Source organism: Mastigoproctus giganteus, chromosome 9 (assembly GCF_048544385.1).
Source record: "Mastigoproctus giganteus isolate SK-2022 chromosome 9, ASM4854438v1, whole genome shotgun sequence".
Taxonomy (NCBI): Eukaryota; Metazoa; Arthropoda; class Arachnida; order Uropygi; family Thelyphonidae; genus Mastigoproctus; species Mastigoproctus giganteus.
In genome coordinates, this window is record NC_143583.1 from 186,743,050 (window position 1) to 187,031,407 (window position 288,358).

The window sequence follows — 288,358 nt, forward strand, 5'->3', positions numbered from 1 at the left end:
CATAATGTCTTTCTTTAGATGCGGTCTCCATACTTGAACACAGTATTCCAAGTGTAGTATATAATGGGATACGATGTGATATTATATAAGAGATTATATAATCCCTTATATAATGGAATTATGGCATCCTTAATCTCTGCTCAATTGTTCGATAAATCATCGATAGGACACCACGAGCCTTCCTTGCAACCAGTCTACAGTGCTCAGAGAACTTCATGTCTGACCATATCTTAATACCCAACTCCACCAAGTGTATAAATTATTTTGGTATTTCTGTTTGCTAGGTGTAATACCTTACACTTTACTGGATTAAAGCATAACTGCCATTTGTCTGACCATCCCTGAAGTCTATCTAGGTCACTCTGAAGAAGCTGTGCCTGGAGGTGATCATTAACTACTCTACCAATCTTTACATCATTTGCAAATTTAGACATCATGCCCTCTATCCCTTCATCAATGTCATTTAAGAAAATCAAAAACAACAGTGTCCTAATACTGATCCTTGGGGAACCCTGCTTCTTACCCAAGCTGAGGAATAACAATTTATCACAACCCTCTGCCTCCTGCCCTGAAGCCATCCATCTAAAAATTTTCCGTGATTCCAACCTGTTCCAACTTATAAAGTAACTGCTCATGTGGGACTGAGTCAAATGGTTTTCTGAAATCCAAATAAACTGTCGAAATTATTCCCTAAATCTAGCTCTTGAGTGACCCTATCAAAATAACTAACCGGATTAGTTAAACATGATTTTCCCTTTACAAAACCATGCTGAGTATCCTTCAGTATTCCATTTCTATCTCAATGATCCTGAATTCCACCCTTGATTGTTGTCTCCATGATTTTCCCTACTATTGAAGTTAGACTAACCGGTAATTTCCCACTTCACTCTTAGAACTGCCCTTATGTATCTCTAATCCAATGGAATCACTCCCGAATCCAGTGATGATTTCATAATTAGCCTCAATGGTTCAGTGCACTCACTTTCTGCCTCCCTTAAGATTATAGGATATAAGCCATCAACCCCAGAAGCCTCACTGGCCCGTAGGCTCGAAAGTTTTTTCATTAAATAAATGTGTGAAATTTCAACATCATTAATGGCATTTTTTTTTCAACTTCACTCTCATTGACACAAAGGGATTTTCTTCTATAATTATCAATGAAAATAACCGTAACCGATGAGTTCATGTGAACTTAACTGGGGTGTCTAATGCTGACCCATGTCCTTTCCATAAGGGTCCGATCTCATTTGTCTTCTCTTTGCATTTATATAAGTGAAGAATTCCTTATCCCCCCCTCTTTGCCAGTGATTTATCTTAGCATTAGCATTAGTAGAGGCATTTGATGCAAGAAAGCAAGCTTATGCAGCATCAGCCAAAAAAAAAAAAAAAAAACCCACTTCCACTTCACCCCTCTGTTCGTTCAAAATACCTGTCCAGCTGAGCCTTAAACTTATTTAGGCTATCAACCTCCACCACAAGGGATGGCAGTCTGTTCCACCAACCAACCACCCGCTGGCTAAAGGCAAATTTCCGCACGTCTATCCTACATCTGTCTTTCCTCAATTTGAATTTATGCCCTCTCAGGTGATTTTTCTGAGCTAGAGGAAGAATCCCATCAGCATTGAGCATGCTTAAACCATTCAAGGCTTTATACACCTCTATCAGATCACCTCGCTGGTGCCTAGTCTCCAGACACTGTAATTTGCAAAACTTAAGCCTTTCTTCGTAAGAGCACCCCTTTGTTCCATTCACTAATCTCGTTGCCCTTCTCTGTACTCGTTCCAGCAGCTCTACATCCTTCTTGAAATGAGGCCTCCAGACCTGTATACAGTACTCTAGGTGTGGCCTGACCATTGCCTTATACAATGGAATAATCACCTCCTTATCCCTGCTGGAAAAATTCCTGTATATCATTGACAATACTCCATGAGCTACTCTTGCAGCCCGTCTGCACTGCTCAGAGAACTTCATATCTGCCTGCACAACCACCCCCAAGTCCCTTTCATTCTCTACCACTGTCAGTGTAGTACCACAGAGTTGATACGTTGCTCTGGGGTTGCTGTTTCCCATGTGTAGTACTTTACATTTGTCAATGTTAAACTTCATTTGCCACCTCTCAGCCCATCTGCTCAACCTTTCCAGATCCTGTTGCAGCAGCATAGTGTCAGCAGTGTCCTTGACAACCCTGCCAACCTTTGTATCATCTGCAAACTTGGACATTAAGCTTGATATACCATCATCAATATCATTTATAAATACAGAAAACAATAATGGACCCAACACTGAGCCCTGAGGGACTCCACTAATAACATTAGTCCACGATGAGCAGTGTCCATTGATTACCACTCTCTGTCTTCTCCCCCTCAACCACCCCTTTATCCATAGCAGCAATTTGCCTCCAATGTCACACTGCTCCAATTTGTGTAGCAGTCTTCCATGTGCAACAGTATCAAAAGCCTTTCTAAGATCCAAGTATATAATATCAAAGTTATTCCCTGCATCCAGTTCTTTTGTGACTGCATCATAGTATCCAATCAAGTTGGTCAGGCAAGACTTCCCCTTAACAAAACCATGCTGTGTCTGAGCTATAACTGAAGTCTTGTCTAAATGATCCTGCAGTGCTTCTTTAACCAGTGCCTCCATTAATTTTCCTGGAACAGAAGTTAAGCTCACAGGTCTATAATTACTTGTGTCAGCCTTTGATCCTCCTTTGTGAATTGGGGTCACATTTGCACATTTCCAGTCTATGGGTACCTCCCCTGAGTCCAAGGAAGCTCTCATAATTATGGCTAAGGGTTTGCTTACTTCCTTTGCTGCCTCCTTTAATATAACTGGATAGATCCCATCCACCCCGGGTGCCTTTCTTGTGTTTATCTTCAACAGTTTCTCCTCCACTTTACTCCCAGTTATTTCAAGATTCTGTAGCTTACTGCTAGAGTTGAATACACCTCTGGCATTCCCCTTGCTGAATAACTCCTCATGTGTGAATGTCGATGCAAAATATTCATTTAGTTTGTTAGCTACCTGAGCAGGATCATCAACAGTTGACCCATCAATATCAAGTGGACCAATCTGATTCATCCCCTTCCTTCTAGAGTTTACATAAGTAAAGAACTCTTTGCTGTTTTTCTTTGCATCCCTTGCCAAGGATTTCTCGTAATCTGCCTTCGCCTGCCTAACCTCCTTTGTAACTTGGTTGCATATCAACTTGTATCTATCATAGGCTTCTGTGTCATGTGTTAATTTGTAAGTATCCCATGCATTTTTCTTCTCTGCCATATGCCTCATTAGTTCATCTGACATCCATTTTGGCCTAAACCTTGAACAATATTTCTTAGTTGGTATGTAAAGCCTAGTAGCTTCCAAGATAAGTTCTTTGAATGCTTCCCATTTTGAATTTGCTGTTGGTAATATCATCAGTTGGTCCCACTGTATAGAATTTAAATACTGTCTCAGTCCATCGTAGTCACCTTTACGGAAGCAATAACCCTTCCCTTTACCCCTAATGGTAGTTACCTCTTTGAGTAAATCCCACTTCAGCACACTGTGATCACTGCCACCTAGTGGTTCCTGTATCTGCAGATTCTTAATGCATGAAGAATCACTGCTGATAATCAAATCAAGAGTATTACTCCCTCTAGTTGCCTCCCGAACATGCTGATGTAGAAAACAATCATCCAATAAATCCACAAAAGCCCTGCTAGTGTGTGAGTAACCAGCCCCCCAAATTCCAGTCTATATCTGGGAAATTAAAATCTCCCATTATAAGACTTAATCGGCCTTTGCCAATCTAACCTTTTCTGTGCCACTATTACAGATCAGTTTGTAGCTGTTATAGGCTTCAGTACTTTTATTGCTCTGTAACTTTTCCATGCCATCTTTTTCTGCTCAAGTAATCTGACAACTTCCTTATTCATCCACATTAGTATTGTGGATGAATTCATCCATAATAGTATAGTATTAGTAACGGCCATATGGTAATTGGAAGCCTAAGGCTTATGCTGTACCAGTCAAAATAAGAAAAGAAAACAAAGAAAAAAGAGTAAAATAATAATAAAAGAAGAAACAAAAAAAAAGGAGTAAAATAATAATAAAAAATTTAAATAAAATAAAAGAAAAGGAAATAGACAAAAGGAAATAAAATAAACAAAAGAAAAGGAAATATCCAACTGACCTTTGAATTTCCCCAAACTTTCAGCCTCTACCACCCATGTAGGTAACTAATTCCAGTAATTTATAACTTGCTAGCTAAAATAAAACTTCCTGCAATTCAGTCTAAATGTCTCCTCTATCTCCCCCGTAACTTGAATTTATGGCCTCTAGTTCTAGAGTCATTTATAACCATGAAAATTTTGCTCTCATTCATTTTACTTATGCCTCTCAGAGCCTTAAACACCTCAATCAAGTCTCCTCTAAGGTGCCTAGTTTCCAAGCTGTGCAACCCACATATTCAAAATCTTTCCTCATGTGGATGCCATTTTGCCGTCTTTGGATCCTTTCAAGAAACTCAATATAAAAGAAGAAAGAAAAAAAAAGAGTAAAATAATAATAAAAAAATTAAATAAAATAAATAAAAGAAAAGGAAACAGACCACCTACACATTTCCCTCCTCCCATAAGTAACTATCCAACTGACCTTTGAATTTCCCCAAACATTTTTAGTTATGGTCTCCACACTTGAACACAGCATTACAAGTGTGGTCTAACAATAGCCTTGTAAAATGGGATTATGACATTCTTATCTCTACTAGCAAATGTTTGATAAATCATTGATAGGACACCACGGACCTTCCTTGAAACCTGTCTACAGTGCTCTGAGAACTTAAAATGCTCTTACTGACCTAAAATGAGAACCTACAATACTCTTACTGACTTAAAATCAGTAGTGGAAGTTATTTGTATAGTAGAAGAGTGTATAAGTTATTTTTGGGGTTCCCCAGGTGTAAGACCTTGCACTTTGATGGATTAAAGCAAAGCTGGCACTTTTCTGACCATACCTGAAGTCTATCTAGGTCTAATATGGTTAGGGGAAAAATCTGTCTAGGTCACTCTGAAGAAGCTTTGCTTCATGTCATCTTGACTCATTTCGTTAATTTGTTTTTAACTATTTATCCAATCTCTTTTTAAATTTAGATCAGCTTTGTGCCTGCTAGATGTGATAAGTTATTCCATTTCAGTCTTCGGCTGAAAATAAATTTTTGCAACTCTAAGGCAGCTTTATGAGCTGTTATGCACTTATTCCAGACAGGGAGCTGTGCTCTTTCTGGATCTTTAATTTGATTGCACGCTTACGTTTCAGGTTAGCCTGATGTGCCATTGCAAGGGCAATAATTTTTTTTGATGATTTTTACAATATTCAAATTACAATTTCCAATATTCAAAGAAACTGTTGAACAGGATCATCACATTCAAACATGTAATGTGAGTGAAAAGTTGAATTAAATATTTCTTTAGGCATTATATGGCACTCTCCTTCACTTATAATATTCACATTAATAAATAATGCAGATTTTCTGTGCAAATCGATTTAACCGTACTCAATAGTGGAAGTTGTACAAAAAGCTGTACTTGCAGTACATTGGCTTTTTATAAATTGCCTTTTTAATAGGCACAACTGACCTGAACATCTATGTGAATAATCTATTGATTTAAAGCTTTATTTAATTTATAATATTGATATTAATAATAGTATCACAAAATTTCCAGGTTCAGTTTAAAGCTATTTCATTTACAGAAATAAAATATTATTTCATTTAGAAATACACCTTTTGCTTATGACATTTAATTAGTATTGGATTGATAATGGGCTCCAGTTATAAATGATAAATTTTATTTTCTCATACAAAGAATTTAATAAGTAAAAAAAATAATAAGTTTCATAGTCCTTGACCTATGATGAAACACATGCATAAATTCTTTCTTATGAATAATATTTCTTTTTTTTGTCCAAAAAATTCCAAGGTGTCCAGCCACTACTATCAGCCTTTATGCACGCTTCATACTGCAACTGCTAAGATGTACCATACCTCTTCAGAAGCATGCTGAGGAGGAAGGTATTCTCATATGCTAATTTGGGTCATATATGCAGAAAAGTAATTATCCTAAACCAGTATCTCAATATTCTATTGGGGTAAATAAATACTCAATATATAAATATAATACTAACTTATAAGTATATAATATATAACGTATAAGTATAATACTCAGTATATAAGTATTATGTACCCTCAGTGCAGATGTTTCAGTCCTCCTCCAACCCAGAAAATATGCTGTAACTTGCATTTCAGATATATGCAATAAAATATTTTTTCCAATATATAACTAGCTTTCGAGGCAGAGTGCTCCTTTATCAGCTCATAAAAGGAATGGCATACAATAGCTTATATGTAATAGAAAGTTCACGTGACATGACTGCAGTAAAAATGGTAGAACTGGGCATGATAGTGTTTGGATTAATGGGGAGAAAGGAGCTAATTTGACTCTCAGGATACAGAAAAACATACAATGGACATGCCGTTCATCACCTTACAAAATTGCAGACCCTATCATTCGATGAATGTGAATATCTGTACAGCCAAGCCTCACATAACGCGAGTTCGATTAATGCATTTTTCAGTTACCACTATTTGAAAAAAATATACCACTTTTTACTTTACACGATGCAAATTTCCAGTTAACGCGATCTTTTTTTTTTTTTTTTTTTTTTTATATGCGATAGTTGAAAAAGATTTGAATTGCACGTTAAGCTCGGACGGGCAATAAACAAACGTTTGCCTGCTGCCTGCCTCAGTGTGTTCCATCAACCATCGGAAGAAGAGTTACTTGTTTGTCTCCCACTAATAAAGTCAATGCAAACTTGCATTTAAAAATTCAAATTTTTAAATGAGCCAGATGAAAATGTTACTGCGAAGGAGATAATGGCAAAAGAACTAGATGAAATCTTTTGTATCACAGAGAACCTCAAACATTTGAAAAAGATTTGAATTGCACGTTAAGCTCGGACGGGCAATAAACAAACGTTTGCCTGCTGCCTGCCTCAGTGTGTTCCATCAACCATCGGAAGAAGAGTTACTTGTTTGTCTCCCACTAATAAAGTCAATGCAAACTTGCATTTAAAAATTCAAATTTTTAAATGAGCCAGATGAAAATGTTACTGCGAAGGAGATAATGGCAAAAGAACTAGATGAAATCTTTTGTATCACAGAGAACCTCAAACAAAAGGTTTGAGGTTCTCTGCGATATTTATTTCGCCAGGGCCCAGAGAAGATTGTTGTCGGCTATCGGAAATTGATTAATAAAAAGAGAGAGTCAACACTGTTCAAATATAGTCATTTCTTCATTGTGTATTTTATGTCAGGGGTTACCAAACTTTCTTGGTTCACGGTGCCCTTAGTGTGTCAGTATTTTTTTCACGGCACACCCAGACCAAAAGAAATACCTAACAGTTCCGTTTAATAGTTAGGTCCAAACAACTTAATAAGAAATGTTGAAACTGTGAACTACCTTGAGCTAGTAGTTGCACAGTGTCCAAAAGATGCCGAGTATCGCTGTGTTTCCCTCGAAAATTTAAAATATTCCGCGGCCCACAGTTTGGGAACCACTGTTTTATGCAATACACATTTAATTCCATAATTATTTTCATTATCTTTTACATTGTATACAGTTAAAAAGGTATTTTTAAAATTCTTTATGGACATTCCAGAAGGTCAAGGCCCAATTATAATTTTTCCTATTGATTATTATATTCGATTAACATGTTTCCATTTTGCGCGATGCATTCGCAGGGTGAATTAATCGCGTTAATCGAGGCCAGCCTGCATTACAATTTTTAATGGTACCTGCTATGGAAATATGTATGGAAGTGCTTCAAGCTACACACATTGCTAGAAGTCACATGAATGATCATTTCCCTTGGGAGTTAGGATCGTGCTACTCACTCCATAACATTCAGGAAGGTCAGAGTTTAATTTTAAACTCTGCCCTTAAAATTAGCTATGGAAATTGTGTTTTTTTTTTTTTTTTTTTTTGGAGCATTAGCAACTAAGGCCATATTGCTCTGGGGATATGCGGTAGTCATTCCCTGACCTTTCTACATTCTCTGTATTTGGTGGTCACAGGCTTGAACCCCGGTCTAATCAAGAAGTGTGTGCTACGCACTACCGCTCCTGCCCACCTGGCTACGGAGGCGCCTGCTATGGAAATAGTCCCCCTCATGCTCTGAAATATTCATCCTCCAACTTCTACCCATTTTGTTTCTACACAGTTTGTTACCAAGACATTTAATGCAATATACAGACCAACTAGCATGAGTAAAGGTGTGTGTGCGTGCGTGCCCGGGGAGTTGCACAAATCAAAAGTGCCAGAGTTCTTCATTATGATGTGTGTGTTTTGAATCCTAGCAACCCACTCACAGATACCTAGATAGTGGAGGATGTAGACAATAGAAATTAACTCACTATTACATGAAGGTTGATTTACATGACCTGCAAGGTCACAAACTAATAACTGAAACTTACACATGCGCATAAAGGTCCACGAGTCTGAGATTTTGGACTTGTGGACCTTTATGCACATGTGTAAATAACATTATTTACATTGGTTAATGGCACCTCAATAGCCAGGCTGGCAAGAGCAGCAGTGCGTAGCACACGCTTCTTGATTAGACAGCGCTCGAGCCCGTGCCCACCAAATATGGAGGATGTGGAAAGGTCAGGGAATGACCACCGCATATCCCCCAGAGCAATATGGCCTTAGTTGCTAATGCTCCTAAAAAAAACCAAAACAACAAACAAAACAACATTGGTTAATAAAATAATCTCATCGCGGTACACTAAATTGAATTTTATTATTAGAATAAAAGAAAGTGGAGATTGTTAAGTGTCACTTTACTTCTTGTGAGCACGGACCATCCCAAAATAACTTTGTCTCTTATTAAGAAGTTCAGTCTAAAATATTTTAGTAAATTTGACAATTGTCATCAATTTGCTGTCCATTATTGCTGGGTAGTTCAGTTTGTGGTGGATTGATGTGCATTGACTTTGCTTTGCTCTTCCTTTTGGCAGTGAGTAGATTATGGAAATTGAATACAGGATTATTTTTAAGAAACCTGTATATATTAACAATTTTAAATCATAATATCATGTCATAAATTTAGTCTTATATAATGTATTAATTGGATTAATATGATGTTGAGTGTCAGGCCGAAGAACTTTCTATAAAAAGGTATGAGTTAAATCTCATATATTTTTCAAATCAGTAAATATTGTAAGAATGGAGTGTTTTAAGATGACTGACTGACTGTTCATTCTGCAATTGAAATGCTCTAATTAAAAATAAAAGAATTTTATTTATTTTTTTTTTCAGTCTATGATTTATTCGAAGAAACTATGCCGTAACTTGGAGAAAAAACATTTACAAAAAGCGAATTCTAAAGAATGTCAGCAACTTGCAAAAAGCTTACAATCACCAGACTGCATTCTTGCCAGCATTAAATTTTTGCAGAAAATGAAAGAAAATTAATATTTTATATGAACTAACACAGTAATTTATACATGTTTTATGTGTACAAAAGATTTTTTGTATTATATAATTATTGAGGAATGATATTACAAAATGCTTATCAAGTCGAAGGGATTTCAGTTCATTAAACATGAAATGTAACATATTCCATATAATATTCAATAATTTAGACAGTATCAGATTAAATAAAATAACATGTTGTTAGCATTCTGGTTTATTTGCCATGTAACTCTTTTCAATTAAGTTTTGTGCAGTATAGTCAGCTGTAAAACCTAATTTTTTTTTTGAAAGCCAACACATTATAATTCAGCCATTTATAAGAAGGATGTATATTTTTAAGTTTCAAAAGTTTATTATTTTTTAATAACTATTGTGAAAGAAAATATACACAGGATATTAGAAAAAGGACAAAAGTATGAAAAAATTCACAGCGGTATCTGGTCAACTTACATATTGCAGGTATCATATGTAAAATATTGTTTAACAGATGTTAATAAATTAATTTAATACAATTGAATTTATTATCTTGTAAAAGGCATGACTAAGTTTTTCAGCAACTGACAAAACTTATTTCTTCTTGCCATATACTTTTAAGATTTTTCCAGTTTTTAAAAATGAATCTTCTGTCAGTTTCTTGTCATTTAGTGAAGTAGTTTATTTATAATGAATATTGGTTTTTCATCACATTTTTGGTACGTAAGATTGGGAATCTTCCAGTTAACAATGTAAATGACCACTCACTGATGAAATCCCTAGTTTTGACAACTACTGGTACCAAATTCATATTCAAACATGCAACTAATTTAAATTTGAAAGAAAACCTTTTGGTTTAAAAGGTTAACAGTGGCTGCAGGCAGAGGCAAAAGTGATTCTTGCACTGCTTCTATTAGAATGAGCACCAGCCTAGAAAGCAAGGTAATGGAGATTTCCAGGACTGCTGGGAGTCATAGTGGAACAAGTAACATGGGCTGTGTTAGGGTAACTAAGAGTAGGAACAGATGCAATGTATACTTGCATGTACACCACTGCCAGGAGTATAGTTAATAAATTTGATGAGCTTGAAGTGCTAGTCAAGACATCAAAATCAGATATTGTTGGGATATCAGAGACGTGGTGTCACACAGACATAAGCAGTGCAGAATTGGAATTTGAGGAGTACAATATGTACAGAAAGGATAGACAGGAGAGGAAGGCTTATGCTGTTAGTTAAGAAACACATAAAATCTAAGGAAGTGCATCCAATTGATGTTGGTGGACAATGCAATGCTGAGTCTGTTTGGTGTGACACAAGCACTGGGAAAGGAAAAATGAGAGTAGTTGTGTGGTAGGCCTAATCAATCTGATGAATATAATGAGCAATTGTGCAGAGAAATAGAGTAGGCCAGTAAACCAGAATGTCTTATAATGTGGGATTTTAACTTTCCAAATACTGACTTGTGGGTTGATCAATTTCACACTAGCAAGACTTTTGTGGATTTAATGGACGACTGTTTTCTACAGAAACATGTTTGAGAGGCAACCAGAGGGAGCAATACTCTTGATCTGATTATCAGCAGTGATTATTCATGCATTAAGAATTTGCAGATAAAGGAAGCACTGGGTGACAGTGATCACAATATACTGATGTGGGAATTACTCAAAGATGTAACGACCATCAAGGCTAAAGGGAAGGGCTTTTGCTTTCATAAAGGTGACTACAGAGTCTCAGATAGTTTTTAAATTCTGTACAGAGGGATAAACTGATGATGTTACCAACGTTGAATTCTAAATGGAAAGCCTTCAGGGACTTAAGTTAGGAGGCTACTAGGCTTTTCATTCCAACTAAGACATATTGTTCAAGGTTTAGGCCTATATGGATGTCAGATAAATGAGACTTGTGGCAGAGAAGAATGTATGGGAGGCATATAAAGTATCAGGTGACAGAGTAGCCTATGACAGGTATAAACTAATCTGTAATCAAGTCACAAAGGAGGTTAGGCAGGCGAAGGCAGATTACGAGAAATCTTTCACAAAGGAGGCAAAGAAAAACAGTAGAGTTCTTTACTTATGAAAACTCTAGAAGGAAAGGGATGAATTAGATTGGATCAATTAACATAGATGGGTTGACTATTGATGATCATGCTCAGGTAGCTGATAAACTGAATGAGTATTTTGATTCTACATTCACACATGAGGAGTTATTGATTGAGAGGAGTGCCAGAAGTTTATCAAATGCTAACAGGGAGCTAAGTGATTTTGTAATAACTGAGAGCAAAGTGGCGGATAAATTGATGAAGTTAAACATAAGGAAGGCACCTAGGGTGGATGGGATCTATCCAGTTATATTAAAGGAGGCAGCAAAGGAAGTAAGCAAACCCTTAGCCATAATTATGAGAGCTTCCTTGGACTCAGGGAAGATCCCCATGGACTGGAGGTGTGCAAATGTATCACCAATTCACAAAGGGGATTCAAAAAAGGTGACAATTAATTATAGACCTGTTAGTTTAACTTGTGTTCCGGGAAAAATAATTGAATCACTGGTTAACGCATTGCAGGAACATCTAGACAAGACTGCAGTAATAATTAAGACACAGCATGGGTTTGTTAAAGGGAGGTCTTGTCTTACCAATTTGATTGGATACTACGATGTGGTTACAAAGGAACTGAATGCCAAAAATACTTTTGATATCATATACACTTGGATTTCAGGAAAGCTTTTGATACCATTGGACACTGCTCTTGATGGACAAATGTTATAAGTGAGATTCCTAAGGGTGCGATGTTGGGCCCATTATTGTTAGCATTAGCGTTAGTAGAGGCATATGATGCAAAAAAGCAAGCTTATGCAGCATCAGCAAAAAAAAAAAAAAAAAAAAGCTCGCATTTCACCTCTCCGTTTGTTCTGAATACCTGTCCCCATCAGCCTTAAATTTATTTAGGCTATCAACTTCCACAACAATAGATGGAAGTCTGTTCCACCAATCAACTACCCGCTGGCTAAAGGCACACTTCTGCACATCTACCCTACAACTGTCTTTCCTCAATTTGAATTTATGCCCTCTCAGGTTATTATTCCGAGCAAGAGGAAGAATCCCATCAGCATTGAGCATGCTCAAACCATTCAAGGCTTTATACACCTCAATCATATCACCCCACAGGTGCCTAGTCCCCAGACAATGTAATCTGCAAAATTTAAGCCTTTCTTCGTAAGAGCAACCCCTCCATTCCATTCACTAATCTTGTTGCCCTTCTCTGTACTCGTTCCAACAGCTCTGCATCCTTCTTAAAATGAGGCCTCCAGAAATGTATACAGTACTCAAGGTGTGGCCTGACCATTGCCTTATACAAGTGGATAATCACCTCCTTATCCCTAATAGAAAAATTCCTGTATGTCATTGACAAGACACCATGAGCTACTCTTGGAGAACTTCTGCACTGCTCAGAGAACTTCATATCTGCCTGCACAACCACCCCCAAGTCCCTTTCATTCTCTACCACTGTCAGTGTAGTACCACAGAGTTGATACGTTGCTCTGGGGTTGCTGTTTCCCATGTGTAGTACTTTACATTTGTCAATGTTAAACTTCATTTGCCACCTCTCAGCCCATCTGCTCAACTTTTCTAGATCCTGTTGCAGCAGCAGCAGCAGCGTACGGTCATTAGTGTCCTTTACAACTCTGCCAAACCTTCGTATTATCTGCAAACTTGGACATTAAGCCTGATATACCATCATCAATATCATTTATAAATACAGAAAACAACAATGGATCCAACACTGAACCCTGAGGGACTCCACTAATAACATTAGTCCACGAAGAGCAGTGTCCATTGATTACCACTCTGTCGTCTCCCATCAAACATCCCTTTATCCATTGTAGCAACTTACCCTTAATGCCACACTGCTCCAATTTGTGCAGCAGTCTTCCATGTGCAATAGTATCAAAGGCCTTTCTAAGATTCAAATATATGATATCAAAGTTATTCCCTGCATCCAGTTCCTTTATGACCTAGCCGAGTGGGTAAAGTACCTGCCCGGCAACCCAAAGGTCGCGGGTTCGATTCCCGCCTCGGGCTTGGATCAAAGTACTGCAAAAACCTTGGGAGGTGCAATATGGCCACAGAAGCCGATGCGCCAACTACTACCAAATCAAAAAAAAAAAAAAAAAAATCCTTTATGACCACATCATAGTATCCAGTGAACTTGGTCAGACAAGACTTCTCTTTAACAAAACCATGCTGTGTCCGAGCTATAACTGAAGTCTTGTCTAGATGATCCTGTAGTGCTACTTTAACCAGTGCTTCCATTAATTTCCCTGGAACAGAAGTTAAACTAACAGGTCTTGTTTTGTATATTTATCAATGATATTGATGAAGGTATATCAGGTTTAATGTCCAAGTTTGCAGATGATACAAAGGTTGGCAGGGTTGTCAATGACAGTAATGATAGAATGCTACTCCAGCTGGATCTAGATAAGTTGGGAAAATGGGCTGAGAAGTGGCAACTGAAGTTTTACATTGACAAATGCAAAGTACTGCATATATGTAGCAGTAACCGAAGAGAAACATACCAACTGTGTGGCACTACACTCAGGGAAGTGGAAAGTGAAAAAGACCTGGGGTAATTGTGCAGCCAAATATGAAGTTCGCTGAGCAGTGCAGAGGGACTGACAAGGGAGGTCATGGAGTCTTGTCATTGATGTATAGGAATTTTGCTAGCTGTTGTTGTTATTTGGTTTTTAGGAGCATTAGCAACTAAGGCCATATTGCTCCGGGGATATGCAGTGGTCATTCCCTGACCTTTCTGCATCCTCCGTATTTGGTGGTCACAGGCTCGAACTCCGGTCTAATCAAAAAGCGCATGCTACACACTGCTGTTCTTGCTCCTGCTCACCTGGCTATGGAGGCGCCGGATTTTGCCCGCAGAAACAGAGAGGTAATTATTCCGTTATACAATGCAATGGTCAGGCCACACCTAGAGTACTGTGTACAGGTCTGGAGGTCTCATTTGTAGTTTTTAGAAAAAGTACAAAGAAGGGCAACAAGATTGGTGAGGGGAACAAAGGGGTGCTCTATCAAGAAAGGCTTAAGTTCTGCAAATTGCAGTGTCTGGGGGAGTAGGCACCTGTGAGGTGATGGGTTGAGCAAGCTGAATGCTGATGGGATTCTTCCTCTTGCTCAGACTAAGAACCTGAGGGGGCACAGTTTTAAATTGAGTAAAGATAGTTGTAGAATAGATGTGCGGAAATATGCCTTTAGCCAGCGGGTAGTTGATTTGTGGAACAGGCTTCCATCTTTTGTTGTGGAAGCTAATAGCCTAAATCAATTTAAGGCTTGAGCTGGACAGGCATTTGGAACGAATGGAGGGATGAAGTGGGAGGTTTTCTTTTTGGCTGATGCTGCATACGCTTGCTGTCTTGCATCGTATACATCTACTAATGCTAACTGAAGTTTGACATTGACAAATGTAAAGTACTGCATGTGGGTAGTTTTAACCCAAGAGTAACGTATCAACTGTGTGGTACTACACTCAGGGTGGTAGAGATTGAAAAGGATCTGGGGTAATTCTGCAGTCAGATATGAAGTTTTCCAAGCAGTGCAGACAGTCTGAAAGAGTAGCTCATGGTGTCTTGTCAATGATATACAAGAATTTTTCTAGCAGGGATAAGGATGTGATTATCCCCTTGTAAAAGGCAATGGTCCTTGAGTACTGTATACAGGTCTGGAGGCCTTATTTTAGGAAGGATGTAGAGCTGCTGGAACGAGCACAGAGAAGGGCAACAAGATTAGTGAATTGAACAAAGGTTGCTCTTACAAAGAAAGGCTTAAGTTCTGCCAATTACAGTGTCTGGAGACTAGGCACCTGTGAGGTGATCTGATTGAGGTTTATAAGGCCTTGAATAGTTTGAGCACGCTCGATGCTGATGGGATTCTTCCTCTATCCCAGATTAATTGCTTGAGTGGACATAAATTCAAATTGAGGAAAGACAGTTGTAGAATAGATGTGTGGAAATTTTTCCTTTAATCAGCAGGTGGTTGATTGCTGGAACAAACTTCCATCTGTCATTGTGGAAGTTGATAGCTTAAATAAATTCAAGGCAGAACTAGACAAACATTTGGAGTGAAGAATGGATGTGTGAAATGGGAAGGTGTGTGTTTTTTTTTCCTGGCTGATGCTGTATAAGCTTGCTTTCTTGCATCATATGTCTCTGCTAATGCTAATATGTTCCTGAAGTACTCTATTTTCTCAATTTAACTTGGGGTGAATTTTTCTTGAAAAATTTTGGCTTTGATTTTGTTTGGTTTTTATTGGTGTATCGGCAACAAAGATTATAGTGTGCCAACAATGGTAATCAAATAAAACAGTTATAAAGATAGTAAAATATAAAAAGGAGATAAAAGATTCGTCATCATGTCAAGAAAGAATTTGTAAGCTATATAAGTATATAAAATGGTCAAAAAAAAAGTATAAACAATATAAAAGAAGTTACTTCATTTTAAATAGTTAGAAACAGCCAACAGTGGCTAAAAGCAGTAAAAGATGTACACCGTTCATATCTAAAATATGGACATTCAGTGAAAATATGTCCAGTGGTAAAAATGGTGTCACAGTTCTCAAACAGCAGGTTCATCCATCTCAGCAGAAAAGAACATCTAAGGTGACTGTGTCCTATGTGGAGACTAGCAAGAAGAACTTCCTCTCTATGGTTCCTGTGAAGACTGATCCCACTTGGGATTAGGGGTAATGATCATTTCCATTTCACATTTTTGTCAAAGTTATTTTTACAAAAAAACATTTTTCGTGCATACAGGATACACGTGCATTTTTTCCCCGTGGTTTAAAGGTATATGCTCCAATGAGGTGCACCTCACCAACATATCTTTTCCATACCTCACGTTCCTCTCACTTTTATTTTTGGGGTATTAATCACTGTGTTAGTTAGGCATTAAAGCCAATATTTGAACTCTGGGTCTCTTCTGCTCAATTTTGTTCTTCTGGGCTCTGAGAATCTTTAATATTTTAGTCTGTTAGAGGATATTGAGTCATGCTTGAATTTTTCTTTGATAGAAAATAGCTTTATTATTATATGAAGGCATTGTTGAATATTGGAAAAGATGTGTTTTCAACTTGCAAATAATAATTACTATTGTCTTGCAGCAAACAGAATGATAAACATACATTGGCTGATTTAGGCTTAGTTTTCCATGTGTTACTAAATTACATAAGTGAACAAGATACTTGTACATTTGTGAATGCAACTTTGAGGAATACTTTTAAAAGATACAAAGCTTGTCTCTGCTATTATAAATTCCATGAAAAAAGAATGCAAATGAAACTGAAAACTTAAAACAGCCTCATTATCAATTAGCACTCAATGCCTACTCCAGCATTTTGTGAGAATGTATAGATAAATATTTCACTAGCTTTGGGAAGTCTGCTTTTGCCACTGTTACATTTTATATAAGGCATAACACAGTGGTATAATAATAATAATGGGTAATGTATTTTAGCTTTTCTTCTGAGAGTATTTGACCCAATCAAATAGACCCATGAACAGCATACACTTATACAGACAAAATACATGATGAAGTAATATAGCTGGTATGCTTAAAAATGGTTTTTAAGAGTATTTATTATTATTATTAGCTATATGGTGCAAGGAAGCCTTAGGCTTATGCTGCACCAAGCAAAAAAAAAATTCCTGAGTTACCTTGTGTGTGTGTGTTGAGAGAGAGAGAGAGAGAGAGAGAAGTAGAAGGGAATCAACAAGAAAGAGAAGAACGATAATATCAATTACCCTTAATTGCTTTTATATTCATAAAGGAAATTTCTCTTAATGAATCAGTGTCTAGGTCAACAGATATTTCCAAATTATTGGATTTTACTAGTTCAGAAGATGACAACAAAAATTTATTTTAATGCAACTAGGCAATTTTGTACAAATGGAGTATTTTAAAATTTTTCTTTTATAAGGAGAAGAGTTCCAAACTGATATTTTCATTGGATGCCATCTTGTTTTAAAGTAGAAAATAGAAAAGGAAGTACCCCTGCCATGGCACACTTTTGCTTCCCCATCCCTCTAAAAGTATTTTAAATTTCGTGTAGATTTAAAAACAAATGATATCAACAGCTGGCACCTAAATCAAATGAAGGTCATCTTGTTCAGAAGAATTCCCATTAGGGGGGCTTAATCATCCTGATTGGAGGGGGGGGGGTATGTGCATAATAAATTTATGCTTCAGTTGGTGCATTCAAAAATGTGCCCATTAGGGTAGGGTTACCATCCGTCCTCTTTTAACCGGATTTGTCCGGATTTTTTGGCTAAAATTTTTGTCCGGCTAGATTTTTATAAATTTGTCTAAATGTCCGGATTTTTATATTATACGCCATTTTTTTATGCAAGCTTGACGAAAACTACAGAGTTCCATTATACAGAATCTTTTTCGGAATAGGAGACGATTCATCAATTCAAATTTCTGTGTTGACAATTAAGCGGAAGACCCTGACGACGCTCAGTTTAGTGCATTGAGATTGTTACCAACCCATGCCTGCTTCAGAATTTATGCACATATAAATTTTATATAGTCTAGCAATACAATATTTTGGTTTAGAGAGTAGATAACGCGTGAAGATCAGATGGTGTGCTAGAAAAAGATATATAAATTGCAGGACTTCCAGCATTTCAAATAAATATTGACAGTTAGAGGGAGTGTTTTCTCTAGAAATTGATTCCAGCATATGAAAACATGGATTTAGCATTAGTAGAGGCATACGATGCAAGAAAGCGAGCTTATGCAGCATCAGCCAAAAAAAAAACCACTTCCATTTCACCCCTCCGTTCTTTCAAAATACCTGTCCAGCCGAGCCTTAAATTTATTTAGGCTATCAACTTCCACAACAAGGGATGGGAGTCTGTTCCACCAACCAACTACCCGCTGGCTAAAGGCAAATTTCCGCACATCTATCCTACATCTATCTTTCCTCAATCTGAATTTATGCCCTCTCAGGTGATTATTCTGAGCAAGAGGAAGAATCCCATCGGCATTGAGCATGCTCATACCATTCAAGGCTTTATACACCTCTATCAGATCACCTTGCCGGTGCCTAGTCTCCAGACACTGTAATTTGCAAAATTAAACCTTTCTTCGTAAGAGCAACCCTTCATTCCATTCACTAACCTTGTTGCCCTTCTCTGTACTCGTTCCAGCAGTTCTACATCCTTCTTGAAATGAGGCCTCCAGACCTGTATACAGTACTCAAGGTGTGGCCTGACCATTGCCTTATACAAGGGAATAATCACTTCCTTATCCCTGCTAGAAAAATTCCTGTATATCATTGACAAGACACCATGAGCTACTCTTGCAGCCCATCTGCACTGCTCAGAAAACTTCATATCTGCCTGCACAATTTCCCCCAGGTCCTTTTCATTCTCTACCACTGTCAGTGTAGTACCACAGAGGTGGTACTACACTGACAGTGGTTGCTCTGGGGTTGCTGTTTCCCATATGTACTACTTTACATTTGTCAATGTTAAACTTCATTTGCCACCTCTCAGCCCATCTGCTCAACCTTTCCAGATCCTGTTGCAACAGCATAGCATCAGTAGTGTCCTTAACAACCCTGCCAACCTTTGTATCATCTGCAAACTTGGACATTAAGCTTGATATACCATCATCAATATCATTTATAAATACAGAAAACAATAATGGACCCAACAGTGAACCCTAAGGGACTCAGTGTTGGGTCCATTATTTGAGCTGTGTGCACACCAAATTGATCAAAAGTTGCGTACTGTCGACTAAATTTGGTATACTTATCAACGATCCAATCAAGAGGCAGACACTAGTTTACCAAAGTTTACCTTTTTTTAAAATACTCTTTTTCACTTTAATTACAAAAATATTTATTATCCATCTTTATACCTGTAGGTACTTTTCTGCAATTAGGTTAGTTTAATTGTGAATGAAAAACAACCTAATCTTAATAAAATTTATGCTTCACTACTTACAATAAAAAATATTATTATTTCAATTATAAAAATTAATATTATAAAGACTATATTTCCCCTAAAATGCATAAAAGGAAATGCATGTTTACAGAAGAGATGAAAAACAAATTTCCATGTTTTGTATCTGGCCGAGAGGAATGGGATGCTGAATGTAAAGTTTGCAGAATGGCAGCATATGTTTCAGTAACCAATAAAGGGGTTGGTGATTTGAAGCACAAGAAAGCAGTTCATGGTGAGACCTCTTCGGGAAAGGTTACAGATTTTTTTGTCAAAGCTGTCGGTAAAATAGAATATGATCTGGCTGCTGCAGAGGGTACCTTTGCTTTTCACACTGTTAAACATCATAGTAGTTACAAATCAATGGATTGCACAACTGTCATGTTAAAAAATGTATTTTTTGATTCTGAGATAGCAAAAAGATTTTCCTGCGCTAGAACCAAGACAGAAGCCATTGTAAACTTTGTATTTGCAAATCATTCTCTTAATGTTACTGTAAAAACTTTAAAAGAAAATAAAATTGCATACTGTGGGGTCTCAACTGATGGAAGTAATCATGGTTCTGAAAAAATCTTCCTATTAATTATTCAGTATTTTGATATAAATGAAGGAGGATTACAAACAAAATTAATTGAATTCAGAAGATACCTAACGAGACTGCAGATACCATTTCTACGTATGTTAAAGAAACTCTTGAAAAAAATGGTTTGTGTGAAAAATGTATTGCATTCACTGGGGACAATAGCAATACAATGTTTGGAGGACTGAGACGAAATGAAGAAGGGAATAATGTCTTTGCAAAATTAATGAAATTATTGCATAACAAGACTTTGATTGGAGTTGGCTGCCCTGCACATATTTTGTGCAGGGCAGCCCCTTCAGAATTGTCTTCAGAATGCTGCAGAACTTTGGGAAGTTGACGTAGAGAAATTTTTTTTTAAAATTTACCAGTATTTTCATAATTATACAGTCCGGACTTGAAGAGCTTAAGGAATACTGTGAGTTTGTTGAGATTGAATATAGACAGCTCCTTTCTCACAGCAAGACGAGATGGCTTTCATTATTTCCAAGCATCACAAGGCTCATACATATGTTTACAGCTTTACAGGCTTATTTTCTGTCCCAAGAAAAACCTCCCATTGTGATTAAAAGGTTCTTTGAAAATGGATTTAGTGAGATTCATCTTTGGTTCATGCAATCACTTATGAGTGTATTCCATACACATACAACGAATTGAAAGGGGAAAGTAACTCAGCTGCAGAAGTGCTAGATGTCTTAGTCTCAGTAAAATAAATTATCTCAAAACGGATGGATCACAACTTCATGCCATTAAGAGTAAAGGAAATGCTACACAAAAAACATGAAGGACTTGTACTTGAATGTGAAAAATTTTCTAGTGATACAAAAAATCTATATAGAAATTGCATGGAATATTTAGATAAGTGGCTTCACTATATGGAATCCATTTCCTGTTTTATGTGGATGAAAATGGATGCAGTGCCAAGCTGGAATGATGTAGAATGTTCTATTTCCTACTTGATTGACAAAGGGGTAACAATTGATGATGTTAAGTGTTTTGACCAATTTAACAATTTGAAGAAATTTTTTGAGGGTCAAATGAATAATAGACTTTAAAAACATGCTTGTACATGAAAAGTGGACCAAATATTTTAATAATTCAAAAAATATTGAATTCCATTCAGAATTGTTGAAAATTGCCCAGTTTTTCTTTGCAATTTCTCCTCACAATGCAAATGTAGAGAGAGTATTCTCTCTAATGCAAAGTCAGTGGACGAAAGAAAGGAATAGGTTAAATGTCAGTTCTAAAAGGTATTTTGTTTTTGCAGTACAATTTCAAACATGTCATGCATTGATTTTTACACATATTTGAGAGTTACACATATTTGAGAGGCAATCCAGAGCTATTGAAAGAAATAATTTCTCAAGACAAATATGAATGTACTAATCCTAAACATCAGTAAATGGTTTACATTGTCTTTATTTTATTATTTGCATAATATATTTGGTTTTTAGGAGCATTAGCAACTAAGGCCATATTGCTCCGGAATATGCGGTGGTCATTCCCTGACATTTCCGCATCCACTGTATTTGGTGGTGCCGGGCTCGAACCCCAGTCCAATCAAGAAGCATGTGTTATGCACTGCTGCTCCTTCCCACCTGGTATGGAAGTGCCTTAATATATTTGTCCTCTTTTTATGAGTGCTGTTATTTTTGGTTTTTAGGAGCATTAGCAACTAAGGCCATATTGCTCTGGGGATATGCGGTAGTCATTCCCTGACCTTTCTGCATCCTCCGTATTTGGTGGTCATGGGCTCGAATCCCTTTTATGAGTGCAGAAGATGGTAACCCTACATTAGGGTGAGTACAGAAGCACAATCTTATAAGGCAACCAGTTTTTGGAAGGGGGGGGGGGAAGCTGACAGTTTTTAGAAAATTTCATTGAACATAAAACCACAGTTAAGTGGTTAATATAAGAATTAAAAAGAACACACTAAACATAAAACAATTTTTAGTACTTTTATTTATTTACTGCTGTCTTTATTTCCATTAAGTAAAATTTAATTTTTCTATTTTTTTTCCTGAAAGTCCTATATCAGCTCTGTAAAATCAAATAATGTGAGAGCTGATTTGCACAGTGTGCATGCTCTAATGCACACTGTGCATTAGAGCATGCAAATGCTTTCTGATGCACTCCTCAGAGGATTAAGTGGTTATACTGTACTTTCCCGACCTCATGGAATTCAAATCTTCACGATCTCAACAAAAGCAAAGATTTTCTTCCTCATTTGGCAATTTCTTCATACAGGGCTGCTGTGTAAGAATTTTAATGAATTTTAATGCATTATAAAAACTAATTTCCATGAAGTTCAGAGGATTAAGTTGAACTTGACCTGTGCAGATCAGGTATGGCTTAATTCTCTGAACATGCCTAAAGCTGGCACTGCTGCTAAGGAATTACATTAGAACCTATAACAGATTTTATTAGGAGGAAGAGGCCTCCTTACAATTAACAGACATTTTCAAAAATTACCTTGGATTAAAAACTCTTGGTATTACAAACCATCTACTTTATAAAATTTACAACTGAACTAAGCAAAGAAAAAGGAGAAAGAACATAAGCATATAATATTACTTCATTTATAAGAAATATTTTGTTTTATACAGTCTCTGCTGGTGGTTGATTTGAACCTTTCTCTCTCTTTTGAAAAAATTTCAGAATAGCTTGAAGACAGTTAGGTGACTGCCACCTTTCTGCCAGCTCGTTGCATTCTGCAATATTTGCTTTTTGTAATATATCCCGCTCCATATCTCTACACAATTTCTTTGAGGAGATCATTGACTAAAAAGAAGAAACAGAAAAGACAAATTTTCTCAAATAATAGTCCAAAGATTTCCATATTTTATTAAAATTTAGATTTTCTTATTAAAAATTATTAAGTATTTCAACAATAAGAACACAAGTCTCAGAGAGATCTGGGAGTTTTACAGCAGGCTATTTCAAGTAAGATATATAAGGGAATGGATTAAGAACAAGCATTGTGTTTTTCTTATAGTTTGTTTCTCATGTAATATTTTAAAATGATATGCATTAGAGCTACTATTAAGTAAACACATTAATAGGAATTAGCTATCATTCATTTCTTTTTCATATACTCCATGTAGTTAACCTTTAAACAGTATATTAGAATCTCTCAGACAGCAGGGTATTTAAATTTATCATTTGTTCCAGTTTTACTTAACTCATGATTTTTAGTATCTTTTTACAGGGCCTATCTTTGGAGTACTGGTCTCTAGACAAAATACTTTTCAAGGGCCATAAATTCTACTTTAATTAATAGTAAAAAAAATTAACCCTATAACCCAAAATTAGGATTACAGTAAATATATGCAAATCTGAACATACTGGCAGCATGTGCCTTTTGACCAGAAACTACAACACTGCAATTTGAAAGTATATTTTATTTGCATATATTTCTAAGGAAATATATGCAAATCTGAATGTACCAGTGGCATACTCCAAAATCAGTGATATCCAGTAGCTGGATATCACTGATTTTGGCTGTGTCCATTGCCATCTACGGGCCTAGGCATGTGCTGAATTTGCCTTTCTACCTTTTTCAACCATATTATTTCCTTCTTTGTCTCTGATCTGACAGCCTGGCATAATCATACTATACTGCTCGAAAAAATTAACAGAACACATAAAAGGCAGTGTAACTCGTGCAGCTTGCAATGAAGCGGGACAAAATTTGGTATGGTGGTATTTCGTAGAATTATGAAATGAGGAGACAGCAAGAAACTTCGATCAGGTATAGGGACATTTATAGGGTTGTATAAGGATTACTTAAAAGGTCACATTATAGAAGTCGATACAAACTGCTTGAAATATGGTCACATGACATCAGTATGCACATGATCCATCCCTTCCAATGGCTAAACAGGCCTGAAGCGGTGAACCACACTTGATATAAGGGTATCTACAAGATTCTGTGGCAACAAACACCATTTTTCTACCAGTGCAGACCTTTGCTCACCAAGGAGTCGGCTGTCAGCGTGCAATGCAAAGTCAAAGGGCATCCCACACACATTTGATTGGATTTAAGTGTGGTGATCATGCTGGCCACGGAAGCCATTGGATATCTTGAAACTGAAGATATTCTTCTACCACTTGAGCTCTATGTGCAGGTGGCATTGTCGTGCATGAAAAGAAAATCTGGGGGCAAATGAACTCCTAAAAAGTCACACAGAGGGTTCAGGGATCTGTTCTCGGTACCTCTGTGCAGTTACACCCCACCATTTAAAAAAATAATAATATCCCTATAAAGTTTCACCAATGCAAAAACAACTTCAGAAAGAATGAATGAAAACTTATCAACTTCATCTTGGAAAATCTCAACTTCAAACTTCTAAAATGAGGTTTGAGATGTTAATGAAACTACCAATACTTTATCCATACTGTATCGTACCATTAATAATGACTTCCTACCACTCTCTATGCCAAACTTAAGAATTTTTCCTTGCTAGTACAATGATGAAATAAATATTAAAATTTTTAAATAATTTACAGAAAAACTAAAAGTCATCTGGAAATGTAAACCACATCATTATAATACTCTAAACCATGAAATTTTGTAAAAACCAGCTCCACAGGGAATCATAACATCAATTCCTTAATATCTATTCAAGGCATCCTCTTCACAGAATCTCAAGCTATCACTTATATTTCAGCCAATTAAAATACCCAAGTTAGCATCCCAGTCATTTAAACCAACACAAACAATGTTCTGAGCCTACTAAAACTGGATACTGAGGATACTGATTTCTTAATTAAAAAACAATTTCGTTATTGGCCCAAATGGTATCCGACTTATTTCATTAAAAATAAAAAAAACAGTTTCCTCTGTCCATTCTGTCCTCTCAACCTTTCATTTTGAACCTATTCAAACAAGTTCCTGTCCAGCCAAACTACAAAAAAGGACAAAAAAAAAAAAAAAAACTCCAGCAATTATACAATATTAAACAATATTAACATGAACTTTGATACAATCATATATAGTCAATATGCTAACTACCTAAGACCTCAAACTGCTGAAGAATAGCATGGATTACTTAAAAATAAATCAGTAGTAACCAATCTTTTATAGTTCTTTTCCAAGTCCATTGACAAAGACCACCAAGGCATTGTTTATACTGACATCATGTTTGTTTGGGGATTTATTAGGCGCATCAGCATCTGTGGCCATAGTGTGGCAACTGACATCACGAGTGTATTTGGCAAAGTATTACATGGCATCCTCTTAGCCAAACTTCAAGACTGCAGTGTCAATGATCCACTACTCAAATGGCAGTCTTTCACAAAGAAATCATCATGTAATCTTTGATAATTCCCTTTCTGGTGCTTTTTCCCTCACTGCACTATCCCCAACACTTTCTCTCAGTTCTCTCTTCGTCAATATATTTATAATGATATATTATAAAAATATATTATATAATGATATATTCACAGAAGTTCTCTCTTCATCAATATATTTATAATGATATTCCTTTTATTACCAATGAAGAGCTTATTAAAATTGCTATGTTTTCTGATGATGTCAAGCTATACTCCATCGTACACAATCAGGTAGATCACCTTAAGTTACAATATACTCTCAATGATCTCAACTGCTCTAAATGGGCTTTCTGTAAATCCAGCCAAGTGGCAAGTCACTTTCTCCACTCCGACAGCCATTGCCACATCAGAAGCTATCTATTATATTGGCTCCACACTTGTTCAAAAGGTAAAGGATTTGCAGGAGCTTCTGAAGATTACTTACCAAATGTTGACTAAGTATTAATGTATCGGCGCCTCCGTAGCCAGGTGGGAAGGAGCAGCAGTGCATAACACACGCTTCTTGATTAGACCCAGGTTCGAGCCCGTCACCACCAAATACGAAGGATGCGGAAAGGTCAGGGAATGACCACCGCATATCCCGGAGCAATATGGCCTTAGTTGCTAATGCTCCTAAAAACCAAAAATAACAAATAACAATTAATGTACCATTTTACATTTTATTTATAGAACATTAGAACTGATATGTGTGAAAAGTTTCAACAGGGAAAAAAATTAAAACTACTGTATATTCAAGCATATAAGTCAACTTTTGAAGTACTAAAAAAATCATCTAAAAATTACATCAAATAATACAGAGCATGCTCAGTGTATATACAGAACAACAATAATACACTGAACACTGATCCTAAAATTGAATTATTATGGGCATATGCTTAGAAAGACATGAATTTATACCAGTATATTTGCAATATATTAGTTGCAAATATACTGGTATAAACTGCTACTTGCCTTTTAAGACCCAAGGATTTGTTCATTTTCAGACAAAACAGTTCACGGAATTCATCAGGAGTTGTTTTTGTGTTTACTCTTCAAGTTCTTGAAAAGTAACCTTTTCAAATTCTCATTGAAAATATGATTTAATATGGTGGCATTATTTACAGAGGAACCAATTTGCAGTACAGTATAGGTCTGATGTAGCAGAGTTATTAGTGCAATAAAATAGTACACATTTGAGTTGCCTACGGTTTGAGCCCATGTGACTGCTAAATACAATAATGATCCTCTGTTCTTATAAACTCTGATCTATATGGCCAGAATATCTTGGAATATAAATGGGGGGGAAATAATAAATAAATAAAATACTACTATGGCAACAAGGCATGACAGAAAAGCTTATGATTTCATTACAGTAAAGTGTAATGAATGTTGCAGTTCAAACTTTTAAAAGAAAGAGCAGAAATAATTTTTAAAAAGTAGACATTTCTTAACCCATGTGTGGTGTTCCCATCTGTAGCAAAAACTGTGGTGGGGCACCTGTTAGGCACCTATTTTCTTTTTAATTTTTAGAAAACATTTTGAGTTTTTTTTTAAATTATGCTTGAATAATGCCAATATGTCATCTTTTTTTTAATGGTTGCAGCTTATTGTAACTTTTTAAGTTAAAAAAAATTAAAACAAGTTGTATGTTTTACACCTTTTATTTTACAAAAAATATATTAATTTTGCTGCAAAAAATGTATTAGTCATAAAACAGAAGCATCAGTCTCAGTCTCTTCCAATTTAAAAGACCATTAAGCGCACGAAATTTCAAACTGTGCATGTGCATTTATTTATGCTTTTTTAATGTATAAAAATATTAAAAATTATGTATATTTGATACCCAGAATTTAAAACAAATACATCAACCGTTTAATTATAATGGTTTAATACTGGAAACTATAAAATGTACCAAACGATACTACACTGTAAAATGATATATGCAAAAGACTGATTTACAAAATAAATATACGATGAAACTTTAATATACAATAAAATATAAATAAATAAATAAATAAAATATTTAAAATACAATAAAGATAAAAGCGATAAAACATTGACTGAAGCTTTCGGAGGCTTCCGCCTCCTTTCTCAACAACAATGATGTTAAAGCAACACATCCTTAAGTAACAGGCTCACAGCACACGTGGTTGACCAGGCACATGCTCAATATTTCTTCCATATGATCCAGAACCGGAAGCGGCTCGGGAGCGTGGAAATACAAAATGCTCGTCTTTTGCCAGGACCACAGCTTCTAGTAGGGGGTGAAATCGAACACCCCTGTCCCTATTCATACTATTGTTCTCAGACGAGCCTATCCACAAACTCTCTAGCCACTTACGGTCCCAGAACCTATGCGCCCGGTCAAGGATGACAGCATTCACCGGGGAGACCTGATGATGTTTCTCCCAATAATGCTCAGCAATGGCGGACTCATTGAACTCTGCGGTCTGTATAGCTCGCATGTGCTCCCCCAGACGGTCTTTTAGTCGCCGTCCTGTCTCCCCCACATAACATTCCCCACAGTCCGGGCATTCGATCTCATATACGACCCCACTACTGGAATCCCCAGGAATGGGGTCTTTGACCTGTGACAACACTGTGTGCAATTTCCGACCCGGAAGCTGCACACAGCGTGTCTGAAAGTCTCGATCTGACAAGCCCGGATAGTAGGGAATATAAACTGTGGCGACTGGAACGGACGGTATTTCATGATTAGGCTCCCCGCTTCTATTATATTTATCAATGACCCTCTGGGGGTAACCGAATTTCATAAGATCCGCCCTAACTCGCCCAATTTCTTTCTTTCTCTCTCTCCTCAGAGGTGCTACAATGCATCCTAACCCTACCCAAAAGTGCCCTGGCCACGCTGTTTTTATGCTGGGCAGTCTGTGCTGACCTATAATGGGTGTACTGGCTCCTACACATAGGCTTCCTAAACACTGTAGTACTAAGCCTGGAGCCTTCTCTACTCACCATTACGTCCAGGAATGGGAGGGAACCATTCACTTCCACCTCTGAGGTGAACTGTATAAAAGGCGAGAAATCATTGAGAAAGCCAACTACATCCTCTTCTCTCCCCTTTTGCACCAAAGTGAACGTGTCATCCATGTATCTCTTCCACTTGCGCATAGGGAACTCCAAACTTGTAAAAACCCTATTTTCTAACTCTTCCATTGCCAGGTTTGCGACAATGGTGCTAATAGGAGAACCCATAGCTGTGCCGTGAATCTGTTTGTACATCACTCCTTTATACAGCAAAGTCGTACTTGAAAGACATAATTCTACACCACAGCATATATCCTCTACACTTAGGTGCGATCTAGTACTTAGGGTATCATCTCTTTGCAGTGCCACCTTTACACATTCCACCCCATGGGCTATGGGTATACAAGTAAATAATGACACCACATCTAGCGACACCATTATTTCATTCTCCCCTACATTTTGACTTTTAACGAAGTTCACAAAATCCACACTGTCTTTAACAACAAACATGGACCGTCCCACTATAGGAGAAATCAGCTGCGCCAGGAATTTTGACAAAGCATAGGTAGGGCTCCCAACAAAAGAAACAATGGGTCGTAACGGGACCCCCACCTTATGTGTTTTCGGAAGCCCATAAAACCTGGGCAGCTGACACCCCGTTGCATGCATAGACCAGTACTTTTCTTTAGAAATCTTACCCGTTTTTAACCAGAGCTGTAAAATCTTATTAACACGTTGTTCTAAACCGGCTAGAGGATTTCTGCGGATGACCTTGTATGTATTATCATTCTGTAATAAATCTAGTGCTTTTTTATGATAATCATCACTATTTAATACTACTGTAGATCTACCCTTATCTGCCGGCAGAACCACAATATCTTCATCCTGCTTAAGTAGCCTTTTGTAGCATTTTTGGCAACTATTGTAGCCTTTCTAGCCTGACATAGGATGGCTGAGGCTTTTACCCGGATACGATTAGCAATGGGTTCTGGCAATTTACGAATTGCCCTCTCAATACCCATAGCTGTCTCAGTAATCGGAGGTTTAGGGGGTAACAAGGCAAACTTAGGCCCTAAAGCCAATACCCCCTCTTGCTCTGTAGTTAAAGGTTTACCACTCAGATTATGAATAAAATTAGATTTATTAACCCTATATATATTTGCCTGTTCTTCCAATAACGCATTGAATTTGCTAATGTGCCTCATCTTATATAAATGTGCAATCCTACCAACCCTATTATGAACTAACGTCCTGACACGTTAAATGTAAAGGGGTTAGTCTACTACTAATGTTACCTAGAGATACACCAATCAATCTCCTATTGCATCTTAAGTCATCATGTAATTTCTGTATCCAAGTGTTCAACACCTTCTTCTGATACCACGTAATAATCCTCATCATTCGCACATCCTCAAACGGTGCTTTAATCCTAAATCCATGCGGAATGAGTCCAAGTTCCCTACAACGGTACGCAAATCTTAGGTGTTGTTGCTGCTTAACCTCTCCTATGCTGCACTTCTGAAACTGCCGGATGTGTTGCAAAACTGTATGGCCATAAACACTGACAATATCTTCAAAAAGGCCTCTAAGGTTGGGAGAGTACATATCCAGAATTTAAAACAAATACACCAACCGTTTAATTATGACCTCCTTGACTGGGCGCATAGGTTCTGGGACCGTAACTGGCTAGAGAGTTTATGGATAATCTCGTCTGAGAACAATAGTATGAATAGGGACAGGGGTGTTCGATTTCACCCCTTACTAGAAGCTGTGGTCCTGGCAAAAGACGAGCGTTTTGTATTTCCACGTTCCCGAGCCGCTTCCGGTTCTGGATCGTATGGAAGAAATATTGAGCATGTGCCTGGTCAACCACGTGTGCTGTGAGCCTGTTACTTAAGGATGTGTTGCTTTAACATCATTGTTGTTGAGAAAGGAGGCGGAAGCCTCCGAAAGCTTCAGTCAATGTTTTATCGCTTTTATCTTTATTGTATTTTAAATATTTTATTTATTTATTTATTTATATTTTATTGTATATTAAAGTTTCATCGTATATTTATTTTGTAAATCAGTCTTTTGCATATATCATTTTACAGTGTAGTATCGTTTGGTACATTTTATAGTTTCCAGTATTAAACCATTATAATTAAACGGTTGGTGTATTTGTTTTAAATTCTGGATATGTACTCTCCCAACCTTAGAGGCCTTTTTGAAGATATATTTGATACCATTGGTTACTTCCATTTTCAGATGTATTTCAAATTTGGCACCATTCACAGCATGTGAAATTTGAAATAATGTCTGTTGCTTCCTGCAGAGTAATGGCCATTTTGTGAAAATACTAAGTTTTGTGTCTTTACATTAGAATAATAAATCTTTCAAAAACAAGTAGGGTAAGACTGTAGATGTTTACTGACCTAGTAGGAGTGGAAACACAAGTACCTAAAACTTTAAACAAACACATTATTGACACTTGTGTAATATCATGTCATTGTTATTGTATGCCATTGATGCCACTGTTACTGTAAACCCTAACAAAATCAATGCAGAAACTATTGCAGTATATGTTTGACAATATTTAGGAAGGTAGAAAAAAATTTTAGATTTTTAATCATTGATTAACTGTTAATGCAGGAATGAATGTTATTTTTGAGAGGCACCTAAGGTGCCCCACCACTACTGCTGGGTTAATGAGGATAATTCACTTCTACGTGAGATGCAAAAGATGACTATAAAGAAAGGGGCTGGACACATATGGAATGATGAAGTATGTTCAATGAAAAAAAAAAATAAATAAAAGTTGCCTTATATGCCGGAACATACAGGAATATCAGATTATTTCCTGTAAGTTAATTTTATCTTCTGTTTCAAAAAATGTAAAATAAAGTTGCACACGCTGATAAATTTCCCTTGCAGGTAAATGTACAAATATATCATGTGTTCCCTCTGAAGCTTCTGTGTATACTTCAGGATGGTCACACAGGAGCAGAAGAGTTTAAAATTACATAATGATTACTGTTAAAAAAATGTGTAGTATAATGATGTCATTTCCAGTGGTGCTTGACCTTTTTAAGAAAAACATTTTAATTTGGATTATATGTCATATTTATAGTTCAAAACTGACTCACTATTTTAGACAGCTGCACAGCATCTTTAAGTCGCGCATCAACTTCTTCTTGGAAATTAGCATGTGGAAACACTTCTGTTACTAAACCACGCTCCTTAGCTTCTTGGGCTGTTAGCATCTTATTGAAGAGCAAAATATCATTGGCCTGAAATGTTATATGATTTTATTTTTAAAATAAATTATTTTTACAATAAATTCTGAGAAGAATTCAATGATTAATGTCCATAATTCAAATTTTCCTATTAGATGCCTTGAGAAATTCTTAGGAGGCTGGATTGTGCTGAGATCAGCTACCTACAGCCCCAGTTGAAGAGCCAAGACTGATGATGTAAAAAGGGTGTATGACAACTTAATGATGACTTAAAAACATAAACAAACTGATGATTAGTGAGGAAATAAGTGATGATGCAAATATGTCAGGTCAAAATGTTCATATTCAAATTCTGCACAGACATATTATTGTAATATAATCCATGACAGGAGGGATTGATAATATGAAATTCTTGTGAATTAACTCTAGACTTCAGGGCCTTTGCAAGGCTAATGAGGGGGTGGGGGGGTTACTCAGCCCAGCCTACCGGATGAATTTAGTACAAAAAATTTGTTTTTGTATATGATAAAATTCATTTGCAGAGGAAAAGCAGGGTTTTTGGTAATATCATTGAAGGACCTAAGTGCTATTCAGAGAAAGAAGATGAAGAAGAATGAAGATTTGTTTCACCTCTGATTGTTGTTGGCAATATTTAAAGGAGTATGGCAAAAATGGAGGCAAAGATAAAGTCGCAATCATCTTTGAAGATGATTGTGACTTAAGTTCAGGTTGAAAGTCAAGTATTCATGTCTCATCAATGGTAACAATGTGTTTTAAAAATTCATCTTCTTGTCAGTAACATGTGATTAACTGTGTTGCAATTTCTTTATGCTTTGCTTGTTCAACTGACAGCAAATGTGGAAGCCATCAGGCAGTGACCTTTAATTTTTGTAACACCTCAGTTAAAATTCAGTGCTTGTCCAACACTGGTCTGACCAGTGTCAAAATCTCTGGGACCAATGTGAAATAATGCTACAATCTATGCTGACTCACACTTGACACACTTATAACAATTCATAAATTTGTATTGGCATTTGACCATGTAACGTTTCAATTTTGATAAAAGTTCTTTGATCTAAAACTGCAACCTGACACCTGAAGCAATAACACCATCCATTTTTAAAAGCCTTCACAACATTCAATGTAGAAATGTTGTTTCAAGCACACTAATGTTGAGGCTAAAATTCAAATTATTATCCTGATAATTGTCAGTCATGCAGGTGTATGGAGTGAGAAGTAGGTATACAGTGTGAATTACTTTTGGGATAACCCTTGTACATAGGATTCTTCCATTTCATTGATGTACCTCTGTCAAAAAAATTTTTAAGTTTAGTAACATTAAAAATAAAACCAAGGAAATAAATGGATATTGAAAATACTGCATTGTACATTTTCATATTTCAAACCTTAGATTTTCCAGCTCAAAAAAAAAAAAAAAAAATGCAATCATCCTTCAGATTACACTGATTTTGTTTCTTCTACTTATATTAAATTTTTGAGCCAAGAAAAACTATTAGTGCTTATTTTTAATTTAAAATAAAAATTTCTATACTGTTTTTAATTTTAAATTAGAAATAGAAGTTTTTGTTCGAGGGTCTGTTATAGGAGGATAATAAAGATGTGGAGGGAAGCATCAGGGTTTCTCAGACATCAAAAATGGGATATGGTGCAATAAAAAATATGAGGACCACTGATCTAGAGCAGCGTTTCCCAAACGTGGGTCCCCGGAACCCTGGGGGTCTGTAGACCAGCTCGGGGGGGGTCCATGAAACAGACCCTCTGGGAGAACTGGTCAAATTATTTGTTCTATGCGGGAATTCCTTACCCGCATTTCTCGGGAAATTTATATGGTATTTGGCCCCTCCCTGTTTTTAATATTTATTGATGATGCTGATGTGGGCAAGTTTAATGTCTAAGTTTGCTGATGATACAAGGTGAGCAATAATAATAATAATCAGGATATGCTGCTCGAACAAGGCCTGGATGGGTCTTATTAGAGTAGCACACCATGATTGAAAATTGGCAAAGTTTAATATTAATATATGCAGGATACACCACTGGGTAGCAGTAATCACAGATTACTATACCAACCTGGTGATACCAAACTACAGGTCAGGTAGTGGAGAATGAAAACGACCTGGGTCTTTTTCATTCTCCACAACTATAAAATGCGACGTGGAGTCCTCTGAGAAGTGTAGACAGGCATCATAGGACTCTATTAATGATATATGGGAATTTTCCAGAAGGATGAAGTATAAGGCAGTCATTAAGCTACACACCTTGAGTACAGCATACAGGTTTGGAAACCTAATTTTAAGAAGGAGGTAGATCTGTTGGAATGCAGAGAAGAGTAACAATATCAGTCAAGGCATATAAAAGGATACTCTTACCAAAAGACTTCAGTTCTATAATTGCAGCATCTGGAAACAAGATGTCTGTAAGGAGGCTTAAGTGAAGAATTTAAGGATTAAATGTGTTGCATAAAATAACTGCTGATGGCATTATTACTCTTCTCAAATGCCACACACAAGATGATAAGTAAAAAGACATAACTGATTGCTGAAATAAACTTCCACCTAGTATTGTGGAAGTAATTAGTCTGAATAAATTTCAGGAAAGGATTGGACAAATATTTAGAAAGGATAGGCAAATGATATGGGGTTTCCTCCCCCCCCTTTTGTGGCTAATGCTGTATAAGCTTGCTTCCTTGTATAATTTTCCAGTACCAATCCTAATATTAACATATTAAATAAGCAGATCTCTCTCTCAAAATACAATCCCTTTGAATATATAGTAATCTCAGTCCTCTGGAACTCATCTTCTGGATTACATTCAAGCTCCTGCACTGTTTTCAATGATGGCATCCTTATTGTCAATTCACCCTCAAGGAGAGTTATCAGTGTCGATCAATTCGGCCCTGGAGGGATTGTGCAAGGCTCAAGGGGTAGAATTTTTTTCAGCCTGGACTGTACTTGTTAACAGGAGAGATTGCTTCTACAGGGATGGGATACACTTAAATAGAAAGGGTGCAAGAATTTTTGCTGATGCTGTCGAGGCAGTGTTAGGTGGGTCGGAAAACTGCTAGTTGGGGGGGATACAAGGACTAATAGATTAACAGTAGCCAGTGGCAGAGGTGGAAGTGATTCTTGCACTGCTTCTATTGAAATGAGCAGAAGTCTGAAAAACAGGATGCAGGATATTTCAGAGACTGCTGGGAGTCATTGCGGTACAAGTAAACACATGGGTTGTGTTAGGGTAGCTAAGAATAGAAACAGGTGCATGTATACCTGCGTGTACACCAATGCTAGGAGTTTGGTAAATAAATTTGATGAATTTGAGGTATTGCTCAAAACATCAAAGGCAGATATTGTTGGGATATCAGAGACGTGGTGTCACACAGATATAAGTAATGCGGAACTGGAATTTGGGGAATACAATGTGTATAGAAAGGATAGACAGGACAGGAGGGGAGGAGGGGTTATGCTATTAATTAAGAAACACATAAAGTCCAAGGAAGTGAAGCCAGTCGACATCGATGGACAGGGCAGCGTCGAGTCAGTTTGGTGTGACATAAGCATAGGGAAATCAAAATTGAGAGTAGGAGTGTGCTATAGGCCTAATGACTCTGATGAGTATAATAAGATATTGTACAGGGAAATAGAGTGGGCCAGTAAATCAGAGAGTCTTATAATGGGGGACTTTAATTTCCCAGATATTGACTGGAATTTGTGGGTTGGTCACTCGCACACTAGCAAGGCTTTTGTGGATTTATTGGATGATTGTTTTCTACATCAGCATGTTCGTGAGGCAACGAGAGGGAGCAATACTCTTGATCTGATTATCAGTAGTGATTCCTCATGCATTAAGAACCTGCAGATAAATGAACCACTAGGTGGCAGTGATCACAGTGTGTTGAAGTGGGATTTACTCAAGGAGGTAACTACCATCAGAGGTAAAGGGAAGGGTTTTTGTTTTCGTAAAGGCGACTATGATGGTCTGAGACAGTATTTAAATTCTATACAGTGGGACCAACTGATGATGTTACCAACAGCAAACTCAAAATGGGAAGCATTCAAGGAACTAATCTTGGAGGCTACCAGGCTTTACATACCAACTAAGAAATATTGTTCAAGGTTTAGGCCTAAATGGTTGTCAGATGAACTAATGAGACATGTGGCAGAGAAGAAAAATGCATGGGATACATACAAATTAATGGGTGACATGGAAGCCTATGATAGATATAAGTTGGTCTGTAACCAAGTCACAAAGGAGATTAGGCAGGCAAAGGCAGACTATGAAAAATCCTTGGCAAAGGATGCAAAGAAAAACAGAAAAGAGTTCTTTACATACTTGAACTCGAAAAGGAAAGGGATGAATCAGATTGGTCCACTGGATATTGATGGTTCAACAGTTGAGGATCCTGCTCAGGTGGCTAACAATCTAAACGAGTATTTTGCATCTACATTCACGCATGAGGAGTTATTCAGGAAGGAGAATGATGTAGGTAAAGTAAACATTGGCAGTGAGCTGGATGATTTTGTAATAACTGAGAGGAAAGTGGAGGAGAGATTGTTGGGGATAAACATAAAAAAGGCACCTGGGGTGGATGGGATCTATCCAGTTATATTAAAGGAGGCAGCAAAGGAAGTAAGCAAACCCTTAGCCATAATTATGAGAGCTTCCTTGGACTCAGGGGAGGTACCTATGGACTGGAGATGTGCAAATGTGACCCCAATTCACAAAGGAGGTTCAAAGGCTGACACAAGTAATTATAGACCTGTTAGTTTAACTTCTGTTCCAGGTAAATTAATGGTTAAAGAAGCACTGCAGGATCATCTAGACAAGAATTCAGTTATAGCTCAGACGCAGCATGGTTTTGTTAAGGGCAGGTCTTGCCTGACCAATTTGATTGGATACTATGATGTAGTCACAAAAGAACTGGATGCAGGGAATAACTTTGATATTATATATTTGGATCTTAGAAAGGCTTTTGATACTGTTGCACATGGAAGACTGCTGCACAAATTGGAGCAGTGTGGCATTGGAGGCAAATTGCTGCTATGGATAAGGGGATGGTTGAGTGGCAGAAGACAGAGAGTGGTAATCAATGGACACTGCTCAACGTGGACTAATGTTATTAGTGGAGTTCCTCAAGGTTCAGTGTTGGGTCCGTTGTTGTTTTCGGTGTTTATGAATGATATTGATGATGGGATATCAAGTTTAATGTCCAAGTTTGCAGATGATACAAAGGTTGGCAGGGTCGTTAAGGACAATACTGACGCTATGCTGCTGCAACAGGATCTGGACAGGTTGAACAGATGGGCTGAGAGGTGGCAAATGAGGTTTAACATCGACAAATGTAAAGTGCTGCATATGGGAAACAGTAACCCCAGAGCAACGTATCAACTCTGCGGTACTACACTGACAGTGGTGGAGAATGAAAAGGACCTGGGGGTAATTGTGCAGGCAGATATGAAGTTCTCTGAGCAGTGCAGACGAGCTGCAAGAGTAGCTCATGGTGTCTTGTCAATGATATACAGGAATTTTTCTAGCAGGGATAAGGAGGTGATTATTCCATTGTATAAGGCAATGGTAAGGCCACATCTTGAGTACTGTATACAGGTCTGGAGGCCTCATTTCAAGAAGGATGTAGAGCTGCTGGAACGGGTACAGAGAAGGGCAACAAGATTAGTAAATGGAACAAAGGGTTGCTCTTACGAAGAAAGGCTTAAGTTTTGCAAATTACAGAGTCTGGAGACTAGGCACCGGCGAGGTGATCTGATAGACGTGTATAAGGCTTTGAATGGTTTGAGCATGCTCAATGCCAATGGGATTCTTCATCTTTCTCAGAATAATCACCTCAGAGGGCATAAATTCAAATTGAGGAAGGACGGATGTCGGATAGATGTGCGGAAATTTGCCTTTGGCCAGCGGGTGGTTGGTTGGTGGAACCGACTTCCATCACTGGTTGTTGAAGTTGATAGCCTAAACAAATTTAAAGCTCAACTGGACAGGTATTTTGAACGAACGGAGGGGTGAAATGGGAGTGGGTTTTTTTTTTTTTTTTTTGTTTTTTTTGGCTGATGCTGAATAAGCTTGCTTTCTTGCATCATATGCCTCTGCTAATGCTAATGTTTCAGGAAAGAAATTGTTAAAAACTTGAAAATAATCAAAATCAAAGTAGTGTATTTGTTTACTCTCAACACGCCAATAAAAAATTCAACTTCAGAGTTATCCTAAAAAAGGATAAATTTCACACTAGATTTCTCACTGTGGGGTGCTACCTTAACACAGTTAAAACGAACACACTGCATGCACTGCACTCCTTTTTAAATGATTCATTTATAAACAGTTCACAATTATAAAACAAACACACTGCATGCACTTCACTCCTTTTTAAATAGTTCATTTATAACAGTTCACAATTAACATGAATATTAATTCCTTTATAACCATTCACAACAGCACGAATAACCTTCATAATAGTTCACAAATTAACCTGAATATTAAATAAAACTTACATGAGCATAACCCATGATTTTTGGAAAAGTATAAGTGGAGCATCCTTCAGGTGATAGACCCAGTGTGCTGAGTGGTACATGAAATGTAGCCTAAAAAATTATATATATATATATATATATATATGCAAATTGTTTTCTCTTAATGAAAAAGGTTACAAAAACTAGTGATGAACAGTGTAGTTTTTTTTTACTGAAAAATTATATTAGGAAAAAAAAATTACACAAATCTAAAAGGAGAAATTTTATCCATAAAATAATAAACTTTCAGATACAATAATTTCTTGCCAAAAATTAACAGGTTTTATTATTGACACTTTATATGATGTTATTCACATTTTTAAAAGGGTGAGATATTGTTTAATCTAATGGTAAAACCTCATACCTAAAAATTATTCCAAAGACATACTTCATTCATTGGGTACTGTAACTTCTGATATTGTTATATTTTATAACTGAAATTAATTATTTAATTTTATTTATTTTATTTAAATAGTATGTTGTTGTTGGATATATGTATATATATATACATATATATACACAATAACAACATACTATTGTAGTGGGAGTGCTGTGGCTCAGGGGAGAAGTGAGAGGGGTGGTTGTCCTCTGAATCACAGCCTTTTGAAATGTACTGCTTGTATGATGTTTGTGGAACTAGGTGGACAGTGCAACGTTGAGTCAGTTTGGTGTGACATAAGCACAGAGGGGCGCCTCCGTAGCCAGGTGGGCAGGAGCAGTAGTGTGTAGCACACGCTTCTTGATTAGACCGTGGTTCGAGCTCGTGACCACCAAATACGGAGGATGTGGAAAGGTCAGGGAATGACCATCGCATATCCCCGGAGCAATATGGCCTTAGTTGCTAATGCTCCTAAAAACCAAATAAAACATAAGCACAGAGAAAGCGAAATTGAGTGTAGGAGTGTGTTACAGGCCAAATGACTCTGATGAGTATAATGAACAACTGTACAGAGAAACAGATTGGGTCAGTTAATCAGATTGTCTTAGAATGGGGATTTTAACTTCCCAGATACTGGGACTTCTGGGGTGGTCACTCACACACAGCAAGTCTTTTTTTTTTGGATTTACTGGATGATTGTTTTCTATAACAGCATATTCAAGAGACCGGGGTTCGAGAATCTGCAGATAAAGGAACAACTAGATGGCAGTGATCAAAGTATGCTGGCATGGGATTTACTCAAAGATGCAGCTATCATCAGGTGTAAGGAAAAAGAGAAGGACCTTTGCTTTCGTAAAGGTGACTATGATGGTCTGAGACAGTTTTTAAAGTTTATACTGTGGGACCAACTGATGATGTTACCAACAGGAAATTCAAAATGGGAAGCATTCATGGAAGTAATCTTGGAAGCTACTAGGCTTTTTGTCCCAACTAAGAAATATTGTTCTAGGTTTAGGCCTAAATGGATGTCAGGTGAACTAATGAGCCTCGCAGCAGAGAAGAAAAATGCATGGGATGCATATAAATCATCAGGTGACACAGAAGCCTTTGGTAGATATAAGCTGGTGTGTAATCAAGTCACAAAAGAGGTTAGGCAGGCAAAGGCAGATTATGCAAAATGTTTAGGCAAAGGATGCAAAGAAAAACAGCAAAGAGTTCTTTACTTATGTAAACTCTAGAAGGGGATGAATCAGATTGGTCCACTTGATATCGATGGTTCAACTGTTGAGGAACTTGCTCAAGTAGTTACAAACTAAATGAGTATTTTGCATCTACATTCACACATGAGGAATTATTCAGGGATTAAGAACGCCAGAAGTTTATCAAACTCTGGCAAGGAACTAAATAATAACTGAGAGCAAAATGGAGCAGAAATTGTTGAAGTTAAACATAAGAAAGGTGCCTTGGATGGATGGGAACTACCCAGTTATATTAAATGAGGCAACAAAGGAAGTAAGTAAACCCTTAGCCATAATTATGAGAGATTCCTTGGACTCTGGGGATGTCCCCAAGAACTGAAGATATCCAAATGTGACCCCAATTCACAAAGGGGGATCAAAGGGGTGACACAAGTAATTACAGACATGTTAGTTTTACTTCTGTTCTGGGGAAATTAATGGAGCTCTGATTAAAGAAGCACTACAGGACCATCTAAATGACAAAGGAACTGGATGCAAAAAATAATTTTGATAACATATACTTGGATTTCAGGAAAGCTTTTGATACTGTTGCACCATGGAAAACTACTGTACAAGTTGGAGCAGTATGGCATTAAAGGCAAGTTGCTGCTATGGATAAAGGGATGGTTGAGTGGAAGAAGACAGAAAGTGGTAATCAATGGACACTGCTCTTCATGGAGAAATGTTATTAGTGGTGTCCCCCAGGGGTCCGTGTTGGGCATATTGTTGTTTTCTGTATTTTTCAATGAAGGCATATCAGGCTTAGTGTCCAATTTTGGAGACAATACGAAGGTTGGCAGGGTTGTTAATGACAGTATGCTACTGCAACAGGATCTAGAAAAGTTGAGCAGATGGGGTAAGAGGTAGCAACTGAAGTTTAACCTTGATAAATGTAAAGTACTGCATATGGGTAGTAGTAACCCTAGAGTAACATATCAACTGTGGTAATGCACTCAGGGTGGTAGAGAATGAAAAAGACTTGAGGGTAATTGTGCAGTCAGATATGAAGTTGGCAAAGGTAAAGAAAGGCAACACGAGAACGACGAGTAACATCAGATAACTTACGTGGAAAATTAGTTTCCCGATACAGCACTCTAGCACTGCTTGCTCGGTAAACAGATGGTAGGTGTTATACGTCTGGAGCAAAGTCGAGAATGATATATTGATTGACAGGTAGACGTGGCAAACGATGTGTGATTGGTGCACGAACACAACACATGATAAGATCGGGTTAGTATCATTTTAGTAGCACTCAGAAGCACTAATGGTAACTTGTCCTAATAAACACTTTCCATAGTGGTGAAAAAAGGCCAGGTTACCTCTGCTTGAACCCCTCCCGAAATGGAGGGAGTAACCTAACCTTTTTTCTTTAGAATCGCAGTCATATTTAGAAATACAGTCATAAAATTTTTTTATTTTTTTATGACTATATTTCTTTTATTAATTTAGTTTTCATCAAAAAATCAACCATTTTATTTTCCTTACAAATTTCTTCCATCTTTAAAAGATTCATCACTTGTATTACCTGTTTACCGTTCATTACAAACCTATTATGCACCGTTCTTTACTCATAAATACATTATAATGCCAACCAATGACTACACAGTAGCTTGTCCTCTGTTGTGCCCAACCACCACCAATCATTTCATCGTTTGTCATGCCTACCTGTCAATCAATATATCCTTTCTCGATTTCGGCTCCAGACCAATAACACCTACCGTCTGTTTACCGAGCGAGCAGCGCTACAGTCCATCATCGGAAAAAAGTAAGTTATATGACGTTTCTCGTCGTTCTTGTGTTGGCTTTCTTTACCTTAGCCATGAAGTTTTCTGAACAGTGCAGACAGTCTGCAACAATAGCTCATGGTGTCTTGTCAATGATATACAGGAATTTTTTTAGCAGGGATAAGGAGGTGATTATCTCCTTGTATAAGGCAATGGTCAGGCCTCATCTTGAGTACTGTATACAGGTCTGAAGGTCTCATTTTAAGAAGGATGTAGAGCTGCTGGAATGAGTACAGAGAATGGCAACAAGATTAGTGAATGGAACAAAGGGTTGCTCTTAAGAAGAAAGGCTTAAGTTTTGCAAATTACAGTGTCTGGAGACTAGGCACCTGCGAGGTGATCTGATTGAGGTGTATAAAGCCTTGAATGGTTTTAGCATGCTCAATGCTGATGGGATTCTTCCTCTTGCTCAGAATAATCGCCTGAGGGCATAAATTCAAATTAAGAAAAGATGGTTGTAGGGATAGATGTGCGGAAGTTTGCCTTTAGCCAGCGGGTGGTCGATTGCTGGAACAAACTTCCAACTGTCGTTGTAGAAGTTGATAGGTTAAATAGATTCAAGGCAGAACTTGACAGACAGTTGGAGCATGTGGATGGGTGAAATAAGGGATTTTTTTTTTTTTTTTTTGGCTGATGCTATATAAGCTTGCTTTCTTGCATCATGTGCCTTTGTTAATGCTAATATTATATAGTATGAACCAGAGCTATAATGCTCAATATGTTCTACGTTGATATCAATATGTGTAAAAGAATAAGAGAAGTATTAGACAGAATACAATAGACAAAATAAATTCAAGGCAGAACTAGACAAACATTTGAAGTTAATGGATGGGTGAAATGGGAAGGTTCATGTTTGCATTTTCTTTCCTGCATCATATGCCTCTGAACGTCAGAGCTTTCAATGCCCTGTGGTATCTGGCTTGTGGCTGATGATCAGATCTAGAATATACTTGCCCTCAGTATTTTCCCTAACATGCTGATACAAATAATAATTATTTAGTCTATTTAAAAATTTTGTTTTGCATGGTGAGTTTCTCTCCCATTTGCACCAATCAATAAGGAGCAAATTAAAATCACCATAATAAAGCATTCACAGCTGCTCATCCATTTCAGCACATAGAGGAGACACCCAACTATCCTCATTACAAAAAAAGAACTTTACCCATTTTTCCTTGACAGTGTAAATACTTCCATTAAACTAAACCCTCATGGACTAGAGCATATTTGAGTATTCTGTTTTGCTCCAATTGATGTATCCCTAAACTGGGAGGGAAGGGGGGGAATCAGCTGGCAGCTCACTAGATCATCACTGTCAACTTTTGACTATAAAGAAGCTAGCGATCAGGATTTGTAAGCAGAAAGAAAGCAGGAGGTTTCTGCACCAAAACAGGTTTTTTTTTTTTTTTTTTTTCTCCCTTTACAAAAAGCAGAAGTGTTTCTGTTCTTTTGCTCAGCCTCACTGAGCAAAAGAACAGAATCTTCTCCTTTTATTTTAGACTCTCCACAATCTTGGCAGTAGAAATGCCTTATGATAGTCTAGTATGGTCATCAGTTTTCAAAATAGTAGCATAAGAGTTGAAAACTGTTGGCAAAATAAATTTGCATATAATATTCTTTGACATATCTAGGAGTAATCCTAGCCAATGTGAGGTACATTGGCTTGAAGAGCTATGTTCAGATTTTCAAATGTTGGCATAAGATTTAAAAGAAACAAGTGCTAGAATTATCACTTTTCTTGGCATGTTTATGATTACTTCTAGATAAGTTCAAAACTTTTGGGTCATGAACTGAATCTGAAGATGGGTCAGTGACACTCACCTTGTGATCACTTGTACTTTTCAATTTGGAAATTGGAAGGTGTTAATATTGCTTTACTCACCACTTCTAACCGTTTCTTTAAATGGCTTGTCAAAGCTTGCCACTGTTCTACTGGTCTAGCTACACACTTTTAACCATGGATGATCAATGTGTATACATGCTTCAGATTTTTTTTTTTTAATTCAGCGGCATGCATCAATTGAAATTGTTTAAATCTATTTTTCCTGTTTAGCACTTCTTTCTAGATAGTAGTAAATTCCAACAAGAATTCACCCACTTTCACAGGAAGGCATGCAGTTCCCATTTCAGCACACAAATTAATAAGATGATAAGGGAAGCCTGTGAATTTTTTGAAGGAATTCCATGTTTCAGGTTTTTCCAAAGGAGATACTCAAATTTTGTACCCTGTAAATCCACCTTTGCAAAACATCATCTATTTCTATTGTAAAAGGGATAGGTAATCTTTAAGCATAAATAAATCACTAAAAGGGAGGTAGTTTGGAAACACTTTGATTTCTGCCATCTGTAGCAATTGAAAATGGCCCATTTTTCAGATCCACCACTACCTCTTCTTTCCCTATCCGTGCACTTTCACTGACAATTCCTGTTGATTTTCTTTTCCAGAACCATAATTTTATGCTATTTCACTATTGGGAAACATATTTCTGAACAACATGCATGTACAAGCAGCACAGCTCAGTGATCATGTTCGATGACAAAAGATGCAAATAAACATTGAGCATGTTTGACATTACTGTCACGACAAAATGCAATACTTATTTTTGCATTTATTTCTATGCACTGCATGCCATTGTTATGCTTATTTATTTGCTTGATTATATCATATTTCCCACCACTTGAAAGTGAAAAATCACATCTATGTATGCAGTGGCAGATTCAGGGTAGGGGACCCTGAACGTGCCACCCATTTTTCAGAGAATACACACCAATTGTTTAAATTCCCTTTAGCTACAAAAAGAGGCGCCTCCGTAGCCAGGTGGGAGGGAGCAGCAGTGCGTAGCACATGCTTCTTGATTAGACCAGGGTTCGAGCCTGTACCCTGGTCTAATCAAGAGAGCCTGTACCCTGCTCAATTCCTGGTGGCTGGGAATGACCACCGCATATTCCCGGAATAATATGGCCTTAGTTGCTGATGCTCCTTTAAAAAAAAAAAAACAGCTACAAAAAAATAAATTTTTTTTTTTTTGGCTCAGCTATTTTCAACTGACTACAGTTAGCAACACCGATGCTGATGTGATTGCTATTCTAGTTCGAGGTATTACGCAGTTTGGTCGTACATAATGTTCACTTCAAAGTATTGTAAATCAGACTTTAGCAGTGTGCCTGTGTCGGCAGTCGCGTTATGTTTGAGTGTTTATTTGTTTTGTTCTGTACATTATGTTGTGCCTTGTTTGTGCACCAACAAGGCAAAACATAATGCACAAACAAGGCACAAAATGGTGTCCCCCCCTGTCACAAATGGTGACTCTCCTGTAATTTTTTTCTGGATCTGCCACTGTATGTATGGTACCCCAGATAAACATTACCCTTTTCAGATTTTACAATGTCAAAAATCTTGGTTATATTTCTTCTGAAAGTTTATGTTGTATTTCTTTGGCATCTTACTGAAAGACTACTAAATAGCTTCACAACACACAAGTATGAAGAGCTGTAGATCAGCACATCTATCCATTAATGAAAATAGGCAGAAATTTGCATTTTTTAAATTCCAATTTTAATGTAGTTTTATTATATTTTTATGAAAATAAAACAACAGAGGAAAATTGGGTTTTTGCAAAAAAGATGGAAACTCTCTGTCATATATATTATGATTGTAAATCATAAATCGTAAATACCTAAGTCCCTGAAGAGTACCTAGTTTTATTTGTCTCTAGGGCATCTACCCATTTCTTCAATGACTGAATTTCACCTAGTAATGCACTAAGGCCAACCGGGCTAGCCAGGTAGGTAAAGTGCATGCCTGGCAACCCAAAGGTCGCGGGTTCGATTCCCACCTCAGGCTTGGATCACAGTAAAATTCAAAAAAACCTTTGGGAGGTGCATTATGGCCATAGAAGCTGATGCGTCAACAACTAACAAGAAAAAAAAAAAAAAAAAAAAAAAGCACTAAGTTGTAATTTAAGATCATTACACGGCTTAGTGTACTCATCTTAAATTATGAGAATGACCTTGGATTACCTGCCATTCTCATAATTTAAGAGCAAGGAAATGCATGACATATGCGAATTGCCTGATCCTATCTGAGTCATGACATTCTCAGAAGAATTATTCACAGCGGATCTTGACAACCATTATTAGATAAGAAATACATTTACAAAATATTACAAAATTAACTTATCAAAATTATAATAATTAAGCAGATACATCTTCATGCCATATAATTAATACAAATTTATCATTACTAAAATTTTTAATAGCAGATACTAAAAATTTATCAGTTGCCAAACTTAAGAATTTAAACTTACAAGATACTGAAAAAGAATGTAACTTAACAGAAATAGCTTTAGAAAAGGATTAAAGTGAGAATTAAATTTACAAAGTTTCACAGAAAATAACTTCAAAAGATGCCAAAATTAAATTTATAAGATATGAAAGAAATTAGAAAAAAGCAAAAATTGATCTATTGAATTATTGAATTCTTTACCTAAACTGCTAATCCCACAGAATATAATCCACCAGGTGACAGATCAATGAGATATGCATCTACTCTCTGATTGCCAACTGCCCAAAAATGATATGCGGGAATGTCAAAAACTACCATTTGTTTTATTCTTGTTTTTACCTTATTTTATTACCTCAAGGAGTTGTGATCAGTTTTATGTAAATATTAAAAAATATATTTTTTTTTACATTAATTTTATATCTATGTTTTACATTTTGGCTGGTTAGAGAAAATTACTGATGTTGTTGGCTCCAACCCAGCGGGGCCTCTTTCTTTCTAATACTTCCTTTTTCTGAAGTTTTGTTTTTTGAAACAAACTATCCTTCCAAACACTCCACACATATTACAAGAACTTCTAGAATGGTAAACAGTACATTTTCAAGTGCATTTTGAATGCAGTGCCTTGCAACTTTTCATCATGTTTTGAAAAAAAAAAAAAAAAAAAAACCCCAATGAAGTTGGAAAACTGTTACCAACAAGATTGTGATTCTTTTGAATATTCTTTGTGACAGAGCAGGTTTCAACATGATACTGTGCTGTGAACATTACTAGACAAATTTTTATTTTGATGCAGTTGTCTGTCACACAATACATTCTGAAAAAATACATATACTCGTATAAAGTTATTCCACGTTAATCGGAAGTATTAAATGCACTCAGAGGTCAATTAATACATTTAATTGTAATCTGTTACGTGCAGAGTAGGGGAGTGGCTAGGGGGGCTAGTAGTTCTTGCTCCATAGCCAATCTTTACCTGCATTATTTCGAAAACAGTATCAAAGAAGAAATTATATTCTACAGATAATATAATGATGATGTCCTGGTTATCAATTTCAACCATTTTGATATTATAGCCCAGGAAATTTATCCTGCAGATTTAACCATAGAACCACCAACCCGGATAGCAGCCTACAAGCTTGCTATCTCGACAGCCAAATCACTATCACCAATGACAATGTTTACACTTGACATTATGATAAGAGAGACCATTTTAGCTTCCCAGCTATAAAGCTTACCAACTGGGAAAGCAATTTGGCTAAACATATCCATGGCAACACTATTAGAAATTAGACAAACTGGTTAATACACATCTGCAATAATCTAGATAACATGAAGGAAGCAATAAAAAAAACTGACAGATATTCTCATCAAGAATAATATACCTGCAAATTACAGCAGACATTATATTAAAGTGGCCATACTTGCGAAACTCAACCTACACCACCCCAACGCCAATCCCCATACACTTATTGAAAATACACCGAACCAATTTAGAACTATAACACCAATATATGGAGGTCATCTTTGCCTGGTTGTCTGAAAACCAGTGCCCTTCATCAAACTAAGATAAAGATTATTGCCCAGAGAAATGACTTCCCAATTTTGATTACCGGGTTTATTGCACCCAGAAGAGGCTCGTTGTCTGACTGCACTGTAACCTGACTGACCAAAAATTTCCTCCCCCCACCAAAAAACAGAATCTAATAATTGGTAATTTATCAACTTGTATCAAACTCCCAACAACAGAATAATCGCACCTAAGGTATTGTTTTAAACATATAATAACATTCATATCCCTTCGTTTAATTACAAACAGTATAAAACCTAGAGACGCAGGGTGAAAATTCACATCGAAGGAGGCTGTAAATATGTATATAGCCATCCCCTCGGACATACGTGGGTCATTATGCCTTAGAAAAGCTATACCAGCCCTTGTCCAGGGGATAGCATTTCCTATATATTTACAACACACTTTTTCATTAACATACTTCTTGTATTTAATCATACTAACACTTATTGTACTTGTATAAACATATCATTTCATTTATATAGGCTCTTTCCGCCATCAAAGGCAACCCCCCCCACTAACTCAAATAAAAACCCTCTCAAGGCTATCAGAACATTTGTATTGACATAGAACATATTGCCTACAGCAATTTCACCACCTAGTCAATGAAAAGTGCGGCTGCGCAGTATCATTTAATCAGCACACATAAAACAACCAGAAGGCGGGAATTGATCCCTTTTCAATCTGACCACCACAGTAAAAGAAGGAAGTAAGAACCTATTCTCATTTAATCTGATACATACCCGTTGGGCTTTGTGTCTCCTATCCCAGTTTGCTGATTCTGACACTATTTTTACAAAATTTAAATTTAACACATATTTTACAAAATTTTAATTTAACACATATCTTTTCTCATTTATTGGCACTTCCCATTTAATTTCTATACAATCACTAAAAATTAAAATCAGGAAAAACTGGAATGGGGACAACAGAAACAGGTAGGTATGAGACATTCTTTTAGTCTGGCTATTGGTCTGCTCAAAGCCCCCAAAGAAGTAGCAGACCGATGAACAAGAGGAAGAATGTTATTTAAAATTTTATTTTCATTGTTTATTATAATTTTTTATTGTTATTTTCATTGTTCACCATAATTTTTTATTTTAATTTTTATTTCCAGTTTCATTAATATAATTTTATATAGGCCTTCCAGGCTAAAGCTAGTTTACTTTTACTAACTTGTTAGTTTGGTCTTTATACACCTAATTCCCTACAGATAGATACTATTAAATAAAATTGACTAATATAATTTCATGCACATATAATTCCTAATTGCCCTATGTACAATAGCATTAACGTTGCACACCTGACAGGTACCTAAAAGTAAAGTAAAACTTTACCAAATATCATTTTTATAGTCTTCAGTAAGAACACAATATATATATATATATATTTTGTACATGTGAATTAAAAAAAATTCAGAAAATTAAGTTATCTTACCAGGTCAGATGCATATACAATGTCACACAGTCCAAGTAGAGTAACTGGAAGTCCAATTGCTGAACCATTCACAGCAGCGACAAGAGGTTTTGGAAAATCAATGAAGCTTGCCACAAATGCTCTTAAAATAAAATGTATATGACACATTTTAATTCTCCCAAAAGTACATATACAGTGATTCTTTATTTAAGAAATATTTATTATGAACTTCAAATGAACAGATACAGGAATGAGAAATATAATGCAGATTAAGGCCACCTCACAAAATATTTATAGTCTAGATTAATGTACAGATATACATTAATGCTAATGTTAGCACTGTTCATTTGTTTTTCATTTGAAGAAATGAAAATTCAGTTGCAAGAAAAGCCTTTACAAATCCCTTAGAAAAATCAGCTAAAAGAAAAAAAAAATTAAGAAAGTAAAATCAAAATGAAGTAAAAAAAAGTAAGGTAAAATAAAAAAAGTAAAGTAAAATAAAGTAAAATCAAAATGAAGTAAAAAAAAGTAAGGTAAAATAAAAAAAGTAAAGTAAAATAAAGTAAAAAAAAGTAAAAAAAAGTAAAATAAAATTAAATTAATATTAAAATAAAAAATTGAAACCAGTTAAAAGAATAGTTAAAAAAATGGAATTTTACCTATATAAAGTGAAAGTGGCACATAAAGCAAACAGCCAGAATACATGTAAACTACTGAAAATCTGTACATACAGTACATATTTTCAATTAGAAGGTGCGGCTGATGCTGAATAAGCAGTTAAGGAGCTACTGCATTCATAAAAGATTTGAGGCCTGTGCACAGTATCCTACTGTCACATCATCAATGATCAAACAGCTAAATAAAGAGAAATGTACTGAAAGCTAGTTATAAAAGACCTATTGCACATTCAGAGCCTCACTACCAACAGTATAATATGTTTTCACAGATTGAGCAAGTGAGGGGACAGACTTTGATTACTACTATCACCAGATTTGTTACCCAACTTCTTCCTCTATGGATTATACTTGAAGGAGCATGCTAACATAAACAATCTTCACATCCTCCAGTAATTATACAGCAACATTACCAAGTTCTTTGATCACAATACCCAGGAACACATTTCCATACCTGTCAGGTCTTCCAGTTTAGTCAAAGGATTTCTAATGATCAAGTGCAATGTACATGGAGCTATTGCATTCACAAAAGATTGGGTGGCCTGTGCAGTGTTCTGCTGTCACATCTTTTGGCCTATCTTTTGTACAGAGATAGTCCCCTCTCCAATCTTCAAATAGCTGGATACCGAAGGCTAGTGACTTCTGGTTTTCGGATAAATTTAGTTTTCCTCCAGTTTTCAGTGAAATTTGTTATTTTTCAAATATATATTAAAATAATGTTTAAAATTTTTTTTTTCACAATTATGGCCCAACTAATTTAATAATATGAACTTAAAGGTGATGTGAGGTGGCTCTGTTTATGTTTAGTTAACTATAGTGACCAAGTACAATATAAATGTGTTTGCAACATTGAGTGACAAAATGTATTTCGTGTTTTGAAAGGTTTTAACTAGCACAATAAATTTTTAATCAACCCATTTTGACCAAATAAAAGGTTAAAGAGGATCATCAATTATTAGAACTGGGCAAACAGTTCTTTAAGGTAAAATGAAATATATATATATATATATAAAATATTAAGGATGATATAAAAAGAAAATGTAAATCAATCAAATAATAATACTTTCAGGGACTTAAGAAAATGCAAAAAAAAAAAAAAAAAATTATTATCGCTTTTTACCCACAATCTAGATGACTTCAACTGTGGCCAACCACCCAGACTGAAGGCAAAAAGCGACAAGAGGTTCTCTGTTTCTGTAATGATCAATATATGCTAAGTAATTTAAATCTAAACCAATATAGGCCAAATATAAATCAAATGTAGTAAATAGAAAGTTAAGAAATTTAAGAATTTTAGAAATATTAGAATCAAAAGTAAGAAAATATAAGTAAAATAAAAATGTAAGCATATATTAATCATCGTTGACCCGACAGAGAACGTAATTTAATGATTAAAATAAGATTAAATATATAATACACACTACATATTTACCGTATCTAGGACATAAGGTAATAGTCGTCAAAATAATATGTGGTGCCCCCTATGTGATGGATACGGTAAAAATAAATATAAATAAATAACTAATCAAACTAATCAAATAGCCAATCAAATTTAAGTTAACGCAAAGAGAAACATGCAGATAAGAAGAAAAACTAAAGGAGTAGGAATAACAGAACCTGAACTCCACAAAGGCGAAAAATAGTGGTATAGATAAGAAATAGTTTCTCCTACGTCCTTGGATTGCCCTAATAATTTTGGAGAAATAAAAATAAAGAGTGTAGGACAGCTTAAAGACATTACAAGATATAAGTTGTGGCTCGGGCATGCCTGGGATTGCAAACCCGTTCCTATAGTAGGACCCTGAGCTGAATTTGCATGTTACCTCAGCGTGAACTTAAGTGAATTTAAATGAATTTAACTATATGTATAAAAAAAAAAAAAAAAAATGATACACTGTAATTTGCAATAATCAATCAATTATTTGATTGATTTACATTTTCTTTTTCTATCATTTTCTATTATCCTTAATATTTTATATATATTATGGGTGTATTGCATGATTGCTTGCAACTGCATTGACCCATAAATATTAGTTACAGTTGCTGTCATTATAGCTATTAACTTTCTTTTTTATCACTAATATATATATATATATATATATATATATATATATATTATTTAATATAGTCTAAGTATTATATCTGTTTAAGTTATTAGTAATGGAGGCTAAAGTTGTAGAATACAGAATCTACTTTGAGGTGTAGTTATTGCGGGATATGGTGCAGACCGAGAACGACCTGGAAACATACAATGGCCTAACTCTACTGACTTGGTTGTCGTGCCGGAGTATAAACAGAAAATTTATTTATTATTTTATTATGCACGTGCCAATGGTATACTGAAAAAAAAATATATATGCAATACAATGTAAAGAAGACCTCACACATAAAATTAACATTAAAATTAAAATATTAAAATTATGTTAATTATAGGTATATAGATACATTGAAAGGGACTTTTTCGAGGGCTAACCCTCTCAATGTATCAACCATAATTAACGCAGCTATCCATTTCTGTTGTCATCTTCCAGCATAACCATTTCCAAATGATAGTTAAGATATACATGAAAACATTATATTATATTAATTAGGCTGCACATTGCCCCAAAGTAAATCACAATGTAGTTGTTAACTGGCTAGATGACTGTTAGCCCGACAGATAGCTTAATTTCAAAAGAGAATGACCATGTAGAAAGAGATCCATCTACTGTTATACATATAAGTATGTGGTATATTTTATAATTTATCACATTGGTATCAAAAGTAGCATAAGCTGAGAGAAGGTGAATGGAAGCAGGGTAAAGTATAGCTATAGTACCTCAATCCCCCTCAAATTGCTCTAATAGTTCATGAGGTATGAAAAGTAGGGTTATATAGTAGAAAGGTAAAAAGTATAGAAAAAAGACTAAGCATAATATATATATATATATATATATATATATATATATATATATATATATAGCCTGATATTTTGAATATTCCTTCTAATAACTCTTTCCCCTCCAAAAAAAAAAAATACCCTTAGACTGGCTTAATGTGTTGTCCAAGAGGTGAGTACAGGCCCATTCTTGGTATTCATAGGCCCTATGTACTCTTCTGATGCCTCATTAATCTTCAAAAATATCTGGAAACTTGATAACATGGAAGTATCTTCAAAATCTAAATTTGATTTTGAAAATGTTTTTATATCACTTATTCCAGCACTAACTAACTCACAATATGAACTTTTATCACATTGTTAATGATTTTGTTAACAGTAAAAGCTGAGGAAAGAATTTCTTACACATCTGTGTTTAAAAATTAGTTTATAAAATTCTATTTGAATTATATTTGATTTATTACACTAGCCAACAAAAAATATATTTTGTCATACCTCCACAATGAAAATATGTGATTCTGGAGGAAATAAACACACTGACTCCGAAAATCACCATAAAAAGTCATTCACATCTACATCAAAAGATATACCAATATTTGATGTTAAAATAAAGGGATATATACGTATAATTCAAGTTTGTAATACAAGTATAAAAATATATTATATTTTTATTTAATATAAAAATACTCATTTAACTTTGGAAAAATTATCATCAATCATAGCGAAATAGTTATATCTCAATAGCATTAGCATTAGTAGAGGCATTTGATGCAAGAAAGCAAGCTTATGGCAGCATCAGCCAAAAAAAAACAAAAAAAAAAAACAACTTCCACTTCACACCTCTGTTCGTTCAAAATACCTGTCCAGCTGAGCTTTAACTTATTTAGACTATCCACTTCCATGACAAGGGATGAAAGTCTGTTCCACCAACCAACTACCCGCTGGCTAAAGGCAAATTTCCGCACGTCTATCCTACGTCTGTCTTTCCTCAATTTGAATTTATGCCCTCTCAGGTGATTATTCTGAGCAAGAGGAAGAATCCCATCAGCATTGAGCATGCTCAAACCATTCAAGGCTTTATACACCTCTATCAGATGACCTCGCTGGTGCCTAGTCTCCAGACACTGTACTTTGCAAAACTTAAGCCTTTCTTTGTAAGAGCACCCCCTTGTTCCATTCACTAATCTTGTTGCCCTTCTCTGTACTTGTTCCAGCAGCTCTACATCCTTCTTGAAATGAGGCCTCCAGACCTGTATACAGTACTCTAGGTGTGGCCTGACCATTGCCTTATACAAGGGAATAATCACCTCCTTATCCCTGCTAGAAACATTCCTACATATCATTGACAATACACCATCAGCTACTCTTGCAGCCCATCTGCACTGCTCAGAGAACTTCATATATGGCCCCGGGTGCCAAGCGATTGACTGAGCGATTTCTATTTGTGCTTTCACTGCGACTTTTTGATAGGTGAATTCTGCGTTCTCTTTTACGTTCCTCTCTTTGAGAAATCCTTTAATTTAGTAGCTCTTGTATCAAAAGTACTGGTATAGAGCAAGGAAGGAAAGTAACCTTTCTTTATTTTTCATATCTAATAGACTAACTCCTACTAATTTCGCTTGGTCACTCCAGGCACTGCTCCTGCCTCCCCGTGGCGGGGCCGGTAACCTTGGCAGAAAAGTTCATCTGCCAGGGGCTAAAAGGAGCCAAGATGGAACAAAATATGTTTCCTTGTTTAGAACCGACAAGCAGTCGGCTAAACACAGAGCATGAGCATGACTCTTCGCAAGCAAAGAGGTTAAAAACCATTTCCTCTGCGACCGAGTTTCCTGCATTTTTATTAATGCATTCATTATCAGAACAGCCTCTTAGTAAGCTATCCCCCTTTCTTATCCAAAAACACTTGGAAAGTATTGCAGGGTCTCCCAAGATGGTTAAGAGATTGCAATCGGGGGACTTACTAGTAGAAACTGTCAACTGTAGGCATTCTGAAAAACTCCTGAAAGTGACAAACTTCGCAAAAATTCCAGTAAAGGTAACTGCCCATGCAACTCTAAATACATCTAAGGGTGTTATATCTAGTTGGGACCTTTTGAATGTGACAGAAGAAGAAATTAAAGAAGAGCTAAATGAACAAAATGTAATTGCTGTCAAAAGAATCATGACTAAAAGGGACAATATACTCACACCCACCAGAAGTATCATTCTCACCTTTAACAGTCCAAATCTACCCTCAACAGTAAAAGCAGGATATCTACTCTGTCGCATTCATCCTTATATTCCTAATCCGCTGAGATGCTACAAATGCCAAAAGTATGGCCATTCTCAGACGGCATGCAGAGGGAACCCAGCTTGTCCCAACTGTGGATCTTCTGATCACAGTCAAAACGAATGTTCGGCAAAAGAAATGACTTGTCCTAATTGCAAGGGTAACCATCCTGCTTACTCTAAAACATGTGAGAAGTGGAAAATGGAGAAAAAAATTGTAAAATATAAAGTCGAAAACAAAGTTACTTATCAGGAAGCAAGAAAATTAATTGCACCCAGTATATCTAACCGTAGCTATGCCAGTATTGCAAAAAAATATCAAACAATAGCCACACAAACTGATGTTACTGTTCCATCCAACATATCAATCTCCGACTGGGCCCGAGCTGTTCTTTCTCAGCAACAGTCCAATATCCAGAAGCACTCAGATCAAGCAAGTAATACGCCTCTTACGATTCCAGCAAAATCTCCTCCTTCGCCAATGATTGCTACCACACCAAATAATCCCAGTTCAACTTCAAAACAGAGTATTCAGGAAACATCACTCGATCAAGAGTACCCCTCTAAACAGGAAGATCCAATTCTTGAAATATTTGCAGAAGAAGAAGAAGAAGATATGGACACAGGTCGCCCCACCTTTCCAAAAAGAAATAAACCAAAGCCAGAACGCCACAAGACAGCCACGTCAGGTACAGCTTCTTCTAAACTCAATTAATAATGCCTTATATTTTACAGTGGAATTGTAGAGGCTTTAGATGCAACATTGATGACATTCAGTACTTAATTAGACGCTACTCTCCAGTGGGTTTCTGTCTGCAGGAAACCTATTTAACTGCTAAAATTTCTGTTTCTATAAATAACTACTCAGTCTACCGAAGAGATCGGAATACATCTGACTCTGCTCGTGGTGGTGTAGCCATTTTGATTAACTCAAAGATCCCTGCTAGTCAAATCATTCTTCAAACCAAAATTGAAGCCGTTGCTGTGCGTCTGATTGCTGAGATTGCATTTACGCTAGTCTCAGTCTATCTCCCACCAAACAATTCCTACTCTTTCAAAGATATTGAAGAACTTTTAGTACAGCTGCCGTCACCAGTGTGCTTGCTAGGGGATTTCAATGGCCACCACCCTTTATGGGGATCCTCTAAATTAGATAGACAGGGCCGACTGATTGAAACTATACTAGATAAACAAAACCTTACCATTCTTAATACTGGTACACATACCCACATACAGTTACCTACTGGACAGACCTCTGCAATTGACCTCTCAATTTGTTCTCCGATACTGTTTCCAGTCATTCAGTGGTCCGCAATGGATGATCCAATGGGAAGTGACCATTTTCCAATTGTCTGTAACCTGCTCACTGCACAACTACCATTAGACCAACCCTGCAGAAAATGGAAATTTTCTAAAGCCAAATGGGCCAAATTTCAATCAGCAATCATTCTGGACAAAGAAACTATTCAGCTACAACCTATAGATAAAGTAACCGATTATATCACATCCAGTCTTTTAGTTGCAGCAAAATACTCAATTCCATTATCAAACCCCCCAACCCGACGGCACTTCAACTACTGGTGGAACGAAGAGTGCACAAAAGCAAAGAAGGAAAAAAATAAAGCATTCAACTTATTCCGTCGATTTCCGACAACAGCTAATTTAATTAGCTACAAGAAGCTAAGGGCAAAAGCGCGGTTCATTCACAGGCAAGCCAAGAAAGATTCTTGGACTCGGTTTGCATGTACTATCAACAGAAATACCAACTCCAGAATAATATGGAAGAAAATTAGACAGCTTTCTGGGAAGTTTCCAATCATCCCTTCCCCAATTCTTTCATACAATGGACAAGAACTCTCAGGTCCTCTAGAAATAGCGAATGCCTTGGGTAAAACCTTTGCCGAAGTCTCTGCTGTATCAAATTACACTCCGAAATTCCAAAAAATTAAGACCTCCACCGAACAGAGGCCCATTAACTTTAGAACCTCGCTATCACTTCCGTATAATCAGCCCCTTGAATATTGTGAACTTCTACAAGCCATAAAAACAACGAGAAACAGTGCAGCTGGGCCAGATGGCATATATTATGTCATGCTGCAGCATCTCAATGAGCAAAACTTACAAATGCTGCTAGTTTTCTTTAATCGGATCTTCCTGGAAAATACTTATCCAACATCTTGGCACCATGCTACAGTTTTGCCCTTTTTGAAACCTGGAAAAGATCCTTCCAGTCCTAATAGTTACAGGCCAATCTCTCTGTCAAGTTGCCTTGGTAAAATTCTTGAAAAAATGATCCACAGTCGACTCAGCTGGATCATTGAAACTGAACAACTATTGAGTAATTGTCAACATGGCTTTCGCAAAAATAGGTCCTCTCTAGATCTGATGATCAAGGCCGAATCTGAAATTCGCAATGCCTTTGTGAAAAATGAACACCATGTCATGGTCTCCATTGACATAGAAAAGGCATTCGATACAACCTGGCGGTATGGCATTCTCAGTGACCTACATAATCTTGGTCTACGAGGCAACCTGCCTATATTCATTAGGAACTTTCTCCAGATCCGCTCTTTCCAGGTTCGATACCAAAACTCCCTTTCTTCTACTTTCTTGCAGGAAGAAGGAGTACCACAGGGGTCGGTTTTGGGTGCAACCCTATTTGCCCTTAGAATTGATTCCATTTCCAAAGAACTTCCAAATACTGTAGAAGCCTATCTTTATGCTGACGATCTCTCCATTTCTTGCCACTCTCAGAACATGAGATCTATTGAACGGCAATTGCAAATGTCCCTCAATAAAATTGAAAAATGGGCTGAGTTCAATGGATATCGGCTTTCCCATCAGAAAACAGTTGCTATCCACTTTTGTAACCAACGCAAATTACATTTAGACCCCGAACTCCGGATATCAAATTCCAGCATCCCGATTACCAACAATATTAGATTCTTGGGATTAATATTAGACAGCAAGTTAAATTTCCTTGAGCACATTAAAGTAATACGTACTACCTGTTTGAAAAAGCTGAACATGCTTAGAGCTCTATCTGCCCAGTCTTGGGGAGCAGATCGTACAACTTTGCTGCTCTTATATAGAGCACTGATTAGATCTCGGTTAGATTACGGTGCCCCAGTTTATGATTCTGCTCGAAAGAGTGTATTACGCTGGCTCGATCCTGTACAACACAATGCACTGAGGATTGCTCTTGGTGCTTATAGGACATCACCAACCTATAGTCTATATATTGAAGCCCATGAGCCCCCTCTTTACCTCCGCAGAAAAATGTTACTACTTAAATATGCAGTCAGAATACGAAACTGTTCTTCGCACCCCATCCAACCATATCTCTTTAATCCATCATTTCACAATCTCTATAGAAATAAACCAAATAAAATACGCCCAGCAGGCCTACGGCTCCTCGAAATAGCACAAAATTGGAATGTTCCTCTCCAGAGTAGGCAGCACAGAAAGAATGATTCTTGTCCACCATGGACCCCATTTCCTCAACCAGCCTGTGATAATTATTTTCTCCAATGGGGAAAGAATCGTCTACCAACTCTGAATGTGCAACAACTCCATGCTAGCCATATTCAAAACTGTTTTGACTTCTTACCGATATATACTGATGGTTCCAAATCTCATTCAACTGTTGGAGCAGCAGCAGTGTTTCCCTCTGCTATCATATCAGCCTCTCTTCCACCTGAGTACAGCAGCTTTTCAGCGGAATTATATGCAATTCAATTAGCTCTAGAAAATTTGAGTCTTCACCCATCTGCAAAATATTTAATTTACACCGACTCTCTCAGCTCAATTAGAGCAATGCAGAATTTCTCTTATAAGGATCACCCTATACTAAATCAAATCAAGTATTTACTATTGAAAATTGAAGATCGCCAGCAACGAGTGAACTTCTGCTGGATCCCAGCACATTCAGGCATCAAAGGGAACGAGTTGGCTGATATTTCGGCTAAAAATCCATCAACAGCAGATTTAACCTCTGCCTTTATTCCAGTTTCTGATTATAATATTATAATTAAAACAGCTTTTCATGCACAATGGACAGAGCTATGGCATAAACAAACAAATAACAAACTGTTCCAGATAAAACAGGACCCAAAATTTTGGCACTCATGCATTCAGACAGTTCGGCGAGAAGAAGTGGTACTCGCGCGGATTAGAATAGGTCATACCCATCTAACGCACCTCCATCTACTCACAGGCGATGATCCTCCTCTTTGTTCACAGTGCTCTGAGCATCTAACAGTCAAACATATTTTGATTGACTGTCCACATTTTCAACAACATCGAACTTCAATATTTCAATCTCTGGCTAATTTCCGTGAACGAATAACATTAAATGATATCATTGGTGAAAATGCCAATATTAATGAACTTTTCTGTTATTTAAAACAAATAGGAATGTATAAGCGACTGTGATTAGTTTCTGGAATGAAATGAGATTGAACCGTCTTCACATTAATTATTTATTTTATCTTTTCAACATACCTATGAATAGGCGCAATATAGCCACAGCAGCTTGTGCGCCATTAAACACCCATACCACACACACACACAGAACTTCATATCTGCCTGCACAACCACCCCCAGGTCCCTTTCATTCTCTACCACTGTCAGTGTAGTACCACAGAGCTCATATGTTGCTCTGGGGTTGCTGTTTCCCATATGCAGTACTTTACATTTGTCAATGTTAAACTTCATTTGCCACCTCTCAGCCCATCTGCTCAACCTTTCCAGATCCTGCTGCAGCAGCATAGTGTCAGTAGTGTCCTTGACAACCCTGCCAACCTACGTATCGTCTGCAAACTTGGACATTAAGCTTGAGATACCATCATCAATATCATTTATAAATACAGAAAACAATAATGGACTGAACACTGAGGGACTCCACTAATAACATTAATCCAGGATGAGCAGTGTCCATTGATTCCCACTCTCTGTCTTCTCCCCCTCAACCACCCCTTTATCCATAGCAGCAATTTGCCTCCAATGCCACACTGCTCCAATTTGTGCAGCAGTCTTCCATGTGCAACAGTATCAAAAGCCTTTCTAAGTATATAATATCAAAGTTATTCCCTGCATCCAGTTCTTTTCTGAGTGCATCATAGTATCCAATCAAATTGGTCAGGCAAAACTTTCTCTTAACAAAACAATGCTGTATCTTAGCAATAACTGAAGTCTTGTATTCTTGTATAGATGATCCTGCAGTGCTTCTTTAACCAGTGCCTCCAATAATTTTCCTGGAACAGAAGTTAAACTCGCAGGTCTATAATTATTTGTGTCAGCCTTTGATCCTCCTTTGTGAATTGGAGTCACAGGCCTCCGCAGCTGAGTGGTCAGGAGCGGGAGTGCAGTAGCACACGCTCTTTGAGTAGACTGGGGTTCAAGCCCCTGACTGCTGAATACGGTCGATCTGCCAACCCGCACTAGACCAGCGTGGCAGATTATGGTCCATTTCCCTAAGCATGAATTGTTGAGGAGGCTTCCATCCTGCAGTGAGTTGATAATGGCTGCACTTTACCTTTTTACCTTTGCACATCTCCAGTCTGTGGGTATCTCCCCTGAGTCCAAGGAAGCTCTCATAATAATGGCTAAAGGTTTGCTTATTTTCTTTGCTGCCTCCTTTAATATAACTGGATAGATCCCATCCACCCCAGGTGCCTTTCTTGTCTTTATCTTCAACAATTTCTCCTCCACTTTATTCTCAGTTATTACAAGATTCTCTAGCTTACTGCCAGAGTTGAATACACCTCTGGCATTCCCCTTGCTGAATAACTCCTCATGTGTGAATGTCGATGCAAAATATTCATTTAGTTTGTTAGCTACCTGAACAGGATTATCAACAGTTGACCCATCGATATCAAGTGGACCAATCTGATTCACCCCCTTCCTTCTAGAGTTTACATAAGTAAAGAACTCTTTGCTGTTTTTCTTTGCATCCCTTGCCTAAGATTTCTCATAATCTGCCTTCGCCTGCCTAAACTGCTTTGTAACTTGGTTACAGATCAACTTGTATCTATCATAGGCTTCTGTGTCATGTGTTAATTTGTATGTATCCCATGCATTTTTCTTCTCTGCCATATGTCTCATTATTTCATCTGATATCCATTTAGGCCTAAACCTTGAACAATATTTCTTAGTTGGTATGTAAAGCCTAGTAGCTTCCAAGATAAGTTCTTTGAATGCTTCCCATTTTGAATTTGCTGTTGGTAACATCATCAGTTGGTCCCACTGTATAGAATTTAAATACTGTCGCAGTCCATCGTAGTCGCCTTTACGAAAGCAATAACCCTTCCCTTTACCCCTAATGGTAGTTACCTCTTTGAGTAAATCTCACTTCAGCACACTGTGATCACTTCCACCTAGTGGTTCCTGTATCTGCAGATTCTTAATGCATGAAGAATCACTACTGATAGTCAAATCAAGAGTATTACTCCCTCTAGTTGTCTCCCGAACATGCTGATGTAGAAAACAATCATCCAATAAATCCACAAAAGCCTTGCTAGTGTGTGAGTGACCAGCCCCCAAATTCCAGTCAATATCTGGGAAATTAAAATCTCCCATTTACTGGCCCACTCTATTTCCCTGTACAGTTTCTTATTATACTCATCAGAGTCATTAGGCCTATAGCACACTCCTACTCTCAATTTTGATCTCCCAATGCTTATGTCACACCAAACTGACTCGACACTGCACTGTCCAGCAACGTCAACTGGCTTCACTTCCTTGAATTTTATGTGTTTCTTAACTAAAAGCATAACCCCTCCTCCCTTCCTATTCTGTCTATCCTTTCTGTAGACATTGTACTCCCCAAATTCCAGTTCTGCATTCCTTATATCTGTGTGACACCACGTCTCTGATATCCCAACAATATCTGCCTTTGATGTTTTGAGCAATACCTCAAATTCATCAAATTTATTTACTAAACTCCTAGCATTGGTGTACACGCAAGTATACATGCACCTGTTTCTATTCTTAGCTACCCTAACACAACCCATGTGTTTACTTGTACTGCAATGACTCCCAGCAGTCTCTGAAATATCCTGCATCTTGTTTTTCAGGCTTCTGTTCGTTCCGATAGAAGCAGTGCAAGAATCTCTTTCACCTCTGCCAGTGGCTACTTTTAATCTTTTAGTCTTTGTCTCCCCCCCAAGCTAGCAGTTTTCCGACCCACCTAACACTGCCTCGATAGCATCAGCAAATATTCTTGCACCCTTTCTATTTAAGTGTATCCCATCCCTGTAGAAGCAGTCTCTCCTGTTAACAAGTACAGTCCAGGCTGAAAAAAATTTGAGCCTTGCACAATCTTTCCAGGGCCGAATTGATCAACAAGGCTCTCATCATACACTCCCTCCTATCGTGTCTGGGCAGAATTGCAGACACTTTCAAATTCAACCTTAATTCACGGCTTTTTTTCAACAGTCACCTGTACTTTTTAAGTAATTCTGCTGGTCTCCTACTCTTGATATCATTAGAGCCAACGTGTACAACTATATCACCTTTTGTGCCCTTAAAAGATGATATCCGCTCTACAATGTCATCAACCTTTGCTCCTGGCAGACATACCCTGGTCCTGTTTCACCTATCCTTTTTACAAAGCATGTTCCCCATTTCCCTGACAATAGAGTCACCAACAACTACTAGTTCCTGTGGGACCAGCACATTCTGCCTTGGGGATTGCCGCTGTGTTGTGTGATGATCAAGTGCAAGCTCTGGCATTGATGTGGGCAGCTGCGAGCTTGATGGGCCCCTCAATTTAGTTCCTTCAAGGGCATCCACCCTGTCATTAAAGCTCTCATATAGGCCCATAACAACGCTGAGTTGTTGCCTGATTTCGATACACTCCTTGCATCGCGCGCGCGCGCACACACACACACACACACACACACACAAAGACATCCCCCATGGCAATATCATGTCCTGTACCTGAATGCTCCACAAACATCATGCAAGCAGTGCATTTTAAAAGGCTGTGATTCAGAAGGCAACTGCCCCCCCCCCCCCTCAGTTCTCCTCTGAGCCACAGCATTTCCATTAGCTTGAGTCTTTTGCTTTGCTGCTCTGGTCTGAGTCATGATTTCTATTAATTTCAATAAAATTTCAATTTCAGTTCAAAATTATAACCCTAAACTTATATCCCAACACAGTTATAATGGTATATATAGCTTTCAGTGTCAAGTATTAATTATCTACGAGTTCCCTTTATATAACTTCCGTATCAGTTATGTATTAATTACTTATGTTACGTTTGTAATCTAAGTCGTTATATGTATTTAGTTAAAAGTGTAATTTAATTGACAACGAAATTCAACAAGTTTAATAGATTCTACCGATCAACTGACAATATTATAACCTATTCTATACTAATGCTATCTAGTTCAGTATATAACGTATCGTATGACAAAGGCGGCAAAGTTACGAACAGTAAATCTATGGGCACTTAAGTATTAATTAACTTTCAAATCTCGCTGTCTCAATTCAGAATAACTAACGATCCCTACTAGGTCTATAAGCTACTTACAGAAAATAATTTGATGTAAAAATATTCAATAAAGCGGCTAAATATGGCTAAAAAACTTCTCGTTCAGCGGAGTTACAACTGGTAACACGTGGATTTGATACCCTTACTGATACTTTTATGCAATTACAAGGTCGAGTAAAGAATAAATACACCAGATTAATCAGAAAATCACAAAATAATGCTATACTACTAAATTTAAATCAAAAGTTTTAGAAAAACAATAATTTCAAATCAAAGAATAAGAAAAATCCACTCAGCGGCTTTGAACACGTCTGGCTCCTACTAGCCTCATCAGCAGATCCTGACAAATAATATATAATCAGCATACCTGTAATTATCCTTAAAACTTTGCTACTACTGTTTGCTCTTGTATTTCTGCTTACTCGTCCTCACAAGGAACCAGCAGTGGAAACCCCCCCCCCCCCCCATCATTACAGAATTCCAGCGACCGTTGTACTTGAGTGAATTAGACACCAACATTTCATAGTTTTCTTCTTTCCTATTACCCAAAAAACCATTTACTACTGCCTTAAATAATCACCAAAGTTTGTTCTCGCCAAACCATAGGGATTGCAAAAGGTAATGCTTTGAGTTTGCTATGTAACCACTTCCTAAGGTTTGTTGTACAGGTAACACTTGTGCAGTGCCCAAAATTTGTCTTGATCACCAATTTTACATCCAAAATAAAAAGAATATGAAAGTTCTGTAATGTCATAGATATTTTTCCTTTGAGTGTTTGGGGTAAAACATTCACAAACATAACAAAAATTGTCTGGATGATTGATACACTTCCTATGTGTCTGCTTATTCACTGTAGCACTAAATGAATTTCTGAAAAAGTAAATTCAGTTTTGAACACTACAATAACTTTGTAGTGTTCAAAGTTATTGTAGTGTTCAACAATAACTAAAACAACACAAATTCAATTTTTATCACTACACAGTACACAAACATGGCAACTTACTAATTCTACTAATGTAAAACCACTGACAGGAAAAATATTTGCGAATCGGCAGATGGAGCCGGAAATTATTTTACTGCTAGCGCAAGGTTGTTGTTGTTGTTATTTGGTTTTTAGGAGCATTAGCAACTAAGGCCATATTGCTCCGGTGCGGTGGTCATTCCCTGACCTTTCCACATCCTCCGTATTTGGTGGTGACGGGCTCGAACCCCGGTCTAATCAAAAAGCGTGTGCTACGTGCTGCTGCTCCTTCCAACCTGGCTACGGAGGCGGCTCTGCTAGCGCAAGGGTTGCAGGCCACACCCTCCTACTCTTGAGGTGCTATTTATGTTTGGAGGATATATTTACAACCCTCAGAACGTGTCATGATCAGTTAATACTTGAAAAACTGTGGTACAGCCTACAAAAATCCTCACAAAAAATGCAAAGTGTGCTCTTTTCAAATTGAAAATATTGGATTGGAATTTGAATCTAAGAACTGTAGGTAAAAGTCTGATTATGTTTATCACAAGAAATCAGAGGCCAGAATTGAGTGCTAAAATGAAGAGAATTAGCTTATATCTATGATCTCATATCTTGAGCTTATATCTTGGAGGCAAATTGCTGCTTTGGATAAAGGGGTGGTTGAGGGGGGAGAAGACAGACAGTGGTAATCAATGGACACTGCTCATTGTGGACTAATTTTATTAGTGGAGTCCCTCAGGGTTCAGTATTGGGTCCATTATTGTTTTCTGTATTTATAAATGATATTGATGATGGTATATCAAGCTTAATGTCCAAGTTTGCAGACGATGCGAAGGTTGGCAGGGTTGTCAAGGACACTACTGACACTATGCGGCTGCAACGGGATCTGGAAAGGTTGAGCAGATGGGCTGAGAGGTGGCAAATGAAGTTTAACATTGACAAATGTAAAGTACTACATATGGGAAACAGCAACCCCAGAGCAACGTATCAACTCTGTGGTACTACACTGACAGTGGTAGAGAATGAAAGGGACCTGGGGGTGGTTGTGCAGGCAGATATGAAGTTTTCTGAGCAGTGCAGACGGGCTGCGAGAGTAGCTCATGGTGTATTGTCGATGATATATAGGAATTTTTCTAGCAGGGATAAGGAGGTGATTATTCCCTTGTATAAGGCAATGGTCAGGCCACACCTTGAATACTGTATACAGGGCTGGAGGCCTCATTCCAAGAAGAATGTAGAGATGCTGGAACGAGTACAGAGAAGGGCAACAAGATTAGTGAATGGAACAAAGGAGTGCTCTTACGAAGAAAGGCTTAAGTTTTGCAAATTACAGTGTCTGGAGACTAGGCACCAGCGAGGTGATCTGATAGAGGTGTATAAAGCCTTGAATGGTTTGAGCATGCTCAATGCTGATGGGATAGCCGACCGGGCTAGCCGAGTGGGTAAAGTACCTGCCCGGCAACCCCAAGGTCGCGGGTTCGATTCCCGCCTCGGGCTTGGATCAAAGTACTGCAAAAACCTTGGGAGGTGCAATATGGCCACAGAAGCCGATGCGCCAACAACTACCAAATCAAAGCTGATGGGATTCTTCCTCTTGCTCAGAATAATCACCTGAGAGGGCATAAATTCAAATTTAGGAAGGACAGATGTAGGGTAGACATGAGGAAATTTGCCTTTAGCCAGTGAGTGGTTGGTTGGTGGAACAGACTTCCATCCCTTGTAGTGGAAGTTGATAGCCTAATAAAAGGCTCAGCTGGACAGGTATTTCGAATGAACAGAGGTGTGAAGTGGAAGTGGTTATTTTTTATTTAATTTTATTTTTTATTTTTTTGGCTGATGCTGCATAAGCTTGCTTTCTTGCATCAAATGCCTCTACTAATGCTAATGCTATTAAAATAAGTCAGTATGTCATACATTACTGGCTAGATTTTGCGAAATTGCCATATTTAATAACTCGTCACAGTTATTAAATATAGAGAGAATTAAATATAATTCTCTCTATATTTAATAACTGTGACGAGATGTGAAACTATCATGGTGATTTTCGAAATCTACGCATAAAAATTGGTTAAAAACAACATTAAGTGTTTGGAGGTAAAAATCATGTTGGCTAGTGTTATATTTGACTGAGGGTCACTATTGTTTTTGTAGGCCTAGTGCACAGAGGCTAAAGTGCCTAAAACAGAAGAAAACCAAGAGATTTTTAAAAAAACGCAGGAGATATATATAAATCATATATATTATGTTATGTACTGCGCCAGAAATTAAATTTCACCAACAACATACACATTTTATATTAAAGTACACACACAGGACTATATACCAGTGCATTATGCTTTCAAAATGTTAATTTACCTAGAATTTAGTGCATTAGCATTAGTAGAGGCATATGATGCAAGAAAGTAAGCTTATGCAGCATCAGCCAAAATAAAAAAAAAAAAACACCACTCCCATTTCACCCCTCAGTTCATTCAAAATACCTGTCCAGCTGAGCCTTAAATTTATTTAGGCTATCACCTTTCACAACAAGGGACGGAAGTCAGCTCCACCAACCAACTACCCGCTGGCTAAAAACAAATTTCCGCACGTCTATCCTACATCTGTCTTTCCTCAATTTGAATTTATACCCTCTCCGGTGATTATTCTGAACAAGAGGAAGAATCTCAACAGCAGTGAGCATGCTCAAACCATTCAAGGCTTTATACACCTCTATCAGATCACCTCGTTGGTGCCTAGTCTCCAGACACTGTAATTTGCAAAACTTAAGCCTTTCTTCATAAGAGCAACCCTTTGTTGCATTCATTAATCTTGTTGCCCTTCTCTGTACTCGTTCCAGCAGCTCTACATCCTTCTTGAAATGAGGCCTCCAGACCTGTATACAGTACTCAAGGTGTGGCCTGACCATTGCCTTATACAAGGGAATAATCACCTCCTTATCCCTGCTAGAAAAATTCCTGTATATCATTGACAAGACACCATGAGCTACTCTTGCAGCCCACCTGCACTGCTCAGAAAACTTTATATCTGCCTGCACAATTACCCCCAGGTCCTTTTCATTCTCTACCACTGTCAGTGTAGTACCACACAGTTGATAGGTTACTCTGGGGTTACTGTTTCCCATATGTAGTACTTTACATTTGTCAATGTTAAACTTCATTTGCTACCTCTCAGCCCATCTGCTCAACCTTTCCAGATCCTGTTGCAGCAGCATAGTGTCAGTGGTGTCCTTAACAACCCTGCCAACCTTTGTATCATCTGCAAACTTGGACATTAAGCTTGATATACCATCATCAATATCATTTATAAATACAGAAAACAACAATGGACAACACTGACCCCTGAAGGACTCCAATAATAACATTAGTCCACGATGAACAATGTCCATTGATTACCACTCTCTGTCTTCTTCCCCTCAACCATCCCTTTATCCATAGCAGCAATTTGTCTCCAATGTCACACTGCTCCAATTTGTGCAGCAGTCTTCCATGTGCAACAGTATCAAAAGCCTTTCTAAGATCCAAATATATAATATCAAAGTTATTCCCTGCATCCAGTTCTTTTCTGAGTGCATCATAGTATCCAATCAAATTGGTCAGGCAAAACTTTCTCTTAACAAAACAATGCTGTATCTTAGCAATAACTGAAGTCTTGTATAGATGATCCTGCAGTGCTTCTTTAACCAGTGCCTCCATTAATTTTCCTGGAACAGAAGTTAAACTCGCAGGTCTATAATTACTTGTGTCAGCCTTTGATCCTCCTTTGTGAATTGGTGTCACATTTGCACATCTCCAGTCTATGGGTTCCCCTGAGTCCAAAGAAGCTCTCATAATCATGGCTAAGGGTTTGCTTACTTTCTTTGCAGCTTCCTTTAATATAACTAGATAGATCCCATCCACCCCGGATACCTTTTTTATGTTTATCCTCTGCAATTTCTCCTCAACTTTCCTCTCAGTTATTACAAAATCATCTAGCTCACTGCCAGAGTTTACTTCACCTCTGGCATTCCCCTTCCTGAATAACTCCTCATGTGTGAATGTAGATACAAAATACTTGTTTAGTTTGTTAGCCACCTGAGCAGGATCATCAACAGTTGAACCATCAATATCCAGTGGACCAATCTAATTCATCCCTTTCCTTCTAGAGTTTACATAGGTAAAGAACTCTTTTTCTGTTTTTATTTGCATCCTTTGCCAAGGATTTCTCATAATCTGCCTTTGCCTGCCTAATCTCTTTTGTGACTTGGTTACAGATCAACTTATATCTATCATACACTTCCATGTCACCCATTAATTTATATGTATCCCATGCATTTTTCTTCTCTGCCATATGTCTCATTAGTTCATCTGACATCCATTTAGGCCTAAACCTTGAACAATATTTCTTAGTTGGTATGTAAAGCCTAGTAGCTTCCAAGATAAGTTCTTTGAATGCTTCCCATTTTGAATTTGCTGTTGGTAACATCATCAGTTGGTCCCAATGTATAGAATTTAAATACTGTCTCAGACCATCGTAGTCGCCTTTACAAAAGCAAAAACCCTTCCCTTTACCCCTGATGGTATTTAAATCTTTGAGTAAATGCCACTTCAGCACATTGTGATCACTTCCACCTAGTGGTTCCTTTATCTGCAAATTCTTAATGCATGAAGAATCACTACTGATAATCAGATCAAGAGTATTACTCCCTCTAGTTGCCTCCTGAAGATGCTGATGTAGAAAACAATCCTTCAATAAATTCACAGGAGCCTTGCTAGTGTGTGAGTGACCAACTCACAAATTCCAGTCAATATCTGGGAAATTAAAATCCCCCATTAGAAGACTCTCTGATTTACTGGCCCACTCTATTTCCCTGTACAGTTTCTTATTATACTCATCAGAGTCATTAGGCCTATAGCACACTCCTACTCTCAATTTTGATCTCCCAATGCTTATGTCGCACCAAACTGACTCGACACTGCACTGTCCAGCAATGTTGACTGGCTTCACTTCCTTAGATTTTATGTGTTTCTTAACTAATAGAATAACTCCTCCTCCCTTCCTATCCTGTCTTTCCTTTCTGTACACATTGTACTCCCCAAATTCCAGTTCTGCATTCCTTATATCTGTGTGACACCACATCTCTGATATCCCAACAATATCTTTAATGTTTATATCTTCCTTTGATGTTTTGAGCAATATCTCAAATTCATCAAATTTATTTACCAAACTCTTAGCATTGGTGTAAACGCAAGTACACATGCACCTGTTATTATTCTTAGCTACCCTAACACAATTCATGTGTTTACTTGTACCGCAATGACTTCCAGCAGTCTCTGAAGTACCCTGCATCTTATTTTCCAGGCTGCTGTTCATTACAATAGAAGCAGTGCAAGAATCACTTTCACCTCTGCCAGTGGTTACTGTTAATCCATTAGTCCTTGTATCCCCCCCCAAGCTAGCAGTTTTCCGACCCACCTGACACTGCCTCGATAGCATCATTTTTCTGTCTGTGAATTTCAATTTGGATTTCCTATTAGACATTAACTAATTCTGACTATTTCAAGAAAGATATTTTTACAGATTTTGCCTTCTTCAGAAGTTTTGAAGCTTTCCTGTCTAGACTTCCCATTTCCAAAGGTTCGCCAGAAAGAGAAGATACGAACTCAGTTTTTGTTTTCCTAACCTTGCCAAATATTCTCACATTCAGCTATGAGGAAACATTAAAACAGCACAAATGATTTGGATAATCTGTTAGATTTCAAGCTCTGTTGTGTGCTTGTCAGTTTGCCAACCAATGAACACTCTACAGCAATTTCTTCTTCTTTCATTTTAGCATCTGAAAGATTTGTTACTGTGAAATTGGCAGAACTGATGCTGCAAAACCTCTATTGCTTTATTTATTTTATCTTTGCATATAAAAGAATGCTGTACAAACTGGAGCAGTGTGGCATTAAGGGCAAGTTGCTGCTAAGAATAAAGGGATGGTTGAGTGGGGGGGGGGAGACAGATAGTGGATAATCAATAAACATTGCTCTTCATGGACTAATGTTATTAGTGGAGTTCCAGAAGGTTTTGTGTTGGCCTCATTGCTGCTTTCTATATATATATATATCAATGATTTTGGTGAAGGCATATTAGGCTTAATGTCCAAATTTGTGGATGATACAAAGGTTGGCAGGGTTGTTAATGACAGTATGCTACTGCAACACAATCTAGAAAAGTTAGGCAGATGGGCTGAGAAATTGAACAATTGAAGTTAACATTGATAAATGCAAAGTACTGCATATTGGTAATAGTAATCCCAGAGTAACACACCAAAGGTGTGGTACTCTGGGATTACTAGAGTAACATACCAAACTTGCAATTCAGAAGTTCTTTTTCTTAGAGTAGTGGAAAATCCAGGTCCACTACTCTAAGTTATTTTTCTTAGTAGTGGACCTGGGGTAATTGTGCAGTCAGATATGAAATTCTCTGAGCAATGCAGACAGGCTGCCAGGACAGCTCATCATGGGATTTTGTCAATGGTATACAGGAATTTTGCTAGCAGGGATAAGGTTGTGTTGTTGTTTGGTTTTTAGGAGCATTAGCAACTAAGACCATATTGCTCCGGGGATATGCAGTCGTCATTCCCTGACCTTTCCACATCCTCCGTATTTGGTGGTCACGCACTCGAACCCCGGTCTAATCAAGAAGTGTATGCTACGCACTGCTGTTACAGCCCACCTGGCTACGGAGCTGGCATAGGGATAAGGAGGTGATTATCCCATTGTATAAGGCAATGGTCTGTTTGTTTGTTTGTTGTTTGGTTTTTAGGAGCATTAGCAACTAAGGCCATATTGCTCCGGGATATGCTGTGGTCATTCCCTGACCTTTCCGCATCCTCCGTATTTGGTGGTCACGGGCTCGAACCCCGGTCTAATCAAGAAGCGTGTACTACGCACTGCTGCTCCTTCCCACCTGGCTACGGAGACACCCGAAGGCAATGGTCAGGCCACACCTTGAGTACTGTGTACATGTCTGAAAGCTTCATTTTAGGAAGGATGTGGAGCTGCTGGAACAAGTACCAAGAAGGGCAATGAGATTGGTCAGCAGAACAAAGGTGCTCTTACCAAGAAAGGCTTCAGTTCTGCAAATTGCAGCATCTGGAGATTAAACACCTCAATCAGATCACTTTGCAGGTGCAAAGTGATCTGATTGAGGTGTTTAAGGCTTTGAATGGATTGAGCAAACTCAATGCTGATGGGATTCTTCCTCTTGTTCAGATCACACTCATGAGGAGGCACAAATTCAAACTGAGGAAGGATGGTTGCAGAATAGATGTGTGTCTTTAGTCAATGGATGGTTGATTTTTGGAACAAGCTTCCATCTGTTGTTGTGAAAGTTGATAGTTTAAATAAATTCAAGGAAGAGCTAGACAAACTATTGGAGGAAATGGAATAGGTGAAATGGGAGTTTTTTTTTTTTTGGGCTAATGCTGTATAAGCTTGCTTTCTTGCATCATTTGCCACTGCTAATGCCAATTTATAAGAACATTTTTAAATGGAAACTTATGAACCATGTAGTCACATGCAGCCATGAAGTATTCATTACTGAGCAAAAGAACAGAATCTTAACCCACTGTTTTAGACTTGCCACAATCTAGGCAATAGAAATGCCTATGACTAAGTCAGAATCATCTTTCTAATTTAGTCTGCTATGATAATCAATTTCCAAAATGGAAGCAGATCTGAAAACTATTGGTAAAATAAATTATAACATTTATTTTAATATAACATATGATATTCTTCGATATTACTCAGAGATCATTACTCTTAGATATTCTTCATATCTAAGAGTAATGATCACTGTACATGGATATAATGTACACTGGATTGAAGAACAGTGTTCAGATTTTCAAAAATTGACATAACATTTAAAAGAAACAAGCAAATTACTCTATTCATACCAGAAGAGCAAAACTTGAACAGACTTTCTGCACAAGTGAGGACAACATGCCTAGAATTATCAATTTGCGTGGCCCATTTAGGATTGCTTTCACCAGAAGTTTGAAATTCAGAAGTTATCTTTCTTGAGGAGTTCATTAATTTGATTTCTTTCAAAACATCTTTTGAATCATTAACTGGATTTGCATGATGCATGACTGTTTTCCATTTAGGGACTCTGAAAAAGAGTTCATACACCTTTTCTAATCACTTCTAATCATTTCTTTAAACAGATCTGTTAAAGCTGGCCATGTTCTACCAGTATAGTTATACATTTAATCAAAGCAGCCAACATGCACATATACACACAGGCTTCAAAACCTTTTTTCTTCAATGGCACGTATCAGTTGAAATTGTTCAAAATGTATCTTTCCTTTTAGAATCTCTAATGGCAGTATATGTCTATCAATTATTAATCCACTTTCACAGAAAGGCATGCAGTTTACACTTGCTTCTCCTCCTGCAGTTTTTAGGCTTACCAAACAGGTTTATTATTATTATTAGCCATATGGTGCAAGGAAGCCTGAGGCTTATGATGCACCAGCAAAAAAAGAAATTTTGAGTGAGTGAGTGAGAGAGAGAGAGTCGAAAGTAGAAGAAGATCACCAAGCCCCTAAACCCACATGCTCTCAGGTTGTTCAGAATATGATATCCCATGTCGTAACCTTCAGAATTACCTTCCACTGGTGGCACTGAGGGCAAGCCACTTTCAGTTTGACTTTTTTTTTTTTTTTTTTAGGAAGAATTTTAGGGTACTTGAAATTTAAGGAAGAAAAATACAAATTATTAAAGGGGATGGATACAGATGATGGGGAAAGTTTTTTTTTTTTTTTTTTTGGCTGATGCTGTATAAACTTGCTTCCTTGCATCATTTGCTACCACTAATACTAAATGCGACATACTGCATATGGGTAGCAGCAATCCCGGTATAACACATACCATTTTGGTGTCACCACACTCCAAGTGGTGAAGAATGAAAAAGATCTTGTAATAACTGGATAACTATATAGCCTAACATGACGCTCTTGGAAGAGAACAGACAGACTGCTGAGACCGCTAATGGGGTTGTGTAATTACATAGAGACCCCAACTTAGATTAATTCAGACTTATGTAAATTATCCTCAAAGGGGTATGGAAAAAATTTCGAGTTATAAATATTTTACTTAACGCACCTACATTACTCACATGGTACCTAACAGCTGTCTTCTGCAAGGCAGACTGCTCACGTGGTGTATGAATGTGCCTTCCTCAGCCTTGCTTTGCTTTCTATTGAACATGGACACTGTGTATTGCATTCATATACAGGTGACCCCCCGCTTAACGCTGATCATTCGTTCCGGAAAAACAGAGCGCTAAGTGAATCCGCGCTAAGCGAGCGCCGCTTTCCCATAAGGTAACATATGTATTTGTGAGCTGCGGTCGGTGCCATAGGATATTTGCTAATCAATAATAAACGGTAATGAAAAGATGCACAAATGTCGGTCAAAATATTTAATATTCAAATATTTGCACATATAAAATATTCTGCATTACATACGTATAATTATGTGGTAACTACTTGCGTCTCAAAAGTAAACAAAATTCCAATTAAAATAATGAATTTAATTGATTTAATTTAATGGATGAATTTAATCATGAAAAATGTGTGGATTTTGAGTTGAACTTTGGCCCTCTTCCAAATAAACTAAAAGGGGTATCAATTTTAAATGGCCCGCAGCGTTACCACCCAACAATAAAGTCAACCGATCCTTCGCCGCTTTGAAACTTGGCATGTTTTTTGTTCTTTCAATATGAAACTTCTTTTAGGCATTCGTTTCCACAAAAGTCCTGCTTCATCTATGTTAAAAACTTGTTGAGAAGTATAACACATAATACCCCTCTTCAATAATTTTAACAAGTTCTTTTTTGAAAGTTTCGGCTCCTTAATCTGCACTAGCGGCTTCTCCCGGGATTTTAAATCTATTCTACCAGTTTTAAATGGTTCCACATTTTTTTTTTAGGCGAGTTTTCTTCAGATCATCGTATTGGCTAATCTCTTTCTCTCTCTCTCTCTTTTTTTAATATTTAACTTAACTGAATTCTGCATTGGAATATTATCTTCAAAAAAATTAGTCTTTCCATTTCAATCCTAATAGCCGGTCTAGTCCTAGTTGCTTGCAGTGGAACAGCTATCTTTCCCGCTGCTAAAATTAATTCTTTATTTTTTCATAATTATTCTTACAGTTAAATTTGCGAGTCCTAAATTATGGCACACATCCGCTTGTCGTTGACCGGAATCGATTCGCTTCAAAACGTCTAATTTAATTTTCAAATTCAGCCTTTTTCTTACATTTATAGGCTTCGTACTGCGCCCAGACGTTGTTGCATTTTCATTCCTGTCGGTCATTATTAGCTCTTCGAAAATATAACTGCGTTGGTTGAATTAATTATGATACAATGTTCAAGTAAACTGTCCGTTACGCACGATGTCTAATACTGTACTGAGGTTGATGACTAACTAGACTTCGGATAAATGCATATAACGCAAATATTGCAAGCAATATATTTGATCATTTTTTAGAATGTTGATCTCGGAACTACGTAACAAGTGACTGTACTTAAATTAGCGTGAGAGAAAATTTCACTGAGCGTGGGAAAATTGCTCAAGTCGGCGTGGGAAACGTTTTAATGCTGTTTTGCTATTCATTTTCAAGCTATCGACTCCATCAAATGAAACGATTTCGTTAAATATGTCAAAAATGTAATCTGTAAAAGAGCGTTATAGTGATCTGTGACAGCGTTATAGTCAGATACGGGTTATAATATAAGAACAGCGTTATAGCGAATCAGCGTAAAGCGAACCGCGTTATAACGGGAGCCTGCTGTACTTTAATAATTTTTAGTGTATTTACATGCTGTGGTTGGGTACAATCATGACTGGAAAAATGAACAAAAGTGGAAAAAGTGTTAGCTCGTGAGTAAACAGACCAAAACCGATCTAAAGATGAAAATTAAAATCATAAAAAATATGAAGGTGGACAAAGCTTAACGGCCATAGGATGTAATCTTGGTCTCACACCATCGACAATGAATACAGTTGTGAAGAATGCTACTTGTATAAAGGAACATGTGAAAAGATCTGTCTCCTTAAGGTCAACAATAATAAATAACAAAAAACTGTTCTGGTGCTATTTATGAGATGGAAAAATTGTTAAATTGGTAAAAATTGTGGATGGAAGACCAAATACAAAAAGTGCATTCCATTAAGCTTAATGATGATTTAGATGAAAGTAAGAAGTCTGTTTGAAGACATGAAATCAAAATATCCAGATGGTTCTCAATATTTTGTGGCAGGTAATGGTTGGTTTTCTAGATTTAAGAACCATGCTGGTTTTCATAATGTTAAAGTGTCTGGAGAAGCTGCTACTCGACTGTTTCAGAAAAAAATTCCATGTTGCAAAAATATATCTCTAAAGAGGAAAAAGCAATGCTGGGACACAAAGCTTCAAAAGACAGACTAACTCTTTTGCTTGGTGGTAATGTTTCTGGTTACTATAAGCTTAAGCCACTGCTAGTCTATCATTCAAAAACTCACACGCTTTGAAAGGCATCAGTAAGGTAACTCTTCACATATATTATCATTGAAATCCAAAAGCATGAGTTACTATTGCTCTTTTTGAAGACTAATTTATTAACTGTTTTCATGCCTAAAGTTGAGAAATACTGCTGAGAAATTGACACTCCATTCAATATTTTACTTATTGTTGATAATGCTCCTGGTCATCCCATGCATTTGGATGATTTTCATTCAAATGTAAAAGTACTCTACCTTCCACCCAACACTACTTCACTCAACCAGCTCACAAACCAAGGGGCAATTGCCAACTTAAAGCTTACTTATTTATGTAAGGCTTTCATGCAAGCATTGACAGCTATGGATAGAGATCCCGATTTAACAGTCTGAGATTTTTGGAAGTCCTATAATATTTATCAAGCTATACAAAACATTGCACAAGCATGAGAAGAGGTTGCACAAAATTGTATGAATTTGGTTTGGAAAAAATTTGTCGGTAGTTTGTGCATGGCTTTGGTAAGGACAAAACTACTGAAGACTTGACTGAAAAAGTAGTGAAGTTGTTGAACAAATAAAATTAGAAGTTGATGAACATGATATTTAAGAATTTATTGACTCACCTGGGGATGAGTCATCAAATGAAGAACGCACTGAATTACAAGCAGCAAAAGTTGCTGAAGCTGAGCTTTGGAACCAGAAGAATGAGACATTTCATGGTGAAAGAGATGGCAATTGCATTTGGTGAAATTTCAGCAGGAATAGCACAATAGAAGAAGATGGATCCTAATGCCTTACAGTTCTTAAAGGTCCAAAGAGAAATAGATAACACTTTAGCCCATTATCGAGAGATTTATGAAGAAAAGAAAGAAGCCACTGTTCAGTCATCTCTTGATAATTTCATAAGGAAGATCGAACAGCCAAATTAAACTTTGTTTATTTTTCTATTTTCTCCTATTATTTAAACTGTATTATATTATTTCGCATTAATAATTACATATTTAAATCTAGTTTGTGTGTGCATCCTATGAATGAAACTAACAGAAATAACCTTTAAAACATGTTAACATCTACTGCATATATGTAAGGAATTACATATATGTAATTAATGGGTGGGGGGTTAAATCTGACTTATGTAAAACGAGTTATGTAAAGGTTTGTGGAATGTAACTCTTATGTAAGTTTGGGTCTGTGTGTAGTATACAGGACTTAGTACATAGGAAAAAGAGAGACAGTTATCCCATTGTATAAGGTAGTGGTTACACCACACTTTGAGTACTGCATACCGGTCAGGAAGACTCACTTTAAGAAGGATTTTATCTACTGACAAAGGTGCAAAGAAGAGCAATTTAGTCAATGACATATCATAAAAGATTTCAGTTATGAAAACTGCAGCGAGTGACAACTAGACATCTGTGAATTGACCTCATTGAAATATGAAGTCAATTCAAGGTAGCAAAGTTAAACTGAAAAAGAATGGCTACAGGATAGATGTGCAAGAATTGGCTGAAAGCAAATTCTTGCACATCTATTTCAGCTGATTACTGTAACAAACTTCCATCTGGTGTTGTGGAAGTAGTTAGATTAAATAAATTTAAGGAAGCATTAGACAAATTATTGGAGGGGATGGACAGTTGAGATGTTTTTTCCCTGATGCTGTATGAGTTTGCTTCCTTGCAATGTTTGCCATTAATAATACTGATTAGTAATAACCTTATTCAATTACCAAAAAATTGTTTACAATATGATTGCAGGAATGGAGATTTTTCTTGAATGAAAATTTTTGTCCAATTGATAACATACTTAAGAGTTTCGGCAACACTTCTGGCCATGTCAGCTCCTGTAATTTCAAAATTACTAAGATCATTTCCACTAGAAAAAACGTCACCTGAACCTATATAATTAAAGATAAGAAATATCAAAGTTAGCAGTTAACTCAAAATATACAATGACTGAGTTAAAAAAATAAATGAAAATAAATGTGTGTGTGTGTGTGTGTGCGTGCGCACGTGCATGCGAATGCAATGGGAGGATTGTAAAGGCTGCTACAGCTAAAAATAAATATATAGGTGAAATAAATATGATAAAATATAAAAATAGTATTAGAAAACAGGCCTTGTGCATTGGGTTGCATATCATCCAAGTTTCTTGCGATGACCGACTAACTGGTTAAAATAAATAAATGATATATCAAAATTAGCGGCTCTGTGAACCGCTAATTTTGAACACTCCGCAGTTGCCGAGCATTATTGGGTTGAGCAGCACAATCTTGATCCCCAACGGGATATTTAAATTGTCAACTATTAACGTGATTGCCACCAGCGCTCATGGTTTGAAGCACTGCACATAGCTACCAATAATAGTACTATGAATCGCATGAGGGGAATGCACTTACACCCTATTATAGGATATACTGTATTGCAGTGCGATGAGCGCTGGCAGTCATCACATGTACATAATTCTGTTCTACCAACACCAGACTCGTAATACATGATCATGCCCAGCTGACTTTTGCTATTGTAACCATCAATATATACTGAAGTACACCATTCACTGATTAGCTGATGAAGAGGCACTTCGCCTTGAAAGCTTCTATGTATTTTAACACTTTTATTATATTATATTTTAACACTTTTATTATATTATATTTTAATACTTTTATCTTATTGTATTTTAATGCTTTTATTTTATCTTATCTCTGTTTTATCTTATGTAAATATCATTTACAGGCATACCTCGAATAACGAATAGGATGCGTTCCACGAAATTACTTCGTTAAGCGAAACTTCGTTTTCAGAGGTAAAAATACTATGGCCAGAATAGGGATACGTTCCTACGTAAAGAAAATGAAAAGCTTTTTTTTCGAACAAAGAAAAGTTTTATTAAATAAACAGTCAACTTACATACAAAGTGAAATCACATTTTAAAATACGAGTCTAAAGTTGTTGTTTATGCTGTTTTTCTCTTTCATTTAACAATTGCCTATACGGAGTTATTGCATTTAACACTGATCGCTTAACAATAACACTTCTTCCTAAATCAGGATCATTTTCACTAAAAAAATTTAAAACGTTTTCAATGTCATTAAAGCACCTTTTTAAATCTTTGGTTGTTAACACTTTTTCGGCAGGAACTTCTTTAACCTCGTCTTCATTATCTTTGTCTTCGTTGCTAACAAGGTTTTCTAAATCTTCCACTGAAAAACCATCATCTTCTGCATTCAATAAATTTCTAACATCCTCTTCATCGACATTTTCGAAACCTATTGATTGAGCCATCTGGATAACTTCATTTCTAATTTCTTGGATGTTATTTTCTTCTTCTAGTACAACTTCTGGCCATATTTTGCGCCAAACTCCATTTCAGCATTTCTTAGTGATTTCTTTCCAAGAACTATCAATGTTTTCAATTGCGTTTTTAATGGTGTAGTTTTTCCAAAAAGTTTTAACTGTCATTTCCTCTTTATCCTCTAGTTCAGTTAAACTGCTTAATGTTCGACACAGATAATAAGCTTTAAATGATGCTATTACTCCCTGATCCAATGGTTGAATCAGGGAAGTTGTGTTTGCTGGAAGAAACACAACTTTGACAGGAATGCATGTGTCCAACGTGTTAAGATCAGTAGGCTGTCCCGGAGCATTGTCTAACAACAAAAGAGCTTTTTCTTCAAAGTTGTTTTTTTTTGACAATACCGTTTTACTTCAGGACAAAAGTGGTTAACAAACCAATCAGTAAATAACTCCTTGGTAACCCACACTTTTCTATTTGCTTTCCATATTACAGGTAAATTCATTTTTATGTTACCTTTTAACGCCCTCGGATTTTCTGAATGGTAAACTAATAACAATTTTAATTTATAATCGCCAGAGGCATTTGATCCAAAGAGTAACATTAAACGGTCTTAGCTGCTTTGAACCCAGCAGCTGATTTTTCTTCAATAGAAATGAAGCTTTTTGTTGGTAGCCGTTTCCAGAACAAACCACTTTCGTCAACATTGAACACCAAATTTGGAAAATTTTGACGTTCAATGATTTCCTTTAGTTTTTCTGGAAACTTATTTGCAGCTTCTCCTGTTAATTTTACACTATGAATCCTGGCCCGTTTTTTAAATTTCTCGAACCAACCACGAGAAGCCCCAAAAGTTTCCGTAATTTCTTCAGTTTGTTTATATTTCAGGTGATTGAACTGGAATATATATTTTTTTATGTTAAATGGAGCTTGAAATTGCCGACTTCGTTATATCGAAGCTTCGTTATCAGAGGTAACGTTAACCGAGGTATGCCTGTATTTATTTTAATAAATTTATTTTAACCAGTTAGTCAGTCATCGCAAGAAACTTGGATGATAAAAATAGTACTTTTCTCATGTAATATATTATCTTGGGAAAAAAAAGTAGGAAAATAAGAAGTAGAAGAATTGAAAAGGAAGTGCAAATATAGTCAATTTTTTTATGGGTAAACCAGGTTTGTAACACCCATCCCTTCAGTCAGGGTCCCTGGAAGAATAATAAGAAGAAAGAGGGTAAAGTCACATAAAAGGTATGGTGAAATCACAAATGTATAGGGGAAGAGGGGTGGTCCTAAAAATTTAATTTAAAATGACATAAAATGACTTAGTATTATAAAAGTAATACTAAGATAAAAAAAAAATGCATCTAAACTGATCAGGACAATAAGCTATTATAATTCTAAATATGCTTTATGCAAAATCAGAAAGGTAACTCGTGAAATATAGATATGACATATCTTTATTTCTCATATTTCTGAACTGAATTTCAACTTTTTACATACTCTTGGCTTGGCAAAATACATATGCTAATGCAACACATCTAATGCAATTGTTATTATTTATAGTCCAAATATGGAAATTGAAACAGAATTATAAATTAAAATGTTAGCCATGAATTATGCTTTTTTAAATAACTTAATGAAGATCATTGAATAAAATTAATATAATATAATAAGATAAATGGTACCTTCTTCACAAGCTTAAGCAAAATGTGAGAGTCACAAACTCTCTGCAGTAGACCTCTCTTTTGTCATATAATTCTATGTCAAATTTGGTGTCACTGATTGTAATATTAGAGGTCTAATAAATTAATACCATTTTGTTTTTTGAAGTTTTTTTATAATCTAATTTTAGGTGGATAGTTCCACACACACTCACCTCCTATCCACCTAAAATTAGATAGTACAGAAAATTCTATGTTTATAGTACAGGTGCCATCTATATTCCTACAGGGAGGAATTACTTTAGTTGTAGTTATTAATATATAAATTTTCATAGTGGTGTTGGAAGAAATTTGTTACAAACTTGTTCCTGCACCAATTTTTTTTTTAAGGTTCTCCCCTTCTCCCCTCTGTCCTATCACCATATATATTTGTGATTTTACTATGCCTAATTAACAATCTTTCCTCTTCCAGGATGCTACTAAAGGGATGGGTGTTAAGAACCCAATTTAACTGAATAACTATATTTGCACTCCCTTTTTTTAACACCTATATTTCAAGTGGTATATTTACCAAGCTATTGGCTTGGTAAGTGGGAAAATATAGGTGTGAAAAAAAAAGCAAGGAAAGTATTTTTTTTTTTTTATATATTTCAATATATCTATTTTGTGATTTTTAGCATTAATAGCCTTTAGAGTTATTACCCACCTCCATTATACACACACTCACCTCCTCAGATTCACTTGCTGGAGTAATATTACATATTGTGGCTTTAGTGTCTTTCCCTACTGTACTGTGCAAGGGCGGCATATAGTATTCCTTAATTCTCTTATTTCCTATGATTTGTTATTCCGTATTATTATTATTCTGAACTTTATAACCACTTCATTTTGGTTTCATTTTATTGTTTATATTCAAGTTATAAATTATATCTGTGGCGTGTTTACACGTGCACGCACGCACGCACGCACACACATCTCACAAATAAGATAAGAATAAATGAATAAATAATGTGTTATACAATTACTCTACGTATATTATACCATTGAAATTTTTGTTATGTTTCACTCTGAGATTTTAGCCACTCTCTTCAAGTGGCATTGAAATTTATCCCTTAAGGCAGGGGTTGGCAACCTGTGGCTCTTTGAGCATGTAACTGCGGCTCTTTAACTTTTAGCCCACATGAAGCAAAGTTTGAAATGGAGTTAGAGGACTTAAAAATGAAGAACATGTGGAGTGCAAGACTAAAATGCCTTAAAACTGAAATTGAGGATTTGGAGAGGTAAAAGGCTGCCCTTTTAATCCAATGTTGGAAAAGTTTTGTGAAACTGAAGCAGTTGCTGTTGCCAGGTTTCTCTCAGATAACTCACTGTGGTTGATGATAGTTAGCTCTTTGTCTTCCAACTTTTAATAAATGCAGGTATTTCCCAACGATGAGATCTTTCTCCAACTCTCTTCCTCTTGTATATGAATGACCTTCTTCCACTGACTGGTTTGGTTTGGTGTGTTTTTTTTTTAGGAGCATTAGCAACTAAGGCCATATTGTTCCGGGAATATGCGGTGGTCATTCCCTGACCTTTCCACATCCTCTGTATTTGGTGGTCATGGGCTCAAACCCCGGTCTAATCAAGAAGCGTGTGCTATGCACTGCTGCTCCTGCTCACCTGGCTACGGAGGTGCCTTCCACTGACTGGAAATTCTATCCATAGTTTTACTGTTGGTTCCATGCTACATTCTTCCTCACAGTTTTATAAACTATTTAACCAGTGACTTCATTATTTTCCCTACATCAGAAGCTAAACTAACAGGTCTGCAATTACTCATGTCACCCTTTGTGATGTGGAGACTTCCCCTAAATTGTGAATTTAGGGGAAGTCCCACATCTCCAAACTGTAGGGACTTCCTCCTAATCCAATGTTGCTCTCATAATTATGCTAAGGGTTTGCTTACTTTGCTGCCTCCCATAAAATAACTGGATAGATTCCATCCACCCCATGAGTGTGTTATAAGTGTAATGATTCTGATGAGTATAATGAACTATATAGGCGTTATAAGCCAATTGACTTTGATGAGTATAATGAACTATACAGAGAAATAAAGTGGGCCAGTAAATCAGATTGCCTTATGGTGGAGGATTTTAATTACCCAGATATTGACTGGAACTTGTGGTTGGTCACTCACACACTAGTAAGGCTTTTGTGGATTTGTTGGATGACTGTTTTCTAGATCAGCAGCAGCAGCAGCATGTTAGGGATGCAACCAGAGGGAGTAATACTCTTGATCTGATTATCAGTAGTGATTCTTCATGAATTATTTATCTGCAGGTAAAAGAACCACTAGGTGACAGTGATCACAGTGTGCTGATGTGGGATTTACTCAAAGAGGTAACTACCATTAGGGGACCAACTGATGATGTTACCGAAAGCAAATTCTAAATAGCAAGCATTCAAAGAATTAATCTTCGAAGCTACTAGGCTTTTCATACCAACTAAGAAATACCGTTCAAGGTTTAGGCTTAAATGGATGCCAGATGAACTAATGAGACATGTGGCAAAGAAGAAAAATGCATGAGATAAATTAACAGGTGACACAGAAGGCTATGGAAGGTATAAGCTGGTCTGTAAACAATTCACCAAGGAGGTTATGCAGACAAATGCAGATTACGAGAAATCTTTGGCAAAGGATACAAAGAAAAACAGAAAATAGTTCTTTACTTATGGAAACTCTAGAAGGAAAGGGATGAATCATATTGGTCCATTTGATATTGATGGTTCAATAGTTGATTATCCTGCTCAAGTAGCTAACAAACTGAATGAGTATTTTCCATCAACATTACATTACACATGAGGAATTATTCAGGGAGGGGAATGTCAGAGGTGTATTAAACTCTGGCAATGAGCTACATGATATTGTAATAACCGAGAGCAAAGTGGAGCAGCAATTGTTGAAAATAAACATAAGAAAGGCACCTGGGGTGGATGGAATCTATCCAGTTATATTAAAGGAAGTAAGCAAACCCTTAGGCATAATTATGAAAGCTTCCTTGGACTCAGGGTAGGTACCCATAGACTGGAGATTTTCAAATGTGACCCCAATTCACAAAGCAGAATCAAAGGGTGATAAGTAATTACACACTTGTTAGTTTAACCTCTCTTCCGGGGAAATTAATGGAGGCACTGGTTAAAGAAGTATTGAAGGATCATCTAGACAAGACCTCTGTTATAGTTCGGACACAGCATGGGTTTGTTAAGGGGAAGTCTTGTTTGACCAATTTAATTGGATACTATGATATGGCCACAAAGGAACTGGATGCAAAGAATAATTTTGATATCATATACTTGGATCTTAGGAAGGATTTTGATACTGTTGCACATAGAACACTGCTGACCGTCTAGTAGACATTGAGTAGCTCATGGTGTTTTGCCAATTATATACAGGAATTTTTCTAGCAGGGATAAGGAAGAGATTATCCCCTTGTATAAGGCAATGGTCATGCCACACCTTAAGTACTGTATACAGGTCTGGAGGCCTTATTTTAGGAAGGATGTAGAGCTGCTGAAACGAGTACAGAGAAGGTCAACAAGATTAGAGAATGGAACAATGGGTTGCTCTTTGGAAGGAAGGCTTAAGTTTTGCAAATTACAGTGTCTGGAGACGGCACCTTCCAGGCATTTTTTTGCTGGTTATTTGGTTTTTAGCAGTATTAGCAACTAAGGCCATACTGCTCCGGGGATATGCAGTGGTCATTCCCTGAAACTTTCTGCATCCTCCATATTTGGTAGTCACGGACTAGAATCCTGGTCTAAACAAGAAGCGTGTGCTGCACACTGCTGCTCCTGCCTACCTGGCTATGGAGCTGCCTCCTGCCAGGCAATCTGATTGAGATGTATAAGGCCTTGAATGGTTTGAGAAAGCTCAATGCTGATGGGATTCTTCCTCTTGCCCAGATTAATCACCAGAGGGGCATAAATTCAAACTGAGAAAAGTTGTAGAATAGATGTGCTGAAATTTGCCTTTAGCCAGTGGGTGGATGATTTCTGGAAGAAACTTCCATCTGTCGTTGTATAAGTAGGCAGCTTAAATAAATTCCAGGCAGAACTAAACAAACATTTGGAGCAAATGGATGGGGGTTTTTTTGGCTGATGCTGTATAAGCTTGCTTTCTTGCATCATATGCCTCTATTAATGCTAACATTCTTCATTTTTAACTCGACAGTAACCCTTTGAAGTGCATAGATATCGGTTGTCCTCTTAAGTACCTAAAATAAAAACTTACCATTGTTCTCTTTTCGTATCGATACTTTTCTTTTGCAATTATTGCTATTTTTATATTGTACCATTACATAATATCAAATTCTTAACTGGTTTTGAACTATTGTTTTAACTATTCCAATTCTATCATACCCTTTATCTTGCCACTCAGTTCTTTTCATAGGTATAGCATACTTTGTTCTCCTCCTTCTTTAAACTTAAAAAGAAGTTTAAAGTTGTTATATATAGAGTGATCATTAAAGGTACTATGTGACCATTATTCAGATAGGATATCAGGGAAGAACCAAATGGGGCGATTCTCCAACGAATCACAGCTTAAGAAATGTGCAACTTGTGAAATGTTTGCAGACCTTTCTGGGATGGGGCATGATGTTGCCAAGTGGGATGTCTTTATATGTGCTCGATGTAAGTAGTGCGAAGAAGTTAGGCATCAACTCAGCATTGTTACGGGCCTTTACGAGAGCTTGAAGGGCAGGGTAGATGCCATCAAAGAATTTAATTGGGGGGACCCATCAAGCTCTCAGCTTCCCACATCGATGCCAGAGCTTGCACTTGACCATCAGACAACACAATGGCAACCTTCAGGGCAGGATGCGTTGGTCCCACAGGAGCTAGATATTGTCGGTGACTCTACTGTCAGGGAATGGGAAATATAATGTGCGAAAAGGATAGGTAGAATAGGACCAGGGTACGACTGCCAGGGGCAAAGGTTTACGAAGTTGTAGAGCAGATATCATCTTTTAAGGGCACAAAAGGTGATACTGTTGTACACATTGAGACTAATGACATTAAGAGTAGGAGATCTGCAGACTTACTTAACAAGTACAGCGTTGAAAAAAAGTTGAAGTTAGGGTTAAATTTGAAAGTGCCTGCAATTTTGCCCAGATATGATAGGAGGGAGTATACGATAAGAACCTTCTCAATTGGCGCCTCCGTAGCCAGGTGGGAAGGAGCAGCAGTGCGTAGCACACGCTTCTTGATTAGACCGGGGTTCGAGCCCATCAACACCAAATACGGAGGATGCGGAAAGGTCAGGGAATGACCACCGCATATCCCGGAGCAATATGGCCTTAGTTGCTAATGCTCCTAAAAACCAAACAACAACAACCTTCTCAATCAATTCAGTCCTCTGAAATTGTGCAAGGCTCATGGAGTAGAATTTTTCTCATTTTGGTCTGTGCGTGTTAACAGGCGAGATTGCTTCTACAGGGATGGGATACACTTAAATAGAAAGGGTGCAAGAATATTTGTTAATGCTTTTTTGTTTGTTTTGGAATTTTTTATGTGCATCGGCATCTATGGCCATAGCGGGCCATTTGCTGATGCTATCAAGGCAGTGTTAGGTGGGTTGGAAAACTGCTAGCTTTGGGGGGATTTACAGGCTAATAGATTAACAGTAGCTGCAGGCAGAGGTGGAAATGATTCTTGCACTGCTTCTATTGGAATGAGCAGCAGCCTGCAAAGTGATGTACTGGGGATTTCAAGGGCTGCTGGAAGTCATCATGGAACAAGTAAATACATGGGTTGTGTTAGAGTAACTAAGAGTAAGAATAGGTGTATGTACACCAATGCTAGGAGTATAGTAAATAAATTTGACGAATATGAAGTGCTCCTCTGGACATCAAAAGCAGATATTGCTGGGATATCAGAGACGTGGTGCCACACAGATTTAAGCAGTGCAGAATTGGAATTTGGGGAGTACAATGTGTACAGAAAGGATAGACAGGACAGGACAGGAAGGGAAGAGTGGTTATGCTGTTAGTTAAGAAACACACAAAATCTCAGGAAGTGTATCCAAATGACACTAGTGGACAGTGAAATGGTGAGTCAGTGTAGAGTGACGTTAAGCACTGGGAAAGGGAAAATGAGAGTAGGTGTGTGTTATAAGGCTAATGAATCTGATGAGTATAATGAGCAATTGTGCAGAGAAATAGAGTGGGCCAGTAATCCAGTAATGTCTTATAATCGGGGATTTTAACTTCCAGATATTGACTGGAACTTGTCAAATGGTCACTCGCACACTAGAAAGACTTTTGTGGATTTATTGGATAGCTGTTTTCAACAGCAACATGATCAAAAGGAGGGAGCAATACTCTTGATCTGATTATCAGCAGTGATTCTTCATGCGTTAAGAATCTGCAGAAAAAGAAACCAATAGGTGGCAGCGATCACAGTGCACTGATGTAGTATTTAATTAAAAGATGTAACTACTCTCAGGGGTAAGGGGAAGGGATCTATCCAGTTATATTAAAGGAGGCAGCAGAGGAAGTAAGCAAACTCTCAGCCATAATTACGAAAGCTTCCTTGGACTCAGAGGAGGTCCCCATGGACTGGAGAAGTGGAAATGTGTCCCCAATTCACAAATGTGAATGAAAGGGTGATATGGGTAATTACAGACCTGTTAGTCTAACTTCTGTTTCAGGGAAGATAATGGAGTCACTGGTTAAGGAAGTGATGCAGGGTCATCTAGACAAGACTGCAGTTATAATTCAGACACAGCATGGATTTGTTAAGGGAAAGTCTTGTCTTACAGTATTTAAATTCTATATGGTGGAAGCTACTAGGCTTTTCATACCAACTAAAAAATATTGTTCAAGGTTTAGGCCTAAATGGATGTGAGATGAGTTAATGAAACATGTGGCAGAGAAGAAAATGCATGGGATAGATATAAATTAACAGGTAGTAGTAGTAGTAGTGGCACATGATGCAAGAAAGCAAGTTTAGCAGCTTATGCAGGATCAGCCAAAAAAAAAAAAAAAATCACACCATTCGCTCCAAATGCCTGTCCAGTTCCTCCTTAAATTTATTTAACCTATCAACTTCCACAACGACAGATGGAAGTTTGTTTTTTTTTTTTTTTTTTTTTGATTTGGTAGTTGTTGGCGCATCGGCTTCTGTGGCCATATTGCACCTCCCAAGGTTTTTGCAGTACTTTGATCCAAGCCCGAGGCGGGAATCGAACCCGCGACCTTGGGGTTGCCGGGCAGGTACTTTACCCACTCGGCTAGCCCGGTCGGCCGGAAGTTTGTTCCAGCAATTAACCACCCGCTGGCTAAAGGCAAATTTCCGCACATCTATTCTACATCTATCCTTTCTTAATTTGAACTTATGTCCCCGTAGGTTCGTAATCTGAACAACTGGAAGGATCCCATCAGAATTCAGCGTGCTCAACCCATTCAAAGCCTTATAGACCTCAATCAGATCACCGCACAGGTGCCTAGTCTCCAGCCACTGCAATTTGCAGAACTTAAGCCTCTCTTGGTAAGAGAATCCCTTCATTCCCCTCACCAATCGTGTTGCTCTTCTCTGTACACGCTCAAGTAAATCTACATCCTTCCTAAAATGAGGCCTCCAGACCTGTATGCAGTACTCAAGGCGTGGCCTGACCATTGCCTTATACAGAGGGACAATCACCTCCTTTTCCCTGCTAGCAAAATTCCTATATATCATTGACAAAACCCCATGACCTGCCCTAGCAGCCTGTCTGCATTGCTCAGAAAACTTCATATCTGACTGCACAATTACTCCCAGGTCTTTTTCATTTTCTACCACCTTAAGTGTAGTACCACACAGTTGGTACGTTTCTCTGGGGTTACTTCTACCCATATGCAGTACTTTGCATTTGTCAAGGTTGAACTTCAGTTGCCACTTGTTAGCCCATCTGCCCAAATTATCTAGATCCTGTTGCAGTAGCACACTGCCATTACTGTCATTAACAACCCTGCCAACCTTTGTGTCATCTGCAAACATCGACATTAAGCCTGATATACCTTCATTAATATCATTGATAAATACACAAAACAACAGTGGACCCAACACCGAACCCTGTGGGACTCCACTAATAACATTAGTCCACGAAGAGCAGCACCCATTGATTACCACCCTCTGTCTTCTCCCACTTAACCATCCTTTTATCCATTGTAGCAACTTACCCTTAATACCATTCTGCTCCATTTTGTACAGTAGTCTTCCATGCGCAACAGTGTCAAAAGCTTTCCTGAAATCCAAGTATATGATATCAAAATTATTTTTTGCATCCAGTTCCTTTGTGACCACATCATAATAACCAATCAAATTTGTCAGACAAGACTTTCCCTTAACAAACCCATGCTGTGTTTGAATTATTGCTGCAGTCTTGTCTAGATGATCCTGCAATGCATCTTTAACCAGTGACTCCATTATTTTACCCGGAACAGAAGTTAAACTAACTGGTCTGTAATTACTCATGTCACCCTTCGATCCACCTTTGTGAATTGGGGACACATTTGCACATCTCCAGTCCGTGAGAACCTCCCCTGAGTCCAAGGATGCTCTCATAATTATGGCTAAGGGTTTGCTTAGTTGCTTTGCCGCCTCCTTTAAAATAACTGGATAGATCCCATCCACCCCAGGTGCCTTTCTTACGTTTAACTTCAACAATTTCTCTTCCACTTTGCTCTCAGTTATTACAAGATCATTAAGCACCCTGCTACAATTTGATAACCTGCCATTTTCAAACCTTAATAACTCCTCATGTGTGAATGTAGATGCAAAATACTCATTCAGTTTGTTTGCTATCTGAGCAGGATCATCAACAGTCGAACCATCGATGTCAAGTAGACCAATCAGATTCATCCCCTTCCTTTTAGAGTTTATATAAGTAAAGAAATCCTTGCTGTTTTTCTTAGCATCTTTTGCCAAAGATTTCTCGTAATCCGCCTTCGCCTGCCGAAACTCCTTTGTGACCTGATTACAGACTAGCTTATATCTGCCACAGGCTTCTGCGTCACCTGATAATTTATATGCATCCCATGCATTTTTCTTCTCTGTCACGAGTCTCATTAGTTCATTTGATAACCATTTAGGCCTAAACCTTGAACGATATTTCTTAATCGGTATATAAAGTCTAGCAGCTTCCACGATTAATTCCTTGAATGCTTCCCACTTAGAATTTACTGTTGGTAACATCGTCAGTTGATCCCACTGTACAGAATTTAAAAACTGTCTGAGACCACTGTACTCCCCTTTACGGAAGCAAAAACCCTTTCCTTTACCCCTGGCGGTAGTTACCTCTTTGAGTAAATCCCACTTCGGCACACTGTGATCACTGCCACCTAGTGGTTCCTTTATCTGAAAATTCTTAATACACGAATGATCACTGCTGATAACCAGATCAAGAGTGTTACTTTCTCTGGTTGCCTCTCGAACATGCTGCTGCAGAAAACAATCATCCAATAAATCCACAAAAGTCTGACTAGTGTGTGAGTGACCAACCCACAAGTTCCAGTCAATATCTGGGAAGTTAAAATCCCCCATTATAAGACATTCTGATTTACTGGCCCACTCTATTTCTCTGTACAATTGTTCATTGTACTCATTAGGCTTCCTTGTCACTCAAGGTGACAAGGAAGCCTATGATAGATATAAGTGGTCTGTAACCAAGTCACAAAGGAAGTTAGGCAGGCAAAGGCAGATTAAGAGAAATCTTTGGCAAAGGATGCAAAGAAAAACAGCAAAGAGTTCTTTACTTATGTAAACTCTAGAAGGAATGGGATGAATCAGATTGGTCCACTTGATGGCGATGGTTTAACTGTTGATGATCCTGCTCAGGTAGCTAACAAACTAAATGAGTATTTTGCATCTACATTCACATATGAGGAGTTATTCAGGGAGGGGAATGACAGAGGTGAATTAAACTCTGGCAGTGAGCTAGATAATTTTGTAATAACTGAGAGCAAAGTGGAGGAGAAATTGTTGAAGATAAACATAAGAAAGGCACCTGGATAGGATCTATCCAGTTATATTAAAGGAGGCAGCAAAGGAAGTAAGCAAACCGTTAGCCATAATTATGAAAGCTTCCTTGGACTCAGAGGAGATACCCATGCACTGGAGATGTGCAAATGTGACCCCAAATCACAAAGGAGGATCCAAGAGTGATTACAGATTACAGATTACTTGTAAGTGATTACAAGTAATTACTGATCTGTTACTTTAACTTGTGTTTCATGAAAATTAATGAAGACACTGGTTAGAGAAGCACCGAAGGATCATCTAGACAAGACTTCAATTATAGCTTGGATACAACATGGGTTTGTTAAGGGTAAGTTGGGTCTGACTAATTTTATTGGATACTATGATGTGGTCACAAAGGAATCAATGCAAAGAATAATTTTGAAATTATATATTTGGATCTTAGAAAGGCTTTTGATACTGTGGCACATGGAAGACTGTTGTACAAATTGGAGCAGTGTGGCATTGGAGGTAAATTGCTGCTATGGATAAAGGGATGCCTGAGTGGGAGGGGAGAGGGAGAGAGAGAGAGAGAGAGAGAGAGAATGGTAATCAATGGACACTGCTCTTCGTGGACTAATATTATTAGTGGAGTCTCCAAGGTTCGGTGTTGTGTCCATTGTTGTCTTTTGTATTTATTAATGATATTGATGATGGTATAATAGGCTTGATGTCCAAGTTTGCAGACGATATGAAGGTCAGAAGGGTTGTTAATGACACTAATGACAGTTCACTGCTAACCCCAGAGTAACAGTAAAACTGTGTGATACTACACTGACAGTGGTAGAGAATGAAAAGGACCTAGGGGTAATTGTGCAGGCAGATATGCCTGCACAATTACCCCTAGGTAATTGTGCAGGCAATTAGGCAGATATGCCTGAGCAGTGCAGACGGGCTGCAAGTCCATTGGTGACTTGGCAATGATATAGATAATTTTTCTAGCAGCTATAATGAGGTGATTATCCTCTTGTATAAGGCAATGGTCAGGCCTCACCTTGAGTACTGTATACATGTCTGAAGGCCTTATTTTAAGAAGGATGTAGAGCTGCTGGAACGAGTACAAAGAACGGCAAAAAGATTAGTGAATGGAACAAAGTCTTGCTCTTACGAAGAAAGGCTTAAATTTTGCAAATTACGGTGTTTGGAGACTAGGCACCTGTGAGGTGATCTGATAGAGTTGTATAAAGCTTTGAATGGTTTGATCATGCTCAATGTTGGTGGGATTCTTCCTGTTGCTCAGAATAATCATCTGATAGGGCATAAATTCAAATTGAGGAAAGACAGTTGTAGGATAGATGTGCAGAAGTTTGCCTTTAGACAGCGGGTGATTGATTGCTGAAAAACTTCCATCTGTCGTTGTAGAAGTTGATAGCTTAAATAGATTCAATGCAGAACTAGAGAAATTTATCAATTTCTGTAGTTGAAATTTATTAACTAGAGAAATTCAATGCGGAACTAGAGGTATTTATCAATGATACTGATGAAGATATATTAGGCTTAATGTCTAAGTTTGGAGACGAAACAAATGTTGGCAAGGTTGTAATGACAGTAATGATAGTATGCTACTTTAACAGGATCTGGAAAAGTTGAGCTGATGGGCTGAGAGGTGGCAACTGAAGTTTAACATTGGCAAATGTAAAGTACTGCATACAGGTAACAGTAAGCCCAGAGTAATGTATCAACTGGATATGAAGTTTTCTGAGCAGTGCAAAAAGGCTGAAAGAGCAGCTCATGGTGTCTTGTCAATGATATACAGGAATTTTGCTAGTGGAGATAAGGGGGTGATTGTTCCCTTGTATAAGGGGATGGTCAGGCCACACCTTGAGTACTGTATACAGGTCTGGAGGCCTCATTTTAGGAAATATGTAGGCTGCTGAAACGAGTACAAAAAAAGGGAAACGAGATTGGTGAGTGGAACAAAGGGTTGGTGAAGAAAGGCTTAAGTCTGCAAATTGCAGCTTCTGGAGACTAGGCACCTGCGAGGTAATCTGACTGAGGTGTATAAGGCCTTGAATGGATTGAGCAAGCTCAATGCTAATGGGATTCTTCTTCTTGCTCAGATTACTCACCTTAGGACGCATAAATTCAAATTGAGGAAAGACAATTGTAGAATAGATGTGTGGAAATTTGCCTTTAGCTAGCAGGTAGTTGATAATTGGAACAAACTTCCATCTGTTGTGTTGAAGGTCAGCAGCTTAAATAAGTTGAAGGCAGAACTAGACAAACATTTAGAGTGAATGGATGGATGAAATGGGAAGGATTTTTTTTTGACTGATTCTATATAAGCTTGCTTTCTTGCATCATATGCCCTACTAATGAGATAAGTACTTTCTTTTTGGACACCAGGGTTTAGTTTTATCCTTAAATGTATTCCACATCAGTATATTATGATCCCTGCCACATCAATATATTATAATCCACATCAGTATTTTATGATCCCTGCCACATCACATCAGTGCAGTAGAACGTTGGTTATCCAGAATAATTTTAAAAGGCTATCTTCTTTTTTTTATTAAAAGTAAGTTTGCTTCGGTTACAGCAAATTACGAGAAATGAAACGTTTATAACTTTAATGAGATGGGCTTATTATGGAAAGAATTACCGAGAAAAACTCTAGCCACCGAAAGAAAAATACCTGCACCATATTTTAAGACGAAAAAAGAATGAGTTACAATTGCTATGTGTGCAAATGCTACTGGGTCACACAGCTTGTCCATGCTCGCTATCGGTAAGTAAAAAAAAACCGAGAGCATTTAAAAATCTTTCTAATTTTCCTGTTTTGTATAAAAATCATAAAAATTCTTGGATGGATGTTTCTGTTTTTCAAGGTTGGTTTATAATTTTTTTTATTTAATTAATCTTAATTATTTAATTTAATCATAAGATAAGATTAAATTTATTTAATCTTATCTTACTTTTGATTATCCGGAAAATTTGATCCAGAAGAGGTCTGACATCAATTATTCCGGATAACGAACGTTCTACTGTAGATTAATCTGTAAATTAACCTACAACTGATGCTATTTGTTTAAAAATAAAGCAATATCCAAGCAACTGGTAAGGGCCAAGTTTCTTCTACTTGGAGCATTACAACCTCTATTTACTAGGCAGTTTAAATTACTCAAGCCACAACAGAGAGCAAGAACGTCTTGCTTTCATAATTTATTATGAAATGAATCACAATGAATTAGAAAGTTTTCTTTTGTTATTAAAAAAGGGTTTTTGTTTTCATTGTATAAAAAGATTAGAGGAATTCCCTGACTATTAAGACAAAATTTTGAATATGCACTAATTAAATGACATGTGAAAATTCAATAACCAATTAAAATCAGAATTTTTTTCTGAAATATAATATTTTAAGTAAAGTTTTTATTTTATATTGAAATTTGTTTATTTTTAATATAATAAAATATCCAAGTCAAATTACTAAAATTATGTGTGTACCCTTGGTGAAGTACCACCCTATTATAAGCACTGCATTTTGATTAATTCTTGAAGTGCCTCTTAATGCATGTTTTTTTGGTAAAAGGATAGCAACCAGTAATGCTGACAAAAACACACCAACAGACTCTGTCCACCTTGTTACTTAGTAGTTGTGTAATGTTGATAATGTTGAAAACTGTCATAAATTCAAGTCAACCTGTTGGCACATAAAAAAAATTAATTTTAGAGCAAAAACCATCAGAAATTTAAATAATTGGATAAACAGGTATGATATTCTAAAGAGCTAAGCTTAGCATTTTTAAGTAAATGTTGCCGTGGATGAATTTCCTCAAAAAACTGCCACCCAGTTTACTGCTAAATTACCCACTTTTGTTGTATTAAAAGTATTTTACAATATAAATTGTTTTCAAAGAAGTTATAATTAATAAGTATGTATTATAAATGTAGGATGTCAATATGAAAATTGCAAAAGAGACTCCAGAACTCCCATCCCTATCTCTGTTCAACCTCTACTTACTTTTTTGAGTTCCCTATAACTCTTCAAGCTCTGGATAATTCACCTATGATCAAAGAGACCTTTGGTAAGATGTGATTACATTAAAAATTATGTATTTTCATATTTCTGGAATAAGCACGGACTTTTATTGACTCACTTTTGTATTAGTATCCGATTCCAAAACAGGGAAGCTGTCTACAATTGATGCATAATGTCAATTCATTCTTAAAAAGAATACAGAGTATCTGCATCTTTTACCTTACAAAAGACTTGCTGAAATATCTGTCCTTATTAGTATAGCTTCTATACACTAATTACAATCATTAAGATAAAGTTCTACCTTGATTTTTAAATCAACACAGCTACATGATAGAAAAAAAAGTTTTATGCTATGGGATGTGCATGTGATGGATTAATAAGGGAAAATAATATATGTTATAAATGAATATCCTCTAACAGTCTCTTGTTCTTTTGAGTAAGAACCCATGCATGTATACATATATAATATTTTTCTCTGGAATAAAATTTAAGATAATTACCCTAATAAAGAAGCTATACCTGTAATTACAACAATCGTCACATCATTACATTCTGCTGCTTCTTTTAGGGCCTTTGGTATATCTAGATACATCTGAAAAACAAAAAAGTCATATAACCAAGCTCATGGAGCAGAAATGTAAGTGATTAGTTAGAAGAATATGAATAGGTAGAATAAAACAAAAGGAAGAAATAAAACCTTTCTTTCATTAGCTGCACTTTTCCAAGTCCAAATCTAAAATGCATTCTTTCAGAAATACCCTCTTTTGCAACTTATTTACTGATACTGATTTCTTTCACTGAGAAAGAAATATATTTAAATAAATAAATGAAGATGCTCTTGTACTTTTTGCTGATTGCACTGGTGATATCCACTTCCTCCACATCTGGCCTCAAATCTAGTAAGTACAGTAGAGTGTCAGGAATAATTGATGTCACACCTCTGCCGGATAGACAAATTTTCCAATAATTGAACCAGAATATTTTCCAGATAATTTTTCTGGTAAGATTAAATAAATTTAATCTTACCTTATGATTAAATTAAATAATTAAGATTAATTAAATTTTAAAAAAATTATAAACTAATCTTGGAAAACAGAAACATCCATCCGGGCATTTTTATGATTTTTATACAAAACAGGAAAATTAGAAAGATTTTTAAATGCTCTCGGTTCTTTTTGACTTACAGATAATGAGCAAAGATCTGTGCATCCCAGTGACTTTTGCGCACATAGCAATTGTAAATCACTATTTTCTCATCTTAAAACTTGGTGCAGACATTTCTCTTTTAGTGGCTAGAGTTTTTCTCAGTAATTGCTTTCCATAATAAGCCCGTCTCATCAACATTATAAATGTTTTCTTTCTTGTAATTTGGCTTCTGAAAAAAAAAAAAATAATAATAAAGCACACTCTTTAAAGTGGCATTTTCAGGTTTCAACATCGTCTTTTTCCTGCTAATCCTCCTTCACTATCCACAATTGACACAAATCCTGTTATAGAATTGGAATTTTTCTTGATGTCGTAAATTGATGAAGTCTCCACATTAAACTCTTTGGAGAGATTTCCTAAATTTTCACCTTTTCTAATTCTATTAATTTCCTTTTTCATTGCAATGTTAAAACTACGCATTTTCTTTTCGTTCACATTTTACCGAAAAAATTTAGAAAAATAATAAATCACACAGTTTCGGGCCAATATTATTCTTACCGAATATAGAGCTAAACTAATCTGAAATTCGCTCATGGTTTCCAATAAAATCCAGTAGTCTCTGTGATATTTTTCTAAAGCACATTTCTGAAGGTCACATAGAATTCTAGAGGTCACAAACCATAAAACAATTTGCAGTTTTCGGGTTTATTGGGCTTTTTGTTTGTACAATCTGTTATAAACGGGTAGTACACTTGATTTTTTGCTTATTATAATCAAAATTCAATTTGCAAATGTGATCACTATAATTGGCACTTACCGTACTACCGTTAATGAAAAAAAAAAAAAAAAAGAAAGAAACATCAGCCTTTCAAATTATTCCAAATAACCAACGTTCTACTGTACTTTCAAACCATAGAATATGTCATGCCTGTTTATAATTAAGGGTATTAATACGGTAAACAAGGTACCAAAAAGATCCACTCTTTGAGGAATACTGTAATGATGCTATGCAAGAGAGAGAGAGAGAGAGAGAGAATATGTGCTAAATATCTTGTGTATTTAGCACATATCTGCCAATGTTTCACTTTCAAAAAGCTGACCAGGTAGCTATAAGGACAAAAACAAGAGTTTTTTTCCAAAAAAAAAATAAAATAACAGGAGCAAAATCTTTCAAAAAAAATCAGGAGGGATTTTTAAAGTCCACACTGCATTAGAAATTAAATTTCACTGACAAAATATATATTTTTTATTAATCACTGACATCATATATTCACTGACATTATTATTTTATTACTGACAATATATACATTTGATATTAAAATACAGCCACAGGTTATCAGTATATTATGCTTTTAAACATTAGTTACCTAAGATTTTTTTGCTCATGTGTAGACTGTCTCTTAGATATCAAGAAAAATTCTGTAGCAGATTCTGAACCTCCTCAAAAATGTTAGTCAAAGTTTTGTTTATAATAGGGGAACTGCTGCTCAGAATTGGCAGTCGAGAGCAATTCCAAAACAACTGCACCTGATAGAAAAGATCTAAATTCTTTTTTTTTTATTTGGTTAAATATTCTCTGACACTGAGCACTGCTATACCTAAATATACCATCTAAATTCTTCCCGTGCCTCACAGTGAAGTACTACCTATTCCAGAACGACAAGACTGTTTTTTCTGTACACTCTGATGAAGATGAAGACTGATGAACATCAACTTGATATACACAAAGAAGTACAGTGACCATTTAAGTCAAGGGATCCACCATTTTGTCCAAACCTTTATCCATTTGAACCACATAAGATCACAGAAAGTGAGCTTAATGACCTCATCAGGGATCTCAAACTGCCGAAGAATAAGACAGAGCTTTTGGCCTCGAGGTTACAACAGTGTAATCTTCTAGATCATTCTGTGAAAGTGACAACATTTCATAATTGAAATAAAGACTATGATAAATTCTATCAAACAAAAGGCAAACTCACTGTTTGTAAGGTTGTTGATAGTCTAATGGCAGCAATGAAATGAGACATGTTCCCAAAGAATGGCGACTATTTATAGATGGTTCTAAGACTGTGTTATCACACAGTGGAAATATGCTGCCTTCAATACCTCTTGTGTATGCTGTCCACAAAAAAGAAACATACACAAACATGGAGAACATCCTCTTAGCTGTACACCATCAGATATGTGGTGATTTAAAGGTAATCACCATTTTATTAGTACTACAAAAGGATTACACTAAGTATTGTTACTTTCTCTGCAAGTGGGATAGTCATGCCAAGGTGTTAAAATCATTAACACCTGGAATGAAGAATGTAGCATTTGAACTCTGGTAGATCTAAATAAAGTTTTGCTTCCACCACTCTACATCAAATTGGGGCTCGTGAAAAATTTTGTGAAGGCTTTGGAAGTGAATGATCCTGCATTCACATACTTGCAAGAGAAATTCCCAAGACTTAGTACAGAGAAGAGTAAATCAGGCATTTTCATTGGTCCACAAATAAGGCAACTTTTCAAAGACGAACAGTTTGAATGTGTCATTAGTGATAGTGAGAAATCAGCATGGAAAACCTTTCGATATGTTTCAACTGGTTTCCGACTGGTTTTCTAGGAAATGTTAAAGCCAGCAACTACAGGAAATTTGGGGAAGATCTTATTACTTCTCATGACAAACTTGGGTGCAACATTTCATTGAAGATGCATTTCTTGCACTCACACCTGGATTTCTTCCCGCCAAACTGTGGTGCTGTCAGCAACAAACATGGTGAGCATTTCCATCAAGACATCGCAGCAATGGAACAAAGATACAAAAGGAAATGGAGTGTTGCCATGTTAGCCGATTATTGTTGGATGGTGAAAAGGGATGCTCCCATATTTGATACAGGTATGTTCATAGCTAATTTACTGCCATATAAATAATAAATACCTTATATAAATATAAAAAAACTACAGTAAACCCTCATTAATCCAGACCCCTGTAATCCGTATGTCGCTTAATCCGGACAGCTCTAAAAAAATTTAAAAGTGTAAAAATCAAATGACGATCAGGCTCAAAGGTCATATGTATTGTGTTCGAGATCAGTGGGCCGTGATGACTCACACTGCACAAACAACCTGGTTCCCGGCTGCGGTTCAGACAGTTGTTTGTCATTTACTTCGCAGTTACGCGCTTCTATCTTGACGTTTGCGCTATGCAGTTAAACAATGTCTTTAAGTAAGCTAGTGTAGGACAGGAGCATAAGCATAAAACACTTTCTCTTCACGATAAACTATCAGTGATAGAAATACTTAAAAAAGGAGCTTCAGTGTCCAGCATCTGTCCATCACAAAACAAACCGTGTCGGACATTAAAAAGAAAAAAAGTGAAATTCATAATTTTGTTCTCAAGTTTAACGTGGAGAAAGAAAAAAGTAAAGTTAAACGAATGCGGATGCCTATTGATAAAGCACTAGATGATGCTGTGTACAAATGGTTTTCCCAACTTTGTCTGGTTTGGCTGTGCAAGGAATATAAATTCAAGCAGCGGTGGAGAGACTGGCTAAACAGTTAGGAATTGAACAATTTAAACCAAGTTCAGGTTGGCTTTTTAGATTTAGAAGACTGCATAACATTTCAAACAAGAAAATGTGTGGGGAAATTCTTAGAGCTGATTTTGAAGCTGTTGAGCCTTTCAGGAAACAACTGAATGATTTTATTCAAAAGGAGGGTTATCAATTGAACCTAGTATACAGTTTTGATGAGACAGGACTGTTTTGGAGAGCTCTGCCTGAAAACACAAGCGTCAAAGACTGAGAAAGCCACGCCTGGAAGAAAAATAAGCAAGGAACGTGTTTCAGCATTGCTGTATGCAAATGCTGACAGAAGTCATATGTTAAAACTGTCATCGTTGGGAAAAGCAAAAAACATTGTAGTAATGGACGATCTACTGGTACACTACTACAATTCCCACAATACCAAGGAAATAACAATGGATTGGTTCCACAAGAAAGCTGTGCCAGAAATCAGAAGACATCAAATCGAAGATTTGAAAATCCCAGAAGACGATGTAAAGGCCCTGGTTTTGCTAGATAACGCACCAACCCACCCTGATATTGACAAACTCATCAGTTGAGATAAGAAGATTAAGTGCATGTTCCAGCCTATGGACCAAGGGGTGATCTACACGGCAAAGCGGCTCTACAGAAATAAGTTTTTGAGTGAAGTCCTAGAAGTCAAGGAGCCACTAGTTGGTGAAGAAGACAGAAGAGGGCAACAGACATTGAAAAATTTAAAGTCATACAACGTATGATCTATGGTTTACAACTTTGCTGATGCTGCAAAAGAAATCAATTCAAAAACATTAGCGAATTCATAGAAAAAACTTTTCTTAGATGAAGAGGCTAATCCAGAAACAGATGATTGTGAGACAGAAGACTTTCATGAGACTCAACAACGAGGAGGGGAAAAAGCTCTGTCATTAGAGGAGATAGAGTCATGGATGGAAGAAGATGAAAATCATCCTGATTACCACACATGAAGAGGAGATTGCAGATAGTGTAATGGGAGCAGTAGAAAGTTCAGACGAGGAAGAAGATGAAGTGAGCAACAACTCTCAGCCAAAAATTAAGGTAAGCGAAGTGAAAGACCACTTGAACTTCATAATTCAGTACGTTGAACAATCAACAAATGAAAACGTATCTGCCTATTATGAACACTTAAGACACCTACTGAATTGGTAGTAAAGGAAATAAACAGCAAACAATCACAAAAAAAGATAAGTAATTTTTTAAAACCCGTGAATGTAGCAAGTGATGTAAGTGAAGATGAACCAGTGCAATCTTGTTCTAAGTTATTATGGAAATTATGCATTTTTAATGCAAATACAGTATGTACATTCATACATATATTTACTACATATTTTTGACTATGTACATACATATTTTTAATGTAAAATAACATGTTTTTACTGTCATCCACGTACATTATGTTTAAACAAGCTTTATCCACATTACAAAGCGTATTTCATACAATCTGACTTTCAGTAAAACGGACACCTCTCAGCCCCTATTAGTCCGGTTTAATGAGGGTTTACTGTATTTTTTTTTAAAAAACAAAAGTTAATCTGTCAGTTTAAGCACTATTTCTGTGTTTAGCTTGAAATAACCAAAAATCTATAAAGTAAACTTACTTTCATGCCCATAACAAGATATGACCCAAAATTTGTTGTTCAGTGTTATGGGAGTTTGGAGGGATTGAATGTATGTGTTTCTAATCATGCTCTTTGTGCATGTGTTTTACATTTATGTCAAAAGGAAAGTTTTATAGGTCTCTGTTTTTAATGGATGGATGTCATTACTTAAATAGAAGAATTTCAGGTATGTTTTTGTTTATTAAACATTTCATATCTTTTCTTCTTCATATTTTTTCTCCATGGAATATGTTAATTGTTTTATCAAATTTAAATTAGTCATTTTTAAGGATTGTAATATGGGGTCAAATATACTAATTCTAATTTGAGTTGTATTTGTTCTTGTTTATATTGAGTCTCAAGGACAGATGCAATTACTTGGTGAATGTCAGAGCATGTCAACATATTCATCTAACAGGACATTATCTTGTGGGTCGGAAAACTGCTAGATTGGGAGGATAAAGGACTAATAGATTAACAGTAGCCACCGGCAGAGGTAAAAGTGATTCTTGCACTGCTTCTATTGGAATGAGCAAAAGCCTGGAAAATAAGATGCAGGATATTTCAGAGACTGCTGGGAATCATTGGGGTACAAGTAAACACATGAGTTGTGTTAGGGTAGGTAAGAATAGGAACAGGTGCATGTATACTTGTGTGTACACCAATGCTAGGAGTTTGGTAAATAAATTTGATGAATTTGAGGTATTGCTCAAAACATCAAAGGCAGATATTGTTGGGATATCAGAGACGTGGTGTCACACAGATATAAATAATGCAGAACTGGAATTTGGGGAGTACAATCTGTAAAGAAAGGATAGGAAGGAAGTAGGGGTTATGCTTTTAGTTAAGAAACACATAAAATCCAAGGAAGTGAAGGCAGTCGACATCGCTGGACAGTGCAGAGTCGAGTCAGTTTGGTGTGACATAAGCATTGGGAGATCAAAATTGAGAGTAGGAGTGTGCTATAGGCCTAATGACTCTGATGAGTATAATAATAAACTATACAGGGAAATAGAGTGGGCCAGTAAATCAGAGAGTCTTATGATGGGGGATTTTAATTTCCCAGATATTGACTGGAATTTGTGGGTTGGTCACTCACACACTAGCAAGGCTTTTGTGGATTTATTGGATGATTGTTTTCTAAATCAGCATGTTCGGGAGGCAAATAGAGGGAGCAATACTCTTGATTTGATTATCACTAGTGATTCTTCATGCATTAAGAATCTGCAGATACAGCAACAAGTAGGTGGCAGTGATCACAGTGTGCTGAAGTGGGATTTACTCAAGAAGGTAACTACCATCAGGGGTAAAGGGAAGGGTAATTGCTTTCGTAAAGGCGACTATGATGGTCTGAAACAGTATTTAAATTCTATACAGTGGGAACAACTGATGATGTTACCAACAGCAAACTCAAAATGGGAAGCATTCAAAGAACTTATCTTGGAAGCTACTAGGCTTTAGTAGTAGTAGTAGTAGTAGTAGTAGTAGTGGCACATGATGCAAGAAAGCAAGTGCAGGAGCTTATGCAGCATCAGCCAAAAAAAAAAAAAAAAAAAAATCACACCATTCCCTCCAAATACCTGTCCAGTTCCTCCTTAAATTTATTTAACCTATCAACTTCCACAACGACAGATGGAAGTTTGTTCCAGCAATTAACCACCCGCTGGCTAAAGGCAAAGTTCCGCACATCTATTCTACATCTGTCCTTTCTTAATTTGAACTTATGTCCCCGTAGGTTCATAATCTGAACAAGTGGAAGGATCCCATCAGAATTCAGCGTTCTCAACCCATTCAAGGCCTTATAGACCTCAATCAGATCACCGCGCAGGTGCCTAGTCTCCAGCCACTGCAATTTGCAGAACTTAAGCCTCTCTTGGTAAGAGAATCCCTTCATTCCCCTCACCAATCGTGTTGCTCTTCTCTGTACATGCTCAAACAAATCTACATCCTTCCTAAAATGAGGCCTCCAGACCTGTACACAGTACTCAAGGCGTGGCCTGACCATTGCCTTATACAGAGGGACAATCACCTCCTTTTCCCTGCTAGCAAAATTCCTATATATCATTGACAAAACCCCATGACCCACCCTCGCAGCCTGTCTGCACTGCTCAGAAAACTTCATATCTGACTGCACAATTACTCCCAGGTCTTTTTCATTTTCTACCACCTTAAGTGTAGTACCACACAGTTGGTACGTTTCTCTGGGGTTACTTCTACCCATATGCAGTACTTTGCATTTGTCAAGGTTGAACTTCAGTTGCCACTTGTTAGCCCATCTGCCCAAATTATCTAGATCCTGTTGCAGTAGCACACTGCCATTACTGTCATTAACAACCCTGCCAACCTTTGTGTCATCTGCAAACTTCGACATTAAGCCTGATATACCTTCATCAATATCATTGATAAATACACAAAACAACAGTGGACCCAACACCGAACCCTGTGGGACTCCACTAATAACATTAGTCCACGAAGAGCAGCACCCATTGATTACCACCCTCTGTCTTCTCCCACTTAACCATCCTTTTATCCATTGTAGCAACTTACCCTTAATACCATTCTGCTCCAATTTGTACAGTAGTCTTCCATGCGCAACAGTGTCAAAAGCTTTCCTGAAATCCAAGTATATGATATCAAAATTATTTTTTGCATCCAGTTCCTTTGTGACCACATCATAATAACCAATCAAATTTGTCAGACAAGACTTTCCCTTAACAAACCCATGCTGTGTTTGAATTATTGCTGCAGTCTTGTCTAGATGATCCTGCAATGCATCTTTAACCAGTGACTCCATTATTTTACCCGGAACAGAAGTTAAACTAACTGGTCTGTAATTACTCGTGTCACCCTTTGATCCACCTTTGTGAATTGGGGACACATTTGCACATCTCCAGTCTGTGGGAACCTCCCGAGTCCAAGGATGCTCTCATAATTATGGCTAAGGGTTTGCTTAGTTGCTTTGCCGCCTCCTTTAAAATAACTGGATAGATCCCATCCACCCCAGGTGCCTTTCTTATGTTTAACTTCAACAATTTCTCCTCCACTTTGCTCTCAGTTATTACAAAATCATTAAGCACACTGCTACAATTTGATAACCTTCTTCCATTTTCAAACTGTAATAATTCCTCACGTGTGAATGTAGATGCAAAATACTCACATTTTACATTCCAACTAAGAAAAACCTAAATGGATGTCAGATGAACTAATGAGACATATGGCAGAGAAGAAAAATGCATGGGATACATACAAATTAACATGTGACACAGAAGCCTATGATAGATATAAGTTGATATGTAACCAAGTTACAAAGGAGGTTAGGCAGGCGAAGGCAGATTACGAGAAATCTTTGGCAAGGGATGCAAAGAAAAACAGCAAGGAGTTCTTTACTTATGTAAACTCTAGAAGGAAGAGGATGAATCAGATTGGTCCACTTGATATTGATGGTTCAACTGTTCATGATCCTGCTCAGGTAGCTAACAAACTAAATTAATATTTTACATCTACATTCACACATGAGAAGTTATTCAGGAAGGGTAATGCCATAGATGAAGTAAACACTGGCAGTGAGCTAGATGATCTTGTAATAATTGAGAGTAAAGTGGAGGAGAAATTGTTGAAGATAAATACAAGAAAGGCACCTGGGGTGGATGGGATCTATCCAGTTGTATTAAAGGAAGCGGCAAAGGAAGTAAGCAATCCATTAGCCATAATTATGAGAGCTTCCTTGGACTCAGGGGAGGTACCCACACACTGGAGATGTGCAAATGTAACCCCAATTCACAAAGGAGGATCAAATGCTGACACAAGTAATTATAGACCCGTGAGTTTAACTTCTGGTTAAAGAAGCACTGCAGGTTCATCTTGACAAGAATTCAGTTATAGCTCAGACACAGCATGGTTTTGTTAAGGAAAGGTCTTGCCTGACCAATTTGATTGGATACTATGATGTAGTCACAAAAGAATTGGATGCAGGGAATAACTTTGATATTATATATTTGGATCTTAGAAAGGCTTTTGATACTGTTGCACATGGAAGACTGCTGCACAAATTGGAGCAGTGTGGCATTGGTGGCAAATTATTGCTATGGATAAAGGGATGGTTGAGTGGCTGAAAACAGAGAGTGGTAATCAATGGACACTGCTCATCGTGGACTAATGTTATTAGTGGAGTCCCTCAGGGTTCAGTGTTGGGTCCATTGTTGTTTTCTGTATTTATAAATAATACTGATGATGGTATATCAAGCTTAATGTCCAAGTTTGCAGACGATACAAAGGTTGGCAGGGTTGTTAAGAACACTACTGACGCTATGCTGCTGCAAGAGGATCTGGAAAGGTTGAGCAGATGGGCTGAGAGGTGGCAAATGAAGTTTAACATTGACAAATGTAAAGTACTACCTATGGGAAACAGCAATCCCAGAGCAACGTATCAACTCTGTGGTACTACACTGACAGTGGTAGAAAATGAAAAGGACCTGGGGGTAATTCTGCAGGTGGATATGAAGTTCTCTGAGACAGTGCAGACGGGCTGCAAGAGTAGCTCATGGTGTCCTATCAATGATATACAGGAATTTTTCTAGCAGGGATAAGGAGGTGATTATTCACTTGTATAAGGCAATGGTCAGGCCACACCTTGAGTACTGTATGCAGGTCTGGAGGCCTCATTTCAAGAAGGATGTAGAGCTGCTGGAACGAGTACTGAGAAGGGCAACAAGGTTAGTGAATGGAACGAAGGGTTGCCCTTACAAAGAAAGGCTTAAGTTTTGCAAATTACAGTGTCTGGAGACTAGGCACTGGCGAGGTGATCTGATAGAGGTGTACAAAGCCTTGAATGGCTTGAGCATGCTGAATGCTGATGTAATACTGCCTCTTGCTCAAAATAATCACCTGAGAGGGCATAAATTCAAATTGAGGAAAGACAGATGTAGGATAGATGTGCAGAAATTTGCCTTTAGCCAGCGGGTAGTTGGTTGGTGGAACAGACTTTCATCCCTTGTTGTGGAAGTTGATAGCCTAAATAAATTTAAGGCTCAGCTGGACAAGTATCTCGAACGAATGGAGGGGTGAAGTGAAAGGTTTTTTTTTTTTTTTTGGCTGATGCTGCATAAGCTTGCTTTTTTGCATCATATGCTAATGCTAATGCTAACATGTGGACAAGCAAATTGATGCAGATAGCATCAAAAGCTGCTTGAAGGTTGAGATAACATATCACTAACTCCATTCTCTCCCCAAAGGATTTTAAATAGCTGCCATTGTGGAGACAAGATTTGAAATGGTTGATCTACTCAGGAATGGAGTAATAAATCTGTGGTGATCTCAGTGGGAGAATTTTATGAGTGGGGAGTTCAAAAAAAGATTTGTACTCACTCAGAAGTAGTTGTGATAGAAAGGTGGTTTTTTTTCTTGTTTTTTTTTTTTTTGTTTCATACTTTGAAATCTCCATAGCAACCATGAAAATTTTGGTTTCTATCTGACAATTCTTTTTTTTTTCTTTGCAGCACTGAATGATGTAAGGTATCACAATGGATAAAGTGGAATACAGATCAGTGATTTGGCTCTTTCTGCAAGGCAAAACAATCCATGAAGAAATTGCCAATGTTTATGGAGAAGACTGCCCAGGTTACAGTGCTATTGCACATTGGTATAAACAATTCAAATATGGAAGAACCTCACTGCATGAAGAAATCCCAGGTCACCCAGCAACTGCTGTAACAGGAGAGTGTTGCAAAAATTGAGGCATTAATCCTGGAAGATTGCCATATTAGAGATCTTCCATGATTAATTCAAAGAACTAGCTGCAGAGCTCCAAATTATTGTAGGGTCTGTGGAGAACATAATCTATCAACAGATGCACATGAGTAAAGTGTCTGCTAGATAGGGTCCCAGCATTCTGATCCCTTACCACAAGAAGAAGAAAAGGACACAATGTGCACACAAAATGTTGTTGATGTGCCAGAAAAAGAAACAGGAGCATTTTTCACAGCTAATCACCATGGATGAAATTTGGATCCATCACTATGACTCTGAAACTAAACAAATGTGAAAACAGTGGAAGCATGCAGAATCACCACCCCTCGAAAAGGAAAAGGTGCAACCCAGTGCAGACAAGGTGATGCTGTCAGTTTTTTGGGATTAGTATGGTGTAATACTAACAAATTATCTACAAAGGGGCTGTACTGTGAAGGCAAAGTAGTATTTCAACCTCCTCATAAAGCTGCATGCTGCTATAAAAGAAAAAAAGATGGGGAAAGCTGTCAAAACTCATGAATGTAGGTTTGAAACACTCACACATCCTGCTTATTCCCCTGACCTTGCACCCTCAGATTTCTTTGCCTTTCCTGCCCTGAAGCCCTTTCTATGTTGAAATCATTTTGCTGGTGATGATAAGGTGATTTCTGCTGTTGAGTCATTATTTGAGTTCAGTCAGAGGGCTTCTACAAAACTGGCCTGAGGAAGAGTATTGAGAGGTGGCAAAAATGTCTCATTTTGTCTGGTGACTATGCTAAAAAAGTGTAATGCAATGGTTTTTGTTTCAACCTTTTATCCCAATTACTTCTGGGGGAACACATCTTTTTTAACCCCCACATATTTGTGATCATGGGATGGAGAACTTTCTCTATAAGCTTCAGCAGGATAGACGTATGAGAAATTTGTCAATACTGAGTCTTAATGATACAGTCATTCCAATTTTGGAGGAATGTAATGATGTGACAGTATAAAATGACTAGAAGGAAGTCTTCTAGTCATTTCTTGCCTTCAATAATGAAGGCAATTGATAAAAAATTTTGGAATGCTGTCATCTCCTGCAGTGGCATGATGAAAAGAGTATTAATGGCATTGATCAGCTGATCTGATATACAATCAGCAGTTTACGACAAGCAATTAGGTTCTGAGGTTTAACAGGCTCAAAAGATTGCTTTATAGCTGCATTCATTCTGTAGTTAAATGATGGATGTCTTTGTGTGTGTTCAGTGCAAACCGTATGAGGAAATTAGGCACAAACTCAGCATTCTGATGGTCATTTACAAGAGCTTGAAGAACAGGGTGGATGCCCTTGAAGCAATTAAAATTAGGGGCACATAAAGCTCTCAGTTGTCCAACTCAACACCAGAATCCTCACTTGTGCATCAAGCAACAATTCTTTTTTTTTTCTTTCTTCGCAGGCGAAGGCAGATTACGAGAGATCCTTGGCAAGGGATGCGAAGAAAAACAGCAAAGAGTTCTTTACTTATGTAAACTCTAGAAGGAAGGGGATGAATCAGATTGGTCCACTTGAGATCGATGGGTCAACTGTTGATGACCCTGCTCGGGTAGCTAACAAACTAAATGAATATTTTGCATCGACATTCACACATGAGGAGTTATTCAGCGAGGGGAATGCCAGAGGTGTATTCAACTCTAGCAGTAAGCTAGAGAATCTTGTAATAACTGAGAGCAAAGTGGAGGAGAAATTGTTGAAGATAAACACAAGAAAGGCACCTGGGGTGGATGGGATCTATCCAGTTATATTAAAGGAGGCAGCAAAGGAGGTAAGCAAACCCTTAGCCATAATTATGAGAGCTTCCTTGGACTCAGGGGAGGTACCCATTGACTGGAGATGTGCAAATGTGACCCCAATTCACAAAGGGGGATCAAAGGCTGACACAAGTAATTATAGACCTGTGAGTTTAACTTCTGTTCCCGGAAAATTAATGGAGGCACTGGTGAAAGAAGCACTGCAGGATCATCTAGACAAGACTTCAGTTATAGCTAGGACACAGCATGGTTTTGTTAAGGTGAAGTCTTGCCTGACCAATTTGATTGGATACTATGATGCAGTCACAAAAGAACTGGATGCAGGGAATAACTTTGATATTATATACTTGGATCTTAGAAAGGCTTTTGATACTGTTGCACATGGAAGACTGCTGCACAAATTGGAGCAGTGTGGCATTGGAGGCAAGTTGCTGCTATGGATAAAGGGGTGGTTGAGGGGGAGAAGACAGAGAGTGGTAATCAATGGACACTGCTCATCGTGGACTAATGTTATTAGTGGAGTCCCTCAGGGTTCAGTATTGGGGCCTTTATTGTTTTCTGTATTTATAAATGATATTGATGATGGTATATCAGGCTTAATGTCCAAGTTTGCAGATGATACAAAGGTTGGCAGGGTTGTCAAGGACACTACTGACACTATGCTGCTGCAACAGGATTTGGAAAGGTTGAGCAGATGGGCTTCGAGGTGGCAAATGAAGTTTAACATTGACAAATGTAAAGTACTACATATGGGAAACAGCAACCCCAGAGCAACGTATCAACTCTGTGGTACTACACTGACAGTGGTAGAGAATGAAAGGGACCTGGGGGTGGTGGTGCAGGCAGATATGAAGTTCTCTGAGCAGTGCAGACGAGCTGCAAGAGTAGCTCATGGTGTATTGTCAATGATATATAGAAATTTTTCTAGCAGGGATAAGGAGGTGATTATTCCCTTGTATAAGGCAATGGTCAGGCCACACCTAGAGTACTGTATACAGGCCTGGAGGCCTCATTTCAGGAAGGATGTAGAGCTGCTGGAACGAGTACAGAGAAGGGCAACTAGATTGGTGAATGGGACAAAGGGGTTCTCTTACGAAGAAAGGCTTAAGTTTTGCAAATTACAGTGTCTGGAAACTAGGCACCAGCGGGGTGATCTGATAGAGGTGTACAAAGCCTTGAATGGTTTGAGCATGCTCAATGCTGATGGGATTCTTCCTCTAGCTCAGAAAAATCACCTGAGAGGGCATAAATTCAAATTGAGGAAAGACAGATGTAGGATAGATGTGCGGAAATTTGCCTTTAGCCAGCGGGTGGTTGGTGGGTGGAACAGACTTCCATCCCTTGTCGTGGAAGTTGATAGCCTAAATAAGTTTAAGGCTCAGCTGGACAGGTATTTCGAACGAACAGAGGGGTGAAGTGGAAGTGGTTATTTTTATTTATTTATGTTACTTTTTTTTTTTTTTTTTTGTTTTTTTTTTTTTTGGCTGATGCTGCATAAGCTTGCTTTCTTGCATCAAATGCCTCTACTAATGCTAATGCTAATGCTAATGCAACACAGTGGCAATCTGCAAGGAAGAATGTGCTGGTACCAAAGGAAGTAGTAACCATCGATGACTCTATTGTCAAGGAAACAGGAAATATGTTGTACAAAAAGGATAGGTGGGGTATGTCTGCCAAGGACAAAAGTAAATGACACTGTAAAGCAGAGCAGATATCATCTTTTAAAGAAAGGTAATATTGTTGTATATGTGGGCAGTAATGATATTAACAATAGGAGACCTGTGGATTTAATTAACAAGCACAGGGCAATGTTGGGAAAAAGTCTGAGAGTTTAAAATTGAAAGTATCTGCAATCCTGCCCAGATATGAGAAGGAAGTACACTTTGAGAGCCTTCGATCAATTCGGCCCAGGAGAGACTGTGCAAGACTCATGGGTAGAATTTTTCTCGGTGTGGTCTGTGCTTGTCAACAAGAGAGACTATATTTTTACAGGGGTGGGATACACTTAAATAGAAGTGGTGCAAGAATATTCGCTGATGCTATCAAGGCAGTGCTGTTGTTGTTGTTATTTGGTTTTTAGGAGCATTAGCAACTAAGGCCATATTGCTCCGGGGATGTGCGGTGGTCATTCCCTGACCTTTCCGTATCCTCCGTATTTGGTGGTGACGGGCTCGAACCCCGGTCTAATCAAGAAGTGCGTGCTACGCACTGGTGCTCCTTCCCACCTGGCTACGGAGGCGCCAAAGGCAGTGCTAGGCGGGTCGGAAAACAATAGTCATATGCAGAGATGAAAGTGATTCTTACACTGCTTCCATTGGAACATGTAGCAGCCTGGAAAGAAAGTTGTCAGAGATTTCAAGCCTGCAGTGGGTCATCACGAAACAAGTAAATACATGGGCTGTGTTAGAATAACTAGGAGTAAGAACAGATGCATGCATACTTGCATGTACACAGTGCTAAAAGCATAGTAAATAAATTTAATGAATGTGAAGTACTGATGAAGTCATCAAATGCAGAAATTGTGGGAATATCAGAAGCATGGTATGACTCAGACATACAGGATGCAGAATTTGTACAAATCAAGTACAAATCAAACTATTATATAGTACAGATCGACCATCACTAATCCGACCACTGGCAATCTGGTTCCACAGCTAATTCGGACATAATTTCCAAGAACGTAATTTCAAATTTCCCAGGTCGGTGCACCGACTTTCCGCTACTGTTTTGGCGGCATTGGTTGCAGCATCAGCTGTTGGTGCGAACTTGGAAACACTGGCAAGCCATTCCCACTTGTTTTTCTGCATTTATTATTATAACCTGCTCACATTTAGCCCCAGCCATGGTTCCAATGCATAAAGGAAGTGCCTCTTGTGGTGTAAAGCGCAAACACTGTACATTGTCCATAACAGGTAAAGTTGAACTTCTGAAAAAATTTGACAGCAGTGTGTCTGTGAGAAGTTTAACTCTGCTTAATTGTAAATTGCAGCAGTTTCTCTCAGTTCCTCTTATTTTAGTAATTTTATTTTAGCCATTCCTTTTTAGATTTTTTTTTTTTTTTTTACAACACACTTGTACAAACTTGCGGAAAAACACAACACAATATGATGGATAATACAGCATGCTAACGAACTTGTTTTCACAAATTCTCTAACGATACTGACAAACTTATTGCAACGTTTGAGAGTTCATTTTATCGCAATTAGTTTTACTGCAGCGCTCGCTGCATGTGCAATAAACTAATCACAAACGACCTTCATACGTATGCAGCCGACACGGCTTCTCAAGAAATAAAGTAACATACTGGGCCACGTCGGCCACATATATGCGACATAAAAAAAAAAAAAAAAAAAAAAACCCTTTTTTTTTTTTTTTTTTTGATATTTTAGGCAAAAAAACGAAAACACTGACATTATATTTATTTTAGAATTACTAATCAAATTATTTGCTAAATATTTTTTGGTCCCTGGGGAATTTTTTTCTTAAACTAGCTTGGCAGTCAACGCGTTAAAGGTAGGATGAGGTGGTTACTGTTGGGTAAACTGTATGTACTAAAATAACCACTGATGATCTGGTAAACTCACTAATCTGGCACCCCACAGGTCCCAACACTGCTGGACTAGTGAAGATCGACCTGTATTAGGGCCACCCATAATTTCTTATATATGCCCACATATGTATTATGTCTGTAAATTGTGTGTTCTCTGGTCAATTTGCCTGTTTTGCTGGACGAAAAAAATATCCAGTTTCTGGGGGAAATAACCTTGCTATCTATGTCTGAGACTATGCCTGGTATGGAGTGAAAAAAGCCTATTAAAGTTCCTCGAGTCATCGACGGGACTCAAACCCTGGTTCTTTTCCACCATTGACAGTGCTTTTTTAACTGTATCGACCTGTATTAGGGCCACCCATAATTTCTTATATATGCCCACATATGTATTATGTCTGTAAATTGTGTGTTCTCTGGTCAATTTGCCTGTTTTGCTGGACGAAAAAAAAACCCAGTTTCTGGGGGAAATAACCTTGCTATCTATGCCTGAGACTATGCCTGCTATGGAGTGAAAAAAAGCCTATTAAAGTTCCTCGAGTCATCGACGGGACTCAAACCCTGGTTCTTTTCCACCATTCACAGTGCTTTTTTAACTTCGCGTATAACATTCAAATATAACATTTTAACTTCACGTATAACATTAAAATTAATTAAACTTAAGACATGATTTCTTCCACAGGGGGAATAATACAAGTTCATACCTTCTCTCTCTCTCTCTGGTGAAGCTTTGGAAATTCCTCCTTAGACTTGGCTCTACACAAAATGGCCTTGATGTGTAGAGCCAAGTCTGCACATCAAGGCCATTGTTATGTACAAAACTATGACTCAACATTTGTAAAGAAGATAAAATCTTCAATGCTATCTTTCTAGAAGCAATCAAAATCAATTGATATCTAATATAATATCCAAAAGTGTAGAGAAATCCACAGACCCAAAAAGCCTATGTAATCTAACATTTAAATGTGTACTGAACTGGTAAATAGTCTTATTGGACGTATTTTAATATAAAATGTGTATTTTTCCCCCCAGTGAAATTTAATTTTGAGTGTATTATGAACTTCATAAAAAGCCTTCTGCTTTTTTGGGAAAAAACACTCCTGCCTTTTGCAAAAAACCTCCTGTTTTCCTCCTTCTTACAAATAATTGATCTCCAACTTTTTGAAAGTCAGGAGTTAGCAGATATGCATTCATGAGTGCACAACATGCATTACAAAAGTAAAAATCTGCATTGTTATCTCTGGCTCCCTCCATAACTGCATACGTTTTCCTTTCATCCAGTCACAAAATCCATTCAAACAAGTGATACAAATAAACATGTGGTGCCCACACCTTATTCTGGATTAAGTATACTATAAGAATATCATTATTCTTTTATGTTTAGTAATATCCTAGAGGACAGCCAAAGTATAACTGGCAAAATTTCAGAATATCCATAATGATTGTATGTTGTTGTTGTTGTTGTTTGGTTTTTAGGAGCATTAGCAACTAAGGCCATATTGCTCCGGGATATGCGGTGGTCATTCTTAACCTTTCCGTATCCTCCGTATTTGGTGGTGACGGGCTCGAACCCCGGTCTAATCAAGAAGCGTGTGCTACGCACTGCTGCTCCTTCCCACCTGGCTACGGAGGCGCCTAATGATTGTATGCCTTTGCAATTTAGTTAGAAAACAGCCACACACACACAGCAGAATTTGTTGGGGTGATTTTACACTTTCGAGGCATGATGATGAATGCATTTCAGTAATTTACTGGATCATGCCTGAAACAATTTATAATCAGATAATTAAATTAAGAAATAACAAGGCTATAAATATATTCCGACAGTTACTATTTATATATATTATTATTGTATAAACCAGGAGCTCTTAAACTGTGGGTTGCAACCCCTCTGGGGGTTGCGAAAAAGATTCTGGGGGTCGCAGCAAACATTGATAAATGTGAGTAAATTAAATATTTATTATAGAACTACTGAAATTATTATACACTAAAACCTTTCATTCGATATTTGTTTAGTTTATTGCAGAAATGAAGGTCGTCAAGCATGATTACATGAAAACAATTTCAATAATCATTCATATAATTAACTAAGATCTGACACTAGACTCTAGTGTTAGGCTTTTTTATACTTTGGTTACTAGAATATAAAAACCTACCTTAACTTAACCAGTACTGCCAGGGGTCACTAATAATTTTGTCTTATGAAAAGGGACCACAGATAAAAAAAAGCTTAAGAACTTGTGGTATAAACAATACAATATATAAATAAATAATAATTATATTCATGTAGGTTAGCTGAATGAAGACATGAGGTGGCATAATCAGTCATCATGTTCATTTAATTGGTCTTGCCAGAAAAACTATATGTGCTAGAGAATAATCAAAAACATATGTGGACTTAATAGATATTTGCAAAAAAAACATAGAAAAAAAAATGTGTGGACTATATAGATTTTTGGATGTATCCAGAACTCTGTCTAGTTCACATTTTTTTTTTTTTTTTTTCTGATGAAAAATGCTTGTTGATCTGTGCAATCAACTGACTCAAAATAAAAATGATGGAACTGCCATTAAATTTTATGAAGAAGAGCTACATTACCAGATTGTATAATACCAACATTCTTCAAAACAACCAAAAGTAAATGCATTAATGTGCTATTGTCTTGCAAAATTTTTCACGTATATTTCATGCAGTTACACAAAGAATCCCGAAGGTTTAGTTGGCACCATGAGAAAATACATCTTTTTTTAAGTAAAATCACAAGTACATATCTTGGACAGAGCCTCAAGTTCATTTCAAGTTGCCTTCGTTCCAACCAATTTTGTCCCCATACTTTTAATGAAATCTTGTAGTTTCCTGGTTAGTTATGGAGTTTCCCTGATAAAAGGAGGCAGGCTGTTCATTCTTCTTGTCTATGCTTAGCTCCTCAATGACAAGGCATCAATAAGCATTGAAACAGTATTACTAGTGGTAGATGATGCAAGGAAGCAAGCTTATACATCATCAGTATTGGATGATAGTCATGCTTTTATAGCCCAGTAAGTTTAGTCTTCTCATACTACAACTTAATTAGCAGGTCTCAAACTTAAGATTCTTTTAAAAGTTTATGAGACACTAACCCATTGGTGCATTTACTTATAGTTATTTGAAGAATATTGATATTATACAATCTACTAATGTAGTACCTCTTCCTAGGTAGTGGCACCTCCAGCATTTTTATTTTGAATTGGTAGATTACTTATGTGTTATCAAATTATAAGTATTAATTAACTGTACTTCACCCTTTATATTATGATTTTGTGTATGTCTAGCTCCTCACTGTCAAGGTCCATAAGCACCAAAGAAGCTGTTATGGGAGTGGCAAAACATTTCATACAATTTGGTTAATGGGCAACTTTTATAGCCCAGTTTGTTTGGTGTTCCACTACTATGTATTTAATTGGCAGGTCTCAGACTTGAGGATTTTCCCAAGATATGAGCTACAGTAGCACTAACATTATCACCATCAGCATGGGTTGTTGCAGTTTTGCTGCAATGGAACAAAGACCTATGATGATTCATTAGAAGTTTGCTAGGTTCAGTGACTTGATTCATTTACTGTATTTCATATTTCATAAATCTGCTTACTTTTATCATGAATGCAGCTGCTTTTATACTTATTTCTGACATGGTTTGTTTTTCCCAAATCCTAGGGATTTTCTATGGGTATGGTTCATTTTTCCCAAATGCAAGGGATTTTCTATGGGTATGGTTCATTTTTCCCAAATGCAAGGGATTTCCAGATAAGCAGCTGAATATCATATTACTTTAATTCAAAACAAAAAGAATCATATTTACCTGTATATTAATGGCATTGTTTTTTTCTGGGCGATTGAGTGCAATCTTTGTGATTCCATATTCTTTAATGACTAAAAACCCTTCATATTCACCTGGTTTGGGAACTGCAGGAGTTTTTCCTTCACACAATTCATCCACCACAGAAATATATTGTTTCTTTGCTTCATCCTAATGTACAAATTTTATAAAAAATAAATAAATTTGGATGTTAATAAACAAATTTTAATTAATAAATTTGGATATTAATTAAAAATACATTCTACCACCTAGAGTGAAGACACAGTGTATAACAGTCTGGTATAAACTGCGCGTATATAACACAGTGTTTTTATGTGTATATGTGTGTAGTTGCAAGTGGTGATATTTGTTTTTTATCTTCCAGGTAAGTGATATTATACTCTGGTTTCTGTTTCTGAATTTTTTTCTGCCCTTTTCCATATAAGATGAAAATGATATTTGCATCTGAAACAGTAAAATAAACAAAGGTGATATTTCCATAATATTAAGTGATGCTGGAATCAGGGGAAATAAACTCAATATAAGGAAAAGGTTATTGGTTATCTGGTTTTTAGGAGCATTAGCAACTAAGGCCATATTGCTCTAGGATAGGCGCCTCCGTAGCCAGGTGGGAAGGAGCAGCAGTGCGTAGCACACGCTTCTTGATTAGACCGGGGTTCGAGCCCGTCACCACCAAATACGGAGGATGCGGAAAGGTCCGGGAATGACACCGCATATCCCGGAGCAATATGGCCTTAGTTGCTAATGCTCCAAATAACAACAACTCCAGGATATGCGGTGGTCATTCCCTGACCTTTCTGCATCCTCCGTTGGTAGTGACGGGCTCGAACCCCGGTCAAATCAAGAAGTGTGTGCTATGCACTGCTGCTCCTTCCCACCTGCTACGGAGGCGCCATAAGGAAAAGGAGTGGTTTGAAGGAAGCTTTACATTATTTCAGCAAGTTATTATGGTAATTATTAGAATAAGTTGTCTTCACAAGTAATTGAGGTTAACAGTTTGGCATGCTGGAGTGTACCTAAAGAAGAAAGAGAAACATGTAGATAGATTTTTTCTGGTTTTTGTTTGGCAGTTGAACGACTACTATTATGAGGGTTTTCTTTTAATTTGTTTTCTATATATGAACTTAAATATTCTTATAATGAAACTGCCAGAAAATATTCTGAAATTTGCAATATCTGAAGTTACATGTATGAATATTAAAAGTTTTATACCTGGGACATAGGACCAAGTGCATTCCACGCTTCCCACTTAGCATTTTCTGTTTCATCAAGCTGCTCTTCTTGTTTGGGTATGTTGCATGCTCCAACAGTGGCCTGAAGTCGTAAAACAAAGAAATCTACCTTTGAAGCACAATATAGCAAAAACATTTAAATAACTGCTGAAACAACAAGAGCATAATGTTTTTTTTTTTTTTCTCTCAAAAATATAGTTTGTCATGTCCTTGAAGAAATAATCTAATATAAATGCAGTTAACACAAAGAATCCCGAAGGTTTAGCTGGCACCATGAGAAAATACATCTTTTTTTAAGTAAAATTTTAAGGTCCAGTCAGAATAATAAAGATACAAAGTGGGCATATGTCTCTTTCTGAAAATAATTTATACAGTTTAATTCTTGAAGTCTTCATGCCCATATTACTTTATTAATAACAATAATATAGTGGTGGACCAAAAAAACTACATCACTTGTGAATTTTGCAAATAATGCGTTTTGTGCTGCATTGTGGGTTAAAGAAATGTTTGATATGCATTTGTTAGATGGGATATACATCGCTGTGAATGAAATCCAATAAAATCCAATTCCACTTGATATACCTAATTGCCATAAATATCTTCCCAAAGGGTAAAATGCGTAATTAATGGAAATATGAGAAATCATGCAAAAGGCAATCATGACAACCAAACATATATTTTATTGCATTCACGTGTACAAACTGATATGACAAGTTAACGTAATAGTATCATGTACTGTAAATCAGCAAAATAAGTCCTCAATATTTTGTGTTCCTCCTCAAGCTGCAATTACAGCCTTGCAATGATCTGGCATAGAATTAATCAACTTCTGGATATACGGTTGCCCAATTTCGTGGTACCACACCCTTACAATGCTCTCTTGCAGCTGAATCTTACTTGTTGGCTTCTTCTGAGAAATTTTAGATGACATTATGTACCAGCAATTTTCAATAGAATTCAAATCTGTACTGTTGCCAGGCCAGTCCAACACTGTAATGCCAGCATTCCTGAGGTATGACTGCACCTTAAGGGAGAAAAACGAGGGAAACATTGGTGTAAGTATGTTTTACACCTTGTGAGATAAGAAGACAAACTCACCATTAAATCTAAATAAGCATAAAACCTACCAATTCTGCTGTATGGCAGTCCTCTTGAAAAATTCTGTTTTGGATGTATTTGTGGTGATCCCTAATAAGGGGTTTCAGGCACTCCTCCAAGATAGCAGTGTAGGTTTCTGCATTCACCATTCCATTAATAAACTTAATTCGCCCCACCACTTTGCTTGTTATGCATCCCCAGACCATCAGACCGGCAAGGAACTTTACATTCGGTGTTATGCAATCAGGATGGTATGCCTCCGATTTTCGTCTTCTGACATATTACTTCCCATCCAAGCCATGCAGGTTGAATTACGATTCGTCAGAAAAGATGACAGTGTCCCATTGCTCTTTAGTCCATGAAACAAGTGTTTTAGCCCAAGCAAGTCGCTTCTTCCTCATTTGTTGGGTCAACAAAGGCTTCTTCTTGAGCTGATAGGCATGCAGACCACATTCCAAAAGCCATCTTTGAATAGTTGGTGCACTTTGTTTTAACACGAGGCCATCTCAAAGTCCAGTTTTAGATAGGAGCACTAAGCATGGTGATTACGAAGACATAGCCATTTCAAATATCGATCTTGGGAAGGCATAGTCACTCTCTTATTGCCTAATCCAGGTCTTCTCTTCACATTTTAATTTCAGCACCTGGGATACTGTTGACTGGTGGCAGCCTATTTTAGCAGCGATAGCACACGTAGAAAGCCCTCCTGGACAGAGCAACAGTTGCACTTTTTTTCTTTGTGTCAACTGAACATATGGAGCCACGCTTACGTCTCCACAAAAACAGGATACTAATGAGCATGTATACCCTTCCAACGCTAATTTATAGAAATGACTGATGCAATACCTTCCAATTACTGTCTGATGCAATACAAGCATTATCTGACATAATACCTTTGCTTTGCGACAAACAAAATGACTTCAATCAAACAATATCTTATACATTTCACTACAAATGTTACTTTTTTTTAGGTGATGCAGTTTTTTTGTCAGCCACTGTATATTCACATTATATTATTTTCATTATATTATTCACATGATATTATTTACGACATTTAACTAAATAATCCAAATGAGTTTTTGCTAATTTACTTTTCCATCAGTAAATTGCATCGTTCTTGGTAAATTGATATATTACTAAATTGATGAATTATAACCAAATTAATACTATTTTTTTAATAGTAGACCCAAACAAGAAAAGTAGCAGCACTAATAACACTCTAGTACCATGCATCAGCTGAATGCTGAGAAAACTGAATATAATAAACTGGTTTATGAATTACACAATTAAATTCAAATTATTTAGTTAGTCAGTTAAATTACTTTATTTAAAGTTTATTTACCTAGTTTATTATTATTTTAATTAATGAATAACAAATACATATAGAATTTGTTCACTCAAATGTAAAACTATATAATTTTTTTAAGATGAGAATGCCAGGAATATATTAAAATGTAACAAGGAGCTAAATAATTTTGTGATAACAGAGAATAAAGTGAAATATCTCATCTGCTGCATGTGCCAAAATGTGATTAAGGCACCTGACGCAGATCAGATCTACAATTATACTAAGTAAGGGAGCAAAAGAATAAATAGTTGTCTCACAACTGGCTTTAGTTATAAGTATGAGATCATATTTAGATTCAAGGGAGGTTCATATGTATCTCCAATAAACAAAGGGGGATTCAAGGATGAGGCCAGTAATTACCAAACTGTAAGCTTAACTTCTGTTCCAGGAAAAATAATAGAAATACTATTTAAAGAAGTAATGCAGGACCATCTAGACAGGAATGCAGGATCTGTTATTATTATTATTATTATTATTCCTTTATTTGTGAACACAATAATAATAATAAGAAGAAGGAGAAGAAGAAGAAGAAAATGCAAGAAAACCAAGGATATACAAGAGATGAGAGAGTGGGAGATTCGGGAAGAAGTAAAACAGATGATCAAGAACTCTCACAACTGGTGAACTCCAGGAATAGATAACATCCACAACTACTGGTACAAGAACACAAGCACCTCTGTCAGGTGCTTGTAGGTGCCTGCACACACAAGCACCTGGCAGAGCAGTTCACCCGAATGATAAGGCACCCAGAGACAACCCTGAAGTTTCTCACTCAAGGAATCAGATATCTGAAGCTTAAAAATGAACATACAAGAAACCCGGAAATACAGGCCAATAACCTACCTCCCAACAATGTACAAGATTCTGACCAGCTGCATAACAAGGAAGATATCAGACCACTTGGAGAGCCAGAACATAATGGCTGAACAGAGAAAGGATGCAAGGAGCAATTAACCATAGATGCTGTGGTTATAAAGCAAGCTTACAAGAAGCGCCACAACATGTACACAGCCTACACCGATCACCGCAAGGCCTTCAACTCCGTGCCTCATAGCTGGCTAATACAGGCGCTGAAGATCTATAAAGTCAATCCGATAGTGACAAACTTCCTAGGAGAAATGATGGCGAAATGGAGTACTACTATTAAGGTTGAGAACATCACAACCAGGCCAATCCCCATCAGAAGAGGAATCTTTCAGGGAGATGCCCTGAGCCCACTGTGGTTCTGTCTAGCACTTAACCCACTATCTACCATGCTCAACAACAGCAAGTACAGGTATAACCTCAAAGAAGGAAGGAAGAACCTGTACGCTCTCACCCACCTGATGTACATAGATGATGTCAAGCTCTATGCGGGAACCAAGAAGCAACTACTCTGGATCACCGAAGAATTCAGAAATCATATTAGGATAGAATTTGGCCTAGACAAATGCAAGACCCATGGATTGCACCAGGGAAAATTAGTCAACCGAAACTACCAGCTGCAGACTGGTAAAGAGATTGAAGACATGGCAGAGGGAGAGGCCTACAAATACTTGGGGGATGATGCAGGCTCAGCAGTTACAGACACAAGAAAAGTAATGCTTGCTTGACCGAAAAATACCATCAGAGACTCAGAAGCCTGCTGAAAGCAAAGCTGAATGGAGGGAACACAGTTAAAGCCATAAACACCTATGCAGTCCCAGTGTTAACATACTCCTTCAGGGTCATAGATTGGACTAAAACCGAGCTGGAGGGTATCATGAGAAAAACAAGGCCAATGATGACCAAGAGCCGCCAACACTACCCAAAATCAGCTGTGGAGAGACAATTGCTCAGAAAAAAGGAGGAAGGGGCCTGATAGACCCATGGAGCAACAGAAAACAGCAATTGCTAACCTGAAGGATTACTTCCAGAAACACACAGCAGCACTCCACAAGACCATAAGAAAGATAGACAAGCAGTATACCCCACTCAACCTTAGAAAGGAGTCCCCTCCCAACCAGGAGGCTCAAACGAAGCTAGGATGGGCAGAGAAAACACTCCATAGCAAACACAACAATGATCTCCATCAAGATCACATAGATAAAATTGCTTCCAATGCAGGGTTAACGAGTGGGACGCTCTTCCCCGAGACTGAAGAATTCATGCTCGCCATCAAGACCAGGTAATCAACACCAGAAACTATACAAAATACATTGCCAAGGAGCCCAGAGTGTCTGATGACACATGTCAGTGATGCCACCTGGTCTCAGAAACGATCCAAAGGCGCCTCCGTAGCCAGGTGGGAAGGAGCAGCAGTGCGTAGCACACGCTTCTTGATTAGACCGGGGTTCGAGCCCGTCAGTCACCACCAAATACGGAGGATGCGGAAAGGTCAAGGAATGACCACCGCATATCCCGGAGCAATATGGCCTTAGTTGCTAATGCTCCTAAAAACCAAATAACAAACAATAACAAACAACAAATGATCCAACACATCACTACGGGATGCAAGGTGATCACCTAGACTGAGTAGACTCATAGACACGACCAGGTAGCCAGGATAATACATCAGAAGCTAGCAAAGAAATACCAGTTGATCGAAGAAAGTGTACGGTACTACAAGTGCGAATCCCAGGCAGTACTAGAGACCGCAACCCACAAGCTGTACTGGGACCGCACCGTAATAACGAATAAGACAATACCGCACAACAGACCAGACATAACCCTTGTGGACAAGAAGAAAAAGACTACCTATCTGATTGACACACTGGCAACCTGTGCCAATGGGATACCACACTGGCAACCTGCAGAAAACCCATGGGGAAAAAAATCAGGAAGTACAAGACAGGAGATTAAAGAGATGTGGCATATGCAACAAGTAAAGACCATCCCAATCATCATGTCAACCACCAGTATGGTGCCAAAGACCCTACATAACAGTCTAGCAGCAATAGGTCTCCCAGCGAACACCTACAAGGAACTCCAGAAAATCGCAGTCCTGAACACCTGTGCTATAGTCAGAAAGTTCCTTGACCAACAGTAACACCAGACATAACAACAACCCTGTGTATTTGGTAGCAATACCCGTCACGAGGTGGAACCCCCAATCAGGGAGAAATAATATAAGAGCAATAATAATAATAATAACAACCACCCTGTGCACTAGCAATACCCGTCACAAGGTGAAACCCCCAATCAGGGAGAAATAATATAAGAGCAATAATAATAATAACAACCACCACCCTGTGTACTTGGTAGCAATACCTGTCACGAGGCGGAACTCCCAATCAGGGAGAAATAATATAAGACCAATAATAAGGAACGTGATAGAGCCCAGTGGGTTATGACACTGGACTATCAGCCTGATGGACCTGGGTTCAAGTTTTGGCTTCATGGGGGTGAAAGCTTGTGTATCATGCTGGGAGACCGGCATAATTATAATAATAATAAAAAAAAATTGCAAAAGTCACTTCAGTGACCTGCTGTGGCAGATGGTGGTGCCATATGTTATCGCTAACAAGAACTAACCACCACTGGATGCAAGCTGAAGCTAAACAGGTCCTTCTCCTGTTAAGCTTTATAGATAGATGATGTTGAAGAGAAGTAATGACCATACTGCATTGCATGTGGCACAAGATAAAGTCACTCGCCTTTAGGACTCAGACAGAGGGGTCGGTTTGAAAAGTCAGAGACAGTCTCCTAAGACTGGAGCAAGTGGTGCTGTCCCCTATAGCTACCAAAAGAGAAGAGCAAGAAGAAATACATTTTTGGCACCTTTTTTTTTTTTTTGCCCTGGGAAGTTGGTTTTACTATCTAGGATTCTCACACTGCTATGTTTATGCCAGGGTTTTACTGCACAATTTTTCAAAAAAAAAAAAAAGTTTCCGTTTCAAATAACGTAAAATGTTTTTTGCAGGCATATTCCATTCAGTATGAAAATTACAGTTCTTTGCTTTGTTCACTATTTCTTATGTACATAAAAGGATATGTTTAACTATATATCCATTGTATGTTTATTTTACAGGGTCTAAAATGAAGAAAGCTAAAATGAAAAAAATTTTAAATTTAGAGAAAAAATTAAAAACTGTTAAGGAGTTAGAAAATGGTATAAAAATTGTGGCATTTGCCAAGAAATACAGTGTACAAGAATATAGCATATGACAAATTAGACAAACTGCTGAGAAAATTAAAAATTCAGTTACTTGCTCCACATCATAGTATCCAATCAAACTGGTCAGACAAGACTTCCCCTTAACAAACCCATGCTGTGTCCAAATTATTACTGCTGTCTTGTCTTGTCTAGATGATCCTGCAGTGCTTCTTTAACCAGTGACTCCATTATTTTCCCTAGAACAGAAATCAAACTAACAGGTCTGTAATTACTCATGTCACCCTTTGATCTCCCTTTGTGAATTGGAGATATATTTGCACATCTCCAGTCCGTGGGGACTTCCCCTGTGTCCAAGGATGCTCTCATAATTATGGCTTAGGGTTTGCTTACTTCCTTTGCCACCTCCTTTAATATAACTGGATATATCCCATCCACCCCAAGTGCCCCCTTGATGTGAGCACCTGTACGTGGTGAGGGGCCTCCCTCCCTTTGGTCCTGGGATGGGATCAAGGCTTATTGCAATCGTGGGTATGGTGCCTCTAAGCTAACTTGGCGTCCCATTCGTGTACGCAGTACCTGCTAGTTCACGGGTGGGCATCTCCTCGTAGGGCTCCATGGTGGGTGAGGTACTTAGGGCATCTGAAATTTTTATTTTACTCATATGAGTAATTTAAATTCTACTTCTTCTGGGGCCCTAACAAGGCCCCCACCTAACCGAGACGATAACACTGACAACACCTGGACTGGAGAGCATTCAATTGGGAAGATGTCAGCCTTCTTTATCCAGAAAGGATTAGAAGGATTGGCAGGATCACCCAAATCTGTAAAACGACTGCGTTCTGGTGACCTTTTGGTCGAAGCCACAACTGTGAAACAGGCGGAAAAAATCCTGAAAGCCACAACAATAGGGGGAATACCTATCATTGTAACCCCCACAAAACTTTGAACTCTTCACGAGGTGTCATTTCAGAGTGGGACCTTCTTCATGTTTCTGAAGAAGAGATCTGCTCTGAATTGAAAGAACAAGGAGTGACGGCTGTAAAAAGGATATCAATGAAAAAGGATGGGAATCTCGTCCCTATCCGAGTTCTCATCCTAACATTTAACGCCCCACGGCCTCCAAGTTCCATCAAGGCAGGCTATCTAAACTGCCCAGTGAGGATTTATATCCCAAACCCACTGCGGTGTTTTAGATGCCAAAAATACGGCCACTCACAAACATCTTGTCGTGATAACCCTGCCTGTGCTCGATGTGGTGTTAAAGACCACGAGAGCAAGGAATGATCAGCTCAAAAACCGATCTGTGTCAATTGTCATGAAGAGCACCCCACCTACTCTAGAGCATGCCAGCAGTGGAAGGATGAAAAAGAAATACAGAAACTGAAAACAGAGCTGAATATTTCCTACCCAGAGGCCAGAAAACATATCCAACCAATAAATAGTGGGAAACCTTCATATGCCCAGAAGGTTTCTGCTAAGTGCACTATCGGTACACAAACTGAGATGACTATACCACCAAGAGAGTCATTCACTCCAATTGCACGCTATTTATTGAGTTCACAAAAGCCCACCAAAAAAACACAGTCAGCCGCCACTCCTATATCCATACCTCCTAGTGCTCCACCACTACCAAAACCAAGTGGTAAAGAGCCTTCAGTAATAACAGAAACAATGGATGTAGAAAACAAGGAGGTACCGGAAGAATCAGTCTTGGAACTCTTTGGGGAGGAAGAAATGGACACGGGACAGCGTCCATTCTTCCCCAAAAAAAGATAAATCCAAGACTGACAAAAGTAAGCCCTCGGCTTCAGCACCTCGGAAGCCGCCTGACGGACCCACCAAGCCAAAATAATGGCTAAATTCCTACAATGGAATTGTCGTGGATTCAGGCGAAATACAGATGACATCAAGGCCCTCCTGCAAAAGCACAAGCCAGTTTGCTTTTGCTTGCAGGAGACTTATCTAAAGGCAAGTGATAACCCCACCATGCATAACATAACTTTTTTTCGTAAGGACAGAATTGCAGATGGTCCTGTCATGGAGGAGTGGCTATCCTTGTGGGCAACCAGACCCCAGTTCAGCCCTTGCTAATTACAACTGGCATAGAGTCTGTTGCAATTTGCCTTACAGTGGGATTTTTATTAACTGTGTGCTCTATTTATTTGCCACCTGGGACTGACATCTCCCAGGAAGACCCTGATGATCTTGTAATGCAGTTGCCTGCCCTTTCTTACTTCTCGGGGATTTTAATGGACATAACAACACCCTGTGGGGTAGTGCTAACATCAATGGAAGGGGACGAGCCATAGAGCGTATGCTCAATGACAATGACCTTTCCCTTCTAAATACTGGAACAAATACCTTCTTCCACATGCCTAACCGTACGTTTTCTTCCATTGATAGAGCAGATAGAGAGATCTATCTGCTCCCCTTCTCTGCTCCCTTCACTCACTTGGGAAGTGGAGGAGAACCCATACGGAAGTGATCACTTCCCTGTGATAACCACATTATACAGTGGGAGACCGTGTCTTCCTTTCAGGTTACCACGGTGGAAGATTTATCAGGCTGACTGGTCTGCCTTCCAACATCAGCCAAATTTTGACATCAGTACCGTCAGTCAGGAGCCCATCAATGATGCGGTGACATACATCACAGATATTATTGTCCAAGCAGCTGCGAATGCTGTTCCAAAAACATCTGCCTGGTTTCCACCATTTCCTAAACCTTGGTGGAATTCACAATGCACAGCAGCAAAAAAGGCTCAAAACAAAGCGTGGGGGATATTTCGCCGATATCCTACCACGACCAACCTTATAGCCTTTAAACGAGCACAAGCCAAAGCACGCTACATCCACCATCAGAGTCAAAAGGAATCGTGGATCCGTTTTACTTTATCAATTACTCAGTCCACTAGTACTAAGTTGGTCTGGGATAAAATCTGGAAAATGAAGGGAAAATATACATCCCACCCTTCTTCAATCCTAGATTATAATGGATGTACTATTGCAGATCCAACTGCAATAGCCAATTCTCTTGGGGAAACATTCTCTAACATCTCTGCAACATCTTCGTATTCCCCAGAGTTCCTGGTCCTGAAAAATAAAATCGAAAAACAGACACTTCATTTTAAGTCTAAGAGCCTTTATCCCTACAAGGAGGCATTCACTATACAGGAACTGAAAAGAGCCCTCACTCTTTCCAAAGCAAGTGCTGTTGGACCAGATGGCATCCATTATGAAATGATCTATGGATTATCTGCTCTTTCGATATAACAGAATATCTGCTCTTTCGATATAACAGAATCTTCATTGAAGGGCAGTTTCCGGATTCCTGGCACAAGGCAACCGTTCTTGCCTTTGCTAAGCCAGGAAAGGATCCAAAAGTCACTAGAAATTATCATTCTATTGCTCTGACTAGCTGTCTGTGCAAAATCCTGGAGAGAATGGTTAATTCTCGTTTAATCTGGTATTTAGAATCAAATGACATTCTCTCCAACATCCAGTGCGGCTTCCGAAGGAACCGGTCCACTTTGAACCATCTTATTAGATTGGAAACATCCATCCGGGATGCTTTCCTAAAACACGAACACTTGGTGTCAGTGTTCTTTGACATGGAGAAAGCGTATGAAACAACTTGGAGATTTGGCATCTTAAAAGATCTGCATAGCCTTGGTCTTAGGGGTCAACTCCCCATTTTTATTAAAAACTTTCTAGCCAATCGATCTTTCCAAGTACGTGTGGGATCCTCACTCTCTCGTTCCTTTAGCCAAGAGGAGGGAGTACCACAAGGATCAGTTTTAAGTGTCACGCTTTTTTGCCATTAAAGTAAATTCCATCACAGAACAACTTCCTCCAACCGTAAACAGTGCCCTCTATGTTGATGACGTTAGCATATTTTGTCAGTCATGCAACATGAGGGTTATTGAAAGACAACTGCAAAAAGCCATTGATCGCCTTAATTCCTGGGCACTTGCTAATGGCTTCAGGTTCTCACCGGAGAAGACCGTTTGCGTACACTTTTGTCTTAAATGTAATCTTCTTCCTGAACATGAATTAAGGCTCGGACAAAATGCTATTCCAATAGCGGCGGACACAAAATTCTTGGGACTCGTATTTGATAAAAAACTGACCTTTCTGGATCACATCCGTCAACTGCGCACAAAGTGCACAAGAGGTCTGAATATTTTGCGTTCTCTTTCCTCTACATCTTGGGGTGTGGATCGATGCACCCTACTACGTATCTACCATGCACTTGTACGATCCAGACTAGATTACGGGTCCCTGGTATACAATTCGGCCAGAGACAGTGTACTTCGCTGGCTGGATCCTGTCCATCATCTGGCTCTCCGTACCGCTATTGGAGCATATCGAACATCTCTTGTCCAGAGCTTATACGTCAAAGCAAACGAACCACCGTTATTGCTTCGACGTAAGCAGTTGTCTCTAAAGTACGCTTTAAAACTGAAATCCCTGCCACACCATCCTACGTGGCCATTCGTTTTTGAGCCACGATGGGAAAATTTGTACAACACCTGTAAGACTGCCAATCGTCCTTTTGGTATTCGTCTCTAAGAGCTACTCAAGGAACTTAATATCAAGGTAGACAAGGTTGCTCAAACACCAAAGCAATCCCTTCCACCCTGGCATGCGCATGTTCCAACATGTGACTTGTCCCTTAGAAATTGGGGAAAGTCGGACACTCCATCATCTGTCTACCTGCAGCTTTATTCAGCACACCGAGCTGAACATTCTGACTTCGCACCAGTTTACACAGACGGTTCGAAGTCGGAATCATATGTGGGATCTGCTGCTGTCTTTACAGACACCACTACATCGGAGCAGATTTCCTCTGAATGCAGCATATTTACTGCAGAGCTGCATGCTATAGAGTTAGCCTTGGATCACATTAGTATTAGTATTAGTAACGGCCGCATGGTGCAAGAAAGCCTATGGCTTATGCTGCACGAGCCAAAAATAAAAAATAATAAAAAAATAAAATAATAAATAAAAAAATATAATAATAATAATAAATAAATAAATAACTAAATAATAATAATTAATAAAAAAAAAAGGAAATTAAACCTATCATCCTATGCGCTTCCCTTACACAAAAGTACTATCCAGATGACCTTTGAATTTCCCCAAACTGTCGGCCTCTACCACCCATGTAGGCAACTTATTCCAGTAATTTATAACTCACTGGCTAAAATAAAACTTCCTGCAGTCCAATCTAAACATTTCCTCCCGTAACATGAATTTATGTCCCCTAGTTCTAGCATCATTTATAATCTTGAAAATTTCGTCCTCGTTCATTTTACTGATGCCTCTCAGAGCCTTAAACACCTCAATCAAATCTCCTCTAAGGTGTCTAGTTTCCAAACTCTGCAACCCACATATTCGAAGTCTTTCTTCATAAGGACGCCCTTTTGCCGATCTCACCAGGTGAGTTACCCGTCTTTGCACCCTTTCAAGAAGCTCGATGTCTTTCTTTAGGTGCAGTCTCCATACTTGAACACAGTATTCCAAGTGTGGTCTAACATAAGCCTTATATAATGGGATTACCACGTCCCTATCTCTACTTGCAAAAGTTCGATAGATCATCGATAGGACACCATGGGCCTTCCTTGCAACCTGTTTACAATGCTCAGAGAATTTCATGTCTGACCGTATCGTAACACCCAAGTCCCTTTCCTCCAGTACTGGGTTTAGTTGAACTCCACCAAGTGAATAAGTTTTTTGGGGATTACTGTTTCCCAGGAACTTTAATCCAGGAATGGATTCAGGAATGGTCAGAAAAATGGAAAAATGAAAAAAAAACAGAAAAATATCTTCAGGAATGGTCAGAAAAATGGCATAGCTGCCATTTTTCTGACCATTCCTGAAGTCTTTCTAGGTCTCTCTGAAGAAGCTCAGCTTGACAGTGATCATTAACTACTCTACCAATTTTAACATCATCTGCAAATTTAGACATCACGCCCTCTATCCCTTCATCAATGTCATTTATGAAAATTAAAAACAACAGTGGTCCTAATACTGATCCTTGGGGAACCCCACTTCTTACATCAACCCAATCTGAGGACTAGCCATTTATCACAACCCTCTGCCTCCTGCCCTGAAGCCATCCTTCTATCCATCTAAGGATTTTCCCAGTGATTCCAACCTATTCCAGCTTATAAAGCAACCGTTCATGTGGGACTGAGTCAAAAGCTTTGCTGAAATCTAAATAAACAATGTCAAAATTATTCCCTAAATCCAGCTCGTGAGTGACCCTTTCAAAATAGCGAACCAGATTTGTTAAATATGATTTTTCCTTTACAAAACCATGCTGAGTATCCTTAAGAATTTCAATTCGATCCAAATGATCCTGAATTCCACCCTTGATCATTGCCTCCATGATTTTCCCTACTACTGAAGTCAGACTGACAGGTCGATAATTTCCAACTTCACTTTTAGAGCCACCCTCATGTATGGGAGATAGATTTGCACTTTTCCAATCCAAGGGAATCTCCCCAGAGTCTAGTGATGCTCGCATAATTAGCCTCAATGTTTCAATGCACTCGCTTGCCACCTCCCTTAAGATTATAGGGTATATTCCATCAACTCCAGGAGCCTTACTGGTCTGTAGGCTCGAAAGTTTTTTCATTAAATAATCTTGCGAAATTTCAATATCATTAATTACATATTTTTTAACTTCACTCCCATAATTTCCCATTGCCACAAAAGGCTTTTTAAATATCGATGCAAAATAACTGTTGAGTTCATCTGCAACGGCAGCTGGTGTATTTACTACTATCCCCTTTCCCTTACGTAAAGGTCCAATCTGGTTTGTCCTGCTCTTCTTGGCATTTATATATGTGAAGAATTCTTTCTCCCCCCCCTCTTTGCTCTGTTTGCTAGCGATTTCTCATAAACTGCCTTTGCCTGTCGAACCTTTTCTGTGGCTCTATTACACATCACCTTGTAGCTGTTATAGGCTTCAGTACTTTTTATTGCTCTGTAACCTTTCCATGCCACCTTTTTCTGCTCAAGTAATGTGGCAACTTCACTATTCATCCAACTTGGAACCCTTCTCGTGGAGTATTTTTTTAATGGTATATACGCATTCAAGGCATCTGTGATTAATGTTTTAAAAGCGTACCACGGTTCAATTGTATTCATTCTCTGCGCGATATCTACCCAGTTAATAGAGGCCATGTAGTACCTTAAGGCATCGTAATTTCCTTTCCTGAAATTAAAACCCATTCCTTTGCCTTTTACTTCTGCTACATCTCTCGTCATCATCCACCGTAGAACTCCGTGATCACTTCCTGCTACTGGTTTCTCTACTGTCAGCCGCGGTATGTCATCTGATTCATGTGTGATGATGAGGTCTAGGATATTCTTTTCTCTAGTATTTTCCCTGACATGTTGATACAAATAATAGTCATCTAGTTGATTTAAAAATTTTGTTCCCCATGTCGAGTTTCCTTCCCATTTACTCCAATCAATTAGAGGCAAACTGAAATCACCCATAATAAGGCATTGACGCTTACTTGCCCATTCCATTTGGATGTAGAGGCTTTTGTCATAATCATCACAATCACCTGGTCTGTAGATTACTCCTACTCGCATTATACCTTTTTTCCAACTATCTCACACCATACAGACTCTATACTCTATACTGAAATGTCTGAATCCGGGAAAGCTATCGTCGCACTCAGGCTGCTTCTGATAAGAAGCATTACCCCACCACCCCTTCTATCTACTCTATCATTCCTAAATACATTATACAAGCCGTACTGGAACTCATCATCCCCAATTTCCGGGTGGCACCACGTCTCTGTAAGCCCTATTATGTCCGCGTTACTTGTTTTAACCAGCAGTTCGAATTCGCTCATTTTATTGACGACACTTCTAACGTTACTGTATAAACAATTAAGATTTACTGTTCTTGTATATTTAACAACCCTAACACAACCTTTGAAGTTTTTTAGGCTCTCTCTTCCCTGATATTAGCTACCCGCTCAAGTGAAACGTTTCTGCCCCCAGAACATCTAGATAATACGTCCAGTTGGGGTAACAGATAAGAACTCTTAAGTTCTTATTAAGAACTTAAGAGTTCTTAAGTTCTTATTAAGTTAATATTGGTCAAAGTAACTCTATGAGCAAGAGTTACTTTGACCAATATTATTAGATAAACGCTTGTCAGTATTACCCACATCCCCCCTAACTAGCAGTTTCCCTGAACCTTTAAGGTATCCTCAATAATACTGGCAAAAACTTTTGCACCACCTTTGTTTAAGTGTATCCCGTCTCTACAAAACAAATTCCTTCTACCTACAAGTGTGGGCCATGCTGACAGAAATTTACCCCCTAAAGCCTTGCAGATTCCTTCAAGTCTTGAGTTAATCCACAAAGCTCTTAACATATAATCCCTCCTATCGTGTCTGGGCAGAATTGCAGACACATAGACATTATGGCCTAGCTCGCGACATTTCCTCAGCATGGTCCTATATTTTTCCAACAAATCGTCAGATCGTGTACGTTTAATATCATTTGTCCCCACATGAATAATAATATTTTCTTTACCCCCTTTAAAATCTGACAATCTGTTGGTGACATCATCAATAGTTGCTCCCGGCAGACATACCCTGGTTCTGGTCCACCTATCCTTATTACAAAAAATATTCCCCGTTTCCCTGACAATGGAGTCTCCTAATAAAACAATGTCCTTTTTAACCAGAGTAGTTTGCACTTGGTTTTTCTGTTTTGAGGCTCGAATCGGGTGTGCATCACTTGGTAGATTGCTGGAGTTTTGAGTCCCTGACGAGCTCCCAGATGCATTATTTTTGAGGGCAAGCACTCGTTTTTTCAGGGACTCAAATTGTTCCATCAGTGCACCAAATTGTAATTTAAGATCGGTGCACTCCTTACATCGATCACAAAGAAAAGAATCCCCATGTAAGGTAGGATTAGTCACCAGGTCGACCTTGGAAAACATTCCACAGGTTCCACAATGGATTAAATCATTACTCACCCGTAAATCGCCATCGGCTATTTCTGTGTGAGTCACGATACCCTGTGATGTGTTTAAGGCAGATCTTGTAACTACCATTATAAAATTAAATAAAAATCAATGAAAGTAACTTTAAAAAATTATATCTATAATATTATTAAAATCAAACAGTTACAGGAAAACCTATAACAAAATAATCCAACAATATCTAAATAAATCTAATATTTAAAAGCACTATCCAAAAGTAAACCACTTAACTGAGGAGCCCTGTCTAAGCGCGTCCGCTCACCTCGAATGCCAACAGTCGAATCCAAGTAAATGCCTATACCAACGGTTCATTTTATATTGTGATTCTCTCAGCGTGTTACAGGCTTTAATAACTGTAAGATATAATCCTCATCCAGTTCTGTCTAGCATTCAGCAGAAGATTCACTTCCTCCGGGAACATGAATATGATATCCGCTTCTGCTGGATTCCTAGCCACGTCGAGATTAGGGGAAATGATTTGGCTGACACTGAAGCCAAATCTGCAATTCCCAATAATAACCGCTGCCTGTCAGTCCCCTATACAGACTACAGGCAAATAATACACATGAAGATACACTCCCAATGGCAGGATTCGTGAAATAGACAGACTGCAAATAAATTATATCATATAAAGCCTGTAATTGAACCGTGGCAGTCTAGTCTGCGCAGGAATCGTAAGGAGGAAGTTGTTCTTGCCTGGACCTGCACAGGACATAGTCATTTGACTCATTCTTTTTTGCTGAGGGCTGATGACCCTCCTATGTGTGAGTCCTGTGGCACAATTTTATCCATGAGACACATTTTAGTTGACTGTCCAGATTTGAGCAATATCCATTTTACCGCTTTTAACCATCTGACTGAGCCGTATACACTCAGTCAGATTTTATCTGACAATGACAATGTGTCTGCTATTTTTAGCTTTTTGAAATCAATAAAGGTTTTTAATCGTATTTAAAATTTATATGTTATTGTTATTTCTTTTATTGATTTATCTTTTTTATATATTTGTTATTATATATCTGGACATGTGGACATGTGTTTTTGTAAAGGGCGACTCCTAGAACGTGAGTTCAACTCCGCCTTGTATCTCTGTGAAGAACAGTATCACTACAAATGGGCCAGATGTGTGTGATGCCGGTTTGTGTGTATTGTGTGTGTGTTCTGTTGTTCTGTTCTGGCCTCTTGGCTACCCAGAAGCATCAGTCACCTGGATAGATAATTCTGGGTACTCGTCCACACCACGGGAAGGTGGGCCAGTCCCAATGGAGCATGTACATATATCTGGACATGGTGGCCTAATTAATTAGGTCACTGAGATGTTAAATTTTTATATATTACCTGGTCTTGGCGCATTATAGCCTTAGTTGCTAATGCGCCAATAAAATCCAAATCAAATCCAAATCCACCCCAAGTGCCTTTCTTATGTTTAACTTCAACAATTTCTCCTCCACTTTGCTCTAAGTAATTTCAAAATCATTTAATTTCCAGTTAGAGTTTGATAAACATCTGGTCCTCTCCTTCTCCTTGAATAACTCCTCATGTGTGAAAGTAGATGCAAAATATTCATTTAGTTTGGCAGCTATCTGAGAATGATCACCTACAGTCACACCACTGATACCAACTGGACCAATCTGATTTATCCCCTAACTTTTAGAGTTTATATTAAGTAAAGAAGTCTTTGCTTCTATTGCCAAAGATTTCTCATAATCTGTCTTCACTTACCTAACCTCCTTTATGACATGATTACAGACTAGCTTATATATACCATAGGCTTCTGTGTAGCCTGATAATTTATATGCATCCACTGAATTTTACTTCTCTGCAACGAGTCTCATTAATTCATCTGACATCCATTTTGGCCTAAATCTAGAACAGTATTTCTTAGATGGAACAAAAAGCCTAGTAGCTTTCAAGATTACTTCCTTAAATGCTTCCCATTTAGAATTTTCTGTTGGTAACAGCATCAGTTGGTCACACTGTATAGAACCTAAAAAATCTGAGACCACTGTAGTCACCTTTATGAAAGCAAAAACCCTTCCCTTTATCCCTGATGGTAGTTACATCTTTATGTAAATCCCACATCAGCACACTGCAATCACTGCCACCTAGTGGTTCCTTTATCTGTAAATTCTTAATGCTGTTGTTGTTATTTGGTTTTTAGGAGCATTAGCAACTAAGGCCATATTGCTCCGAGGATATGCGGTGGTCATTCTCTGACCTTTCCGCATCCTCCGTATTTGGTGGTCACGGGCTTGAACCTCGGTCTAATCAAGAAGCATGTGCTACACACTGCCGCTCCTGCCCACCTTGCTACGGAGGTGCCTAAAATTCTTAATGCATTAATAATCACTGCTGATAATCAGATACTCCATCTGGTTGCCTCTCTAACATGCTGCTGTAGAAAACAATCATCCAATAAATCCAAAAAAAAGCTTTGCTAGTGTGTGAGTGACCAACCCACAAGTTCCAGTCATTATCTGGGAAGTTGAAATCCCCCATTATAAGACACTCTGATTTACTATCAGAGTGTCTTATAACGAGGGATTAGGCACTCTGATTTACTAACCTAATCTATTTCTCTTTATAATTGTTCATTGTACTCATCAGAGTCATTAGGCCTATAACAAACTCCTACCCTCATTTTTGCTTTCCCAGTGCTTATGTCACACCAAACTGTCTCAACATTGCACTGTCCATCTATGTCAATTGGATGCACTTCCTTAGATTTTGTGTTTCTTAACTAACAGCATAACCCCTCCCCCCTTCCTATCCTTTCTGTACAGATTGTACTCCCCAAATTATAATTCTGCATTTCTTATATCTGTGTGACACCACATCTCTAATATCCCAACAATACCCACCTTTGATGTCTTGAACAGCACTTCAAATTCATCAAATTTATTTACTATACTCCTAGCATTGGTGTACATGCAAGTATACCTGCACCTGTTCTTACTCTAACACAGCCCATGTATTTACTTGTTTCATAACTACCGGCATTTCCTGAAATCCCCAGAAACTGGCTTTCCAGGCTGCAGCTCATTCCGATAGAAAGTTGCATTGTAGAAGCCACGGACGAAATGGCAGTGGTAGCTGAGATTGTGAGAATTCAAAAAATTATTAGTGGAGAGGGATCTGATGAACTGGAATTGAACCAGCAGATATTATAGAAGTCCTTGAAGCTCAAAAAGAACAATTATCGGTGGACAATATCTTATCGTGATGTGAAGATAACAAAAATGACAAAACCAATACGAAGAAGATGCAACAACAGCAACATACAAAATGTTGACTCAAAAAAAAAGACTAGCTGAGTTTAAAAAAAAAAATAAAAAAAAAAAAATGAAAATCAGCTTAACCAAGAAAGAAGTTCAGATATGGATCCTAATTTGGAGAGGAGTTCAAAATTTTGTAGAATTTATCATTAGCTTTAACTCCCTATGAAGAATTATATAGAGAAAAACTCTGTATAATTCTTCGACATGTTGCTAAGTGAACAACATCATCTATTTTTTTTTTTTTTTTTTCCAAAAAGGACAAGTTAGTGTTGCAAGTTTATCACAGCAAGATATAGTCAAAAAAAACAATAAATTTAGATTAAAAATCTAGATGTATTACCAAGCATAAGTTTTTACTTGTTTGTATTTTTTTGTAAATGAAAACAATTATAAAATGTTAAATTATTTTTGTGAATAAAGGGTTTTTTTTTTGTTTTTTTTTTTTGTGTACAGGAATGGAACCCCATTATTTCATATAAACTATGTTTCGCATTGCATGTAGTTTTCCTGGAATGTAACCCCACAGGGATGACTGTAACAACAAATAATAAAAAAGTAAAAAAAAACATTGGTTTTCTTTTGCTGGCTTTCACTTATTGTTTTGAAAGTATGGACAAGCTTAAATTAAAATAAATGGATATCAAACAAAAGGCTATCTTAATGTATAAGAGGTGCAGTATAAATCACTAAGGAATCACTTAGGTCCATTTGAAATCGATTTGTAACCTTATTAACTAGTGCATGCATAAATGGATTTGTTTTATTTGAAATATTAATAAATAATAAAATAATAATAAATTACCTGTTTAAAGAGAGCATAAATTCTGAGTTTTATATCATTGCTTGGTCTTTCTATCATAGAATTGAACTTGTTTGTAGCCTCTTCAAACTTTTTGGCGAGAGCTAATTTCTTCAGTTCCAGATTTAATGAATGTAGTAAAGCCTGTTGAACTTAAAAGTGAAACAAACATTTATATCTTTATATAAAATATTTTGTTGTCAAATCGTTAAATACACCAGGTAATTATCCAAGGTTCAAAGCAATATAATATAGCTTTGCACCTACAACCACATCTTGCAACAAATTCAGAATGAACACTTTGGTATAATTAAATTTTTTTTTTTTTATGTGAACCCCAAACACGAGAGATATTAGAAGCTATAGTACTTAGTACCGTGCTTGGGTTGGAGGTTGAGAAGACGAAAGAAGATATTTGTTGACATTGGACTTGATCTTTTGTAGATTGTAATTTTCAGGAAATACGTATGAAGGAAGGTTGTTCCAGAAAACAGCAGTTGAATAGATAAATGAGGAAGATGAAAAGTTGGTTCTGTGGGTTTGAAGTTGGACAGCAAAAGGATGTTGACTGATGGTGGTACGTGTTCGGACTGTTTTGAAAGAGAGAGCGGTAATTATAGAAGCCAATTCAGAAGAACAGTGCCCATGGAAGTATCTGTAGAAGAAGCATGCAGCAGAAACAGTACGTCTATGAGAAAGCGAGTGGAGAGACTCTGTTAGAGGTGAATCCTTAATTAACCTAACTGCCCTCTTCTGAATGGAATCAAGAAGCCTGAGAGAAGTTTTGGGAGCACCACCCCAGATGTGGGAACAATATTCCATGGCTGGGCGGATTTGCGATTTATACAGAGTAAGCAGCTGTTTGGAAGAAAAGTAACGCCGAGAGCGAAAGAGAAAACCAAGTTTTTTAGATGCAGAGGAAGCAATATTTGTAATGTGCTTGTGCCAAGAGAGAATAGAAGTCAGGGTAATCCCCAAAAGAGATATATCATTTTGCCTTGAAATTGGAGTGTCACTAAAGAGAAGCATAGGAGCAGAAGAATCCTTTTTGCGAGATATAAGACAAGAATGAGTTTTAGAAGGGTTGAAATCAACTAAGTTGTCATTGCCCCACTAGAGAATTACCTGAAGATCGGCATTTAAGGAATTGGTAGCAGATTTTCGAGAAGTTGAAGCTGACTGAGCAGGACAAGGTTTCTCAAAATGGAAAGTGGAATGCAATGTGCTATCATCGGCAAAACTATGGATAGGATTTCCAGTCAATGGAAGAAGGTCATTAGTATACAAGAGGAAAAGAGTGGGGGAAAGAACCGAACCTTGGGAGACACCGGCATTAGTGGAGAAGTTAGAAGATAGAGAGCCATCTACCATCACCCTCAGTGAGTGATCAGAGAGAAAACTGGATAACCAATTACTAAAAACAGTTGGAAAACCATAAGATGGAAGCTTATTTAGAAGACCTTTATGCCAAACACGAATAAAAGCCTTTGAGATGTCAAGAGCAACTACTTGTGTTTCACCAAACCTTTCCATTGAATTAGTCCACAAATGGGTAACATAAGCCAGAATATCACCAGTGGATCGACACTGACGGAATCCATACTGGCGATCGTTGATCAGACAGAAGGTTTCTAGGTAGTTTAAGAGTTGGCAGTTAACTGATTTCTCCATTACTTTAGAAAGAGTAGAAGTAATTGCAATGGGACGATAATTGGATGGGAGGGATTTGTCACCCTTTTTAAGAACTGGCTGGATATGAGCAAATTTCCAAGCAGAAGGAAAAACACCTTTGGAATAAGAAAGTGAAAAAAGGCGGCAAAGAATAGGAGTAAGTTCAGGAGCACAGGTTTTTGAGAACAAGTGGAGAAATACCATCAGGACCTGGAACTTTCTTAGCATCAAGATTCATCAAAATCCTTCTGATATCCTTTTGACGGAAGACCACAGGAGGCATTGAATGGAGCGTGTTGGGAATAGTGGGAGGTGTTTTACCAAGATCATTAATACATGAGCTGGAAGAAAAATGGGATGCTAGCAGGTCAGCTTTATCCTTGGCTGAAGTGACAACAGAACAATCTGGTTTGGACAGAGGTAGGAGCAGAGATGGGCAAAGGTTGCGGCCAATAGCTTTGGCAAGAGACCAGAATGCTCGGCTACCATTAGGGCAAGAAGCAAGTTTTCTACTCTTAGCCTTTTCAAACTCTAGTTTGGACTGATTAATAACTGCTTTACAATTGTTGCGAGCTTTGGTGTAGGCAGAAAATGAAACTGAAGAATTAGAAACAAGCCAATTATGATATGCAACATTCTTCTCTTGAACAGCCTTAGCACATTTATTGGAAAACCAAGGTTTAGATAAAGGATGAGATTTTAAAGTGGAGTGTGGGATAAAGGATTCCATTCCTGCAAGAATAATTTCACTGACACGATTTGAGCAAATGTTGACATCAGAAGTTTTGAAACAGTAATCCGACCAAGGAAAAGAAGAAAAGAAGTCTCGCAGGTCATCCCATTTTGCATTCTTGTAATGCCAAACAACACGAGGTTCGGAATAGCCATGAGATAAAGGTTCCATTGGAGAAGAGACAATCACCAAGTTGTGATCTGAAGTGCCTAAAGGACTTCTCACTTCGACCTTGTACTTAGAAGGGTTGTTTGTGAGAAAAAGATCAAGCGTATTGACTGTATGATTAGGATTGTCCAGTATTCTTGTAGGTAAATGAACAATCTGTGCTAGGTCATTAGTAATTGTAAAAGCCTCAGCATCTCGACCTGCTGGGTTGGTGTGACTAGAAAACGGAAGCCAGCTGGAGTTGTGAACATTAAAATCACCAAGGAAAATTACCTCACTGTTAGGAAAGTTGGACTGGAGAAAGTCAAGTTGCAAAGAGAGGAAGTCAAAGAGCTCCAAATGATTAGTTGAGTTGGGAGAACAGTAGAGACAACAGATGAATTTGACACAATGAGGTAGAGAGATTTTAAGCCAGAGAAGATCAAAGAGAGGAGATTCCAAATTGCCAAGTTTCTGACAGGGAATATCAGAACGGACATATGCACAAGTACCACCTTTGAGTTGAAAGGAATCATACAGCGAATAATTTGGGCATCTGAGATGAGCAGTAGTTGAATCAACCGATAACTGAGATTCTGTCAGAAAAAGTACATGGGGTTTGGCAGACTGCAAGTGGAAATGGATATCGTTGAGATTAGAATTGAGACCACGTATATTTGTGTAATGAATTAGGAAGTGCTTGGGAGGTTTAGATCTTTTCGCAGATAAGCTTGCTCTATTAGTTTGACAATTTGTGATGTATTCAATAGTAAGAAAAAGTGGTGGGACATGCTGTATGAAGTAATGAAATTTTTGGATATGGCGTACACATCCTTGACATAACGTGGCCTCGACAATGCTCCCCGCATACACACTACTCGAACTCCCTCCAGTCACTATTTGGCAGATTAGAGGTAGCAAGATTATACACTAGCTGATCCGGAAGCCTCCTAGAGAGTTACCAACAGGTTCGGTCTGGTGTACTAACTAGCGGCTGGCCTGCGAACACCATTTTAGAGCTGTACCCTCAAAATGTAAGGAATATTGGATCTCGCCACGACGTTCATCATAACCTCAAAAGTCATCAATCATACTGCATGATGGAAGAGATAGGGAAGGGTTGACCAGAACTTAGCTCTAGAGACTAAACATGGGTTCCACCACTTCAAGCCTCCAATAAGCAAAGTGGTGGTATTTCACCGGTTGATGAGAGTCATCTACCACCTAGTACTGCCTGGTAACATAGAGGGGCGGCATTTCTCCATGTGGTGTGGCACCACACCTCGACCCCTGCTTACGTTGGTTCACACCTGGGTGGTCCCCCACCATGTACTTGTGATTGAGGTTATACCCAGGATTACTAACAGTCCCAACATCGTGAAGATGCAAGCAGAGGATTTGGCTGTCACAGACCGTCCGGACTTCGCCGAAATTGGGTCCACTTGACTTGAGTGTCACCCGAATATCAGTTCCATCAGCGTTTTAGACTCCCACATAGCAAGTACAGCTTGTCTGGCATATCTGAGAGAATATCTGACAACCTTAAGGACCAGGTTTGCAACCTGGTGTGTGTGTGTGTGTGTGTGTGAGAGAGAGAGAGAGAGAGAGAGAGAGAAAAAGTGAACTCAGGCACTGATGTCAACAAAGAAATGACAGATGTCCATACAGAACAGGTTCAACATATATACTCATATGTTGACTCATGTCAACACATACTTGTGCTAAGATAGTATTTACTGCATACATGTGATTGTAGACAAAGTAGCCTCCACTATTCTGATAAAGAAGTGTTGTCAGATGTCTAAATTACTGATTTCAAATGATTTCAGATATCTCCATAACTAAAAATCAGAGCTGTTAGCCCTAGAAAATGAATCTGTAATACACAAAGGAGTCAGAAATTACTATCTTAGTATTCTAACAGTATTGTCTTTCCATAGTGTCCAATCTATGTATGATGGCATGCAGCTTATATAAAAGCTCTCTCTCTCCTCTAAGACCTGACATTGTTACAGAGTTGGTATAACAGTAATGCTAATTTTGAGGAAATAAAAATAAAAAGTTTATTTAAATTTTTATGTTATTTTATTATCTATTTTACATTACTGTTGCAAAATTGTATGTTTCTATCTGTCAGCTCAGAGTTAAACTCAGATAAAAACAATCTTGGTGGCTTTTAGTTTCATTTCTACATCTGGTTGACATATTCAAGGATTACATATGCATGCTACATCCAACCTCTAAAAGTTTTATTATACTGTGTACATCTATTAAGTAATAGTCTATATCATTCTGCTGCATATGCACAGGCCATCTAGCATTTCCTCTTTAACATGTAATGAGAACAATACATTAACTTTAAAGCCATACTATATTGTTGTCTTCTTACCCTACAAGAATTTCTTGAAGAGACATGTGCATGTACATGTGCATGCACACACACATTTAATAGAGTTTAATTTTGGTGGTCAAACCTTTAGAGAAGATAAAATGCATTGTATGTTCAACTTCAAAGCTAATTTTGAATATCTGTTTAGATCACCACTATGAAAGTTCTAAATTTCAGCAATCTTCCAGGAAATATCTTCAGTGTTATTCACAGGGGCATTCCACAGTGTAGATACAATACCTTAACTGACAAGACACTACCCATACACATTGCTGCTGCCATGGGGTAATGATTCATATTTGTCCTACACTTTGTGGTAAGTCACTAAATTTTCAGTGACAAGCCACCTTGAATGTGGCTTATCATAGATGCTGCAACCAGTTGTTTCAGATATCTTTATAAAATCATACACAGCCTGATTTGGACTTATTTCAGAGTAAAAACTAAGCACACACTGAAATTTACATGCTGCCACTTCTGCATCGGTCTTGCACATGGAATAATTTGTGGAACTGATTTCCCATCAGGGCTAGTCACATCGCCTAGGACAATGCATTTTATAAAACCTATGCAATGCAACTGATAGAAATCCAGAAAATAAACTGTTTTCTACAAATGTAATACATAAAATTAATGAATGGGAAGCAATGATCACAAAAATTATGATATATGTCCGAGGGCTGTTCAATAAAGAATGATCATAACTTTTCATGAATAACTATACTGCTTGATGTTTCTAGTTGAGCTGCAAAATTTAAGCCCAAACCAAGCCACATCACATAGCAACTGCACAGATGACTCATGCACATGGTGGACCTTGGTGGGCAGTCAAGTTTATGCCTGTTCAGTTTTTGCCTATGTAACAATGGATGTGACATACGAGGAACAGTATGCTGCTCTCAAATTTTGTTTGTCTCAAAAAACATCAGCTGCAGCATATGAAATGGTAATAGAGGCTTGTTAGCCCACAGACCACTGTAGTTAAAGTGAAGTGATGATGAACAGGTCAAACCACCTCCAACTGTAAAGGCCTACTCAAGTAGATGTTCATGGTGAACGAAGAGTGCAGGTCACTGTGTGACAGATGACATCACGATACAATATGGAGAATACGAGAACAATATCCCAAATGATGATGCACCACACACTCAGATGGAAGAGTGCAGGTCACTGTGTGACAGTTGACATCACGATACAATATGGAGAATACGAGAACAATATCCCAAATGATGATGCACCACACACTCAGATGTATGCAGTTCCACAGGAAACACCCTCTCCCCACCACTGATCATCCATTGATGGCAGATGCTGGTTGGACACTGGAGTACTGGAAATGAGATGGTCAGATGAGTCCAAATAACTGGTGCAATATGCCTTAATGTGTTGCACAAGCAACATGAGTCCATGGACCCACTGTGCATGGTGCCCACTATCCAGGCAGTGTTAACAGCTGCTTAATATGGAGCATGTTCTGCTGGCAAGAACTAGAACTCCTGGTGCATATGCACTTACGTTTCACTAGTGAGGTCTACCAGCAGGTAGACCTCACTAGTGAAAGGCAGGGTGCCCATAGTCTCTTAGGAGACTATGGACACCCTGCCACGTTATGTTACATTTTTCCCAGACAGAAACAGGATCTTCCAAGATGATAATGCACCATGTTATCAGGCCCACACTATGCACGATTTGTTCAAAGAACATAGTGAAAATATTATCAATCTTGATTAGCCTCCAAATTCACTTGACCTCAAAACAATTAAACACCTGTGGGATGTTTTAGAATAGGAAGTGAGGCATATGGACATACAACTGTCATTGATTCCAACATGGTCGAAAGCCTTGTCGGTGACTATTGTCAGGGAGACGTGGAATATATTATGCAAAAAGGTGGAACAAGACCAGGGGCAAAAGTTCACGTTGTGAAGTTGAGGAAGGTGATATTGTTGTACAGCAGTGGCACTAATGACATTAAGAGTAAGAGATCTGCAGATTTACTTAACAAGTACAGGTCAATGTTGAAAAAAAATCACGAGTTAGGGTGAGATTTGAAAGCATCTGCAATTCTGCCCAGACGCAATAGGAGGGATTATATGATGAGAGCCTTGTCAATCAATTTGGCCCTGGATAGATTGTGCAAGGCTCATGGGGTAGAATTTTTTTCAGTGTGGTCTGTGCTTGTTAATAGGAAAGACTGCTTCTACAGGGAAGGTGTACACTTAATTAGAAAGTGCTGATGTTATCGAAGCAGTGTTAGGTGGGTTGGAAAACTGCTAGCTTAGGGGGGGATTCACAGACTAAAAGAACAATAGTAGCCGCAGGCAGAGGCGAAAGAGATTCTTGCACTGCTTCTATTAGAATGAGCAGCAGCCTAGAGAGCAGGTTTCTGGGGATTTCAAGAACTGCTGTGAGTCAGTATGGAACAAGTAAATACATGGGCTGTGTTAGGGTAGCTAAGAATAAGAACAGGTGCATATATATCTGTTGTACACCAATGCTAGGAGTTTGGTAAATAAATCTGATGAATTTGAAATGCTGGTTGAGACGTGATGTCACACAGATATAAGCAGTGCATAACTGGAATTTGGGGAGTACAATGTGTACAGAAAAGACAGACAGGGTAGGAAGGGAGGAGGGGTTATGCTGTTAGTTAAGAAACATAAAATCTAAGGAAGTGCACCCAGTTGACACTGGTTGACAATGCAATGTTGAGTCAGTTTGGTGTGACATAAACACTGGAAAGGGAAAATGAGAGTAGGAATGTGTTATAGAATTAATGACTCTGAAGAGTACAATGAACAACTGTGCAGAGAAATAGAGTGGGCCAGTAGATCAGAATGTCTTGTAATGGAGGGTTTTAACTTTCCAGATATTGACTGGAACTTGTGAATTGGTCGCTCGCATGCCAGCAAGACATTTGTGGATTTATTGGAGGATTGTTTTCTACAGCAACATGTTCGAGGGGCAAACAAAGGGAGTAATACGCTTGAGCTGATTATCAGCAGTGATTATTTGTGCATTAAGAATTTGATAAAGTAACCACTAGGTGACAGTGACCACAGTCTACTGATGTGGTTATGTTATTTGGTTTCTAGGAGCATTAGCAACTAAGGCCATATTGCTCTGGGTATATGCGGTGGTCATTCCCTAACCTTGCCGCATCCTCCGTATTTGGTGGTCACGGGTTCGAACCCCGGTCTAATCAAGAAGCATGTGCTACACACTGCTGCTCCTGCCCACCTGGCTACGGAGGCGCCTCTACTGATGTGGAATTTACTTAAAGATGTAACTACCATCAAGGTGACTACAGTGTCTCAGACAGTTTTTAAATTCTATACAGTGGGATCAACTGATGATGTTAAAAATAGAGAGTTCTAAATGGGAAGCCTTCAAGGAATTTATCTTGGAAGCTACCAGGCTTTTCATACCAACCAAGAAATACTTTTCAAGATTTAGATCTAAATGAATTGCGCCTCCGTAGCCAGGTCGGCAGGAGCAGCAGTGGTTAGCACACGCTTCTTGATTAGACTGGGGTTCGAGCCCATGACCTTTCCACATCCTCTGTTTCACCAAACACGGAGGATGCAGAAAGGTCAGGGATTGACTACCGCATATCCCCGGAGCAACATGGCCTTAGTTGCTAATGCTCCTAAAAACCAAATAAAAACCTAAATCAATGTCAAATGAACTAATGAGGCTCGTGGCAGAGAAGAAAAATGCACGGGATGTATATAAATTATCAGGCGATACAGAAGCCTATGGCAGATATAAGCTAGTCTGTAATCAAGTCACAAAGGAGGTTAGGCAAGCGAAGGCTGATTACGAGAAATACATGGCAAAGGATGCAAAGAAACACAACAGAGACTTCTTTACTTATGTAAACTCTAGAATTAAGGGGATGGATCAGATTGGTCCACTTGATATTGATGGTTTGACTGCTTATGATCCTGCTCAGATAGCTGCCAAACCAAATGAGTATTTTGCATCTACATTCACACGAGGAATTCCGTAAGGAAGAGGGAGGACAGAAGTTTACTAAACTCTAACAGGGAGCTAAATGATTTTGTAATAACAGAGAGCAAAGTGGAGGAGAAATTGTCGAAGTTAAACATAAGAAAGGCACCTGGGATGGATGGGATCTATCCAGTTATATTAAAGGAGGTGGCAAAGGAAGTAAGCAAACCCTAAGTCATAATTATGAGAGCATCCTTGGACACAGGGGAAGTCCCCATGATTATGAGATTATGATTATGAGAAATCTTTGGCAATGGAAGCAAAGACTTCTTTACTTAATATAAACTCTAAAAGTTAGGGGATAAATCAGATTGGTCCAGTTGGTATCAGTGGTGTGACTGTAGGTGACCATTCTCAGATAGCTGCCAAACTAAATGAATATTTTGCATCTGCTTTCACACATGAGGAGTTATTCAAGGAGAAGGAGAGGACCAGATGTTTATCAAACTCTAACTGGAAGTTAAATGATTTTGCAATTACTTAGAGCAAAGTGGAGGAGAAATTGTTGAAGTTAAACATAAGAAAGCCACTTGGGGTGGATGGGATATATCCGGTTATATTAAAGGAGGTGGCAAAGGAAGTAAGCAAACCCTAAGCCATAATTATGAGAGCATCCTTGGACACAGGGGAAATCCCCACGGACTGGAGATGTGCAAATATATCTCCAATTCACAAAGGGAGATCAAAGGGTGACATGAGTAATTACAGACCTGTTAGTTTGACTTCTGTTCCAGGGAAAATAATGCAGTCACTGGTTAAAGAAGCAAAGCAGGATTATCTAGACAAGACAGCAGTAATAATTCAGACACAGCATGGGTTTGTTAAGAGGAAGTCTTGTCTGACCAATTTGATTGGATACTATGACATGGTCACAAATAAACTGGATGCAAAAAATAATTTTGATATCATATACTTGGATTTTAAGGACACAAAAGGTGATATAATTGTACACATTGGCACTAATGATATTAAAAGTAGGAGACCGGTGGAATTACTTAACGAGTACAGGTCACTATTGAAAAAAAAGCCATGAATTAGGGTTGAATTTGAAAGTGTCTGGAATTCTGTCCAGACAAGATAGGAGGGAGTATACGATGAGAGCCTTGTCGATCAATTTGGCCCTGGAAAGATTGTGTAAGGCTCAAGGGGTAGAATTTTTTTCAGCCTGGTCTATACTTGTTAACAGGAGAGACTGCTTCTACAGGGATGGGATACACTTAAATAGAAAGGGTGCAAGAATATTTGCTGATGCTATCAAGGCAGTGTTAGGTGGGTCGAAAAACTGCTAGCTTGGGGGGGGGATACAAGGACTAAAAGATTAACAGTAGCCACTGGCAGAGGTGAAAGTGATTCTTGCACTGCTTCTATTGGAATGAGCAGCAGCCTGGAAAACAAGATGCAGGATATTTCAGAGACTGCTGGGAGTCACTGCAGTACAAGAAAACACATGGGTTGTGTTAGGGTGGCTAAGAATAGGAACAGGTACATGTATACTTGCGTATACACCAATGCTAAGAGTTTGGTAAATAAATTTGATGAATTTGAGGTATTGCTCAAAACATCAAAGGCAGATATTGTTGGGATATCAGAGACATGGTGTAACACAGATATAAGGAATGCAGAATTGGAATTTGGGGAGTACAATGTGTACAGAAAGGATAGACAGGAGAGGAAGGCTTATGCTGTTAGTTAAGAAACACATAAAATCCAAGGAAGTGAAGCCAGTCAACATCGCTGGATAGTGCAGTGTCGAGTCAGTTTGGTGTGACATTAGAATTGGGAGATCGAAATTGAGAGTAGGAGTGTGCTATAGGCCTAATGACTCTGATGTGTATAATAAGAAACTGTACAGGGAAATAGAGTGAGCCAGTAAATCAGAGAGTCTTATAATGGGGGATTTTAATTTCCCAGATATTGACTGGAATTTGTGGGTTGGTCACTCACACACTAGCAAGGCTTTTGTGGATTTATTGGATGATTGTTTTCTACATCAGCATGTTCAGGAGGCAACTAGAGGGAGTAATACTCTTGATCCGATTATCAGTAGTAATTCTTCATGCATTAAGAATCTGCAGATAAAGGAACCACTAGGTGGCAGTGATCAGAGTGTGCTCAAGTGGAATTTACTCAAAGAGGTAACTACCATCAGGGGTAAAGGGAAGGGTTTTTGCTTTCGTAAAGGCAACTACAATGGTCTGAGACAGTATTTAAATTCTATACAGTGGGACCAACTGATGATGTTACCAACAGCAAATTCAAAATGGGAAGCATTCAAAGAATTTATCTTGGAAGCTACTAGGCTTTACATACCAACTAAGAAATATTGGATTGGGGTCACATTTGCACATCTCCAATGCATGGGTACCTCCCTGAGTCCAGGGAAGCTCTCATAATTATGGCTAAGGGTTTGCCTACTTCCTTTTAAGGCTCAGCTATTTTGAACAGACAGGTATTTCGAACAAACAGAGGGGTGCAATGGGAGTGGTTTTTTTTTTTTTTTTTTTTTGGCTGATGCTGCATAAGCTTGTTTTCTTGCATCATATGCCTCTACTAATGCTAATGCTAATTTCAAGAAAGCTTTTGATACTGTTGCACATGGAAGACTACTGTACAAATTGGAGCAGTATGGCATTAAGGGTAAGTTGCTACAATGGATAAAAGGATGGTTGAGTGGGAGAAGACAGAGAGCGGTTATCAATGAACACTGCTCTTTGTGGACTGATGTTATTGGCGATGTTCCCCAGAGTTTGGTGTTCGGCCCTTTGTTGTTTTGTGTATTTATCAATGATATTGATGAAGGTATATCAAGCTTAATGTCAAAGTTTTCAGATGTTACAAAGGTTGGCGGGGTTGTTAATAACAGTAATAACATTATGGTGCTGCAACAGGATTTGGAAAAGTTGGGGAGACTGGCTGAGAAGTGGTAACTGAAGTTTAACATTGACAAATGCAAACTACTGCATATGGGTAGCAGTAACCCCCAGGGGTAATTTTAGGTAATTGTGCAGTATGATATCAATGCTGATGGGATTCGTCCTCTTTCTCGGATTTCAAAGCTAAACTGAAAGGGGGCATAAACTGAAATTGAGGAAAGTACCAACTTGAACCAGAGAAATGTACCAACTTGGTGGTGTTACACTCAGGGTAGTGGAGAATGAAAAAGACCTGGGGGCAAATGTGCAGTCAGATATGAAGTCCTCTGAGGAATGCAGATGGGCTGCCAGAGCAGGTCTTGTCAATGATGTATAGGAATTTTGCTAGAATGGATAAGGGGGCAATTATCCCCCTTGTATAAGGCAATGGTCATGTCACACCTTGAGTCCTGACTTGAGTCTGGAGGCCTCATTTTAGGAAGGATGTGAAGTTGCTAAAATGAGTATAGAGAAGGGCAACAAGATTGATGTGAAAAACAAAGGGATGCTCTTTGTTTTTCAAAGAGCATCCCTTTCACGCCGGTGCCAGTGTCTGGAGACTAGGCACCGGCGAGGTGATCTGATAGAGGTGTATAAGGCCTTGAATGGTTTGAGCAGGCTCAATACTGATGGGATTCTTCTGCTTGCTCAGATTAAGAACCTGAGGGGGCATAGATTCAAACTGAGGAAGTACAGTTGTAGAATAGATGTGTGGAAATTTGCCTTTAATAAAATAAATTTAAGGCTGAACTAGACAACATTTAGGGTGACTGGATGGGTGAAATGGGAAGGGTTTTTTTTTTTTTTTTTTGCTAATGCTGTATAAGCTTGCTTTCTTGCATAATATGCAAGGAAGCAAGTTTATACCTCAACTAATGCTAATGCCTTGTAGGCAGCATGGCTGCAAATCCCTATAGACATCTTCAGGCATGTAGTGGAGCCAATGCTTAGGTAAATAGTGGCTGTTATCCGTGCCAACACCAACCCAACATGGCATTACATAGGTGATCATAATAGAGTGATCACTGATTGTATATATTTATATAATAATAATATATATGGTAGTAGTTGAAAAAAAAAAAAAAAAAATATATATATATATATATCATAAAAATAAAAAAGCAATGTATATAATATATGGTTATTTATTTATTACCCAGGTTATGTGTAAATCACTGAGAGAAATATGCTACGTTGTTCCACATTCATATGAGAAACAAATATGAATTCCCACACTCATAATTTTAAAAAGCTAAAGCTGTTTAAAAACATGAGTGTAGGAAATTTATATTTTTTGCATCACATTGCTTCACTACTCTATATTTCTCCCTCAAAAATTCTGTTTGGATGTCGATTCAATGGACCAAAACATGATAGTCACATAATGACAGATACATGCTGTACACAAGCTATTTGAATATATTTTGAAGTAAGACCTGAATAAAGTTTGCAAAATGTGGCCATGCATTTTCAAATAGGATGAGTTCTTCTGTCAGCTGTCCCAGATAATTGCACTTGATATGAGGCACAAGAGGGTCAAAGTTCTGGCACACCATACCCAGTTAACACTGGAATTGAGTTTTTTAATGTCTAATTGAAAAAAATCATGACGTTCAAAGAAAACAGCTACCACAACTTTTGCTGAAGAAATCTGTTGATGATATTTTTTGCGCTTGGAGATGTGAGGACACTTCTGCTGTGTACTGGAAAGATTAGATCTGGTTCAAAAAGTATTTCTAGTGGTTCTTGCTTTTACGCAGTTATAAAAGGATTCACTGCATGTTGATTTAATTGGGATACAAATAGATCAGTGTGCAGCTATCTGAAATATCGTACAAAAAAAATTACACATGCGCACACACACACACACACACACACACACACACACACACACACACACACACACACACACACTGCGACAAAAATAAAACCAAAGCAGGCCTTTTAATCAACTATCATGTCATTTTCTGGTTGACTGTCCCTTACATTGAAGCATGTGGTCAAACACTTTTAAATCACATCTCATATGATTTATCTCACTTCTAGAAAATGAAGAATTACTGATGTACTTAAAATATATTGGCCTGTACAGGAGCATATAATTTAACATCTTTAACAATATGTTGCCTGTAAATAAACCAAGAACAGACACGATTTGGCCTCAGTAGCCCTTGTGTCGTTAAACCCAATAGCAGCAAAAACAACAATGACAATGGTATTTTGTCATTGTTGTATTTCTCTTCATCTGATTGGAGATGTGATTCCTGTATGCCTGAGAGTTGACAAATCTTTGTTAATTAATGTTGTGAAGATTTATAAGATGAGGGGATACATTCAGAAATATTCTGCATATTTGTATGAGTCTGGAGAGGTTAGTGTTGCTGGGTTATTGAATTTTCTGTTGGGAGCTGCTGTTATTATGTTGGTTATATATGGTGAATCGCTTGCAGAAGTTATTAACTTTGTAAGAAGCTTGACACCAAGCTCACTGATGATCTGTTGAAGAGGCTTCATGTCTAATTTGTGTTACATTATTATAAAGCTGGTCCCTGGATACTGTATAGGAAAAACCAAGTTTGCTATTGAGCCATCTTTAAACTCTAGGGCAAGGAGTTACTTGAGGGGCTCCACACCAGATTTTGGAAGCATATAATGGGAAAGGTGCATCTTTGAAATATTTTATGATATTTTGCTTCTTTTTTTTTTTTTTTTCATGTTTGACCAACCATTTTGTTTTTTGAATTTTTTTGGGCAATATGCAAATAGTGGGAATGAAAAGAGAGATTTTTGTCAAATACTACTCCTAGGTCTTTAGCATAGACATTAAGAATTGAGCCATCTGCAATTTCTAAGTAGTTTGGTTTTGTAAAGAATAGGCTATTTGAATTTCATCAGATTTGTTTGCATTGACAGTCAGGTTAAGTTCTTTCAGATACCTAATGATTTGATATACACTTGGACCTCTATATAACAAAATCAATCGTTCCCTTGAAAAAATTCATTAAACAGAAATTTCGTTATAAAGAAATATGACCTTTTCAACAGTGAAAAATACTGTAAATTAAGAAATATAGTAAAAAGTAGGAAATAAATCAGAAATAAGTGGAAATTAATAAATTTCCCATTCATTTAAGTAAATTTTAAAATAATTAATTTATTAATACATACATATTAAGAAATGACTATGTACATGATGCACACAATATATTAGTACACTTTTAAGAATTATGTCATAAAATATTTGGTTATTTTTTGTTGTACACTGGGTTCTACTGTACACCGTTCATAAAATTGTTCCCATTTGTTTAAACATGGAAATATATTTTCTGTTTCATTTTCTTCCCACTGAAGGCCTCGACGCAAAGTTTAAAATGCTGCCAACATTTCTTGTTTGGAATGTTTAATATTGCTATTGCCTTCATTCCATTTGTTGCCCTCGTTTTCATCCAACTCATTGTCAATAGTTTTTTAAATATGCTCCAAAATGTTGGAGTCACTCGGATATTCAGCTACTATGACATCATTATCAACTCCTAAAAATTCATCAAGAACAATTTCTCCACTGATCAAACCTCTCACTTGGAGTTATTCCCAAGATTGCTCAATGCCTTGTAGTAGTTCATCTCTCTTATGTTAATTGGTGTTTTAGCAAAACCTACTTTTGCGAAACAATTCTTAATCATTGTTTTCGTCACATCTTGGCTCCACACTTTTGCCAACTCTGATATGCACATCTGCAAATCTATAACAGAATCTATAGGTTGGTTGGTTGGTTTATATTCTCAGTATAATTCTGTTCAGTATGCACCTTCAGTAGTGCATTTTCAAATTCTAATTAATGCCTTGGTCCATTGGCTACAGTTTAGACGAGGTATTCGGAGGGAAGAAAACAAGCTTCACACTTGTAAATTTCGAAACTGCCGAGTTAAGGTGGGCAGGGCAGTTGTCAACAATCAACGTGAATTTTCTGTGCTTCAGAGAAATTTAAAATCCACTGTTCAAATTTTTTTTTCAAAACTGTTTCTTTCCAATGAGTACAGTCTTCTTCAATTACAACTCCACCTTCACCAGAAATAACTTTTTCGAGTAAACCATGGCACTCTTTAAATTTGTCCAGCCAACCAAAACTGGCTTGGAATGTTTTATACTCCAGAAAAGATGCATACTCCATAGCCTTTTCTTTTATTAATGGCTCTGATATCGGCACGTTGTGGTCTAAATCAACTTCATCTTCATCCAGGCATAATTTTGTATGCTTCCGACTGGGTCCCGTTTCCTCAAACAGTCTGAAAATCGAAACATGGTTTTTCAGAATGGTTAACACACTACTTTGGCAGGAATACCAAATTTTAAAGTGATTTTATTTTTTTTTTATGCTCGGATCTACACTGTTTTTTTTGTTTTTGTTATTTGGTTTTTAGGAGCATTAGCAACTAAGGCCATATTGCTCCGGGATATGCGGTGGTCATTCCCTGACCTTTCCGCATCCTCCGTATTTGGTGGTGACGGGCTCGAACCCCGGTCTAATCAAGAAGCGTGTGCTACGCACTGCTGCTCCTTCCCACCTGGCTACGGAGGCGCCTGGATCTACACTATTAAGCACTTCCACTTTTCCACACTACACTCAAATATTTCCTCTTGGACATTCATTGTAAGGTTGCTTTCACAGCAGCTAAAACAAAACTGATTTAGGGACCACCTGTACCTACACCATGTAAACAGAGACAGGTGAAAGTGTGGATGACTCATTTCTTCGAAACAGATGAATTTCCGGGATAAAGAAAAATCACTCCTAATTTTCTAATAGGGTGCACACAGTAGAAAATAGGTTGATCAGACCCAATGTCTATGCTGGGAATATACGTCAATCTTTGTTATCTATGTGTCCATAGCAATGGCTGTGGACACACAGATAACAGTTAACCAGCACAACTTCTTGATACAGTAGTGTATAGGTTTTACTTCTTTTTAGCCATTGCTAACCCACTGCTGGACAAAGGCCTCTCCCAAAACCTTCCATTTTTTTCTATTTATCCTGTGCTGCGGTTGGCCAGTTTCCTCCTGCAGGGTTTTATGGATACCAATAAATTGTAATATGTTTTAGCTCTTAATTTGTAGAATTAATCCCTTTATCTCTTAAAAGCTAAAGGGATTAATTCTTAATCCTTTTAGTTTGTAATTCGTGCTTTATATAGCATCAGCTATATATTGCCTGAAGGCCAGAGGTGCGAACAATGCGTACCCGGGTCTCTTGAAATCAGTTCGTTATATGGAAACTATTTTCAATGTACAGTCTGTCCTCGTATAGCACGATAGTTGTGTTCCTAGAAACCCTCATGCAATGCAAAATCGTGCAATATAAACAACAGGTCCTATGGGAAAAACAGGGTTGTTAAGTGCAGACCACCCAAGTTTGAACACACATTTGTAACCAAAACATTACCATACACAATAAATTATCGTAATAAAATACGTAAGTATTTTATTACGACTATTATGTCATAAAATATTGCTACTGCTTTTGCTTCTATCGGAAGCAAACTTGTTTTTTGTTTGATTTTCTATCCAAACAGATGACAGCCGTTCCATCTCTTCCAATTCTTTGTGTCTTAATCTAATGGATTTTAATTACACTTTGAGTCGTTCCTGCTATGAAAGTTGTTTTTATTTTCTCTGCATTCTTTGTAATTCTCGGCGTTGCCTCATTTAGGGCTGTAGCACGTGCAATATTACATGGTCTTTCATTTCACTCAAAGCATTTCACAATTTCATATTTTTTCTCTATCGGCAGAGGCAGACTGGCCATAAGCCTTACCGGGGAAACCCCGGTGGGCCGGAGGCCGGTGTGATTTTGGCCATAAAACATAGTATGAGGCCACTATAAATTTTCCTGAGTAAGAATTTTTGACCCAGTCCGTTTCTGTTTATCGATATTGCTTTTCTTTTTCTCTCTGAATCTGCAGTGTCTTCACCAGGACACTTTCTTTTCACACCTTTTAAGTATTTTACTCATTTTTAGGGAATAAAGCACAATTACAAAACGAGGAGGCACCCTTGATACACATATTGTTCAAGGTTTAGGCCTAAATGGTTATCTAATGAACTAATGAGACTCGAAACAGAGAAGAAAAATGCATGGGATGCATATAAATTATCAAGCGACTCAGAAGCCTATGGCAGATATAAGCTAGTCTGTAATCAGGTCACAAAAGAGGTTAGGCAGGTGAAGGCAGATTACAAGAAATCCTTGGCAAAAGATGCTAAGAAAAACATAAACAAAGCTGTGCACGTGTAGCAACTGAATAAACACAACACCGTAAAGGCAGAGATACACTATTAACACCTCACATTTTACTAAGGCACATTTCTAGGGGTTACTACCATAAAACAATAAAAACAATTTCCAGTTGCGTTTCTGCTAGTGGAATCTGTTATAAACTGGTTGTAAACTCGATCTAATTACATTTGTGATTATACCGATAGCTGGAATTCTGCGGGTTTTTACGTTATTATGGCAAAATGTTTTTCCCCTTCACTGATATAAAAAACATAAATACATTTTCAGAATCTTCTCTTCATTCCTATTGTGTTGCGTTCGGTTGGGGTGATTCTGCATTCGACTGCCATTTCTTGTAAACACAAAGGCGAATTGTGCATAAGCGAATTCGGTTCATGTTATATAAGATATCGTTCCCCTATTTATAAATCGTGTATAATTGAATTCGTGTAGTGTAAACACGTTATACGAGGACTGACTGTAATGACCAAGGGAAAATCAAAAATGTTCGCTACATAGAAAAATTCACTATATGGAAGTTCATTACAGAAAGGTCCGACTGTAAGTGTAAACTCGTAACGTGGCTAACTTTTCAAATATCATCATTGGCTTTTGAATTAAATAAGTAGCTTTAAATCATTAGCATATGCCAGCAGATTTGACTTTGCATTCAAGAGTGGTTGTAGAGATGCCAAAATACAGTGCTGGAGAGTACACCTCCTATTGTGGTTGAGACAAGAATATCATTGCTGCTAGTAGAGAAGAGGAGATACCTACAATTTAGGCTGCATTGTACATATGAGATTACCACCGTGTCAATTATTGATGAGAAAATTATTTTTTAGTATCTTGACAGCTTTCTTGTGATCTATGTTATCAAAAGCATTTTTGATGTCTAAATAAAAGATATCAAAAGTACTTTCGACATTCTGCCTTACCTTGAAAAGCAATCTGGATCTGCACAATGATGTCAGCTAAGTTTGTTGCTATGAAGTGCCCTCTAGGATGAACTGCATTATGAGAGGTGCATTAGTGAAGATTGTATCTTGAAGGTATAATAGCAAGATTTTATCAATAATTTCAGTTATTACTGACAAAACGACAATTGGTTGGTAGCTTGTATGGTTATTACTGCTAGCTTGTTTAGGCACCACAGTAATCCAGAAGGTTTTCCATTGTCTAAAAAGGAATGGCAGGAAAAATGCACCTAGTAATTACTTGCACTAAACAATCAGTTATGTGTGCAATTGAAAATTTAATAATAAAATTAGGGATGCCATCTGGACCTTCACTGCTATCAAAGCATAGCTGTTTAATTATCCACTGTGCTGCTGTATTCTTGTTCATAAGTTGATTAATTAGAAAGGCTTGACTAAGAGGCACTTAATATTGCATGTGATCTGCTTCTAGAACTAGCACAGATAACAGAATCGTTTTTTTTTTTTTTTGCTGCACTTAATCCATTCTAAAACTTGATCATGCTGTAAGGTATCTCTTGTTTTTGCTGGAAGAATTGTTTTTATTGTTTTTTATCCTGAACAGTAAATAATTTCTATAAGATTGCTATATAGAAATTATATATTCAATACCACTCTTATACCACATGAAATTAATAATAGTTTATTAAGCTATTCACCTAAACTACTATGCATTAAGGTGACGTTTCAGGTATCTTAAAGATACCCATCATCAGATCATGCTGCTGATAGACTTCTCTTGCCAATGCTCCCAGAAACCTGATGTGCATAGGGAAGAGGGAAGGGAGGATTTTTGAGAGCATCGGCAGTGGAGTCTGTCAGCAGCATGGTCTGATGATGGGTATTAGTAAGATACCTGAAACTCACCTTAATGTATAGTAGTTTAAGCAAATAGCTTAATAAACTATATTATTAATTTCATGTAGTGTAAGACTGGCATTGAATATAGTAATAATTTTAATGGGAAAAAACCATGCAATGTCCTTCCCTAACTATATTAAACTTCTTAAAATAATGCTGTGCTATTTTATATTTTGCATGCTGATGAAGTGCCATATTTCTTCCATGCCTGTGGTATTTTTGTTTGCTTTTAAAGTATGGTTTTAGATAGGATTTTGAACTAAGGTTTGAAATGAGAAGATAGTCTTAAAAGTCTGGATGTTTTTGGACATCGACTGTTTCTAGCTGATTTAGCCATTTTATTAGAAGAATGGTGGCATCGTGTATAGGTACATTTCTGAGAGAATCCCATGGGTAATATTTTAAGAGCTGCACAAACTTTTCTTTCTGAAGGAATTTTACTGATGATATTCATTTGGTGATTTCTGAAGTGGGGTGAGACTCTCCACAGTAAATTGCTGCTGTTTGCAGTTCTATACTTCTGTGATCAGATTTAAATGTAATGCATTGCTGCTTTGTTTTCCTTGAAGTGAAATTGGAATAAGCAAGATCAGGCACTTGATTTCATCTGGTAAAGTGATGTTAACTTTTTCTAGTTCCTATAACTAGTAAGAAATCATGGTAAAAAAATGGTATAATTGACAAACTTAGGGTTGAAAGAAAATGCCATCTAAGTGAATCCTGTTAATAAATACAATATTAAAAAAGTTTACCTGAGTTTCCTGAACATAGGATTAAAAAGCACACCCTAACCAGCTATTGAGATAGTGATAGTAGTGTTATGTGATGCAAGAAAGAAAGTGTATGAGTTTATGCAGCATCAGCCAAAAAAAAACAGAAAAAAAAAAAAAAAACACACACACCATTCCCTCCAAATGCCTGTCCAGTTCCTCCTTAAATTTATTTAACCTTTCAACTTCCACAATGACAGATGGAAGTTTGTTCCAGCAATTAACCACCCGCTGGCTAAAGGCAAATTTCTGCACATCTATTCTACATATGTCTTTTCTTAATTTATGCCCCCTTAGGTTCGTAATCTGAACAAGTGGAAGGATCCCATCAGAATTCAGCGTGCTCAACCCATTCAAGGCCTTATACACCTCAATCAGATCACCGCACAGGCACCTAGTCTCCAGCCACTGCAATTTGCAGAACTTACACCTCTCTTAGTAAGAGGATCCCTTCATTCCCCTCACTAATCTTGTTACCCTTCTCTGTACACGTTTAAGCAAATCTACATCCTTCCTAAAATGAGGCCTCCAGACCTGTATGCAGTACTCAAGGCGTGGCCTGACCATTGCCTTATACAGAGGGACAATCACCTCCTTTTCCCTGCTAGCAAAATTCCTATATATCACTGACAAAACGCCATGACTTGCCTTGGCAGCCTGTCTGCATTGCTCAGAAAACTTCATATCTGACTGCGCAATTACTCCCAGGCCTTTTTCATTTTCTACCACCCTAAGTGTAGTACTACACAGTTGGTATGTTTCTCTGGGGTTACTTCTACTCATATGCAGTACTTTGCATTTGTCAAGGTTAAACTTCAGTTGCCACTTCTTAGCCCATCTGCCCAAATTATCTAGATCCTGTTGCAGTAGCACACTGCCATTACTGTCATTAACAACCCTGCCAACCTTTGTATCATCTGCAAACTTCGTCACTAAGCCTGATATACCTTCATCAATATCATTGATAAATTTACAAAACAACAGAGGACCCAACACCGAACCCTGTGGGACTCCACTAATAATATTAGTCTAGGAAGAGCAGCACCCATTAATTATCACCCTCTGTCTTCTCCCACTCAACCACTGTTTTATCCATTGTAGCAACTTACCCTTAATACCATTTTGCTCCAATTTGTACAATAGTCTTCCATGCACAACAGTGTCAAAAGCTTTCCTGAAATCCAAATATATGATATCAAAATTATTTTTTGCATCCAGTTCCTTTGTAACCACATCATAATATCCTATCAAATTTGTCAGACAAGACTTTCCCTTAACAAACCCATGATCTGTCTGAATTATTGCTGCAGTCTTGTCTAGATGATCCTGCAATGCATCTTTAACCAGTGACTCCATTATTTTACTCAAAATAGAAGTTAAACTAACTGGTCTGTAATTACTCGTGTCACCCTTCGATCCCCCCCCCTTTGTGAATTGGGGATACATTTGCACATCTCCAGTCCGTGGGGACCTCCCCTGAGTCCAAGGATGCTCTCATAATTATGGCTAATGGTTTGCTTAGTTGCTTTGCCACCTCCTTTAATATAACTGGATAGATTCCATCCACCCCAGGTGCCTTTCTTATGTTTAACTTCAACAATTTCTCCTCCACTTTGCTCTCAGTTATTACAAAATCATTAAGCACCCTGCTACAATTTGATAACCTTCTGCCATTTTCAAACCTTAATAACTCCTCATGTGTGAATGTAGATGCAAAATACTCATTCAGTTTGTTTGCTATCTGAGCAGGATCATCAACAGTGGAACCATCGATATCAAGTGGACCAATCAGATTCATCCCCTTCCTTTTAGAGTTTATATAAGTAAAGAAATCCTTGCTGTTTTTCTTAGCATCTTTTGCCAAAGATTTCTCGTAATCTGCCTTCGCCTGCCTAATCTCCTTTGTAACCTGATTACAGACTAGCTTATATCTGCCATAGACTTCTGAGTCACCTGATAATTTATATGCATCCCATGCATTTTTATTCTCTATCACGAGCCTCATTAGTTCATTTGATAACCATTTAGGCCTAAACATTGAACAATATTTCTTAATGGGTATGAATCTTTTAGTAGCATCCACATTTAATTCCTTGAATGCTTCTCACTTAGAATTTACTGTTGGCAACATCGTCAGTTGATCCTATTGTACAGAATTTAAAAACTGTCTGAGACCACTGTACTCACCATTACAGAAGCAAAAACCCTTTCCTTTACCCCTGATGGCAATTATATCTTTAAGTAACTCCCACATCAGTACACTGTGATCACTGCCACCTAGTGGTTCCTTTATCTGCAAATTCTTAATACACGAATGATCACTGCTGATAACCAGATCAAGAGTATTACCCTCTCTGGTTGCCTCTCGAACATGCTGCTGCTGCAGAAAACAATCATCCAATAAATCCACAAAAGTCTTACTAGTGTGTGTGTGTGTGTGTGAGTGACCAACCCACAAGTTCCGGTCAATATCTGGGAAGTTAAAATTTCCCATTATAAGACATTCTAATTTACTAGCCCACTCTATTTCTCTGTACAATTGTTCATTGTACGCATTCGAGTCATTAGGCCTACAACACACACTCCTACTCTTATTTTTGCTTTCGCACTGTTCATCTATATTAACTGGATGCACTTCTTTTGATTTTATGTTTTTCTTAATTAACAGCATAACACCTCCTCCCTTCCTATCCTGTCTATCCTTTCTGTACACATTGTACTCCCCAAATTCCAGTTCTGCATTCCTTATATCTGTGTGACACCACTTCTCTGCTATCCCAACAATATCCACCTTTGATGTCTTGACCAACACTTCAAATTTATTTACTATACTTCTAGCATAGGTATGCATGCAAGTATACATGTACCTATCCTTATTATTAGTTACCCTAACACATCCCATATACCCACCTGTTTCACGATGACTGCCATCAGTCCCTGAAACCCCAGCACCCCTCGCTCCAGGTCGCTACTTATTCTAATAGAAGTTGTGCAAGAATCACCTCCGCCTCTGCCTGCGGCTACTTTTAACCTTTTAGTTTGTGAATCCCCTTAAGCTAGCAGTTTTCCGACCCACCTAACACTGCTTCGATAGCATCAGCAAATATTCTTGCACCCTTTCTATTTAAGTGTATCCCATCCCTGTAGAAGCAGTCTCTCCTGTTAACAAAGCACAGACCATGCTGAAAAAAATTCTACCCCTTGAGCTTTGCACATTCCCTCCAAGGCCAAATTGATTGACAATTCGGCCCTGGTGTACAAAAGAAATGATTCCTACAGTCTTCAAACAGCCTTTGGTTGAGAACTAGAGATTTAGTGGCCTTTGTCTTCAAGAAAAAAGACAACTGCCTGTTCTATCTGTTTATTCATGCTAGATAAATCAACTCAGCTAGTGAAGGTCACATATGATACTGTCCTAAGACCCAGTAGTGAGAGCTGAATGCTATACTTGGTATACACAAAATATAGAGACATTGAACCACACCAGCCCACTCATCCCTGTTTTATTTATTTTGAAGTTTCTCTAAAAAATGGTGAAATGCTAAGTATATATGATATTCATAGTCATTATAAAAAGCTATGGCTGACTCAAACCTCCCTGCAGATAACTATAAATTTTTCTTTATTTATATACAGAAATATAATAATAGCTATAAATTACTTTTGTAACATTGATAAAATGACTTAAAAATGTAATTGCAAAAATTATAAACTGCTTTGCATGCTGTCAAACAATGAGAGAAGAATAATATTACCTTCTTCAGGAAGCAAGTCACGAATTCTTCCAAGTAATTCAGATTTAACATTTTCTGGAACAAGATCTGAAATATATAAATATAAAACAAAGGTAATTATTATGGCCAGAAACAGCCATGCCTAACACCTCTTTCACTTTCAAATAAGATAGTTAGTGAATACAATGAAAGTCACTACTTATAAGATCCTACTTATTTATTGAGCACATAATGAATTATCTGGGCCAATGCTAAAAAAAAAAAAGTAATTACAGTCAACTTAATGCTATTAATATACAGCAATTAGCCTTTTGAAATAAACGAAAATAGGACCATATCAAATCTATATGTAGCTAATATGTTCCAATTCTAAAACAAACAGAAAGGGGACCTCTGATTAGGACACATAATGCTGCCATAATAAGGCTAACAGAAACATGGTGCCACCCAGAAATAAGGAATGGTGAGTTTCTCTATGGTATGTATTTAGGAAAGAGGTAGGGAAGACAGAAGTAGCCTGAGTACAACAAAAGCTATCCCGGTTTCAGAAGTCACACATGCTAGCACAGAATCTGCATGGTGGGAGTTATCTACAGCTCAGAAGATTGCGAAGATTATGATGAGAGCCTCTACATGCAAACAGAATGGATAAACAAGTGTGAATGTCTTATTAATGGTGATTTCAATTTGTCCCAAACTAAGTGGAGTAAGTGTGAGGGAACTCACCAGGGGGAATAATTTTTAAATCAACTAGATGATTGTTATTTATATTAACATGTTAGGGAAGGTTCTAGAGGTGGGGAATATTCTAAACCTGATCACCTTCCAAGAACCAGATGACATCATAGAGCTGACAGTACAGGAACCATTAGTCAGGAGTTCTAAGTTGATGAGGAGAGAGATAGCAATTGTTAAAGGCAAAGGAATAGGTTTCAATTTTAGAAAAGGTGATTATGAAAACTTAAGATGCTACATGGCCTCTGTCAGCTGGAGTGACAGCTCACACAGTATAAATATATTAAAACAAACTTCAAAGCTATAGCTGTAGAAGCCTTGAAAGCCATATATACCATTAAGAAAATATGGTACAAGGAAAATTTCGAGATGGATGAATAATGAACTAGCTGGTTTAATAGAGCAGAAAAAGATGGCAGTGGAAAAGTTATGGAGCCATAAAAAGTAATGATGCCTATAGCAGTTACAAACTGATCTGTAACAATACCACAGAAAAAGTTAAGGTGGCAAAGATAAATTATGAGAAATAGCCAGCTAAAAGAGTAAAGAACAGGGGCAAGGAGTTTTTCCTCACATATGAAAATTAAAAAAAAGAGCAAATCAGATTGGACCCTTACATAATGGATGCAGGAATGTTATAGAAACCCTGCTAATGCTGCAGATGAATTAAACAGGTATTTTGTATTGATATTTAGAGAAGAAAAATCCTTCAGTGAGAAAAAACTGTGTGAATAAAGCTGGAAAAGTTGAACAGATGGGCTGGGAGGTGGCAAACGAAGTTTAACATTGACAAATGTAAAGTGCTACATATGGGAAACAGCAACCCCAAAGCAACGTATCAACTCTGTGGTACTACACTTACAGAGGTAGAGAATGAAAAGGACCTGGGGGTAATTGTGCAGGCAGATATGAAGTTTTCTGAGCAGTGCAGACGGGCTGCAAGAGTAGCTCATGGTGCCTTGTCAATGATATACAGGAATTTTTCTAGCAGGGATAAGGAGGTGATTATTCCCTTGTATAAGGCAATGGTCAGGCCCCACCTTGAGTAATGTATACAGGTCTGGAGGGCTCATTTCAAGAAGGATGTAGAGCTGCTGGAACGAGTACAGAGAAGGGCAACAAGATTAGTGAATGGCACAAAGGTTGCTCTTACGAATAGAGGCTTAATTGCAAATTACGGTGTCTAGAGACTAGGCACAGGCAAAGTGATCTGATAGAGGTGTATAAAGCCTTGAATGGTTTGAGCATGCTCAATGCTGATGGGAATCTTCAGAGTAATCACCTGAGAGTGCATAAATTCAAATTGAGGAAAGAGAGATGTGCGGAAATTTGCCATTAGCCAGTGGGTAGTTGGTTGGTGGAACAGACTTCCATCCCTTGTTGTGGAAGGTGATAGCCTAAATAAATTTAAGGCTCAGCTGGACAGGTATTTTGAACGAACGGAGGAGTGAAGTGGAAGGTTTTGTTTTTGGCTGATACTGCATAAGCTTGCTTTCTTGCATCATATGCCTCCACTAATGCTAATGCTAAAAGGTGAAGTGATGGTACTAAACAAGCATTAGAAGGTTAAGGCTAAAAATCTAACAGGAAATAGGTCAGCATGGAAGAATAGTTCCCCAAAAAGGATGGCTATCACAGTAACCTATATATTCATAAATTTACATGAGGATCATGATTCTCATAAACAAACTCTGTTTACCCTGTCCAATGTAGGAGTTATTACATCCCCCACACTGGAGTGTGTGTAAATGGGAACTTCAGCTACACAGCATCTTTCTCAAATAGATGTGTAAGAGATGGAAGGAGGTGGGGGGGGGGGTTTAATAGGTGTTTTTTTTTTTTTTTTTTTTTTTTTTTTTTTTAGTGTTTTGATAACTGAGGATTTGTTGGTTTAGTATTAGCCATATAATGCAAGGAAGCAGAGGCTTTTGTTGCAGAGGCCAAAAAAAATAAAATAATAAAATTAAATTAATAATAAAAATAAAAGAACTGCATAAAATATTTGGTTGGTTTTTTTTTTTTTTTTTTTTTTTAGGAGCATTAGCAACTAAGGCCATATTGCTCCGGGATATGCGGTGGTCATTCCTTGACCTTTCCGCATCCTCCGTATTTGGTGGTGACGGGCTCGAACCCCGGTCTAATCAAGAAGCGTGTGCTACGCACTGCTGCTCCTTCCCACCTGGCTACGGAGGCGCCTCGCATAAAATATAAAAAGAAAATAACTTATGTATGTATTTCCATCCTCAGCTGATCTTTGAATTTTCCCAAACTGTCAGCCTCAAACTGCCCAAAGAGGTAACTTATTCCAGTAATTGTACATGAAGAGCACAGCACCAAATATTCATTATGGAAAAAAATGAGCGTTAGGGGTCTCCACAGTTATCAACCTTTCCAGACTCTTCTCCTTCCTTACCTAGTTCTATATAATCAGAAAACCACCTAAAATTCCAGTCGTTCACCAAGGAGGACCCCTTTTGGTACTACTTTCCTTCTCTTTAATTCCTCTTTTACTTCTCCTTAAGTGCATTTTGTGTTCTATGCAGATGATCTAAAAGTGTAAACCATCTCTAAACAATGTTACCTATCCACAACAATCAATTAAATAATTATCTTGATGTTACAAAAGGATATGCCTCTTTATTTCTATTAAACATAAATATTTAAAAAATCCTGCCATCTAACTATATCAAAGAAGAAAGATCCTTTCCAAAATTTTGCAAAGTCAAACAATATCAAAGATAAAATTGAAGAGGCCTGTGGCACTGGGTTCCATGTATAAGAAATAATAATTCAGTACATCCAGTATGAGCAGTAACTAGGTATTTAATTACTTAAGGTATATATAATACCAACGATCCCAGTGCACAAAGACTTGGGAATATATTTTGATGGAAAATTCTTCTTTAGTGCACATCTTCAAAAACTTAAATCCTCCTCTCTCAGTAAAACACAGTTGCTAAGATAAAATCTAGTTCACATATATAATTCAGCTATTATCTTAAAACTTATTAAAAGGTTTATTTTACTCCTCCATTCTAAATAGCTCAGAGGTTTGATCTGGCGCTGCACTTTCCAATTTGAAGAAACTTCTAGGTGTAATTTATCAAACTTTCGAAATGGACTAATCTAAATTATGGTTATCATTATACAATATCCAGAACACATAAGGATCTGATTAAAGTTATATTTCCAAATTATACAATCAGGACTGGCCTTCACCTTTCGTTAGGAACTGAAATGAGTGGTTTAAACCCTCCCTCAAACTTTTAGATAACAGGATTAAAGAACTTTCATAAGTTTTTTCCTATGGGCCAACTCTGGACCTCACCAAACAAATTGAAAATAGCCCTTCACTCTTTCAAAAAGATAAAAAATGTTGTTAGAACCTTGCTTAGTTGTTATGCCAATTAAATATTATCTTTGCCTTGAAACTTCCATTACTTATTGTTAATATTTTGTAAGTTTTCACATTAATTCCTCTGCTATATAACCACCTGCTACCTTTACCATTCAAGGTGTGTGTGTATCTGTTTTGTACATATTTTCATGCTAATAAATGGATATCTATTTATTATTTATTTATTTATCCTGGCACTAGACACAATCCAATTTACTGACAGAACAGCCTTTGTAAATATTTCCAGGATAGAAACACCATTATAAACTTGAATTCTTGCCTTTCTCTATTGCTCAAGCATCTAGACTGCTGAAAAGACCTAGCATTAGGGCCTGTACATTGAGCAATTAGTTCTCCACTATCATCAGAAAGTAAACATGTTAAATCTATGAAGTATTATCTATGTTAAATCCTTCCAACTCTTACGTTATCATGTGACTTGTTCATATCTGTTATGCCAGATTTGAGAAATTGCTTCTCTCACATCTTCAGAAGACTATTAAGAACAAAAATGTGGAACAACTTTTTCACAAGGTCTTTGTCTATATCAATGATTTTGATGCCTTCCATTTTTAAGGCTAATCCATTCAAAAACTGTGTTCAAGTTTCATCAGCTTTCTGATTAGATTAAAAAAGTCAACAGCAAGGCAAAAGTCAGTCTGTGGTTTGTGTGAGTAGAAGCCCTCTTATTCAATATGATCAGAATTGGTAGTTGGTCGGTTAACTGAAAAAGTTGGTTAAAACAGGGAGTCATAAAAAAAAAGTAAACATACATACCTTAAGAATCTTATTTTCCCTTTAAAATATGTACATTCATCTGTTTAAATTATGAAATGTGACATTTTGTAACATAGCCCCCACTTTTTTTTTTTATGCATTACATCACACTGACTGCCAAATCAAGTTGTTGTTCATGCAGCAGTGAGCTGTGTGAGTAAGAGCCTATATAGAACATTTTTGGCTGTTGCATGAGAAAGTTTTGGCCCAGGATTTGATTCAACCTTTTCTTAAAATTTAGATCCACCCATTTCCATTACACTGTGCATGATTTCTGCATCATCCATCAAGGAAAGAGTGGCCGGGGGGGGCAATGATCACCCTCAGGGATAACATTTGTAGCATGTTTCTACTGCAAAAAAAAAAATAAATAAATAATGGGTGGGGCAAAATTGTTGCGAGCTGTTGGGGCCAACTATAGCCAGCCTGCTCATATTATCCATAATTTCATTTTCCAAAACAATTGGTACAGATTTATTACTGAATCCATAATTGTATGGCTTCTTGTCATATATATTTGTAAACTTAAATTTGCCTGAAATCAGTGCATAAACTATTTTGTTATCATTTTCTCATAGTTCAGGCCTTTCATTAGAATTTTAAACCTTGGGCCAAAGTTTTCTCCAAGATTTAGTAAATGTCAATTTGGAATTTTTTCCATGCTGGTGCTATATTGTAAAAATCTTTGATGTTAATGACTTTCTAACAATTCTAAAAAGACCTATATTCATCTCTTCTATTTTTTTTTTCAAAATTGAACTCAAAAACTTTTGTCTATATCAATGATTTTGATTCCTTCCATTTTTATGGTTAATCCATTTAATAAGTGTGTTTTATCAGTCTTCTGATTAGATGAAAAAAAAATTAACAGTAAGGCAAAGGTCTGTACTATGTTTAGTCAGTCCAAAAGTCGGCCTATGCTGTCTCTTTAAACATTCTAAAATCCCCTTGATTCGTATGCTGGATCAAGGATACTACATTTAGTGGTAAAAACATGGCCTTTATGTCCCCTTCTTTATGTCCTCACAACTGGGATGTAAAGAAGCATTATTCAAAAAAAAAAAAAAAAGCCTTTTCAACTAAGTTTATTTTCTTCAAGTTCATGAAAAAAAAAAAAAAACATTCTTTGAATAATGAATGGTTCATTCATGTTTTAAATTTTTTATTGGTGGTAGTAAACTGTTAAAAGCAAAAATTTTGCATTTTTAAAACTGCTGGGATTACTGATTTACCAAGAAAAGGAGCAATTTGGGAGTTCCAGTTGAATTTCTGCAGGCAGATACCACAATTCTCTTCTTGGATTTTTTATATCCTGGTGCTGTGGAGCTCTGTATTTTGCTATCATCTTATATTTAGGCCTGTTTCATCCATATTGTAGAATTGTTCTCCAATCAATTTTTCTCTGTTATATATTGAAAAACATCTCTGATGTTAATGACTTTTAATGATTCTGTAAGACCTATAATGATAAATGACTAACTGTTCTGTAAAATTTGAACTGCAGATTGATCAATAGATAATCTCTCCCCTGTTTATATAGTTTGTTTAGTGAAAGAAGCTTATAACATAATTGTTATAAGCTTCTTTCAATAAACAAATTACATAACTTGTTAGTACCAAGCAGTTTGATGGTAGTTCCTTCTGAAATTTTCATCCATCACTTTCTGCATCAAGATCTTTCCTTTGTTGCTACTTTTATGGGTCCGCTGATTGGAGTTCTGTGTTCTTTGTCTTTCTTGCATAAACCACAGACATAATGCATTGTCTACTATCCCTAATTTTGGTTTCTTTAAAGGAAAATGTGAATTTAACACCATCCTGACACAAATTAAGTGCTAAATCCACCTAGCTTTTTTATGTTTTTTTCCAATGTTTTACAGTTATCTTGTCCACATCTAATTTAACAGCACATTTTTTTTTAGACTTGCCTTTATCAAGTCTTTCCATAGTACCTTTTGTTCCTCTCATTAATCTCATTTGGCCATTAAATCTAGTATACCTTCATCAATATCATTAATAAATATAGAAAACAAAATGGGTCCAGCACTGAACCCCGGGAAACTCCACTAATAACATTAGTCCAAGAAGAGCTGTGCCCATTGGTAACCACCACTCTGTCTTCTCCTACAAAACCATCCCTTGATCCATAGCAGTACACTGCGTTTAATGCCCATCGATAAGTGGTTATCCAGAAAGCTTGGAACGAGAGGTATACTGGATTTTCGGAATTTCTGGATTACAGGTCCCTAGCTCAAGAAATTATAACAACACATGCAAAATAAATAATTAAAAATCTTATATTAAGATTTATTTTATCCAAAAAGTGTTATTAAATACAAATTTTAATACCATTATAATAAAATCAACCAACTTAACAGCAGAATATAAAAATTAAAATAGTTTATGTACAAAATAAAAATACAGTACATATAAAATCATGAGAATGACAATGAACATAGAGTGGTTCAATATGTATTAATACGAGGGTCATTCAAAAAATAAGTTACACCTGCCGCCATCTCGTGGTATAATTGTGCAACAAATGTGGCACCTGCGTGGAATGGAGTTCATATCGTGTGCCCCTGGTAGGTGGGTTTCATTGACATAGCGGTAACAGTTGTGTACAAGCAAGCATTCATAATGGCATGTCAGCTAGAATGTTACTCCAAGTTCGAAGTACGCGGAACAGTGCGATTTTTGTGGGCGAAACATCTGAATTTTTCCGAGATTCATCACGAAATAACAGCGGTGTATGGGGAAAATGCAATGTCGTGTCCAGCCATAGTGAAGTGGTTGCACAGAATTGACAATTGCTGATCGAAAAGGAAGGCCATCAATGTCGACCACTGCAGACAAAGTGATGCAGGTTGATGAAATGATTCGCAATAATCGAAGACTGACAGTTGCAGAAATGGCAAAGGAGTTGGATATTTTCAATAGGCAGTGTTCATTCCCTCATCCATGAACATCTTGACTATCGCAAATTGTGTGCACAATGGATTCCTCGTTCATTGACAGAAGAACACAAAGGTCAATGTTTTTTGTCTTCTCTAGCTTTCCTTCAAAACTATTATGTGGAAGGCCATGACTTCTTACACCGCATCACCACTGCCGATGAAACGTGAGTGCACCATTTCATCCCAGAAATGATGAGAGCGTCTATGGAATGGAGACCCACAACATCACCTGTGAGGAAGAAATTCAAAGTTGCACCATCAGCAGGAAAGGTCATGGCCACTGTGTTTTTCGACTGTGAAGGAATTGTTTATGTGGAATTCATGGCAAAAGGCACAACAATTAATGCTGCCTCATACTACCAAACATTACGGTCTTTGTGAACAGCCATGAAAACAAGAGGCCTGGAAAGTTAAGAAGGTGTTGTTCTCATTCAGGACAACACCACGCCACACAATGTATGCACAACACGACACTTGCTCCAAGGTTTTGGATGTAAAGTATGGCAACATCCGTCGTACAGTCCTGATCTTTCGCCTTTTGACTATCACATCTTCGGCAAAAACGATTTGCAAACGATGAGCAGTTGCAAACAGCAGTTTGACAGTGGACAAATGACCAAGGAGTGGATTTCTATCGAACGTTTAGTCACATGTTCCAAGAAGTGTTTACACCAACTTGGTGGCTATGTGGAACAGTGGTGCAAGGTATGTGCTTTCTGTTGCATAATGTTACATACCTCAATAAATGCCTCTTGGGCTACAATGGTCAAGCGTAACTAATTTTTTGAATTACCCTCCTACATGCGTGCAACCTGAATATAATACGTTGGTGTCGGTGGTCTCTTTTAACACATTTGTTACATGCCAAAATTTACCTGGTTTTTTCTCAATTTTAAAAGTTTCTATTGTAAACAATTTTATTTTGGCTACCTGTTAAAGAAAACCATACATTAGTACTACACATGATGCAAAACCCACAGCTCTGTGATATCGTTTTCTATTTTTATAGTTTTGTGTCAGTATTTATGGCAGTATTGTGTATAATACAAGTGTGAGGCCAAAGAGGCAAATGCTGAGGTTTTATATAAGACAATAGGTCTGAGGGATGGCCCTCCTTGTGTAATTTAATTTGTTCAAACAATATGGGTATATTATTCATCCTCATCTTAAGATTTTTTAATTGCGCCATGGAAATAGTCTCTTTTCCCATAGTCAGTAAGGGATTTGTTATATCGTATCAAATATATGATATCAAATATATGATATTTGATATCATATATTTGGATTTCAGGAAAGCTTTTGACACTGTTGCGCATGGAAGACTATTGTACAAATTGGAGCAGAATGGTATTAAGGGTAAGTTGCTACAATGGAGGGGCGCCTCCGTAGCCAGGTGGGAAGGAGCAGCAGTGCATAGCACACGCTTCTTGATTAGACCGGGGTTCGAGCCGGTCGCCACCAAATATGAAGGATGCGGAAAGGTCAGGGAATGACCACCGCATATCCCGGAGCAATATGGCCTTAGTTGCTAATGCTCCTAAAAACCAAACAACAAACAAGCTACAATGGATAAAACAATGGTTGAGTGGGAGAAGACAGAGGGTGGTAATAAATGGGTTCTGCTCTTCGTGGACTAATATTATTAGTGGAGTCCCACATAGTTCGGTGTTGGGTCCTCTGTTGTTTTGTATATTTATAAATGATATTGATGAAGGTATATCAGGCTTAGTGTCGAAGTTTGCAGATGATACAAAGGTTGGCAGGGTTTTTAATGACAGTAATGGCAGTGCGCTACTGCAACAGGATCTAGATAATTTGGGCAGATGGGCTAACAAGTGGCAACTGAAGTTTAACCTTGACAAATGCAAAGTACTGCATATGAGTAGAAGTAACCCCAGAGAAACGTACCAACTGTGTGGTACTACACTTAAGGTGATAGAAAATGAAAAAGACCTGGGAGTAATTGTGCAGTCAGATATGAAGTTTTCTGAGCAATGCAGACAGGCTGCCTAGGCAGATAATGGGGTTTTGTCAATGATATATAGGAATTTTGCCAGCAGGGAAAAGGAGGTGATTGTCCCTCTGTATAAAGCAATGGTCAGGTCACGCCTTGAGTACTGCATACAGGTCTGGAGGCCTTATTTTAGGAAGGATGTAGATTTGCCTGAGCATCTACAGGGAAGGGCAACAAGATTGATAAGGGGAATGAAGGGATCCTCTTACGAAGAGAGGCTTAAGTACTGCAAATTGCAGTGGCTGGATACTAGACACCTGCGCGGTGATCTGATTGAGGTGTATAAGGCCTTGAATGGGTTGAGCACGCTGAATTCTGATGGGATCCTTCCACTTGTTCAGATTACGAACCTAAGGGGGCATAAATTCAAATTAAGAAAAGACAGATGTAGAATAGATGTGCGGAAATTTGCCTTTAGCCAGCGGGTGGTTAATTGCTGGAACAAACTTCCATCTGTTATTGTGGAAGTTGCTAGGTTAAATAAATTTAAGGAGGAACTGGACAAGCATTTGGAGGGAATGGTGTGATTTTTTTTTTTTTTTTTATCTGATATTGCATAAGCTCATACACTTGCTTTCTTGCATCACATGCCACTACTACTACTACTCAATTTTCTCCTTGTCAGTGTTTATCTTGCTCTTCATTTGTCACCTTCGGTTCATCATTACAAGTGTTTCTTGACTAATTTTTTCTTTGGATTTCTTTTTCCCTATAGGTTTCTTGGGCTTTATCACTTTCAGAAAGTTGTAATATTCCTCATCGATATCTTGTCCTGAGCAGAAGCTCAAACTTGTTCTTAAGTTCCTGTACGTACTGCTCTTTCTCCTCTTCTCTTATCTCAAAGACCTTTGTATTATTTACTTGAGTCAGTTTTTTCCTTTCCTTTCCTACATCTATATCAAGTATGCATTTTACCATTCTGTGATCACTTCCAACATTTACCTTATTCAGGACGGCAACATCATTCATGATATATCTTCTGTTAGTGAGGATGAAGTCGATTTCACTAGTTGTTAATCCATTTGGGCTCTTCCTTGTCCACTTTCTGTTCACCCTTTTCTGGAAAAAAGGGTTTATTACTGACAATCCTTGAGATTCTGCAAATTCCACAAGTCTTTCACCTCTTTCATTTCTTTCACCAATTCCAAAATTTCCTATAGTTCCACTTTCTGCACTGTTTTGTATTTTTCCAACCTTAGCATTGAAGTCCCCCATAATAATAGTGTAGTGGGTTTTCTGATCATCTAGAAGACTCTCAATTTCAGTGTACATTTCTTCAACCCCTTCATCATCATGGCTCGATGTTGTTGCATAAATCATTATAACCTTTAGCTTGTACCTCTTAGAAATCTTGAGTATTAGTCTTGACACCCTTGGTGATATACTTTTGAATTCCAAAATGTTGTTTTTTATATCTTTATGGACTAGAAACCCAACTACACCTTCGCTCCTTTCACTGTTTCCATTGGTGTACAGCAGATTTCCACTTGATAAAATTATACGTGATTCGTTTCTTCTTCTTGTTTCAGCCAAACCGATGATATCCCAATTCACATTTTTTAGTTCCTTTTCCAGGTCTAATATCCTGTCTTTACCGATGAGCAATCTTACTTGTAACAGGCCAAGTTCAGTTTCCATGCATGGTAGCCTGGTCGTACCCAGAGATTCTTAGCATCCTCTGCTTGCACTCTGATCCTCTCGATGCCATGGGGGGGGAGTGAAAGCCATTGGGGACCGAGGGCCATTTGTTTCGTTGTGCTGTCATATGCTGGAGGGTTTGGTCTTTTCCTCTTCACACTGACCAGGCGTCTTGAAGAGAACCACTCTACACGTTCGTTGCCACCTAAGTGACGTAACAGGGCTTACCATCAAGAAGGTGTGCATAAGTGGATTTTAGGGAGGCAGGCCAACCGGACTTCTCCTAAATCTTCTGTAATAGAAAGATATTGGATCCATCAGTGTTTTAGACTAAGTGTCTGATAACACACAGAATACCTGTTCCCCTCTAAGCTCCACCTTTTTAATAATAACACAATTATTAAAAATTGTTAAAAAAATTTAATTATTCAATTATTAAAAAAATTCCCAAAAACAGAAGTTTTTAATTTAGTTCAAGCAAATTACATCTCCTTTCAGAATAAAGTTTATAGACAAATATTAGGGTTACCTATAGAGCTAAGTCTTAGCAGTCTTATTGCTGAAATATATCTAAATAAAATTGAACGAATATGTTTATCGCATTTTTTTACCTAGGATTACCTTTTGCAGGAGATATTTGGATGACATCTTCATGAAATCGGATGAGCAGACTACTAATAATGTTTTACGGACTCTAAACAACATACATATGAGGTTAAAATTCACATTAGAGAATGAGGATATACAGACGAGAACGATTAATTTTTTAAATTTTACACTAACAAGAAAGAGAGAGTGATAAATTACAGTTCAAAATCTACCATAAACCCAGTAGATTTTGAACTGTAGGGATGTTTTTACACTATACTAGTTATCACCCTTTCATCTACAAACGTTCCATTATTTTAAATCAGTTTACAAATGCATATAAATATATAACTCACACTGCATTAGATAAAGAAATTAAAGAACTCACATACAGGTTTTTAAATAGGGGATATTCGTTTTATACCATTAACAATATTAGACTATAGGCCAAAGAAAGGTTGGATAACACAGAAAATAATTATACAACTGGGAAAAAAAACTTCATTACAATTTCGTACATTCAAAAATGATATAAACAGCTTAATATTCTTTTCAAAGACACTGAATTTAGCGAAACCCACACAGAAACTTCATACCATATTAAAAAATCATTCAATACTTCCTTCTTCACCCATAAGAATGCATGATGTAGTATATAGTATCTCATGTGCGAGCTGCGATTCCTCGTACGTGGGATCAACAAGGTGTCTTTTGGATACGTGTCTGAAACAACATGCTGCATCGTTTAGGTCAATACGTGCTACAGCATCAGAGCTATTGTTCCATGCCATAAACAAAGATCACATTTTCTTGTTCAATGAAGCTAAGGTTTTAAGCATACAACACAATTACACAAAGCTTTTAATTGTGGATACCTTAAAAATGAGAATACAAAATAACTCTATTAACATAACGCCCATTTCTCATCTCATATTCGTGGACTTTCATGAGCATGCGTATTAAGTAATCTCCCATTAACAAATAGCATGAATAATGTACACATATCGCACATTTGTATTCCATCCTGTTAACACGATGAAAGTTGAAAAGTCTGGTCCCCTTAAGGAAGGAAGGAAGTTTTTTTATAAAATCATTTTCATCATAATTTATTTATTTATTTTCACCATCAAAGTTTTAATATATTTCATGATATCTTTAGTGGCGTTTATTTTTAATTTCTGACATAATGTCTTCAGTCACTCAAAGGTTTCGTGGTGAATTGGATAGGTCTGGTGTCGGTTTGGGGCTTTCAACTATGATCCCAAGGGTGTCTGATCATTCATGGACTAAGAGGATTGAACACATTTAACTGAATTTTAACAAAGTTTTATGTATTTTAAATCATTTTCAAATCGTGTTTAAATAAGTCACTTTAGGAGAGTTGTGTATAGAAGTCACCCTATACAGAGATTGGGGTAACACTTTTGTAATTTTTAAATTTGATTAAACCATAGGATATATTGGGCCTTTGTTGCCCTTAGATTTATATTAATATAGTCAAGACATACTTAGCGCATTACTCAATAAATGAAACATTTCCAGAATAAATAAATAAATAAAAATTTCAATTTATACCCAAGGAGAGCCATAAGGATCAGAGTTCATATTTTGGTATTTTATAAAAGTAACTGGTTGTGCACTTTTTAAATGTGCATTTGTAGTGGAATTAAGGTTTGAATATAGAATATACGAAATCCTCTACCTGAATGCTGATTGCTGGGCCATGGCTAGCCATTCCTGAAGAAACTTAAACCTGTCTGAATTTCAGGATTCTGCGTCTGTTGTTGTGATATTGTCATAGATTTATATTAAAAAAAGTTTTATTATTCCTTACCTAATCCTATTGGTGTTATTTCTGAAACAAGATCTTCAACAGTCACATTTATTACACCTTTTAATTTCACTGTGTCTGTCAAGGAAATAAAAATTCCAATTAAAATTTCTGAGTGTAGTTTTGTAATACAATATTCTTAAAGAATATTGGAGCATTAAAATAAAAAATATTCCACACTTATACTGCAATAACAGGTATTTATTGACATAATAATTTATGTCAATAAATTATTATGTCAATACTGTTCAGAAAATCAATTTTCAAGGGTTATTTATATCTCAAATCAATAAAATGGCAATAGCTTAATTTATTGGTACTCACCTCAAATTATCCGTATATTTATCAGATAAGAGTTATAGGAATAGGAGTATTATATGAATGGTGAGAATAAAAATGCAAATATTTCCCTGTATGTGTTTTCTTTCTGAATATCTTAGACCTGAGCCTATTGCCTTTTTTATATACTATTAAATTTAAGAAATTTATACTATTGTCTTCCTCTAATTCAAGAGTATATTTTAGTATGTTATGTACCAAGTTGAATTTGGTTAAGAGATTATTAATAATAGTTCTATTACCAATTAGTAATATGTCATCAGTATACCATATAAACACTTTAACTCCGGGGGGGGGGGGAGATGTTCAAGTATTTGACGTTCTACTGAAGCTAGGTAAATCTCAGAAAGAGGAGCTGAAATACCTAATCCCATAATAGGGAGACCATAAATCTGTTCAAAAATTTAATTTTGGAACCGGAAGTGTCTTGCTTTGATTAAAATGGAAACTAATTCTAAAATGCCGTTAATGCTGAGGGTAGTATGACTTGAAATTGTGTTTTCCATTGTTAATAAATCCAGTAATTTTTGCAATATGTAATCTTTATTCACATTAATATAAAAGGAAACGACACTGTAAGATGCAAGTATGTCGTTGTCCGATATCGTTGTTGTTATTTGGTTTTTAGGAGAATTAGCAACTAAGGCCATATTGCTCTGGGAATATGCGGTGGTCATTCCCTGACCTTTCCGCATCCTCCATATTTGGTGGTGACAGGCTTGAACCCCGGTCTAATCAAGAAGCGTGTGCTATGCACTGCTGCTCCTTCCCACCTGGCTACGGAGGCACTGTCCGATATCGTGACAGTGTTTATACTTTCAAAGACTTTGTTTGTATCATGTACCCTGAATTTGGAAAATTTCATTAGTGGTGATATAATTTTAACCAAGAACGATGATAGATTTGTGAAGGCTTATTTGTTAAGTGAAACAATGGGTATCCCGTTTTATGTAATTTTACAATTCCGAACGTGTGGTAGAATATTATTCCAAATGCCAATATTTTGGAGTGTGTGTAAGCAAATCTCTTTACTATTAGTCTTGCTATTAGTCTCATGAGAGTAGTATCTAGTTGGTTCTTAAACCTGTGTGTGTTATCTATCTTGTACTTTTCATTGTCCGAGAGAACCTGTCGGATTTTCTCTATATACGTGCATTTGTCCAAAATTACAATGGTATCCCCTTCATCAGCCTTTTGGATGAATATATCTGTATTCCTCCTGAGTTCATGTAAATCTGTTAATTGCGATTTTGCTTATATTAAGTCGTGTTGTTATGCATGAGTTGATGACAGCATTTGTCTCGTGCATCACCCAGTGTTTATCGGGGTGGTTTTCTAATTTTATCTGTAATTCAGCTATGCTATCTTTAATAAGGTATTGTTTATTTTTAACAGCAAAATTAAAACCATACTCAAGGCCGGACAACTCTGCGGGAGAAAACAGTTTTGATGAGAGGTTAATGACTGAAGACGACCGAGGGTGGTGTGAGGTTTATGTGTAAGTGCATTCCATTTTCTGGCGTGTCTTCCAATTACTATTTGTTGTGCTGCACTAATATGCATATTCTTTAGGTCTGTGAACTCAGATCATGCTTCAATTGACATTCTCCTTTTAAGCCAGAACTTAATGTAATGTATCTGGCACAAAAATCTGTATTTGTTGTAACATCTATTCCCTAGCTAGTATCTAATAATTGCAAGCAAAGTTTGGTGTATAATATATGGATAATTTTTACACGTATCTTTAGTACAAATGCGAGTGAAGTTAGGAATTGTGTTGTTAACAAGACCTTTTTTAAGGAATGCAATGTGTAATTTTCTGATGAAGTATTTTATAACGATTCTAGAATATTCATGTTTCTTATTAATCATGTCAACGTCCATCTGGGAAATCAAAGCGGAAATTGAAAAGGATAGGTGGAACGGCTGAGGTATCACAATTATCATTAAAGTATTTGTGTGATTCGACAATGAAAAATTTTTTATAGTGAATCTTAAAGTACTGTTTCTTAATAGCTCAAATCAATAAAATAATAATAGCTTAATTTATCAGTACTCATCTCAAATTATCTGAGTATAATCACATTGGAGTTATAGGAATAGGAGTTATATTATCCGTTAGGAGTTATATAATACATGGATAATTTGAGGTGAGTACTGATAAATTAAGCTATTATTATTTTATTGATTTGAGCTATTAAGAAATGGTACTTTAAGATTCACTATAAAAATTTTTTCATGGGTTATTTATATTTATATAGAGAGGTAATTTAGAGGTTTAATAAGAGGTTTAATTAGTGGTTTATAATATAAATATTATATATTAAATATTTATATTATTTATATTATATCCATATTATTTATAGAGGTTATTCAATATTAAGATTTGATTTAAATTAATATGTACTGAGTATTATCTTAAAGACATGGGCCTGTAGTATATCTTTAGTGCAATATGTTGCCCTGCTTAAGGAATTATGAATTATAAAATTAATATTTTATATTAATTATATTTCATTTTAAAATATTTAAATTTTAATACAGGTTAATACTGGTATTAGCAAGATGGTAAAAAAAAACAGCAGCCATTATCAACCCACTGCAGGATGGAAGCCTCCTCAACAATTCATGCTAAGGGAAATAGACCATAATCTGCCACACTGGTCCAGTGCAGGTTGGCGGTAATCTCCAAAAGAGATATATCAACTTGTCTAGAAATCGGTGTGTCACCAAACGTAAGCATAGGAGCAGAAGAATCCATTCTGCGAGATATAAGACAAGACTGAGTTTGAGAAGGATTGAAATCAACTAAGTTGTCTCTGCCCCACTGGAGAATTACCTGGAGATCGGCATTTAAGGAAGATGATGTGAGGAAACAACCATATACAGCATCAGCTTAAAAAAATTTAAAAAAAGTTATAAATATTTATATATATTTTTTTTTTTATGAAAACCCCAAACACAAGAGGTATTTAGAACCTATAGTACTTAGCCCGTTTGGGTTGGAGGCTGAGAAGACGAAAGAAGATATTTGTTGACATTATACTTGAATTTCTGTAGACTGTAATTTTCAGAAAATGGCAGCTGAATGAATAAACGAGGAAGATGAAAAGTTGGTTCTGTGAGTTTGAAATTGGACAGTAAATGGATGTTGGTTGGTGGCGGCACATATTCGGACTCTTTTAAAAGAGAGAATGGGAATTATAGAATATTAAAGAATTATAAATCAGAATCAGAAATGCCCATGGAAGTATCTGTAGAAAAACCATGCAGCAGAAACAGTACATCTATGAGACAGCGAGTGGAGTGACTCTGTTAGAGAGGAATCATTAATTAACATAACTGCCTTCTTCTGAATGGAATCTAGAAGCCTGAGAGGTTTTGGGGGCACCGCCCCAGATGTGGAAACAATATTCCATGGTAGGACGGATTTGCGATTTGTACAGAGTGAACAGCTGTTTGGAAGAAAAGTAATGCCGAGAGCAAAAGAGGAAGCCAAGTTTTTTAGATGCAAGGGAAGCAATATTTGTAATGTGCTTGTGCCAAAAGAGATTACAAGTCAGGGTAATCCCCAAAAGAGATATATCAACTTGCCTAGAAATCGGAGTGTCACCAAAGATAAGCATAGGAGCAGAAGAATAATTTTTGCGAGATATAAGACAAGACTGAGTTTTAGAAGGATTGAAATCAACTAAGTTGTCTTTGCCCCCACTGGAGAATTACCAGAGATTGGCATTTAAGGAATTGGTAGCGGATATTCCAGAAGTTGAAGCTGATTGAGCAGGGCAAGGTTTTTCAAAATGGAAAGTGAAATGCAATGTGCTATCATCAGCAAAACTATGGATAGAATTTCCAGTCAATGGAAGAAGGTCATTAATATACATCAGTGGGTGGGCAGGTACCTTGATGTTGCAATCATGCTAACCCAGTTGGCATGATTGCAACACCAGTTTGGTTTGGTTTGGTTTGGTTTGGTTTTTTAATGGCACATTGGCAGCTAAGGCCATAATGCGCCAAGTCAAATTTAAAATGCTACTAAACATTTTGGTAGCCAAGGCTACCACGTCAAGCAATTAATTATTATGTTAAAAAGGTATAAAGTAAAAGCATAAAACTTAGATCTTTGTATAAAAATTAATAGATTGTAAAAAGTTAAAAATGTCGGACATATTATCACTGTCACCTATTATCTGACTGAGTGTAAATGGCTTAGTCACATTATTAAAAGCAGTAAAACACAAGCGTCGTGCTTTTAACTGTCAGTCATCTTTTTATAGAATGTCCTGTTTTTACAGAAGCACGACGTTACACATCTCGCACATAGGTGGGTCATCCGCCCTCAGCAAATAGGAATGTGTTAGATGACTATGACCTATGCGGAGATGAGCAAGAACAACTTCCTCTCTCCGGACCCTGCATAGACTGGACTGCCATTGTGAAATTACAGGCTTTATGTGATGTAGTTTATTTGTGGCCTGTCCTTGCCAAGAATCTTGCCATTGGGAATATAATTTAGAGCGTATTATTTGCCTGTAGTCTGTATAGGGGACTGACAGGCAATGATTATCCAGGGAAAGGGCTGATTTGGCAGCGGTATCAGCTAATTCATTTCCCCAGATCCCAATGTGGCTTGGGATCCAGAAAAAAGCGAATATCAAATTCCAATTCTACGAGAGAGAATAGAATCTGCCGGATCCTGGACAGGATTGGATGAGGGTTATACCTCACCGATACTAGAGCCTGTAACACGCTTAATGAATCACAATAAATCATATACCTCAGGTAGTCGCGATTTTTAATGTGATCTAGGGCTGTTTGTATTGCATGAAACTCTGCAGTATAAATGTTAGTTTCTTGTGGGATCTTATAGAATAATGTTTTGTGAGGGAACACAACAGCAGATCCCACATAACATTCTAACTTTGAGCCATCTGTATAGATTGGTAGAAAGTCAGAATACTGTTGTCCATGTGATGCAAAGAGTTGCTGGTAGACAGATGGTGGTGTAGTAGCCTTCTCCCAGATCTTAAGGGAGAAGTCACAAGTGGAAGGAATTGCCTTGGTGTCTGGGCAACATTGTCTACCGTCAAGTCTAGTTCATTCAACAGCCCTTGGATCCGAATACCAAAAGGTTTGTTGGCAGTCCAACGGGTGTTATAGAGGTATTCCCAGCGCGGCTCAAAAACGGATGGCCACGTGGGATGATCGGGCAGGGATTTCAATTTGTAGGCGTATTGTAAGGACAACTGGTTACGTCAAAGAGACAGAGATGGTTCATTTGCTTCAACGTAAAGGCTTTGGATAGGAGATGTGCGAAATGCTCCAGTGGCTATCCGGATGGCCTGATGGTTGATTGGATCTAACCACTGAAGTGCACTATCTCTTGCAGAACCATAAACCCGAGACCCATAATCGAGTTGCGAATGGACAAGGTAAAGACGAAGAAGGGTAGAACGATCTGCGCTCCATGAAGTTGACGAAAGGGCACGAAGGATGTTTAGCCCTTTGACACATCTTGTTCTCAGCTGACGAATATGTTGTAAAAATGTCAGCTTCTTGTCGAAAATAAGTCCAAGGAATTTGAATTCTGCTACAACTGGGATGTTATTTTGCCCAAACCTTAATTCTGGGTCAGGATGAAGATTACGTTTGCGACAGAAGTGTACACAAACAGTCTTCTGTGATGAAAATCTGAACCCATTAGCCAAAGACCAAGCTGTAAGATGATCAATGGTTTTCTGCAGTTGCCTTTCACTGACCCTCATATTGCATGAATGACAAAATATAGCAAAATCGTCAACACAGAGGGCATTGTTTACTGTAGGTGGAAGTTGTTCTGTGATAGAGTTTATTTTGATTGCGAAAAGCGTGACACTTAGAATGGATCCTTGTGGGACTCCCTCTTCCTGAGAGAAAACTCGAGAGAGGGTGGATCCTAAACGGACTTGGAATTGCCGATTCGAAACAAAGTTTTTAATAAAAAGAGGAAGGTTACCTCTAAGACCAAAGTTATGGAGGTCTTTTAAAATTCCAAATCGCCAGGCTGTGTCGTACGCTTTTTCAATATCAAAGAAAACTGCTACCAAATGCTCGGATTTCATAAAAGCATCACGAATGGACGTTTCCAATCGGATTAAATGGTCCAGAGTGGATCTATTTCTTCAGAAGCCGCACTGTGTCCTGGAAAGCAGACCGTTTGTTTCTAAATACCATACAAGTCGTGCATTAATCATTCTTTCCAGGACTTTGCACAAACAGCTTGTCAGAGCAATAGGACGATAGTTACTTAGATTGCTAGGATCTTTTCCTGGTTTTAGGAAAGCAAGGACGATAGCCCTTTGCCAGGAATCCGGAAATTGTTTGTGAATAAAAATTCTGTTAAACAGAATTAAAAGGTGATCCTTAGATTGTGGTGAGAGGTGTTTTAACATTTCGTAGTGGATGTCATCGGGCCCCACGGCACGCATGCGAGAAAGAGTGCTGCATTTAACTCTTCCTGTAAAAAGGGCTTGTTATACGATTCAAGCCCTTTTGAAGAGAAGTTCGGTGGGTTTTTCTCAACTTTCTTTTTCAGGGCCAAAAACTCTGGGGGAAAAGATGTTATTGCAGAGATTTTTGCAAATGTTTCCCCTAGACTATTTGCAACTGCATTTCGATCTGCAATTGGACATCCGTTGTGCTCGAGGATCACTGAAGGGCATGGTGAATATTTTCCCTTCATTTTCCAGATCTTATCCTAGACTACTTTTGAGCTAGCAGCCTGAGTTATGGAAGATGTAAAACGAATCCAAGATTTCCTTTGGCTCTGACGTCGTACATAACGTGCTTTCGCATGTGCACGTTTCAATGATATTAAATTTTCAGTCGTGGGATATCGGTGGAATATCCCCCAGGCTTTGTTTTGTGCTTTTTTTGCTGCCATGCAGTCTGAATTCCACCAATGTTGTCCACCAGCTGCTTGGACAATCATTTCTGTGACATAAATGACTGCTTCATTGATTGGCTCCTGACTGACTGCAGCGATGTCAAAGTTTGCCAGATGTTGAAAGGCATTCCAGTCAGCCTGATCAATCTTCCACTGCAGTAAACTATATGGCAAACATAGTCTACCACTAGTTACGGTCGTTATCACGAGGAAATGATCGCTTCCATATGGATTTTCTTCTACCTCCCAAGTAAGTGAAGGAAGGAGAGAAGGGGAGCAGATAGAAAGATCAATGGCAGAGAATGTACAGGTAGGCAAGTGGAAGAAGGTGTTCGTTCCCACATTTAAGAGGGAGAGGTCATTATCAGTGAGCATATGCTCTATGACTCGTCCCCTTCCATTGATGTTAGCACTACCCCACAGAGTATTATGTCCATTGAAATCCCCAAGAATTAAACAAGGGGAAGGCAATTGCATGATAAGATCATTAAAGCCTTTCTGGGGGATGTCAATCACAGGTGGCAAATAGACAGAGAAGACAGTTAATAAGAACCCTACTGTAAGGCAAATTGCTACAGCCTCAATGCTAGCTGCAAAGGCTGAAATGGGATCTGGTTGCCGATGAGGATTGCGACTCCTCCACGAGCAGGACCATCCACAATTCTATCCTTCCGAATGATGGTAATGTTATGCATGGTGGGGTCATCATTTGCCTTTAAATAAGTCTCCTGTATGCAAAAGCAAGCTGGTTTGTGCTTTTGCAGGAGTGCCTTGATGTCATCAGTATTTTGCCGGAATCCATGACAATTCCACCGTAGGAATTTAGCCATTATTTTGGCTTGGTGGGTCTATCAGGCGGCTTCCGAGGTGCTGAGGGCTTACCTTTTTCAGTTTTGGCTTTATCCTTCCTGGGGAAGTATGGACGCTGTCCAGTGTCCATTTCCTCCTCAGCAAAGACATGGATGTCATTGCTGAGGAGGAATCTCTGCTCGACATCCATGTTTTCTTGGGTATTAAGGGATGCTTCACCTTTCTTATTCTTTTCTTTCGAAATTGCTTTTTTTACTTCTGGAGCATTAGGAGGTACAGTACCGATATAGGAGTGGCAGCTGATTGGTCCTTCTGTGCAGGTTTTTGAGAACTTAAGAGATAATGTGCGATGGGAGTAAATGATTCATTTGGAGGGATGGTCATGTCCATCTGGGTTCCAATGGAACATCTCCCTGCTACCTTCTGGGCGTAGGCAGGTTTGTTGATGTTGAGAGGTTTCACCGCTTTCCTTGCCTCCTCGTATGATATGTTTAGCTCTGCCTTCAGCCGTTGAATTTCTTTTTCTTCTTTCCACCTCTGGCATGCTCGTGAATAGGCTGGATGTTCTCCCTCACAGTTAACACATTCGCTGCCGATCACGCACCAGCGCATGATGTCGCAGCAGTATTGAAGAGCCGATCACGCTCTGGCACGAGTTGTGGCATCATTACCCAGTAGCCAATCACGCGCAAGCACGGGATTCATTAGACTTTCGTATGAAGTTGTCAACTTCAGTTGGCAACTTCATACGAAAGTCTTTGTTTTTGTGTATATTATGTTTTGTGTATATTTGTTTCGGCGTCAAGTTAAGGGTGTAAACTATATGTAGTTGTATGTGGTGTTGAATATTTTGTTACGTGACGTGCGGAAAAGCTTTGTAATATGAGTTGTGCAGATGACAGTTTAGCAGGCCAGTCGTGCCCAAAAAGAAGAAAAGTGCAATATAAAAAATCCCTTACAGATGAAGAAATTGCAAAGATGTTGGAGGATTTATCTGATGTATATCCCAGTGACGTCAGTTACGACGATGACGACGATTTTATCCCTCCAAAGGACGATTCGGAAAGTGTAGATGAAGAAGATATTGTGGAAGAGGCTACACTTTCACTGCAGGATCCCGGTAAGTTGGAAAACGTCATGTGGGAAAATGACGCAACATCGATGAAACAGTTTCGTTTCACAAAATCCGAGTCTTTGCTGCAACCCGTGCCAGGTGATAATCCAATAGATTACTTTTGTCATTTATTTCCCGACAATATCTTGGATGAAATAATTACACAAACAAATGTTTATGCTCATGAAATACTTCTTCCCTGAGAAAATAAAGAACATTCTCGAATAAATGCATGGAAGGACACCACTAGAGATGAAATGCTGGTATTTTTAGGATTAATTTTACATATGGGAACCATTCGACTGAACCGCATACAAGATTATTGGAAAACAGATAAGCTGTTCGGATTACATGTGTTCGCAGATAACATGAGCAGGAATCATTTTTTATTATTACTGCGGGCCTTGCATTTTGCAAAAATCCAGAAAAGAAAGAGGTATGTCCACGGGATCGCCTATATAAAATTCGAAAATTGGTAAATCTGTTCAATGCACGAATGTCGGAAATATATTATCCAGGACGTGAGATTAGCTTAGATGAGTCTATGATATTGTGGCGTGGAAGGCTTGTTTTTCGACAGTACATTCAAAACAAACGCTATAAGTACGACATCAAGTTATATATGATCACAACGCCTACTGGCATGGTTATCAAATTTCAAGTGTATACCGGTATGTTGGATGATTCTGGTGGAAAGGGACATGCACAAAAAGTCGTCATGAACTTACTTGATGGGATGTTAGATGTCGGGCATAGCATATTTATGGACAATTATTACAATAGCTATGAACTCGCTAAGTGTCTCGCTGACAGACAAACCCATTGTACTGGGACAATCAGAAGTAATAGGAAAACATTTCCGAAAGAGGTTCGAGAAAAAAAGCTGAAGAAAGGGGAAACTTTATCAAGGTGTGCCCGTGGTGTAATGATTGCTAAGTGGAAGGACAGAAGAGATGTCAGTTACATATCTACAGAATACCAAAATGATATGGTGGAAATGCAGAACAAACGAGGCGAACTGAAGTCAAAACCATTGCCTATAATTGAGTATAATAGGTTTATGTCAGGCATTGACAAGCAAGATCAAATGCTTGCCTATTATCCTTGCGAAAGGAAAACCATTAGGTGGCCTACAAAAATATTTATGCATATTTTGCAACTAATAATGATTAATGCACACCATATCTATAATAAATATTCACATAACAAGGTGCAACTTTATGGCTTCCGTTTATCAGTGATCAGATCTTTATTGAAACAGCCATCTGATCTCCCTCATACTGTGCATGATGTACCTGAACTGGAACATGTGCCCAAACCACGGGAAGAAAGAAAAGGTGGAAAGATACTGAGGAAGCAATGCAAACGTTGCTATTCTGAAGGGAAACGTAAGGATACAATCTATATCTGCAGTGTTTTGAAGGATCACCCGGCTATTGCTTAGATTGTGCGAAAATTATTCATAAGTAACATTCTTACACGTAGAATTTATAATCTGTAATGGTTCGGTATGAAATAAAACGTATTTCTTAATCCAGGTTTTTTGTTTTATTATTTACGAACTACATTATTATGTTTTCGTGTCACGCGCCAGCGCGTGATTCGGCATTTAAAGCCAAATTTGACCTCCAGTGCCTATTACGCGCTGGCGCGTGAATCTCCAAATCTTGTGAAAACTGTTTATACGACACTTAAATATTGATATCGTATACCGAACAATCCCTTATTACCAATTTTCAAGCTTTTTCGTTATGGAAACACAGTCGGCTTCTGGCGATAGTCTCTGCCTTCTGTGCCGGGCTATGGACGATAGCATGCTGCCTCATGACCGGCAGCGAACGTGTTAATGCAGGTGGGGTTTGTCGCTGAACATGCTGTTGTTTCGTGATCCTTTGCACCACATCGAGCACGGCAGGCCATTTGAGGATGTAAGGCTACTAGGCTTTACATACCAACAAAGAAATATTGTTCAAGGTTTAGGCCTAAATGGATGTCAGATGAACTAATGAGGCATATGGCAGAGAAGAAAAATGCATGGGATACATACAAATTAACACGTGCCACAGAAGCCTACGATAGATACAAGTTGATCTGTAACCAAGTTACAAAGGAGGTTAGGCAGGTACAGGCAGATTACGAGAGATCCTTGGCAAGGGATGCGAAGAAAAACAGCAAAGAGTTCTTTACTTATGTAAACTCTAGAAGGAAGCGGGTGAATCAGATTGGTCCACTTGATATCGATGGGTCAACTGTTGATGACCCTGCTCAGGTAGCTAACAAACTAAATGAATATTTTGCATCGACATTCACACATGAGGAGTTATTCAGCGAGGGGAATGCCAGAGGCGTATTCAACTCTGGCTAGAGAATCTTATAATAACGGATTGTAAAGCGGAGGAGAAATTGTTGAAGATAAATACAAGAAAGGCACCTGGGGTGGATGGGATCTATCCAGTTATATTAAAGGAGGCAGCAAAGGAAGTAAGCAAACCCTTAGCCATAATTATGAGAGCTTCCTTGGACTCAGGGGAAGTACCCATGGACTGGAGATGTGCAAATGTGACCCCAATTCACAAGGGAGGATCAAAGGCTGACACAAGTAATTATAGACCTGTGAGTTTAACTTCTGTTCCCGGAAAATTAATGGAAGCACTGGTTAAAGAAGCATTGTACGATCATCTAGACAAGACTTCAGTTATAGCTCAGACACAGCATGGTTTTGTTAAGGGGAAGTCTTGCCTGACCAATTTTATTGGATACTATGATGCAGTCACAAAAGAACTGGATGCAGGGAATAACTTTGATATTATATACTTGGATCTTAGAAAGGCTTAGCATTAGCATTAGTAGAGGCATTTGATGCAAGAAAGCAAGCTTATGCAGCATCAGCCAAAAAAAAAAAAAAAAAAAGTAACATAAATAAATAAAAATAACCACTTCCACTTCACCCCTCTGTTCGTTCGAAATACCTGTCCAGCTGAGCCTTAAACTTATTTAGGCTATCAATTTCCACGACAAGGGATGGAAGGCTGTTCCACCTACCAACCACCCACTGGCTAAAGGCAAATTTCCGCACATCTATCCTACATCTGTCTTTCCTCAATTTGAATTTATGCCCTCTCAGGTGATTATTCTGAGCAAGAGGAAGAATCCCATCAGCATTGAGCATGCTCAAACCATTCAAGACTTTGTACAACTCTATCAGATCACCTCGCTGGTGCCTAGTTTCCAGACACTGTAATTCGCAAAACTTAAGCCTTTCTTCGTAAGAGCACCCCTTTGTCCCATTCACCAATCATGTTGCCCTTCTCTGTACTCGTTCCAGCAGCTCTACATCCTTCTTGAAATGAGGCCTCCAGGCCTGTATACAGTACTCTAGGTGTGGCTTGACCATTACCTTATACAAGGGAATAATCACCTCCTTATCCCTGCTAGAAAAATTCCTATATATCATTGACAATACACCATGAGCTATTCTTGCAGCCCGTCTGCACTGCTCAGAGAACTTCTTATCTGCCTGCACAACCACCCCCAGGTCCCTTTCATTCTCTACCACTGTCAGTGTAGTACCACAGAGTTGATACGTTGCTCTGGGGTTGCTGTTTCCCATATGTAGTACTTTACATTTGTCAATGTTAAACTTCATTTGCCACCTCTCAGCCCATCTGCTCAACCTTTCCAAATCCTGTTGCAGCAGCACAGTGTCAGTAGTGTCCTTGACAACCCGGCCAACCTTCATATCGTCTGCAAACTTGGACATTAAGCTTGATATACCATCATCAATATCATTTATAAATACAGAAAACAATAAAGGACCCAATACTGAACCCTGAGGGACTCCACTAATAACATTAGTCCACGATGAGCAGTGTCCATTGATTACCACTCTCTGTCTTCTCCCCCTCAACCACCCCTTTATCCATAGCAGCAATTTGCCTCCAATGCCACACCGCTCCAATTTGTGCAGCAGTCTTCCATGTGCAACAGTATCAAAAGCCTTTCTAAGATCCAGGTATATAATATCAAAGTTATTCCCTGCATCCAGTTCTTTTGTGACTGCATCATAGTATCCAATCAAATTGGTCAGGCAAGACTTCCCCTTAACAAAACCATGCTGTGTCCTAGCTATATCTGAAGTCTTGTCTAGATGATCCTGCAGTGCTTCTTTAACCAGTGCCTCCATTAATTTTCCGGGAACAGAAGTTAAGCTCACAGGTCTATAATTACTTGTGTCAGCCTTTGATCCCCCTTTTTGAATTGGGGTCACATTTGCACATCTCCAGTCCATGGGCACCTCCCCTGAGTCCAAGGAAGCTCTCATAGTTATGGCTAAGGGTTTGCTTACTTCCTTTGCTGCCTCCTTTAATAGAACTGGATAGATCCCATCCACCCAAGGTGCCTTTCTTGTGTTTATCTTCAACAATTTCTCCTCCACTTTGCTCTCAGTTATTACAAGATTCTCTAGCTTACTGCTAGAGTTGAATACACCCCTGGCATTCCCCTCGCTGAATAACTCCTCATCTGTGAATGTCGATGCAAAATATTCATTTAGTTTGTTAGCTACCTGAGCAGGGTCATCAACAGTTGACCCATCGATCTCAAGTGGACCAATCTGATTCATCCCCTTCCTTCTAGAGTTTAAATAAGTAAAGAACTCTTTGCTGTTTTTCTTCGCATCCCTTGCCAAGTATCTCTCGTAATCTGCCTTCGCCTGCCTAACCTCCTTTGTAACTTGGTTACAGATCAACTTGTATCTATCATAGGCGTCTGTGTCACATGTTAATTTGTATGTATCCCAAGCATTTTTCTTCTCTGCCATATGCCTCATTAGTTCATCTGACATCCATTTAGGCCTAAACCTTCAACAATATTTCTTAGTTGGTATGTAAAGCCTAGTAGCTTCCAAGATAAGTTCTTCGAATGCTTCCCATTTTGAATTTGCTGTTGGCAATATCATCAATTGATCCCACTGTATAGAATTTAAATACTGTCTCAGTCCATTGTAGTCGCCTTTACGAAAGCAATACCCCTTCCCTTTACCCCTAATGGTAGATACCTCTTTGAGTAACTCCCACTTCAGCACACTGTGATCACTGCCACCTAGTGGTTCATTTATCTGCAGATTCTTAATGCATGAAGAATCACTACTGATAATCAAATCAAGAGTATTACTCCCTCTAGTTGCCTCCTGAACATGCTGATGTAGAAAACAATCATCCAATAAATCCACAAAAGCCTTGCTACTGTGTGAGTGACTAGCCCCCAAATTCCAGTCAATATCTGGGAAATTAAAATCCCCCATTATAAGACTAAATAAGGCTTTTGATACTGTTGCACATGAAAGACTGCTGCACAAATTGGAGCAGTCTTTGGAGCAGAAATTGGAGCAGTCTTTGGAGCAGAGTATTGGAGGCAAATTGCTGCTATGGATAAAGGGGTTGTTGAGGGGGAGAAGACAGAGAGTGGTAATCAATGGACACTGCTCATCGTGGACTTATGTTATTAGTGGAGTCCCTCAGGGTTCAGTATTGGGTCCTTTATTGTTTTCTGTATTTATAAATGATATTGATGATGGCATATCAAGCTTAATGTCCAAGTTTGCAGACGATACGAAGGTTGGCAGGGTTGTCAAGGACACTACTGACACTATGCTGCTGCAACAGGATCTGGAAAGGTTGAGCAGATGGGCTGAGAGGTGGCAAATGAAGTTTAACATTGACAAATGTAAAGTACTACATATGGGAAACAGCAACCCCAGAGCAACGTATCAACTCTGTGGTACTACACTGACAGTGGTAGAGAATGAAAGGGACCTGGGGATGGTTGTGCAGGCAGATATGAAGTTCTCTGAGCAGTGCAGATGGGCTGCAAGAGTAGCTCATGGTGTATTGTCAATGATAAATAGGAATTTTCTAGCAGGGATAAGGAGGTGATTATTCCCTTGTATAAGGCAATGGTCAGGCCACACCTAGAGTACTGTATACAGGCCTGGAGGCCTCATTTCAAGAAGGATGTAGAGCTGCTGGAACGAGTACAGAGAAGGACAACAAGATTAGTGAATGGAACAAAGGGGTGCTCTTACGAAGAAAGGCTTAAATTTTGCGAATTACAGTGTCTGGAGACTAGGCACCACCGAGGTGATCTGATAGAGGTGTACAAAGCCTTGAATGGTTTGAGCATGCTCAATGCTGATGGGATTCTTCCTCTTGCTCAGCATAATCACCTGAGAGGGCATAAATCCAAATTGAGGAAAGACAGATGTAGGATAGATGTGCGGAAATTTGCCTTTAGCCAGCGGGTGGTTGGTAGGTGAAACAGACTTCCATCCCTTGTCGTGGAAGTTGATAGCCTAAATAAGTTTAAGGATCAGCCGGACAGGTATTTCGAATGAACAGAGGGGTGAAGTGGAAGTGGTTATTTTTTATTTATTTATTTTACTTTATTTTTTTTTTTGGCTGATGCTGCATAAGCTTGCTTTCTTGCATCAAATGCCTCTACTAATGCTAATGCTAATGCTAATGTCCATACTTCTGGCATTTAAAACATCGTAAAGGGTTTGGAACATATGCACGCACTGAACAGTTGATGTAGCCAGCTTTAATCTCATCAGGAGGTTTGGGCAGGTTAAAAGTCAGGATAATGCTCCTGGTTTTAACAAGTTTTCCATCCCTACGCGCACTAATTCTCTTGACAGCAATAACTCCCTGTGGTTTCAATTCCAAGCAGATTTCCTCCTCGGTTACGTCGAGAAGGTCCCATTCTGAAATGACACCTCTCGATGAATTGAGTGTTCTATGTGGTGTCACTGTTATGGGTACTCCTCCGATTGATGTTGCTCGGAGTAGCTGGTCAGACTGCCTGTCAGTTTTAGTTTAAATTAAAAGGTCTCCAGAACGGAGCCTCTTAACTGATTTGGGTGACCCTGCTAACCCATCTAACCCTTTTTGTATAAAAAAGGGTGACATTTTGCCAATCGGTGTTTCATTGGTAGAATGTATAATTAAAAATCTTGATATTTCTGTTCGCTGCCTCTTTGTAGCAATAATGCTATCTGTATCTTTGTCTATGGTTTCAGATAGGGTTGGGGCCCCTGAAGAAGTTAGTTTATCAGGATTCATAGAGGTTTTATATGGTTCAGTGCCAGGGCTCCCCACCCACCACGGAGCCCAAAGGGACGCCCACTACCCTCATGCAATAAATGCGCTCAGGAGTGGAACGCCAGGGCTACCCAGAAACCATACCCACACCGCCGCCAGCCTGAACCCTGTCCCTCGGACCATGAGGGTAGGGGCGTGGCATTGACACGGTTGACCCTCGCAGGCGAACCTACTAGCCGACTGATCCTAGCCGGGCCTTCCAGGACCACCCATCTTGTCGAAGCAGGGGCTAAAGTGGTGTATTGAAGCTGGGCCCCTCAACCACCAGGATCCCCCTTTCCGAATTTCCACGGGTCGCAGCGTACGGCAAACACACCGGATTCCATTGATTTTAGCCTGGAACCTAGGCTGTGGGCGTTGGATCCCAGTGATGCTAGTCTGGAAGTCCAGCATTGTCACTGGGAGGTCCCCTCACCACGTACAGGTGCCCACGTTGAGGGGAGCAACACCAGTTATGAAATTATTTCCACAATATGAGAGATGCCAAAAGGTGTGCAAGATAATACTTAAATAAAATATAAATGCTCAAGGCATAATAGATTATGAGTTTAAAATACACCATAAAATATAGGTGTAAATACACCATAGCAAACTCATAATGAAAAATTACATAAGTAGTGTAAATGCATCGATTTAACTGCAACTCATATTGTGACTACCTACACAATGAGTTACCATGTATTGCACTACCTCGAATAAGTAACACTTCATAAATAGAGAAGATTATTTAACTTATTCTCAGTGGGCACCACTACACAGACGGCACCGTTTCAAGGCTTGTTGGCCTATCTTCGCATGGCATGATTGCAAACATGGCAAAGTATCTCAAATCAAGAAAGCATTTTCAATACTAGCATATAAAACTATCTCTGCAAACTAACACACCAAAACAATCACAAATACAGTAAACCCCCGCTATTCGCGGTTTCGCGTATTCGTGGTCGCTGATTTAATATAAAATGAAACCTAAAAAAATGTGAATTTTAAAGCGCTGTGAACATTTTCCGCCATAAAAAAACATTGGCGTGGCTAAAATTATCTTTCCCAGTCAAAACAGCGCCCAGTGGGTTGGGGGAGAGGGGTGACAAAATCGCGAGCGTGGATGTTTCTCGCTAATCCTTGTTCAGTATGTGTTATGTGATTGTCATGGAAGGTTTCGTCGTTTGCTTTTAATTTATATGCTTATAAATTGAATAAATTTGTCAATTTATAAATTGATATGCTTACAAAAGTGATAAATCTACCGTTTTGCAGTGTACAACAGACTTTTTCGAGTGTGTTAACGGAAGAAAGTGACTTTATTGTGGACAAGTTCTTTCTAACCGGTACAAAAATATGGCTACGAATAACAAGGGAAATGTAAAAAGATCAAAGAAGGTGATGACATTAGCGAATAAAATTGAGTTATTAGACAAAATTTCTAATGGTGGAAGTGTCTCCTCAGTGGCAAAACATTATAAAATCAATGAGCCAACGGTACGATCAATCAAGAAATCGGAAGAAAAAATCCGCCGTAGTGTCCGTGAAAACGCGCTAATTGTTTCAAAAATTTGCTCTGCAACTCGTGATGTTAAATTAGAAAAAATGGAAAAATCTTTAAATCTGTGGATAGAAGACCTAACTCAAAATAAAATTCCGTTAAGTTCACTCATCATTCGCGAAAAGGCAAAACTCCTTTATCAACACTTTAGAGAAACTGGTGATAGCACTGGCGGGATAAGTTTTTTAGCTAGCAAAGGCGCTGGCTTGAAAGATTTGTTTTAAATTTCTAATAAATATTACATTTAATATTAAATTGTTTCTTATTTTCATTTCAATGCCATATGCCTGCATAGTCATATTATGAAGGTACATATAATACATACATAGACAAAATTTTAGACTACTTTTTCTTATATATTTCATACTTTGGAACGGAACCCCTTTATTATTATGGGAGCCATAACTCAGTATTCGTGTTTTCGGTATTCGCGGCATTTCTCAGGAACGTAACCCCCGCAAATAGCGGGGGTTTACTGTATTTCTTTACATATAAATAATAACAGTTTGCAATCTGCAACTGCTGTTTAAAGCGAGTTACATAAAACTTGATAATTTATTGATGCATAAATATTTATGCATCAATGTGCATTACCAGGTAATGCATATGATATTTATATGTATCCCATGGGATGCATATAAATTATCAGGTGATACAGAAGTCTATGATAGATATAAACTAGTTTGTAATCAAGTCACAAAGGGGGAAAATTAAAGTGGGTCCACTTGTTATTTTAACTGTTGATGATCTTGCTTGGGTTGCTGAACAAACTGAACAGGTATTTCGCATCTACGTTCAAGCACAAAGAATTCTTCAGAGGAGTGAATATTAGAATTTCACCAAACTCTTGAGGGAGGTTAATGATGTTTTGAAAACTGAAAAGAAAGTGGAAGAAAAATTGCATATAAAAAGGCACCTGGGGTGGATCTGATCTATTCAATTATATTAATGGAGACACCAAACGAGGTAAGAAAACCCTTAGCCATAATTATGAGAGCATCTTTAAATTTGGAAGTACCCTATGTGGAATGGAGATGTGGAAATAATTCACATAGGGGATCAAAAGGGTGACACCAGTAATTCATCATCATCATCATCAGCCATTTTCAATCCACTGCAGGATGAAGGCCTCTCCAGCAACTTTCCAGTTCCTTCTGTTTTGAGCACTGGCCATCCATTTACTACTCACAAACTCATGAATTTCATCTATCCATCTCCGCCTTTGTCTTCCAGGATTTCTTCTAGCTCCTCTTGGGTACCATTCTGTTATTTTTTTTTAGTCCATCTGTCATCATGTCTTCGAGCTATGTATCCGGCCCAAGACCATTTTAGTTCTTTAGTTTTGATAAGAATGTCCTTTACTTGAGTTTGCTGCCTAATCCATGTGTTTCTCTTCTTATCTAACAGTCTGATTCCCAATATAATTCGTTCCATTCTTCGCTGTGTAGTTCTCAGCTTCTCTTCCATTCTTTTGGTGAGTGCCCAAGTTTCACTTCCATAAGTCACGGTGGGGAGTATACATTGGTTCATTATTTTACGTTTCAGACAAACTGGGATATTGCTCTTCAGTATGTGACTATATTTCCTGAATGCTATCCATCCAAAATTTATTCTTCTCTTGACTTCCAGCCATTTATCATTATCAGCTATTAACTTGTCCTAGATAAGTATGACTCCACCTTTTCAATTACTGCTCCTTCAATCATTATTTCCCTTTCTGTGGCATACTTGTTCATCATTACTTTTGTTTTAGCCATATTCATCTTTAGTCCAAAATCCTTACTAACTGTGCATAACTGATTAAGATTTTCCTCTAATTCTTTGGGATCGTGGCTTATGACCACAATGTCACCTGCAAATCGTAAATGGTTTAGGTGCTCTCCGTTCATATTGACTCCTTTCTGCGATGTCTAATCTTCTGAAAGCTTCCTCAAGGGCAGCAGTAAACAGCTTTGGAGATATTGTGTCTCCTTGTCGAACTCCTTTCTCGATTTTATATTTCCTACTATCTTTGTCTAGTCTAATAAAGGAGGTAGCACTCATATATTTTCTTCAAAATCATAATATGTGGGGTATCTATGCCTTGTCTTTCTAGTGCCTGAAACATTGCCTTATGCTGTATGGAATCAAATGCCAGGCATAATGGTGTTTTATATTTATTTGCTTTCTCCATTAGCTGTGATATTACGTGAAGGTGATCCATAGTTGAGAATCCTGTCCTAAAGCCAGCTTGCTCTTTCAGTTGATTCTCATCAAGTTTCTTTCTAATCTGTTAGTAATGACCCTTGTGAACAACTTGTAGATGTGGGATAACAAGCTAATTGGTCTATAATTTCCAATTTCTGATTTATCTCCTTTCTTATGCAGCAAAACTATGATTGCATTATTCCACTGCTTAGGCATCACACCTTTTTGAATGCACTTTGTGAAGAGCCTTGCTAGTTCTTGTGTTATGTCTCTTCCTCCCAATTTTAACAGCTCTACAGTAACTTCATCTTCCCCCAGGGCTTTCTGATTCTTCATTTTCTTCAATGCATGTTCTACCTCATCAGGAAGAATATCGGGTATGTGTTGCTACTTTGCAATCCATGTTCCCCACTGCTGGTATCATTCCCTCGCTCCTTGTATAATTCTCTATAGTAGTCTTCTGCTGTTTATAAGCAGCTATTCTTCACCATTGCTGTTCTTCAGTTTCAGTATCATTTGTCTTTCTGTATTACTGCTCATGGCTGCTGATTTAAATCCTTTGTTTTCCCTTAATGCTTGTTCTACTTTTCTTGTGTTAAATCTTCTTATGTCCTCTCTGAGTCTCTTTGTAATGGCTTTGCATAACTCAGTACAGTAAACCCCCGCTATTCGCAGGGGTTACGTTCCTGAGAAATGCCGCGAATACCGAAAATGTGAATACTGAGTTATGGCTCCCGTAGTAATAAAGGGGTTACGTTCCAAAGTATGAAATATATAAGAAAAACTAGTCTAAAATTTTGTCTATGTATGTATTATATGTACCTTCATAATATGACTATGTACATAGACAGCACATAGTGAAATGCAGGCATATGGCATCGAAATGAAAATAAGAAACAATTTATTATTAAATGTAATATTTATTAGAAATTTCAAACCAGCACCTTTGCTAGCTAAAAAACTTATCCCGCCAGTGCTATCAAGTTTTGCTAAAGTGTTGATAAAGGAGTTTTGCCTTTTCACGAATGATGAGTGAACTTAACGGAATTTTATTTTGAGTTCGGTCTTCTATCTACAGATTTAAAGCTTTTTCCATTTTTTCTAATTTAACATCACGAGTTACAGAGCAAAATTTTGAAGCAATTAGCACGTTTTCACGGACAGTGCGGCGGATTTTTTCTTCCGATTTCTTGATTGATCCTACCGCTGATTCATTAATTTTATAATGTTTTGCCACTGAGGAGACATTTTCACCATTAGAAATTTTATCTAATAACTCAATTTTATTCACTAAAGTCATCACCTTCTTTGATCTTTTTACATTTCCCTTGTTATTCGTAGCCATATTTTTGTACGGATTAGAAAGAACTTGTCCAAATAAAGTCACTTTCTTCCGTTAACACACTCTCGAAAAAGTTTTTTTTTTTTTTTTTTTAGGAGCATTAGCAACTAAGGCCATATTGCTCCGGGACATGCAGTGGTCATTCCCTGACCTTTCCGCATCCTCCATATTTTGTGGTGACGGGCTCGAACCCCGGTCTAATCAAGAAGCGTGTGCTACGCACTGCTGCTCCTTCCCACCTGGCTATGGAGGCGCCACTTGAAAAAGTCTGTTTTACACTGCAAAACAGTAGATTTATCACTTTTGTAAGCATATCAATTTATAAATTGATAAATTTATTCAATTTATAAGCATATAAATTAAAAACAAACAACGAAACCTCCCAGGCAAGCGCATAACACATAGTGAACAAGGATTAGCCAGAAACATCCACGCTCGCGATTTTGTCACCCCCTCTCCCCCACCCACTGAGTGCTGTTTTGACCGGGAAAGATAATTTTAGCCACGCCCATATTTTTTTATGGCGGAAAATGTTCACGGCACTTTAAAATTCACATTTTTTTAGGTTTCATTTTATATTAAATCAGCGACTGCGAATACAGATACTGCGAATAGCGGGGGTTTATTGTATACTCAATTTTCTCCCTGTCAGTGTTTTTCTTGCTCTTCATTTGTCGTCTTCGGTTCATCATGACAAGTGTTTCTTGACTAATTTTTTTTCTTCTTTGGATTTCTTTGGTCTGTAATTACTGGTGTGTCACACCAGTAATTACAGACCTCTTACCATAATTTCTGCTACAGGAAAAATAATGGATTCACTGGTTAAAGAAGTAATGCAGGACCATCTAGACACAAATGCAGTTATACTGCGGTCACAGCATGGATTTGTTAAGTGTTGATCTTGTCTGACAATCTGATTGGATATTATAATGCATTAGCAAAGGAACTGGATGAAAAAAATAATTGTTATATCTTATAGTTGGATTTCAGGAAAGCTTTTGATACTGTTGCACATAAAAGTCTGCTGTACAAATTGGAGCAGTGTTGGAATTAAGGGAAAGTTATTGGTCTGGTTAAATGGATGGTTGAGTGGGAGAAGACAGGGAGTGGTGTTAATAATGGACACTGATCTTCATGGACTAACGTTATTAGTGGAGTTCCCAGGGTTCAGTGCTATTCCCATTGTTGTTTTCTATATTTATTATTGATATTGATGAAGGCACATTGTCTAGATTTGCAGTTGATACAAAGGTTGGCAGGGTGGCTAATGATAGTAATCACAGTATGCTAATGCAACAAGATCTAAAAAAATTAGGCAAATGGGCAGAAAAATGGCAGTTGAAGTTTAACATTGACAAATGCAAGTTGGTGCATATGTGTAGCAGCAGATTAACATATCAACTCTGTAGTACTATACTCAGAATATAATGATCAAATATGAAGTTCTCTAAGTAGACAGGTGGGCGGGACAGCTCATGGGGTTTTTTTAAATAGTATACAGGAACTTTGCTAGCAGGGATATAGAGGTATTATCCTATTTTACATGGCAATGGTTATGCTGCATCTTGAGTACTACATACATTTCCGGATGCCTCATTTTAAAAATTATATAGATCTGCTGAAATGGGTGCAGAGAAGGGCAACTAGATCGGTGAAGTGATGAAAGGTGGTGTTACCCAGAAAGGCTTCAGTTCTGCAAATAGCAGTGTTGCAGACTAGGCACCTGAGGGGTGGTCTGATTGAGGTGTTTAAGCCTTTGAATGGATTGAGCAAGTTAAATGCTGATGGAATTCTTCCTCTTGTTCAGACTACACATGAGGGGGCATAAAGTCAATTTGCAAAAGACGTTTTTGCAAAGAATTAACAATAAAATAATGGATGAGAAACTTACAATATGATCCTGATTCTCCATATCCTCTAGGTTCTCCAAGAAGTGCAGGTTGTGTGAGCTATAGTGGACTTGCAAGGACTCATGAGAGCTGTTATTTCTTTTTTTTAAATTTGCGAGCCCATCGATGAGACAATCATTTATTTTACAAATGAAACCCTGAATTTAATTACTGAGTATCCAGACCGAAATTATTGGAATGAGCAGCAGCCTGGAAAAGAAGATGCAGGATATTTCAGACTGCTGGGAGTCATTGTGGAACAAGAAAGCACATGGGTTGTGTTAGGGTAGCTAAGAATAGGAACAGGTGCATATATACTTGTATGTACACCACTGCTAGGAGTTTGGTAAATAAATTTGATGAATTTGAGGTATTGCTCAAAACATCAAAGGCAGATATTGTTGGGATATCAGAGACATGGTGTCACACAGATATAAGGAATACAGAACTGGAATTTGGGGAGTACAATGTGTACAGAAAGGATAGACAGGATAGGAAGGGAGGAGGGGTTATGCTATTAGTTAAGAAACACATAAAATCCAAGGACGTGAAGCCAGTCGACATCGCTGGACAGTGCAGTGTCGAGTCAGTTTGGTGTGACATAAGCATTGGGAGATCAAAATTGAGAGTACGAGTATGCTATAGGCCTAATGACTCTGATGAGTATAATAAGAAACTGTACAGGGAAATAGAGTGGGCCAGAAAATCAGAGAGTCTTATAATGGGGGATCTTTAATTTCCCAGATACTGACTGGAATTCGTGGGTTGGTCACTCACACACTAGCCAGGCTTTTGTGGATTTATTGGATGATTGTTTCCTATATTAGCATGTTCGGGAGGCAACTAGAGGGAGTAATACTCTTGATCTGATTATCAGTAGTGATTCTTCGTGCATTAAGAATCTGCAGATAAAGGAACCAATAGGTGGCAGTGATCAGAGTGTGCTCAAGTGGAATTTACTCAAAGAGGTAACTACCATCAGGGGTAAAGGGAAGGGTTTTTGCTTTCATAAAGGCGACTACGATGGTCTGAGACAATATTTAAATTCTATACACTGGAACCAACTGATAATGTTACCAACAGCAAATTCAAAATGGGAAGCATCCAAAGAACTTATCTTGGAAGCTACTAGGCTTTACATACCAACTAAGAAATATTGTTCAAGCTTTAGGCCTAAATGGATGTCAGATGAACTAATGAGACATATGGCAGAGAAGAAAAATGCATGGGATACATATAAATTAATGGGTGACACGGTAGCCTATGATAGATACAAGCTGGTCTGTAACCAAGTCACAAAGGAGATTAGGCAGGCAGAGGCAGATTATGAGAAATCCTTGGCAAAGGATGCAAAGAAAAACAGAAAAGAGTTCTTTGCCTATGTAAACTCTAGAAGGAAAGGGATGAATCAGATTGGTCCACTGGATATTGATGGTTCAACAGTTGAGGATCCTGCTCAGGTGGCTCACAAACTAAACGAGTATTTTGCATCTACATTCACACATGAGGAGTTATTCAGGAAGGGGAATGCCAGAGGTGAAGTAAACTCTGGCAGTGAGCTAGTTGATTTTGTAATAACTGAGAGGAAAGTGGAGGAGAAATAAATTGTTGAGGATAAACATAAAAAAGGCAGAGAGGGTGGATGGGATCTATCCAGTTATATTACAGGAAGTAAGCAAACCCTTAGCCATAATTATGAGAGCTTCTTTGGATTCAGGGGAGGTACCCATAGACTGGAGATGTGCAAATGTGACCCCAATTCACAAAGGAGGATCAAAGGCTGACACAAGTAATTACAGACCTGTGAGTTTAACTTCTGTTCCAGGAAAATTAATGGAGGCTCTGGTTAAAGAAGCACTGCAGGATCTTCTAGACAAGACTTCAGTTATAGCTCGGACACAGCATGGTTTTGTTAAGGGAAAATCTTGCCTGACCAATTTGATTGGATACTATGATGTAGTCACAAAAGAACTGGATGCAGGGAATAACTTTGATATTATATATTTGGATCTTAGAAAGGCTTTTGATACTGTTCCACATGGAAGACTGCTGCACAAATTGGAGCAGTGTGGTATTGGAGGCAAATTGCTGCTATGGATAAAGGGATGGTTGAGGGGGAGAAGACAGAGAGTGGTAATCAATGGACACTGCTCATCGTGGACTAATGTTATTATTGGAGTCCCTCAGGGTTCAGTGTTGAGTCCATTATTGTTTTCTTTATTCATAAATGATATTGATGATGGTATATCAAGCTTAATGTCCAAGTTTGCAGATGATACGAAGGTTGGCAGGGTTGTTAAGGACACTACAGATGCTATGCTGCTGCAACAGGATCTGGAAAAGTTGAGCAGATGGGCTTCGAGGTGGCAAATGAAGTTTAACATTGACAAATGTAAAGTACTACATATGGGAAACAGTAACCCCAGAGCAACGTATCAACTCTGTGGTACTACACTCACAGTAGTAGAGAATGAAAAGGACCTGGGGTAATTGTGCAGGCAGATATGAAGTTCTCTGAGCAGTGCAGAAGGGCTGCAAGAGTAGCTCATGGTGTCTTGTCAATGATATACAGGAATTTTTCTAGCAGGGATAAGGAGGTGATTATTCCCTTGTATAAGGCAATGGTCAGGCCACACCTTGAGTACTGTATACAGGTCTGGAAACCTCATATAGGTGTATAAAGCCTTGAATGGTTTGAGCATGCTCAATGCTGATGGGATTCTTCCTCTTGCACAGAATAATCAACTGAGAGGGCATAAATTCAAATTGGGGAAAGAAAGATACAGGATAGATGTGTGGAAATTTGCCTTTAGCCGGTGGGTAGTTGGTTGGTGGAACAGACTTCCATCCGTTGTTGTGGAAGTTGATAGCCTAAATAAATTTAAGGCTCAGCTGGAGAGGCATTTCGAAGGAACAGAGGGGTGAAATGGGAGTTCGTTTTTTTTGGCTAATGCTGCATAAGCTTGCTTTCTTGCATCATACGCCTCTACTAATGCTAATGCTAACTACGGTGGAGCGAGCGGGGCTCCATCCTCAGATCGATAACAAATATTAATAAAGAAGTAGTAATAATTTTTTTTCATGTATTCTGTGATTTTTGTGTACTTTTTCTAGAAAGTTTGTTTTTTATGTAATATTTGTTTTTATATTGTGGAATGTTTTGTGATAGTTTTTGTTAATTGTGATATGGGAAATATTTCATGTTATTTTTTATTCGCAGTATTAAAATTTTATCATGAAAAAATGTATCCATTATATTTCCCTAGTTGTTAAAAAAAAAGATGAATAAAAAGTTTCACGTTTGCTGAGCACACGTGGTAGATGGTTTATGTGAAACATCCTTCGGGTTTCTTTAAAGTATTTTGATTTGTATATATTGATTGCGAAATAAGAGCTTTTTTATTGTAAATATTTTATTGATCATTCAAAAATGTTCATAATTTCTAGAAGACAAAATACAATGGATTTATGATAACTAAAGGAGGAGAGGTATTACTTGCAATTGCAATGTATCTATATGTGTCTGGAAAACAGCGTCGATTTAAGTACCAATCTTGTAGTTGAAAAGGCATACACAGCTGTTAGGGGCACCTAACAATGGAATGCAACCAAAATGCGAGACAAAAAAAAGAAATTGTTGACAAATACTTGTATTGTTGAAGTCATATGGCAAATACTTGTATTGTGGCAGTCTATGATAAATACTTGTATTGTTGCAATCATACTTACTGCAGTAATAATTTCAGGAAGTATGACTGTGACGTCATACTATTCAAGAATTCTAAAAAGTTAGAACTCCATGCACTATCATATCCAGTTATCATCGTAAGGGGAGACATGACGACCAAGTTTTTTAAGTTTTTTTTTTTTTTTAGATATACCTAGGAACATTTTACACATTCACTTATACGCATAGTTAAGGGGGTAATAAACACCATCTGTCCACCCCCTGAATCTGCTCCTGACGCAAAATATCATACCGAAAAATGCATCAACAGCTCTAATCACACTATTAGTAGTGCGAACATGGGAAGCGCCTCTGATGGAAGCCGCAGATGACATCATTTCCGTGACTGATCAAATTTACTCGGTAGAAAGTCGAAAAACTGCGAGCCCGTTGTTAATATATTCACAGCTCACCACTGGTTACAATAGAAGCAGTGCAAGAATCAATTTCACCTCTGCCTGTTGCTCTAGTTAATCTATTAATCTGTGTATTCTGCCAAGCTATCAGTTTTCCAACCATCTAACACTGCCTCGATAGCTTCAGCAAATATTCTTGAACTTTTCTATTTAATTGTATCCCATCCCTGTAAAAACAGTCATTCCTCTTCACAAGGAAGCACAGACCACGCTGAGAAAAATTCTAGCCCATGAGCCTTGATTGACAAGGCTCACAGAATTGCCGAATTGATTGATACCACTACCTACCCACTCACCAATGAAGTGCCAAATACCTGTGAAATGACCATCTGGGTAGTGGTAATCCAATGAGAATAAGTAACAATAGTTTTCTCTACTCGAAAAGTATTACTTATTCAAAGTATAATCGAATAGGCAACTCACAGTAAATGCCTTCACAATATGAGAAATTATGAGGGAGTACCTCTGTAGCCAGGTGAGCAGGAGCAGCAGTGCTAGCACACGCTTCTTGATTAGACTGGGGTTCAAGCCCATGACCACCAAATACGGAGGATGCGGAAAGATCAGGGAATGACCACCGCATATCCCCGGAGCAATATGGCCTTAGTTGCTAATGCTCCTAAAAACCAAATAACAAACAAACAAACAACAACAAACAATGAGGGAGAGAAATATAATGAAACGATGCCATTATAATAACTTCAGTGGATATACTGCATATAGACATGATGTATTTGCACTAGCTTATATATATCTCCAAATTTTCCTGCAGTCGGAGGCTGCCCTGAATTTTTATTAAATCTTAAACTACTAAATACCATTTGGCATTCATGATATTGTAGACTTGATTTACCAAGTGGGTTGTCAATGTCAGCTATTAAACTATTGTGGTACCTTAACAATCCTGTTGTTAAATTATATTATACCATTAAAGTACCCACTGAAGGGTGTATAAGTAGGTATCTTAATGGTATAATAGCTGACCAAGGGCCAAATACCCCTGAAATAGCCATCTGGGTGGTGGTATCCACTGATAATAAGTAAAAATAGTCTTCTATACTGGGGTAGCATTACTTATTTGAAGTATAACTCAACAGACAACTCATGAAGGCATTCACAATATGAGATGCAATTAAACAATGGTGTTATAATAACTTTGGTTAATTTACTGTGTATAGACATGATGCATTTGCACTAACTTATAAGTCTGTAAATTTTTCCACAGTCTGAGGCTTTTGCCCTGAATTTTTAATAAGCCTGTCTTATGAATTAATCTAATTTAAATCTTAACACATGGAAAAGTGTGTTAACACTAAGTTAATTTAAGTAATTTCTTAAAAATGAATAAATATTATTTGGTCGCATTATCAATCTTTTCCTAATTGTGCTGCCTAATAACAGCTTGCATTGTATTAGTATAAATAAAAATATATTTTTTTTCACCTTTGCAAAGTGACTCTACTTGGTCCTTCCAGCCACATTCTTCAAGCCTTGTTTTTATAAGATCTTTCAATCTAGGAAGAAAAATGGTGAGTAAAGCAGAGAAAGTTTTATTTGCATTTATATTACAGGGGATCCTCATTATCCAAGAATAATGGTTCCAGAAAATTTCACTTAAAACGGGGACCAAATTTCATAATGTTTATTATTTAAATAAAACTAAATGCAACCAGGCATAATATTTTAAGATTCTATATCTACATAATATTGGTGTAGATACACCACACACAACTCTTAAAGAAAAACTACGATAGTAGTGTGAAAAGCATCATTTCATCTATATCTCATCCTTCACAATGAGTTGTCCATGTATTGCACTATCTCAAATAAGTAACGCTTCACTAATAGAGAAGATGACTATTGTTACTTATTCTCAGTGGGCACCACCACCACCTAGACAGCACAGTTTCAAGGCTTGTTGGCCTTTCATCAATTAAGGATGAGCACAATATGAGATACAGATGAAATGATACCTTTCACACTCTACCATAGTTTTTCTTTAAGAGTTGTCTATGGTGTATCTACACCGATATTATACAGTAATGTTTATTATGTACTTGTACATAGTAAAAAATGGATGAAAGAACTGAAAAATTAGAAAATCTTATTAGACATTTTTTTATTATAATATGTTGCATAATGTAAGGTTAAATAAAGTTTGAAGTTACACTATTTTTCAGTTGTACGAATAAAGAATGAATCTAGAGTTTTGTGGGGGTTTTTTTTTTTTGCCGTATTTTTTCAGATAAAATTGTCGTAGCATTTAGTTATGTCTTTAACTTTGGGCTTAACTTTTGTTGCATGATCATGAAGAAGATCGTTCTCACAAGAAATATTCAAGTGCTTGGTCAATTTTCTCAAGGGAAAACGCTTTAATTCTTTAATTTTCAAATCCTCATAAACTGCGGGGACTCGGATACTGGTCAACTCCTGTATATTTAAAAACAATGCTCATTTAAAAAGCTCAAATTGTTTATTCAAATGCTTATTGCAAAGGTCAAACTATTTTCATACAAAGTTCAAAATTCTGTTTAATCCAGACAAATGGAAAACAAATAAGTTGAGGTAGAACCTTTTAATAAGGTAAACTAAAACAAAAACAAACAAATTAATACAGAAGCTTTCAATTCAAGGAGACTCTTCATCAACTGAAATATGTGAGTACGAAAATAAAGAATGCCCGGTTGTGGTCATGTGAAGAGTGGCACGAGTGCAAGCAACAATTACTAGTTGGATTAGATGTCTGTAGCTGTGATTGCAAAGCACGTACATGGGGTGCGTTCCAATGTTCATCACTAAAGGATAACTTCCTCCATAATAGGATGAATATGTGCTCCTTTATTTTGATTAAAAGCATCATGGCAACAAGATATGTAGAGTGATACTAGCCACAATTGTTGGTGGTAATTTCGTTAGTAGTCAATGACTTTGATGTCTCTGTGGGTCAAGATTATGTTGATCACTTCCACAATGAGATGGAAGTTTGTTCCAGCAATTAATCACCCACTGGCTAAAGGCAAATTTCCACATATCTATTCTACACTGTCTTTCCTCAATTTAAATTTATGACCCCTCAGGTTCCTAATCTGAGCAAGAGGAAGAATTCCATCAGAATTCAGTGTGCTCAACCCATTCAAGGCCTTATACACCTCAATACATCACCTTGCAGGTGCCTGGTCGCCAGCCGCTGCAATTTGTAGAACTTAAGCCTTTCTTTGTAAGAGAATCCCTTTGTTCCTCTCACCAATCTTGCTCTTCTCTGTACTCGTTCTAGCAACTCTACATTCTCCTTCCTGAAATGGGGCCCTCCAGACCTGGACACAGTACTCAAGGTGTGGCCTGACCATTATACTGTACAATGGGATAATCACATCTTTGTCCCTGTTAGCAAAATTCCTATATATCATTGACAATATCATATACTTGGATTTCAGGAAAGCTTTTGATATATGGTACTGTGGTGTTATTGCTCAGGATAAAGGAATGGTTGAGTGAGAGAAGACAAAGTGGTTATTAATTTTTCTTTCAATTTGAAATTTCACTTGTTCTTTGTAACTGATATTATTAGTGGTGGCCCCAGGGGCCCCTTGTGTGCATTTGAGAAGGATATGACATCATTTAAGTCTTAAACACCCCAATAGGTCATCTCACCAGTGCTTAGTTTCCAAGTGCTGCAATTTGCAGAACTTAGGTTTTTTCTGGTAAGAGTATCCCTTTGTGCCCTTAAATAATCTGGTTGCAATCACTCCAAGAGATCAACGTATTTCTTAAAATGAAGTTTCCAGGTGTGTACGAGTTACTCATACAGATCGTTCAAATGTAGCTTAATGTTTCCATAAACAATGGACTAACCACTCTTTGTCCTTGCTGGAAAAGTTCTTGTATATCATTGACAGAACCCCATGAGCTGTTCTGGCAGACCATCCACAATACTCAGAGAACTTAACTGTGCAATTACCCCTGGCTCTCTTTCATTCTCCACCAGTTTGAGTGTGGTACCACCTACTTGATATCTTATTCTGTGATCATTGCTGCCCATACACCATACCTTGCATTTACCAATGTTAAACCTCAATTGCCACTTCTCAACCCATCTGCAAATGTATCTAGATCTTCCTGCAGTAGTATGCATTGATTCCTGTCATTAACCACCCTGCCAACTTAGACAATAAGCTTGATATGCCTTCATCAATATTGTTAAATACTATAAACAGTAAGGGGCCCAGCACTGAACCCTCAGGAACTCCACTAATAACATTAGTTGAAATGCAGTATTCATTTATAACCACCTTCTAACTTCTACATCCCTTTATCCATAGCAGCAACTTTCCCGACTGCTCCGATTTGTACAGCAATCCTTCATGTGGAACAATGTCAAAAGCTTTAGTGAAATTGAAAAAAAATAAAATAAAATGTTTGAGTTACCCTGAGAGAGAAAGAAGTAGAAGAGAATCACCAAGAAAGAGAAGAATGATGATATCCAGCTAAGGACCCTGGGTATGCCAAGCCCATACTCACCGTCCATGACCACCAATTTATGGAGGATGCGGAAAGGTCAGGGAATGACCACCGCATATCCTTGGAGCAATATGGCCTTAGTTGGTAATGCTCCTAAAAAACCAAATAACAACAACAACCCATACTCACCAGATGTGGGCCCCTGGAGTTGCTTTTATCAAACCCATGCTGTGATTTCCGTACAATTCCATTCCTGATAAGATGATTCTGCAATACTTCTTTAACCAGTGACTCCATTAATTTTCTGGAACAGAAGCTTATAGATGTATAATTGTTCACAGTGCCCTTTGATTCCTTTTGTAAATAGGAGATACATTTGCACACCTACAGTTTATATGAACTTGCTCTAAATCCAAGGATGGTCTCGTGATTATAGCCAAGAAAATTCATTTCTTTATATCATAACCCCTTTGTGCCGACGTTGTTCCACTCTGCAATATTATTAGCATTAGTAAAGGCACATGATGCAAGAAAGTAAGCTTATATAGCATCAGCCAAAAAAAAAAAAAAAAAAAAAAAAACACTCGCTTCTGTCCACTCGCTTCAAATGTTTGTCTAGTTCTCCCTTGAATCTATTTAAGCTATCAACTTCTACAATGACACATGGAAGTTTGTTCCAGCAATCAACCACCGCTGGCTAAAGGCAAACTTCTGCACATCTATCCTACAACTATCTTTCCTCAATTTGAATTTATGCTCTCTCTCAGGCAATTATTCTGAGCAAGAGGAAGAATCCCATCAGCATTGAGCATGCTCAAACCATTCAAGGCTTTATACACCTCAATCAGATCACTTTGCAGGTGCCTAGTCCCCAAACACTGTAATTTGCAAAACTTAAGCTTTTCTTTGTAAGAGCAAACCTTTGTTCCATTCACTAATGTTGTTGTCCTTCACTGTACTCGTCCCAATGCTCTACATCAGGGGTGGCCAACTTATGGCGCATGCGCCAAACGTGGCGCTTTGGAAGATTACAAGTGGCGCATTTCATCATAAAATTTCTCAAGTACCCAAAAGCCCATATTGCCGATTCTTTGGTTCTATTTCCTTTCATTTCAGGTTCTTCCGCATATGGCTTAAGACACTCACCACCTTCTTTCCACTTACACACACATAAACGTGTCAATTCCCTCAATTTAGCAAAAGAAATAAATTAAATAGTCTCGAAAAAAATTTCTGAATTTTTACCGTAAGTGATCTATGGCTATGAAAATATATCGAGCACCTAGTCGTCCATTATTTTGTATGGCTGTTGCCTCCGGCGCCCGCCTCTATGCACAAGTGGGAAAATAAATGCAATACGTGACTTTTTCAGGGGACTGAGAATATACAAATAGAATATACAAATAGATCCTTTGTCGGAAGTCTTTCAAGTTAAAAGGAAACAATGAAATGATAAATTTGAGGTATTTTCATCTACAAGAAATTTCCATCAATCGCATTTCCAAATTGCATTTTGCCAACTCAAGAAATAGTAGGGGGAGCTCCCCCCCCCGGTCGCGCCTCCTCATCAGTTCATCGAAATTTTTCGACAGTTTACAATTGATATTCTGTGTGATACGACATACATACTTGTGATCTGTTTGTTCTTTTTCAACATTTAGACTTCTACAGTTTTGTACTTTTCTGTTTTTTTTTTTTTTTTATTCCTTCTATCCACCAGTGCAAAAGAAAAGCAGAAAGTGATATTAAACATGAATTTAATGAACAGTGGGAAAATGAGTTGTTATTTATAGCAAGTTCATCAGGAAAAGCGTTTTGCATTGTTTGTGAAAGTACTCTTTCACATAATAAAAGACGTGATCTTAATAGACACTATAAATCACAGCATCAGACTAACATAGAAGGAAAAATGAAGCTCATTCTTGGGTCTGAGCTACGAAAAGAATATGTGACTAAGAAAAAGGAAGAAATCAGAAGACAAAATATATTTGCTAAAGTAAGTTGTGAAGACTTGGCGATGATGGAAGCATCCTATGAAATTACTTTAGTATTGGCGAAAAAAAGAAACCTTTTTCTGAAGGAGAAGAAATTGTTAAGCCTTGTCTCCAAATATTTGCACGCCATCTTTGTAATAAAGGTATCGAAAGGAAAGCAGACGAAATTGCTATATCAAGGCAGACAGCTACGAGACGTATCGAGGAACTCTCTCAGGATGTATCTCAGCAACTGGAAGATCTTGTCCATTCTTGTACTTTCTTTTCTCTAGCTTTGGATGAATCAACGAACATATGGTGTGTATCCCAGTTAAGCATTTTTATAAGCGGAATTGATGATAATTTTAATGTCTTTGAAGAACTTGCCAGTCTGGAGTCACTGCATGGTAAAACAAGAGGATCAGACATTTGAAAAAGTAAAATCATGCCTAGAAAATCTAAAATTAGATTAGTAAACTCATCAGTGTGTGTACTGATGGAGTGCCATCAATGATAGGTAAAGCCAATGGCACTACAACTTTGCTTGAAAATTTTTTAAATCATCCTGTACTAAAATATCACTGCATTATACACCAAGAGGCACTGTGTGGAAAAACTTTAAATATGCAGCATGTTATGTTACCGGTTGTGAAATTTGTGAATAAAATTAGAGCAAGAGCATAAAACAGATGAGAATTCAGAGAATATTGTGAGTTGTTAGATTTGGAATATGGTGAACTTGTCCTTCATTATGAGGTGTGCTGGCTTTCTGGAGGACAGGTTCTGAGTAGATTTTGGAAATTGAAAAATGCTGTTTATAATTTTTTAGAACAGGAAAATGAACTACCTGATGAAAGAACCTTATTATTAGATAACAACTGGCTATTTGATTTGGCATTTTTAGTTGATGTTACTAGTCATCTCAATGATCTAAATTCGAAACTACAAGGCATGAATAAACTATTTTCTAGCTTAGTTAGTATGAATCAGAGCTGTAATACTCAATATGTTCTACGTTGATAATGATATTAGTAAATTAATAAGAGGAGTTTACCTCAATATAGTACGTGGAACACTTCCGTATGATACCCTCCAGAAATTAAAACGGAAAAAACGAAAAAATCGACAACTTACCGGTACATTAAAGTAAAATATAAATAATTAAAGTAAATTATAAATAATTAAATAATCAATTTAACACAATTCAAAATCAATTCAAAACAATTAAAATTCAAATTAACGCAATTAAAAGAATCTAACGAAAATATTCAAAACGATTTTCCTTCCTGAAGCTGACAATGCTTTTCGACCGACTGTCGTGATCACAGGAATGAAAATTGATCACAGGAATGAGAATTTTCATTCCTGTGATCACGACAGTCGGTCGAAAAGCATTGTCAGCTTCAGGAAGGAAAATCGTTTTGAATATTTTCGTTAGATTCTTTTAATTGCGTTAATTTGAATTTTAATTGTTTTGAATTGATTTTGAATTGTGTTAAATTGATTATTTAATTATTTATAATTTACTTTAATTATTTATATTTTACTTTAATGTACCGGTAAGTTGTCGATTTTTTCGTTTTTTCCGTTTTAATTTCTGGAGGGTATCATACGGAAGTGTTCCACGTACTATATTTCTAGCTTAGTAAATAGCATCAATTCATTTAAAATGAAATTAAAACTGTTCATCTCTCAGTTAGAAAATCAGGATTTAAGTCAATTTCCACACTTGAAAGAGCAGAATGAATGTGCTGTGGATGATAGCAATCAGACCAAATATCTTGAAAAAATCAAGTTATTGCAAGTGTCATTTGAAAGTCGTTTTCATGATTTGCTAAAGAAGAAAACTACATACTCGCATTTATAAACCCATTTTTACTTAGTGAACAAAACATAATTGAGATGCCTAGTAATATACAAATGGAATTTATTGATTTAAAAACAAATTCATTATTAAAAATGAAATTTGATGAGCTTTTTTCAGATCAAAATGCTTCTGACATGATTAATTTCTGGCATTCATTACCCTGTGAACATTTCCCAGAACTAAGAAAATTTGCAAAATATTATGTCATTTAGGAACGACATATAGATGTGAACAAGCATTTTCATCCATGAAATTGATCAAAAGCAAAACGAGGTCGCGAATAACTGATTCAAATTTGAAGAATTCTCTGCTGCTCTCAGTAACAAATTTAACACCAAACATTGAAAGACTGGCGAAATCCAAACAGACTCAAAAGTCTCATTAATGGTAAGTAATGTTTATGTGCTGTAATAGAAATTGCTTTACATACAATAATTAAATCATTTAAAAATGTTACTTATGTTCATAAACATACTTTTACTAAAAAGGTTATTAAGGATATGCCTGGACTCCTTCAAGCGAGCAGAGAGAACAGGCGACTCCAAGTTCCAACCTGATCTCGCTCTCGGTGCTCCATCTCGCTCAGAGCTCTCTCTCTCATCACATCCAACAACTGTGGTACAGAGCTATCTTCACCAAACGAGACTCTCCAGCAGCTGTAGCACCATCAACGGGTTCCACGACAGCGATCGCCCTCTCGTCCAAGAGATCATCTCTCACTATTGTAGATTGGTGCTCCAATAAACATGTGTCTTTTGAACTGGTGTACATTATTTAATTTAGTTGCATGCTTGAGTTATTCTTTTTCCTCCCCTAAGCAAAGCAGATCCTACCCCTATCCCTATTTTCCAACCATAACCATGAACGTAAGAAGGTAGAAACGGTGCTTGAGTTGTATGGTGCATCTGAACTCGTATGTGAAAAAAATTGGCGCATGGTATGTAAAAGGTTGGCCACCACTGCTCTACATCCTTCTTAAAATGAAGCTTCCAGACCTGCATACAGTACTCAAGGTGTGGCCTGACCATTGCCTTATACAAGGGAATAATCACCTCCTTATCCCTGCTAGAAAAATTCCTGTATATCATTGACAAGACACCATGAGCTACTCTTGCAACCTGTCTGCACTGCTCAGAAAACTTCATATCTGCCTGCACAATTACCCCCATGTCCTTTTCACTCTCTACCACTGCCAGTATAGTACCACACAGTTCATACGTTACTCTGGGGTTACTGCTTCCCTATGCAGTACTTTACATTTCTCAATGTTAAATTTCAGTTGCCACATCTCAGCCCACCTGCTCAACTTTTCTAGATCCGGTTTCACCAGCGTACTGTCATTAGTCTCATTTACAACCCTGCTGACCTTCATATTGTCTGCAAACATGGACATTAAGCCTGATATACCATCATCAATATCATTAATAAATACAGAAAACAACAATGGATCCAACACTGAACCCTGGGGACCCCACTAATAACATTAGTCTACAAAGAGCAGTGTCCATTGATTACCACTCTGTCTTCTCCCACTCAACCATCCCTTTATCCATAGCAGCAATTTGCCTCCAATGCCACACTGTTCCAATTTGTGTAGCAGTCTTTCATATGCAACAGGATCAAAAGCCTTTCTAAGATTCAAAAATATGATATCAAAATTATTCTTTGCATCCAGTTCCTTTGTGACCACATCATAGTATCAAATCAAATTGGTCAGACAAGACTTCCCCTTAACAAACCCATGCTGTGTCCGAGCTATAACTGAAGTCTTGTCCAGATGATCCTGCAATGCTTCTTTAACCAGTGCCTCCATTAATTTTCCTGGAACAGAAGTTAAACTAACAGGTCTGTAATTACCTATGTCACCCTTTGAATCTCCTTTGTGGATTGGGGTAACATTTGCACATCTGCAGTCCATGGATACCTCCCCTGAGTTGAAAGAAGCTGTCATAATTATGACTAAGGGTTTCTTACTTCCTTTCCTGCCTCCTTTAATATAACTGGAGAGATTCCATCCACCCGAGGTGCCTTTCTTATGTTTATCTTCAACAATTTCTCCTCCTTTACTCTTAGTTATTACAAGATTATCTAGCTTACTGCCAGAGTTTAATACACCTCTGGCATTCCCCTCCCTGAATAACTACTCATGCGTGAATGTAGATGCAAAATATTCATTTAGTTTGTTAGCTACCTGAGCAGGATCACAAACAGTTGAACCATCGATATCAAGTGGACCAATCTGATTCATCCCCTTCCTCCCTTCTAGAGTTTACATCAGTAAAGAACTCTTTGCTGTTTTTCTTTGTATCCTTTGCCAAAGATTTCTCGTAATCTGCCTTTGCCTGCCTAACCTCCTTTGTGACTTGGTTACAGACCAGGTTATATCTATCATAGGCTTCCATGTCATCTGTTGATTTATTTGCATTTTCCCATTCATTTTTCTTCTCTGCCACATGTCTCATTAGTTCATCTGACATCCATTTAGGCCTAAATCTTGAACAATATTTCTTTGTTGGTATGAAAAGCCTAGTAGCTTCCAAGATTAATTCTTTTGATTCTTCCCATTTTGAATTTCCTGTTGGTAACATCATCTGTTGGTCCCACTGAAAGAATTTAAATACTGTCTCAGACCACCGTAGTCACCTTTATGAAAGCAAAATCCCTTCCCTTTATCAATGATGGTAGTTACCTCTTTAAGTAAATCCCACTTTAGCACACTGTGATCACTGCCACCTAGTGGTTCTTTTATCTGCAGATTCTTAATGCAAGAAGAATCACTACTGATAATCAGATCAAGAATATTACTCTCTCTAGCTGCTTCTCGAACATGCTGCTCTAGAAAAAATCATCCAATAAATTCACAAAAGCCTTGCTAATGTGTGAGTGACCAACCCATAAATTCCAGTCAATATCCAGGAAATTAAAATTCCCCATTATAAGACACTCTGATTTACTGACCTTCTCTATACAGTTGTTTATTATACTCATCAGAGTCATTAGGGTTATAACACACTCCTACTCTCAATTTTGCTTTCCCAGTGCTTATGTCACACCAAATTGACTCGACACTGCACTGTCCGGCCATATCGACTGGCTGTACTTCCTTGGATTTTATGTGTTTCTTAACCATTAGCATAAACCCGTCTCCCTTGCTATCCTGTGTATCCTTCCTGTACACATTGTACTCCCCAAATTCCAGTTCTGCATTCCTTATATCTGTGTGAAACCACGTCAGTGTTATTCCAACAATGTCTGCCTTTGACGTTTTGGCCAACACCTCAAGTTCATCAAATTTATTTACCAAACTCCTAGCATTGGTGTACATGCAAGTATATGTGCACCTGTTCCTATTCTTAGCTGCCCTAACACAGCCCGTGTATTTATTTGTTCCCCAATGACTCCCAGCAGTATCTGGAATCCCCTCCACCTTGTTTTCCAGGCTGCTGCTCATTTCAATAGAAGCAGTGCGAGAATCACTTTCGTCTCTGCCAGCAGCTACTGTTAATCTCTTAGTCAGTGTATTCCCCAAAGCTAGCAGTTTTCCAACTCACCTAACTCTGCCTCGATAGCATCAACAAATATTCTTGCAACCTTTCTACTTAAGTGTATTCCATCCCTGTAGAAGCAGTCTCTCCTGTTATCAAGAACAGACCAGGGTGAGAAAAATTCTACCCCTTGAGCCTTGCACAATCTCTCCAGGGCCGAATTGATCGACAAGGCTCTCATCATATACTCCCTCCTATTGTGTCTGGGCAGAAATGCAGACACTTTCAAATTCAACCCTAACTCACAGCTTTTTTTCAACATTGACCTGTACTTGTTAAGTAATTCCTCTGGTCTCCTACTCTTAATATCATTAGTACCAATGTGTACAACAATATCACCTTTTGTGCCCTTCAAAGATGGTAACTGCTCTAAAATGTGATTAACCTTTGCCCCTGGCAGACATACCCTGGTCCTGTTTCACCTATCCTTTTTGCACAATATGTTCCCCGTTTCCGACAATAGAGTCACCGACAACAACTAGTTCCTTTGAGACCAGTGCATTCTGCCTTGTGGATTGCTGCTGTGTTGCACGATGTTCAAGTGCAAGCTCTGGCATTGATGTGGGCAGCTGAGCCCTCAATTTAAATCTTTTGAGGGCACCCACCCTGTCCTTCAAGCTCTCATATAAGCCCATAAGAACAGTGAGTTGGCACCTGATTTCCTCACACTCCTTACATCGTGTTCCTGATTTATCCACAAACATCAAACAAGCAGTGCATTTCAAAAGACCACGATTCAGAGAGCAACTCAGTTCTCCCCTGAGCCACAGCACTCCCATTAGTTTGAGCCTTTTGCTTTTCTGCTCTAGTTTGAGTCATGAATTCTATTCAATTTCAAATAAAATTTCAATACAAAATATAACCCTAAACTTATATCCCAATGCAGTCAGTGCTTTTTTTTGTAAAAAAAAATAGGAGTGGGTAATCATTCCTTGCTATCAGGAAAAATTAACAATTAAAAGGATATGAAAAGTACAGTATTCTAAAAAATCATTTCCTGATATTGTTGCTTAGTAGTAATGTTTTTGGAATAAGAACAACAAATTAAGTATATTAACACAGTTTATTAAGCATAAATTTATTATTCAAATATATAAAAAATAAGTAACTGTTTAAACAATAAGTAATAAGTAAAAAAATAAGTAAAAATAATTTCATAATAAAGTTTTTATAGAATATTCCAAATTTTTATTGAGTTCTCATCCAACACACTATGCCGACTTCTTACTGTTTGTGTGTTTTGCTGAATGACGTTTCCGAAGCAGCAACGAATTGATATATTTACTGCATTGAAGCGTGCCAGCAGTTGTTGTTGTTATTTGGTTTTTTAGAAGCATTAGCAACTAAGGTCATATTGCTCCGGGGATATTCGGTGATCATTCCCTGACCTTTCCACATCCTCTGTATTTGGTGGTCACGTGATTGGTTGGGTGATGATCAGATTCATTTGTGAAAATCCTCATTCACATTCGCTCGATGAAACTGGTATCGTACTCAGAGCATTCATCAAATGCTCTTCAATTTTTCCAAAAACTGACTTTTCGATTAGGTATTCCCGAAATGGACGAATTGTATCCCTTTCCTTTAACTGAAGCCTAATTCACAATTATCTAACTTCATTCTCACCAAATGCCAACATTTCATGTTTAGAAGGTTTAATACCTTCATTGTCCTCATTTTCCTTCTCTCGTCATCGATATTGTCATTAGTTCTGAAATTTGAATTTTTCTTTTCTTTTTTTTTTTGAAACTGTACAAAATATCAGTGTCATTCGGATATTCAGCTACTGTGACCATGTAAACAGAGATAGGGAAAATTTACAGAAAAATGTGGATAATGCACTTCCGTGAAACAACAGATGATTATTTGTTGAGGTAAAAAAAAAAATCAACCTCCTAATTCTCAAACGGGGCGCTTACAGTTGATTCCTAGCAGTGTCCAATCTACGGCCTGTGAATTAAAATAGCATTTTAAATTTTGATAATTATCAAAAAATTCTCATTAAGTGAACGTTTAAAGGCAAAAGTAAGGTATTTTTTGAAAAACAAAAGAAAGTCATATTTTTATAATTTTAATAAAATCTAAAAAATAAATTAGTGACAGAGATTTTTTACACATAAAAATATTGGGAATTTGCATTTTTTATATATAACCTGAAAATAAAAAACGGTAACATGAAAACAGAAACTTCCTTTTACATGTAACAAAATATGGAAAATGTAACCCACTAATTTTTCTCGAATCACTCAGTGCAGCCCCAGAAAGAATTCTAACTTTGGATGTCCCTTGTATGAGAAAAGGTTGGACACCACTGCAGTAGAAGGTGAACCAGAGCCCATTGGGAATGCCCCTTGATCTGCTCACTGTTGACCAGTGTGACTTCTCCATATGTGGGACAGGTGGTTGGATAGGTTTTACCAGGTACCCCTAAGTTGTAGAATGGTAATCTTATTAGCTCTCTCAATTCTTGCTTAGCAGCAGCACTAATTTCCTAAATTGGCTGAAGGCCAGAAGTGCGAACAGTGTGTACACAGTTAAGTCTCCCCTAAGCAGTTCATTATATGAAAATTTTCTTCGCTCAAGAGAAACTATTTTAAATGTAATTTCCAAGGGGATTCAAAAACAATTCACTCTAAAAGGACTTCATTAAACAGAGGCCCGACTGAGTCATTTATAATTCTAAAAATGGTTATAAAGTTTTATATAGAAGATATCTTAACAATAGACAGTGAGATGCAAATTTAGTTAAATAACTTTAAGCTTATTTGAAAAGTAGGTAAACATGCGAAAACATTTAGGGAATATTACAAATTTCAAAGTGTACAGCATCCAAATGTCACACGTCATTGTTAATAAAGGTGCCAGTATGCCGTACCATTGGTTACCGTCTCAAAAAAAGCATTGACCCTATATATATGTATTTCAGTATTATCTCTGAGTTACATTTTATGACTTTCTTATCTCCTGTCAAGTTACATGTATTAATTATAATGTTACGTTTGTAAAATCTAGATCGTTATGTATTTAGTTAAATTGTTAAATTTTACTGATTAACTGATATTCCAATTGATTAATTGGAATATCAATGGAAAATTAATTGATTATCCAAAAATTTAGCCCTCTTCTTCACCTTATAAATTTAATTTATTATCAGTTATTACTACAAAATTATTAGTGCTAAATATAGAGCAACAATACTGTCACTGACATTAACAAAAAGGAAAACAACTTTTATTCAGAATTTTTCATACAACAGATGTTCAAACTTTTGCTTTCAGTAAACATTCACCATAAACCAGTACTTAAAAATGTATATCAATATATCAACTCACCTTTCAAGCTCCCCAGATTCATCAAGTTTTTGGTTAATTGCTGATATTAGTTGGGTATCTGTTATTACTTGTGATTTACGCCTCCTTAAAGAAAAGGAATAGAGGAGAAAAGAATAAGAGGAACAAGAAAGATTCTATTTATATTTTTAAAAAATATTTTGTAGAATTACAGTAAATCCTTGCTAGTCTGAATTAACTGGGGGAGCAGGTCATCCGGATTAAGCAATAATCCGGATTAGTGAAGCAAAAGATAGCCCTAAAAGACAAAAAAAAAAAAAAAAAAACTTATAAAAAACAAATAAATGGAGAACTTAATGATATAGGTAGTGCCGACGAAAAGAAATAAAAAGTATATACAGGTCGACCATCACTAATCCAGTTCCACCGCTAATTCGGACATAATTTCCACAAACGTAATTTCAAATTTCTTGGGTCGGAACACTGACCTGCTGCTACTGTTTTGGTGGCTTTGGTTGCAGCATCAGTCGTCGGTGCGAACTCGTAAACACTGGCAAGCCATTCCCACTTGTTTTTCTGCATTTATTATTATTATAACCTGCTCACATTTAGCCCCAGCCATGATTCCAATGCATAAAGGAAGTGCCTCTCGTGGTGTAAAGCGCAAACACCGTACATTGTCCATAACAGATAAAGTTGAACTTCTGAAAAAAACTCGACAGCGGTGTGTCCTGTGAGAAGTTTAACTCTGCTTAATTGTAAATTCCAGCAATTTCTCTCAGTTCCTCTTATTTTAGTAATTTTCTTTTGGCCATTCCTTTTTAGATTTTTTTTTTTTTTTTTTTTTTACAACACACTTGTACAAACTTTCGGAAAAACAACACAATATGATGGATAATACAGTGCGCTAATGAACTTGTTTTCACAAAATCTTTAACAATACTGACAAACTTACTGCAATGTTTGAGAGTTTATTTTATCGCAATTAGTTTTATTGCAGCGCTTGCCGCACGTGCAATAAACTAATCACAAACGAATTTCATACATATGCCGTAATAGCGTCACAGGCACAGAGAATTACTACTCTGTGGTCACACGTATGTGACCAACACGGCTTCTCAAGAAATAAAGTAACCTACTGGGCCACATATATGCGACATAAAAAAAAGTCACTTTTTTTTATATTTTAAGCGAAAAAACGATAACACTGACTTTACAATATTTATTTGGGAATTACTAATCAAATTATTTGCAAAATATTTTTTGGCCTCTGGGGAATTTTTTCTTAAACTAGTTTGGCAGTCAACGTGTTAAAGGTAGGAGGTGGTTAGCTGTTGGGTAAACTGTATGTGCTGAAATAACCACCGGTGATCCAGCAAACTCACTAATCTGGCACCCCAGAGGTCCCAATGCTGCCAGATTAGTGATGGTCGACCTGTATATATCACTGTAGAGCCTTTATTTAAAAACTATAAAAAGACAATACATTTATCCATCGATAGACAGATAAATGTATTGTCTTTTTATGCATTTACAGGCTGTTTTTTTTTATTTATTTTTTTTTTTTTCTTTTGGCTGATGCTGCATAAGCTTGCTTTCTTGCATTGCATGCCTCTACTAATGCTAATGCTAAAAGTAAAAAGCCACTGTGAACAGAATTTTTCATATTTTGATCCGGATTAACTAACCAGTTTAGTGAGGGGTTTACTGCATTAAATAACTTTAAAAAGAAATATACAGCAGTGGTTTAAACTTGATCCAAGTAAAATACTCGAATCTTATTAACAATCTAAGATGTGATAGAACACACCACCAAAATCATTGGTATGTTCTATCATACATGGTGCAGTATATTGCTCTTCATGGACAAATGTTATTAGTGGAGTTTCACAGGGTTCGGTGTTGGGACCATTGTTGTTTTGTATATTTATCAATGATATTGATGAAGGTATATCAAGTTTAATGACCAAGTTTGAAGATGATACAAAGGTTGGCAGGGTAAAGTAAAGACAGTATGCTACTCCAACTGGATCTAGATAAGTTGGGAAAATGGGCTGAGAAGTGGCAACTGAAGTTTAACATCGGCAAATGCAAAGTACTGCATATGGGTAGCAATAACCAAAGAGAAACATACCAACTGTGTGGTATTACACTCAGGAAGTGGAAAGTGAAAAAGACCTGGGGTAATTGTGCAGTCAAATATTAAGTTTTTAAGTCAGTATGTATAAGCAGATTCACGGCGCAGCAGAGACATGCTGTGTGTGCTCTTGTATTAGTGCTGTCATAGCAAATTTAGCTATTGAGGAGCTCGAGTCCAGGATTTTTGATGGGTCTGCTCTTCCCATGTGTGCATGGAAACGATACATCAATGATACATTTACAATTATTCAGAGGGTGAGAGAGGATGAGGTGCTTGGTTTCCTCAATAGCTTCTCCCCATTTATTCTGTTCGCCTCGGAGGTGGAAGTAGAGGGTACCCTCCCTTTCCTTGATGTGTTGGTACACAGGGAGGGCCCTAAAGTGAAAACCAGTGTGTATCAAGGCCAATACACACATTAAAATACGGCACAAGCCAACCATCATAATAATTAGGGCGTTACTGGATAGTGCTGGGTCCCATTTCAGCACCTCCAAGGATAGAAAAGAAGAAATTAAAAGTGTCACTGCAGATATCAGGAAATGTGGCTAACCCAAGAGGGTCATAAATAAATGTATCTGAGAAACGGGGCACGGACATAGAGAGCCATTTACACCCATTGCCAATGAATACATTTCCTAATATCCGGGCTTAACTGAATGTATAACTTGGGTGTTGCGTGATTGCCAGACATGCTGTGTGCAGCTACCAGGGAGGAGATTGCACACAGTTGTGTCAAAGGTTAAGGATAGGTATGTTCCATAGGTATGTTCCCATACCTATGGAACGTGTAAGCGGGGTAGTATACAAGATAAAATGTTCGGATTGTGGGGAATGTTATGTTGGTGAAACAAAGCATCAGTTTAAAGATCGTATGGGGGGGGAGCATATCAGTGCAATAAAGACCATGGATTATGGGAGATTTGCTGTGGCAGAGTATTTTTGGGAGGAGAACCATTAAATCTCTCCCAATGAAGCTGTTATCATCGACCGGTCAGAGATTTTGGGACCACAAGTGGCTCAAGAGCTTGCGAATTTGCTCCTCTGAGAGTAACGCTATTAATAGACAGGGCAGACTGCATTCATCCCCTCTTTGAAGCTGCGGTTCTTGGGCGGGAAGAACAGTTCCGCCTCACACGCTTCCAAGCCATTTCCGGTTCCAGTATGCATATGGAGAATACTGCCCATGCTCCTGTAGAAACACGCTGTGAAGTGTGAACCTGCTTATATTTAAGCATGTACTGTAAGTTAAGCTTCAGTGTTGAAAAAAGGAGGCAGATGCTTCTGAAAGCTTTGGTGTTTTATCGCTTTTATGTACATTGTTTTATATTATTATATTTTATTTTTATTGTACAGACAGGTATCTTATTTTATCAGTTTTATCCGGTATAATTGTAGCATTCATTTTACTTATTTTATTTCATTTTATTATTATTATTTTAGCAACTCTAATTTATTTTATTTAATAAAAGTTTATAACGGTTGGTGTAGGATCGTGTAATCATTGTGAATATTACTTAACAAGTACAGGTCAATGTTGAAAAAAAAGTTTGCGAGCTAGTTAAAACTGAGTGTCTGCAATTCTGCCCAGACACAATAGGAGGGAGTATATGATGAGAGCCTTGTTGATCATTCGGCCCTGGAGAGATTGTGCAAGGATTGTGGGGTAGAATTTTTTTCAGCATGATCTGTGCTTGTTAATAGGAGAGACTGCTTCTACAGGGATGGGATACAGTAATACCCCGACTTACGCGAACTCGGAGTTACGCGGTTCTTGATTTTTTCATTTGGTGTATATCTAAAATTAGCTTACCAGTGATTTGGAAGTCAAATCATAAAGCTTGGGTGACAGCTTCCGTTTTTGAGGACTGGTTTGGTCACCACTTCATACCCGAAGTCGAACGTTATTGCAAGTCTAAACAGATTCCATTTAAAGTGATGCTTCTTATTGACAATGCACCCGGTCACCCTCCTGCCACCCTAATTAATTTCGACCCACGTGTGAAAGTTGTGTTTTTGCCTCCAAACACAACCAGCTTGCTTCAATCTATGGACCAGGGAGTCATCAAAACATTCAAGGCTTACTACACGAGGTGTTCGTTTGCACGTCTGAATGAAGCTATGAGACAAAATAGTGAAATATCTGTTAAAGACTTTTGGAAACAATTCAATGTTTTAGATGCCGTAAGAATCATTGAAGAATCTTGGGATGAAATTCACAAAAAAACATTGAATGATGTCTGGAAGTAACTTTGTCCATTTTTTTTTCAAAACCGAGACGAAAACAACGCCAGAAACTGATCTTGTCGCTCATGTGATAGAAGTTGTTAATCTTGCCAGGCAATTAGATTTGGAAGTCAATGGTGATGATGTCAACGAGCTGTTGGATTCACATAGTCAGAAGCTGACAATGAATGAGCTCATAGAGATGCATGAGCAAAACGTCACTGAACTATCCGACACTTCAGACCCAGTTCCACCAGAAAAACACATGACAATTGCAAGCTTGACAGAAGGTCTCAGCTCAATTGAAAAGGGCTTAAAAATTTTAGAAAACAGACTCCAACGAAGAATGCGTCATAGCTACAAAGCAAAAAATAAAAAAAATTATTAGCTTGCTACGAAGAAATTCTGCGTGAAAAAAAGGCGGCGCTGTGTCGTCAGACCAATTAGATTTTATGAAGCTATTGACATCGAAATAACTTTTTTACGTAACCCATTTATTTTTTAATATATATTTTGTATTAATATGTATAAATAACTGCAATTTTATGAAATATTTTTCTTTTAAACTAGTGTTTTTGTTAGTCCTTGGTCCCAATTAAACAAAATTTATATGTATTTATATGCAAAGTTGTACCCCGACTTAAGCGAATTCGACTTAAGCGATTTTTGTCGGACCCACCTATCGCGTAACTTCGGGGTATTACTGTACTTAAATACAAAGGGTGCAAGAATATTTGCTGATGCCATCGAGGCAGTGTTAGGTGAGTCGGAAAAATGCTAGCTTGTGGGGGGGGGGATTCATAGACTAAAAGATTAACAGTAGCCACAGGCAGAGGCAAAAGTGAGCCTTGCACTGCTTCTATCGTAATGAGCAGCAGCAGCAGTCTAGAGAGCAAGTTGCTGGGATTTCAAGCACTGCTAGGAGTCATCATGGAACAAGTAAATAGATTGGCTGGGTAACTAAGATTAAGAACAGGTGCATGTATACTTGCATGTACCTGTTCTTAATCTTAGAATGTACCAATGTACCAATTGTTCTTAATCATGTACCAATGCTAGAATATAGTAAATAAAAATTTGATGAATTTGAAGTGCTGATCAAGACATCAAATGCAGATATTGTTGGGATATCACAGACAGGGTGTCACACAGATAAAAGCAGTGCAGAATTTGGATTTGGGGAGTACAATGTGTACAGAAAGGATAGACAGGGTAGGAAGGGAGGAGGGGTTATGCTGTTAGTTAAGAAACATATAAAATCTAAGTAAGTGCATACAGTTGACAGTGCAATGTTGAGTCAGTTTGGTGTGACAGAAACACTGGGAAAGGGAAAATGAGATTATAGGAGTGTATTATAGGCCTAATGATTCTGATGAGTACAACGAACAATTGTGCAGAGAAATACAGTAAATCAAATGTCTTGTAATGGGGGATTTTAACTTTTCAGATATTGACTGGAACTTGTGGATTGGTCACTCGCACACTAGTAAGACTTTTTTTGGATTTATTGGAGGATTGTTTTCTACAGCAACATGTTTGAAGGGCAACCAGAGGGAGTAATACTCTTGATCTGATTATTGGCAGTGATTATTCATGCATTAAGAATTTGCAGATAAAGGAACCACTAAGTAACAGTGATCACAGTGTACTGATTTGGGATTTATTTAAATATAGAGCAGTGCATATGGGCTGCAAGAGTAGCTCATGGTGCCTTATCAATGATATACAGGAATTTTTCCAGCAGGGATAAGGAGGTGATTATTCCCTTGTATAAGGCAATGGTCAGGCCACACCTTGAGTACTGTATACAGGTCTGGAGGCCTCATTTCAAGAAGGATGTAGAGCTGCTGGAACTAGTACAGAGAAGGGCAACAAGATTAGTGAATGGAACAAAGGGTTGCTCTTACAAAGAAAGGCTTAAGTTTTGCAAATTACAGTGTCTGGAGACTAGGCACCGGCGAGGTGATCTGATAGAGGTGTATAAAGCCTTGAATGGTTTCAGCATGCTCAATGCTGATGGGATTGTGCCTCTTGATCAGAATAATCACCTGAGAGGGCATAAATTCAAATTGAGGAAAGACAGATGTAGGATAGATGTGCGGAAATTTGCCTTTAGCCAGTGGGTAGTTGGTTGGTGGAACAGACTTCCATCCCTTGTTGTGCAAGTTGATAGCCTAAATAAATTTAAGGCTCAGCTGGACAGGTATTTCGAATGAAAGGAGAGGTGAAGTGGAAGTTTTTTTGTTTTTTTTTTTGGCTGATGCTGCATAAGCTTGCTTTCTTGCATCATATACCTCTACTAATGCTAATGCTATTTACCTGCCATCAAGGGTAAAGGGAAGGTTTTTTGTTTTCGCAAAGGTGACTACAGTGGTCTCAGATAGTTTTTAAATTCTATACAGTGGGATCAACTGATGATGTTAAAAATAGTGAATTCTAAATGGGAAGCCTTCAAGGAATTTATCTTGGAAGCTACTAGGCTTTCCAATTAAGAAATACTGTTCAAGATTTAGACCTAAATGGATGTCAGATGAATTAATAAGGCTCGTGGTAGAGAAGAAAAATACTTGGGATGCATACAAATTATCGGGAGAAAATCACATATCAAGTCACAAAGGAGGTTAGACAAGTGAAGGCTGATTACAGGAAATCCTTGGCAAAGAATGCAAAGAAAAACAACAAAGACTTCTTTGCTTATGTAAACTCTAGAAGGAAGGGGATGAATCAGATTGGTCCACTAACACTGCAACAGGATCTAGAAAAGTTAGGCAGATGGGCTGAGAAGTGGCAACTGAATATTAACATTGAAAAATGCACAGTACTGCATATGGGTTGCAGTAACCCAAGAGAAATGTACCAACTGTATGGTACTACACTCAAGGAGGTGGAGAATGAAAAAGACCTGGGGGTAATTGTTCAGTCAGATATGAAGTTCTCTGAGCAGTGCATGGGCTGCCTGAGCAGGTCATCAAGTTTAGTTAATGATATACAAGAATTTTGCTAGCAGAGATAAGGAGGTGATTATCCCTTCATAGAAGGCAATGGCAGGGCACACCTTGAGTACTGTGTGCAGGTCTGGAAGCCGCATTTTAGGAAGAATGTGGAGTTGCTGGAATGAGTACAGAGAAGGGTAACAAGATTGGTAAGAGGAACAAAGGGGTGCACGTACCAAGAGAGGCTTAACTGCTGCAAGTTGCAGCATCTGGAGACTAGGCACATGCAAGATGATCTGATTGAGGTGTATAAGGCCTTGAATGGTTCGACCAAGCTCAATGCTGATGGGATACTTTCACTTGATCAGATTATGAACCTAAGGGGGCATAGATCCAAATTGAGGAAAGACAGTTGTAGAATAGATGTGTGGAAGTTTGCCTTTAGCCAGTGGGTAGTTGATTGCTGGAACAGACTTCCATCTGTTGTTGTGGAAGTTGATAGCTTATATAAATTTAAGTCTGAACTAGACAAACATTAGAGTGACCAGATGAGTGAGATGGGAAGGGGTATTTTTTTTTTTTTTGGCTGATGCTATATAAGCTTGCTTTCTTGCATTATATGCCTAAACTAGTGCTAATCTGTCACTGTGGAAGTTTATAGCTTAAATAAATTCAAGGAAGAAATGGGATTTTTTTTTTTTTTTTTTTGACAAAATCTCATGAGCTGTCCTGACACCCTACCTACGCAGCTAAGAAAACTTTGTATCTGACTGCAATAATTACCTCAAGTCTTTTTCATTTTCCACCACTCTGAGTGTAGTACCACAGAGTTTGCACATTAATCTGAGATTAATGTACAAACTACTACAACCCATATGCAGTACCTTGTATTTGTTAATGTTTAAGCTTCAATTGCCATTTCTTAGAAAATCTTCCCAGTTTTTATAGATCTTGTTGCAGTAGCATACCTTGATTACTGTCATCAACCACACTGCAAAACTTTGTATAGTCTGCAAAATTAGACATTAAACCTGGTGTATCTTCATCAATATCATTACTAAATATAGAAAACAACAATGGGCACAGCATTAAATGTTATAACATTAGTCCATTGATAACTGCTCTTTGCCTTTTCCTACTCAATCATCCCTTTATCCAAAGCAGCAACTTGCTCTTAATGCCACATTGCTCCAATTTGTATAGCAGTCTTTAATGGGTAATGGTATCAAAAGCTTTTATGAAATCCTATATTATATCAAAATTATTTTTTGCATCCAGTTTCTTGGTTGCTCATCATGGTATCCAATCAGATTAATCAGACAAGACTTTCCTTTAACAAACCCATGCTGTGTCTGAATTATTACTGCAGTCTTGTCTAGTGTGTGTGTGTTATGGGGGTTTAACGGCGCATAAGCTGCTGTGGCTATAATGCACCTCAGTCTTGTCTAGATGATCCTGTATTACTTCTTTAACAAGTGTTTAACCTTGGAACAGAACTTCTTTAACCTTGGAACAGAAGTTAAGATAATAGATCTGTAATTGCTGATATTACCCTTTGATATCCCTTTGTGAATTTGGGATAATGTTGCACATCTTCAGTCTATAGGGATCTCCCCTGAATTCAAATATATTCTCATAAATATGGCTAAGGGTTTGCTTACCTCCTTTGCTGCTTCCCTTAATATAATTGGACAGATCCCATCCATCCCGGGTGCCTCTTTTTATGTTTAGCTTCACCAATTTCTCTTCTACTTTCCTCCCAGTTATCACAAAATTATTTACCTCCCTGTTAAAATTTGATAAACTTCTGGCATCTCCTTCTCTAAAAAATTCCTTGTACGTGAATGTAGACACAAAATTAACTATTCAGTTTGTCATCAACCTGAGTAGTATCAATCAGGGGCTCACATCTGGTGAGTATGGGCTTGGCACACCCAGGGTCCTGAGCTGGATATCATCATTCTTCTCTTTCTTGGTGATTCCCTTTGATTTTTGTCTCTCTCTCTCTCTCTCTCTCTCTCTCTCTCTCTCTCTCTCTCTCTCTCTCTCTCTCTCTCTCTCTCAGGGTACCTCGGGAATTTTTTTTTTTTTTTGGCTAGTGCAGCATAAGCCTCAGGCTTCCTTGCACCATGTAGCTAATAATAATAATAATAATAAAAAATCTCTGATATCAATTGGACCAAAGTGATTCAAGCCCTTCCTTCTAAAGTTTATACAAGTAGTCTTTGATGTTTCTCTTTGCATCCTTTTCCAAAGACTTTTCATAATTTGCCCTTACCTAACTTCATTGCAAACTAAATTATATCTACCATACACTTCTGTATCACCTGACAATTTATATGCATTCCATTCATTTTTCTTCTCTGCCATGAGTCTCATTTTTTTATCTGACGTTTATTTAGGTCTAAGTCTTGAAGAGTATTTTTTAGTATTTCTTGGTATTAAATGCTTAAGATGCTCTCATAATTATGTAGCTTCTATGATTACTTTCCTGTGTGCTTTCATTTAAATTTTGCTGTTGGTAACATCATCAACTGGTCCCACTGTATAGAATTTAAAAACTGTCTAAGATCACTGTAGTCACCTTTAGAAAATCAAAAGTTTTTCCCTTTACCCATGATATAATTAGATCCTTAAGTAAATCCCAGATCAATACAATGTGATAACTGTCACCTAGTGGTTATTTTATCTGCAAATTCTTAATGCATTAAGAGTCTGCTGATAATCATGTCAGGAGTACTGCTTTCACTTGTTGCCTCATTAATGTTGATGTAAAATATGCTGATGTAGAGAACAGTCTTCCAATAAATCCACAAAAGTCCTGCTACTCTGTGAGTGACCAACCCGCAAGATCCAGTTAATATCTGGAAAGTTAAAATCCCCTATTATAAGACATTCTGATACACTGGCTCACTTTATTTGTCTGTACAGTTGTTTATTATACTCATCAGTCATTAGGCCTACTCTCATAATGCATTGTAACCTTGAAGAACAGATCTACACATCAATCAATCAAATTATTATTATTTTTTTTTTTTTATGAAACCCCCAAACACGAAAGGAATCAAAACCTATAGTACTTAGTACCGTGCATGGGTTGACGGAGAAGTATGGGGGGGTTTCACCACTTCAAGCCTCCAATAAGCAAAGTGGTGGTATTTCACCGGTTGATGAAAGTCATCTACCACCTGAAAATATATGCAGCAGTATGAATTCATGACTTTAGAAAGGTATTATATTACACAAATCATCAAACTATAGTGAGAAGATTATCCAGATAATATAATCAGCTATCTATAATCAGCAAACAATGGGCTACTATCAGATAATAAACAGGGGGTTCTCTTTTTTGCTCAGACTAGCATCCCCACAATCCTGTTAATTGATATATAAAAATACAGAACAAGAGAGACAGAAGGAAGGGCTTAGTTCCCAAACATTTTGTCATTATTTCTTCTATTCCAGTTGAAGCCACATCTTACTATAAAACTGTTAATGCAACATGTTTTCTTGTACTACAAAAGTTGAATTTTTTAATATTATTTGACAGAAGGTGCTAACATAAGCTTGCATCACGGTGCCATTGTAATATTACTTTCATCATTATGTTATTTTATTAATAATATTTAATACAATGAAATTAAAAATCAAACTTTCATTATTTTTATTCAGCTGATTCTCACCTTTCATTTTCTCCACCTTCATTAACTTTATTATCATCTGCTATTTGCTCCACATCTTGAATTCTTCAAACATATAAAGGAGAAAATTAAAGTACTGTTTTAATTGTGTAATAACATATATGAACATTAGGCATGTTTTAATAACATATATGAAAACATGCCTAATAAATTATATAATTTAATTAGAAGCAAGTATCTTTCTACTTAGGACAATAGAATTTAGGATGAAATAACATTGCGTTTTTTTTTTTTTTTTTTTTCAGAGTTGCAATATTATTTAGGAAAAGTGTCAGGATCATTCCATGTAAGGTGTAAAGTATACTACCAGGAGGACTCACCACCAAAAAAAAAAAAATACAGAAGAAGAAGCAGTTGCGAATCATTATATCCTTTCTCACACCTCTGTTTTTGATTACCTTTCTTCTCTGTTCTAGTTGAAGCCACATCTAAGAATATTATCTTACTATAAAACTGTTAATGTAACATGTACTACAAAATTTGAATTTTTCAATATTCTTTTATGGAAGATGTGACATAAGCTTGCATCACTGTACCATTGTAACATTACTTTCATCATTATGTTTATTAATAATACTTAATACAGTGAAATTAAAAATCAAAAATTCACTATTTTCATTTAACTGACTCTCACCTTTCATTTTCTCCACCTTCATGAATTTTATTATCAACTGCTATTTGCTCTGCATCTTGAATTCTTTAAACATATAAAAGAGAAAATGAAAGTACTGTTTGAATTGTGTAAATAACGTATATGAAAACATACCTAATGAATGTATTAGATTACACAAATTAAAACACAATTTAATTAGAAACAAGTATCTTTCTACTTAGGACAATAGAATTTAGGATGAAAAAGCATTGTAACCTTATTTTTTTTTCAGAGTTGCAATATTATTTTACCCCCAGGGGCTCACACCTGGTGAGTATGGGTTTGGCACACCCAGGGTCCTAAGCTGGATATCATCATTCTTCTCTTTCTTAGTGATTCCCTTCTACTTCTCTCTCTCTCTCTCTCTCTCTCTCTCTCTCTCTCTCTCTCTCTCTCTCTCTCTCTCTCTCTCTCTCTCTCTCTCTCTCAGGGTAACTCGGGAATTTTTTTTTTTTTGGCTGGTGCAGCATAAGCCTCAGGCTTCCTAGCACCATATAGCTAATAATAATAATAAATAATAATTATTTAAGAAAAGTGCCAGGATGCATTTCATATGCATGTAAGGTGCAAAGTATACTACCAGGAAGACTCACCACCAAAAAAAAAAAAGAAGCAGTTGCGAATCATTATATCCTTTTTCTCACTTTTGTTTTTGATCACCAAATACTGATATCCTCAATTAAATAGGCTTGTGACACTACTGCAATATTATTTGTGAAAAGGGGCTGCATTACATGTAGGCCTGAAGTAGTGCACATGATCTCCAGTATGCTTGATGTGTGATTAAACACAAGTGCCACTATAAAAAATGTATGGCCCACTACTCGTACATTGGCTGACACAAAAGCAGTTATAATGAAATGTAACCTTCACTTAACATTAGATGGATGTACGATAGTTTTTTAAGTGAAAACACCTTTGGCAACACCTATTAAATTTCGGACTGAAGTAAAACGAATTTGTCACAAAAATGCAATGCAAAAATGACGCAAATTATGTCACTTCCTAAATAACGCTAACTCAGTCACTAATGTTGATTCGACACGGAAATGGTGCAAACTACTTTGCTTCCTTCATTTCTGCGTCATTACATCACTTCCTAAATGAAATACTATGCCTAAGACTGTGGGCTTGGAATTTGGAATTTGAAATTAGCTGCAATTTTTATTTTTTTGTGATTTGGGATTTCGTAAGGAAAAAGTTATTTCAACAGATTTGTTTGCATTGATAGTCAGATTGAGTTCTTTCAGATACTTGTTGGTTCTATACATCTGTAAATTCGCATCATTTTTTTTTTTTATGAAAACCCCAAATGCGAGAGGTATTAGAACCTATTAGTACTTAGTACTGTGCTTGGGTTGGAGGTTGAGAGAAGATGAAAGAAGATATTTTTTGACATTAGACTTGAATTTCTGTAGACTGTAATTTTCAGGAAATACGTATGAAGAAAGGTTGTTCCAGAAAACGGCAATTGAATGAATAAAGGAGGGAGATGAAAAGTTGGTTCTGTGAGTTAAAAGATGGACATTAAACAGCTGCTGGCTGATGGCAGCATGTGTTTGGACTGTTTTGAAAGAGAGAGCGGGAATTAAAAAAGCCAATTCAGAAGAACAGTGCCCATGAAAGCATCAGTAGAAAAGGCATGTAGCACAAACAGTACGTCTATGAGACAACGAGTGGAGAGACTCTGTTAGAGATGAGTCATTAATTAACCTAACTGCCCTCTTCTGAATGGAATCTAGAAGGCTGAGAGAGGTTTTCGGGGCACCGCCCCAGATGTCGGAACAATATTCCGTGGTGGGGCAGATTTGCGATTTGCACAGAGTGAACAGCTGTTTGGAAGAAAAGTAACACCGAGCGTGAAAGAGAAAACCAAGTTTTTTAGATACAGAGGAAGCAATATTTGTAATGTGCTTGTGCCAAGAGAGATCAGAAGTCAGGCTAATCCCCAAAAGAGATATAACATCTTGCGTAGAAATCGGAGTGTCACTAAAGATAAGCATAGCAGCAGAAAAATCCTTTTTGCAAGATATAAGACAAGACTGAGTTTTAGAAGGATTGAAATCAACTAAGTTGTCTTTGTCCCGCTGGAGAATTACATGGAGATCGGCATTTAAGGAATTGGTAGCAGATATTTGAGAAGTTGAAGCTGATTGAGCAGGGCAAGATTTCTTGAACTGGAAAGTGCTATCATTGGCAAAACTATGGATAGGATTTCCAGTCAATAGAAGAAGGTCATTAATATACAAGAAGGAAAGAGAGGGGGAAAGAACTGAACCTTGGGGGACACAAATATTAGTGGAGAAGTCAGAAGATAGAGAGCCATCTACCATCACCCTCAGTGAGCGATCAGGGAGAAAACTCGATAACCAATTACAAAACACAGTTGGCAAACAGTAAGATGGAAATTTGTTTAGAAGACCTTTATGCCAAACACGATCAAAAGCCTTTGAGATGTCAAAAGCAACTGCTTGTGTTTCACCAAACTTTTCCATTGAATTTGTCCATAAATGGGTAACATAAGTCAGAATATCACAAGTGGATCGACACTGGAGGAATCCATACTGGCGATCATTTATCAGACGGAAGGTTTCTAAGTAGTTTAAGAGTTGGCGGTTAATTGATTTCTCCATTCAGAAAGAGTAGAAGTAATTGCAATGGGACGATAATTGGATGGAAGGGATTTGTCACCCTTTTTAGGAATTGGCTCGATATCAGCAAATTTACAAGCAGCAGGAAAAACACCTTTGGAATAAGAAAGTGAAAAATGGTGGCAAAGAACAAAGGTAAGTTCAGGAGCACAGGTTTTGAGAACAAGTGGAGAAAAACCATCAGGACCTGTACAAGATTCATCAAAATCTTTCTGACATGCTTTTGATGGAAGACCACATGAGGCAATGAATGAAGCATGTTGGGAATGGTGGGAGGTGTTTTATCAAGATCATTAATACATGAGTTGGAAGAGAAAAGGGATGCTAGCAGGTCAGCTTTATCCTTGGCTGAAGAGACAACAGAACCATCTGGTTTTGACAGAGGTGGGAGCAGAGATGGGCAAAAGTTGCGGCCAATAGCTTTGGCAAGAGACCAGAATGCTCGGCTACCATTAGGGCAAGAAGCAAGTTTTCTACTCTTAGCCTGTTCAAAATCTAGTTTGGACTGATTAATGACAGAATGGTAACTGATTGTTACCTCTACTCTGCCTATCTGGCAGAGTAGAGGTAACAAGATTATACATTAGCTGATCCGGAAGCCTCCTAGAGAGTTACCAATAGGTTCGGTCTAGTGTACTAACTTGCGGTCAGCCTGTGAACACCGTTTTAGAGCTGTATCCTCGAAATGTAAGGAAGATTGGATCGAGCCATGATGTCCATCATAACCTCAAAGGTCATCAGTAATACTGCATGATGGAAGAGATGGGGAAGGGTTGATCGGAACTTAGCTCTGGAGACTAAACATAGGTTTCACCACTCAAGCCTCCAATAAGCAAAGTGGTGGTATTGCACCAGTTGATGAGAGTCATCTACCATCTAGAATTGCCTGGGAACACAGAGGGGTGGCATTCCTCCATGTTGTGTGGGCACTGCAGCTCGACCCCTGCTTACATTGGTTCACACCTGGGTGGTCACCCAAAGTGTGCTAGCACATGGGGGTTATATTCAGGATTACTAACAGTCCCACCATCGTGAAGGCATAAGCAGAGCATTTGGCTCTCAGAGACTGTCCGGACTTTGCCGAAATTATGTCCACTTGACTTGAGTGTACCCGAATATCAGTTCCATCAGCGTTTTAGACTCCCAGGTAGCAAATACAGCTTGTCTGGCATATCTGAGAGAATGTCTGTGGCAACCTCAAGAACCATCATGGCTAACTTTGCAAATATCATCACAGGCTTTGGAAATAATAAATAACTTTAAATCATCGGCATATTGACAGCAGATTTGGATTTTCTTGCAACAGTTATTGTAGAAATGCTGAAAAAGTAGTACTGGAGAGTATACCTCCTTGAGGAATGTCTGCTGTGGTTGTGACGAGAATATAATCAGTACTAGTGGAGTAGAGGAGATAGCTATGATTAGGCTGTACTGTAGAGAGGAGATTACTACTGTGTCCATGAGAAAATGTTTTTGATGAGAAAACATCTTTGGCGGCATCTACTAAATTTCAGACTGAATTCCATTGCCATTATGAATGGAGTTATACGTAAATTCTCTCTGAATGTTCTGAATTGTCCAAGATAAATGCTGGAAAAGGACAGTTCCTCTACATGCTCATAAAACAGTAAGCCCTGTGATATGTTAGTTTCTCCTTGGGTGATTCTAAGACATTCCTTGTCGCTCCACAACAATGTTTGCTGTTGGTTGATGAGACTTTCCTTGATCAAAACTGCTTGCTTCGGTCATCTTTAGCCAAATTAATTTCCATGTGACTCTCATCAAAGAATGATTGATCTATCGTGATTTGATGCAATCAATAAAGAAGTGTGTCGACCAAATATTTAAGCCACGCTTTAACCACTTGCTTTCTTATTAACGCAATTTTCTTGTGTTTTATATGCACATTTATACAATGATCATTGTCAATCTTCCTTGGCTAGTAATGGACCATCATGTTGACTGAAATAGGCACATTCATCACTTCGCCCAGAATGCCGTACTCTCTTATCTGCATGAAGAGTAAGTGAGGAGAAATAAGCCTCTCTGTCACTAAATCCAACTTTGGTAAATGTGATGGAAGTTCTGGGTAGACAAAGCTGTTTGACTTAGATAGCGATGGAATGGTGTTGTTAAGTGATCCTTTACAGCTATTACACACAAGGATCCCGTAACGTCAACATTGGGAAATGCAGTGAGTATTAATGGTGTATCTTTAGCAGCTGATTTCTTTGTGTCATTTTCAAACCATAGACATTTCTGTTATGTATGCTACATTTGCAAATGTTGCATACAAAACAGAAATCATTTTTCATAAATCTCCTTTCAAACTCTCGATGCGCGTTCTTATGTAAATAGTATTCGGCGTAAGGAAAAGGAGCTTGATCATTTAAACTCATCTGCTCGGCAATTGGAGACATCTTCCATTGTACATAATTAATACTCACTTTGGATACATCATTCCACAATATCACGATAATTTCTGGTAACGACCAACAGCCTGTTTTAAGTTAAACTTTATTAAAATAAATAAATAAATAGATATATGCATAAACAAAATACTAAAACAGATATAAAATAAAAGTGTTAAAATACATAAAAGCGTTAAAATATATATATACAGTATTTGTCGGCTTATAAGACATTGCAGCATGGAAGATGCATCCTAATTTTGGAATGGTAAATTTAAGAAAAAAAAATTTTTTTTTTAATTTTATTGTTAATACAATGGAAATTTAAAATTCAATAAAAATAAAATCCTAAAGCCAATAAAGAAAAGTATAGGATTATTACTCTTATTATTTTTGTATTATTCAACTTCAGATTCATTACCAACTTGATCATCATTATCCTCAACATTATCATCCTCTTCACTAGTATCACTGTCACTCTCGTACAATAAATGATCTTCAGTGCCATCCATTGCATTACTTATACCACATTTTTTAAAGGACTTGACCACAATTTCAGCCTTAACATCATGTCATGATGTTAAGACCCATTCACACACTTGTTCTATTGATGGATGTTTCATCCTTCTCATAGGCATTGTATCATGGTTCCCCTCTATTGTCCATTTATTCCATTGCTCCTGCAGGTTATTCTTGAATGGCATATTGATACTAACATCTAATGGCTGTAACTGGGAAGTTAAGCCATTTGGAATTACCACAAATTCTGTGTTCATCATTTCAGCCAGTTTGATGTTTTCAGTCCTCTAAACTGATCCCATACTAGTGCATTTTTACACAGTAGTCCACCAGAACGCTTGGACCAAACTTTTACAAACCAATCCTTGATACATTCTTCATCCATCCATCCCTTCCACTGTACAAGTACGTGAATTACATTTGGCAGTTTATCTTAGAGTAAAGTTTTTATTAAAAAATTAACATTGGCGATAGTTTAGTCTCATCAGCACAAGTTAAAACTGCAGTGTAGTGTGCCTTTTCATGTCCAGTGGTTTTAATAGTTATAGATTTTTGCCCTCTCGGATTTATGGTTTTATTGGATGGCACATCAAAAGTCAGCAGAATTTCATCCATATTCCCAATTTGGCTAAGTTTGTGGTTGCTTTGTCTTCTAGCCTTAAGGAAAAATTTATGGAAATCAAATATTTTCTGTTCATACTCAGCAGGCATTCTCTGGGTTATTCTCGTTCTTGTGTGAAAACTTAACCCATTTCTTTTCATGAAGCGATAACACCAAGTTTCAGTTCCTTTAAAGGTTGTGTATCCAATATCAGCTGTTCATTTCCGTGCTTCTACTATTATAATTTTAGTACTCACTGCAATACCCATGTCTCTAAGTTCCATTATATTTTCTTCCAAATTTGGCCATTTAGGTGGAATTTTATGAAGGTTGTACTTTGTTTTATCAGCTTCTTGTAATAAAACTTCCTACTTCCTCCACTGAAAAATCATCTTCTCAGTAGGTGGTGGTCTGAAATTTCGTTCTGCTGGTCTATCCCTGTGTTCAGAAAATAAAATAGAAACTTTCGGGGTGAGGTGTCCCTTCATCAGTAGTCGGTGTACTGAGTATGTATATATACATTGGGTAAAATAACAGAAGACGACCGGGCATGATTGTAAAATTTCTTTTTTTGCAATCCGGTTTGCTTCTGGAATGGGAGATGACTATCACAATTAACCTTCCACTACTAGCATGGTGTTATTTGTTATTTTTTAAAATTTGTAAATTAAACCAAATCCTCCCATTCCCTTTGCTCACCAATATTCTCTAACTGGTTATACAGTATTTTCATCTTTAATTTTAAATTACCAGACATTGAATTTTTGTTTGGCATTTAACAGATGCCAAGTAAATAAAAGTCTGTCTTTCTTCTAGACATCTTCCATTCCTACATGACATTTGTGAGATGCCAGTGACAGGTGTCTGATCTTACCATAATACTTTGATTTCGCTGGCTAAATGTGAACAACTAACAAAGAAGCAGATGCATCTGCCAAATGCCATACAAGCATTTTGGTTTCAATCTGAGAGATTAATGACCTTGAAAATTCTAAAAAATATATGATAAAACTTTCTTTATTATTATTGGTTTCTCTCATTTATTTTTATTTGATATTTTTTAATTGGGTTAGGCAGATCACAATTAACAGATCATTGTTTTCAATTCAGTAAATAAGCTAAAAATTTATTTTTTTAATTAAAACAGAAAAAGGAGATCTACAGATGCCACATGAGTATCCCTGTTAATATTGAGGTTGTGAGTAATGGAAGCTTAAATAATCACAATAAAATTTATTACGACTTCTTTTTTTCAGATACTTTTAACCTGAAACATTATTCATATAATTCCTCTTGTAAAACCAGATATTACAGATAACAGACCATAAGTTTAGTTCCAACAGGGTCAACAATACTCTCCTGTTGTGCAGTCAACTCGACCAATTAAAAAGTACCATTTATGAAATGTGTGTGTATATCATAACTTCTAAATAAAATGGCACTATGTGAATAAATGAACTCTTTGACTTCCCATTTCATCTTTCTCAGGACAATCAAACTCCCCCACTCAAAAGTTTACAAAATATATATGCCAAATAGCCAAAAAATATTGAACCAATATTGGCTCGAAGTTGATAATACATAAATAAAAATAAAATCCGATTAAAATTATGCAGCGCCTTTGTCACACATCACACACAAGAGATTTTTGACAGAAAATCTTTAATATGAAAATAAAAACAATAACTTACACAAAAGTTGACTTATCTTTAAACACATTTAAACAAAAATTACAAAAACTTATAAATATATAAAACAATATAAATATTATATATTATATTCACACTGTTTATCATAGCAAAACATTTACATTAATTTTAATAAATTTTATATAAAATTAATTATATTATATAGTAGACTTTAAAATTAATTTTATATTAAAATATTGATTTAAAATTCACTCAAAACTCACAGGCACCCTACCATGCCCTGGTCTCACTAGCTAACCAGACTGATCAGAATGAGCTCCCCTTGACAAAACCATGCTGTAATTTCTGTATAATTGCATTCCTGCCATGATGACCCTGCAATATTTCTTTAACGATTTTTAGCAGGTGGGATGAAATACTGTCTGAAAAATATATTTAGAGGCAGCAAGCAGCTCAAGACAGTTCCCCCAGTTAGCAGGGGTGTCTTCTCAGCCTTTCGTCATTTCTTGCAGGAAGCAACAGAATGATAATAATTCATGAACACTTTAAACTATTTGTAGATTGTTTATAAACAATATCATTACAGAAACTTTCACAAAAACGAAGCCTGAGGCTTATGTTGCACCAGCCAAAAAAAAATTCCCGAGTTACCCTAAGAGAGATAGAGAGAGAGAGAGAGAGAGAGAGAGAGAGAGAGAGAGAGAGAGAGAGAGACAAAAGTAGAAGGGAATCACCAAGAAAGAGAAGAATGATGATATCCAGCTTAGGACCCTGGGTGTGCCAAGCCCATACTCACCAGATGTGAGCCCCTGGGGTTATGGGGTGACTGTTTCTCCTCCCCACACCTGATATCTATGGCAAAATTAATTATGAATGTGTTTGAAGCTATAATCAGCAATAGCCATCTTAATATTTTAGAAAGTCGTTTTTGGAAGTTTAACAATTGGAGAAATGTTCCAGTAATTAATTTTAAAAAAGTGAGCTTGCTAATAAAAACAACATTCCAGTGTCATAAAATGATCAATTCTAAAAACTCCATAATTAAATCACAGATCAATAAACAAGCATTAACTGTATCTCTTGTTTTTGTCAGCATGCTAAATTTTTCTTTCAATGATCTAATTTTTCAAGATGACTTTAGGTAACAAAATTAACCCAAAAAAATGGGAAAATTTGGACTTACTGAAAAAAAGATTTTGGAACATCAGAACAACTTGAAGCATGGAAACACCTCAGAAAATTGGGAACCCTAAGGTGAGTCTCAATGCATTTGAGAAAATACTTTTCATACAAGATGAGCTTACATTTAGATAAGACCTACTTTTCAAGTTCTCCATTTTCAGTCTGTTCTGCTTGAACAATATCAGCTGCAGCTTCTTCTACTCTGCAAGGAAAAAATTTGAATATTACTTTAAATCATTTTTACTTGGTAATTAGCCAATTAATAAGTAATCCAAATCACAAATTTCATTCTCATTCATCTAATCTTCTCAATATCCAACCCCCCCCCCCACCATACACACCAGCCAGGTGCATTCTAGAAATTACAAATGGCCATCCTGTTAGCACTCTTGGGATGGGGTGGTGGTGATGCACTGTAAGTCTGCCCCATGACACAAGGTCAGTGAATACTGCTACTTTGGTCAGAAGTGGTTTTTTTTTTTTTTTGCCCCACCCTGCCCTGATACTGAAGCAAGATGGTGCACAGCTTTGGAATTTTTCTTCTGAATGCTGAAAGGCTTAAATGAAATTCACAAAATATGTTTCTAGAAGCTTTATCCAGAGTCAGGGGTGGGCAGAGGGGGCATATGGCCGGCATAATGCATTCTCAAACTTGTAATTGACAATAACCACCTTGGAATTTTGAAAACCTTTTTTTTTTGGAAGTTTAAGAATGGTTTTCTTAGGCAAGGGCATATTTGGGGGGGAGCAGAGGGGGCATATTCCCCCTTAACCATGCATGCATACACTTATACGTGTGTTCTTAGGTATATCTAAATAAAAATACAAAAACCTGGTCGTCATGCCCCCTTAGCATTAGCATTAGTAGAGGCATATGATGCAAGAAAGCAAGCTTATGTAGCATCAGCCAAAAAAAAAAAAAAAAAAACCACTCCCATTTCACCCCTCCGTTCGTTCGAAATACCTGTCCAGCTGAGCCTTAAATTTATTTTGGCTAAAGGCAAATTTCTGCACATCTATCCTACATCTGTCTTTCCTCAATTTGAATTTATGCTCTCTCAGATGATTATTCTGAGCAAGAGGAGGAATCCCATCGGCATTGAGCATGCTCAAACCATTCAAAGCTTTATCCACCTCTATCAGATCACCTCAGCGGTGCCTAGTCTCCAGACACTGTAATTTGTAAAATTTAAGCCTTTCTTTTGCCCATCTCTGTTCCCACCTCTGTCAAAACCAGATGGTTCTGTTGTCACTTCAGCCAAGGATAAAGCTGACCTGCTAGCATCCCATTTTTCTTCCAACTCATGTATTGATGATTTTGGTAAAACACCTCCTACCATTTCCAACATGCTCCATTCAATGCCTCCTGTGATCTTCCGTCAAAAGGATGTCAGAAGAATTTTGACGAATCTTGATGCTAAGAAAGCTCCAGGTCCCGATGGTATTTCTCCACTTGTTCTCAAAACCTGTGCTCCTGAACTTACTCCTATTCTTTGCCACCTTTTTTTCACTTTCTTATTCCAAAGGTGTTTTTCCTTCTGCTTGGAAATTTGCTCATATCCAGTCAGTTCCTAAAAAGGGTGACAAATCCCTCCCATCCAATTAACGTCCCATTGCAATTACTTCTACTCTTTCTAAAGCAATGGATAAATCAATTAACCGCCAACTCTTAAACTACCTAGAAACCTTCTGTCTGATCAACAATCGCCAGTATGGATTCCGTCAGTGTCGATCCACTGGTGATGTTCTGGCTTACGTTACCCATTTATGGACTAATTCGATGGAAAGGTTCGGTGAAACATAAGTAGTTGCTCTTGACATCTCAAATGCTTTCGATCATGTTTGGCATAAGGGTCTTCTAAACAAGCTTCCATCTTATGGTTTGCCAACTGTTTTTAGTAATTGGTTATCCAGTTTTTTCTCTGATCATTCACTGAGAGTGATGGTAAGATGGCTCTCTGTCTTCTAACTTCTCCACTAATGCCGGTGTCCCCCAAGGTTCAGTTCTTTCTCCCACTCTTTTCCTCTTGTATATTAATGACCTTCTTCCATTGACTGGAAAGAAATCCTATATATAGTTTTGCCGATAATAGCACATTGCATTCCACTTTCCATTTTGAGAAACCTTGTCCTGCTCAATCAGCTTCAACTTCTCGTAAATCTGCTACCAATTCCTTAAATACTGATCTTCAGGTAATTCTCCAGTGGGGTAAAGACAACTTAGCTGATTTCAACCCTTCTAAAACTCAGTCTTGTCTTATATCTCGCAAAAAGGATTCTTCTGCTTCTATGCTTATCTTTAGTGACACTCCGATTTCTAGGCAAAATGATATATCTCTTTTGAGGTTTACCCTGACTTCTAATCTCTCTAGGCACAAGCACATTACAAATATTGCTTCCTCTGTATCTAAAAAACTTGGTTTTCTCTTTCGCTCTCAGCATTACTTTTCTTCCAAACAGCTGCTCACTCTGTATAAATCACAAATCTGCCCAGCCATGGAATATTGTTCCCACATCTGGGGTGGTACCCCCAAAACCTCTCTCAGGCTTCTTGATTCCATTCAGAAGAGGGCAGTTTGGTTAATTAATGATTCATCTCTAACAGAGGCTCTCCACTCGCTGTCTCATAGACGTACTGTTTCTGCTGCATGCCTCTTCTACAAATACTTCCATGGGCACTGTTCTTCTGAATTGGCTTTTTTAATTCCCACTCTCTCTTTTAAAACAGTCCGAACACATGCCGTCACCAGCCAACATCCATTTATTGTCCAACTTCAAACTCACAGAACCAACTTTTCATCTTCCTCATTTATTCATTCGACTGCCATTTTCTGGAACAACCTTCCATCCTTCATATGTATTTCCTGAAAATTACAGTCTACAGAAGTTCAAGTCCAATGTCAACAAATATCTTCTTTTGTCTTCTCAATCTCCAACCCAAGCACGGTACTAAGTACTATAGGTTCTAATACCTCTCGTGTTTGGGGTTTACATAAAAAAAAAAAAAAAATTCAGTGAACTTCCCCATATTATATTTTACTAAGGCAGCCGCCACATGGGCTCCCCATAGAGCAGTCTGAATGTGTTTTAGCACATATGCCCACAACAACCACTTTAACCGTGGTACTGCATAGCCCCCCCATCACACTTCCTGCTGTGTAGCCTCTGCTGCGTTACTTCTTGTCGTCTACTGTTCCAGAAAATCTTAAATAGTGTTCGGGTTAACTTTCTCTGTATGCAGTAATTGAATGACGTAATTGGCACAATGTTCATCAGAATCGGTAGCAAAATTGTCCACATAATGCACACTCTCCCGGAGAAAGATAGCATCCCCAGATTCCGCTCTGACAGAGTGTCCTCCTAAGAGTCTAGTAATTGCCAGGACGATGCTCCCGAACATTTTTCAAAAGATACCCCCAGGATGGTTATAGGTGCTGTTGAGACTGTGAGGTCCGCTGGCAATTGTACTGGAGCCTCAATTCCCTACTGTTGGCATTTGATCTTGCTTTTGTTTAGACACAGACCACTTGATAGGCTAAAATGACTGAAAGTATCCAGTGCTCTTTGTAAGGAACTGCTGTCTGCTAGGGTTAGGATCACGTCATCTGTCATCCACATGTGCTACGTATTTGCAATAGAGTGCGGGCCAGGAAGATGAACCCCCCCTGATGTTTTTAGAAATGGTTAAATGCCTCAATATGGGTTCTAGTGCCAATGAGAATAGTGCAGGGCTTAGTAAGCACCTCTATCTAACCCCCCGTTCCTGTTTTATTTTCTCTGAGCTATAGCCGTTAATCAAGAGAGTAGTTTGTGCCCCTTTATACAGACTTATGATAGCTGTTTTAAGCAAAGACCCCATTTGGATTGTATGCATCAAATTCCTTAGGTACTCATGGGAGAGTTTATCGAAGGCCTTTGCCAAATCAAGTACCGCCACCACTATGCTGTATTGTTTCTGCTTGCAGTATCTTTGTAAATCTTTTAGAAATGATAGATTTGCGAACATAGATCTTGTTGGGATTGCATATGTTTGGTTGGGACCTATAATGTGCCCCAAGTGCGTCTTGAGTTGGGCATTTAGTACTTTGGCATACAGCTTATAATCTGTATTAAGCAGTGATACTGGCCTCCAGTCATCCACTTCTTTCACCGTTTTGCCCTGTTTTTTAAGAAATATGGTTTGGGTTTCTATGAAGTCTTCCAGTACTACCCCTTCCGAGAAAAATCTGGAGAAAATGGCAGCCAAGACTGGCCCAATTTCCTTCCAGTACTTTTTATAAAACTCCACTGTTAGCCCATCTGGACCTGGCATTTTACCTCCTTTCATTTCTTTCAATGCTAATGATAGTTCACTTAACAGAATAGGTTGATCCTGTCTTTGTCTATGAATTGCCAAAAAACCCCAGTATTTCCCAGCTTTCTAGTAAAGCTGGTCCTCTAAATGCTGCGAACTTTTGCTTATACACATTTGCAAAACACTTAACAATGTCACTGGTGTTCTGATATTGGTGTGGGCCTTCCTGTATTTGATGGATTAAACTGCTGTTTCTGTGTGATGTGCTAAATTGCTTGTAGAAGAAGGCAGATGACTTATCTGCTTTTCTATAACATATGCACATCTGGATAGCTTCGTTTTTTGCCTGCCTCTCTAATAGCGACAGGATTTCTTTTTGTATTTCTCTTTCTCCCACATCATCCTGACAAGACTTTAGGAGTCTCTGAACTTCATAGAGATGCCTGAGCTCTCTCCTGCTTTCCAGGTACTTTTCCCTTGTTAATTTTTGAAAAGCTGTTTTTATTGCATTTTTGTAGTGCGCCCGGCTCCCTTCTGTCCAGTGATTGGGATTTCTCAAAACCTGTGTTAGTCTTTTAATATCCTGCGGGTCACCTTGCAAGAGCACCGGTTTTAACGTCCAGGTGCCCTTCCCCTGCTCTACAGTTAAGCTTAATGGAAAGTCCATTATAACTAATTTGTGATCTATTATTGCGCAAGGTCCCGAAATGTTAATATGCCTTACCCGATTTATTTTGTCTGCTATCTTGCTTGGGACATAGAACCTGTCAATGCGGGTCCCTAATGTTCCCCTAGACCAGGTAGCTCCGTGACTTGTGGGATATTTCTTTCTCCATATATCTATCAGGTTGTGTTTTAAGCAGACTATTTAGCTCCAAGGAACCCCCTGTGCCTCTTGTTGGATCCCCTGTCTTGTCTTGTCTTTTACTGGGTCTAACACGCAATTCCAGTCTCCTCCTAGTATGATCAATCGGGCCCCCCCAACATAAAAAGATGAGGCTACTGAATATCCGCTTCCGTTCTGGAGCAGTGTTTGGTGCATATACATTCACTAGTTTTATTGTGTGCAACCCTAGTTTCCAGTCAATACAAATTATTCTCCCTTCTATGTCCCTTTGGAGATTGCAGAATTTTCCTATAACTGGTGGTAGGACTATGATGCCTACCCCCTTGGCATTCCTTGAGCCAAAACTCCAGAAACTTAGACACTTGTATCTGTTCTAGAAATTTCGCACTTGCACACTATTAAAAAAGTGGCTTTCTTGAATGAATAAAATCTTTACACCTAGTAATAGCATGCTTCTCCATGTATGATGTTGAGCCTGCCCTTGAGCAAAGCCACGTATATTTCAAGTACCGATGATTACCATGTATATACAATTCACTTTACCTTAGAAATTTTATCAATTGTATCAGAGATATGCTTAAAGCATACAAGGTTCTGCCTAACTCTTGTTCATGTCCTAGTAACCATGAAATTCGGGAATTGTTTAGCTGCTGAACTATTCACAGTAGTGTGTGACCCACCAAATTTCCAAAAATATGTCTCTCCACATGAATTGAATGTTACCTACTTTGCCTTCCTGATTATGCTCTAACACTATTCTAGGCTTCCCTAGCCACTGCTCCCATTCTGCTAATTTGACAGTTAATGTTTCCGCTCCTGCTGGCACATGTTTTTTTAAATGCTCCACTCCCCAGTAGTTTGTCGCTTCCCACGCCTAATGCCTCTTCTGTTTCAGAGTCGTCTGAACTTAACTCATTCAAGTCTTGTATTATATCCTTTCCCTTTTCTACAATTTGTCTCTTTCTTTTTCCTTCTCCCCCTCGACTTTCTTCGTCTTTGTTTTCCCCCCTCTTCTGACCTCGCACTATATCCTCTGTTTCCATTAAAGTGGGAGTGCCTTGTTTTATACCTATCACCCTTTTCCCTTCCTCTGTTCCTGTAGTTGATTTCGCTGGTTCTGCTAACAATATTTTTTTTGTGGCTCCCTGTGGTCTTAAAATGACCATGTTTCCCTTTACCGAATTTTCTTCACCTCCTTTTTCTTCCCCTCCTCTGATGGCATCTGCATAAGATCTAACTGAGCAGCTGCCTGCTTTGTGGCTTATCTCCCCGCATTTATTGCATGCTTTTGAGCAGTCACTACTAATGTGCCCCAGTTCTCTGCAATTGAAACAACACCCTTTGGTGCAATTCGCACTTAAATGATCCAAGCTACCGCATTTCAAGCATTTCTTCTCTACTCCTCTGTAATTCAGAAGTAATCGATTCCCCATAATGTAGATAATATTTGGAACCAGTTTTCTCATTTCCATTTGCACTGTAACTTTTCCCGTATACAACTCTGGGAAGCCCTCCCCCGCATGTATGTCTATTCTCATGACTTTGCCATATACTTCTAGTGAAGCTTTTAGATATGTATTCGGCATTTCGACTGGATACTGCTCTATGGTGATGTATTTCCTAATACTACCTAATACTACCCACCAAATGGGGTGTATCACTTGGTTTTCAAAGGGGGAACCCCTCAGCAATGTGTCTCTTGTCACAGTCTTTACAGACTACCTGGTATTTACTCAAGGGCAGGAGAGTAAATCCCTGCAATCTGGATAAATTTACGCATTTCGCTAAACCCTTAATCACTTGTCTAGGTTCATACTCGGCATCCAGAGTAAATTCCAAGGTTCTCTCACGTATATAAAAACTCATTTTGAAAAAAAAAAACACAATAGTCGTGCCTACAGGCACTAATCCCACCCTGTGAACTTTCGCAGGGTCAGCAAAGAAAACTTAATATTAGAACTTACGATATCTAGAAAGACCTTGAAACGGTGCAACTTCGTCAGGCGAATTTCCGAAAGAGAAACGTTTATCCGGCCTTTCTTCAGTGGGTGGGTAGGTACCCAAGTGATGCAATGATGGTAAAACAGTTATGAAGTATAGCTCCACAATATGAGAGATGCCTGATGGTATATGATGTATTTAGACTAAGATGCATTTAGGGCTAAAGCCTCAAGCTGCGAGCAAATTTAGACTATGTATATATTAAGTGCAATAGCATCATTAATACACAGCCATTTCTGAATAAACAGAATATTTATAGGGCGGCATTGTTTTAAGTTATATCTCATATTGTGAATACCACCACACTTGAGTACCTACCCACCCACCGAACAAGGGCCAAATAGCCCTGAAACGGTGCCGTCTGCGTGGTGGTACCTATCTGAGAATAAGTAACATTAGTCTTCTCCTTAGGTGAAGCATTACTTATTCGAAGTAGTGCAATATCATGTCAACTCGTTGTGAAGATATTCACAATAGGAGATATAACTTAAAACGATGCCGCCCTATAAATATTCTGTTTATTCAGAAATGGCTGTGTATTAATGATGCTATTGCGCTTAATATATACAAAGGGTACTAGGAAAGTTTTGCAATACAGCTTTGTTTATTTAATTTTTTCAAAGTAATTTCCTCTACATTCAATACACCTCTCCATCCTCCGAAACCAATCTTTAAACCAGTTCTGCCAAGTTTCACTAGGGAGTAAAGCACACTCGTTGTCCCAAGCCCGTAGAAGGTCCTCATCACTGGAAAACCGCCTCCCTTTTAGCTTCATTTTCACATGTGGGAACAGTGCAAAGTCGCAGGGAGCAAGGTCTGGACTGTAGGGAGGGGTGCTCGAGAAGTTTCAGTCCTGTCGTGGTCAAATATTCGGTGCAGGCTTTGGCGCGGTAAGCTGGAGCATTATCGTGATGGAGGTACCAGGTGTCCATTCTTGACTTTGGCCGCAGGTTCTTCATAGATCCAATGACTTTAAGCAGGCATTGTTCAGTATACCACTTAGCTGTGACTGTCTTCTGCTTGTCCAAAATGACACGTTCCACAATTCCACTCGATTTGAAAAATACAGCTATCATTTTCTTCTTTACAGATCGGGATTTTCTGACAATTACGGGTGTGTCGTCATCATCAAAGACCCAAACTTTGTTTTGAGCCTTGGTCGGCAGATCGTAATAGTACAGCCAAGTCTCGTCACCTGTCACGATGTTGTTCACATACCGAGATTGTCCCTTATCAAACTTTTTTAACATCTCCCGGCACCAAGTCACACGTCGCGTCATCTGCTCTTCAGTCAGTTGATGCGGCACCCAGAGAGAACAAAGTTTCTTCACGTGCAAATGATCTTGCAGAATCGAACGAATTGCTGGTGCATTTAGGCCCAAAGTATCCTCTATCTGTTGGTAGGTCACTCGCCTGTTTTCGTCAAGCATTTTCCTCACAGCAGTAACGTTTTCCTCCGTAACTGACGTTTGTGGCCTTCCCGGCCTCTCAGAATCCTCCAGAGTGAAATAGAGAATTCAGGTAGTATAGAGAATTCCCCTTTGGAATTCTCTATACCACCTGAATATCATTGTACGATGTGGATAATCATCATCTAGTGCAAGAGTCACTTCTTCTAAGCACTGGTCTATGGTTAAACCATGCACGAAATTATACCGCAAAACTGTCCTTATCTCATTTCGTGACCACGATGCCATCGCAAGCACTTTACACTCTCACTACTAATGAATAACTGAGCCCATCGACTTGGCGCGGCGGCTACTATGCACGTATGAACATGTCTCAACATGCAGCAACAAGCAGCTTCCTGTGATTCATTGTTGCGTCATATTTCAAAACTTTCCTAGTACCCTTTGTACATAGTCTAAATTTGCTCGCAGCTTGAAGCTTTAGCCCTAAATGCATCTTAGTCTAAATACATCATATACCACAGGCATCTCTCATATTGTGGAGTTATACTTCATAACTGTTTTGCCATCATTGCATCACTTGGGTACCTACCTACCTACCCATCCACTGAAGAAGGGCCAAATAGCCCTGAAACGGCACCAGGGGGAGCCTGATGATGTCCGGAGTTTCCAAGAATAGGTAACAACAGCCTTCTCCACTGGGGAAGTGTTGCCTATTCAAGGAGTTTATGAGTTTTTGAGTGGTGTGAGTTGAAGGAGTTACTGTCCCTTTCATTCTTCTACACCTTTTCTTTTCCTCTTCCACTCCTACTATTACTTTCCCTCTACCTTTTTGCTTTTCTAAGTCTAATAGGGATAGTTGGATAGTTGAGTTATTATCCCACACATACAAAATAGCCCTGAAACGGCACCACGGGGAGCCTAATGATGTCCAGAGTTTCCAAGAAAAGGTAACAACAGTCTTCTCCACTGTGGAAGCGTTGCCTGTTCGAGGAGTTTTTGAGTGGTGTGAATTGAAGGAGTTACTGTCCCTTTCATTCTTCTACACCATTTCTTTTCCTCTTCCACTCCTATTACTTTCCCTTTATCTTTTTGCTTTTCTAAGTCTAACAGGGACAACTAGATAGTCGAGTTATTATCCCACACAAATACAAAATAGCCCTGAAACGGTGCCGTCTGGGGGGCCTGATGGCCACTGAGTTTCCTCGAATAGGTAACAACAATCTTCTCTACTGGGGAAGAGTTGCCTATTTGAGGAATATATGAGCTTCGGGTGTGAGTTGAAGGAGCAACTGTCCCTTTCTTCCTTCTACGGCATTTCCTCCCTCTACCTCTCCTACTATCACCTTCCTACATCTTTATCCCTTTTCTAAGTCTAATAGGGATAGTATGAGGATAACCGAGAACTTTATCCCATACCATAATTGAAAACGGTGGCGTCTGGGTGGTGACATGACACACGTTATTTATTCGAAGTAGTACAATATCATGGCAACTCGTTGTGAAGGTATTCACAATATGAGATATAACTTAAAACGATGCCGCCCTATAAATATTCTGTTTATTCAGAAATGGCTGTGTATTAATGATGCTATTGCACTTAATATATACATTTCTCTATTATTATAATTTGCTTGATTTTACAAGCTACATTTTCATTTCTTTCGATAAATCAATCATTGTTTAAACATAAACTAATTAGCGAAATAATTTCATTGTTGAGAACGTAACACCTATTTTTAACCTTATGTCTATGGAAAATAAATTCTCACTTTACGAGCGTGCGCTAGGAACGAATTAACTCGTAAAGTCAAGAACTACCTGTATATTTTTTTATGCTGGCTCCCAGGCCTGGGCAACTTAGGGGTAGAATTGCTGGGACCCTCTGATCTAGCACTTCTATCAGAGGATGGTGCGGTCAGCACAGACAGTATAGTAGACCCAGGCCCAGCTCCACGTTCATAAAGACGGGCATCAGGTAGCAGTTATCCTAGGTGATGACTGCCCCCTGGTGGCTGGGTGTCCTGTGTATAACATAACCTCACACTTACACTTTACACAAACCTAACACTATTTTTTTTTTCAGGCTTGTTTATGTATAATAAAGTCAAAGATATTAGGTGGATTTGGACAAATGTCTAGGGGCTACCAAAGACTATCTTCTTCTTCCAGTCACATAGCTCCTTGAGGAGCTGCTGTGGCCACCAACAAATGTCGTGTGCTATACGAGCAGCATCGCAAAGTTCATCCCCAGAAGTTCACTGATCTCATCCTTCCACCTAGTTACAGGTCTTCCTCTGCACCTCTTCCCCTCAGCTTTTCGTTCTATTATATTCTTCAAAAGAAAGTCTTCCCTTCTTACTATATGACCAAAAAACTTGAGTTTTCTTTTGTTGATGCTACGAAGAAGAATTTTAGGCCTGCCAATTTTATTCAATACCCACTCATTTGTTCTTCGATCCAAGTAGGAAATACGCAGTATTCTCCTGTAACACCACATTTCAAATGCCTCAAATTTCTTCCTATCAACTCTTTTCAGATTCCATCCTTCACATCCATAGGTGGCAACTGGAAAAATTAAAGAATCAATGATTCTCAGCTTCGTCTTTAGGGGCAGATCATTATCTCTGCATAATTTTATCAGATCAGCGACCAAATTTTTAGCAATTGCCTGTCGTCTCTTTACATCGTTTGAGCAGTCACTATTTTTATTTATTCTTGACCCTAAGTAATCAAATTCATCAACTTCTTCGATATCTTTGCCGCTAACCTTCACTTTACTGGAATCGAAATTATCACCAATCACCATAATTTTAGTTTTACACACATCCAGAAACAATCCTTTTTTCTTACTTGTATCACATACTCTCCTCAGAATTTCTTTATGATGATAATCCTTAGAATTACAAATTAGCACAGTATCATCTGCATAACGAAGGTTGTTTATCTTCAGTCCTCTAATTTTGATGCGTCTTTAAATCTTCCAAAGCTTCACGCATGATATCTTCAGCATAAAGATTAAAAAAAAAATTGTCAGCTTGCATTGCCTGCACGTGTAGCACAGTGGTATCGTCACTGTTCGAATCCCGTCGATGACGCGAGGAACTTTAATGGGCTTTTTTCACATTCCAGGCTGAGTTAATCGGTCTCAGGCGTAGATAGCAAGGTTCCCTCCTCAGAAACTGGGGGTTTTCATCCAGCAAAACAGACAAATCGACCATAGAACACACGCAATTAACAGACATGACACACAGCACGGCAGATGAATTTGGGTGGATTAAAAATAATAGTTTTAGTCAGCTTGCATCTAAAATTGCTATAAAATTCAGATTTGCTAATGGCATTAAATAAAATTATCATACAATAGTCAAAAAGCGATGAAAAGTCGGAAGCACTCCGGATTGAAAATTTTGATTTTGTGTTAAACACCGTCCTGATAGAAAAAATCTTGTCGAGTATTAATTGAACATCAACGATCGATTTTGAAAAGAAAGAATATGGATGTTGGTCAAGCTGCATTGGAATATCGCGTAATTAAGTAAAAAAAAAAAATTATGAAATAAATTTGAAAAGATCATCAAAGAAGCATCTATTGTGCAGAAATGGGATATACCTTGTCAATTTGCAAATGAACGGAGGCGATTTGTTAAGAAACATTTTGATGAACTGGCACAGTACTACCGATTTGAAAATCCAGAACTGCTCTTTAAAGTTAACATTTTTTATCGTGTCTGACTTAGTGACTACCCAACTGCGCAAAAAAAAAAAAAAAAATGTTCTTGTTTATACTCCGGCACGACCACCAGATCAGTGGAGTTTACGATCAAGCAATTAATACACACATTAATCGTATTTAGCAGTTTAACTGGCTTCAACCCTGGTCTATTCAAGAGCGTGTGCTACTGCACTCGCGCTCCTGACCACTCGGATACGTCAGGCCTAGGCTTCAAGGACTAAATATATTTTCTGACTTGTTTGCATTTGTTACTCCAACTCAATTAATCCAAGTGGATAAAAATTCCATTATAAAAAAAACGCAGAGAAGGTGTGCAAAAGAAATTTTCAAGTGGCTTTTCAGAATCAATTTCGGTTGAGATTCAGTTGCGGGTACAGCCAATGAGAATGAAGAGAATGAAGGCAGACGGCTCCACCCAGTGGGCGGAGTCAATTACGTCCTCAAGATCACAACTGACACCGGTGCCACGAAGTGCGTGTCACCCGTGTCACAGTGCGTGGCACGCGATATTGATATCACGTTTTGATGTCACGTGGTTGCGGTTTAATCATCGTAATTAATCACGTGGTTTAATCATCGTTATTAAAAAGAAAAAATTAAAAAAAAAAAAAATACTTAAACGGCTGAATAATCCCGGGGGTGTGGGGGCTGGAGCCCCCACATTGACGGGGGTCTGGGGGCAGAGCCCCCAGAAAAAAAAAATTAAATTTAATTTGAAATGTCGGCTGATGAAAGTGACGTGGCCACTTTCCTCCTCTTCTGAGCCTTCTAATTGGCTGATTAGTAATTCCTAATTCCCCCCATTTCTGTGGTTCCTCGTGATTTTATTTCTAGTTCAGCCACGTTGGGTGCAGCTGTGATTTGTAGTTCAGCCACGTTGGGTGCAGCTGTGATTTGTAGTGCTGCCACGTTGAGTGCAGGTGTGAATTCCTTTGTTTTAGGTATGTTTTAGGTATGTTTTTTGAAAGCTGTTTCTGTGTTATACAAGCCCGCCACTCAGGATTGAAAGAAGCATTTTCACCGATCAGGTGAGTGGTTTTCTTTGTTTTTTTAGCTTTTCTGATGATGTGCATCCCAAATTTTCATTGTTAATGCTGGTGAAATCGGATAGTAAACAACCTTTTTTTTGAAAAAAATGTTCATGAAAATCTTCAAATTTTCATTGTTAATGCTGGTGAAATCGGATAGTAAACAACCTTTTTTTTAAAAAAAATCATCATAACCATTTCTGTTGTTCACGTGCATCCGCAATTCTCGTTGTTAATTAATGCTCGCGAAATACTCTTTTTTGCAATTCCCTGGCGAATTTTACGTTGTGCTGTATTACCTGCGGTCGAGAAAACGGTTAGTTTTCTGAAATTCAAATGTCACGTGACATTTCGCGAACTCGTAGAAACGTGTATTTTTGTATGTGGATTTTTCTGATTTTCGCTTTTATCCTTTGTTTTCAGCTTTCACTTTCGTTGCTGTGCCACGTGCCATCTGCGTGTCACTTCGCCTCCGCCGGGCGAGGAGAGGAGGGGGAACGCAGTGAGTGGGTGGAGTCAAAACCCGTCAATCACTGCTTTTCCCCTTCCTTTCCTCGTCGCCATTTTGGTTGGCCGTACCCTATATTGAATCTTTACCTCAATTTCAATTACTAATTTGCTTTAAGTCACTAAAAAGTGAAATTGCAAAAATTAAAACTATTCGCCAATTTGCAGAACTAGTCATAGTAAAATACGTATTACGATATGAATGCTAGTTTGGTCGAAATTCAGTATTGGGTACAGCGTGCGTTCCGACTGCTAGCGATACGGCCGTGATTGACGGTAGCCGGCTCCGCCCAGTGGGCGGAGTCAGCTTCCGTCAGTACGGTAACATCTGGCATGCGTGCCACGTGGTGCGTGTCACCTGTGTCATCCACCACCCACGTGGTGATGGGTTATTAACTTCTTTCATGTGGTGCTGGGTTGTCACGTGATGTTGATGTAATTATGGCCTTAATTTCATCTGTAATTTAAAAAAAAACATGATTTTTTTTTTAATTTGGGGAGGGTTGAATAAAACCGGGGGTGTTGGGGATGGAAGCCCCACACAATTGGGGGGGGGGGGTATGGGAGCCCACAGAAAAAAAAGTTAATTTTAAAATGCTGACTGATGAAAGTGACGTGCCACTTTCCCCCTCTCCTGAGCAATCTCATTGGCTGATTAGGAATACCGAATTTCCGTGTTTGCTTGTGATTTTCTTTTGGGTTCATCTACGCTGAGTGCGGGTGTTAATCCTACTGCTTCTGCCGCCGCGAGTCTTCCTTTGTATTAGGTATTTATTATTATTTTTTTATTATGTCTTTAATTACTTTAAATTGCGCGGTTTTCAATTCCGCGTTTAATTTAGGCCATTGATTAAATCAGTGAGTCTTCCATTGTATTATCGGTATTTAATTTTTTTAAGTATTTAAATACTTTTAATTGCGCATTTAATTTAGGCCATTCATTTAATCAACACCTCGTGACATCCTGCATTTACTTTTTGGTTCGTCTAGGTCAAGTGTTAATCTTACTGTCGCCGTGAGTCTTCCTTTGCCGTAGGTTTTTATTTTCTGAGTTCAACCCCAATGGAACGAATCAGTGCGAGAATGTTGGTCGATTGGAGCAAGAAGGATGCAAGTGGGTGATAGGAAAATAAATTGATTGCAAATGAGTATAAATGTTTCTTGTGTGAAAGTAAAATGAGCTTGGCCGAGCGCAAGGATTGTTCAGATGGTTATGAGTAGGTCGGCAGAACGAAAGAGGCCAAGCTCATTACATTAAAAGATCAGTGCGAAAGGGGTCGTGGTTTTCCGAGAGCAAGCTCGGTATCATCGATGTGCTCCTAATTTTGTATTATTGGGTTATGAAGGCGCCTGTCGATCTTACCATCAATGAGCTTGGTGTCGGATCCGCGACCGTGAGTGATTGGAGAAGTTATTGCCGCGAGGTATGTGTGTGGGAGTGAAAGAGGTATGATTGGCGGTGTAAATGTGATAGTGGAAATCAACGAAAGCAAATTTCTGAAGCGAAAATACAATCGTGGAAAAAGGGTGAATGGGAAATGGGTGTTTGGAGGTTGATTTTGAGGGGGCCTTTGACACTGTTTGGCATGAGAGTATGTTGGCCTCTTGAGAACACTACTGTTCCCGGATTTATTATACAGAATAATTAGAGATTATTTAAATGGAAGGAGAATTATTGTTATGGCACCACATTCTAAGTTTGAACGAGATATTAACAGGGGCTGCCCACAGGGATTAGCGTTAGGTCCAGTCTTTTGGAATCTGGTACTTAATATGTGGCTGCATGATGATACACTGGATTGTCATAAAACCGCGTATGCGGATGATTTAGTGTTGTGCGTGCAAGGAAAATCAAGGAGGGATATCGAGGGTAAAATTAAGATGGTGTGGATAGTCTCGCCAATTGGGATACAGATAATAAACTTAGTATATCTTCTACTAAGACGGTTATGATGTTGACTAAAGGGAAACTTGATTACAATAGGCCTCCTCGTGTACTTATTAATAATAAGCAGATACCTTTGGTCTCTAAGGTCAAGCACCTTGGCATAATTATAGACGATAATATGTCGTTTGTTGCACATCTTGAATATCTGAGTGGCGAGGTTAAAAAATTTACTGCCTCTATTGTAAGGATTACTAGAAAGGGCTGGGGACTCGGTAAAAGGGTCCCTGGGTTATATCATAAGGTTATATTCTTACCTATAGTATCATACGCTGCTTCTATCTGGTTTAAGAGAATTAAGAGAAAATTTAGGAATAAAATTAACTCAATTCAGAGATCCATGTTGCTAACAATATTAAGAGTATGTAAAACTGTCTCTACGCATGCAATCCAGGTAGTTGCTGGTACCCTTCCGCTAGATCTATATATAGCGTTTAGGGCATTCAGCTATTTCTTGAGAAAGGGAATTCAGATTTCATTTTTGGGTATTACTAATGACATTTTGATAGATAGGAAAAAATATATGGTTAAAGTTAAATGAAATATGGCAGAACTGTTGGAGCACAAGTAATACTGGATATGTTACCAGGCGGTTTATTCCAAAAGTAAGTTTTAATACGGGTAAGAAGACTAAGTGATTTTACCCAACTATAGAAGTGTCTTATTTGCTAACGGGACATGGCTCATTAAAATCTAAGCTATGTGATCTAGGTCTGGAAACAGATCCCATGTGCTCCTGTAGGCTCAACGAGACTTGGGATCATGTTTTGAATAATTGCCCAATTTATGAAGAATTTATAAATAAATTAAGAGCTAGCTTGCCTACATTGAACAGGGGAACTGAGACAGAATGGTTGATTGATGAAAAAGCTATTACAGGAATTTTGTAGGGGCGTATTCCTTAAAAGGAAGCAGCTCTCTATTTTGATAGTGTAGATTAGGTTTTTAGTACGACTGCATGACTATCTTTTTTTTTTTTGCTGGCGTCAGTTAAATATTACTAATGCGGGATTGCGTTTTGGGAGTATTCTTTCTTTGAAAGAATACTCTCAAAACGGCGAGCTTGAAAAGGGGAATTTTTTTTTTTTTTATTAGTTTTGCTTTGTTTGCTGACATCAGTAGAATTTACTGCAGCGGGCTGGTTAAGGAGAAGTGGGGTATTTTGGGTGTGGGGAATTTTTCTTTTTTTAATTATTTTTATTTTATCTTTATTATTATTATTATTTATTTATTTTTATTTTTTTTGCTCCTAGGTTTGGGCAGCCGCTGAGACGCTGGCACCCATTAGACTTGCACAACTGCTCCTGGGTGCAGGATTTTTGTATTACTTATACAGACACTATAGTAGACCCACGTGCGGAGACGGACACCGGAATGTGGTTGCCTGCTTCCTGGTGGATAAGTGGTCTGCCTACTGTTTTTTTTTTTTTTTTTATATATATATATATATATATATTATCCTCTTGGATACATGAATATAGGTGGAGATGGACATCAGTCTGGGTGCCAGCAGAGACAGTTATACCTGAACTGAAACTGTTTGTGGGGGGGGGGTTGAACGAGGAGCAGGAAAGTGTTTTTTCCGGGTCGTTGAAAATAGGAGCAAAGATGTTATCCTAGACATCATTAAGACTTCCGTTTTACCCTGCACAACCATAGTGTCGGACTGTTGGAAGTCTTACGACTGCCTAGGAGACGAAAGTTTTAAGCATTTAGCTGTAAATCACTCAATTCATTTCAGCGATCCAGAAACTGGCGCAAACACGAAGAGCATCGAGGGGACATGGAGTGCTTTAAAAAGGCAACTGTCATTAAGCAAATGACCAGTTTGACTCCTACCTCGCAGAGTATATGTGGCGAAGGAAGCATCAGGATAGTAACGATCTTACAGTGGAATTCTTGAAAGCTGTTTCCATAATATGCAAGCTCACCACTCAGGATTGAATGAGGAATTTCCACTAATCGGGTGAGTGGTTTTCTTTGTCTTTTTAGCATTTCTGTTGACGTGCATCCCCAATTTTCAAGTTATCGGTTGTTGCAGGTGGTGTTAATTTTGGTTTCTTGTCCCAAAAATCGTGTAGCATTTGTTGTTCCTGTGCATCAGCAATTCTCTGATAATATCCCGATGCGAAGAATCAGTGGTTGCACGTGGTGTGAATTTGGTTCTTGTTTAAAAAAAAAAAAAACTTTCGGTTTTCTGTTGTTCACGTGTGAATTTTCTGTGTTAATGCTCATTATTATTATTAGCCACATGGTGCAAGGAAGCCTGAGGTTTCTGCTGCACCAGCCAAACGAAAAAAAAATTCATTCCCAAGCTACCCTGAGAGAGTCAGAAGTAGAAAGGAATTACCAAGAAAGAGAAGAATGATGATATCCAGCTCAGAACCCTGGGTGCGCCAAACCCATACTCACCAGATGTGAGTCCATGGGATGAAATGAAATCGTATAGTAATCAGTTGGTTGCACGTGGTGTTTCATCTTAACGCTTTTCTGTTCACGTGCATCAGCAGTTCTCATTTTGCTCTTGAAATTACCAAAAAATGTAAAAAAGAGCAAGGATCGGGGGCGGTAGCCCCCATCAAAATTTTTAAAAAAATTATCATAACCATTTCTGTTCACGTGCATCCACAATTGTCATTGTTAATTACCAAAAAATGTAAAAAAGAGCAGGGCTCGGGGGCGGTAGCCCCCATCAAAATTTTAAAAAAAATTATCATAACCATTTCTGTTCACGTGCATCCACAATTGTCATTGTTAATTAATGCTCACGAAATAGTCCAGTAATCTGCGCGCGAAAGAAATCAGTGGTTGCACGCGGTGTGAATTTTTGACCATTGTTTTTTTAAAAAAATTGCCGTTTCGCCTTTAATTTTTCGTATTTTTAGCGAATTTGTGATGACACGTGACTTTTTGCAATTCCCGTTCGATTTTCCGGTTGTGCCATATTATTATTATTATTATCCATATGATGCAAGGAAGCCTGAGGCTTATGCTGCACCAGGGAAAAAAAAAAAGTTCCCGAGTAGCCCTGAGAGAGAGAGAGAGAGAGAGTCAAAAGTAGAAGGGAATCACCAAGAAAGGGAAGAATGATGATATCCAGCTCAGGACCCTGGGTGTGCCAAGCCCATACTCACCAGATGTGAGCCCCCGGGGTTAATTACTAGGGTCGAGAAGAGGGTGAATTTTTGTTTTTAATTTTTAAAATTCTTGAGTTAATTTGTTTTTCCTTTTCTTTCGCGAAAATTCAATTTAAATTACCTTTTCCCCTTTCCGTTTTCTTCTTTTCAGCTCAATCAGACTTATTAAAATGTCACGTGATATTTTGTGAACCCACAAAAAAACGTGTATTTTTGTATATGGATTTTTAAATTCATTGGATTTGTCCTTTGTTTTCGGCCGCCATATTTATTGCTGTGCCCCGTACCATCTGCGTGTCACTTGACATCTGCCGGGCGAGGAGAGGAGGGGGTACGCAGTGAGTGGGTGAAGCCACAACCCGTCAATCACTGTTTTCGCCCTCTTCTCCTTGCTGCCATTTTTTGGCAGCTGTACCCGATACTGAATCTCTACCGCTAGTTTTTTGGAAGTGTGCTCCTTATCGATATTATTTTTTACAATTCCAGTTATTGTATCAAACGTGGAACGCTCTTTCTCGAAATTAAAATTATTTCGGAAACACCATGGGACAACAACGTCTATCAGCGCTAACACTGTTTGGCATAGAAGCTCAAGAAGCTGAAAGAATGGAAGTTTCTAAATTAATTAATGGGTAAAGATTTAGTTGATGGTGCACCGAATGAACAATTATTAAAAATTAAACAAACAAAAATGCACGTTTTTCTAAGCTATATTTTACGAGCATTAACAATGAGATTGGCTGAAAAGGGGGGAAAAAAAGACAAAACAGTAATTTTTAAGGAAATTTAAATAGGGGGATTATTATTATTTTTTTATTTTTTTTTTTTTTCTGGGGGCCTCTGCCCCCACACCCCGATATACGTATTATTCAGCTTTTTCCAAAACCAAACAACTTTTCTTTTTTTGTTTTATAATTACGCATCGATAAAATTAAATAATCTGCTAATCAAGTATTAACACCACGTGGCATTTCTAACAGCGAAATTCATAACACGGATGACACGCACGGCGTTACACGCGTGCCAGATGTTTCCGTATGTTCAGGAGAACACGTGATACTGGGCGGAGTCAGCACCCGTCAATCACTGCCGTGTCGGCGAGTGTAGAGAGGGTGCACCAAGTACTGATTCTGATTTTTTTTTTTTTTTTTTAGGAGCATTAGCAACTAAGGCCATATTGCTCCGGGATATGCGGTTGTCATTCCCTGACCTTTCCGCATCCTTCGTATTCGGTGGTGACGGGTTCGAACCCCGGTCTAATCAAGAAGCGTGTGCTACGCCTTCCCACCTGGCTACGGAGGCGCCTTGCACCAAGTAAAAGTAAAGTGCAGCCATTATCAACCCACTGTAGGATGGAAGCCTCCTCAACAATTCATGCTGAGGGAAATGGACCATAATCTGCCACGTTGGTCCAGTGCGGGTTGGCAGATTGACCGTATTCAGCAGTCAGGGGCTTGAACCCCGGTCTACTCAAAGATTTAGTACTTGCACCAAGTACTAAATCTTAATGAATTGCTAAATCTGGCCTATGCCAAATCTAGACGAAAACCATTCTAAATTATGTAAGTCAATATATTACTTCATTTCATTTTCAGGATTTATTTTTCATTTTTATATTTACAGAATTTAATATTATTTCTGTTTTATTTATATTGTATTAATAAAGATTTTAGATATACGTTTACGGTTGTGTTGTTAATTTTTTTATTTTTATCAAAACAAATATTTTCAGGACGGGCCCACACTAAACTTTGCATTGGGGCCTGCTATATTCCTTCTTTACAGAAGCTTTCCGTCACAGTTATATCATACAAGTTAGTTAAGTTACGTCGTGCGTAACTTTTCTTTAGGCCTGAAATAGCCGAGTGGTCAGGAACGGAATCGCATCGGCACACGCTCTTTGTGTGTCCGTGATTCAAGTCCGCATAATACTAAATACGATTAATGATAGTATTCCTGATTTATTGGAAGTTCCTTTGGCCTGGTGATAATGCCCAATTATAAACAAGTATATTTCAAGTGCGCCTTTAAAAAAATGGAAATAATTAATGATTTGTAAAAAAACAACAAAAAAAAAACTGATAATACTGCTGTCAAGATAAAAGCAGCGTCTGTGATTCAGTCCACAACTAAAGAAAAATCTCGGGAACGCTACTTTTTTTTTTTTTTTTTTTGTTGCAATGTTACTCCACTCAAAGCATATTGATGCCTATTGTAAAATCTGGGCCTGACCAATTGATTTGATTACCCTAAACTCAAAAATAACATTTTGAAATAATGAAATATAAACTATAACTGCAACTTTGCTCAATAAATTAAGGTAAATACCTGTGTATTAATGTGCTAATGTTTAAATAAACTTTAATTTACTTACTCAGACATATCAGGAGCAATTTGTTCCGCTCTTCCAAGATATCAAAATCGTTGTTACAGCAAAAGCGCCATCTAAATAGTAATAAGTTACAGAAAATAGTTTAAATGAAAAAGAATAACACACACACACACAACTTTTCATTAAATGAAATGAATAAAAATAAGAAATGCGGTTTTATATCTTAGCTGGATAAAGATTATTTTATAAAATTTAAGCATATTTTAGGATTAAAATATTAGCGTTACTTTTCAAAAATTTGCTAAAAAAATTTTAACAAAAAACTAAAGAAATAAACATAAATAACACATTGGAAACGTACTTTAACATCCATCCAGGGCGATCGAGCGATGCGGACGCACAGGGCGCCGAAATTTTGGGGGAACAAAATGCCCCACAGATTCATTGATTTTCTGTAAATCTCAAGTCGCGATATGAAGTTAATCTTACGTTACGATTCAGGCAATTCGGAAGAGTTCGGATTTCAGTTATCGTGCATTCGAATGAATAAACGTGCCGCTCGACTCGCCAGAAACGGGCCCCGTGGGCCATGGCTTGAAACAGTTTCGAGATGAGCGGTGCCGAAAAGGACGAGGCAAACTAATTGCACTTCACAGTTTATATGGGGAATATATATATTACAGATGGAGTCAGTCTGCGTTAGGGTGACCATATTTTTTTTAGAGAAACAAGGACATTACCATTTTTAAAAAGAGGACAAAACTAGGACATTTTAAACTTTTTTATTAACAAAAAATTATGAACGTTATATGATTTATTGATAAAACCGAAATTTCTTCTGATAAAATAAAACAGACATTCTTTTAAAAATACACTTAATACTTTTAAAAAATTAATATTTTCTAAGATTTTCAGCTGTTTAGTTATTTGATCTTAAAATTCTTGGCATTTCTTTTTCATATTATGTGTAGTAAACAATAAGCCTTTATTTACTTCAAACTGTAACAGGTTGCTTCCCTTTTGGTCATTGAATCAATGAAGACCGAATATAGAAGGAATAAATACTATAATTTTTAATAATTCAGAACTTAATTCTAAAGTTTGACAAAAAACACATTCCTTATGCAGTAGTTAATCAATTTCTTATTTTTTCCATGAATTTTATACCATGAAATTGATGAAGAGCCTTGAAGAATGGATAGTGTGACTATATATTTTTTTATGAAAACTAGGATAGCAGAGGAAGAAATTAATTTTAGGAAGAATACCAAAATAGGACAATCATTTTTTTTTTATTGCAAAAGATAAAAAACAGAAAATAGTGGCAAAATAAAATACACCTTGTTGACATAAAAATTAAATAGGTTTTGTTTGAAAAAAACATTTAATAATTCATTGAAATTAATATTTACTTGAAGATAAAATTTCTGCTAAAACTTTTGGTTCATTAATTATGTGGTTGTAAAATTCTTCACATGTCATTTGCATATTATATATAGTAAATAATATTCCTTTAACAGCTTCAATTTTTAATTGGTTTCTTTCCTTTGTCCACTGACTATTTATCAATGAAAATACACGTTCAACATTTGCATTGTGGCCAAATACACAAAAAATGAATTGTACAATTTTCAGTAACTCTGAAGTTAATTCAGAAGTTTTACATTGTTTAAAAAACATCACCCATTTTTCATTTGCAGTTAATGTATTCCATTTCTTATTTTTTTTTGTTGTTTCCAAGAATAACTTTAAATTATACCATTGATCAAATAGTTTTACATCATCGACTGTGACTCCCTTCTCACAAAGATATTCTAAGCAGGAATGAACATTGTCCCAAGAAAGAATTTCTGCCAAATCGATCCATTCTAAGATTTGAAACTCATCTAATGGTTTTAACCATGATTCAATATATTTTAAAGTATGGCCATACAAATTCTCGATTTGAACTCTAAACTGTGTGACCTCATTTTCCTTACCCTTTTCTGTTGCAATTTTTTTAGTATTGAGCACACTTTTAACGGAAGAAATTTATTGGTTTTCCTCTCCTTGAGCAATTGAAAAACAGTCTTAAGGATTTTCCGCACTTCAATTATTGAAATACAGTCTCTTTCAATACGTTTTATATTTTCTTGAAAGACTGACATGAATGAATGAGCGAATGAAAGGTATGCCTCATTCATATCATCTTCAAAAAATGTTTGCAATATTGCTGGTGAATCTTCCAGCGATAGAAAATAGGATTTAAATCCTTCATAAAATTCTAAAATGCGATTTATGGCTGGAAAGAGAGATAACCATCGCGTTTTGATATAGTATAAAGGTTGCTTATACTCTGTCTCTACAAAATTGCAAAAGTGATTCAACTCTCACAGTATAAATAGAGAAATGATTGTAGATTACCCTAACCAGCATTTCCATATTGACTGGTAGCCCATCAAAACTATAATGCACGGTATTATTTAAAACGTGTGCTGGACAACCAATTCCAATTAATTTATCATTAAGCGTTTCTTTTAGTTTAAAATACACATTATTTCTTCCAGCTCTTTTGACACCACCGAAGTTAGTATTACAGTTATCACCAGAAAAAAAGAGATACATTTAGTTATAATGTTCTTTTTGGTTAAAACATCACATATCATATTTGCAATTGTGTATGATTGCTCATTGGGTTGATTAATTATATCTAATAATTTACATTTAGTTTCACCGTTTTGATAGTCAAAGTACTGAATTAAAATTGGGAATATTTTCAGTGAACCATGATTGCTAGCATCTGTAGAAATGCTTATATATGGTATGTTCTTTAAATCATTCATTATAAGATCAATTGTATGTGGTCCAAAAATATTATTTATGATTGCCTCAGCCTTAGTCCTGCCACACAACATTTTTTGACAAATATGTGAATCAGGAAACATTCATTTTATTAGCGGAATCCAATAATCCAGCGAGCGGTATGATTAGTGATGCATTACTGTATGATATGCTGCCACGTCTTCAGAAGCTCTGATGAGTTTAACATCCTTGTTAGGTACAATAAATTTTTCCAAAATATTTGAAGAAGCCGATGCACATCTGGTGTTCCGCTTATGTTTTTCAGTGTTCAGATGTTCTTTCAAATCAAGTTTTCCTTTATTTGCAACAGAAATAACACTATTGCAAATGATACAGATTACATCATGCTTAGTTTTACCTTTCTTGAATGAAGGATGTTCTTGAAGCATTTCATTAGTTACTATGCGCTTCCTTTTTCCCATGTTTTTGCAGAAATACTGCATACCATACATTGGTTTTATTTATTTATTTATTTATTTATTTTTTTTTTTTGAAAAACAGTAGCAACTACTTGCCAGGGACAAAAACATAAAACGATATTTTAATAATATCGATGTTTTTGCTGCGATAGTGCGTACAATGTACTCTGGCACTTTTCTGTTATAGCCACCGTAACTTCTGCTTTATCTGTTGGCAGCCGCGTAAGCTATAACGCTCTCCATTGATAGATATGACAGCACGTGTGGTCTGTGATATTTAATAGATTTGATAATTGAGAGCTATTAAGTGCTCGATAATTCCTATATTCTATTATATTATAAATCAATAGGGATTACCTTTATTTTAGATATAGGAAGCTTCTTTTCCAACTCTCCTAGTTGAGTTGGAAAAGAAGCTTCCTATATCTAAAATAAAGGTAATCCCTGTTGATTTGTGATATTTAATGAAAACCCGACGATAGCGCAGCAGTCACGGTGGATATAACAGAAAAGTACCCGTACTGTATGTACCATAATTTGTTTGGGTATCACTCACATTCTCATAAGTGATGCTTAAATGAATACAAAGGGTGTAAAAATTTAAAGTGAATGTAAATCTCGAGTTGTAAATAGAAAAACTAGGACAAATTTTAAAAACCCGCGAGGACACCTTAAAAAAGAAGACATATCCTCGGAAACCCGGTCGTATGGTCACCCTAGCCTGCGTGTTTATGTGTATTATCAGCCATATGGTGCAAGGAAGCCTGAGGCCTATGCTGCACCAGCCAAAAAATATTTGAGTACCCTGAGAGAGAGAGAGAGAGAGAGAGAGAGAGAATCACCAAAAAAGAGAAGAGTGATTATATCCAGCTCAGGAGCAAGATCATAATCACAAGATGTGAGCCCCTGGGGTAATAAAATTTATTAAATATTATTATTATTTTTTTTGCAGATATATACTGTTTTATTCGTTGATACGATTTATATTATAATAAATAAAATTATTATATTGCAAAATGTGGTTAATTAATTTATTTATTAAATAGTTAATAAATTAATAATATTTAATTTAATAAGTTAATAATAATTTATTAAATAATATATTTGACTCTATCCTTCAGGAGCTCTCATACATTGTTTCCTTTTTAAAATAATAAAGTATTTTTCAGTTAATAGTAAAATTAAAATGCATAAACTTAATAGGAAGTTAGAGAGGGCGCACCAAAAAATCTCGCACAGAGTAGACCTGGGACTGGTTCTATTAATTTACCTATTTTTTATTTTTTTTTTTTAATATAGACAGAAAATGGATAGTACCACATGTTGTGAAACCATCCACAGGTTCGCCAACTTCTACCTAAAGTATTGTACAGCATTGTGCACATGAAAAAAAAAAAAAAAAAAATATATATATATAGATATTAAAATTTAATAATAATAATCTTTATTTATCCTACCAAAAATAAAATGCAAGTGTACATTGGTAATCAAGCCTGAAGTAGCCGAGTGGTCAGGAGCGAGAGTGCATAGCAAGCGTTCCTTGATTGGACCGGGGTTCAAGCCCGTGACTACTAAATACGATAAATATTTGTATTGACGATTTATAGTAAACTCTACTGACTTGGTTGTCGTGCCGGAGTATAAACAGAAAATTTAAAAATTTATTTTGAAGTGACAAATTCCCTTCACGGCAGAAAATGCCAGCGAATTACGATAAAATAAAAGAATGGCTAAAATATACAAGAAAAGCTGAAATATAAACTGAATTACTCATCACTATATTTCTGTCCCGAGTCCTGGCAATTGTAGTGCAAAAGTTCATCTTATCACATCCACTGAAACAACTTGTGCGAGATATAAACTTGTTCAATTGCGTACAAACACTTCTAGACAGAAATGCACACAACTACTAGGCAACAGTACACTCAGCGAACCACCCTGTGGTTCGTTTCCTCTATTCCGGATCTTCTATGAGCCTTTGTAGGTCAATTCCAATATGCGTTAGGAATTAAATTTATCCAACGCACTGGCTGGAATAAACCTGTTGGTCTTCATTCTCAATGATTTCGTGTCTCTTAAGGCATTATGTTTTGTGTTCTGCTGAACACAAACCGACCAAAGGAAACACGCAAGTACATACAATATACGAGGAGCATTCAAAACATAAGTTACACCTACCACCATCTCTTGGTATAATTTCGCAACAAATGTGGTGCCTGCGCGGAATGGAGTTCATATAGTGTGCCCCCTGCTAGGTGAGTTTCATTGACATAGCGGTAATAGTTGTGTAGGAGCAAGCGTTCATAATGGCACATCAGCTAGAACGTTACTCCAAAGTTCGAGGTACGCGGAACAGTATGATTTTTGTGGGCGAAACGTCTGAATTGTTCCGAGATTCATCGTGAAATAACAGCGGTGTATGGGGAAAAATACAATGTCGAGTCCAGCCATAGTGAAGTGGTGCCACCAGTTTGACAGTGATAGCACAGAATTGACGGATGCTGATGGAAAAGAAAGGCCATCAACGTCGACTACTGCATACAACGTGATGTAGGTTGATGAAATGATTCGCAATAATCGAAAACTGACAGTTGCAGAAATGGCAAAGGAGTTGGATATTTTCGATAGGCAGTGTTCATTCCCTCGTCCGTGAACACCTTGACTTTTTTTTTTTTTTATGTAAACCCCAAACACGAGAGGTATTAGAACCTATAGTACTTAGTACCGTGCTTGGGTGGAGCTTGAGAAGACGAAAGAAGATATTTGTTGACATTGGACTTGAACTTCTGTAGACTGTAATTTTCAGGAAATACGTATGAAGGAAGGTTGTTCCAGAAAACGGCAATTGAATGAATAAACGAGGAAAGATAAAAAGTTCATTCTATCGCAAATTGTGTGCACGATGGGTTCCTCGTTCATTGACAGACGAACACAAAGATCAGTGTTTTTTTTGTCTTCTCTAGCTTTCCTTCAACACTATTATGTGGACTGCCATGACTTCTTACACCGCATCACAACTAGCGATGAAACGTGGGTTCACCATTTCACCCCAGAAACGAAGAGAGCGTCTATGGAATGGAGACACAAAACATCGCCTGTGAGAAAGAAATTCAAAGTTGCACCATCAAAGGTCATGGCCACTGTGTTTTCCGACTGTGAAGGAGTTACTTACACGGAATTTATGACAAAAGGCACAACAATTAATGCTGCTTCATACTGCCAAACATTACGGTCTTTGTGAACAGCCATGAAAAACAAGAGGCCTGGAAAGTTAAGGAAAGGTGTTCTCATTCAGGACAACGCCACAACACTTGCTCCAAAGTTTTGGATGGGAGGTATGGCAACATCCGCCGTACAGTTCCGATTTTTCGTCTTGTAACTATCACATCTTCAGCGAGCTGAAAGGACATCTAGGGGGACAAAGATTTCAAAACGATGAGCAGGTACAAACAGCAGTTCGACTGTGTCTGAATGACCAAGAAGTGAATTTCCATCATCAGGGAATCGAGCGTTCAGAGAAGTGTTTACACCAACTCGGTAGCTGTGTGGAAAAGTAGTGCAAGGTATGTGCTTTCTATTGCATAACGTTATAAACCTCAATAAATGTCTCTTCGGCTACAATGGTCAAGCGTAACTTATTTTTTGAATTACCCTCGTACTAATGCCCCATTGTCTTAGTTCTTTTGGAGCGTAGCACGCACCCAATTCCATAAACATCCGAAGAAATGATCATTCCGTTTGAATTAACATACTGTATAAACAATTACACTATTCGTTTTGACTGATTATCTAAATAAAAGGAAAAGAACCCTTGTTTTAATAGTCAGAAATTAAAAAGGCATCTCATCCTGGATATAAATCATCATTACTGGAAACATATTAACTCTGGAAAAGGCATTAACAGAGAGACTAGATGCTCCGAAATTGGAAAATTTGATCACTCGTCCTCGAATGATCCGTAGGAGAATAAACGCAGAAGAACCAAATCTCAGGTGCGACATAAATCAGTTAGACTCTCTGCAGATATTCTTCCCAGCAAATACTGTTAAGTTTTTTAATAATTTAAAGATTGATCCGGAGAAACTATGTACATATAAAATGCGCAGAAAAGAAATCTTTGGTAATGTGTACGGGTAGGTACAAATATTATTAGAATACTAATTTAATAATTAATATAATAATATTTAATTTTATCAAATTTTAATTATTAATTACTTAATAATTAATTTAATAATCACATTCTCTGTTTTATGATTTCAAATATTGTAAATATGCTTGTAAATATTGAAATAATGTAACCACACCCTCTAGCCACATGCTGTTAATGGGTGCTAGAAAGAGAAATAAACAGATAATAATAAAATTAAAAAAGAAGGAAAAGGCTACCTGTCTGATTGACATAGAGGTGCCGAACACTGGCAACCTGCAGAAAACCCATGGGGAAAAAATAAGGAAATACGCTAACCTAAGACAGGAGATCAAAGAGAAGGGGCATATGCAACAAGTAACAACCATCCCGATCATCGTGTCAACTACAGGTATGGTGCCAAAGACCCTACATAACAGCCTAGCAGCAATAGGCCTCCCAGCGAACACCTACAAGGAACTACAGAAAGTCGCAATCCTGAAAACCTGTAGGATGGTCAGAGTTCCTTGGCCAACAGTAACACCAGACATAACAACAACCTGTGTACTTGATAGCAATACTTGTCACGAGGTGGAACCCCCAATCAGGGAGAATTAATATAAGAGCAATAATAATAATAATAATAAAAGGGGCGCGATGGCCAAGTGATTACGACACTGGACTACCAGGCTGATGGACTCGCGTTTGACTACCGCCTTGGCGGCAGCGAACGCGGTTCCATCACGCTGGGAGACCGGTATAATAACAGTAATAAAATTAGAATAATAATAATAAATCAATTAATAATAATAATAATTAATTTATAAATAAACATCGTGAAAGTTTCTCCAATGGACCTACCTACCCGAAGGTCGGAGTGGCAGCAAAGGCAGATTTGGCGCAATCTTGCTTCACTCCCGACAACTATCACTGTACATAAACCAAAGCTAAACAGGTCCACCTCCATAGATAGATAATGTCGCAGAGAAATATTAATCATAATGCATCGAGTGTGGTTCAGGATAAAGTCGCTCGCGTTCAGGCCTTAGGCAGACGGGACGGTTCGAAAATTCAGTCACTCTCCCAAGGAAGACAGTGGAACAAGTGACGCTCTCCCCCGTATGGCTACCACAAGAGAAGGGCAGGACCATCGAGCCCCAACAATTGGAGTGCTTCCTGCGCAACTGCGCTAGTGACCACCCAGGAAGGGAGAAAATGCCAACGCATGAAGTGGAGCATCAAAATGACGTACATCATGCAAGCATACTACGAAATAACGAAGCTGGAGACCGATATGACAACTTACAGGGCGAGACTACATACGAAGTTGTTGGAACGATTCCCGGATATTCAGGACACAGAACAGAAAATAGCGGACCAGAGAAGGACCATCGTCACGACGAACCTGATAGCTCCTGCAAACTTAAAAAAAAAAAAATGAAGCAGGAACGTGAGCAATCAACTACAAAGGATAAAGAATACGAAACAGAGGAGGAAGAACATACACCACAGAGGAGGAGGAGTAAGAAGAAATACGACCCACATCAACTGAAGTGGAAAGGGACGAGGTCATGATATCCAGAATAGAGGTCGAGTGGAAGAAGGCCATAACAGAATTGGCAGGAATGGACTCGACAAAGACTCACGTGAAACCGAAGCAGAATCCGAATAGAACCATGTCGAGAGTCACAGACCACCTCAATCGGCACATAATACCGCATTACCTCGACAGCAATGTTGCAACACTGGAGGCCATCCACAGAGCCGTGTATTGTGCTGCGGTAGCAGCCAGGAGGATTAATGGAAGAGAAACGAGAGAACAGCAGCAGAATAACCGAAAACAGAAGAAACAGCCAGATTGGGAAAGAAGACTTAAGCAGACGATAGAAGAATTAAGAGTCAAGATAGGCCAATTGACGCAGTACCAACGGGGCAATAGTAGTAAGAAATTAATTGGTATAGTGAAGAGCATCATCAAGAGAGACAGCGTCCACAGCAGACATGAGACAAAAAAATCAGAAAATAGCAGCGTACTTGGACACGTTGATGCAGAACCTCCTTGCACTCAGCAAGAGACCACGCCGAAACAAAGAGAGCTCCCAGAGGAAAATAAACAACCGATTCATCGATGAGGACCAAAGAGGCTTCTACAGGAGTCACGGAGAAGACGGGAAAGAAGGGAACGGACCACCCGAGCAGAAGATAATTGAGAGGTTCGGGAAACATATGGAGCAGGAAAGTAAGACATAACAGCCAAGCGCCCTGGGTAGAACTAAAACGCAAGAAAACAAAGGACGTACAAGAAATGAGAGGGTGGGAGATTCGGGAAGAAGTAAAACAGACGATCAAGAACTCTCACAACTGGCGAACTCCAGGAATAGATAACGTCCACGTCTACTGATACAAGAAGCTCACTTGCACATACAAGCAACTGGCAGAGCAGTTCACCAGAATGATAGGGCACCCAGAGACAATACCGACGTTTCTCACTCAAGGAATCATATATCTGAAGCCTAAAGATGAAGATACAAGAAACCCGGCGAAATATAAGCCAATCACCTGCTTCCAAACGATGTACAAGATCCTCACCAGCTGCATAACCAGGAAGATATCAGACCACTTGGAGAGCCAGAACATAATGGCCGAACAGCAGAAAGGATGCAAGGAGCAATTAACCATGACCGAAAGGAGCGTGACCGAAAAATACCATCAGAGACTCAGAAGCCTATTGAAAGCAAAGCTGAACGGAGGGAACACAGTTAAAGCCATAAACACCTATGCTGTCCCAGTGCTAACATACTCCTTCGGGGCCATAGATTGGACTAACACCGAGCTGGATGATATCATGAGAAAGACGAGGACAATGATAACCAAGAGCGCCAATACCACCCGAAATCTTCTGTGGAGAGACTGACAATTGCCCAGAAAGAAGGAGGATGGGGCATGATAGACCTCATTGAGCAGCAGAAGACAGCGATAGTTAATCTGAAGGATTACTTGCAGAAACACACAGCAGGCCATAAGGAAGATAGACAAGCGACATACCACACTCAACCTAAGCGAGGAGTCCTCCCCCAACCGGGAGGAACAAGCGAAGCTAGAAAGATGGGCAGAGAAGCCACTACAATGACCTCCATCAAGATCACATAGATAGAATTGCTTCCAATGCATGGTTCAAGAGTGGGACGCTCTTCCCCCGAAACTGAAGGATTCATGCTCGCCATCCAAGAGCAGGTAATCAACACTAGAAACTATAGAAAACACATCGCGAAGGAGCCCGGAGTGTCCGATGGCACACTCTGTATAAATCAGAAATCTGCCCAGCCATGGAATATTGTTCCCACATCTGGGGTGGTACCCCCAAAACCTCTCTCAGGCTTCTAGATTCCATTCAGAAGAGGGCAGTTAGGTTAATTAATGACTCATCTCTAACCGAGTCTCTCCATTCGCTGTCTCAAAGACGTACTGTTTCTGCTGCTTGCGTTTACTACAGATACTTCCATGGGCACTGTTCTTTTGAATTGGCTTCTATAATTCCTGCTCCTTCTTTCAAAATAGTCCGAACACGAGCCGCCACCAGCCAACGTCCATTTACTGTCCAACTTCAAATTCACAGAACCAACTTTTCACCTTCCTCGTTTATTCATTCAACGGCCGATTCCTGGAACAACCTTCCTTCGTATGTATTCTCTGAAAATTAGTCTACAGAAGTTGAAGTCTAATGTCAACGAATATCTTCTTTCGTCTTCTCAACCTCCAACCCAAGCACAGTATTAAGTGCTATAGGTTGTAATACCTCTCGTGTTTGGGGTTTTCAAAAAACAAACAACTTTCATATACGCCCAATCAGGAGCCTGTAATTTTTTTATCTAGTGTTTTCGGGTTTTGGAAATATATTTTAGAATCCTTAAAATGTCGTTGTATCCAAGTTGCAAGGCTTGAACAGCTTTATAATGGGCAGACCGTCTGTACACTGACTCTTTAAAACAAAATCCAAGTTGGCATGAGTGTTTAAAATATTCCAGCTACGAGAAGAACCCGAAAAGAAAACAGAACTGTTGCAAAATACCGAAGTAGTCAACAAGTTCAGGTACTGTGGAGGCAGCTCTTTATCGAATGATATTAAGGGAACGAGCTGAGCACGGCACATATTTTGCATATTTATTATTTTTAAAGATTGCGTAGCAGCAACAGAAATAAAATTATGAAGTCTTTTTCTCTCAACGAGGAACTCTTCCTTATTAATGTCATCATAATCATGATTTAATTGACATTCGTAGTTATCATTCAAAAGGTTGGATGGAGTAAGGCATATTTTTCAGCCTGAACATGAAGCTGTTGAAATCTTGTGATTTCTCGGATCACTCTGTGCACATTTCTCTCCTCAACTCAGTTTCGTATGACAATTCAGCATCTCGTGATTCAGTTTCTTCTTTCTACACCGACGATCCATGACTATCCCCAGATTATCACAAATTTCTTTGGCGTAAGCTACTGAATTGTTAACTAATTCTTCCGTATTTTCAGTTCAAAATGCTTTTAAAGCAACAGAATTCACAGCAACAGATGTACACCCGCCAATTTCAGCAAGTGATTTATACCTGCGACAAATTCTGCTTTTCCGTTAATTTCCTTAATGCGTCTCCGAAAGTCAGTATGTAGGCCAGCCATCACAGCAGCATTATCATATGCTTGTCCTATACAAATTTGAATATCAAATCCGTTTTCTAATTTTTGCAAAATCATAGTTGAAATATTCTCGGCGGTTTTATCTTTTGTTTCAATGAAATCAACAAATGATTCCACAACCTTCACTTTATTTCCATTGGTTATTACGTAGCGTAAAACTTGGCTCGTTTGATCTTTATGAGAAATATCGGAGGTACTGTCGAATATCATAGAAAAATACTTTGCTTCTTTTACTTGCTCAATAAGTTTGCTTCTTACTTTTTTCTCCCAAAATTTCTATTAACTCGTTCTGAATAGTAGGCGACATATAGGATTTAGCAAACTTTTTTCCCAGCTTGATTCTTAGAATATGTTCACGTATTTCGCCAACAAATGAACTAATTCTAAAAAATTTCCTCCATTCCGTTGATTCAGGTTCATCATCAGTCTCATAATGAATTCCTTCTCGGTGACCCCGTAAAGCCAAATTTTGTTTAGCTAGGAATCGATATCCAACAATCTTGAAAGTATCTCCCTCCACTTCTTCACTTCGTTTTCAACTTGTTCTTTTTTATCAATTGTTGCTCCACGTCGGATTCTAATTTCCAACTCTTTCCATTGTGTGAAAGATCAAACATGGGCCACACTAGATTCACGGTCGAATATTTTAGGATTAAGTTTACACCACATGTTGAATCCATCTACAGAATCAAAATTTGAATGACTTCTGTCTGCAAATAGTCTGCAACAAAAGCAGTAAAGAGCTTTCTTGGAAGGAGAATACAGCAACCACGACCTCAACATTTTTTCATTGTTTGGCAGAGTTCGAAAAAACCACTCGCATGTAAGTTTTCTGTTTCTTCCTTTGATTGACGCACCCTCACGAATCACTTTACCAAAATCAAAATCTAGAGATTGAATCACAGACGCACCAGTAATATCCTGTTTCATTATTAATCTTACTTGGCCAAAGACCATCTTTTAAGTCAACAGCTGGAATTTTTCGTTCGTTACACTACTTATCGCTTGTTGAAGTTGAAGAATCACTTGACTTTGACGATGGTTTGAATTCGGAAATTGCTTCAGTAGTAGTTTCGCGACTGGGGTTTTTCAGTAGTGCACCTTCATTCTTTTTTAATTCTTCCTCCCTAGGGTTTTTCTTTTTTCTGAAGGCTGCACGACTTTCTTTTCTTGGCTTCATTTTAAGCAAGGCTGAAAGAATAATAAGAAAAATATTCATAATAACTAATAATTAAATAATTAAGGAATAATAGAGACAAGTAAATCCCTTTTAAAATGTTAGTTTGTGTAGTCTGCACGCCTAAAAAAATGTGATACTCTGTCACCTCAGAAAAACAAAGAAGAACGGTGTAAAATCACAAAGATATTACACGCACTTAACGAGATCAAATCATAACAACCCGAGACTTAGTCACCGTCACCACTCGTCGGACTGGAGGGCGGTTTTCGCCGCAGCTCCCTGATCGCCGTAAACGCGCAGCAATATGAAAGATTTGTTTAAATCTAGACTAAACATACATAAACAATATAATATTTTTTCAACGATTTCGATAACGACCCAATGTATATAAATGTGTAACAGATTAAAAAAGCTAATGATGAATCAGGCATTTTAACATTTTTTAGGGTCAACACGGAATCATGCTTGTTAATTTTTATACACTGCATAAACGCATCGAAAGGGTTAAGCAAAAATCCTAATACAATAGGGGCTCGCAGAAATAATTACCCGGGCCCTAAAATCCTAAAACCCCGCAAAATTAGAAGGAAAAAAAAAAAAAAAAAAAAAAAACAATACGTTTTCCCAATGTGTACTGACTGTGCGGTGCCGCTGCTGAGACGCAGCCGTCGCAGTATAAGCAACAAACCAATCGCCGTGCCATGCGTTTTATTTTTAAGAATTTGAATTATACTATGATAGGGAAATGTAACGGTTTTGTTATATTTATATTAGTTGTTAAAAACTAATTATTAATTAAGTAATAAAAATTACTAAGTTAATATAAATAAAAGAATCGTCGAAAAATAAAATTGTCTCACGTGAAAATGTCACCAGGGGCGGACTTTCTTGGATGTTCGGCTTTCTCGGACTTTCTGAAATTTCTTGGATTTTGGGAAATATTCTACATAAAATTGCACAACTTTTTTTTAAAACATCGTATCTCATGTTATTTTAAATTTAATGAAAAATGCTGGTACAAAAAAAGTATATACAAATTTATTAAGGTTGATCTCTTTCACTGATGTTTGTTGCTTCAGCTACTTTTGTCAGCGTGTTCATAGGCCGATTTTAATACAGACAAAGTTGCTGTATTTTCTGATAAATAATTCTATAAGAAATAAGTAGCTTTCAATTTCTATTTAATGCCTATTTTTACGTCTACCTCCACCATATATTTTATTCCATCAAAAACCAGCGCTATTGTCTCTCACTGACAAAACTAAGTACAGTATACGAATACTTTTTAATTCTACGAGTAGTAGCGATTTTACTTTCTGAGCACTCTCGCGAGATTCACGAGCCATTCTAGTCCGTGCTCTTTAAAAACTATGCAAACCGATCGTCCGGGCTCCACGAGTCTTCAGCAGACTCTCGATTTACTGGGACCCTTCAAGGCTCCAAATAAAAAAAAAATCAATCAGAAATCATAAAATTAATAACTAGAATAGGTATAAACAGATGTTTTCCAAGTCGCAAATAAGCGCCGTTATAAGTCGTCATTGGGAGATTAGTGTACCTATTATCTTTAGTTTAGTTTGTTTGTAAGTCGCGTGGTAATGAAAATGTTTAGTTTGTTTTAGTGCGTCGCGTCGATTGTTGTTTCGTCGCACCGCAAAAGGACAAATTTTGTTTCGTTATTTATGTCAGGGATGGCGGCTTTTTTTCTTTGTTTAGAAATCGCGAAAATCATGGGCAAACGCAAGAGTTTTGCTTTCAATAAAACAAAAAACTTGAAATTATTCAAAAGTTTGAAAACCGTGTATCCGTTAAATCTCTAATGAACCATTATAATGTTGGTGACCAAACTATACGCGACATTGTAAAAAATAAAGGGAAGCTATTCGATTTAAAATGGACATGGTAAAAATGAAGAGAAGCATCGCATTGGACACGCGAGTACTGCGTGGTAAGTTTTTTATCTATCGTCATACTTTTTACATACGTTGCTGGACATTTTTCGATACAGTAAGACTTACGTTACGTTAGACAGGATACGAGAAGCGGTGAAGGGATCGGCACCAATGAAGTCAACTATAATAACCAAGGCTACGAAACACATATCAGTTTTTACAGTACAATAACATGCGTTTTTTCTTCCTTTTATGTTTTCTTTTCTTATGTGCCACTCCGGCTACTTCATCGCTTCCCAAGATAATTTAATTGAACTAATTAAAAGTAACGATTTTTCTTCATTCCTCTGAGGATATTATGTGGTTTTTGTAATTTTGGCGACGTGAGCCACGAACTCCAGAGCAAATAATAGGAACACAACTGCAGCAGAACTGGAGGAAGAATAAGTACAATTCAGAGTAGCTGAAGTTGAAACAGACGAAGTCGCCATATCGAGAATAGAAGAGTGGAAGGCCTACCATACCGAAGCAGAGAGCCAACAAAATCCTGTGGCAAGTCAAAGACCACCTCAATTGACGAACCATACTGGATTACTTAAAACAACAGCGAAGTAACACTAGATACCATCACTTAATATCTAGTCATTAATATCATCAGCCATTTATTGTGCCAGAGACCAGAAAACAAAATGCAAAGACAAGCAACCACCAGTCTGGGGAAGGCTACTGCAGAAGACCTAAGTGAAGATAGCCAAACTGAGCTATCAGGATAACAGAAGTATGAAAGTGAAGACCATCCTCAAGAGAAAGGCACCAATAAAGTGTAAAGTATTTAGGGTCTAATGGCACAAGGGGTTTCCCTCATCTCTGCATTGTTTGCGACAGTACTCTGTGGAGGCCAGAGATTTAAAAAATATATGGGCATTGTTCTGTTGTGTAATGTCGATGTGTTGTATCTTCTGACCATTTAGCTGTTGGGTCCCTAATGGCCCCACTGTTGCCCCCATTTGCCACAAGGAGGCAGGTCAGGTACTCAATAATTATATTTTGTACTCTGGCAGGCCCCTAGTTTCTGAAGATTTCAGTGGCAAGAAGGGCCTATTGTAAAAAAAAAAAAAAAAAGGCAGTAAGTTTGATTAGACTGAAATGTTTTATGAGAGTGAATTTTGACGCTAGTAATTTGGCTGTGTTAATTTAGGGGTGTATGCTGTCATTTTAGTTAGAGTAGGGGGAGACAGACAGAAGTATGGGGCCTATAGAGAAGGTGACCCCAGTGGGGACTTGCCCCACCAGAGGAAGAAGGGGTGGCTGGGAGGAGAGGAAACAGAAGCCAGTCGCCTCTCCTCCCACCCAAGGAAAGGAATAAAGGTACTGAGCAAGTGAGTTGGTACGGATCACAAGAATAGCCCTGGAAGCAAAGCTGCAGGTGTCACGGTCAAATCAAGCAGGTCAAGTCCAGTTGCAGTTCCTTGGACAGTGCAGGTCCATCCAAGAGTTGGCAGGTTGGCTTTAGGTCATACATGGGAACATCGTCCCATCCATGGAGTCCATTCCTGCGGCATTGCTGAGTCGTATACCCATACATCGTTTCAACTGTTTCAAGCATATTGCTGCTGCAGTTATGCATTCTCAGTTTTCATAGTTTTAGTGGAACAATAATTTATAGATGTGCTTTTTATCAAGTGGATCAGATAAGTGAAAATAGAAAACAAAGTGAGGATATTGCTGGAACTGGTGTGGTGAAAAAGAAGTCTTTGGATAAATTTCATCTATAAGCAGCATTATTTGAGAAAAACCATGGCCGAGACTATTTTTGTTATTGACAAGACAGAAACAACAACTCATGAAGTTTGGAATGGGATATAACTTCCTTATGGCAATGAGAAACATTGCTGTAAGCTGGAAAGATAAACCAATGCACAATACAATAAAGAGTCGCTGGAGATAACTTGAATGCAGTTTATTCATGACTATGAAGATTTCCAAAAACACAAGAAAATGTCACACAAAGGAAATTTTATATAAGGCAAACACCTTAACACAGAATACTTCAACAACCAACCTAAATGCAAGACAAAGAATGAGATAATCGTGTGAAATTTCCAGTATCACTTCAAAGAGCCTGGAACCCAACCATTTAAGAGAAATCAACAAAGGTGGATAAGACAAAAGGAGTCATATTCAGATCCCAATGTTGAAAAAAAGCAATAATGTCAGAAGCTTTTGTGATATCATCATATGCCATAAAATTCTTTATGAAAAGAAGGCAAGTTGCCAGCTTTTTGGAATGATGTTTTCAAATAGGACTTCTTTATCAGGTACATTCAGTAACTGCATTACTCGTATTTCATTATAAAAAAAAATAATTGCAAATCTTTTGGGATCATAGGCCAGAAAGTCAACAAAGGTTTATAAGGGAATAAAAAAAAGAAAAAGTTCCTTATTTATACTCTGGCACAACCACCAGCTCAGAGGAATTGACAATAAATCCCAGGGGCTCACATCTGGTGAGTATGGGCTTGGCACACCCAGGGTCCTGAGCTGGATATCATCATTCTTCTCTTTCTTGGTGATTCCTTTCTACTTTTCTCTCTCTCTCTCTCAAGGTAACTTGGGAATTTTTTTTTTTTTTTTTTTGGCTGGTGCAGCATAAGCCTCAGGCTTCCTTGTACCATATAGCTATAATAATAATAATAATAATCATAAATCACAAATAAATCAGAAAGAACATAGCTGACCCGTCAGCTGTTGATCCTGAAAATAAATTTTCTGTCTATACTCCAGGACAACCACATATAAGGTCAGAGAAATTAACAAAATAGAGAAGTTACAAGGACATTCTTGTATTTAGTAATCATGCAACTTGAACCACAATTCACTCAAACCACACTTTTGTACTTTTGCTATAACCACTTGGCTATGGTGCCCATTCAATGTTTGGTGAGCAAATATTTAGTTAATATAGTATTTTTCAAGAATGCACTATATACAGTACATTTGTAGACGATTTGTTAGACAAATATAGGACCATGCTAAAGAAATGCTGCGAGTTAGGTCACAATGTCTATGTGTCTGCAATTCTGCCCAGACATGATAGGAGGGATTATATGCCAAAAGCCTTGTGAGTTAACTCAAGACTTGGACTCTGCAAGGCTTTTTGGGGGAAATTTTTATCAGCTTGGCCCACACTTGTAAGTAGAAAGAATCTGTTTTATAGAGATGGGATGCATTTAAACCAGGGGTGGGCAACTTTTTTCGTCAGCGGGCAGAATGAAATTTTCGTATCATGACGGGGGCCGGAATAGATTGAACGATTTAACAAAAAAAAATCAGAACCTAAGAAATGTTATATTACTTGAATTACCAAATTATTAATGCATTTTTTAAAAAAATAAATACAATATTTAAATAGGAGTCGATTATAGATAGGTACAGATAAGAACTACAATTCGGAATAAACATTTTTATTGTTATGATTACAAAATAAATGCAGAAAACAAAAACTTTAATGTGAGGGATTACATTTGGAATGTTCCTGATTTATGATTTCATCAAAATTGGGATTCAATTCACTGGTGGCTATTCGTAGAACTGCTCCTAAATTTTCATCCGTTATTCTTGATCTAATTTTGCTCTTTGTATTTTTCATTAAAGAAAATGTAATTTCGCATAGGTATGTCGATCCAAAGAATGCCAAATATTTCTGCGCATTATCCAGAATATTTTTAAACATTTCTGGATTTAACGAGGCATAAAAGTCCGTTATTGTTTTTTCAGCAAATTGATTCTTTAATATTAAATTTGATTGTAAATTTATCAGTTCCAACTGGATACGAGGTGGCGCATCATTGACATTAAAATTAAATGCTAGGCTTACTAAAGATAGATCTTTAGAAATTTTCTGAAAATCATCAAATCTTCTTGTAAATTCATTAAATAAGTCAGTTATTATAGCCTCATATTTCTTAAAATCAGCACATTTCAAGTTTTTTTCTCTTTTTTGTAAGATTGGAACGTGAGTTAACTTTATTTTGGAATTGTTGCGAAAATAACTTGAGTTTTCTCGTAAAAGATGTGACATTTGTATACACATCAAAAATAAATAATCCTTTCCCTTGTAATAATAAATTTAATTCATTTTGATGCGAAAACAAACGGAGAAGAAAAAGTCGTTCAGCCATTGTTCATCTTTTAATTCACAAAATTCGTTCAGCTTGTCCTTAGCATTTAAGTTTACAATTTCATCCAACAAATCATGAAATCGTTTTAACACTTTTGCAAGACTAAGCCATCTTATGTCCGTATGGTATGGAATATCAGTAAAATCACATTCAATTTCTTTCAAAAATGTTATGAATTGCCGGTGGTTTAAAGCTCTTCCACGAATAAAATTAACTACTTTCGTTACAACCGATATAACGTGCTTCAGTTTTAGAACTCTTTTGCAAAGGGTTTCTTGATGAATTATACAATGTAAGAAAATTATTTCTTTTCCTGGAATACGCTTTATTTCGTCGCTTATTCTTTTTAATAATCCAATGTTTTTTTCCTGTCAAACTAGGACACCCATCGGTTGTGATGTTGACAATTTTGTCCCACTTTATATTATGTTTTTGCAAAGCTTCATGAAGAGCTATAAAATAATCTTCGCCAGTCGTTGTGTCTTTCATAGGATATGCAGAAAGTAATTCCTCCGTAATTTCAAATCTATGATTTATACCTCGAATAAAGATTAAAAGTTGACTCGTATCGGTAATGTCACATGACTCATCTAAAGCCAGTGCATGGTAAGTACAATCTTCCAATTTTAATTTTAATTGATCGCATAAATTACTCGAAATATTATCAATTCGTCTCGCAAGAGTTCTTCGTGACAGAGAAATTTTTTCAAACGTTAGTTTTTTATCTGGGCATAATGATTCAGCAATATCTATCAAACATTCCTTCACAAATTCCCCGTCAGAAAATGATTTACATTTTTTTTGCAACCTTATGTGCAACAATGTAATTAGCTTTTGTCAGAGCTGTATCTGTATTTGACAAAATTTTAAAAGTATTTTGTTGCTTACGCAAACCACATTTAAAATTTTTCTGCTTCAATTTTCATTTGTTCCGGTGAAAATAGCTTATATTTTACGAAATGTTTCGTCGAAAATGCCTTTTTAGATTATATTCTTTAAAAACGGAAATCGTTTCGTTACAGACCAAACAAACAGCTTTATCGTCTATATTTGCAATTAAATATTTGAATGTCCAATTATCATTGAAAATGCGGCATTCGGAATCAATTTTTCTTTTTTTTAATTTGCTCATTTTATGGGCTATAAATTATAATAAATTAAAAATTGTAATAATTAGAAAAGGCATAAACTGACTTATAAAATATCTCGCACCAATATTATTTTTTCAATAAGAAGTCAAACCCAAAGGAACTTCGTTCGATCGATGCTACAATAATAATTAGGAAATAATACTCTTTGACGCTGCGTAGAATCACCTGGTTAACTGCGCACTGCTTACTGCTGTACGCTGCACTGGCGCCATTCCTGATTGAACCGAATTAAGCCGAACGTTTACGGCGGCGAGTGTAGTCAGGTATGGATTTTCTATATTTATGCATTTACGGAGGGGACCGGATTCAACATAGTCGCGGGCCGGCTGCTGCCCACCCCTGATTTAAACAAAGGTGGTGCAAGGATTTTTTCCAGTATTATTGAGTATACCTTAAAGGTTGAGGAAAACTGCTAGTTTGGGGGGGGGGGGAAGGGTAATAAAGAAACGAGTTTATCTGATAATATTGGTAAAAGTAACACTTGCACATACCTCAAGAGTTCTGGTTTGTTACCGCAACAGAACATATTAGCATGATGTTCTGAGGGAAGAAATGTTTCAAATGAGCGGGTAGCTAATGCCAGGGAAGCGAGCTTAAATAACTTTAAGTGGTGTGTCAGGGTAGTTAACTATACGAGAACACAGTCTTTATTGTTTATATAGTAATGTCAGAAGCGGGGATCAATAAAATGAGTGAATTCAAACTGCTGGTTAGGACAAGTAATACTGACTGAAGTTTTATGAAGTTTTGGTGGCCCACACTTGTAGGTAGAAGGAATTTGTTTTGTAGAGACGGGATACACTTAAACAAAGGTGGTGCAAAAGTTTTTGCCAAGTATTATTGAGGATACCTTAAAGGTTCAGGGAAACTGCTAGTTGGGGAGGAATGTGGGTAATACTGACACACGTTTATCTGATAATATTGGTCAAAGTAAGTCTTGCACATACCTCAAGAGTTCTTATCTGTTATCCCAACCGGACATATTATCTAGATGTTCTGGGGGCAGAAACATTTCAAGTGAGCGGGTAGCTAATGAAAGGAAACCAAGCCTGAAAAACTTCAAGTGTTGTGTTAAGGTAGTTAAATATACAAGAACAGTAAGTTCTATAGTTTATATAGTAATGTTAGAAGTGTCATCAATAAAATGAGCGAATTTGAACTGCTGGTTAAAACAAGTAACGCGGACATAATAGGGCTTATGGAGACGTAGTGCCACCCGTAAATAGGGGAAGATGAGTTTCAGTACGGCTTGTATAATGTATTTAGTAAGGATAGGATAGATAGAAGGGGTGGTGGGGTAATGCTTCTTATCAGAAGCAGCTTGAGCACAACGATAGCCTTCCCAGATTCAGACGTTTCACATGCTGGTATAGAATCTGTATGGTGTGGGATAATTGGAAACAAAGGTATAATGCGAGTAGGAGTAATCTACAGACCAGGCGATTGTGAAGAAAGCCTCTACATGCAAATGGAATGGGCAAGTAGGCATCAATGTCTTATTATAGGTGATTTCAATTTGTCTCTAATTGATTGGAGTAAATGGGAATGAAACTCGACATGGGAAACAAAATTTTTAAATCAACTAGATGACAGTTATTTGTATCAACATGTCAGGGAAAGTACTACAGAAAAGAATATCCCGGACCTCATCATCACCCACGAATCAGATGACATAACACGGCTGACAGTAGAGGAACCAGTAGCAGGAAGTGATCACGGAGATCTACGGTGGATGATGATGATGAGAGAGGTAGCAGCAGTAAAAGGCAAAGGAATAAGTTTCAATTTCAGAAAAAGAAATTACTATGCCTTAAGGTACTACATGGCCTCTATTAACTGGGTAGACATCGCACAGAGAGTTAATACAATTGAACTGTGGTATGCATTTAAAACATTAATCACAGACACCTTGAATGTGTATTTACCATTAAAAAAATACTCCACGAGGAGGGTTCCAAGTTGGATGAATAGTGAAGTTGCTACATTACTTGAGCAGAAAAAGGTGGCATGGAAAGGTTACAGAGCAATAAAAAGTACTGAAGCCTATAACAGCTACAAGATGATCTGTAATAGAGCCACAGATGAGGTTTGACAGGCAAAGGCAGGTTATGAGAAATTGCTAGCAAACAGAGCAAAGAGGGGGGATAAGGAATTCTTCACATATATAAATGCCAAGAAGAGCGGGACAAACCAGATCGGACCTTTACGTAAGGGAAAGGGGACAGTATTAAATACACCAGCTGCCGTTGCAGATGGACTCAACAATTATTTTGCATCGATATTTACAAATGAAAAACCTTTTGTGGCAATGGGAAATTGTGGGAGCGAAGTTGAAAAATATGTAATTAATGATATTGAAATTTCGCAAGATTATTTAATGAAAAAACCTTCGAGCCTACAGGCCAGTAAGGCTCATGGAATTGATGGAATATACCTTATAATCTTAAGAGAGGCGGCAAGTGAGTGCATTGAACCATTGAGGCTAATTATGTGAGCATCACTAGACTCTGGGGAGATTCCCTTGGATTGGAAAAGTGCCAGTGTATCTCCCATAAAAAAGGGTGGCTCTAAGAGTGAAGTGGGAAATTATCGACCTGTCAGTCTGACTTCAGTGGTAGGGGAAATCATGGAGGCAATGATAAAGGTTGGAATTCAGAATCATTTGGATCGAATTGAAATTCTCAAGGATACTCAGCATGGTTTTGTAAAGGAAAAATCATGTTTAACAAATCTGATTCGCTATTTTAAAAGGGTCACTCACGAGCTGGATTTAGGGAATAATTTCGACATTGTTTATTTAGATTTCAGCAAAGCTTTTTGACTGTCCCACATGAGCAGTTGCTTTATAAGCTGGAACAGGTTGGAATCACTGGGAAAATCCTTAGATGGATAGCAGGATGGCTTCAGGGCAGGAGGCAGAGGGTTGTGATAAATGGCTATTCCTCAGATTGGGTTGGTGTAAGAAGTGGGGTTCCCCAAGGATCAGTATTAGGACCACTGTTGTTTTTAATTTTCATAAACGACATCGATGAAGGGATAGAGGGCGTGATGTCTAAATTTGCAGATGATGTTAAAATTGGTAGAGTAGTTAATGATCACTGTCAAGCTGAGCTTCTTCAGAGAGACCTAGACAGACTTCAGGAATGGTCAGAAAAATGGCAGTTATGCTTTAATCCAACAAAGTATAAGGTATTAATACCTGGTCAACAGTAATCCCAAAATAATTTATTCACTTGGTGGAGTTCAACTAAACCCAGTATTGGAGGAAAGGGACTTGGGTGTGTTACGATATGGTCAGACATGAAATTCTCTGAGCATTGTAAACAGGTTGCAAGGAAGGCCCATGGTGTCCTATCGATGATCTATCGAACTTTTGCAAGTAGAGATAGTGATGTGATAATCCCATTATGCATATAAGGCTTTTGTTAGACCACACTTGGAATACTGTGTGCAAGTATGGCGACCGCACATAAAGAAAGACATCGAACTTCTTGAAAGGGTGCAAAGACGGGTAACTCCTGGTAAAAGGGCGTCCTTATGAAGAAAGACTTTGAATATGTGGGTTGTAGAGTTTGGAAACTAGACACCTTAGAGAGGAGATTTGATTGAGGTGTTTAAGGCTCTGAGAGGCATCAGTAAAATGAATGAGGACAAAATTTTCAAGATTATAAATGATGCTAGAACTAGGGGACATAAATTCAAGTTACGGGGGGAAATGTTTAGATTGGACTGCAGGAAGTTTTATTTTAGCCAGCGAGTTACAAATTACTGGAATAAGTTGCCTACATTGGTGGTAGAGGCTGACAGTTTGGGGAAATTCAAAGGTCATCTGGATAGTATCTTCGGGTGAGGGAAGCGCATAGGATGATAAGTTTAATTTCCTTTTCTTTTATTAGTTATTATTATTTATTTTTTTCTGGTGCAGCATAAGTCATAGGCTATGCGGCCATTACTAATACTAACTGGAGATAGGGTATGATGAGTTTCAGCAGGGTATGTTTAATGTATTTAAGAAGGATAGGACATATAGAAGGGGGTGATGGGATCATGCTTCTTATCAAAAGCAGCCTGAGCGCAATGAAAGCTTTCCCAGATTCAGACATTTTGCATGCTAGTATAGAATTTCAATGGTGTGAGATAGTTGGAAGCAAAGGTATGAGAGTGGGAGTAATCTACAGGTCGGGTGATTGTGAAGATTATGATGAGAGCTTCTACATGCAACTGGAATGGGCAAGTAAGCGTGAATGTCTTATTATGGTTGTTTTTAATTTGCCTCTAATTGATTGGAGCAAATGGGAAGGAAGCTACACATGGGGTACTAAATTTTTAAATCAACTAGATGATTTTTATTTCTAACATATCAAGAAAAGTACTAGGGAAAATAATATTCTAGACCTTATCACCCACGAACCAGATGACATAATAGGGCTGACAGTACAGGTACCAGTAGTAGGAAGTGACCACAGGATTCTACGGTGGACGATAGAGAGAGAGAGAGGGGTAGCAGTAGTTAAAGGCAAAGAAACGGGTTATAATTTCAGGAAAGGAAAGTAAGGTGCCTTAAGGTGCTACATGGCCTCTATTAACTGGATAGATATTGCACAGAGCAAATACAATCGAATTATGGTATACTTTTAAAACAGTAATCACAGAAGCCATATATACCATTAAAAAAAAATGCTCCACGAGGAGGATTCCAAGTTGGATGAATAATGAAGTTACCAGATGACTTGAGCAGAAAAAGATGGCATGAAAAGTTAGAGCAATAAAAAGTAACGAAGCCTATAACAGCTATAAAGTGATCTGTAACTGTGCAACAAAAAAGGTTAGGCTGGCAAAGGCAGATTATGAGAAATTGCTGGCAAAGAGTTTGGGATAAGGAATTCTTCACATACATAAATGTAAAGAAGAGAAGGACAAACCATATGGGACCCTTAAGTAATGGACGTGGGATAGTATTAGATACCCCAGCTGATGTTGCAGGTGAACATCAGTTACTTTGAATCTATATTTACAGAAGAAAAACCCTTTATGTCAAAGAGAAATTATGAGTGGAATTGAAAAATATGTAATTAATGATATTGAAAATTTGCATGATTATTTAATGAAAATCTTTTGAGCCTAGAGGCCAGTAAGGCTCCCAGGATCAATGGCATATATGCTATAAAATCAAGGGAGGCAGCGAGTGAATTGAACCAGTGACACTAATTATGAGAGCATCACTGGACTCAGGAGTGATTCCAGCGGATTGGAAAAGTGCCAAAACATCTCCAATACTTGAGTGGTTCTAAGAGTGAAGTGGGAATTTACTGACCGGTCAATTTAACTTCAGTAGCAGGGAAAATCATAGAGACAATGATCAAGGGCGTAATTCAGGTTTATTTACATAGAAATAGAATTCTTATGAGTGTGTTAGCATAGTTTTATAAAGGGAAAATCATGTTTAACAAATCTGATTAGCTATTTTGACAGGGTTACTCATGAGCTGGATTTAGGGAATAATTTTGACATTGTTTAACTGGATTTCAGCAAAACATTTGACTCAGTCCCACATGAGCAGTTACTTTATAAGCTTGAACAGGCTGGAATCACAACAAAAATCCTTAGACGGATGGCAGTATGCCTTCAGGACAGGAGGCAGAGGGTTGGATAAATGGTTATTACTCATATTCGGTTGATGTAAGAAGTGGTGGGGTTCCCCAAGGATCAGTAACAGGACCACTGTTGTTTTTGATTTTCATAAATGACATCGATGAGGAGATAGATGGCGTGATGCATAAATTTACAGATGATGTAAAGGCTGGTAGAGTAGTTAATGATCACTAACAGATCACAAAGCAGAGTCAGATGGTCAGAAAAATGGCAGCTATGCTTTAATCCAGCAAAGTGTAAGGTATTGTACCTGGGGAACAGTAACCCAGTAGTGGAGGAAAGGGACTTGGTTTGGTTTTTTTTTTTTTTTTAGGGGCAACTAAGGCCATATTGCTCTGGGAAATGCGGTGGCCATTCCCTGACCTTTCCGCATCCTCCGTATTTGGTGGTGACGGGCTCGAACCCCGGTCTAATCAAGAAGCATGTGCTACACACTGCTACTCCTTCCCACCTGGCTACGGAGGCGGGAAAGGGACTTGGATGTTACATATGGTCGGACATGAAGTTCTCCGAGCATTGTAGACAGGTTGCAAGGAAGGCCCATGGTGTCCTATCAATGATTTATCGAACAATTGCTAGTAGAGATAAGGACATCATAATATAGTTATATAAGGCTATTTTAGACCACACCTGGAATACTGTGTTTAAATATGGAGACCACACCTAAAGAAAGACATTGTTCTTCTTGAAATGGTCCAAAGATGGGTAAGTCGCATGGTGAACAAAAGGGCGTCCATATGAGGAAACACTTTGAATATGTGGGTTGCAGAGCTCGGAAACTAGGCACCTTAGAGGAGACATGATTGAGGTGTTTAAGGCTCTGAGAGGCATAAGGCAAAATGAATGAGGACGAAATTTTCATGGTTATAAATGATTCTAGAACTAGGGTCAATAAATTCAAGTTTTGGGGGAGATGTTTAGACTGAATTGCAGAAAGTTTTATTTTAGCCAGCATGTTATATATTACTGGAATAAGTTACCTATGTGGGTCGTAGAGCTGACAGTTTGGGGAAATTCAAAGGTCAGCTGGATAGTTACCTATAGGAGGAGGGAAACACATAGGTTGTCTATTTCCTTTTCTTTTATTTATTTTTAAAAATAAAATTTTATTATTTTATTTTTTTGGCTGGTGCAGTATAGGGTTCCTTATACCATGTGGCCACCGCTACTAATTTATTACTATGATTCCCTACAGTGATTTAAAATTGTAGATGATAAACCTCAAAACTAATATTGTGAATAAATATATTCCAGAAGTTTTAATAATGCATAACAAATTTGGCATTTTGTTTGTTTTCAATCCTAAGTCCCAACCAATAGTTATTCTGAATTTTTTTTGGCACAGCAAAAATAAAAAAATTATTATTTGTTTATTTTGCATGACTGGTTAGGATTATGCTTTAGGTTAAAAACACTTTTTAATTATTTAATTTCAGGTCTGTTGCTAAGAATATGTGGGCTTGCTCATAATTAGATTAATTATATGAGTGTGTGTGAAGCATTTTCTGCTAGTGTTTATTGAATTGATCTCATTAAACTGTTTATTTAGTTAACAGTCTATGAAGTGCCCTGCTAGCAATTATAACATATACATTTACTACCACATGAGGGGGAATGATGTTATTATGTATACATGTTTCATGCTGTGCCCATTTGTACCTTGCTTTCTAGATACCCCAGGGCCTAGAAAGTAAGATTGCAAAATGTTTTTGAGAGCAGGGTGGAAGGCACTATGAAGATCAAAATGACTACTGTTTAACCAACAACAGGTTAAGCATAATTACGCCAAGCTTTTCAGTTTCTAATTAGAAATGTTCGTGTAAATGATACCGTGTGATTTCAATGTTAGAAAATGTATGATACTTATTTCTTAGTAAAATCACCAGGCTCAAAAACTATAGATCAAAATACAAGAAATAAAAATTGCATGTAACTTAAAATTAGCTTTCGGAAGCATATTAGCTTCCTTCACCAATTACAAAAGATTGTAGAGCTCCTCCACACTTCCAGTGGTTGAAAGTTATTCAAATCCAACAAAGCAGATCATCCAACCACAGAAATAAAGGTTGAATGCTTGGATGTTGATGGCACAGTGACATCTAATGCCATAGAGCAACAAACCCAGAAATAAAGGTAGCAAGATTCACAGTCCTATTACAAAATGCCAACAGCCAATGGAGAGGAGAAGGAATTTTGTATTTTGAACACAAAATAAAAAAAAAACCTTAAATATTATAAAACAAAAAAGGAAAAGTTTAGAATACCTTATTTTTAACTAAATTTACCTCCTTAACTGCATTTGACTGGAATAAAATTAACTGGGAAGGATTATGAATATTAAAACTACAGGCAGTTCCCGCTATACGAGGTTTTTTTTTTTTTTTTTTTTCCCTTACCTTTCTGCAACCTCCGTATTTGGTGGTCACGGGCTCGAACCCCAGTCTAATCAAGAAGCGTGTGCTATGCATTGCTGCTCCTGCCCAGCTGGCTACAGAGGTGCCCCCACATTTCTGGAAGGCATGATCATAAAACAATAAAAACAATTTGCACTTTCCAGTTTATTGTGCTTTTCTGTTAGTGCAATCAATTATAAACGGGTAGTCAACTCGATGTTATTGCATTTGTGAAAATACCAATAGCTGGAATTGTGTGGGTTTTAATGTTATTAGGATGAAATGTGTTTCCCCTTCACT

At 37.7% G+C, this 288,358-nt stretch overlaps 1 protein-coding gene across 1 annotated transcript; it reads right to left on the minus strand.

Moving 5' to 3' along the window:
• Positions 1-22,678: 22,678 nt before the first annotated feature.
• Positions 22,679-183,743, minus strand: LOC150080950 (enoyl-CoA delta isomerase 2-like). The gene is made up of 11 exons (XM_090380862.1): positions 183,707-183,743; positions 175,061-175,135; positions 161,142-161,207; positions 136,639-136,787; positions 116,997-117,125; positions 115,767-115,934; positions 95,079-95,151; positions 77,395-77,485; positions 48,823-48,943; positions 31,507-31,650; positions 22,679-22,861 (listed from the first exon to the last, which is right to left on the minus strand). The coding sequence occupies exons 1-11, from the start codon at positions 183,741-183,743 to the stop codon at positions 22,679-22,681; spliced, it is 1,236 nt and encodes a 411-aa protein (XP_090236988.1).
• Positions 183,744-288,358: the final 104,615 nt, after the last annotated feature.

Excerpts from the sequence above, each read along its gene's own strand:
- LOC150080950 (XM_090380862.1), bottom strand. The coding sequence starts at position 183,743 with ATGCGCTGGTGCGTGATCGGCAGCGAATGTGTTAACT. Across the intron at positions 136,788-161,141 it reads TGACTTGCTTCCTGAAGAAG|TTCAACAGGCTTTACTACAT; the intron begins GTAATATTATTC and ends TTCACTTTTAAG. Across the intron at positions 77,486-95,078 it reads GACGATTGTTGTAATTACAG|GTTCAGGTGACGTTTTTTCT; the intron begins GTATAGCTTCTT and ends TTAATTATATAG.